General features: G+C 37.3%; 2 protein-coding genes across 7 annotated transcripts; one reads left to right on the top strand and one right to left on the bottom strand.

Annotated features, from left to right (window-relative positions):
- Positions 1–33467: 33467 nt before the first annotated feature.
- PURG (purine rich element binding protein G) lies at positions 33468–70922 on the bottom strand. 3 transcript variants are annotated; one of them, XM_055335263.1, is made up of 3 exons: positions 70894–70922; positions 69671–70540; positions 33468–34389 (listed from the first exon to the last, which is right to left on the bottom strand). In XM_055335263.1, exons 2-3 carry the CDS (start codon positions 70532–70534, stop codon positions 34375–34377), a joined length of 879 nt encoding a protein of 292 aa, XP_055191238.1. In that variant the 5' UTR covers positions 70535–70540; positions 70894–70922; the 3' UTR covers positions 33468–34374. The 3 variants fall into 3 exon arrangements, with proteins under 3 accessions (XP_055191238.1, XP_055191237.1, XP_055191236.1); XM_055335262.1 differs by having other exon boundaries at positions 69662–70540; XM_055335261.1 differs by lacking the exon at positions 33468–34389 and having other exon boundaries at positions 69432–70540.
- A 652-nt stretch (positions 70923–71574) lies between these two features.
- On the top strand, positions 71575–213462 carry WRN (WRN RecQ like helicase). 4 transcript variants are annotated; one of them, XM_055335201.1, is made up of 35 exons: positions 71575–71728; positions 104562–104669; positions 105325–105437; positions 109782–109927; positions 110575–110723; positions 111577–111726; positions 113173–113245; positions 119779–119893; positions 126719–127145; positions 128797–128877; positions 131438–131576; positions 133103–133178; positions 134522–134589; positions 134873–134981; positions 135750–135818; positions 140568–140650; positions 144710–144816; positions 152375–152562; positions 157007–157181; positions 162459–162640; positions 165028–165129; positions 165412–165504; positions 170483–170624; positions 177840–178010; positions 178088–178185; positions 179012–179087; positions 179802–179875; positions 185264–185339; positions 185586–185698; positions 187931–188045; positions 193707–193838; positions 196348–196510; positions 204487–204704; positions 207809–207937; positions 210637–213462. In XM_055335201.1, exons 1-35 carry the CDS (start codon positions 71726–71728, stop codon positions 210754–210756), a joined length of 4383 nt encoding a protein of 1460 aa, XP_055191176.1. In that variant the 5' UTR covers positions 71575–71725; the 3' UTR covers positions 210757–213462. The 4 variants fall into 4 exon arrangements, with proteins under 4 accessions (XP_055191176.1, XP_055191177.1, XP_055191178.1 ...); XM_055335202.1 differs by having other exon boundaries at positions 71580–71607; XM_055335203.1 differs by lacking the exon at positions 71575–71728 and adding an exon at positions 73735–73754.
- The last annotated feature ends 74896 nt before the right edge of the window (positions 213463–288358 follow it).

The following is a 288358-nucleotide window of genomic DNA, read 5'->3' on the forward strand; positions in this document are numbered from 1 at the left end:
TGTGTCTTTTGACATTTTAAAACTTTTTCCTATAATTTATTTAAAAGAACCAAAATTAGGCCTAGTCCAAAAAAAGAGTACCATCTCTGATTTTACCAAGTGCTTAACATAGGCACTAATTGATCTTTTTACATTTATCTTTAATAAATCACCTCTTCTGAGCAAGTAGAATAGTAATTTGCAAGATTGCATTATCTACTTACAAGTCCTCAAAAGGAGTGATTTTTCTTAGAATTCTTTTTGATTACATACCTACATTGTATATATCTTTCTTTTAAAAAATAAGAAATCTGGGCAGCCCCAGTGGCCCAGTGGTTTAGCGTCACCTTCGGCCTGCGGTGTGACCCTGGAGACCTGGGATCAAGTCCCATGTCCCGCTCCCTGCGTAGGGCCTGCTTCTCCCTCTGCCTGTGTCTCTGCCTCTCTCATTCTCTCTGTGTCTGTCATGAATAAAAATATATATATATATATTTAAAAAATAAGAAATCAAGATAAAAACTTTTTGCACAGTGAAGGAAACAATCAACAAAACTAAAAGGCAACCTATGGAATGGGAGAAGATATTTGCAAATGACATATCTGATAAAGGGTTAGTATCCAAAATTTGTAACAAACTTATCAAACTCCACGCTCCCAAAAAACAAATAATCCAGTTAAAAAATGAGCAGAAGATATGAATACACATTTTTCAAAAAAAAGACATTACACATGGCTAACAGACACATGAAAAGTTTCACTGATCATCAGGGAAGTGTAAATTAAAACTACAATGGGGCATCACCTAACAGCTGTCTTAATGGCTAAAATGAACAACACAGGAAACAACAGATATTGGTGAGGATGCAGAGAAAGAGGAACCCTCTTACACTGTTGGTGGGAATGCAAGCTCGTGCAGCCACTGTGGAAAACCTTACAGAGGTTCCTCACAAAGTTAAAAATAGAGGGGTGCCTGGGTGGCTCAGTTGGTTAAGTGTCCAACTCTTGATCTCAGGGTCATGAATTCAAGCCCCACATTGGGCTTCACACTGAGCACGGAGCCTGCTTAAAAAAACCCAAAAAACAGGGATCCCCGGGTGGCTCAGCGGTTTAGCGCCTGCCTTTGGCCCAGGGCGCGATCCTGGAGTCTCGGGATCGAGTCCCGCGTCGGGCTCCCGACCAGGAGCCTGCTTCTCCCTCCTCCTGTCTCTGCCTCTCTCTCTCTCTCTCTCTCTCTCTGTCTATCATAAATAAATAAATAAATCTTTAAAAAAAAAAACTCCCACAAAGTTAAAAATAGAACTACCCCACAACCTAGCAATTGCATTACTAAGTATTTACCCACAGGATACAAAAATACTGATTTGAAGAGATACTGATGTAACCTGATGTTGATAAGCATTATCAACAATAGCCAAATTATGGAAAGAGCCCAAATGCCCATCGATTGATGAATGGATAAAGAAGATATGGGGTGTGTACACACACACACACACACACACATACACACACACACTGGAATATTACTTGGCCATAAAAAAGAACAAAATCTTGCCATTTGCAATAACATGGGAGCTAGAGACTATTATGCTAAGTGAAACAAGTCAATCGTAGAAAGACACATACCATATGATTTCACTTATATTTAGAATTTAAGAAACAAAACAGGTGAACATAGTTGGGGGGGTTAGAAACACAAACCATAAAACAGACTCTGAACTATAGAGAACAAACTGATGGTTGCTGGAGGGGAGGAGAGTGGGGGGATGAGCTAAATGGGTGATGGGTTAAGAAGCGCACTTGTTGTAATGAGTGGATATTGTGTATAAGTGATGAATTACTAAATTCTACTCCTGAAATTAATATTATACTATATGTTAGTTAACTGGAATTTAAATAAAAACTTGGAAGAAGAATTTAAAAAATAAAGTTAAGCATTTTTTTTAATTATGGTAAAATAAAGAAAATCATTCAGCATTATTATTTTCATGTAATGGATACTTACTTATGTGCTAGGTGCCAGCGATACAGTAGTGAGAAGTCAACATTTAACCTGAAAACAGGTTGACAATACTGTGAATGAGTAGTTTCCAAGTGAGAAGTTTGTCGACCTAAGATTTTGCTTTTGGGGAAAAGATACAGAGAAGTGAGGAATAAAGACCTAAAGTGATGTTTCTTAAGGTATTTTAATGTTTTCTGCTCCAAAGGCTGATGTTTGGGATTAAAATCATCATCATTATTTTTTTATTATTATTTATTTATGATAGTCATACAGAGAGAGAGAGAGGCAGAGACAAGGCAGAGACATAGGCAGAGGGAGAAGCAGGCTCCATGCACCGGGAGCCCGATGTGGGACTCGATCCTGGGTCTCCAGGATCACGTCCTGGGCCAAAGGCAGGCGCCAAACTGCTGCGCCACCCAGGGATCCCTCATCATCATTCAGAATGGTCCTTATTTCCTTTCCCAACATGGGATATTGTTTATAAGTAGCTTTCTTTAAACTTAAAAGAGAAATGGAAGATATAGCTTGGAATTTGTGTAAGAAATCCATTGAACATACAGGGCAAAGGGCAAAACAAATTTGCTTTCTCTTTGTAGAGAAAATGAATTTTGTTTGAAATCATCTTTTTAAGGAAAAATGGGCAGAAACTCAAGCCTGAGGGTTTTTTTTTTTGCAATGAATGAATTTGCTTTGTTCCAACAGCTTCTACAGTTTAGTGATGAGAGCGAGAGAGAAAGCCTCAAATACAAATGCTAAGCACTTGCAGTGACCTGTTTTCACTGCTACCTAATCAGTGGGCTGATAATGTCCAGAACAAGAAGAGATTGCCCTGAAAGAGAAGAGCCATCCCTTGCTGTTTAAGTGACTATTCCTGTTGGCAGCAATTTTCCCAAAGGGAGAAAATACTGGCTAGATGGAAAGAAATTTTCTTTCCGTGGTCTGTTCCTCTATAATGCCAAAAACAATCAGCTGAAAGGCAGTGGGGGAAAAAAATCTAATGGACAACTGGAGCTTTGTCTATATTAGGTCACATGAAATGTTTAATGAATTGACTTCTCCGAGTGGTTGTTTTTGCATTGGGTGGAAACAATTTAAGATTTCAAGATGTACCAACTAATAGACTCTGGTAGCCTATTGATGATGGTGGTGGCATGGTGGTAGAAGATGTTGTTTTTTTGAGTGTTTACAATGTGCCACACAATATTCTGCATGTCATCTAATCCCTGATAATCTAATGAAATAGGCACTATTATTGTCTTCATTGTACAATGAGGAAATGTCCAAGATCGTACAGCTAATACACAGCAAAGATGGAGCATGAACTGGGTTGGTGAGCTTTAAAGATGTGTAAATCATGCCAGAAAAGAGCTCAACCTCGTGGAAATTTAACTTGCAAAGCCTACCAAATTACGTGACTGGATATTAAAAACCTAATAATGATAGGCCAAAAATGCATTAGATTTAAAGAACTTTTTCCCTGAATAATCATCTTTCGAAAACTTTTACCCCACAGTCACCTCATTTTGAAGGGACTTCAGAAGACACTTTTTATGTCTGAAAGTTCTTGAAAATTGAAAGTGATATCCATCCAATCATGTAAGCTTTCATAGCATGTGTAACATAATTTTGGATGGTGACGTTGATGTGGTTGGGCATGGGGATGAAAAGGAAAAAAAATGTTTGGAATGAGAACAAGAAACTAGGTGTTACATAAATTTGCAGAAGAAGGGGCACCTGGGTGGCTTAGTGGTTAAGCATCTGCCTTTGGCTCAGGTCCTGTTTCTGGGGACCTAAGATCAAATCCTGCATCAGGCTTCTCACAGGGAGCCTGCTTCTCCCCCTGCCTATGTCTCTGTCTCTCTCTCTGTGTCTCTCATGGATAAATAAATAAAATAATTTAAGAAATTTGAGGAAGAAGCCCATTGCTTAGGTGTTTTACATATGCATAGGCAGAGGTATTTTATATATGTATATGCATATGTTTGTATACATAACAAAGTAGCAGAGATTCTTGGGTTACCTGACAAAGATACAAGAAGAAAAAGGAGGTAAGTATGAGAACTCTTTAGAATGCTAATACAAAATTACTATATTGCTGTATTTTATATGTGACACGTAAAACTGCACTATATTTTTAGAGATCTATTATCTCTCTTTTTTTTTTTAATTTATAATAGTCACAGAGAGAGAGAGGCGCAGAGACATAGGCAGAAGGAGAAGCAGGCTCCATGCACCGGGAGCCCGATGTGGGATTCGATCCTGGGTCTCCAGGATCGCGCCCTGGGCCAAAGGCAAGCGCCAAACCGCTGCGCCACCCAGGGATCCCTTTTTTTTTAAGTTTATTTATTTATTTATTCATAGAGAGACAGAGAGAGAGGCAGAACACAGGCAGAGGGAGAAGCAGGCTCCATGCAGGGAGCCTGACATGGGACTTGATCCTGGGTCTCCAGGATCATGCCCTAGGCCGAAGGTGGCGCTAAACCACTGGGCCACTGGGGCTGCCCTATTATCTCTTTTTGAGAAGGATTAACCTTTTAGATAATTGGGTCCCTTTCATTCTCATATCTCACAAACATCATCCAAACCCTGTTGGCTCTATCTTCAAGACATACTCATAGCCCTTCTACTTCTCACCGTCTCCACTGCTACCCTGATTTAAGCCACTGGTTGCCTGGGTGCCTCCAAAAGCCTCTTGACAGTTTTCTCTGCTTCCCCCTTGCTCTCTGTGGCATATTTGGTTCTACTAAAATGTATGTCAGACCATGACTCTCACATGCTTAAAATGCTCCAATAGCTTTTCCCCTTACTCAGAGTGAAACTCAGAGTGAAAGATGGGCTACACACCACTGCATGATCTATCTTCTCTTCTCCCTCAACACTCCACTCTTCTCTCTTCTCTTTTGACTTCCCTCGCATTCCTTCAACAAGCCAGGAAAAGTTCTGCCATTAATGCTCTTACTCTGATATCCACATGGCTCATTGCCTCACTTCCTTTAGGTTTTTGCATAAATTCAGCAAATCAGAGAGACCTTTCCAAAGGATGAAGACTTAGTCCTACCCCTTGCACTCCCTAGTCTTCACATTCTGCTTTATTTTTCCTCCATTCTTAGCACCTGTTATAACTTGACATATTCTTATTTGTCTCTCTGCCTTAGAATGTAAGCTCCTGAGGCAAGACCTTTGTTCAATTCACTGCTATATCCCCAGATCATAATAAACACTCAGTAAATAATTGTTTTTTAAAAATGAATGAATGAGGGCACCTGGGTGGCTCAGTGTGTTAAGTGTCTGCCTTTGGCTCAGGTCATGATCCCAGGGTCTTGGGATGGAGCCCCATGTCAGGCTCTCTGCTCAGTGGGGAGCCTGCTTCTCCCTCTCCTGCTCCCCCAGCTCCCCACCCCTGCTTGTCCTCTAGCTCATGTGCTTTCTCTCTCAAATAAATAAATAAAACTTAAAAAAAAATGAATGAGTGAGTTAGTCCTCATGATAGCTCAGGATTGTGAACAGAACAGGAAAGGAGCTACACTTTAAAAAACTGGCTTGAAAAAAAAAAAAACTGGCTTGAAATCAGGTTTTCATAACATGAATTTTCTTTGCATATCACTTAGAATAAAATTTAGCATGATTTAAGAAAAGTGATTCTAAGTTTCCAAAGATTTTTTTTTTTAATGAATTGGTGATAATCAAAGTGATTGAGAACAGGAGAGACATGCATTAACAGTTTGATATAATATGTAAGGTCCGTGAAAATCAAGACTTTCCTGTTTTATTCATTGCCATTTCCCAGCACTTTTTTTAAATTTTTATTTATTTATGATAGTCACAGAGAGAGAGAGAGAGAGAGAGAGAGAGAGAGGCAGAGACATAAGCAGAGAGAGAAACAGGCTCCATGCACCGGGAGCCCGACGTGGGATTCGATCCTGGGTCTCCAGGATCGCGCCCTGGGCCAAAGGCAGGCGCTAAACCGCTGCGCCACCCAGGGATCCCTTCCCAACACTTTTAACACATAGTAGATACTCAATAAATGTTTACTGAACAACTGAACACATTTTGTATATGTCCCCATTAAAATTAGTCTAATGGAAGCACACTCCATGCTCATGGATTGAAAGAATAAATATTGTTAAAATGTCTTTACTACCCAAAGCAATCTACACACTTACTGTATCCGTATCAAAATACCAACAACATTTTTCACAGAACTAGAACAAACAACCCTCAAGTTTGTATGGAACCACAAAAAACCTTGTATTGCAGGGCACCTGGTCAGCTCAGTCGATAGAGCATGTGACTCTTAATCTCAAGGTTGTGAGATCAAGACACATTAGGCCTAGAGCTTACTTTAAAAAAGAAAGACCCTGAATAGCCAAAGGAAATCTGGAGGCATCACAATTCCAGGCTTTGAATTATACTACAAAGCTGTAGCGATCAAAACAAAAATAGACACAGATCAATAGAACAGAATAGAAAACCCAGAAATGAACCCAAAATTATATGGTCAACTAATCTTCAACAAAGAATATCCAATGTGAAAGACTCTACCAAATGGTGATGGGAAAACTGGACAGAAATACGCAAAAGAATGAAACTGAACTACTTTCTTATATACACACAAAAGTAAAATGTATTTAAGACCCACATGTGAGACCTGAAACCCGAAAAATCCTAGAAGAGAACCCAGGCAGTAACTTCTTTGACATCAGCTATAACAACTTCTTTCTATTTTTTAAGATTATATTTATTTATTCATGAGAGACACAGAGAGAGAGGCAGAGACATAGGCAGAGGGAGAAGCAGGCTGCCTGCAGGGAGCCTGAGGTGGGAGTCGATCCCAGGACCCCAGGATCACAACCTGAGCTAAAGGCAAACACTCAACCACTAAGCCACCCAAGTGCCCCTCAACTTCTTTCTAGATAGGTCTCGTGAGGCAAGGGAAACAAAAGCAAAAATAAACTGTTGTGACTACATCAAAATAAGCTTCTGTACAGCAAAGGAAACAGTCGACAAAACTAAAAGGCAACCATTGAAATGGGAGAAAATATTTACAAATGACATATCTGGAAAGAGGTTAGTGTCCAAAATATATAAAGAACTTGTAAAACTCAACACCCCAAAAGACATAGGCTGAAGCAAGCTCCCGGGAGGGAGCCCAATGTGGGACTTGATCCCAGGACCCCATGATCACTACCTGAGCCAAAGGCAGACGCTCAACCACTGAGCCACCCAGGTGTCCCCATTTGTAAGATATTTTGGAGACACTCCCCACACTTGCATGTACAGGATATAAAAATCACCAGATTCCTGTATCATGTATTTCTTCCTTATGTAATCTCAGGCTCAGAGGAATCTTGTATTATGTCCTGGCGTGTCTGCCTAGAGTGGTCAGAGCATCTGGACAAAAGCAAAAGAGAGAGAGGAAGGAAGAAAGGAAGGAAAGAAAAGCAGGCAAGCAAGCAGGAATTTCTTTTGAGCTCAGAATAGGTGGTATGAATGGCTTTTGTGCTTGCCTGCTTAGTCAATGGTTAGATGGTGAATGTGTGTGTGTTGGCAGGATGTCGCGCGAGGGCTCCTTTCTTCACAGCCAGGCGCCAAGGTGGTGGGGGAGCGCTAATCTTTATTCCACGCAAACTTCTTAGGTGGCTACTGTCATCTTTCCAAAAGGACTTAAGTGTGGTGCATACTAAAGCGGCTGCGATCAGTTTGCAACACCTCACCATTGTGTGGTACAAAATAAAAGCAACACTTTTATTTTATTATAAAATAAGTGTAAGTCCAATTATTTTAACATTTATACTGTGATAGTTATCAGACAATTTTTGAAAATATTAAACATAAGCTTATTTAATTTTTTCTTCTTTTTTTTTTTTTAAAGTTTTATTTATTTATTCATGAGGGACACACAGAGAGAGGCAGAGACATAGGCAGAGGGAGAAGCAGACTCGCTGTGGGGAGCCTGGACTCAATCCCAGGACCTGAGATCACAACCTGAGCCAAAGGCAGACGCTCAACCACTGAGTCACCCAGGTGTTCACAATTTTTTTTCTTCTTGATTGGCATCCCTGATCTGTTGAAGCCTTAATCAAGGCCCAGTTTGCCTAGTATACACCGTGGGCAAGCCCATGATGAGGCTGTCACTTGAGGCTTCTGGAGGAGAAAAGGTCACGTGGGCATTTTTGTGCCTGGTCACTTGTGTTATCCATCCCCATATAAGAGGCATATGATGATAGGAAAGTGGATCAAGAACAGGAAAAGAAGGTAACTGAAAGTCAAAGGAAGGTTAGAGCAAAGAACCGTGAATGGATCTATGAAAAATTGAGAAGAATTAGAGGTGAATTGCTGAAAGATATTATTGCTGCCTGGTGCCCTAAGGGCAGCTGACAATAGGCATGATATTTTTCATGTTCCCTTTACACAATGGAAAACCCATGACCTTGCTTTATTTATGAGGCAACTGAATATTCTTACACTAAAATGAGTTTTCAGACCTCTGTTTGGTATTTGATTAAAGAAAAGCAATCTCTTCGTCAGTTTTCAAGTACCCATTTTCTTCAGCCCCTCAGATTTTTTTTCTTTGTAAATGCATTACACCATCATCTTTCCATAATACCTACGAATTCTCAGGAATGGAGAAATATATCACCAAATTTAACGTATAAAACATGTCTTATTTTCATCTGCCTCTTTAATTATCATTTGCTGAACCTACACAGCTGTCTATCAAAATGTGCAAATTAAAAATCCTGACCTTAACACCATCAAAAGAAGACATTTGGCACATGACTGAATTACGTGTTTATCTTATATACACCTTATTCATTACCTCACAAGAACTTATTTGATTTTGGGGGTATTAAAAAAGCCTTCTTTATAAATAAAGCACTGATTTATGCTACAACATGCATGAGCCTTGATTCCATTTATATGAAATGTCCAGAATAGGAAAATCTATAGAGGCAGAAATTAAGTTAGTGGTTGCCTAGAGCCAGGAAGTAATGAGGGTGGGGGAGGGGGAAAGGATGGGGGAGTGATGGCAAGTGGGTGTGGGGTTTCTTTCATAAGGGAAGAGAATGTCCTAAGATTAGATTGCATAGATGTTTGTTTTATTTTCTTTTATTACCCTTTAAGCCTCAGTAAGTTTGCACATAGGAGTATGTCACTTTAAGTAGTGACATAGCAAAATCACGTAGTTGATTTGGAGTTACTTGGTGGTGAAGCATACTTCTGTTTATACTGCATCCTTCACAAAGTTGGAATATGGCCAGTGGTTTCAAACCCATATACAGGGTGCAATGTTTTCTCGTGTAATTAACAAGTGAGAGTTTAAATGACTGATGCTGTGTATCGACTTTTAGGTCAACCATGAAACCATCTTTTAAAACCAGGAACTGGAAAAAAAATAAAAAATATAAATAAATAAATAAATAAATAAATAAATAAATAAATAAATAAATAAATAAAACCAGGAACTGGGATCCCTGGGGGGCTCAGCGGTTTAGCGCCTGCCTTTGGCCCAGGGCGCGATCCTGGAGACCCAGGATCGAATCCCACGTCGGGCTCCCAGTGCATGGAGCCTGCTTCTCCCTCTGCCTATGTCTCTGCCTCTCTCTGTGTGTGTGTGACTATCATAAATAAATAAAAATTAAACAAACAAAATAAAAAATAACCCAGGAACTACAACATAGAGAAAGAAATTATATGTAAATAACAATGCTCCATCTGTAGAAAAATCAAAGCTGATTACACTAACCCTTCATTTTCTTTGTCCTGATTGCTGAGGACCCCAGCAAGTCAAGAGGGATAAATCCCTCTTGGAATTATTTTTCTCCTGCTACCAGTTGTGTAATGAATGAATAAATGCACACATGCACAAAGAGATACATTAAAGGAAGTCACTTATGTGAAAGAAAATAACATAGTGTCTAGCGTATGGTGGGTATGTGATAAATAAATGATATAGTAGTTTCTGAATAAGTAGGAGGGGGTGTTTTCTGCTAAAAAGAAAGCGGGCTTCAGCTTGAAGTTCTTCACTAATACATAATTGCTGCTGTTATACGAGGGATTCAGAATATAATTAGTGATTTTCAGTATTTGGACCTTCGCTAACCGAGCAGGAGTGAAAGGACAGAACAGGAAGCAGATGATCTGGTTTTTGTTAGCACCTCCACTTTGTTAGCACGGAGGAAAGAATATCCAATCTGTTCGGTAGGTGTTGGTGTTTTCAATCTTGCACTCTCTGGCCTCCTTTGAGAACTGAGAGGAAATTTAAAAATTTTCACTCTTCTGCTTTGAGACCTACAAATCAAGAAGTTATCGAAGTAGTGTCCTGAGAGACAAGGACATTTTCCAATTTAGCAGCCCTAGCCTTCAAGCTGACTTGAGAGAGGCGTTGAGTGCACAGACACCCAGCCAAACGCTTTTAACCACAACAGTAATGGGACGCAGAGAGATGAGAGAATTCAGAGAAATTACGAAGCACAGCAAGCCACCTCTGCAGTATCATTAAATATCACCATGGTGTTGGTCTTTGTCTGTCTACTTCCTGGCTCCTGAGAGCTCCTAAAACCCTTGAAATTTCCTACGTGAAAAGAGCATAATATGGGTGATAAAGGTGTCTTTGGTTATTCATAACAAGTTCCTTTTAACTACACCTGAGTTTATGTTAATGACCTGACTTTTGGAAGCCTCCTGTGGATGGGGTCTGGTTGCCAGGGGAACCAACCCCGCTGAGAGGGGCTAGAGATTGAATTCAATCACTAATGGCCAATGCTTTAATCAATCGAGCCCATGTGATGATGTTTCCATAAAAACCCAAAAGGATAAGGTTTGGAGAGCTTCTGGGTTTGATGGACACATGGAGCTGCTACCAGAGTGGGGTGCCCAGAGAGGACATGAAAGGTCTCCGCTGTGCTGTCTCCCATCCCTATCCCCATCCCCCTACCTTGCCCTGTGTATCTATGTCCTCCATCTAGCAATTCTTAAGTTAATATTCTTTGAGAATAAACTGATGAGCTGGTAAAAGAAAAACAAAACAAACAAAAATGTCCCCATAGTGGGGAGCATCTAACAACATGTGTCTCTAGTCAGGAGTGGGGTATCTCCAAATCACCTTTAGGGCATTTCCAAGGACAGACACTTGGAGCTAGAGACTTCTTAAAATCTGAGAGTGGCAACGTTTGTCTTAAGGTTGCATAGAAAAAACAAGCTGACCTCTGAACAGAGTGTATTGTTTATTCACTATCTTCGTTCTTTCATTTAACTCAATAAATTATAAGCATCAATCATGTACCAGGCTCTGTCTTAGGTACTGGAGATACTCTATTAGATCAAGACATTAAAATTGATAGTGATGCTAAGAAGGAGAAGTAATAACGAGAAAATAAAATATATTAGATTTAGTTGTTTCTAATCTTTCCCATCACCTCTTGGGAGGAAGAAGTTTAGGTTATTACTGGTCCAAGTTCATGAGGATAATGGTCAAAGTGGAAAAACAAATAAACAAAGAACCTGGAGAGCATGGGGAGATCAGTGAGATTGCATCCGAAAAAGGAAGGCTTTACTAGAAGATGACAGAGAATAGATATGGAAAAGGCAAGTAGCTAGGGAGTGAGAACAGCTTGTGTAAGTGGAGTTTGCCTGAAACTAATTTTGAAGATCCTGAAGATGGATGGTTAAGGGCTTTTGTGGCCACCACTGTGAGTATGGAATTACAGATGAGGAAAGAGGACAAATAAATTTTGTCTGAATAAGCGGCTCACTCTTTTGGAATTTTCTTTTTTGGTGAAATTTATTTTTTCTAATAGATTTTTAATTCATAGTGCATGGATTCAGAAAAAGTAAGAGTGTGTACAGTAGAGTCTGTCACACAGTTCTGCTTCCTAGGGCACCGATTGTTCATTGTTTCTGTTATGTCCTTCTGGGAATATTTTCTGTGTAAGAAGCAACCTTGAGCATATAATATTTTCCCTGTGTTTGTACAAATGGTACCATATTATATGCAGATGAAAAGGATTGGACACTTCTGATACCAAAATTATGATTTTTGGGAGAAAATGCACTGTTTGGTGCTGAATATAATCAGATAAAGAACCAAAGACTGTGTATTTGCCACAGAAAAGTTCCTTTGGAGTCTTCCATGTTCTGTCTCGCTTTCTGATATTTCCTACCCATTTCTTCTCCCTTCCCCTCTATTCCCTTTCACTATTATTTATATTTCCCAAATGAATGAGGCCATATAAAGTTGGTGGAAGGGGAGGAGGGCAGGGGTGGGGGTGACTGGGTGGCGGGCATTGAGGGGGGCACTTGACAGGATGAGCACTGGGTGTTGTTCTGTATGTTGGCAAATTGAACACCAATAAAAAATAAATTTATTATTAAAAAAAAGATTGACAGTGGACAGAAGATTGATACAGCTTTAGGGAAAACATTTGGATACTTATTTCTAGCACAAAAATAGCAAAAAGAGTATTAATGTAGTCAGCAGAAGAAGAAACATTAAAGTTGTGTGTGTGAAAAAAAAAAAAAAGAAAAGTTCCTTTGGGAAAAAGGCTCCGTGACTCTGAGATTTGTGTGTGGATTGTTCTAGTGACTTGGTTTTTAGTGCCTCTCCTTTGATTAATATTTTCTGGCAGGTATGAACACGCAATACAAAGATCTCCATACTTCTTGCCTATTCCCTTGTATCCATCAGCAAGCTTCTTCCCCAGACCTCTCTATCCTCAGTGTTCCAATCCTTCTCATTTTAAGCTCTTGGCCAAACAGTCAAACCATTTGTCCATGTCCATGAGTCTATATGGTCTTTCCTTGGGGGATTTGTCCCTCCATGCAGAGTGAATAAAGTACACCCACTGAAGCTCTGCCCATGGGGAAGACTTCCCTTCACCACTGGTCCTCGGAGCCATCCCTGAGTGGAATTGTAGTATGGCAGTCCATTTCTGACTTGTACCCACATACTGAGCTAAATCATCCATGAACCAAGCCCTGCCTTTTTTCTTTTCTGTGAGCTGTTCACAAAGGTCCCCCTATGTAGCCAGAGGTGTGAGCTGTGGGAGAGACAATGGTGCGATAGTGGTGAATGACATAGAACCTGGGACAGCTGCTTGGGTACCTTACTTTTGCCCTTTGCCCTTGCATATGCTCAATCCCAGATGTGTCACTCCATTTTATTTTATTTATTTTTATTTAAAAAATATTTTATTTCTTCTTGAGAGACACACAGAGAGAGGCAGAGACATAGGCAGAGGGAGAAGCAGGCTCCATGCAGGGCCTAATGTGAGACTCGATCCCAGTACTCTGGGATCATGACCTGAGCCAAAGGCAGACACTCAACCACTGAGCCACCCAGGTGCCCCTGTGTCGCTTCTATTTTAGAATGGAATGCTGCTGAACACACCTGACCTTTTAACTTTGTGGGTCTGACAGAAGGCAGTTCATGATAGGCACTTCTGGATACATAGTCTGTCCCTATGGTCAAGCATTCTGTCTTTTCCATGGAAGCTAATAGCATACTGGGATCTGTTTTTCAAATGATTTATTTATTTTGATTTTTTAAAAGTAAACTCTACCCCCAACATGGGGCTTGAACTCACGACCCCAGGATAAAGAGTCACATGCTCTACCAAGTGAAATAGCTAGGTGCCCCTCAAATGGTTTATAATACCTGCTGCAGGTGGCATGATCCAGGATTCCAGGGATCTATACTGTGTTTCTTATTTTCTTTTTTTAAAGATTTTATTTATTTATTTGAGAGAGAGAGAGAGAGTTTGAGTAAGCAGAGTAGGGAGGAGCAGAAGTGAAGAAACCTCCCCCCTTGTAAGTAGGGCCAGCCCTAACCCAGAGGCAGCCCATCCAGTCTTCTTCCTGAAATTTTAGCAACTAAAAGCATTCTGTTTACAATAAGAAAACCGTTTTCCCCCCCCACACCCTGATTGGAATGTCCCTGAATAGGTTCATGTTGACCCTCCCCGAAATCAACCTGGATGCCATGCGACTCCCGCGGTTCTTTTGTCTTTAGGCAGTTTCTTTCCTTTTGCCTTTTAAAAGACACCTGTAATTGCTAATCGGGGCTCTTTTCCTCCTCGGAGCCGGAGAGCCCGTTTGCGCAAACGTTCAATAAACCCTCTTGCTAATTGCATCTGCCTGTCTGGGGTCTGGGTCTCTGGGGCGTCCACCGGGCCACGTTGGCACCCGTGAGCCAGGGTCCAACATTTGGGGGCTCGTCCGGGATCTGAGACGCCCCAGACTCAATCCTAAGACCGGCAGGAGGTAAGACCGAGCTCGCTAAATGTCATATCTGTCTCGTCCGTTTGTCTGACTGGCCGGGTCTGTGTTGTGCCGGGTCTGTATTGTGCCTGCAGGACGCTGTACTCTGTATTCTGTATTTGGACCAGCGGGGGAGGCAGACGTGCCCGAGACCCCTGGTCCCCCTCCGGAGTCGGACTCCGGAGTGGTCTGGAAGAGGAACGGAGCCCCGGCACTCCCTCCTCTTCGGGGAGGGTCGTGGTTCGCGGCCGCTCCCGTCTGAATCTGCCGCGCCAGTCCTGTCGTTCGTGTGCGTCTGTTCGTTCCGTGTTTTTCTTCCTCTCCTGTCCTCCTCCTCACCGCTCACCCCTTCTCTACACCCATGGGGCAGACTGTAACCACCCCTTTAAGCCTCACTCTAGATCACTGGAAAGACGTCGCCGGCCGGGCACACAATCTTTCGGTCGAAGACAGAAGACGAAGATGGGTCACCTTCTGCTCCTCAGAGTGGCCGGCTTTCAACGTCGGGTGGCCCAGGAACGGAACTTTTAATATTGACATTATCTTGCAGCCGACCTGGGATGACCGCCAGCAGCTCCTGCAGACTCCCCTCACCACGGAGGAGAGACAGCGAGTGTACCTCGAAGCTCGGAAAAACGTCCCGTGGGCAGATGGGAGGCCGACCCGGCTGCCTAATGAAATTGAGGATGTTTTCCCCTTGGTTCGCCCGACCTGGGACTACGACACTGTTGCTGGTAGGGAGCGGCTCCGTCTCTATCGCCAGGTACTCCTAGCGGGTCTCAAAGGGGCAGGGCGTCGCCCCACCAATTTGGCAAAGGTACGTGCTATAGTGCAGGGAAAAGAGGAGACGCCGGCAGGTGTTCTGGAGAGGTTAATAGAAGGCTACCGCATGTATACTCCCTTTGACCCCTTGGCTGAAGACCGCCAACCAGATGTAATTATGTCCTTCATTGGACAGTCGGCCTCGGATATTCGTAATAAGTTACAACGGTTGGAGGGACTTCAGGGGTACACCTTACAGGACTTAGTGAAAGAGGCAGAGAAGGTTTTTAACAAGCGAGAAACTCTAGAGGAAAGGGAGGAAAGGATCCGTAAAGAGCAAGAGGAACGGGAGGATAAGAGAGATAAAAGACGTAATAAAGAGCTGACTAGGATACTGGCCACCGTAGTACAGGGCTCAGGGCAGAGTAAGTCAGGACAGAGTAGGGACCTGGGAGACAAAAGAGGACCACGGGTTGAACGAGACCAGTGTGCCTACTGCAAGGAAAAAGGACATTGGGTTAAAGATTGCCCAAGGAAGGGCCAAACGCAGGGACCTAAAAAGAAGCCCATTCCTGTTTTGTCCCTAGAAGATGAAGATTAGGGGTGTCAGGGCCAGGAACCCCCCCCTGAGCCTCGGATAACCCTTAAAGTGGGGGGACAGCCGGTGACCTTCCTGGTCGATACGGGAGCTCAACATTCAGTTTTAACTGAGGCAAAAGGACCCTTGAGCTCTAAAACGTCTTGGGTTCAGGGGGCAACTGGAGGCAAGTTATATCGATGGACAACCGAACGGAAGGTCCACCTGAGCACTGGGCAAGTAACGCATTCCTTCTTACTGGTCCCAGACTGCCCTTACCCTCTCCTAGGCAGAGACCTTCTTTCAAAAGTAGGGGCCCAGATACATTTTCAGCAAAAAGGGGCCACTATTACTGGCGCGGGAGGGCAGCCCCTCCAGGTACTGACCTTGCGCCTAGAGGATGAACACCGGCTGCACGAGGACTCTCCACCGTCCGTGCAGCCCCTAGACTCTGAATGGCTCACTAACTACCCTCAGGCCTGGGTGGAAACTGCCGGAATGGGACTAGCTGTAAACCAGCCGCCCATAATTATAAACTTAAAACCCTCGGCCACCCCCATATCAATCCGGCAATATTCAATGAGCAAAGAGGCCAAAGAAGGCATTCGGCCACATATACAGAGACTATTACAATTGGGCATTTTAATACCTTGCCAGTCGCCCTGGAATACTCCTCTATTACCCGTAAAAAAAACCCGGCACAGGAGATTACCGGCCGGTACAAGATTTACGAGAGGTTAACTGGAGGACAGAGGACATACATCCCACGGTGCCGAATCCCTACAACTTGCTCAGCACCTTACCCCCAAGCCATGTCTGGTATACGGTGTTAGATCTAAAAGATGCATTCTTTTGCCTAAGGTTAAGCTCTCAAAGCCAGCCTATTTTTGCTTTTGAATGGAAAGATCCTGAGACGGGATTCTCAGGACAATTCACTTGGACAAGGCTGCCGCAGGGATTCAAAAACTCCCCCACTTTGTTCGATGAGGCCTTGCATCGGGATTTGGCAGATTTCCGAGTTGGCCATCCGGACCTCGTCCTTCTGCAGTACGTGGATGATTTGCTCCTGGCGGCTAGGACAGAACAGGATTGTGTAAAAGATCCTAGCTGAAGTCCATGGCACCAGAGGGGACTTGACGGACCAGCCTTTGCCAGATGCTGAAGCAACCTGGTACACCGATGGGAGTAGCTTTCTACGAAATGGCTGGACAGAAGCTTTCCCCACCAAGCGAGAAACCGCCCAGGTGGTTGTCAAGAAAATCCTGGAAGAAATTTTCCCCCGGTTTGGACTGCCCAAGGTAATAGGGTCGGACAACGGCCCCGCCTTCGTCTCCCAGGTAAGTCAGTTGGTGGCCAGATTACTGGGGATAAATTGGAAATTACATTGTGCATACAGACCCCAGAGCTCAGGTCAGGTAGAAAGAATGAATAGAACAATTAAAGAGACCCTAACTAAATTGACATTGGAGACTGGCACTAGAGACTGGGTCCAACTCCTCCCTATGGTTCTGTTCCGAGTCCGGAACACTCCCGCGCGCCATGGGCTAACTCCTTACGAGATTCTCTATGGAGGTCCCCCACCAGTAACGGACTTACTAGATTCTGCTATTGACCCTCTTGCTAACACTCCCGGTTTACAGGACAGGCTAAAGGCGCCCCAGATTATCCAGCACCAGATCTGGAAACCCCTTGCGGCTGTCTACCGCCCCGGAGACACAACCGGCCCACACCCGTTCCAGATCGGTGACTCCGTCTACGTCAGGAGACATCAGTCCAGGACGCTTGAGCCCCGCTGGAAGGGCCCATATACTGTCCTACTGACCACCCCAACCGCCTTAAAGGTAGACGGCATTGCTGCTTGGGTCCACGCCTCACACGTCCAGCGCGCCCCATCAACGAGCACCGCTGACGCCAGCCAGCACGGACCGGACGAGCCACTCCAATGGAAGCTCCACCGCACCCAAAACCCGCTCAAGATAAGACTTTCAAAAATTGTTCAATGACAGTTGTTATATTCCTACCTCTCCTAGCGCTCTTCACCTCCGCCAAAGGTGACCCTCATGCCCTCAAAAGGTTAACCTGGCAGGTACTAACGTCTGGGGGTGACGAGGTCTGGTCTATAACTAAGACCGCCCCCGTGGGAACCTGGTGGCCTGACCTATACCCTGACCTATGCAAGCTAACCATAGGGGCCCCTAGCCCATGGGACCTAGAGGGATACTTCGACACCTCTAGAGCCCCTAACCAAGAAAGCCCTCCAGGGCGACTGGGATTAGACCCATGGGGAGGATGTGGCACACCTGACAGAAGGGCCATGCTAAGCACTCTTCCCTTTTATGTCTGTCCCGGGAACCACAGAGATCGCAGGCTAAATCCCACCTGTGGAGGAGGGGAATATTTCTATTGTAAAAATTGGGGGTGCGAAACTACTGGGGATACAGAATGGAGGCCCTCCTCCTCCTGGATTATATCACTGTCAAGGCTAACTATACTCACCCGACATTTAGCAAATGGAAAACCCTTAATTATGGGCCCTGCCAAGGGTGGTGTCATCCCCTACGGATATCCTTCACGGAGCCCGGAAAAAGGGCTACTTACTGGGCCAATGGATATACGTGGGGACTCAGGTTATACAAAGAAAGAACAGATGATGGTTTTATATTCAGAATTAAACTAAAAATAGAATCCCCAGACCCCGTGGCGATCGGGCCTAACGCGGTCCTCGGGGAACAAAGAGCTGCCCCGGCCCTAGCCGCAGGGAGTGCCGCACCCACTAACTTCGCGGTCACTCCAACCCCTCGGTCGTCACCCGAGACGGACAACGACTGTTTAATCTTATCATAGGGGCATTCCTGGCCCTTAATCGAACCAGCCCCGATGTAACTAAATCCTGCTGGCTCTGCCTTGCTTCCCCTCCCCCTTATTATGAGGGAATTGCTACTTCAGGGACCTATAATAACATCACTAGCACTCAGGGATGCACACCCGACTCCCAACCATAATTCACCCTTACAGAAGTTACAGGACAGGGAACCTGCATAGGAACACCCCCCCGGGGCTACCAGAGACTCTGCAACACTACCACCCCGATTTTGGGGACTGATTCTTACCTGGAGCCCCAGCCGGGAACTTGGTGGGCATGCAACAAAGGCCTCACCCCCTGTGTGTCGGCTAAGGTTCTAAATAGCTCAAACGACTTCTGTGTCATGGTGCAGATCATACCCAGGGTGTTCTATCACCCTGCTGAAACTCTAGAAAATCAGTGTGATAAACATCCCACCCGTTTTCGGCGCGAACCTGTCTCCCTAACCTTAGCCATTATGTTCGGACTAGGGGTCGCTGCTGGGGTGGGTACTGGCGCAGCTGCTCTGATCCAGGACTCACGGCATTATCTAGAACTCCAAACAGCTGTAGATGAGGATCTACGGACACTAGCGCAGTCCGTTTCTAAGCTAGAGCAGTCCCTCCCCTCACTTTCAGAAGTAGCACTTCAAAACAGGAGAGGCTTGGATTGACTATTCCTGAAAGAGGGAGGACTGTGTGCGGCCCTGGGAGAGGAAGGCTGTTTCTATGCAGACCATTCTGGAGTCATCAGAGACTCCATGGCCAAACTCAGGGAAAGGTTAAATAAAAGACAAAGGGACCGGGAGGCCCAGCAGGGCTGGTTTGAAAGCTGGTTTAATCAGTCTCCCTGGTTGACCACCCTAATCTCTACCATTATGGGCCCTCTAGTTATCCTGCTCCTGCTGCTAACTTTCGGCCCCTGCGTCCTCAACCGGCTGCTCCAGTTCATCCGAGAAAGATTGTCTATTACCCAAGCTCTGGTATTAACTCAGCAATGTCGGGCCCTCCAAACTGAAAAAAATAAATGTTCCCTAAGATTTTAAGGTTAAAATCAGCCCAAACAAGAGGAGGGAATGAAGAAACCTCCCCCCTTGTAAGTAGGGCCAGCCCTAATCCAGAGGCAGCCCATCCAGTCTTCTTCCTGAAATTTTAGCAACTAAAAGCATTCTGTTTACAATAAGAAAACCGTTTCCCCCCCCCCCACACCCTGACTGGAATGTCCCTGAATAGGTTCATGTTGACCCTCCCCGAAATCAACCTGGATGCCATGCGACTCCCGCGGTTCTTTTGTCTTTAGGCAGTTTCTTTCCTTTTGCCTTTTAAAAGACACCTGTAATTGCTAATCGGGGCTCTTTTCCTCCTCGGAGGCGGAGAGCCCGTTTGCGCAAACGTTCAATAAACCCTCTTGCTGATTGCATCTGCCTGCCTGGGGTCTGGGTCTCTGGGGCGTCCACCGGGCCACGTTGGCACCCGTGAGCCAGGGTCCAACAGAAGGAGGAGCAAGCTCCCTGCTCAGCAGGGAGCCGATATAGGGCTCTGGATCATGACCTGACCTGAAGGCAGATGCTTAGCTGACTCAACCACCCAGGCACCCCTGCATTGTGATTCTTATGTTGGGACTTGTCATAAAATCCATGTGGGTGGCTCAGTGGTTGAGTGCCTTTGACTCAGGTCATAATCCTGGGATCCTGGGATCGAGTCCCATTTTGAGCTCCCGCAGGGAGCCTGCTTCTCACTCTGCCTGTGTCTGCCTCTCTCTGTGTCTCTCATGAATGAATAAATAAAATCTTTTTAAAAAATCCATATGGCACCTTTTCCTACCACAGATACTTCTAACACCATAGAGTCTTCTGGGTCACATGGCAAAGTGAGAGAGCTGCTTGCAGCCTGGACTTGCTTAAGAGCTCTTTGCTACCCTGGGCCTTACTCAAATTGAGAAGCTTCCTTGGTTATTTGGTAAAATGAACCAAACCATATTTCAAAGTGTAGAATATGGTACCTCCAAGAACTGGAGATCCCTTCCAGATGTTTTTTTTTTTTAAGATTTTATTTATTTATTCATAGAGATACAGAGAGAGAGAGAGAGAGGCGCGGAAACAGGTAGGGGGAGAAGCAGGCTCTATGCAAGGAGCCCAACATGGGACTCGATCCAGGGTCTCCAGGATCACGACCTAGGCTGCAGGTGGCGCTAAACCGCTGCGCCACTGGGGCTGCCCCCTTCCAGGTGTTATGGTTCCATGTTACTCGTGGGAAGTGAAAGATATATTAATTTGCTTTTCACTTTGAGGGGGATGGATATCCTATCATGCTTCTGGCCATTGACCCTGAATTCTTGCTGACGTGGTGGGCCCTGCTGAGTTTATTTTCCACTTTTTGGAATGTATATCTTAACAAGGCCTCCAACATACTTGCTACTTCTTGCTCATCTGATCCAATCAACATATTATCCATATAAGGGACCAGGATAATATTTTACAGAATGTCCAGAGAATTCATTTTCCCTGGGCTGTATCTTGACAGAGAGTGAAATAGTTAATAGTCCTCTGATAAGACAGTAAATGCATACTATTGTCTGGGCTAAGTCAATCTGAATTCTCTGATAGAGATGACAAAGAATGCATTTGACAGCTCAATGATCACATACTATGTACCAGAGACAATGTTCATGTGCTCCAACAGAGACACCACATCTGACACTGCAGGTGTAGTTTGGGCCAGTATTTTGTTGAGCTCGAGGTAGTTCACTGCCATCCTCCATACTTTAGTTTCGCTAGGAGACAGGCTGGAAAATTAAATAGATGTATGATGTGGACCACTAAGTCCAGTATCATTTAGATCTTTAAGGGTAGAATTAATTTCTGCCATTTCTCCTTGAAGTAGGATATTATTTTTGATTTACTATTGTTACTTGGGGGGGGGGTTAGTTTCAGAGACTTCATTTGCCTTTTCCCATTTTAATAACTTTTTTTTTTTTCAAGAGACATTCTGGCTCTCTCTTTTTTTTTTTAAGATTTTATTTATTTATTCATGAGAGAGAGGCAGAGACATAGGCAGAGGGAGAAGCAGGCTCCACACAGGGAGCCTGACGAGGGACTCAATCCCGGGTCCCCAGGATCAGGCCCTGGGCTGAAGGCGGTGCTAAACCGCTGAGCCACACTGGCTGCCCAATAATTTTTTTTTAAGTAAGCTCCATGCCCAGTGTGGAGCCCAACAGGACTCAAAGCCACAACACTGAAATTAAGACCTGAGCCAAGATTAAGAGTCAGATGCCCAACCCACTGAGCCACCCAGGTACTCTTTTAATAAATTTTATCCCGCAAACCAAGGAATCAAAGTAGGGTATCCTGCTATTAAGTATATGTAGCCTAATAATACATATGCATATATAGATATACATGCTAGCATGATATAAAATTAAAAAGTCAATTGTATATAAAAATACTAATACCAATTATATTTTTATAGATTAGGGATGAACAATAAGAAACTTAAATTACAAAGATAACGTGATTTATAATATAAACATTATGAAATACTTAATAAATTTGAAAAAAGGTGTGTGAGACTTGTACAATTCATGAGAGATATTAGTGAAGAATTTAGTAAATGGTTGGAAGACTCAATATTGTTAAAATGTCATTTCTCCCCAAACTGGTATATTGATTGAATGTAATCCCATCAGAATCCCAGTAGGCTTTATTGCAGAAAGTGAGAATCTGATTCTCAAATTCATCTGGAAATGCAGAGAAACAGGAATAGCCAAAATTACTTTATAAAGAATTTGAAAGTTGAGAAACTAACACTTTCTGATTTTAAGACTTATTAATCAAGATAGTGTGATATTGGCATAAAGATAGACACATGTAACAATGGAAGAGAACACAGTTCAGAAATAGACCCACATGTAAGTAGACCACTGATTTTTCAACAAATATGTGAGGGTAAATCAGTGGAAAAGAATAGTCTTAGCAAAAAATGGTGATAGAACAACTGAATATTCTATTGTAACAATGAAATTAGATCCATATCTTATAGCTTGTAAAAAATGGACTCAAAATGGGTCACAGACCTAAATATGATACATAAAATTATACAATTTAAGAAAGAAAACATTGAAGAAAATCTTTGTGACCTTGAGTTAGGCATAGAGTTCTTTGAAATGATACCAAAAGCACAATTTAGAAGAAAAAAACTGATACTTTGAAATTTATCAAAATTAAAAGCTTCTGTTCTTTGAAAGAAACTGCTAAGAGAATGAAAAGATGAGCTACAGAATGGGAGAAAATGTTTGCAAGTCATATAGCTGATAAAGGACTTAATATGAAGAATTCTTAAAATTCAAACAAGGCAATACAAAAATTGATAAATTAAAAACAGGCAAAGATTTGCAACTTCACCAAAGAAAAGATATAGATGGTAAATAAGCATATAAAAGATACACAACATCACTAGGCATCAGGGAATGCAAATTAAAACCACATGAATTACCCTTAGTTACTTATTCAAATGGCAAAAATTGGGAAAACTGACCACATCAAGGATTGACAAGGATGTGGAGGCATGTAAAATGGAACAAGCAGTGTGAAGAATAGTTTGGCAGTTTCTTAAAAAGTTAAAAATATACTCACCATGATCTAGTCATTTCATTCCAGTGCTAAAGAGAAATGAAAGCAAATGTATGTAACAATACCTGAACACAGCTTTTTATTTTATTATTTTATTTTTTTAATAAAGATTTATTTATTTATTTATTCATAGAGACACAGAGAAAGAGAGAGAGAGAGAGAGAGAGAGAAGCAGAGAGAGAAGCAGGCTCCATGCAGAGAGCCCGATGTGGGACTTGATCCAGGGTCTCCAGGATCACACCCTGGGCTGCAGGCGGTGCTAAACTGCTGCACCACTGGGGCTGCCCTGAACACAGCTTTTTATAGCAGCTTTAATAGCCAGATGCTGGAAACAACTCAAATGTCCATCAGGAGATTAATAAATTTAAAAATATATCCATACAATGGAATGTTATTTAGCAATAAAAGGGAATTAACTATTGATTCACACCATTTGAATTACTTAAAAAAATTAATTATGCTGAGTAAAAGAAGCCAGACAAAAAGGAGTATATAATGTATGACTTGATTATATAAAATTGTAGAAAATGCAAACTTACCTATGCTGATGGAAAGTAGGCCAGTGTTTGCCTGGGGATAGGGGTTAAGGTGAGGATGGGTGGGAGAGAGGGAAGGAAACTTTGCGGGTGATTATGTTTGTTATTTTGATTGTAATGAAGGTTTCATGGTTGTATACATAATCAGAACTTATCAGGTTGTATATTTGAAATGAGTACAGTGTATTGCATGCCATTTATGCCTCAATAAAAGAATTAAAACAAATATCTCTTTTGGCCAAGTAACTTTACTTGTTAAGATATACATAAAATGGGGGCACCTGGGTGGCTCAGTCGATTAAATGTCTGCTTTCAGCTCAGGTCATGTTCCCAGGGTCCTGGGATGGAGCCCCACGTGGGGCTCCCTGCTTCGACCTCTCCCTCTACCTCACCCAATTCCTTGTGGTCTCTCACCTCGCTCTCAAATAAAATCTTAAAAAAAAAAAAAGAAGTAGAAGATTAAATGTTAAAAAACATATTGGATATTGAGTGAAATTGAGTATAATAAAATACCATTTTTGTTTAAAGCATTATACACATATTTTAATGTATGCATATAAATAAATAAATTTGGAAGACTACTCACTGAACTGTTAATAGCTATCTCTGTGGAGTGAGATTATGGAGGACATTTACTTTCTAAGTAATACATTTAAGTACTATTTGATTAAAAATTACATAATGGGGTGCTTGGGTGGCTCAGTAAGCTAAAACATCTGATTCTTGCTTTCTGTTCAGGTCATGATCTCATGAATTATGAGATTAAGCCCCCGTTGAAGCTCCTCTCAGTGGGGAATCTGCTCCAAGATTCTCTCCCTCTGCCCCTCCCCCACTTACTCGTACTCTCAAATAAATCAATCCTTAGAAATTACTTTATATATATATATGATTGTGATTGAGTGAAATCAAATACTTTTAAATGATTAAAGAAATATGCTAGCAGTTTGCTCATAAATATATCATATAGGAAATCTTGTAAAGATAATCCTTTGTTCCACAAAAATCACTGTATTATTTACTTTTGTATAAATTTAGGTTTGCTATATTGAAAGATTTTTCTTTCAAAATATGTGTATAGGGCAGCCCGGGTGGCTCAGCGGTTTAGCGCCGCCTTCAGCCCAGGGCGTGATCCTGGAGACCCAGGATCGAGTCCCACGTCGGGCTCCCTGCATGGAGCCTGCTTCTCCCTCTGCCTGTGTCTCTGCCTCTCTCTATCTCTCATGAATAAATAAATAAAATCTTTAAAAAAAATATGTGTATAAATATATATATATTTGTATGTTGAAATATTTTTAAAACAATGTAGTTTTTTTGAGTATGAATTTGTTGAACTTGAGAGTATTCAGTAATATTGGGGTGACTGTGTGGCTCAGTTGTGTCTGACTCTTGATTTTGGCTCAGGTCATGATCTCAGGGGCATGGGATTAAGCTGTTCGTGGGGCTCTGGGCTCAGCGTGGAGTCTGCTTGTCCCTCTCCCTCTTCTTCTCCCCCCACTTGTGCTCTTCCTGCCTCTCTCTCTCTCTCAAATAAATAAAGTCTTTAAAAAATAAAAAAGAGGGATCCCTGGGTGGCACAGCGGTTTGGCGCCTGCCTTTGGCCCAGGGCGCGATCCTGGAGACCCAGGATCGAATCCCACATCGGGCTCCTGGTGCATGGAGCCTGCTTCTCCCTCTGCCTATGTCTCTGCCTCTCTCTCTCTCTCTCTGTGACTATCATAAATAAATAAAAATTAAAAAAAAATAAAATAAAAAAGAGTATTCATTAGTATTTTATTTTTTTTTCATTAGTATTTTAATATTACTTTTAAGTTTATTACTCGTTGTGAGTTCAGACTCCAGTTATAGTAATCTTTCTTCCATAATTTTCAGTATAAGGATCAAAATCCCTCTCTCACACTGAGCCAAATTAGTATCAGCATTTCAACAATGGCTGAGATGGGCTTTTTGTGATCACAAATGCCTCTATGTGATGGCATGGTATGGCAGCCATGAGAACATGCCTCCCAGATCTTCTACCACAGGGAAGATAATTAATCGAAGGCGTCAGCTGGTGTGCTCTGACTTTTGTCACTGTGTCCACGCTAAGGCCCCATTTCCCTGAACTGTTCCCAGTGACTGCTCATGGCAGAGTTATAAAGGCAGGTCCATTTTTCAAAGACCAGGACTCCTCAGAAGGATACCTTTAGCTTGAGGACTCCTGTTGGCCTTGCCAAAACTTTCTCAGAGCAGTGCTGCAGTCTGAGACCTTCCTTTTCTCCTGCACAGGGGTGGGATCAGCATTGGTCTGATGGATCTCCTAGCTTCCTCCAGCTCCTAATTTTCCCTCACCAGCATTTGCCCCAATAAATTTCTTAAATGTATCTAAATTTGTCTTAGCTTCTGTTTTTCAGATGACCTAGACTGATATAATTAGTCCCAAGAATGATCCAAGAAAAGATTGCAATTTGGGGCCAACCCACTAATCACCCAGTGGGCAAAGAGAATGTTAACCTGATTGGTAGATGGGGCAAGGACAGTCCCTAGGATCAAGTGGTGACTCAAATGCTAATTTCATTGATTGTGTCCTCAGGAAATATCCTAGCCAAGGGGAGAATGATGTTGCAGATGTGATGATTCAGGCATTTTAAAGCTATGGTAAGAACAATGTCCTCAAAGACAGCAGAGTTGGCTGATTACTGCTAAATTGTATTGATGCCAGCAGGAGGATAATGAAAGGCTCACAGCCATTAATAAGCAGTTAATGGCTAAGTGTGAGAGCCAGAGGGTCTCTTTGGTAGCTTACAAAGAGGCCATTACCTCTTATAGTGTGGGAGACAGACACAGTTGGATAGACTGAAAATTGCAGAGGTTTCCAGATGTTTGAATGTTCAGTCAAGATAGACCTCTTATACCAAGGTCAAGGTGTTGGCTGGGGGACTCTGGGACCATGAAAGATGGGATAATGACATGTAGATGGATGCTTCTGGAGTAAATTTTCTCCACAGTGTCCCATCCTTCCCTGGTAGGAGCCAGCACTCCTGCCACCCTGGAAGATGCTACAGAGATCTCTCCCTCACAAGAAACACTGAATCCCCTCCACAGCTGCCTTCTCTTCCTCCCTATCTGATAACTAAAGATAAGTCCCAGCATTGCCTGGTTGGAGACATGTGAGGAATGATGAAAAAGAAAGCAGACTGTATCCCGGAAAAGCTGTCAGAATTCTCTAGCACTTACTGGCAGGAGCCAGAGGCATAAACTTTGGACTCTATCTTGAGAGTGCATGATAGGGGCTTGGAATTTAACTTTCTCAGGATCTAAGATTTTACATCTTGGCAAGAACCTCAGGGAAGGGCCAAACTCACTGCTAAGATAGTTCTTAGAAGTCTGGAAAAAGCAATAACATTCAGTGAAGTGGAAATTTCTGAGTTGTTCTCAGTAGGAGAGGATTCTGCAACAGGCCCAGGCTGCAGTGCAAGCCACATTGCTCATTGGTCCTCATGATCAGTGGAAGGAATAAAGGAGGGTGAGGAAAGTGGGAACTCCATTAGGTACTCTGCGACTATTCAGGGTCCTGCCACTTTGGTGAAGTTTTTAGGTCCAAAGGTCAGGAGCATGCCAGGATATCTTTTTCAAAGTAAGAGACATATGGGTGTATCTTTCATCCCTATACTAGAGAAGCTCAGCACCTTGGTTAGTTTTTTTGGGCTTGGGAGACAACATATTTCACAGATAAGATTATTGCTTTGGCCCATATACTGGGTGACTTAGAAAATTAACAGCTTTGGGTAGGGCTCAAAGTAGGAAATGCTCTGAAGCAGGTACAGCATCCCTGCTGCTTGGTTCATACAATTGGGAAGACCCTACAGCTTTGGAAGTCTCAGTATTGAGAAGGATGCAATGGGAAAAGACAGAGCTTTTGGCAAACCCCAGTGCAGGCACCTACAATTCTGGAATAAGACTAAGCCAAGTGGCAGGAAATTTGAAACTTTTTGAGAAACAGATATTGAAGGGCTAGGGCATTGGTGGTGATGATGGTTGTGGACCATGGGTATGGAACTGCCCATCATTATTTAGGTTCCGTTGAACTCTCCAAGTCATGAAGTTGGATGGGCCCAAGGCTAGTTCACCAAGAGATGGAAATGATATATGCAAGATCAATCCCAGGTAGGACCAGAGATCACGACTATCTTATGAACAGGCAGCCCAAGGGTCCTTATCCTTAGCATCCTCAACAGATGCACCAGCATTCCTCTCCCATCTCACATCTATGCTCATATGGGGATTCTCATAAAGCCAGCTGAAGGAGGAAGAAAAAGTCTGAGCTTGGTCTATGGATGAAGTGGCTAGGTATGTGGGTACAAGCTGAAAATGTGTGGAGTGGCCTTGAAAGACACTGAAGAAGGAAAATCTTTCTAAGGGGCAGAGCTGCAAACAGTGCACTTTATCATCAACACTGTATGGCCTAAGGTGAAAATATTTACAGTTCCTAGACAGTGGTCATTGGCCTGGCTCTCTAGTTAGGGACCTGAAAGGAAAAGAACTGGAGAACCAGAACCCAAAAGTCTGAGATAGAGGCATTTTACATGTTAATGTCCACCAGAAGGCATCCACCATGGAAGAAGCCCTGAACAACCAAGTAGACAAAATGATTTGGCCAACTGACACGGGTCAGATTGCCACTAGCCACCTTAGAACTAGCACAGTTGACAGAGTAGCCATGGTAGCAGAGACAGAGGCATCCAACCAGGGGATTCACTTCCCAGTGAAGGAGGTGGAAGGAGTAGGGTATGATATGACTGTGACTATCACACCACCCAGAGGAAGTCAGCTTTGAGGAATGCAGCTGTGTAAAGGCACAGCAGAAGGGCCAATGTGAGACAGTATTCTGAAAGCATGGGATGACTTCCTTCAAGACACAGTATATTCATTACACCAGGAACCTCTCTATATAGTGCTGTGCACTCAGTAGGAAGAATACATAAATTTGGGAATCAAGGGTATGGAAGCAGATGTGGCTTCACTGATTATTACTACTAATGACCCACTGGGGGTTTGTGCTTCCTGGCCCCAAAGCTCTGGACTTTGTAGCTTGGAGGTTCTAGGCCTCAAATGGAGCCTATTCTTGGCAAAGGACATGGCCAGTATCCATTGAACTTATAAGTTACAGCTGCTGCCAGAACACCGGGCACTCTTTATGCCTAGGAATCAGCAGGTTAGGAGAGGAGTCACCAATTGAGCAGGGGGTAATTAACCCTGACCATTAGGAGGAGATAGTGCTGCTTTAAACAATGGAGGCAGAGAAGAGGGAATGTGTGTCCTGGTACTTCTTTGTCCCATTGTAACTGCTATTGGACCTGGGCGGCAACCACAGTCCGAGAAGAGTATAATTATGAAGAGGTCAGATCCCTTGGGAATGAAGGTTTGAGTTGTACCACCAGGCAAGCCCCTGAGTCGTGCCAAGGTGAGGGGTAATTTAGAATGGATGGTGGAGGAGGAAGAAGAGAAGTTCCAGTTGTGACCCTGAGATCCAAGGCAGCATCAGGGGCCATGTTTTACTCCTTAACTTCTCTTTTCTGAGTTTTTCCCTTCAGACTAAGGCCTGTGAGGACCATGGAGAGGGTGCTCTTCTAGCTTAGGGGGACAAGTAGATCTGTGCCACGCAGACAGAAACCTGTGGTGGCCCTGTAGATGCAGCTCTCAGATTTCCTACTTCAGGGAGTGTAAATGGCACAGATCAGCTGCTATGCTCTGCAATCCATCACTGTGTTTGCACTGGGCTTGTGCTTTGCCTTGGCTGTTCCTAGCCGATGGTGGAGCGTGGCAGAGATAGTAAGCAGATAGTACCTATAAGATGCTGGCCTCCTGCGAAGGGTCACTTTGGCTCAAGGACTGCCCAATGTTTGGCTGGAACTTTCTTAGAACTGTGATGAATCTAAGAAGTAACTTCCTTTCTCCCTTCTTCCCTGGTTTCTTCTTTCTTCTCCTTCATAAGGTATAGACCTGCATCACCATGTAATGGCTCCTCCATCAGCTCCTTCTCCAATTTCCCTCAGTGGCATTTCCTCTAATAACTCCATTATTACATCCAATCCCATCTTGGCATTTGCGTCTTGGAGGACCGAGCTTATACAGATGGCCTTTATATGTTCCTGAGAAATTTAAGGCAAGATGGCATATATGCCAACCTTGTGTGCTAAGTCTAGTTAACTGGTAGTGGCTGCTGGGAGTGCTGAGTTGAAAAAGATTCTAGAGCTGTATCAGGTCCATTGGAAAGAATGCCATGATCTATTGACATGTTCTGCTATGAGGGCAAGGAAGAGGGTTTTGATCCTTCATTAGTTGCTACTGCTGAGCTGGGATGTTCCCCAAATCTCTATGAAGAAGAGTCACAACCTGAGAAGTATCTGTTGTATATGAAACTTTTGTTAATGATGAACGATATGATAGTGAATGAATAATGCCTAAGTATGGCTAATTATTATTAATAATGATGATGGCATTAGTAATAATGATATGATACATGACTACATAATATATAAGTGATGATAATGCTTAATGATGAATGATAATTATAATATGATATTATATCATTAGGGAGCTTAAAGTGATATGAATATAATATGTGGTTTAATTATATTGATAAGCAATAACATTATCACACTGACAGATGGAATAAAAAAATATAAAACATAAGGATGTGTTCATGATCTCCATCTCTATCTTGAGATGACTACTCTGATGAGCTAATGCAATTCTATTTCTTTATGGAGCCCATCCTAACGTGATGCTGTTCATTAACATGACTCATTTCCTTTTACCTGATTTTATACTTGTCAAGCAATGTCCTGACATTAATTAGATTTTATAAAGAGGCTTTCCTACCAGAAAGAGAATATGCAACCAGTTGATGTACATATTCTAATTTATTTAGTATCTATTTCCTTCTAAAAAAATCATTTTTTAAAATGATAGAATACATGTTTATCATTAAATAATTTAAAGTTACATGAAGCAAAATTTGAAGTCTACTTCTTTTGCAGTTTCCTTTCAGTCCTGTTCAGTGGGAATAACACTTTATTTTTTGTTGTAAATTAATTTTCTTTACCGGGGATCTGATCATGAAGGTGTTTTTTTTATGACCTTGTTTAAAAGGAATCTTTTGCGAGTTTACTCACCATGAACTAACAAAACTGCATTTCTACATACCCCAAACTGAGGGCCAATCCTCATCCAGGATCCTTTTTTATTTTCATCAGCTAGCTTTTTGTTAAGTCTTTTGTGATGGCAAACATTACGCTCTATGGAAAGTGTAAGCTTTAGCTACCACTTGCAGAATAGGAGAAGAATTTGGGACAATATATATAATGCTGTGCTCAACACATTATATGGTTTATTCAGTTTTGTAAACGATATACCACTCATGTTTTTTCACGAATTTTATTACTTACTTTTTTAAAAAAAGACTTTATTTATTTATTCATGAGAGACATAGAGAGAGGGAGAGACATAGGCAGAGGGAGAAGCAGGCTCCCTCCAGGTAGCCCGAGGTGGGTCTTGATCCCAGGAGCCCCAGATCACGACCCAACGCCCAAGGCGATATGTGGACTCTCGACGGGTAGTCCACGGGGGTAGAAGTGGGAGGTGTGACCACTGAGCCTAACAGACCCAGTCAACCCGGTATTCCTTATTTTTTAGTACTTTTCCGAGTCATTTTCACTGCTCCTCAAGGATAAAGATCACCCGACCCTCCCCCCATGCCAACGACAACCCCCCTACACACCTTCTGCCCCCACTCTCCCCCGTAAACCCGCCCCCCCAGCCATCCTCCGCCCCTACATCCTCAGCCACGCTTAACAACTCAAGGCAAAAAAAAAAGAAAAAAAACCTCACCATGTTCCCTTAACAACAACAATGTCCCAAAACCCCCACACCCTACCAAACAATGTTCCATCGTCCCCCAACTAAAACCCATCGCAGCCACCCTAAACTTCAAGTTAACCTGACCCATTCCCAAAACAAACACCCCGTCCCCCCACATACACACCTCCTATGAGTCGACTCACATTCATCTAACAAAGCCCTATCTGAACACCAACCCTCACTAAAAATCGCCGCACAACCCTTGCCAAGTCAGATACAAAACTTCCCCGCCCCCCGCCCTAAACCCCCCCACCTCCATGCATCCCCTACCCCTCCCTCCCCACCAAATCAGCCTACGCCTAAACCCCCGCAACCCGACCACCACCCTCCCGCTGTCTCGCCCCAACAGAAGACCCCACCCCAGTCCGCCCCCCAACGAAACCACCTGCCACCACCAACACAACCACATAACCGGTCATTCCCCCTGAAAAAAAACCCCACCAAACCACCCTCGCCCTCACAGCCGACCCGTAAAAATATCTATCCAGCCAAAAAACTTATTTCCCTCCCCCCAACATTATCCCCCCACCACCCACCCCAGTGGGGTGACATGATCAGTAGGCGGTTATTTCATACTTGCCATCGTGGGCCCCAACTGCCCAAAAAACCATACTCAAACCCACCTTCAAACAATAAAACCGAAGACCCCCTCCCCACGCCAACCAACAAAAACCACCAAGGATAACACCCCAACTTCCAAACAAAATAACAAATTCCCTACCCCTTGATCCCCCAGCAACCCAATATGGGGGGACTAATATGCTGCGTCGCATCCTACCCCTCACCACACCCCCCAGACCACACCCCACCCACCCAAACGACTTCAAATATCACCTGATTCCTGCCCATCTCTTCTTATAGCATAAGATACTCCGCCGAAATATTTAGTACACATTTCATTAATTCCCCATAATTTCCACCCCAGGCCATGCTGTAACGGCCTTCCGAACCCCACCACAACCTACAGGAGACATCACTCTTATGGCGCTGAAGAGTCGTGATCGTAGTACAATATATGCATTTGTTCAAGATAGTCACGGAGATGCGAGCCCAGTCATATTGGCTCTCTTCTGTAAACTTTATTTTCTAATATTAGAAGTTAGACATGATTCAATAACCATTTGAGGCAAAGTTACTGCACCTACGCTTTTTATAAAATAAATAACCACAGCAACATGGGAATGTCATTTCAGTCACTGGGCCCATTAGATTAGATGGACAGGTTTGCTCATCTTCTTTTGGAGATCAGTGATTGTTACTTTAATAGATTTATTTTGATCTTTTCTTTTTAAATTTAAGGTTACCATGGGTTAGGCAAAATACCAAGATCAGAATGCAAATTTGCACACTGCCTTAATATTGACTTTAGCTTGGGACAAAGAGACCTCTGCCCTCACGAGGATAGCAGCTTCACTTGTCCTAATGCTGTAAATCTTACGGTGAATGTTAAAATTAAAAATTCAATAAGACCATGCATGATTTATCTAGTATATCTTTCTGGTGTATGGTATCAGTTTGTCCTGGAAAGTTCCAATTTTATTTTTTGTCCATGTTTTCATACAGGTGAAGTGGGAACTTTGACTTTAAACATCAGCATATAGGAATGGTGTTTTTAATGTCATCTGAACAAGTAACAAAGGTTCTGAAGGCATACTTGTTTCCATGCAAATGTCATCTCATGGTTCAAGTAGATAATAAAATGTTATTAATAAAATACTGAAATAGACAAAGGCACTGTAATGGCACATGTTTGGTTTTCTCAACATGCTCATTTCCCTGTCTGGTAGGTCTAGCCAGTTTTTGTAGATTCAACATAAACTTGATTATAGAAGCTAGGCCAAATGGATTTAAATTCCCAAAGATACCACAAATTTGGGGGCACCAATGAAATAACAAAATAAACACATGGTAAAAATCAACTTTTGTTTGATAAGAGGGCCCAGTAGAGCTAATCTGCTTTCTGAAAAATAATTAAGAATCCAAATTAATCACACATATAAACCAGTTTATTAGATTGTCAGTGATACTTTGAGACAAATTCAAGTTATTTCATTTTACTTTATATAAACAGAGGAAGGGAGGAAAAGTTTGAAACTTCAAGCTTTGTTCAGCATGTGTGCAGTTAGCATCCACAAAAGCACCATTGGATATGGAATAATTAGCACCACAGAATTTTCGGACCTAACTGTTAACATGCATCACTGGAAAACTTGGAACATAAAAACTGAAGTAGTACGTGGTATGGCCTATTATAAACAATACAAGGCAATTAATGATTTGTTTTCATACAGTACAATACAATCACCAATCAATGAGAACCTTTAGTACAATACAGGACAAAAAAACACTTTGTACCCTGTTAACACTAAAACAGTTACAGATTTAAAAACATGTTTCTTGTGAGAGGCAGTGGGTTGAAACTATCCCTCCTCCTCTTTTTAAATTGAGTTATATAGTTACATGATCTCTTAAGAAAGTATTTTCAAATCTATGTCTCTCTACCTCAGTGCTGACAAATGGTTTTTTGAAAACGCAAAGGCTTGATGCAAATTAAAACAAAACAAAATAAAAAAAACAAAAAAAAACAAAAACAAAACCCCAAACCCGGTAAGAGTCAAGAAGTACTCCAGTGTGGTGGAACATACTCCACTTAAGATCAGTTTGAAAATGATGCCAATGCTGTTGACACTTGTCTTCCCTTCGGTGGAGGAATGTCAAGTACAGAAGCCTTGCATTCACGATGAACTTCGGTTCATTTCTTTCACACAATGGCTTTATTCTGAAGTGTAACATAAGAGACTTATTCCTTATTCCTCAACTGTGTTTGGAGTGTCCTAGGGCTGTTCCTTATGCTGGATTTGACAACAGTGAAAAGGGTTGATAGTCTCTCTGGATTTAGGGCAATTTGAGCTAAAGAAAAAATATTAATTTAAATTTAGCATATATGCAATTTTAAAGGGAGTTTCACTATTTTCACAGTACAAACCCATAATGAATATCATTGAAAACCTTTCTGTTAGAAAGCATGTAACAAACCCTCAATTTTAAGTTGTGTGTAGACCAATTTTGGCATGTTAGAAGATACTGTATAAGAAATGTGCAATAAGAATGGATAGATACAGGTATATTCAGATCTCAATGCATTGATGCCAAGGAAAATATATTTTTACTCACCAAGAGAAGAATATACCTTGAAGCATCTATGCAGACACATGAATCAATCATGTATCTGCCCAACTTCTAATTCTGGAATAGTGATAACAGGGTCATTTAAGAAAAAGTACTCAATTACAGTATGGCAGCAATTTTATGTTGTATATATTTAACAGCAAAACATTTTTGAAAATAGAATCATTATTATACGGTAAGTTTACAATTCACCATTTCTATACTTGTAATACATGCGCTTATTTGTTTTCCCAGTTTTAAAAAAAATCCCACTAGGACCAACATCTTTCAGAACAACAATCTAACATTAAACAAAACCTCCTAAGGAAAATATTTAGCATCACAGAGATTTGAGAAAAGTCTGTTACTTAGCATCACAAAATACTCAATAGATCTACATTTAAGATTGTTCATGCCATGACATTAACACACCTTTGGGTTAATATATCTTATTTAAAAAAGATAGCAAGATACAAACCAAAGAACTGACATGGAATTTTTTTTTAGTTTCTCGTTGATAAGAGTAAACTGCTAATAAACTTGACTCTTGTCGGTACTATGTAATGTTAACTGCGTCTATGAAGCAGCACTTACATTTAGTAAAACATTTAAAACTAGTGATAGAAAAATGGCCACCACAGAGAAAGAATTAAAGATTAGTGAAATTATAGACCAATATTTTCTTCTTAAGTGAACTGCCCCCAAATAAAAAAGAAAACAAAGTTTGTTTGCTGTGAAATATTCTTCTGTTAAAAAATATTCTTGGATAAAAGTTAGTTTATGTTTTATAAATGTCAGAAAGATGTAATGTTGAACTTCAGAAAAAATTTAACTTTTGAAAAAAAATTATCCTATGCCTTTTTTTCTGAATCAAATCTCTTGTATAAATCAACTATTGATTTTCTGAAGAGGGCACAGCTATACACAGCAGCACATCCACATTACTGATTTAAATTTGATAATTTACCAGGCCGGGCTGACTTGAACATAGAAGAAACAAAACTGACTTCTTAATGTTTTAGAGTTACGGTAAAAAAGACTCAACTAAAGAAAACTAAGTTATGACAGGCTGGCCTAACACTTTCGATGGCCCTTGTATTTGAACAACATTTCAACACAAGGTAGTACCAATTAAAAATAAGATTTAAAAAATAAAGGCTGTCTAAAAATTGTTCAATGAAAAAGTCTTCAAATTTTACACTTTAACCTCAAATAATTATAGACTAACTTAGACTAATGGTTTTGCTGTTTTAACACACACTTTTGTTACTCTAGAGTTTTATTTCTGAATTGTTCATTGGTTCTATCATGTAACACAATTTTCTATTAAGTTAAAATAGTTTGACTTATTCTATTATATTATAAGAAGCTTTAGAAAAACACATAAATAGGATAAATTTATAAAAGGATAAAGAATATTTTATGGGATTTTAGACAAATTCTATACAGACAAATAGCTAGTTCAAGGTAATAAAGTGCCTTCATTTCTAGGTAATTAATTTTTCACTAAAATATTTTAAGGCTTTATAAGAAACTTAACATTATCAGAAGTGTGATAGTATATAGGGTTATGCTATTAATTAGCATCTTTCATAGGTCTTGTTTCATTTAATCTTTTAATCCACATTAGGTACTTGGAATAATCAGCAGCTTAAAATTATAAATTTGAATTGTAAATTCTGAATTCAATTTATGAGGAAAAAGAAAGATGTATAATTTCCTAATGCTGTGATTTGTACATAAGACTCACATGCAGCTTGTGAACAATCTAGTTTATGTCATAATATACAACAGCCAATGCCTCTCAAAAAATTCAACAGAATATTATTTCATGGCAAACAGGGCCATCATTTCATTCATTCATTCATTCATATATTCTGTTGTCTCTATGTTTAAATGATTGTACAGCCTTAAGTGAAAAAGGCCAGAGAAAATCTAAGATAAATTCTTCAAATACAGGCACAATGAGTATTTTTTTATTGCAATAGCTTATGCATAATCTGTACTGATGCCAACATCCAATGTTAAAGCATTTATATTTGTTTTCAGTTTGCTTCTACCACCCATGGGTGTATCCCAGTAAAATACTGGAAACCTACCAGAAGTGTATACAATAGCCATAATCATACAGAATTTTATTTCTTCTTGTCATTTCTCTTTGGAATATATGAGGGTATTTTAAGTAATGCTGTGTAGTTATGTTGGCAGTCCCAGATTTTAAGACAAATTATGACTATATGGACATCAACTTATTAAACTGGTTATAACCAATAAAAACTAATTAAAATGTTCAAGTATTCTTTTTTAGGAGTTTAGCTATTTTTATCAGAAGATTACTAAGGTCAGGCATCAGATTAAATGTCCATGATACCTAACATGCTTATCTAACTGGATTAATTTAAAATGTTCCTTAAACTAAGGGCCTTTGAAGTTAGGATGGAGGAGGAAACTTAAAACTCATTGCAAAGAATGGTTTAAATTAAAGGTTCCATATAATCATAGAAACAGGAACTAGTGGTAGGAAAAAGTGCCAGTCTTAAAATTGGGTTTGGTTTTCAATCTAAAGCTTAGTAAGAGTAATTCTTGGCGTTTAAAAAAAATAATAAAATGGCATAAACCTTTATAATTGCACATTCCTTTACCAAAGTGCCACAAGTTACCAAAAAATCTTTTTAAATGTATATGATGCTACTTTTCAAAATCTAAGTACACATAAAGTTTTGCCTTTTTCATAGTAGTATGGTACAGTTTCACAAACTTATCACAAATATAACCAGGAAGATGAGTTATAACTTTCTAAAAACAGTTATAGTGTGGTTTTAAAAAATAACTGTTAGAACCTTTGTCATTATGAGGATTCAAACTGAAGGGTAGCCAAAGCATTCCCGTAATATCCGAAAACATCATGAGAATTTATTTAGGCAAATTTTAGTACTACTCTTCCATGCAATGCACAGAACATCATAGCTTTTTTTTTTTTTTTTTTTAAATACTGGTTTAGTTATCCTGTTTTAATCTGATTACATGTTATACTTACTCTTTAATCACTGAAGTGACAATATATGGAATAACTGAGTTTTGAAAACAGTATTAAGCACTGAGGTTACTAGCCTTAATTGCTCATTCTTATTAAGCATGGCAAAAAAGTCTGAGGCATGGATTATTAATTTTCATGCTTCTATCTCTTTATTCTAAGTGGAAAAGTATAGAGATAATACAATAAAGACAAAAGGACATTAGAGACCAAAGCACTAATATATGGAACAAATAAAATAATAAACAACTGTATGGAAATTCTTCATACCATTAAATTTGTTAAATCAGGGCAAGACAGTAAAAAATAAGATCTCTCCACCAGATAATAATTATAGGAATATATTTCTTAAAAAGTAAGTGGCATGCATGAGGTTAAATTTTTAATATTTTTATTGTTTGAATGTGAAGTTAAACTACAGAGACATGTCATTGTAAACTGAGACCAAAAAAATTATATTGTTCAGGAAAAAACAGAATGTAAGATCATGATTCTCAATGACAGGCCACCTGCTTTCTGTTATGCCACAGGCTAAACGTTGTGGTGTAGTGCCTCATTTAATGCAAGTGAAAATTCTGGCAAAAACATAAAAATGCAAATAATAAAATTAAGGTTAGTTCATAGTCAAAGAACATTGAATGAGTATCAAAAAAGAACCCCTTCTTTTCCCTACAGTTTGAAAATTTCAATCTTCAGTATAAGAATGTGACCATATAAAAGCATGCGAAAGAAATGCCCAATTCGATAAATTCTTCATTTTCCGAGGATGTAGAATGGGATGTAAATTGGTATCCTAGTCCTCTGAGAGAATTAACAAACTTTAAAAACATAAGTAAGATCAGAAAGAATCGGGCGTGATAAATCACTGATAACAACTCCGCTAAACCCAATATACTGATAGATAAGTCACAGAAAGGTTAAGTATTCATTCTGTGTAATTTAACGAATCTTCTTATAGTTTCCGAATATGAAAATATAATTGCTTGTTGGTGGATAAGTCTTGGGTAGTGGCAGTGCTTAAAAACTGTTAAAGAAATACTTCAAATAAACACTGAAATGCAGAAGATCCTTAATAGAAGCTGTAGGCATGTGGAAACTCGATACTAGATGTGATATTCCAACTATATTTAGTTCCTGTATTACTCAAAGTAATATAAGATTGCATAATCTCTCTTGCCGATACACACAGATATTTTCTCATCTTTGCAAAACCTAGCCAATTGCATTTACCTAAGTTAGCTTTTCCTTCCTTTTAGCAATCCTATAGTGATGACATAAATACTGGACATATCTATAAGAACCATTCCTACCACGTAATTTAATCTTGTTTTCTATTATTTAGCTCTTTTATAGCACTTTTCATTTCCAAAATGCCACACAACTAATTGTAATAGTTATTTCTCATTCTATGGGGTGGGCAAAGTTAGTAAATGGCTTGTGTGGTGGTGGAACTATAAGAACAGTTTTCAGGGATCCTATATATCTTCTCTGTTCTGTAAGCAGTTTTATCCAGCATTGTCCTCTGCTATGTATCTACACCACATGCTCCTTGAGGCCAAAGACTGGATCTTGTCTGCTGTATACCCAGACCTATCAGAATGTTTAGCTCACACTGTATTCTAAACAAATATCTGCTGATTTAATGAATGAGAAATAGGATTGAGAAAATAAAACAAAAATCTTAACATACTGCCCCTCACCCTCAACTTCCAAGTGAAAAGCTGTGCTTACCCACTCTTGCTTCTCTAATAACATAAGTGGTATTACTCTTCTTACATAGTAGGGTTGTATTACTCACTCTTAAGTCTGGATGGCAAAAACCATTTGATATGTGTCCTCTAGAGTACCAGTGACTCAATTATTACTACAACTCCTCCTAAAACTGTGCATTATTCACCTTTCCTTTGGCCAAGCATTTAAATTAAAAAATTATGTTTCTGCACACAATAGATTATTCTTAAGCTAATTCAGGCATAAATAATCAAGAAAATCCTCATAGCTGTAACCATTAGTATGAATACAGAGAATATCAGAAGGGACGGAAAAGACAGACATGTACAGCAAAAGGAATTGGGGACTAGAGGTCCTTTAATTTTCTGGAAATTAGTGCAGGAAAGCTAAGATCCTTGAGAAGGTAGTGATTTTAGTGAACTAGGTTAATGTCAAGTTTAAGCTAGATGATATTGAAAGTCTTTTCCAGATCCAAAATTCTATGTTGTGCTGACTGGTTCCTCTTCTGATAAGATGAGAATCTACACTGTATTTAAAGGATATTTTATTTTTTTAAAAAAGGGATAGTGAAACTTGAAAAGTTTGATGTTTTTGAACTCCTAAACAACTGTGAATATTAAGTTTTTTTTAAACCACCATTACTCCGTTTTTTGCAATGATAATGTAAAACCTTTTAAATCTCAATAAACATACTTGAATTATGTTAATGTAGTGTAGATATTACTTTGCTGACAGTAATTCATATTATCAGCAAAATTAGGAGTGAGTTTTCTCCTACTTCTGCTACTTTACATGAACATATCCCCTAAAGAAGTCTTAAGTACAATCATGATCCAATTTTCAACTTCAAAGAGAGGAGGTAAAATTATTTCTTATAAAAATTAGAGTTATTGTTTTTAAATCACAGCAGTGGAAAATAAAAGGCTATGATATTAAGTTTGAATCTCTAAATTACTACATGTGTTTATAAAAACAGGACTATGAATTTGAACATTTTGACTGAGAAGCAACAACAAAAAATACTAATTCCAAAATTAGGAAGCCAAATCTGATTTTTATTTGGGTCCTTTCTCTTTTCTTTCTTTCTTTTTTTTTTTTTTTTTAAGATTTTATTTATTTATTCATGATAGTCACACACAGAGAGAAAGAGAGAGAGGCAGAGACACAGGCAGAGGGAGAAGCAGGCTCCATGCACCGGGAGCCCGATGTGGGACTCGATCCCGGGTCTCCAGGATCGCGCCCTGGGCCAAAGGCAGGCGCTAAACCGCTAAACCGCTGCGCCACCCAGGGATCCCTCTCTTTTCTTTTTGATAAGCCAGGCTATGGGTTTATTGATCTTATTCTTTTTTTAAAAAAGATTTTATTTATTTATTAATGAGAGAGAGAGAGAGAGAGAGAAAAAGAGGCAGAGACACGGACAAAGGGAGAAGCAGGTTCCATGTAGGGAGCCTGATGTGGGACCCGATCCCAGGACTCCAGGACCATGTCCTGGGCTGAAGGCAGGCACTAAACCGCTGAGCCACCCAGGGATCCCCAGATCTTATTAATTCTTTTAAGTACCAGCTCCTAGTTTTGCTGATCGGTTCTGTTTTTTTTTTTTTTTATTTCTATATCATTGATTCCTGCTCTAATCTTTATTATTGCTCCTCTCCTGCTGGATTTAAGGTTTATTTGCTGTTCTTTTTCCAGCTCCTTTAGGTATAAGGTTAGACTGTGTACTTGAGACTTTCTTAAGAATTTCTTGAGAAAAATCTAATTTTTATTAGCCAGAACCCTAAATATGTGGGAGGAGGAAAGATGATTTACTATCAGCTTTAATTTCTGCTAAGCTAGGGCTTCTCAAAACCCTTCAAGCAGAGTGTACTCCTTGGGAAATCAGGTTTATAATTCTTTATTTCACAACTGAAGACCTCTTTACCCTTCTAACATTAAATTGATATTACTCATACTCAAATGGGAAGAAGGGCCATATTGTCATTTTTTCACAGGGCAACAAACATTATTGGCAGTTAATTAAAATTAATTACTACAACTAAAATGACGATGAACTGCTGAGAGAATCCATGCATACTGCTCAAAAGTAGTTAATCATCTTTACAGTTGGAACATAGATTCTTGAGGCATGGTATGATAGTACTGCGAGTCCTCCATATAGGTTAAATTATACTAATGAGATTTTCTTGAAGATTCAGATGTAACTGCTTTTTTTTTTTTTATGAGAACTATGACTTATGAGTAGAGGTAAGCCAAATTCTACACTAAAGCAGCTTGTGTTAAAGGGAAGTATCATTTCAACATTTTTTGGAATTATCAGAATGAAATATGAATGTGGTAAAATAATTTAGAAGAGAAAAATAAGTATGAGAGGGGAGAAGGAAGGTATATTTAACAGAACGTAGAAAGAAATGAGAAAATCAGTGATTGAGAAGGATTCACAGAATGGGGTAATCTGAAACTTTATTAATATTTTCTCAGTAATCTGGCAAAACTTATTCAAGTGCCTTTTTTCACAGGACTGATATAAACACTATTGTACTTTATGGTTATTTATCTCCTTGCTGAATAGTTGTATAAGCACTGGAAATGACATGCTAACATTCCATCAAGTTAGGAAAGTGCTTGTTGTGTGTGCTTTTGGGCGTGTGAGTTAATGTCCTGGGATCTCTTTGTGGTTCTGCAGCTTCTTATTTAAGAATCTTAAAGATGGAGATAGTACGTATTGGGATGGACTAGCAGAGGGCCAGCTCAGTCTTCAGTTTTATGTAGTTATGTTAAAATTCAGACTCCTTTTCGGTCAGAAAATCTTGAAAATGATTTCTGTCATTTTCTCTTGAAAATGACAACAGCTGGTACACTTGGGTGACTCAGTGGTTAAGCGTCTGCCTTTGGCTCAGGGCATGATCCCAGGGTCCTGGGATCGAGCCCTGCATCAGGATTCCCACAGGGAGGCTGCTTCTCCCTCTGCCTATGTCTCTGTCTCTCTCTCTGTGTGTCTCATGGATAAATAAATAAAATCTTAAAAAAGAAAAAGAAAAAGACAACAGCAGACAGTAACAATTCACCCTTTAGATCTGTTGGTAACGTGAGTCCCTAAGGTCACAGTGGAATTTTCACTTAAATTTATTTCTGCACCCAAATGCCAATGAATTTGCTTAAAATGGCAATTTTAAGATAAATTCAATGAGAACTTTCAAAAACAAACAAACAAACAAACACCAAACAAACCAAAAATGCAATCTGGATGTTGGTTTTATTGTATCTACTCTCTTGTTTGTATGAATTATGGATCAAAGTGAGTTTGTAATAATAAAACTGAGCTCATAAAAAAAATAAAACTGAGCTCATAAGGTCTATGTTATACAATTTTAACAGAGCATAAAACCTACCAAGCCATCACCATATTGATGAACAACGAAAATATTCATTCTAGCACGTATTCATTATGGTCATATCATAAGAAGTATCTCCTCACCTGAAATTATTTTTCACATTTGCTTTCTGAGGTCAAAGAGGAAATACAGGGATCCCTGGGTGGCGCAGCGGTTTGGCGCCTGCCTTTGGCCCAGGGCGCGATCCTGGAGACCCGGGATCGAATCCCACGTCAGGTTCCCGGTGCATGGAGCCTGCTTCTCCCTCTGCCTATGTCTCTGCCTCTCTCTCTCATTCTGTGTGACTATCATAGATAAATAAAAATTAAAAAAAAAAAAGAGGAAATACAAAGGGAAGGAACCAATACAGTTCCAGCTTTGTTGTTAATAGAGTTTCCTAGAACAGTACTTCTTAATGCATACAGCAATAATTAAGGTGGGAGAGTCATGAGAATGTTAGGAGTACTGTCATTTAATATTAATATTAGAGGATTTTTTGTCTCCTTCATCCTTACTGTAGTTCCACTGCCCTGATTTTAATAACACTCATATGTCAATAATAACACTCAGTGAAGATCTAATGATTTCTTGCCTGTTTTTTTAAAGTATTATCTGCAATAGAAAGAAACTATTATGAACTCATCAACATGGATAATCTAAAAAATATTAGGTTGAGTGAAAGAAGCCAAATGCCAAAAATACATGATCATTTATGTGCAATTCCACAATAGACGACTAACTGATAGTCATAGAAATCAGATCAGTGATTGCTTTTGGAAGCCGGGACTGGGGAAAAAGCGGGGTGTTGACTGGAAGAGGATGCACAGAAATTTTCTGGAGTGAGAAAAATGTTCTCTATCTTGACATCCACCAAAACTGACTGAATGATATATTAAGATTGGAGCATTTTACTGTATGTAAATTATACCTTAATATAAAATGTGAAAAAGCATTGCCACTAAACACAATATTCTTGCTAAAACATTAGAGTTGGGTGTCATTTTTCTTTTCATTTCAAAACTTCTGCCTTCAAGAGCACCTGGGTAGGTCAGTGGTTGAGGGTCTGCCTTTGGCTCAAGGCATCACCCCAGGGTTCTGGGATCGAGTCCCACATTGGGCTCCCTGGGGGAGCCTGCCTCTCCCTCTGCCTATGTCTTTGCTTCTCTGTGTGATTCTCATGAATAAATAATCTTTAAAAAACAAAACACAAAAATGAAACACCTTCTGCCTTCATACTGTCCCATAAAGAGCAACATATTCTAGAATGGGATCCATGACTAATATTCTACAGAGAACATGGATTTTATATCAGGGCACTGAACTAAACAGGTTTTTTTTATTGCTGGAGAAAATTCTTTTATGGACCACACTATATGTAACAGCTCTAAGAAAGGATATAAGACTTCTTACATTTAAAAAATACCCAGGACAGAAAAGGGTTTTTAAGTTCAATTTATCATTGTGAAAATACTAATTTATAAAGGCATAAAAAAGTCAATGAAACACTTGGCTCAAATGCTGCTTAAAGGTGATCATGGCAATATGGCCTTCACTCTTTTTTTGTTTCTCCAAGGATGAGTGAACACTGGTGGAGCAGTAGTATACCACTGATCTCTAAAGGAGACAGAAGAACTAAACATTTAGGTGGGAAGGAAACAAGATTTTACTTATGCTACTTTGGTGCATAGTCAAGTGTATATATTTAATATCAGTTTTTAAAACTATTTTGAATGCCAGTGTTTGGGGCATAATTTATGATTACCTTGCCACTTCAAACCTAAGGGACCACGTGTTCACCAACTTTAAGGAGGTTATAATCAGAATTGAAATAACCACAGAATTCCCAGTTTCCTACAGAAATAACCTTATTACACCATGTGACAGTTCTAAAAATAAATAAGTGAAAGAATTCTATTAGTTCTGAGAAGAAAGTAGTAATACCTTGAATAGAATTTATCTACAAGTAATACCAAATATTCATGGGCAAAATTAAAATTACAATCAAAAGTCGGATAATTATTTATCCAATTTATTTCTTTTTTAATTCCAATTCAAGCCCATCAACTGTTTATGTTGTCTTAAATCTGCATGTCATACAGAGACATCTAAAATAAATAATTTTACTACTCATCATGATCTCCATCTGAGATGAGACAGAAAAAAAGTGAAAAAGCAACCAATTTCCCTAGAATAATAGCTGGCCTTTGAGAAGAACTCAGTATTTGTTGAATAAATGAATGGATGGTTTCCTTTCCCTCGATGACCATTTCTTACCTCATATAGTGAGGCTGCTCACTGCACATTAAAAATTCGGTATGATTGAAAAGGCAAAGTATAGACATTTACTTAGTAAAAGAAAGCAATGCTCTGAAACCCCTAAATCATGGGTCATTATTACTGCTACAGCTTTTGTTGACATAAAAATCACATAAATATAGATCAACACAATTGTGAAATCACAACAAATTGAAAGAAGATAACTTTGATTTTTACTGTAAAATTTTCCTTTACAAAACTCAATTAGGGGGGTGCCTGGGTGTCTCAGTTGGCCACCAAAGTATCTGTCTTCCCTTTAGGTCATGATCCTGGGGTCCTGGGATCAAGCCCTGTGTTGGGCTCCCTCCTCAGTGGGGAGTGTGTTTCTCTCTCTCCCTCTGCTCTTCCCCCTGTTGGTGCTCTCTCTCTATCTCTCATATAAATAAATAAAATTTAAAAAAAAAGAAAACTAAATAACTCAATTAGGGGCACCTATGCTGTTCAGTGGGTTGAACATCTGACTCTTGATTTTTGCTCAGGTCACCATCTCAGTGTTGTGAGATGGAGCCTGGGGTTGGGCTCCACACTCAGCAAGGACTCTGCTTGTTCTTCTCCCTCTACCCCTTCCCTCCTCCATCTCAAATAAATAAATAAAATCTTTTTAAAAACCCAACCCAATTAACACTAAAGGACATTGCTTCTCTAGAGTGAATAAAAATTTTCATAATTCAGTCAAAAAGGACCCCCAACCATAATCTTGCAATGTTTTCAACTTTAAAATAAACAAGTGTGAAAACAGTTCCAGCTGACAGAATAAAACAAATATTCTGAATAAAGCCCACATACTATCTTCCACTGATTATCAAGCAAAGTAATAGAGAAGTCCACATCGAGTAGTGGAAAGATCACTTCCTGAAACCTAGGTCAAGTTCTGAAATGACTGGTTAGACGATTATGAACAAACCACATGCTATCTTTAATATTTTTCCTATCTGTTATAAAATAAGGGTGTTAACATGACTCCAAAGACTTCCTCAGGCAAAAAATGTAAAGTTGATTGCAGATTTAGACAAGAAAACCTTATGTTGTCAGGTCACTAAGTAAACAGCTGAATGTAATCCCCATATCATGCAAATTGTCTTTTTTAAAAAATTTATTTATTCATGAGAGACACACAGAGAGAGGCAGAGACAGCCAGAGCGAGAAGCAGGCTCCATGAAGGGAGCCCAATGTGGAACTCGATCCAGGGACTCCAGGATCACGCCCTGGGCCAAAGGCAGGGGCTAAACTGCTGAGCCACCCAGGAGTCCCGTCTTTTTAAAAAAGGAAACAAGGCAGTTCTGATTCTCTCCAGCAATACAATTATGCTTTGACATTTCCCTGTCTGTGGATATTCATTTTCTTAATGGTGTCTTTTGATAAGCAGAAAATATTAGTTTTGATGAATGTGTAATTTTTAATGACGTGTCTAATTTTTAATTTTTTAAAAATAATATTTAGTGCTTTTTGTTTCCTGTCCAAGAAATTTTTGCATACATAGTTGTATGCTTTTATATTTGACTGACAACAGCTTCAAGAGATTATAACTAGCTCAACTCCCTGGCTACTGCTGTATGTGAGAGTCTTGTGGCAAAAGGAGGCTCCTCTTCCAATTTTGCCTAATTTTGTTATACTTTCTGGGGAATTGTCCGTGTTATGGGTTGGGAAAAATGAATAATGATGCTATTAGTATTTACTAAGTGCTTTTTATGTGATAGAAATTTTGCTAACAGTTTATCTTATTACATTTAATTTTTTAAAAGAGAATCCTGGTTGACTATACTTTCTGTGAGGGGAATAAATCTTATCTGTTTTCTTATTGAAGAAGATCCTCTGGACCAAGATAATTGTCCCAGAACAGAGTAATTAATAAGTATAAACTGAATGCTGATTGAATAAATTTTCATAATAACCCTATAAAGTTATATAATTTACCCACAATTCACAATAGTGACAGAATTGGACTTGAACCCACAACTGGTTGGCACCAAAGTCTGTGTTCTTTATAATTCTGTACTAAGCCCATTAAGATTGCCTGATAACTCTAGAGGAACCCAGAACCTAAAGATACAGCTGAAATCACAGCTATTACTTAAGCGGGGGGAGGGAATGTTTTAAAGTTATTGTTGTTTTATTCCTCTCATAGTAAAAAGCAAACGTGGAACTTCTACTAAGCTCCTTAAAAAAAAAAAAGATTTATTTATGAGAGAGAGAGAGAGAGACTGAGAGCATACAAGTAGGGATAGGGGTAGAAGGAATCTCAAGCAGGCCCCATGCTGAGTTCAGAGCCCAACACGGAGCTTGATCCCACAGCCCAGGACATCGTGACTGAAGTCAAAGCCAAGAGCCAGTTGTTCACTCAACTGACTGAGTCATCCAAATACCCTTCCTTTTTTTTTTTTTTTTTTTTTTTGAAGTAGGCTCCATACCCAGCATGGAGCCCATTGTGGGGCTTGAACTCACAACCCTGAGATCAAGACCTGAGCTGAGATCAGGAGTCAGAGGCTTAACTGACTGAACCACCCTGGTGTCTCTAAGCTCCTTGATAATCTTAGCCATACTGATCTTTTTATATTTGTAACTATGGGATATTTGTGCAGACTGAGCCAATATGAAACTTTAATGGCCATGGATCTATAGGAACAGAAATATTCAATCTGCACATAAAATTTAGAGCTCAGCTTGCTAACTCCTCAGTGATGCTGCAAAGCCATGGTTAACTGGGAATGCTAGGAGTAAGGTTACTTATTTAATGGAATTTCTAGTCAACAGATCTAACTACAATACTTTTAATCCTACTGAAATTGAATGCTATTGAATATTGAATGAACATGCTATAGAGAGAACAATTAAATTTTGTATGAATGAGAATACTTCCAATGCTCTAGAATCTTCATTGTTAACAATTATAATCAGTGCAGGGACACCAAACAATACCAACAACGAAACAAAACTACAATCACCATGTAATGATGTAAATGAAGAATATATAGGTTATTGAGTTAATTTCATATGAACTTAGAACATTCCTTTCAAATTGGTTTTGAAAAAATCCGCTTCCAACTTATTATGTGGTCATTTATGTCTCGTTCATAAAGAGTTTGGGAAAAAAACCTCTCTAGTTGTTTTTTAATTATTAACTGAACTGACTGTGAAAATGAAGTATTTTTATTTCTTAAATTCTCTAAATAACACTTTTTGAAGGCTATACTGCAATGCAGATGCCATGACAAGACCTGTGAGGACAGGACAGCAAGGGTTGTGTGTATCCTAGTCATTAGGATTAAGTTCTGGTAGGTTCACTAAGGTGGGAGCTCAGGAAATAGACTAAAGAACAGAGATGGCCAAAGACTCGATAACTAGAGGAAAAAGGGCTGAATCTAGGCAAATGTTTGTGTATAGTGATTACCAAAATAATGATTTGGTATGTCTTCTGCCAGGGCCAAAACCCACAGTAGACTGAGTGCAGAACTGAGCCCAAAGATGTGATAAAAACAGGAAAATGCCTAGCATGCATTAAAAAAAAAAAATTTAAATTGGCTATAAAAATGTGTTTAACTCACAGACCTAGAACAAGTAATTCTGAAATTTGTATGGAACCACAAAAGACTGAATAGCCAAAGTGATCTTGAGAAAGAAGAACAAAGCTGGAGGTATTAGAATCCCAGATTTCAAGATATACTACAAAGCTTCAGTAATCAAAACAGTATGGCACTAGCACAGAGACACAGATCAATGGGACAGAATAGAGAGCTCAGAAATAAACCCATGCTTTTATGGTCAATTAACCTACAACAAAGGAGAAAGAAAATACAATGAGGAAAAGACAGTCTCTTCAATAAATGGTGTTGGGAAAACTAGACAGATACATACAAAAGAATTAAGCTTTCTTACACCATGTACAAAATACATGGATTACAACATGGATTACAGACTTACATGTAAGACCTGAAATCATGAAAAACTAGAAGAAAGCACATGCAACTTGCTTTGACTTTAGCCTAAGCAACATTTTTTAGATGCATCTTCTTTTTCTTTATTTTTAATTTTATCTATTTATTCATGAGAGACACAGAGAAAGAGAGAGGCAGAGACACAGGCTGAGGGAGATGCAGGCTCCATGCAGGGAGCCTGACATGGGACTCCATCCTGGGTCTCCAGGACCACACCCTGGGCTGAAGGCAGCGCTAAACCGCTGAGCCACCCGGGCTGCCCGATGCATCTTCTTTTGCCAAGGACGACAAAAGCAAAGATAAATACTTTGAACTCATCAAACTAAAAAAACTTTTGCACAGTGAAGAAAACCACCAACAAAATAAAAAGATATGCATACTTGCAAATGATATGTTTGTTAAGGAGTTGATATCCAGAATATATAAAGAACTCATACAACCCAATAATAACAATAACAAAAAGAAATGATCTGATTAAAAAACAGGCAGAGAACCTGAACACTTTTCCAAACAAGACATACAAATGACAGAGACAACATGGATGGATCTGGAGGGCTACTATGGTAAGGGAGGTAAGTCATTAAAAGACAAATACCATACAATTTCATTTGTATGTGGAATCTAAAAAACAAATGAACAAACAAAACAAAACAGAAACAGACTCATAGATACAGAGACAAACTGGGGTTGCCAGAGGTAAGGAGGGCAGCCTGATGGGCGAAAAATGTGAAAGGAATTAAGAAATAGAAACTTACAGTTATAAAATAATACATTATGGGGATATGATGTACAGTCAGTATAGGGAATATGGTCAATAGTATTGTAATAACTTTGTATAGTGACAGATGGTAACTAGACCTATTGTAGTGATCATTTTGTATGTATAAAAATACTGAATCACTCTCTTGTACATCTGAAACTAATATAATATTGTTATGTCAATTACAATTTTTAGAAAAATTTTTTATCTATAAAAACTTAATACTTAATTTTACCAAATTTTGAGTTCAAGTTTGCCATTTAAAATTTCTTTTTTTTTTTTTTTTGCCATTTAAAATTTCTATAACATATTATAAAGGCTGCAATGAGCAGTGGGTTTCTTATAAACCCTGGTATTTTATTAGATTGCTAAGTGATCTACTGAAAAATCACTTAACCTGCCTGGGCCTGTTTCTTCATCTGTTTAGTAAGGTTAGCAATAATGAACAAAACTAACCTTAATCAGTATTTTTATCAGAATGAAATGAGATACAATATGTGAAGGAACTTTGAAAAGTATTGAAATTATATGTAAATTATTATAATTGAAATTCCATATTCTTTTTACACTTGTTTAGAAATTCCAGTTACGGAAAAACTTTCAAGACAAATGAATCTTATAAAAAAAAAAAAAGACAAATGAATCTTTTGCATCAGTAACTAACTGAATTTATCAATTAATGGGTCTTCTTTGCAATGGATCTATGGAAAATTATTACAGTGTCTGATTTACTAACACAGTAACAGAATCAGGCTCATTTCATTTGGCTAAGATGTCAGTGAGATTCATAGTTGAGAACACTGATGGACTTTTCTAAATCCAGACATATGGAGAAAAAAAGTTTGTGAAGATAGTTATGTGTGAATAGAGTGAAATAAAATTAAAGTGAGGATGAATACAAAAACCTAGAGCAGGGAGGACAAATATATGATACGAAGTCTCTACTCCTTGCCTTCCAACCTCTCAGCAACTCAATCCCTCATGCACACACAGAAACCACAGCATTCTTTTATGGTGAACCTGCATGGGGTTTCCCAATCATCTCCAACTGAGAGTTTAGGAAATCATTAACACTTGAATACAGTAGTCACATGAGATAAAACAGAACCATTATTTTCATCCTAGGACATCAAAAGAGATTTGGAATGGAGAAGACAGAATTATTATTCAAAATAGTATTGTTGTAGTTCTCTAAATTTGCATCAGTGAAATATATGTGTAGATAATTATATCATATTTAAATTAAATACTGTAGATAATTAAATATTTAAAGGAAAAATTGTTAAAGGGAAAATAACATTTGGCATTTTATAATCGATAGCTTCAAACACACTTCTCATATATACCAAATCACTGCCTGGTATATGGCAGATAATCAGATGAATACCTGTTGAATGAAAAAATGACAGTTTGATTAGGTTCCAAAAGCTGCTTTGAATCAAATAACGTTGGATGTGGCATACTTAAGGCTAATGGCAGTGTGGCAGTGGAATATTTTTCTTTTGTAAATTATTTTATCTCTAGTCCCTGGCAATAAGGTCTGGCACAGAGTAGCCACTCAGCATCCACGGAGTGAAAGAACTGGATGACTGACCTATTAAGCAAGGGAAAGAATCTTTCTTTCTTTCTTTTTTTTTGTGGGGGTGGGGGAGAAAGAATATTTCTGAAATAAAATTTAGGATGTGCAGGACACAAAAGATCCCGTTTTCTACTCCATCTTAATTTGTGAGTCAATCCTTGAAACAAAATGACATAGTATTTCTTACCAGGTTTTACAATTATCACTTTCCATTCCCACTTGTCTTCATTTTGATTTGTCTGTGAAGTACTGTCATCCTGAAGCAACGAGATTTCAAAGGCAAAACAGGAGTGGGAACCGTGGTGATTGAGTGAAGAGAGATGATTCAATCAGCAGTGCTAGGTGTGGAGGGGAACAGAAAAGAGGAAAAAACCGTCTCCGGTTTTAAACTTAATAAAAAAAAGTGGGGCTGGGCAAATTAGGGAGAGAAACAGTACACTGAAACACTTTTCTAAAGCAACCGTAACTAAGTATGAAGGATGCCAAGGAGGATAGGATGGTCAATAAATGTCAAATGAAACAAAGAGCTTCTGGAGAAGAATGTGGAAAGGCCATAAAAGGAAGTCGAAAGTAACTAGAAGTTTCTCTGACTCTAGGGATATAGATATTGAAAGGTTCCTAGGGATCATCTATTGCGATCCAATCTTCACAACCGATGAATAAGCAAGAGGTTAAATGATATGCCGCATGGCCAGCTACAAAGCACACTGTAGAGGCTTCTAATACAGTGCCATTCTCTCCATGCCACACTGCTACACACCAGGAGGGAAAAAGCGAGACCTTCGAATTCTTAACATTCCAAGAATGCTTGAAAAAATAGGCTGAATAAACACAAAAAATTTGGGGGGCTTTATTAATTATAGCACATTTATTTTGTAACAAAATTATTAAAACTAATTATTTAGAATTAAATAATTGAAAACCTAATGTAAGAATCAAATTGTGTGTTTACCTAAGATTGATTTTTTTCCCACATAAACTGTAAAAAAATTTCCATCAAATAAAATGTAGATCTTATGTAATGTTTCTGAAGGTAGAAGGAAATCACTTCAATGGAATACACTGCGTGAATTGAAGCCTGGTATGTCATTAGGTGTTAATATTTGGGTCTTTAAAAAAAAGTCAAAGAGTGAACGGTGTTTAACAAACCAAATTGCACAGAGTAACCTCATGACCCAAAGGATTCCTTAAATAGGAGTACAGTCTAATAATACAGGAAGAACAATAATGCAAATTCGCTTTCGTTATTATAAGTCAAAAGGGCATTCTTTATTCCAAGTAAATTTAATATTATAATTGATCAAGTATGTAAATAATTGTCAAAAAAGGCTCAGAACTTGGGGAATTTTCAGGCTGAAGATTTTACTATATAAGGTAGAGTCTTACTGGCAAAATACTAGTGCCGAGCTTATGTTAGAGACTATAGAGTAGAGGTTAAGTGCTAGATGGCTGGCAGTGTGTCCTCTGAGGATTGCATGGCATTCAATGAATTTCTGTGACTAGGGAGATAATGGTGAGCAATGAAGAAGGATCTTAAATGGTGATGGGGCACTGGAAAGGAAAGAGTAATTATTTAGTATGTTAATGAATCAGATGCACTACAACTCTTTCACTAAATATTTTCAACTCAAAAATTGTTTCTTAATAAGAGAAAACATTTCTAATTTTATAATGGAGATCAAAGGGATAATGAAATTCAATTTTAAAGAATTTTCTTTGAAGTAAATATTATCAGTATGTTGTAGCAGATCATTAAAGAAATAGCTGGCTGCTACAAAAATTATGAAATTATTTATAATTGTTCTAAATAGCATTTGTCTGAAAAAGTCATATACATTCATATTATGAGTCAGCAAATTCACAAGATGAAGAAAGATTCAGTTACCATTATCCAAGAATCAGTAGTAACTAGTTTTTGTCTTAGTTCCAAGATAATTTAGGCCAAGAAAAGGTACATTTTTTTCTATGTCAAAGTCACAATAATATCCATAACTATAGCATTTCTGTTTATTTAGATGGGTATTGCTTGTAGGATTTAGAGCTTTCTTAACTTCTTAAAAGCTTTATTAACTTCTTGAAAAAAATTTAAAATAGAGGCAGAGAAACTAAAAAAATAAAAGAGTTTGAAAAATAAGAATTTCAAGAATGCTTCTTGAGTTTGGGTTTTTCTGACTGCCAAAGATTTTGAAAAGAGCATTTAAAACACTCCATTTGCAGAAAATACATTTTTATTTATGCCTATTTCCTCTCCAATTTCTTTTTTCTCTTTCTTTCTTTTTCTTTCTTTCTTTTTCTTTCTTTCTTTCTTTCTTTCTTTCTTTCTTTCTTTCTTTCTTTCTTTCTTTCTTTCCTTCCTTCCTTCCTTCCTTCCTTCCTTCCTTCCTTCCTTCCTTCCTTCTTTCTTTCTTTCTTTCTTCTTTCTTTCTTTCTTTCTTTCTTTCTTTCTTTCTTTCTTTTCTTCTTTCTAGGTGTTGGAGGGGTAGAGGAAGAGAGAGAGAGGGAGCATCTTAAGCAAGTTCCATGCCCAGTGCAGAGACTGAGGCGAGGATCCATCTCACGACCTTAGCCAAAATCAAGAGTTGGACACTTAACTAACTGAGCCACCTGCAATACTGAGCCACCTAGCCACCCCAAATTAATATTTCTAATAAAACTGCGTAAAGGTAAAGTTTCATATCGTATACAGAAAAGATTTTGAAAGCATTTATTGAATATTAACTCTGCCAAATTCCAGACGAGTTTCCAATCTACTACATAGTAATAAGAAAATGATTCTAGAATGTACATAGAAAAAATCTACAGAAATGCCATGATTTAAATTTAACTGCTCTGGTAATTCTAACCTCAAACCTTAAACAAACAAAAAACATACAAAAAGTATCCCTCTGGAAACCCCTAGGTCTCATGAGGAATAAAGGTTACCTTTCCTTGTAACTCAGAGGAGCTTGTAGGACCATATATATTTCATTTGCAGCCCCCCACCCTGAGATTATAGGGATCATTAATATAAGCAAAGCAATTTTCAATCTTTTTTTTTTTTTCTTTGCGTAGGCACCACACCCAGCATGGAGCCCAACATGGGGCTTGAAGTCACAACTCTCAGATCAAGACCTGAGCTGAGATCAAGAGTTGGAAGCTTAACTGACTGAGCCACCCAGGTGCCCTGGTTATGTAAATCCTTTTACATGTGAGAATTATTAACAACACAAGATATAAGGATTACATGTGGAGAGCTAAGTAACAATAAACTTGTTATTGATAGGAGAAAGCAAGTATCTTGCTTATTTAAAAAAAAGGTTGAGAAGAAAGTAGATTGGTGGTTTTTAGGGGATGGGGCAAAGGGACAGATGGTTGTTCAATGGGCTTAGACTTTCCATTTTGAAAGATGAAAAAGTTCTGGACTTTGTACAACAAGGTGAATACACTTAACACTAATGAAATACATACTTAGAAATGGTTAAGATGGTAAATTTTATGTTATTTGCTTTTTTTTTTTTACCACAATAAAAAAAATGAACTAGACCAGAAGAGTAAGGTATTCAGATTGACTAAGGATATTTTTTGTACCCCTGATAAATTGTGAGTTTATATCTAAAAAACCCAAAAAATTGAGAAAAGTCATTTGAGACTTAGAGGGTCAACTTGTGAGAGAGTGAAGACTATCACCTATGGACTTGACTCAGGCTGGAAGGACAGAATATTTTGGTTTTGAAATCTGGGGAAGATGCAATGAATGGTTACATATTAAGTAGTCTGAATTTGAGCACAGGAGGTGGGGGAGAAATTAGCATTCTTAGTGATCATTGCCCAGAAAGCTAGACAATATGGTAGTACAAAATCCTAGGTTAAATACTTGGGTTGTCTCGGATCAAGTCCCACATCAAGCTCCCTGCCTGGAGCCTGCTTCTCCCTCTGCCTATGTCTCTGCCTTTCTCTGTGTCTTTCATGAATAAAGAAAATCTTTAAAAATAAATAAATAAATAAATAAATAAATAAATAAATACATACATACATACATATATACATACATACTTGGGTTTATGTATTTAGCTTATGTTTAAAGTGAGCCCTACCTAGCTATTACTTGTTCATAGGATAACAAAAAATAAAAATAAAAAATAAATCTCTTTGGCTGACAGTATTAAAATCTAAACAATTCCAGATGGAAAGATGATATGGAAGAAAGAATGCAAGTCTAAGGCCATGACAAAGAATGGCCTCCATACCATTCAGAAAGAGCAAGACAAAAATGCCAATTTCTGAACCCCACTCTGGACCAACCAAATCAGAATCTCTGGGGGAGGGGACTAGAACCCATATTTTTAATATGTTATGTACGGGAATGTTGAGAATGACTGAACTAAATTTTAAAGGGAGAAACCTCTATCATTTTAATGGAGGTTAGAACTCATTAGAGACAAAGTTTAATGTTTAAGGAAATTCTTGATGAGACCATCACGGCCATGACTCTGAGTTCCTTAGAGGCATACTGGAGGGTCTCTACTGTTTTAAAGGGGGGATTATTGGATTAAAACAATCTCTTTGAAATATTAGAAGAGATATTCTTAAGTGAGTCAAATGGTAGTCTGTGTTGCAAGAACCAGCTGTCTGGTTAAGCTTGAAATTTTTAGAGCTATAATGAGAACTTTTATAGCTCTAAAGCAGAGATGACAAATAGCAAATATTTGGCATGAATGTTGTTCTTCTCTCTTTCCCTATAGATGCAGATTTCAAATTCTTAACATAGTACTTTAAGGCAGCCAATCAATTGTAGTAACAAACAAGATGCAACCAATTTGTCAGTATTTCTCTAGGGGCACGGGGTGTGGGGGGGGAAGATTGGGCTTTCTTTAAATTTTACACACACACACACACGTGTAATATTTGTGCAGAATAAAATTCACTTAGCTAAATATTTAGAAATGTATAATGCTGATATAATTTATAGACTTTGGTGTAATACATTTTGACTTACTCAGATCTCTCTCTAAAATGTATTATTTGTCCACCGAAATTTGGAAATGTTACAGTATCATGAGAAAGCACTAGATGCCTGGAATAAGTGAAAAGAAAAAGTGGACCCTGCAAGTGAGAACTGAGTTTTATATTGGTTCATACTAGATCCCTGAATTTAGATATTATTGCCACAGCTACCTTTTGCCCTATACAAAGCCTTGAAACTCTCCAGGAGAGAATAACATGTATTATTTGCAGCAATAGTTAACCTACATGGAATCTTATTCTCTAATAAAGAAAGCTTAAGATGAAATAGTGAACTGTGTTCTTTCCATCTTAAATTAGTAGTGCAAGAAAAAATAGAGCAGGAAAATATTTTATTGCTTCAATCCTTAAACAAATCAAATATAGATTTTTACAAAGAAAAACTTTTATAATATTCGATAATTTGGTTTTGTAATTTACTGTACTATCACTTGTGTCTTTCCAAATAAACCTGTAGCAGGTACTTTTGAAAGAGCAACATAAGTACTATGATCATCCCTTCATATGGTTGTTTCTGAAAAAGATGATCAAAAATGAAAAGTTTCTTATGAAAATTATAAAAGATAGACTTGGTTTTGCAAGCAAATCTCATGAAACCTGTCTTAACTAATGCACTTATTTAGTATAGCTCATAAATACTTGAAAATGTCTCTTATGTTGTGTTGTAATAACAAGGGGTGGGAGGAAATGATTTTAACATGTTTTCAGAATAATACTAGGAAAACTGAAATCATACTTCTTTATCCAACTTGATACATTAACAGAAGACCTGAATATAAAAGTTCCAAGTATTCCCAAGAAATCCTGTCTCTCAGAACTGAAAAGAATCTTCAAGGTAATAACAATTCATTTTTTCCTGATTTATTAATTCCCTTTATGCATTCTAAATTAAGTGCATGTCTATTCTCTGCCTTAAATAATTTCAGCTTCATGTAAGCAACACTACTTCTTGAAGTTTGCTCTCATGTTGAGCTGAAATTTCCTATAAATCTCCTATAAATCTCTCTTCTGCCTGAAGCTTCCTCAGATTGTAATTCTAAGCCTTAAACTTTTTAAATCTAAAATTTAAGTTGTACTTATAAAGAGGACAGAGAATTTTTAAAAAAGTTATACTGCCTGTGACCTTTTTGACTTGGCGACTATCTCTGTTATGTTCATCTTTTTCACAATTAGGAATCCATTCATTGTTTTGGAGCACTAATCATCAAAGTAGTAGTAGTTGGAAAGAGAAGTTAATGAACTTGCATAACTGCCAGATATGTATATATGAATGACCTAGTATTTCTGATAAAATGTGATCCACTAGAATGACAGCTATAAGGTTATGTCATATATATTAATTCTATAGATTTATATACAAAATATTGTTTTATTAATTTTGATCAACACATTAATCATAGAATGTCCACAGGTTAGTAAATATAATATAAATTATTTTTAAGTTAGTTACATTTTCAAATATGCTCGATGAGCATCCAGGGGAAGTATCTTCAAATTTAAATCAGTGGGTTCCACTGTTAATTTGAAAAAAGTACCATAAATATATTACAGTATATCTATGGTTCCTCTATCCTACACATATAGATAAGACACAAGAAGATGGTGAAAATATATGCTTTTAAAAGAAATTAGTATATTTCTTATCATTTATATATCTTAAGAGACAATCAGCATTTTAAGCTTTTGCCTTTATTTTCTTTTTACTTGGCTTACATTAGTTATTATGAACCATTTGAGCTACATGACATATGTCACAAAATGTAAAATTGAGGAACTAAACTAATCCTAAGGCCCCTTCAAGTCGTAATATTTAATATTCACTAACACTTCTTAACAACTGTTGAGTAAAGAAATTATTTACTTTCCTTTACTAAGATTTATATACCAGTTATTTAATACATTAAAAATACGTTTCAGTCTCCATAAATTTGAATGTTAAACTTTTCATATGAGAATTCATAATTATTAATCCGTATAAGAATTATCTCGAGTGCTGTCAAAAAATCAGAGAGAAGGAAAGTTATTAAATGTAACAAAAGGATAAAAAGAAAATGATTTTTATCCAAAGTCTAGTCAATTTATAAAAAATATTGTTTTAGGTTTGTCAACTTCTCAAGGCAGAATGAATAGCTCTGAGTCTTCTTTCTACCAAGGTGCTATAGTTGTTTGACCACATTTCTCCTTCACTGTCTTTTGTAGCTAAGGTAAAATCACAGCGACCTACAGTGTTTCTTGAAGTGTGTTCTCCATTTTAGCAGCATCAGCTAACCTAGGAATGTGTCAGAAATGCAAATTTTTTGTCATCTCCTCACCACCCCAGACCTAAAGACCATAAACGTAGGAAGTGGGGGCCAGCCATCGGTGTGCTAACAAATCCTCTGGGTGACCCTTAATTACACCAATAATTGAAAACCACTGGCCTGGAGCAACAGAGAAAAATGTGTATTGGTAAATAAGGTAGTCATCTCAATTAATGCTGCTGGGGATCAGGAAAAATGTGGCAAAGAAATATCGAAATAAGTGGAGTGGGAAGAGTAAGATGGTAAAAAGAACTGTAAGAAACAACAAAGTTTTCACTAATAATGACAAGACTTACTGCCAAATCAATTCAACATGATCAGTTGATTTTGGTTCGTGAAAATAAAATTGTAGATCCATAGTAAATAGTAATATGTCTCCTTGGCCTTTAAGGATTATATTGGGGTGATCCATCTATGTTCTCATCATCTGATCTCTTTTCAAAATTATTGACATTTATCTAAAATATTTGGTTGAGATTGGTCAATCTGTAAACTAAAGATCAAATAAATTGTATTTATTAGTACTGAACTTCAATTAACTATATGAACCCTTAGATAAGGAGTGTGTCCTGGTGGTAAAGGGATTAGTTTTGGATAAAGTAATTCTTAGTAATCTGAGGCAGATTTACTGGGGGTGTTCAAGGGTAGATTGTTCTTTATTAGTCAAGGGGTTAAATTTTAGAGTAACTCTTAAAGATAGTTTGGCCTAACTGAAATAAGCACAATCTTTAGCTTGGTGTCAATTTGTGTTCAAGTATATTAGTTCTGAAATACTGAACCAGTTTTGAAAATCTCTGGAAAATCATATTAAAATGGGGATGGTAATAGGGTTGCTATAAGGATTAGAACAGTTACAGGGGGTTATGCAATGCCTAACATATGATAGGTATTCAATAAATAATAGTTGTTAGTACTAATACATTTTGATCAGCCCTTCCTTTTGTTACCACCTTCTCTAAAAATGGTCATGGTGCAATTCTTCTAGAAGCTAAATTAATTTTTGAAATTACTTATCAATCATGCCAAATTATTTCCTGAAGGTCCATTGTGTACTCAAAACTTGGATTAATTGACCTTTCAGCTCCTATCTTCCCAAGTGAAATGTTTCTATTAATCCTAAATTGCTGTATAGAAATATGGTTAAGAGTTTGAGATTAGTTGAGTGAAGTAGTACGCCCTCTTAGTCGATAGATCTAGTTCATACGGTGATTTCTTTAGCCTTTCTTTAATGTGTTTTAATTGTCACCCAAACAAATAAATAGGATGGAGTGGGGCCATCGTGGTAGTGGGAGACATTAGTGCTCCTACCCACTTTCAATAGGGTACAGTGTATGAGAGGGGGAAAAAGAAGGGAGGAAGATTATGAGTGATGGAGTTTTAGAATTCTATGTTTATAGATGATTATAACATGATTTATCCTTTCTGGAGAACAGCAATAGATAAAATTCCATAATAAATTTCAAACTATTTTGTCCTATTGAAATTCTAGACTGTCAATCATTGGTATAAATCACACTGCTAGTCCGAAAAACCTACAAATAAAATACAGCAGCTTCTGAAGCAAATTAGCAAATGATAAGGAATTTTTTTTTTTATCTAGGTGTCTTGTACATACCCTTATCTTTATTCCTAAATTATTATCTTATGGTTCTGTTGTTTTATTTGCTGGGTAGTTTTGGCACTTACATGTGTTTTGGTAAAGTTGCTCTGAATGTTTGAAATGGGAAGCTAAGGACAATTTCTACAAAATGGCAAGGGCAAATAACTGCCAAACTAAACTGTTCTCTCATATCCAACTTAGATTTCAAACAGCATTGAAGAAGAAACCATCAAGAACCTAAGCTGTATGTTATTTTGAGAAAATAGAGGAGATAAAAATGTATACATTAGCCAATTCACTCTATATAATTTGTTGAGAACTGATCAACCATATTGCTGTTGTGAACCACCACCAGGTTAAAGGCTGTTTCAGTATATGGAATGTGTCTGCAATGGAATTTTTTGTGCACAGATATTTTTGAAATTAATAAAATACACGTGTATACACATTTCAAAATACTTTGCTTACTCTTAGGCAGTCTTTGATAAACAAATGGGCACCAACAACAGCGGTCTAGGGGAAAGATGTCTCTCTTCTCCATTTTTTCTTTTTTTTTTAATTTTTTTTATTTATTTATGATAGCTACAGAGAGAGAGAGAGAGAGAGAGAGAGAGAGAGAGAGAGAGAGAGGCAGAGACACAGGCAGAGGGAGAAGCAGGCTCCATGCACCGAGAGCCTGACATGGGATTCGATCCCGGGTCTCCAGGATTGCTCCCTGGGCCAAAGGCAGGCGCCAAACCACTGCGCCACCCAGGGATCCCCTTCTCCATTTTTTCTATTGAGAGTGGTGGTGGCACATTGTCCACTGGAGAATTGGGGCACCTACGTAAATGCAATTGGGACAAAAAATCTGTGTGTTCTTCTCTTCCCCTTCAATCATCAACCCTGGTAGTTTCTCAAGGCTAAAAACAAAACAAGCTCATTATTATGTCTTATCTTTGCATACCCTAGTATTTAACAAGTCCTCTAAAGTAGAACCATACTGTTCACAGTTCAGTGACCCTCCTGATTTCCTTTGTTAAACGTCATTACTTGTAACTTACTATGCTCAACAGACCAAGGAAATAGGGGTCAAGGGTAGTACTTTATTCTCAGGGGGACCCTGCACTGATAGTAGCAGTGTATTATTTAGCAATGTAATTTTAAGGTTATTCCAGGTACAGTGACATTTCAGGAAATGATGTTAATTTTTAAAATTCTTTTGCCATGCAGAATATAAGAAATGATCATAGGATGTGTAGAAACAAGTGATGCTTCCAAAGAATAAGACCTCATATAGATAAAAAATATTTCTGTAAGAAATTAAAGCATAGGATAGTTGTGTAGTTAGTGTATAACAGTTTGATTTTAAAAAGGACTAGGAACAAAATTTCATTTTGTGTGGCTAAAAAGATATATACATATGATTAAAAACTGCCACTTCTGCATGTTCTTTGGGTATCATCACAGGTTGCTGCATTACCATTGTTATTAATATAAAGAGAGACTGTCTTACACTTTCCAATTTTCTATTTTTTCTTTCATACTCTATTGATACAGAATTTTGGAAGTTTAGAGTAGGAGGGAACCTTAGCTTCTAGCATGATCTTGTTCATTTTTTTTAAAAATTATTTTACTTTTTAGAGAGAGTGAGCAGGAGTGGGGAGAGAGAAAGGGAGAGAATCTTAAGCAGAGATGAGTGCAGAACCCTACACAGGGCTTGATCTCATGACCCCGAGATCATGATATAAGCCCAAATCAAGAGTTGGACGCTTAACAGATTATGGATTGAGCAACCCAGGAGCCCCTTGCTCATTTTTCATAAAAGGAAGCCATCCTACTGAAGTTCAGTGGTTTGCTGAGAGGCCATCCACTGGCAGAATTAGGTCTTATTATTTTTTTCAAATGATCTTTTAAAGGTTAAATAAGTAGGGATTTAGTTTTGAGAATGTCTTATTTTTCTCATTTTGTTTGTTGATTTCATTTGTTATAGGCAAACAAAATAAGCCACTACTTTTCTCTCCTCTTACTTGTATATTTGCTACCTATAGGCAACAACCTCATCAAATCCACAACAAATAATAAATAAAATTCTGAAGAGTATGTATTATACTACAGAACCATTTTTCTCGAAGAAATATAAAATACTAAATATTACTGAATATAGGAATCTCAAAAAAATGGTCTTTAATTAGGTCAAATAAAACAAACAGGTTTATACCATCATTTTGATAAAGACAAACCCTGCAAAAGTATTTTTTCCCCAATCTTCACTTTGAGCAACTCTAACTTTTAATACTATGAGCATTTTTCTTAGGGATTACTTTCCCTTTTCTTTACCCCCTATTATTTCCTGGGAACAATGAAAACTTTGCAAAGAGTAACATAGAAACTATATAGGGGTAAAAACTAGAAGACAGGCTATTCCTATTCAGTCTTAGAAATAAGTCAACAACAGAAAAGAAGAAACTGTATATTCCATTTAAATGAGTATTTTCTTTATATTCACATCGCAAACCTACTTCACTGTAGCAGCACTAATTTCATTATAAGTAAGTTTTTATTCACTGGTAGATGTCACTGGCCTCAATAAGAATAAGCAATTTCTCACAAAGGATGCTAGAAAGATGAAGTTTGGAAAAACATAATTTACCAGAAAGTACTAACATGGGAAACTCCTTGATTAACGATGGGAAATTCCTAATTCTTTTAGCCTGAATTTAACCAAACTCATTTCTGCAGGACAATTTACCTTCTTTTTGACCCCCTTCTTTCAATAAGAAGCCAAACACATAAACCATTTTAAGCTTGAACAAGTAAAAATTGGAAATTTTTACCAATGTTATAGTTTCTGCCAAGGATGAGGAGTTATTCATCATTTATGCTTTAAAAATATATGCTTAAGAGGATTCTGTCTTCTAACCACCTCTCATTTTATAAACAAAATCATGCCACCAATTATGGAGATATTATTCTAAAGTTTAAACCAATGTTTGAGTTTTTTTAGACCTTTTAACATTTTCATAAAACTTAGATACAAATCTATTAAAAAGATTCCTCCTCAATCCTCATATATTTTAAGGTATTTCTAATAGCACTGGATCTTTTACTCTGGTTGATTTGGTTTAAAATTAGATAGTATCCTTCAAGGTTCTAGTATGGGACTTTCAATTTGTCAGATATTTTTTTCTTGGTGGCTATTAGAAAAGTGACTTTAAAATCCATGCTTGATATGAATGAAAAGAGAATAATGATTTTTTTTTTTTGGGTGGGGAGCATTTGAAAAACTATTAAAGCATTATGCTAATATCATTTAAAAAAATCAATTTGTGTTTTATACTTTTCTAGCAGAGAAAGGATATAGTTTAGTTTATTTGTAACCTCATAGTCCCAAAGTTTTTACTCTCTCTCCAAACCACTGTAGTACCCCTTCTGGTCCCAAGGACATTGGATGACTCTGAGTCCTTCAGTGGGGAATACATGCTTTAAACAATCAGGACTAGTGTTACCCCTTTGTGTAGTTTGGATTTGACTACGTTGCTAAATGAATTATTTATTCATAACCTTATCATCATTAAGATAAAAGCTCATGTTAACAAATCAAGAGATTTCAACAGTCATAGCATAACTTTTCACTATAGTCTAGCGCTCATTTGCTCTCATAATGGCAAGGTCTTTGGATAAAAATAAGGTAATATTAGCAGAATTAGTAAAACTTGACTGAAAGTGATAATTTGTTAAAGCTTTTAAATACACGTGTTTTTCATTGGAGAACATAGTTAACCTAAAATAACACTTGGTAAAATAGCTTAATATTCTGCCAGTCCTGAACCATATTACTTCAGGAAAAAAATCAATACTCTTTTGTGGGAAGGAAGATGGGAAGACAGGAAAGGCAAGGTGGTTAGGGATAGGGAAGGGAAATTAAATATTTATACATTTTAAAATTAATATATACATAGATTTGCATTTTAAGTAAATATAAGTGTGATTCATTCAAAATTTTCTTGAGGTTCCCTTGGTGTAATAATATAGTTCAAATTAAGTGCTATGTTAACTAGATCAAGTATGGTATCTGAGTAAAAGGGAAAAAATTCACTTAAAATGACATCTAAAATTGATACTACTAGGTACAGGACAGTGTATATATTTTCACTTGTATGTTTAAAAAGAATGTATGTTTATACACATATGCTTGAATATTCAGAGTAACTCTAGGAGGATACACAAGAAATGGGTAACACGTGTTATTACTTTTCCTCAACTGTAGCATTTAAATTTTGTACCATATATGTTTTCCCTATTCAAAAATATTGACTAAAAACCCACTACTAAAATAAATAATTTTAACAATCATGTCAAATTAAGAAAAAAAGACTTTTTTTTTACATTATACAAGATAACAGCAGACTAATGCATAAATTGTTTTTCCAAGATCCACCTACATAAATTTTGGTATGTTTACTTTTTCTGACCATAACTGTGAACTAAAAACTCAAATTTCGCACACACTTAACTTGGGAAAAACACATTTTTCCCTGTACCTCGTTGCTACAGTACTGTGGACTATGGATTGTCTCAACAGTATGCTAACATCCTTATTTGCTTCCTCTGAGTTGTTAGCCATCAGCCACCATTTTACTGTGAAATTCAAGAAATCTTTAAGGAAACTTCAGGACTTACAGAACCTTATTTGGCAGTGATAAATATTAAACCTGTATTATTCTGTTGGCATAGAACCAAATTTAACTTCTCTTTGTGGTTTACTTTAGATTTTATCCTGCCAAAGATGTTTGGTTTTTTGGTATAGACAGACTATGTGGTGACTAAGCCAAGCCCTTACATAAAGCTTGGAATAGGATTTTATAAATAGTTCCAATGAAAGACATTTTGAAATAAGCAGGGAAAAAAAACTCATACTTATAAAAATTATCAGAACACCACTTAAAAGTTCAAATTAAGTCCTAATCACTTAAATATTAAAAAACCATAAAACAAAATCTAAAGGAGTGATAGTACATACATCAACTTTCAATGGTAGCTGCTTAATAAAAATGAGTGTCTGAGGGTGTATTCCAATTTCATCCTCTTCAAATTGTGCAGCTCAGATAAATGTTTATTTTACTGAAAATATTTGCAAAATTACAATATAAATACATGAATATATTAAGATAGAATGATTATATATAATGTATTCTTATCCATATATATAAAATGAATGCAGTAAATATAGCATATTCTCAATGAATTGTTAGTACACAGTGTTTCTTAGTAAAGTACATACAACCTATTATTAAGCAACAATTATCTAGTTTTCAAATGTACATCTCAGGAAGTTTTTAGGATGAAAGGATACACTAAATCTCCCAATACCCTTTTTGGTTGGTGAACTTTAGTTCTGCAATTTTTGAAATAGTACTGTTTATTTTAGCAATGGTTCTTAGGCTCTTTGGATTTCTTAATTTGAAACTTTATTTCTTTAGTCTGGGTGTTTTCTTAATGACACCGTATCAGCCAACCATATTTTTAATGCTAACACAGTATTATGTACTGTCTTTTCATTAGTCATTGTAACACACATCAACAATGAAACAGAATTACTAAAATTTTTTTTGTCTGCACAGATTCTCAAAATTAACTTTCAGGGTATTATGGGTATTATGGGGAGTTTCAACTAGATATAGTCTCAACTGTAATACTAATCTGGGCTAGACATAGTTTTTTTATTGATTTTAGTTCTTAAGAATACAGATATGAACTCTACTTTAAAAGTGTTTGTTAAATGTATTGGGATTTGTTTCAAAAGCATCTTCTACCCTCCTCCATTACACTGATTTAATGGAAACTTGTTATTATAGCAGTTCCAACACAAACATCTGCATGCAAGAGATCACCCTACATATTCTAACTACATAGATTGAAACACATCCCACCTGTCAAGTGGCATAAATGTACATCTTCTATATACAAAAGGTAAAGTGCATTATTAAATTAGTGAACTGACAGATTGTCTGCCTGGACCATATAGCTTTCAAATAGACAAATGTGAAATTCTTCCATTAGAACCAATTATTTCAAGAGGTTCCAACTAGCTTTTCCACCCTGTCGTTTATTTTTTGGCCATGCTCTTTAGTGCAAATAAGCTTGTGTTTGACTCAAGTTTAAGGGACATGGCAGTTTGGGGCTTTAACAAGGAAAATTATAAAATGTGGCAGAATTTTTAATACTTTTATAATACATTGCATCTTTTGCATATAAGCAACAGATTAGTGCTGCTTTCAATTGCTAGTAGCACACTGCCAACTATTATGAGGAACCCGTTTCCAAATTTCATACTATTAGCTTATATTATTACAGTTTTGAGTCTATACCACATTATACTTGGGTTATTATGTGCAAACATCATCAGTGTTTTAGAATTATACAGTGAAATAGTAATTTTGGTTACTACCTTGAATGCTCATTTTTTGACTTCTAACATCCAGTTGCCTTAAGAGTTTAATGTCTCCAAGGCAGGGATTCTATTATTTTGAAGAATACCATGTACACTTGCAGCTTCATTTATGTTACAAATGACAATAAATAAAATGTATATTGCACAGATAAAAATAGTAGCTTATTTTATAAGATACATGGCAATACATGTCCTAATACCAGAGTTTTGACTGGATCTTATTGGATTATGGCTAATGGATAATTGGGAATTTTAAGTATCAAAAAATCATAACATCATTTCATTTTTCAATGAATACAGATAAAAAAATGAAACAAAAGGACTGGCAGAAGGCTTAGTGATTCTAAAGTATATCCAGTTGCCGGTATATACGCATCTACCAATCTATAGCTTTGAGATGCTAATAGCTGTGAAGTATACATACAATGTTGAAGATTTGGCTATTTAACTAATTCTTTACTTAAATAATTAATGCAAAATTAATATTTATATACAATGAATTAAAAATATTTAAGTCTGACATAGTTTTATGTATATGTATATATACACTCATGTATGTAAATATATACATACACATAAACACTCAAATCTTATCAGACTAAAAACCAAAAAAGAAATCATTTAGACTTAATGGATATAAATATTTTAGGAGGGAAGGTGTTAAGAGAGAGTATATAGTCATAGCAATAGTGATAGGAACACTCGAATACTGGGACATTCATAGCTCCAGTTTGCCAAAATCTGACAGGTTGGTAATTATTAATAGGCACTATGATGGGCAGCAATAACAATCAGTAGTACAGTAATTCAAGTGCACATCACTCCTTCATATACCAAAAACTACTTTTTATCAAGTCTACAATAGTTATTTTACAGTTAGGACTGTTTAAAGATCCTTGCTACTTTTAGAGTCTCAACACCCACCATGTGCTATTAACTCTAGTACTAACATTATCTTCTAACCTTCAGTTGTTCTGTAGTAATCCAGATGGTCCACAATTATAATGAACTAATGAGATTCCTTCATACTACTTGAGGAAATGTGAAATACAATCTGAAAACCAATACCAGCATATATGTCTGGGTTACTGATTGCTTGTTTTTTAAATAAGGTGAGTCAGTAAAATTCTTAATTCACAAAGGTCTCTTACTGATCCTGTTTAAATATATTTGGGGACGAACTTCTGAAGAAAAAAATTATTAAAATGATTTTGAACTACTTATAGCATATAAAAGGAGAGCTACATTCTGATCTCAATCCATGCAGCCAGCTCTCATCAATGAGAGCTATATTTGGGGGTTGAAATCAGTGTCTGGCTCTTAAACATGATTATATGGACTTATTGTGTGGGAGGTGAATAAAGCCAAGATAAAAGACAGTAATTTCAATCAGAATAAAATGCAGCTCAACAGATAAAATTCCAGTCAGTTAATACAGGGTGGGTTGGTACACATATACACTATCTCCACTTATTTAAAAATTGCTTAGGTATTGTAAAATTGCTGTGGCACTTCCTGGAGAGTAATTTTTAATACAGGTAAATGGGTGAGTCTAGTGTAAAGTAAACTTTTAAGTATCATAAAGAGCACCTTGGAAAATGCCTGAATTTTCCTTTCAAATATGCTTATAACCAATCCTTAAATAATTTTTTCCCAGGCTGAAAATTTGTATTCTAAATGCTTTTTAGAAAAAGTTTTTTTTTTTTTTTTTTTTTTTTGGAATTAAAATACCTGTAAAAGCCAGGTTTATATTGGAAGTGTTGACATGGTTTTAAGGGTAGCAGTTGCAAAAGTGCTACTAAAATGTATTATTACAGATGTATTTTTGCATCAGTTAACTGGTGCACCAACCCCTCTGAAATAGTGCTAAAGAAGCATGAAATATAACACCTTGAGTCCATGATATATTTTGGGAAAAAACCTCTCACAACCTTCAAATTAGTGCAAAAGGCTAAAACACCAAGATTTCCATAGCAAAGCCATAGGATGAAGCCTCCCACTCAACAGTGACATAAAAGTAATTCCCAAGACTCTGGAATGCCAATAAAAATACGTGGTACAGCGAATAGAGGTAAAGATGGGATTACAACTAGTTTAGAAGAACCAATTAAAATTCTCCCACGGCTTTGATATGGCAACTATAAACTGCAGGGTTACCACAAAATTTGAAATTATAGAATACTATAGTAACTGTGAGATTTGATTCTTTCTTGGTTCTTTTTGATATTCAGTTATCCAAAGAATGACTAATATATTTCTATATGTACTTTTATAGAGAAATATATTTATACTATACTTGAGGTCAATTTCTGGTTCTGTGGTAACTGCCCTACAGGTAAGCTTAGCAGCTTTTAATGAAGTAGGGATGGAATACTTTTTTGGGGAAACTTGTTAAATAGAAATTCACACTTCCATATTAAGTATATGTAAATTTTCTCAGGATTATGTCATAGTGCAGTGTAAATCTTAGTTATTGTATTTAGAAGGTCAGAATGTCACATTTTGTGCTGATTTGCATACTTCAATAGTCTGGAGCAGTTGAAGCAGCTAAACTATTTAGCTCTGGGAAGGTTGGAATTCCCATAAGAATTATAATGTTCTATGTATGACATGAGAATCAGACTCCTTGAAGTATAAACTACCAGAGGTATTACTGATAACAAAGGCCCCCCCCCCCACCCCCGCCAAAAAAAAAAAAAAAAGAGGATAAACTTCTTCAAATGATTATGGATCAGTACTTTTAGCCAATTTATGATTTTAAATTTTGCCTGATGGAGTTCAATTTCACTCTAGTCGAGGCATTCTTGTTCTTCACCACTGGCCCTTCTGCCATCCATTCTCTTTTCTTTATGGCTGTTGCAAATTTTCCTCATCTCTTCTTCATACTTGATAAAATTCTCCCCAAACCTTGTCCAAGCTTTGAATGGAACAGTAATAGTATTACGGTAAGGTGGCCTCACCTCACTTACCTTCAGGAAAATTCCATATTTATTAGAGCCCACATCAAAGTAGAACCTTTTATTGTCCACTCTGAAAGAAGTCCCCTCTGGGAGTTCAAGTGGGTCCTCATCTCCACCTCTTCGTTCTTCTATGTCCCCTTCGCCATAGTCTTCAATGAGCTGAACCAAGGCATCTCGAAACTCAATCATTCCTTGTGCTGGGAGCACAATAGTCTGCTCTTGGCCCAAACTGTGACCAAAATAACCTATCATGCCAGTCCCTCGCATCATGGTTTGTCTAATTCTTAGGAAGCGACCCCGCTGATTTTCCTTTAGGTCTAGATAATATTTCCTATTGTCCCTTTCTATGTAGTCTGTTTTGAGGACACTATGAGGGTGCTCCTCGGACCCTACAGAGACAGGTGGGGAGGGTGCCGCGTGCTTCTGTCTCCTCCTGGAGGCTTGATCTTTGCCGTGGCCATGCTCCTGCCGGTGGCCTTTCAGGCCCAGGTGGGCGTAATGCTCGATGAAGTCCCCTAGACAGTCCTTCAGCTCCGCTGCCACAGACAGGGACAGAGTCAGTTTACTCTTTCTGATATTGTCCTGCCGGCCTCTCCCTATCCAGACTTCGGCTATCTTTAGGAACCGGCCCCGGGAGCTTTGCTTTACGTCTAGGTAAAACCTCTTTTTCTGGATGTCCACTCGTTTGGAGGCCAGCTCCTGGATTTCGGCTGCGCCCCCAGCCTGATTAGGGGTGGCTGAAGCCGCGTAGTGGGGGTAGTGGGAGTGCTGGGCCTGGGGATAGAGTCTACTCTTGCTTAGGCCAGAGCCCCCTACAGTCTTGCCGCCGCGGCCGCGGCCGCCGCCGCCTCCCCTTCGCCTGGCTCTTTCCATCTTCAGCTGCAAGTGACAAACAGACACACGGGGTGGGGTGGGGGAGGGGTGTTGAGAACAATCGCAGACGCCCCTCGGCCTGCGCTGCCCCCGCCTCCGCCTCCGCCCGGGACCCCCACACCGGGCCGCGAGGCACGGCGCCCGCCGCCGCAGCGCCCGGCTCCCGCCTCTGCCGGACCGTCGGCGGCGACAGGCGGCGGCTGGCGGCTCGCGGCTCGCGGCTCGCGGCTCCCGGCTCCCGGCTCCCGGCGCCGCACCGCGCACACAGCATCCCTCCGCCGCCCCGGCCTCCCGCTCGCTGCCGGGCCGCCAGCCTCGGGCTCCGCAGCCCCGGGGTCCCCAGCCAGCAAAACACTCACATCGACACTGCCATCACCGCCGCTACCGATGCCCTTCACCACCGCCGCCGCCGCCAGCTCTCGGCCCCTCTGCTGCAGCCGCCGCAGCCGCAGCCGCTGCCCCCCGCCAGCTCCCCCGCCGCCGCCGCCGCCGCCGCTCGCACCGTCCCCCGCCGGAGCAGCCGGGCAGGGGCATCGCCTGCGGCGCCCGCCGCCGCCGCCCCTCCTGCGGCCGCTGCGGGGGCCGCCGCCTCTCTCCGGGCACCGGCCCGATACCCGCCGGGAGGGGAGGGGGTTGGCGGCAGGGGGCGGGCCGTGGACCCCGCCTCCTCCAGCAGAGCCCGGTGAAGGGAAGAGAAGGTCTCGCGCTCTTCCTCGGGGAGCGCCGAGACCGAAGCCCAGCTCGCGGCGGTGGAGCGTGAGTGTGAAGTGACTGGACAGGTGTGAAGATGGGAATGAGGACGGGGGTGGCGAGAGTGTTCAGACTTCTCCAGGTTCCGCCGGGATGCTGGACTCTGGCGGCCCACCCGCGTCCGCGCGGAGACTACATCTCCCGGAGTACTCTGCGGCAGTGAGAGCGTCTGCGCACGCGCGCCGCGCAGCCAGCTGGGCTTGGGGGGCTGGGCTGCCTCGGAGGACGAGGACGGGGGGCGGGGCGGGGCGTCCGCCTCCGGGGGCAGCTGTGCGTCGGGGCGCCGTGACGCGGCGGCGTGCGCTCCGCAGCGCGGGAATAAGGTCTGTGGAGTTTTGGGTTTGGGTTTCTAGCCTGGATACCGGGGTTCCGGGGCCTTCTGTTGTGGCGCTTCACAAGTCATCCAGCGGAAGGAGGACACCGGTTGAACTGACTCTTCTCATGGTAACGTGTCCTCTGCACGCCTGGTTCAGCGAGCTCCGGGGCCTGGGGTATCACTCGCGCTGTCTCCGACCGTGGAGGTGCTCAGTCCTGCAAAGCAGGCCTCTGGGCAGCGTGTGGGACGTGCGCTGGGGACGGGTGTCCTCCTGCCCCTTTGCACCAGGAGCATCCCGGGGAAGGGCCCCCCACCTGCCGCTGCCTGCCCAGAGCTCCCCTCCCTCAGCCCGTGCCACCGGTTGCCTGTCGTGGGCCTTTAGGATTGTGTCCTTTGCATCCAGCCTTTACTGCTGCAGAAATGGATCCACTCTGTAATTACGCAACAGTCTGGGGAGATAATTTGTAATTTAGCAAATTAAATTGGATTTCTTCACTTGAAACCCCTTCCTTCCTTCCTTCCTTCCTTCCTTCCTTCCTTCCTTCCTTCCTTCCTTCCTTCCTTCCAACCTTCCTTCCTTCCTTCCTTCCTTCCGGGTAGATTTGAGAATGTGAAAATACCAGTCCCTATGGTCGTGAAATCTTATTATTTAGGAGGCTTTAAGTCATGGTACTTCAGGTTTTGTATACTTTGGTATGTTAATTTTAGGATGATGGGACGAATAGGGCAGTTTAGATTTTGATGTCATTGAATAGTCGTCTCCTTTTACTAAGGAGGATACAACATCCCCTCTGGGGATACGACAGTGAACAAAATGGACACAAATCTTTTTGCTTGTGGAGAAGAGACCAACAAGAAGTCAGATGCCCAGTATGTCAGAAGGTGAAATGCCTTTGAAGAATAATAAAAAAAAGAGGAATGATAAGTGTGGGTGCGGGAAGGGAGCTGCAAATTTACAACAGCTTGTCAGGGCAGGCCTCACTGAAGAGAGAATTTTTGAGTAAAGAGTTGAAGGAAACGAGAGAGCTAGGTCTGTAGCTGTCTGGGGCAAAGGCCCTGAGGAAGCCTGTTGGTGTGAGATAGTAGTTGTATAAGAATTGTAGGAGATAAAATCAGACAGGAGAGAGCAGGGGACAGATAGTGTAGGACCTCGTAGGATATTTTGAAAATTTGGGTTTTCAGTCTGAGGGAAATGGGAAACTATTGGAGAGTTTTGTCAGGAAACACCATCATCTGAACGATTTTTTTTTTAAAGTGGTAAAGTATATATAACAAAATGTGCCAATATCACAGTTTTCAAGTATACAATTTAGTGACATTAATTACACTTCCTATGTTGCACATTTTTAAAACTTTTTAAACTTTCTGCCAAACAAATTATAACTAACTGGTTAATTAAGCAATAACTTCCCATTGCCCCCTCTGCCTAGCCCCTGGTAACCACTAATATAATCTCTCTTTATGAATTTGCTCATTCTGGAATCATAATATTTGGGCTCCTAAAATTTATTTTTATTTTCAGTTATTTTTTTTTTTAATATTTGTGGTTTTGCATCTGGCTTATTTCACTTAGCATAATGCTTTCAAGGTTCATCCACGTTGTATCATGTATCAGTTTCTTTTTATGGTTTAATAATATTTCATTGTGTGATTAGGCTATGTTTTATCTATTCATCTGTTGATGGACTCTTGGATTTTTTTCCCCCCACTTTTGCCTATTGTGAATAATATTGCAATGATCATTGGCTTACAAATATCTGCTTGAGTTCCTGTTTTCAGTTCTTTTGGGTCTGTATCTAGGCGGGTACTTGCTGGATCATATGATAATTCTGTTTAGTTTGTTGAGGAACTAACTGCTTCTCTACGTCGGTAATACTTTTTTTTTTTTTTTTAACCTTCAGCCAGTGATGTTGCAAGAATTCAAATTTCTCCATATCTTCAAATAATTTTTCTTTCTTCTTTCTTTCTTTCTTTCTTTCTTCTTTCTTTCTTCTGTTTTTTTTTTTTTTTTTTTAGATTTTATTTATTTGACAGAGTCAGAGAGCACAAGCTGGGTGGGGTGCAGAGGGACGGGGAGAAGCAGACTCCCTGCTGAATGGGGAGCCCAACTCGGGACTTGATATCAGGACCCTGGGATCATGACCTGAGCAGAAGGTACATGCCAGACAGAGCCACCCAGGCGACCCTCCTCTTTCTTCCAGTCTTTTTTTATTTTATATTTTCTAAATAGCCATTCTAGGTGGTGATGTGAACTGATATCTTGTTATGGTTTTGCTTTGCATTTCCTTAGTGACTAATGATGTTGAGCATCTTTTCATGTGCTTCTTAGCCATTGGTATATCTTCTTTGGAGAAATGTCTGTTCAAGTCCATTGCCCATTTTTAAATGGAGTTGTTTATCTCTTTGTAATTGAATTGTAGGAGATCTTTTTTTTTTTTTTTCCCAAAGATTTTATTTATTCATGAGAGACACACAGAGAGAGGCAGAGACACAGGCAGAGGGAGAAGCAGGGTGGGTCACTGTGGGGAGCCCTATGCGGGACTCCATCCCATGACCCTGGGATCTAGCCCTATGCGGGACTCCATCCCATGACCCTGAGATCACCACCTGAGTCAAAGGCAGATGCTTGACCACTGAGCCACTCAGATGTCCCTGAATGCTTTTTACTTATTTATTTTTCATGTCTAATTTCTCTGGCCAGAATTTTCAATACAGTGTTGAATAGCAGTGGTGAAAGTGAATATCTCTGTCTTTTTAAAAATAATTCTTTTTAAAATCGAAGGATAGTTGACATGAAAGTTAAATTGCTTTCAGTTGTATAGCATAGTGATTCAATAGTCATATGCATTATGAAATGCTCACTATTCTTGTCTTGCTCTTGATCTCAGGGTGAAAACTTCAGTCTTTCACCATTGAATATATTAGCTGGGGATTTTTTATGAATGCCCTTTATCGTGTTGAGGAAGTTCCTTTCACTCCTAGTTTTCTGAGTCTTTTTTATCATGGAAGAGTGTTGGATTTTTCCGATGCCTTTCTTGTGTCAATTGAGATAATTATGTGATATTTTTCTTTCGTTCTATTAAAGTGATACATTGCATTGATTTTCTTATGGTGAACCACTCTTGCATTCCAGGGATAAATCTTACCTGGTTATGGTATATAATCCTTTAAATTGAATTATCTTTTAACAGAATCATTTTGGCTACTATTTTGGGATTAGACTGTAGAAGCAAGAAGGTAAGGAGTAATATGGCTCGAACCAAGAGTTTAGCTGCTGAGATGATGAGAGAAGGTAGATTTCAGCTTTATTTTAAAGGTAAAATTTTTGCTGATCTGATGTGAAGTGTGAAAGAAAGAGTCAAGGATGACTAAGGTTTTTGGCTTGAGTAATCAGAAAGATGAAGGTGCTCTTGCTGAGAACTGTAATTTATAGAAGGAGCAGTTTGGGGAACTTTTTATACATATTGACCATGATATGCCTTTTGGAAATTAACTCTTTAGTAAGTAATTGGATATACAAGTTTGAAGTTCAAAGGAGTGGCTTAGGCTGCTTATATATTGCTGCTATAGATTATTTTAAAGCCATCAGACTATGATTTTCAAAGAAGTGAATGTAAAGAATAAAGAATGAAAAGGTCTGCGACCTAAATTTAGAATGCTACGATGTTTAGAGATTGGGGAAATAAGGAAGGATCAGCAAAAGGTACTGAGAAGGAATTCTTACTGATGTAGGTAGAGAATCAAGAATTGTCAGTAGAAGCTTTTTTAAAAAAAAATTTTTAGTCTATTTGAAAAAGAGAGTGAGAGAGAGCGAGAGCATGCATGCACATGAAAATGAGTACAGGGAGGAGCAGAGGGAGGAGCAGAGGGAGAAGCAGACTCCCTGCTGAGCAGGTGGCCAGATGTGGGGCTTGAACCCAGGACCTTGAGATCACACCCTGAGCCCAAGGCAGCCACTTAAGTGACTGAGCCATCCGGGCACCAGTCACAGAAGCTTAATGAAGTGTTTCAAGAAGGTGAATGTGACTAATTGTGTTATGTTGCTGGTGTATTGAGCTAGATGAGGACTGAGAATTGACTGTAGGATTTGGCAAGTTGAAAGTCATTGGTTCCTTGGTAAGAGCACTTTTGGTGGGGTGGAGCATTTAAGAGACAATGGAATGGACGGAAATCCAGAGACTAGTATAGATGACTCTTGAGAATGGAGCAGTTAGCCAAGAGTATTTTTTTAAGTTGGAAGACATTGCAGTGTGTGTATATACTGATGATGGGACTTTGGGACTTTTCTGGGAGACTAGTAGAGAGGTGATGCAGGAGAATGGTGAAAAATGCCCCTGAGTATGGAATCTAGTGCATATATGGAGGGGCTGGATTTTGGAGCACAGTTAGCACACAGGGATATATATATGTGTGTATATGTGTACCTATTCTGATACCTATATCGATATTGATATCAACGTATATATATATTTCTCAGGCTCCTTAGTAACATGGGCCAGTTCCCAATTCCTTATTGTGAGAGATATATACTATAATATATATATGAATCTATATATTATATATCATTATCTATATTATCTATATTATATACATATATACACACACAAACACATACATGTAATCTGCCATTGGCAAACTGGAGACAGGAGAGCTGAGGGCATAGTTCCAGTCCAGCTCTGAAGCCTGACAACCAGGAGAGCTAATGGTATATGTTTATTCCATGTCTGAGTCTGAAGACAGGAGAAGACTAATGACAGATTGAATACAGTCAAGCAGAGAGAGGGAGTTTTTTCTTCCTCAGCCTTTTTGTTCTATTTAGGCCTTCAATAGGTTGGACGAGGCTCACCTACATCCGGAAGAGCAATCTGCTGTACTCAAATCTACTAATTTAAATGCTCGTCTTATTGAGAAACACCCTGACAGACATGCCCAGAATGTTTAATGAAAACCCTGGGCACAGATTGGCACAATAAAATTAACCATCAAGGTAGTGTATATGGGCATAGATAAAATTATGTGAATAAACTACAGGGTAGGGACTTATGGAAGCAAGGTGGTCAGCTGAGAGTGAGTATGGGGGAGAAGTTTTGATAGGTTTAAATAAAGAGGAAGACATATGAAGGGGAGGATAGTAAATAGGTAAGTGAAAAGCTGTACAATTGCTAGGAAGATGGAGGATCCACTTCAAGTGGTTAGTCATAAATTTAAGGTGAGACCAGGCAACATGGTTGTGTTTTTCATTTGCTGCATTCATTTAGCTGCAGCAGTACAGACACAGAGTAGGCAGATAATTTTTTAAATTCAGGCAGGGTTAGAGTTTTGACAGGAGAGAAAAACAAAGCCAGAGATGGGCAATAAAGTTAGGGGAGTATGAAAGGAAGTGGTTGGTGCACTTTGATGGCTCAGTTGGTTAAGTGTCTGCCTTTGGCTCAGGTCATGACCCTGGAGTCCTGGGATCAAGCTCCTCTCACCCCTTCCACCCTGCCAGGCTCCCTTGCTCAGTAGGGAGTCTGCTTTTCTTCTCCCTCTGCTTGCGCACTCTCTCTGTCAAATAAATAAAAAAAAAAAAAAGAAAGTAGTTATAATTTTGCAATTTAAATTGGTCAAGGAGTAAGTAAGGACTACTTGGTGGTGAGGAGAGTGAAAATGTAGTAGGACTATTGGATTATAGGTTTTAGTTGGGTCAAGGGATTGTTTGAATTGAGTTTCTAGAGGGAATGAACCTGAAAAATAGGAGGTACTGATTGGAGAATCAGATGCTTGCAATTGAGATTATGGAAGGATTCAGTCATTGGTAGTGACATGGCATCCCCATGTGAACAAATGACTGAAGCAGGGTTTAGGCAAGATAATTAGCTTGTCAGAAAACTGAGAGACACTATCTTCTTTGGAAATTTTGCACAAAGGTTGTAAGCCTTTGGACAAGTAGAAGGGGAAAAAAAGTAGGATATAGATACAAATGATCGTTATACTGATGCTGATGGTGTTGATAATGGTCCATTAACATGCAGCTCAGATATCACCAACTTGATTTATATCCAATACTGAAAAGTTAGATAATGAGTTACATATGGTTATGTTGTAACTCATAGTCAACCCATAAGCCCTTCTGGACTTCTGTTCCTTGACCCAAGTGTTCTTATTACAGTGACAGGTGACATATGGCATCTTTTCTTAGTTGTCAGTTTGAAATCTTTCACCAAAGGCTTATTATAGTGCAGCTTCTGTAGAAATTTTTCTTTGCTTTCTGTGTAGTCTTTGGCTTGTCTTTTCTCTCGGGGTTGTGAATAATTTATTGGTGAGAAGGCAGGCAGAGAAGTAGGAGTATTCCGTGACTTAGTAATTTCATATCTAGGAATCTATTCTAAAGAAATAATAATATGAATTCCTAAAAATAGAGTATTCATTGACCATTATTTGTGATAAAATGTATAAGCAACCTGTCATCAATAGGGAATAGTTAGATAAATTATGGTAGATAAAGAAAATGGAATTCTACATAGTCTTTAAAAAATCAGTTCAAGAGATCCCTGGGAGGCGCAGCAGTTTGGCGCCTGCCTTTGGCCCAGGGCACGATCCTGGAGACCCGGGATCGAATCCCACATCAGGCTCCCAGTTCATGGAGCCTGCTTCTCCCTCTGCCTGTGTCTCTGCCTCTCTCTCTCTCTGTGACTATCATAAATAAATAAAAAATAATAATAATAATAAAAATAAAATGTTTAAAAAAAAATCAGTTCAAGAAGTAGTTTTGGGTATTACTTATTCCATCCTGTCAACAGGAATGTTTTGATTACAACTATTGAGAAACCCAAGTCAAACTGGCTTTAGTGAAAAAAGTTTAGTTTTTTAGCCTATTTAATTGATATACCGTGAGATATAGTGGCCTACAAGCAAGTTCAGTCAGGGCCCTATGCTTGACCCTCTCTGCCATGAAGAGGCATGAAAGTACTTTACCTTCAGGGTGATTTCTTGTAGAGTTTTAAGATGGCCATGTGCATCCACCATGGTAATATATTTCTTCCTTCATATCTAGCTGCAGCAAAAGCATCCCCTCCCCTCCCATACCACAGGAAGAGAATCTTGAGGACCACTTTGGATCTAATAGTTATGGACAAGGGATAGAGGCCAAAAAACTGAGACCTAGGTTATAGTTTCTGCCCCGGAGTCAGTTGTGTGGCAGATGGAATGGGATTTCCTCACTGACCTTAAAACAGTTGGGTTTTATTCTTGGTACTGGTGATGAGGTCATTCCCATCGAAAAAGCTTTGCTGTTATACTAAGGGTGTGGGGAGGGCTAAATGGATTTTTTACCTTCTTTCCTAGTATTAAGGCAATCAGCCTATTTTTGCTCCTCTCATTCTTGATTTTACTAAAACAATGAGAATTTGTTTATCCTCAGGATCCCAAATTGGAAAAATAAAATCACGGTTGATTTCATTATTTACAGAGGCTCTTTTACTCTCAGATTGCAAGAGGTAGACTGGAGGGAGGGAGGAATATAGGGAGTCAGGAAAGGAGTGAGGGAAGGAAGGAAGGGTGGGAGAGAGAGAGAGAGATGCTTGTTGAGAAACAAACTATAGAATCTTAACTCTCCCTTCACATACCTGACTTCAATTCCATTCTTTTCCCTGTAAGGGGGCCCTGTTAACTGATATGTATCCTCCTCTATTGTTCTTTGCATTTATATATACACAAAATTTCATTTTGTATTTTAAAATTTAAAAGGTAACTACTATTGACACTTAGTTTTTCCTATTTCACTTAGCACAAGTTGTAGAACTTGTCATCTGAATACATGTAGTTCTATTTTATTTTCTTACTAACTGCTTATTATGCCATTATGGTTATGTCATTGTTTATTTAACTATTAATTTACCCTACTAATTGCTTCTAGTATTTTTGCTCTTACAGGTAGATAAAATGAGCATCCTTTGCATACATCTTGGTGCATGTGTGCATGTATTTCCATAGGATAGATACCATTGCTGACTTGAAGGATTTGCAGTTTAAAATGTTGATAACTTCCATGAAATGTCTTTGAAAATAGTAAGCCCATTTTCTGTTCTCTTGCAAATATATTATATATGATTAATTTTTAAAATTTTTTGCTGATAATGGTACATCAGAATTATAGACAGTTTTGTTGGCCTTATTATTGAATACTTTGTTCTTTCTAAAAGATGAGACATGAAAAAAAAAAGATGAGACATGCCTTTTTTATCATATGTCAAATTTCTGTATTTACATGGATCTGTTTCTGGACATGACATATTTCATTCCATTGATTTATATCTCTTTGTATACCAATTCCATGCACTTTTAATTACTGTTCTTTTATACCATTTCATATTTAGAGTGAGCTTCCCCTTATTGGTTGTATTTTTCAAAAAAAAATTTACTACTCTTGAGGATTTTCTCTTCCTAGAGAACTCCAATGTAAACTTGTATGATTTGATGAAAATCCTGCTGACATTTTTTCTTGGTATTGCTTCTTGGGTGTATTGATGTAATTAATATAATTTTAAGACTAACCATCCAGGTACTCAGTGTGTTGTATCTAGCCTTTTTTGGACATCTTAGTAAACTTTTCTAGTTGTCTTTAAAATGGGTCTCATATATTTTATGTTAAGTTTTTTCCTGGTAGGTTGTCATTTTTGCTGTTACTGAGTTCAGGTATAAATTATATTTTCTAGTTGGTTCTTGCTCGTATATAAAAAAGTAATTTGGGTATGCTTATTGGTCTTAATATTTATCTGGTCATTCAGAGTATTTATTCCTTTTATTTATATTTATTTATTTCTTTCTTTCTTTATTTTTAAATATTTTATTTATTTACTAGTGAGAGGCACAGAGAGAGAGAGAGAGAGAGAGAGAGAGAGAGAGAGAGGGAGTGCGCACAGCAGAGACACAGGCAGAGGGAGAGGCAGGCCCCACGCAGGGAGTGATCCCAGGTCTCCAGGATCATGCCTTGGGCTGAAGGCGGCGCTAAACCGCTGAGCCACCCGGGCTGCCCTATTTATTCCTTTTAATCAAATAGGTTAAATACCTGCCCCCGAGATACTGGGGAAAATTATTTATTTTAGGAGACTTTAATTGCCTTTTTTTTTTTTTTTTTAAGTAGGCTCCATGTCTAACATGGGGCTCGAACTCACAACCCCGTGATCAAGAGTTGTATACTCTATTGACTGAGCCAGCCACATGCCCAGAGACTTTAGCTTTTTGGTAAAAGTTAACCTTATCTCTTGTAAAAGCTGGTTAGTAATAGTAGTCTGCCTCTTTTAAAGGTGATTTTCTTTTTTTGAAAAAATGCTTAATATTATGAGAGAGTTAAGAAAGAGGATGGTTTTTGAATGATTTCTTCATGGGAAAATAAGTAATTAGAGTAATTTCACATTCTCCCAAAAATAAGTGAAACCAGTGACCTTCTCTCCTGAGCCTATTTCAAACCTTTGTTTCTTTCTGACTTTCATGTTCTTATCTTTGTATTTTATGATCTCTTCCATCTTTAGTCTGATAGGCTAGTTTTTCGGAGAAGGGCAGAGAGCTACCATCTCTTCAGGCTCTTTGAAGCCGAGAAGATAGTGGGATGGGATCTTCCTAATCTGTAGTAGCAATAATAGAAGCCATTGGAAAAAAATAACAAAGCTTTGTTACTTCTCCTAGAAATTTTGACATACAGCATGAGACATGACCTACTGGTACCTTATACACTTTTGCTCTTCATGGGTGGCTCAGTCAGTTAAGCATCCAGCTCTTGGTTTTGGCTCAGGTCCTAATCTCATGGGTAGTAAGATTAAGCCCCACGTTGGGTTCTGTGCTTAACAGGGAGTCACCTTGAAGATTCTCTCCCTCTGCCCTTCCCCCCATCTCTCATAAACAAACAAACAAACAAGTAAATAAATATTTTAAAAAATGAAGGCACTGAAGTACTGTAGAAAGACAATTCGACCGGAAGATAACTTTTGCCTTCTAGGAGTTGTATAATCACAAACTTTGCTGATTTTTCCTTTTATTCATTTTGTGTAAACTCACCCTGTCTTAAGAGGTAAAGTTTTTTTTTTTTTTTTTAATTTTTATTTATTTATGATAGTCACACAGTGAGAGAGAGAGAGAGGCAGAGACACAGGCAGAGGGAGAAGCAGGCTCCATGCACCGGGAGCCTGACGTGGGATTCGATCCTGGGTCTCCAGGATCGCGCCCTGGGCCAAAGGCAAGCGCCAAACCGCTGCGCCACCCAGGGATCCCCAAGAGGTAAAGTTTTAATGAAAGATTTGCAATGGATAAACTTAGGTTGCTTTCAGAATTGTATATTAATTTCCCAATTCCTTTCTTACCCAGTCTCCATTTTTTTTCTCATTCTTCCTCCCACACTTACTGGTCTTGTAAAATTTATGCATTTTGACAGGCCCTGGGTGACTCAGGTAAGCATCTGACTTGATTTTGGCTCAGGTCATGATCTCGGGGTTGTGGGGTCCAGCCCCATATTGGGCTCTACCAAAGTAGGTTTGGAGCCTACTTGGGATTCTCTCTCTCTCTTTCTCCCCTTCTCCCTCTCCAAAAAAGAAAAAAAGAAAAGAAAAGAAAAAAAAATTATGCATTTTTCCTTCTGTGAGGCAGTGCTACATTTCAACCCAGTGCAGAGCTTTGTGTCCTAAAGTTAAATATTACTCTCATTTAGTTGTTATGAGTGTCTGTCAAATTGCTGTTTGTTGGTAATTTTGATTCTTACTCTTGATTTTATTTTATTTTATTTTTTTTTTAAATTTTTATTTTTTTTTTTAATTTTTATTTATTTATGATAGTCACAGAGAGAGAGAGAGAGGCAGAGACGCAGGCAGAGGGAGAAGCAGGCTCCATGCACCGGAAGCCCGATGTGGGATTCGATCCCGGGTTTCCAGGATCGCGCCCTGGGCCAAAGGCAGGCGCCAAACCGCTGCGCCACCCAGGGATCCCGATTCTTACTCTTGATTTTAAAAGGTTTTGAAACCCTATATATGAAGTTATGAAGCTTTTGTTATTGTATACTTTGTGTGGCGATTTTATCTTTATAGTTTATTTTTATTTAAGATAAGGGATTAAATAAAAAAGATAAGGGATTAAATAAAAGGATTAATGACATAAATTTATTTTCAGTTATATTTGTGTGTTATAACTCAGGCACAGAAAACTTCTTTCAAACAGGCTTAAAAAATAAGGAAATTTATTAGTAAATTGTAACTTGAAGGCTGAGCAAGGCTGACTAGTAGACTGGTTTTGTCCATTGACTATGGCTCCATTCCCATCTTTGCCTTCTGTGTATTGGCTTTGTTTTTAAGTTGGCTTTCTCCTCAAGCTGACTTCCATTATAGTGGCAAAATGGGTGTAGAAGGCCCAGGCTTCTCAAATAGAGGGCATCTCTTCAGGTTGCTTTCTTACCAGTGCAAGACAGTATTATTTTCAGGAACCCTCCTTTTGTGTCTCATGGGACAAATTAAGTTGTGTATTTTAGGGGCAACTGGCTGGCTGAGTCAGAAGAGTGTGCAACTCTTGTTCTTAGGGTTGTGAGTTTAGGTCCCACATTGGGTGTGTAGATTACTTAAAAAAATTGTATATTGGGCAGCCCTGGTGGCTCAGTGGTTTAGTGCCGCCTTCAGCTCAGGGTGTGATCCTGGAGTCCCAGGATGGAGTCCCACGTCGGGCTCCCTGCATGGAGCCTGCTTCTCCCTCTGCCTGTGTCTCTGCCTCTCTCTCTCCCCCCCCCCGTGTCTCTCATGAATAAATAAATAAAATCTTAAAAAGTTGTGTATTTTATTCTTAAACCAAATTTCGGGGAATGCCTTGAGATTAACCTGAGTTTCTGAATCATCATTGTGGCAAAAGGAATGGGATTACTTTTAGATCACTTAGGTTTACCGTGGGAGCTGGGAGTGAGGGCTGCTTTCCTGAAGAATGCTGCCTTTGTGGGTAAATAACTGGTCTGTTCTAAATTAAATTTATGGTACCATAAAAAAAGGGTGTAGGGTGAAATAGATGGTGGGTAGGCAACCATCAATGTATACTTGATAATGAGTTCTGTAAAATTTCATCTCAGATCATGTGAAGTAACAGTAATAAATATAAAAGGAAAAATAGGCAGCCTAAGCAAGTTTTAAATTGACTTACTTGAAAACTTTCTCTGCAGTTTCCTAGTTTATAATGGTTGATTTCAGCTGACTGGCTGTAGCTACTTACGGAACAGTGGGAATTCATTAAAAATAATGAATTATTCAGTTTGATAGTGAAATTCAGTTATAAAGCACTTCACTGAGCTATGGATTCAGTTCAGGTCAAGTTGTGTTCCTGGTTTATGGGCAGTGCGGCTTCTCACAATGACACAGCATACAGAGAAGCTTTTATCTTTTTCCCCTGTTGCTAGCATTTTAATGGCATTTTATTATATTTATTTGGTTTCATTTATACTTTATTTCAATTGACTCTATTAATACAAATTTTTATTTATACTTTATTAATATCAATCATATGTAATATTTGACAATTATGAAAATTTGGTAGATATCTATAATAAAGGAATAAGCCTCTAAAAAAAAATCATCCTATTACTTTAAAAAGTTGAAGTGACTTACTATAGCCAAACCAAATAGATGGCTTTATTTAGTTTTTCTAGTTTGCTTACCTGTGTTATTTGGGAGGAAATTAAGATTACCAGAAACCTAGCAATAGATTAATGAAAGTCTTGACAGCCTCTTTAATTAGGGATTTAATGAGGGCTTTGTCATGGATTCTTTGATTTTTCTTTTTCTCTATCCTCCTATTCCTATTAGTACATTGAAAAGTAGAAAGAAAAAAAAGTAGAAAGAATTCTCAAAAACAATACAGAAGAATACCTTATAAATTATATCTTCTACAATAAATTAATGATTGGGTATATTTGTAGATGTGTGTGTGTGTATAAACCAGTTGCTAGTAAAAAAATGAAGTGGTTGCTAGTATATTGGTAAGTATAGATAAACTCAAAAAGTGAGATTACATTTTCAGAAAATATGTAGTATAATAAATTAAAAGAAATCAAGCCCAGAATTTTAAAAATTACAGTTGGTATACTGTAAATGTATTTTCTTTTTTAAAATGATTTTCATAATAAGAGTTTGTTTTTCCTAGCTTACTTCATACATATAACATAGAAAATACTTTGTAATTGTTTATAAAATCAGTAAGACTTCCCATCAGCAGTCGGCTATTAGTTAAATTTCAGAGGAGTCAAAAATTATATGTGGATTTTTGACTGTGTGGTGGGTTGGTGCTCATAACCCCCATTTTGTTCCAGAGTCAAATGTATATATGTTTGAAATATTCACCATGATAAGTTAGATATCATCTGTTGCCATACAAAGTTGTTGTAATTAACTATATTCCCTGTGCTGTACTTTTCATCCTTATCACTTATTTTATAACTGAAGTTTGTACCTCTTAATCCCCATTATCTGTTTCAGCTGATCCTGAACCCCCTCCATTCTGGCAACCACCATTTTGTTTTTTGTATTTATGAGTCTTGCTTCAGTTTTGTTTGTTCATTTGTTTCTCAGATTCCACATATAAGTCAAATCATATGGGATTTGTCTTTTTCTGGCTTATTTCACTTAGCAAAATATCTTCCACAGCTATCCATATTGTTGCAAATGGCAAGATTTCATTCTTTTTCTTTATGGCTGGTAGTATTCTATTGTATATTATATCTTCTTTATCTGTTCACCCATAGGTGGACGTTTATTTTTTTTATTTTTATTTTTTTTTTAGGTGGACGTTTAGATTGCTTCCCTATTTTGTCTATTGTATATAACACTGCAATAAGCATAGGGGTACATCCTTTTTAATTAGTGTTTTCATTTCTTTGGGTAAGTACCCAGCAGTGAAATTAATGGATTGTTTGGTATTCCTATTTTTAATTTTTTGAGGAACTCTGTACTGTTTTCCATAGTGGCTATACCAGTTTACATTCCCACCAACCATGTACAAGGGTTCCGTTTTCTTCATATCCTCACTAACATTTGTTTTTCCTTGTCTTTTTGATAATAGCCATTCTGACATATGTAAGGTGATATTTTATTGTGGTTTTGATTTGCATTTCCCAGATGATTAGTGATGTTGAGCATCTTTTCATGTGTCTATTGGTCATTTGTATGTCTTCTTTGGAAAATTGTCAGTTGAGATCCTCTGCCCATTTTTTAATCAGATTGTTTTTTTGATGTTGAATCGTATGATTTCTTTATATGTTTTGAATATTAACCTTTTATTGGATATATTATTTGCAAATATCTTGTTCTGTTCAGTAGATTGCCTTTTTGTTTTATTGGTGGTTTCCTCTACTGTGCAAAAGCTTTTTAGTTTGATGCAATCCTGTTTGTTTTTTGTTTTGATTTTTGCTTTTGTTGCCCTTGCCTGGTAAGTCAGATCCCAAAAATATTGCTAAGACTGATGTCCAAGAGTTAACTGTTTTCTTTTAGAAGCTTCGTGCAAATCCAGAATTTTTAAAGTTCATTGTATTGTTGATTAAATTTGAAAGATTTTTTGACTGGAAGCTGCCTCTCAATAAAAAGAACATAACTATGTAGGTGAAACCCACAGAGTCTAACCAAAATTAGGGCATTGATAACCAAACTGAATTGCTGAAGCATTTAAGCTGCTTTGGTTTTATAAGCTGTATTAGGTTATTTGAAAACACTTATTAATTCCGTCTTATAAGTCATCGACACTTTCTTTTTTAATTCATTCTTCTTATTTTCTACATACACAGAAAGTTAGATGAATATCTATCTATTACTGTTGTAATTTAGATTGTATTTGGAAACCTCCTAAATATAGTTTGTACAGTATAGTTACAGAGAAAAAAAATGTATTCATGTTGAAATTCAGTACTCCTTGGGTCAGGTCTGATAGGTAAGAATGAAGTCTTGATTAAATGAATCCATTTTCTATTTGAATTTATCATTTAAAAGAATATTTTACTGATGAAGCACTTCTGTGCTTAATTGGTTTTTGATAAATGTATATACTTGTCTAAATAGTATGAATGTGGTATCTCTTCTTGATTCCTCTCATCACACTAAAGGGAATGAGGTATAATGGCAGTAAAAGACCTATTATAATTTCTATTGTAACTAAGCTCAGAGGGTTCACCACTTGGATGCATTGATTTGAACACAACCCAGGGGCTCCTGGGTAGCTCAGTTGGTTAAGGGTCTGACTCTTTTTTTTTTTTTTTTTTTTTTAAGATTTTATTTACTGATTCATGAGACAGAGAGAGGCAGAGACACAGGCAGAGGGAAAAGCTCCCCTGTAGGGAGCCTGATGTGGGACTCCATTCAAGGACCCCAAGATCATGACCTGAGCCAAAGGCAGATGCTCAACTACTGAGCCACCCAGGTGTCCTCTGACTCTTGATTTTGGCATCATCAGGTCATGATCTCAGAGTTCCGGGATTGAACCCCGAGTTGGGTTCCATGCTCAGAAGGGAGTCTGCTGGAGGATTCTCTCTCCCTCTGTTCCTTCCCCTCCCCCTGCTCATGCTCTCTCTCTCAAATAATTACATACATCTTAAAAAAAAAAACTTGAACATAACACAAGGAAGTATTGAAAGAGCTTTTTATTACCTCTTACAAGTAAGGACACAGGGAGATAGCTCTCAAAGCACTGTTTCCCTATGGGATTGGTTCAGAAAGCTTTTGTTCAGCGTATTAGGGGTGGAGGCATGCAGCTTGTGTATACATTAAGGAACTTAAACATATTCTGTTACCTTGGCACTTCAGTTCATTTGTGTCAGCATGCTAGTGCATACATTGTATGTTCAAAAAATGGCAGAAAACTGGCTCACATAAGAAGCTCTTAGGTGAAACACCTAGCAAGGGGCTATCAGGTGAAACAGTCTAGTGAGGTATCTCCTTGGTCAAACTGCTGGTTCTGTAAAACAAAACATTCCTTCTCTGCTTTTGTCCTTTCCCCTTCTCCCTTCTGCTGATAGCATTCAGATCTCTGATTTGAGTAACTTTCTGTTGCATCCTAGTTAACACGGTCAGTATACCCAACTTATGTATAACTGTAGATTGAAAGATGTGACATCCTGTTTATATTAAGGCCGTGGTCAGTAAGGCAAGTAATATATATAATAATAATGTAATATAATAAGGCAAGTAATATAATAGGAATTTAATCTCATTTTACAAATGAGAAAATAAAAGTGACTTGTCCAAGGTCACATGGATATTACATAGCAAAGTGTCCTAGTGTAAGTTTCCAAACTATTAAAGACTAATTCTTATACAAATACAGAATGAACATATGTGACATTATTCAGTTCATTAATGAGGGAACCAGCAGGAGATAAAATTGATTCAAAGAGGAACAAAGATTATAGAGTGTATTAGGGTTCTCCAGGAAAACATAACCAGTAGAATATATATAGAAATATAGAAAGAGATTTAGTATGAGGGATTGGCTCATGCAATTATGGAGGCTGAGTAGTTCCACAGTTTGCTGTTCCAAGCTGGAGGTCCAGGAAAACCAGTGGTGTAATTCCACTCCAAACCTGAAAGCCTAAGAACCGGAGGAGTCAGTGGTCTAATTCCCCCTCATAGTCTGAAGGTCTAAGAACTGAGGAGTGCTGATGTGGGAGGTCAAGGGAAGATGGATGTCTCAGCTCAAATGGAGAGCCAGCTAGCCCTCCCTCTGCCTTTTTGTTTTTGAGACTCAACAGATTGAATGATGCCCATCCTTACTGGTGAGGGCAGTCTTCTTTACAAAGTCTGCCTATTCAAATGCTAATTTCCTCTGGAAACACCCTCCCAGACACACCTAGAAATTATGTTTAACCAGCTCTGGGCAGGTAACCCCTTACCTGAGTTAAGTGGACACATAAAATTGACCATTACATATACACATTGGAAAAGAATTTTGGAATAAAATTGCTGGGTCAGATACAATGTTGTCCCTACAGAGTAATAAAAACCATAGCCTTTGAGATTATCCTTATTACTGGACAGAATTCAGTTGCATCTTTACTAGACAAAAATTTACAAGTTAACAAATAACTTCACAGAGTCTCAGTTTTTTTTTTTTTTTTTTAAGATTCATCTACTTATGATAGACATAGAGAGAGAGAGAGCGAGAGAGAGAGAGAGAGAGGCAGAGACACAGGAGGAGGGAGAAACAGGCTCCATGCCGGGACTCCAGGATCGCGCCCTGGGCCAAAGGTAGGCGCTAAACTGCTGAGCATCCAGGGATCCCTGAGTCTCAGTTTTTATTAGTAGTAAATATCAAGTCATACAAAGGTATAAAGGGATTGTGCTCCTATATGACATAGAAAGGATATACTGCCTTCCCTTTGTCTTTTAACTTTTGGATAATTTTTATTGACACAAAGCAACATGGGAGCCTAAATCCATATTTCTTTCCATTCTACTTCCCTGCCTCTTCGTAGTACAATTTTTAATACTAGAGTAGTCTCCTAACTTTGGCAAAATTAGCTAGTCTTTGTTATTAGTTTTCCTTTTTGATACACTTTTCTTTGTTATATAGTGATAGTGATGGAATTTTCTTCCTCAGAGAAATATTGTGAAACTCAATGGATATTTGTAAAATTTGCGTAAATGCCCAAAGTGAGAAATTGAAATTGTAGCTTATGTAGTATGACAACTTGTTTATGACCTTTTTTTTTTTTTTTTAAGATTTATTTATTTATTCATGATAGACACAGGGAGAGAGGCAGAGACACAGGCAGAGGGAGAAGCAGGCTCCATGCCGGGAGCCTGATGTGGGACTCGATCCCAGGACTCCAGGACCGCACCCTGGGCTAAAGGCAGGCACCCAAACTGCTGAGCTACCCAGGGATCCCGTTTATGACCTTTTTAAAGCAAATTTCAGAGTCATTGTAAACATTCTTGATTTTTGATTAAATAATTACAGTTTATAAAACTATTTTATCTGATAAGCCTTTATATATTTTGAACAAAATAGAACCATTTTAGGTAGTAGGTAATAATTAGTTCGTTCACATTAAACAAGAAAATTGCTTAACAGTTAAACGTTGAACTATTTACTAATTTTTTGCTGGACTTGAAATGGTTATCTGTGGTGTCATTTAACTTAATAATGTTGTTTGTTTTTTTAAATGCTTTTAAAGAAGGTTGGGATACTTTATTCAGTTTAGCCCTTTTAGCAATTAGGCAAGTCTGTTACCATGGTAACAGTAGGTATTAATTTTCTTACCTTAAAGATTTTTTTTTTAAGATCTATTTATTTTAGAGAGGACTCATATAAGGAAAGGGGTAGAAGGCAGAGGGAGAGAATCTCAAGCGGACTCTTTTTTTAAATTAATTAATTAATTAATTAATTAATTAATTAATGATAGTCACAGAGAGAGAGAGAGAGAGGCAGAGACACAGGCAGAGGGAGAAGCAGGCTCCATGCACCGGGAGCCTGATGTGGGATTCGTTCCCGGGTCTCCAGGATCGTGCCCTGGGCCAAAGGCAGGCGCCAAACCGCTGCGCCACCCAGGGATCCCTCAAGCGGACTCTTTGGGTGGGGAGCCTAATGTAGGATCCTAGGAACCATGAGATCCTTACCTGAGTGGAAACCCAACAGTTGGAGGCTTAGCCTATTGAGCCACCCAGGCATTCCAGCATTAGTTAAAGGTTTTAGGAACAAATACCTCTGAGCTTCTCCACTGATATCCAACTTCCTATGAAACAGGAGTTAGTTTGTCCATTCTCCAGAAGATAGTTCCATTCCAAGTGGAAAAATGTCCTTTGAGGTGAATTTCTACTCTGACAGAGTGAAGTAGAGTATGATTTAAAAGCTAGGGGATTAAAAAGCTCTCCCTTCTCTGTTTTTTTTTTTTTTTAAAGGTTTTATTTATTTATTCATGAGAGACACAGAGAGAGAGGCAGAGGCATAGGCAGAGGGAGAAGCAGGCTCCACACAGGGAGCCCGATATGGGACTTGATCCCAGGACCCTGGGATCATGCCCAGAGCCAAAGGCAGGTGCTCAACCACTGAGCCACCCAGGCATCCCTCTCTTCTCTGTTAATATAGGATACAATTGGTCTTAATTTTCCTATATTTGGTCTAACTTAAATCTTGAATCTTTTTTTTTTAATTTTTTTTTTTAAATTTATTTATGATAGTCACACAGAGAGAGAGGCAGAGAGGCAGAGACACAGGCAGAGGGAGAAGCAGGCTCCATGCACCGGGAGCCCGACGTGGGACTCGATCCCGGGTCTCCAGGATCGCGCCCTGGGCCAAAGGCAGGCGCCAAACTGCTGCGCCACCCAGGGATCCCTTAAATCTTGAATCTTACTGGTCTACTTCTATTGCCATGAACTAAAAGGCACTAAAAGTGCCCTCAGTACCTCAGTAGAAAGCTTTTCTGCTATTTAATTGATGTCAAATACAATAATTTAAGATAAATTTTTTTCAAAACATAATTCCTAACTTTAGGAGATAATCTCTTAACACTTAATTGGCTAATATTATTAACCCTGTGTAGTAAGCCTACTCATTCAAGTATCATAAAGTCCATTTTGCAAGTAATATATCAGAAGGGTTTTACTAAGAAGTTGTATTCTTATTAGATATTTTATCAATGTATTATGGTGATTAAAAAATAGCAGTAGTTATTAATACAAGTAGCATTGGACATTTCCCAGTCTTAGACCATGTATGTCCTGTAGCAGGATTTGACAAACCTGGGGTGGGTCACATTTGACTTGCTGCTTGACTATGAGCCTAAATGGTTTTTACATTTTTAAGAGGCTGAGAAAAAAAATCAAAAGAATAATATTTTATGGAATTTGTATAAATCTAGATTTCGTTGTCTATAAAGTCTTATTGGAACATAGACATCCTTATTTAAGTGTTATTTTGTGGCATTTGTACCACAATGTCTGACTTAGTTGCAACAGAGACAATCAGCCATGAAGCCTAGAATATTTTCTGTCTGACACTTTAGAGAAAAAGTTTGCTAACTTTTGTTCTAAAGTAAAAAAAAAAGTAGCCTGGGTCATTCATTAAAAAAAAAAACTCAAAATAGCCTTTACCTCTTTTTTTTGGCATACTTCCCACCCTTCCCCAATTGCTAAAAGTAACACATGTTCTTTTTTTTTTTAATATTTTATTTATTTATTCATGAGAGACAGAGGGAGAGAGGCAGAGACACAGGCAGAAGGAGAAGCAGGCTCCATGCAGGGGGCCCGACGTGGGACTCAATCCCAGGTCTCCAGGATCAGGCCCTGGGCCAAAGGCGGCACTAAACCGCTGAGCCACCAGGGGTGCCCAGTAACACATGTTCTTATGGAAAATTTGGAACAAACAGAAAGTATAAAGAAGAAAATTAAAAACCATTTGCAGTTGTGGGATAACCACTAATATTTTGGTATATATTTTTCTAGACCTTTAAAAATATAGAATATGTATATGTACATATGTCTATGTATATATGTGTATATATGTATATATCTACATGTGTACATATGCCTACTTAGGATATGTGTGTGTGTATATATATATATATATATATACACACACACAAATATATACGTATTTACTGTGTAAAATTAGAGTCTAACTTTTTCACTTGATGAAGTAGAAGAACATATATATATAAATATTTTTATTTTTTTATTCATGATAGTCACAGAGAGAGAGAGAGAGAGAGAGAGAGAGAGAGAGAGAGGCAGAGACACAGGCAGAGGGAGAAGCAGGCTCCATGCACCGGGAGCCCGACGTGGGATTCGATCCCGGGTCTCCAGGATCGCGCCCTGGGCCAAAGGCAGGCGCCAAACCACTGCGCCACCCAGGGATCCCCTAAATATTTTTTTTTTTAAGATTTTATTTATTTACTCACAAGAGACACAGAGAGATAGGCAGAGGGAGAAGCAGGCTCCATGTAGGAAGCCTGATGCGGGACTTGATCCCGGATTCCGGGATCAGGATCTGAGCCGAATGTAGACGCTCAATTGCTAAGCCATCCAGGAGTCCCAGAAGAATATATTTTTAATGGCTACATAGTGCGCTGTTTTATGGATGTACCATAATTTATTATTTAACTATTTTACCATTGTTAGACATGTAGTCTGTTTTCAACTCTATCATTATAAATATTGTATATTACATTACATGTCTTAAATACTATTATATATAACAAGAATGACTATCCTTGTATTTAAATCTTTTTGAGAAATGGTGGCTTTTTAGCTAAGATTCTTATAAGCAAACTATGTGTAAAGTGATATGAAAACTAGAGAATTAAAAAAAATAGTTTTATTTATTTGAGAGAGAAACAGAGCATAGCAGTGGGAAGGGGCAGAGTGAGAGGGAGAAGCAGACTCCCCGCTGAGCAAGAAGCCTGATGGGGAACTTGATTCCAGGACCCTCAGACCATGACCTGAGCTGAAGGCAGACAGTTAACTGAGCTACCAGACACCCCTAGAGAATTATTTTGAGGGAAATGTTAGTAATGCATGAAAATACTTCCTTGACCTGCCTTGTGAAAAAGATTGCTTATCTTCCACTAGCTTTAACTCTGGTTAAACATAATTTTCACACTAGAACATCAAACCAGTCCTTTTAATAATTTGATAATACATATGGTTGATACTGACAGTAGGTGGACTGGAAAAACTGGGTCAGACCCTACTCTGGCTTCATAGTTTATACTCGTAATTCGCAATTTGGGAAATAAGTTTCTTGTGTGCATGCTCCTAGCATTATTATTGAAGCCGTCGAGAAGAGTGGAGTCATGCTCCAGTCCAGTGTGAGTTGACACAGAAGATTTAGAAATGGGGATAAAATGGAGATGTGCTCCATTCTTAGGGTAATTCACTTGCTGCTGCTCTAATTAACTAGGTATTGTAGCCAACCACCGTGTGTCCTGTGTATGCTTTTTTAAAGGAAATGCCATTTGTCAGCATATTCCTGGTTTTTGGCCATCACTCACTCTATAGTGTTCCTACAAAAATGAATCCAAGTATTTCACTCAAAGAATGATTTGTAAATGAATATTGATTTTAAAAGTTAGTAGAGATACCCACACCAGCTGCTAGTACTGATCTATCTACAGCAGAAGTAAATTAAAAGGTTTACAGGCCAAATTTTGGTCTGTAGAGTGGTCTTGGATATTGCTTTCAAATGGAAGATTGTTTAGTAATGTGCATTTCTTCATCTTCTTTAGAAAAATTGGAAGATTTGGCAGCACTTGATTCATATTGCCTATTGGCAAGGGTTAGCTGGAACAAAGTTAGTGGCTTCCAGTTTGTGCTGTAGCCTAGTGATATGGGTTATAGGGCAAGATTTTGATGGCTGCATATTTTTTTATAGTTTTCAAACATATAAAAGCATTTTATGAAACATTCAAAGATTTATAATAGGTGAAATTATATTTGAACATTATTCTATATGCTGATCCTTTTATAAACTACTTGAGTTAAGTAACTGTTCTAAAGAAAAGATTCACGGCAGTGATTCTCTCAGTTTGGAGGGAGAAAAACACTTTATTTTTAAAGTAAAAAACCTAGTGGAAATAGAAGAAAAGGGAAATCTACGCATGAATGAGGGCAACAATAAGCAGTAAAGGAGAGTAAGAAAGAGTTACATCAAATCAGGTACATACAACATCCAACCTCATTAACTGGGGAAGCCCGGTGGAGAAGGCCAAGGTGGGGTCCTGATTGAGAGGCCTGAGCAAAGCGTCTTCCCCTCAGGTGAGACTTCCAACTGACCATCCCATAGGGAGGTATTTATACATCATTTGATGGGGTGTAAAGTTGAACCTCTGTTTGCCTATGTGCAGTTTGGAGCAAGCGGCATTTCTATGTTATATTTTTACATCTTCAAGGAGCCTGGGCCATATGTGCTTGCCTCTCCTCTCAGATTCCATTCTGGGGTCCAGCCCAGCCTGGAGCCAGAGGGCATGCAAGGCAAAATTTATAGCTCTTGGTGTCTAGCCCAGAAGGGCCAGTTCTGATCTGGAAGCCAGCTAATGTCAAGTAACCAGGCTCCCAAGGTCACTCATGGAGTATCACAAACGACATTCTTTAACCTGGCTGCATACGTGCAGATCAGAGTGGTCGGTTATGCAGTACATATCACAGGAACCTCCATCCACACAACACAGTAACATGTATGGCTATACATAGTAAACATGGTCTGCAGAGTTGTTCTGTCGCTGTATTATGTAGTACTTCCTCCTGAGTTTCCTGTTAAATAATTTACTATCTAATTATTATTTTAATTTTGTATGTATATGTTATTAATAATTGGGAGAGTTATATGTATTTGTGTACATAAAATTCTTGCTCCCTCCCCCCCTCTCATTCTCTCCCCACGTGGGCCTTGCACTTATGACCTTGAGATCAACACCTGAGCTGAGATCAAGAGTTGGATGCTTAAGTGATTGAGCCACTCAGGCACCCCCAAATCCTTTCATTTTTGTCTTAATTTTCACGGTTATTTTCCTGCTAGCAGAAAAGAGCTTGATTGTTAGCTAATTCTTATTGTATGATATTTACTATTTTTTAAATAGAAAACAATGAATTTTGTTAATTTTCTTGTTATTTAATTTATGATTATTTATTTATTATGGCCTTTTGATGTGACAATTTGTCAAGCCCTGATTATGATAGAATTTCATAGTATGTTTGTTTTTAGAATTTAAACTAGTGCTATGTCTAAAAATAATCAGTAATTGAACATAATACAATTCCACTGATTCAATAAGGGAAATAGAGGCCTTTGTAACTTCAGAGGCTCATTTAAAATATTTTTGAGGGCGCCTGGGTGGCTCAGTATCTGAGCATCTGCCTTCAGCTCAGGTTCTGATCCTGGGGTCCTGGGATCGAGTACCGCATTGGGTTCCCTGCGAGGAGCCTGCTTCTCCTTCTGCCTATGTCTCTGCCTTTCTCTGTGTGTCTCTCATGAATAAATAAATAAAAGCTAAACAAACAAACAAACTTTTTTTTTTTAAGAAAGGTTTTTTTTTTTTAATTTTTATTTATTTATTTATGATAGTCACAGAGAGAGAGAGAGGCAGAGACACAGGTAGAGGGAGAAGCAGGCTCCATGCACTGGGAACCCGATGTGGGATTCGATCCCGGGTCTCCAGGATTGCGCCCTGGGCCAAAGGCAGGCGCCAAACCACTGCGCCACCCAGGGATCCCCAAACAAACATTTTTGATTACAAGTATATTTTGCTTACTTAAAAAATTTAAATTATTAAACTAAATGAAAATATTTCAGTACACTGTTTTTGTTCAATCTTTTTCATTAAAAAAGTTCTTTGGGATAAGATTTGTGGTTAAAAAAACAGAATTTAGACAGACTAAAAATTTGACAAAAAAACTTTTCCCAAGAAATTAAGGACTTACAGTATTTCAAGTACTTTATTATTTAAGTATTTTATATTCAAATTTAATTTCTGCAGATACTTTCCTACTGTACTGTCTGATTTATCAATTAAAGCTGTAAAATCATCTGATTTGTGAGTTAAATGTAACAGTAAATATTTAATCAATATAGGCTCTAAAGTAAAAGAATTAATTCAGAATTATATGGCATTTCCATAATTCTTTACAGACTAAATCAAATGAAATAGAGGTATCAAACAAAATACTCTGGTATCTTTTCATAAAATAGTTATTTTACTAAAAAAAAGTTTGAACTTTTGAAATCATCTTTAAGCACAAAGTAAGAACAAAATTATTTTTTTAAAAGATTTTATGTATTAGAGAGAGAGGGAGAGCATGAGAGAGAGCATGAACAGGGGGGGAGGAGCAGAGGGAGAGGGAGAAGCAAACTCCCCGTTGAGCAGAGAGCCCTAGTTTCCTGTCTTAGAGCACTTCCAGAGTATCATCCCCGGCCCCCCTGGGATCATGATCTGAGCCAAAGGCAGACACTTAACCAACTGAATGACCCAGGTGCCCCCAGAACAAAAATCTAAGTGATTGTGATCATCAGATTGAGCTCAAGGAGCTAGTTATAGGATTGCACATTTAATAAAGCCCAAATACATCACTAGTTTGCCAAATTTGCTCCTTTCCTGCTTATTTGGAACATTGTATTTACGTCAGTAAAGCAAAGGAAGTGGAAAAGTTGCCATTTTCAATTATTCTGTTGGAAGATATGTTTAAGATTTGTCAAAGACATAGAAGACAGGACTAATTCAGAGGATTATTTAATGAAAAAATTGTTCATTGCAGATATGAATCCATAAATATTGGTAATGGGCCAGAGAAAGCTATATAGAATCTTTGAAGAAAAATGCTTGAAAGGACATCGTTTGCTTGGCAAAGAAGTTTCAAAACTGAAGTATTCAAAGAGAATATCTTGAAACATACAAGATATTGTGGAAATAGTGGAAGTTTGGGACTGATAATAACAGGAAGGTTTAGGCTTTACATTGAGTTCAATATAAAAAAAACCCTGATATTCTAGGTAATAAGTTGTGTTATTCACAGAGAAACTCCTGTATATTAAAGTTTGCCTGTAGTTTTGAGTTCCACATTAAATGAAGTCATAAAAATGGTGAACCTAATGAAGTCTAAGCTGCTATAGTACCTTCTTTTCAGCTTTAGGTGAATAAATGTGGTTAGCTATTTCAGTAATGAAGTGTATTGACAGTCTAAAGGAAGATTTATAAGCTAAAAGAAAATTTCAGATTATTCCATGTGAATGGTTCTTTGCAGATTTGTTGAAGTATATTTATTGGCTTCAATAAATGGTATCCTTAACTGACATTTTGAGCACCTGAATTAACTTAGAAGTGCAATGATTATGTGGAAAATATATTAACATGTACTGACAAAGTTTATAGATTGAGTAATAATTTAGCTTTGGGAGAGTGAAATTAAAATAGTTTTAGAAGTGACATTTAATTGGTATTATTTGAATTCTAAGGATGAATTAATAATACTTGTAGAGAATATTCAGTGTATGCCGATGACAGAACTTTATCACAGTATATTGAAATACTTGATATAAAAAATTCGCTTGTATTCAAAACTTATTTATAATATCAGAAGGAATTAACATAGTTTTCAGTAGAAGAAAAGGAGAAGCTATTAGATTTAAAGAATTTCAGCATTCTTGAAGTACAATTTAAAGAGGTCAAATTGGGATCCCTGGGTGGCGCAGCGGTTTGGCGCCTGCCTTTGGCCCAGGGCGCGATCCTGGAGACCCGGGATCGAATCCCACGTCAGGCTCCCGGTGCATGGAGCCTGCTTCTCCCTCTGCCTGTGTCTCTGCCTCTCTCTCTCTCTGTGACTATCATAAGTAAATAAAAAAAATAAATAAATAAAGAGGTCAAATTGTTGGAATATTGGTTAACAGTGAAAAAGAAGTTTTCAGCCTTTTAGAGCAAAGCTTTCTCTTTTGCCATTTGCTATCACTTGTGCTAATATAGCTTCACTCTGATGGCTGCTCAGTAATTAAGAAAATATTGTTAAAAGGTTTTACTTATTTATTTTTAAGATTTTATTTATTCATAGAGACGCAGAGAGAGAGAGAGAGAGAGAGAGAGAGAGAGAGAGAGGGGCAGAGGGAGAAGCAGGCACCAGGCAGAGAGCCCAACGTGGGACTCAATCCAGGGTCTCCAGGATCACGCCCTGGGCTGCAGGCGGCGCTAAACCGCTGCGCCACCGGGGCTGCCCTGTTAAAAGGTTTTAATCAGGAGTTGTATGTAGTCATTTTAAGCAGAAAGCCTAATATGGAAAAGTTACGTTTATCTAAATAATTTAGTTTCTTGTTCAAAAAGTTTAATTTTATAATGAAGATATAATGTAATTTTTACAAAATGTCAAATACACACTCTCAGTTCGCCTTCCCATATAAAAATATTTTCATTTTCTGAATGTGCCATCAAGTTGAAAATGTTATGGACTCCTGGTATAGGCTTTGATTTGTAAATGAAGTGGGTATTGAGAATTACCATGTATTTGAGAAAAATCAACAGCTATTAAGCTTACTTAGCTGAATAGTTGACCCTGGGTAAAAAATAATTTCTAAACAAACAAACAAAAAAGAACTAAAAGTCTTTATAAGTATTATCAATGGGCTCAATAGGAAATTGTGTTAAAAAAAAGAACTGAAGAAGGTTGATAGAGGGAGGTGGGTGGGGGATGGGCCAAATGGATGATGGGTTGGGGTTTTTTTTTTTTTTTCTTTTTTGGGTGATGGGAACTAAGGAAGGCACTTGTGATGTTAGCACTGGGTGTTATATGTAAGTGATGAATCACTAAATTCTACTCAAACCAATATTACACTATGTTAACTAACTAGAATTAAAATAAAACTTTGAAAAGAATAAAAATTAAAGAATGGTTGAAAAGGAAAATTGCAGTGTAAGACAGGAATTGAAACATAATTTCTTAAAATACTCAGTGGAATTACTGAGGTAGAACAAATATGGCTCTAAACGACATAGATATTTGTTGAGTGAACTGAACTACTGGTTCTAGGATGCCTACTTGGTCTTTCCTGTCTTAGAGCATTTCCAGAGGAGCTGTACTGCTGAATTTAGTGTGCTGATGGGCTAGGTCTTGAGATTACACTTTGGGAGATCTGTGAATAGAGAATTGCCTCCTAATACTTCAGTGGGAGACTTACAATCTTTGTCCTATTTGCAGCTTCTTGAGGGACCCTAAGAGTAGATCACTGCTGATGGCAAATAGCGTTTTACAGGCAAAGGAAAATAACAGTTCAACTAAAGAAGCCAGCCTCAGTGGAAAAACCAAAGAACACCCAGAATAAGAGAGTTTCATTGAAACAGATATTTGAACTAGATTATAACTTTTACAAAAGAAAGAAATATAATCACATTTAGGGAGACTCAAGTAGAACATAAACTTTCTGGAACTAACAATCAAGATTTAACATTATAAAAACTCAGTAGACAAACCGAAAGAGGATATCACCATTGAGAGCGAAATTAGCATCTTGGAAATCAAGTAGAAGACGTGTCTTAACATACAAAGAACAAAATTAAAGAGATGGCAGTCAGGAAGGAAAAATATAGAGTCTAGAAGAAATCCAGGTAGGAAGAAATTCACCAGCATGGGAATAAATGTTATAGAAGGAAAAAAAGAAGAGATAGTGGCAATTAATAACTAGAAATAGGGAGTTTGCTGCAAGTGTCATAGTTAAGTGCTACAAACTCCATGATTTAACAGTAATTTATTGTTTCATGGTTTTGGAGGCCAGAAGTCCGAAATCAAGTTGTTGAAGTTGTGTCCTTCTGAGGACTGTGGGGGAAGGATCTGTTTCAGACCTTGTCTTCATGGCTTGTAGATGGCTCTTTCTCCATTGTTTCTTCACATTATCTTCCCTGCATGTCTGTCTCTGTGTCCATATTTGCCCTTTTTGTACAGACACCACTTAGTTTGGATTAGAGACTACTGTAATAACCTTGTTTAAATTTGATTACCTCTGTAACAACTCCTTCCAAATAAAGAGCCACAGGCTGAAGCACTGGAGGTTAGGACTTTGACACCTTTTTTTTTTTTTTTTTTTTTTTTTTTTGAGGAGGCATACAATTCAACCCATAATGAGGGGAGATTTTTCTGATCTTAAGAAAAAGACTTGGAAAGGAGTCCTTTCCAAGGATTCACTGATCCCAAGGAGAATAAGTTCACTCTTAGGCTCCTTAAAATATAAAAATCTTTGAAAGTCTTTCAAGCTCCCCAGGTGGGAAATAGATTACTCACAATAGAAAAAGCATCAGAGAAACAATGGGTTTCTTACTTGCAGCATCAAAAGGTAGAAGACAGTAAGAGAATATCTATAGACTTACTGAGGGACTATTATGCTCAACCAACATATCATTCTATTTGAAAAAATACATTTTCACAAATGCAGGGAGTCATTTTATTACCATAATATTCTACCTGACGAAAGTAATTTCAAGAGTTCTCTACACAAACATTTGAGTCAGAACAGGATTCAAAAGGGGTAAGATGAAGGGAAGAGGAAACTATAGTAGACAATATATGCATTTACATGTTTAAATTTATAAATACATTTATATTGAAATGGATGATGGAAATTTATAATATAAATGTTTAGAAAATAGTAAGGATTCATGAAATAGAAGAGCAATACTAAGAAAATGAACAGGCTATTACTTAAAACCTTTTCAACAAAAAACAGTAATTAGAAGGGTGGAGAAGTAAAAACAGAAGGACAGTGGAAATGTGAGGCCTTTGTGGGGAAAGGATATTGTTACATTATTTTGCTGAGATAGTATGGTAATAGGATGGGAAAAAATGGATGCTTTGTCATTGATAATGGGAGAGAAGTATGAATGTTAATTTCAGCCAATTAGGAAAAATGAGAAAAGAGTAAGAAAACTGGATAAAGTAAGATAATACTAATCAAAGTAAGATTGAAGAGAAAACTCATGTTCTTATACTAACTGCAAATGAGATGAATTACCCATTTGAAAGACAGAGATGTTCAATGGGACTATTCAAAACAAAAAATAGAAAAATAAAAAAATAATAAAAATCCCAGGTGTATATTGCTTAGGGACAGCCTTTAAAAAAGTGATGAAGATTGACAAGTAGTAGATAATGGTAGATAGATAGGCAGGATGATTGCAGGAAAGTCCAAACCAAAGCAAATCAAAGTACATTACAGATCTTCCTTGACTAAGGACTTCCCTGATAGATCCACTGGAAGTTGAAAAATATATTTCATACATCTAACCTCCCAAACATCATAGCTCAGCTTAGCGGACCAGAAACATGCTCAGAACAGCTTACATTAGTTTACAGTTGGGCAAAATTCTCTGACAGAAAGACTATCTTATATAAAGTGTTGCATATCTCGTAATTTATTGACAAATTTACTAAAAGTGAAACCAGGACGGACAGTTGCATGATTACAGAATGGTTGTCAGTGTATTGGTTGTTTATCTTTGTGATGGTGTGGCTGACCAGGAGCTGTGGCTCCATGCTGCTGCCCAGCTTCACCACAGAGGATCATATCATGTATCAGTAGCACAAAAAAAGATACAAGTTCAAAATCTGAAGTGTGATTTCTAGTGAATGTGTATTGCTTTTGCACTGTTGTAATGTCAAAAAGTCCTAAGTCAAACCATTGTTAGGTACCATCTGTATTTATTTCAAAGAGGAATTTAAGATCTTTTAATAGTACAAGATGAAGTGTTATGAAATGATAAAAGACTTGAAAAAGATGTGTCAAGGTTATTTATACTCAACAACAACACAGTTAAATATCTAAATAAATTCTATTACTCAATGACTTAGATCCCTTCCGAGAATAACCTTTATCTGATGAGCAATTTAAAATCTTCATGTATCTTCAAGAATTTCCTGGTGAAATTATTCTACAACCTTAATTTTCTTTGTGCTTTTATCTGTCGTGACATCTAAGTAAATTTGACAAAGATGTTAGGTTTGTAAACAAGTTTACTTTCAAATTCTTTGCCTGGAAGCATCTAGACAGAATTTTGTGTGCAAAAGAGAGTTTTACATCTGAAAACTGGGCATTTCAAATTAAAATGATTTTAGTGTTATAGGTGGCTTCAGGGAAGAGTTACTGAAGTTTATTTCCGTTTTGGCAGCATGAATGAATTACTTACAAAATTCCAAGATTTTATAGTTGTTTTTTAGAGTTGTCTATTATTTTCAGAGACCATAATTTTCTGGCAGTTTTGCAAATTATCTACTTGGTGAATAGCAAAAACTTGTTTTCCTTAAATAATTTTTTAAGATTAAGAACAGACCATATAGGGCAGTCTGGGTGGCTCAGCTGTCTAGCGCCACCTTCAGCCCAGGGCCTGATCCCTGCATGGAGCCTGCTTCTCCCTCAGAGCCCCCTCTCTCTCTCTCTCTCTCTCTCTCTCTCTCTCTCTCTCTCATGAATAAATAACTAAAATATTTATTTATTTATTTATTTATTTATTTATTTATTTATTTTTAAATAAATAAAATCTTTAAAAAAACACCATATATAAAAGTACACTTTGTGATCAGCTTTTAACTCTCCTGTTAAGAGTTTTAAATTTGTGACACATATAAATGTATTAACTACTAACATCTGTAGAATGTTTTATAGTGACTAAAACATATATTTTAGGTGTTTTATCTTATTACATATAATATAAATGGTAACACCCAAACTTGAGTTGTCCATTCTGATTAGTGAATCATAGATCTTACCCAACACCAAACTTTGCTAATGATTCAAAGAATGCGAGCAAGCACCAAGTGCAGATGGCATATTCTTTTTTTGGAGGATCCCCAGACTGTCAGACACAGATTCCAAAAATGTCCTTTTCTTTTGCAATAGACATGTTATGGTTTTGGATTAACAGGATAGTTTTGAGCAATGTGTGCAAAAAATTGCACAAAGGAAGTTGTTTTGGTTTTGGAACTTTTTTTAATTACACAGCTTACTCGACTACTCCTCATTTTTCAGCCATAAATTAATAAATCCATAATTCAAGGCTCATTTGTGATGAGCAGTCAAGATAGTTGTTGAGCTATATCTTGCAAACAGCTTTTACTAGATAGGTAGTCTTTAATATTTTTCTGCTAGTAAATACCATTGATAGGTTTACAAGGCTACCATCTGGTTTGAGATTATTAGTGTATTACTGGGATCCGTGGTTGAGGATTTTCATTTCTCCTCCCTAGTAGGGAGAGTGAATTACTAGCCTGTTCTTCACTCTCCAGTGCATTAGAGTGGTAGAGTTGGTTCTATATAGAAAATTTTGCTAGAGCAATCTTTTAAAAATTTCCTTTATAAATTATCAGTATTCTCAGTTTTGGGGGTTTGTGCTTGAGAAAATGAGCAATTAATATGGATACTTGCTGATACTATTTAGTTTCTTCAGGGTTATATTGCTACGTTTCAATAGGGATAACAGGCTACCCCTAAATCATAAATAGTTGCTGTGATTATTTCATGTTAATATGTTTCCTCATAAGAATCTTCAGGTACATATTCAAAACTTCTGCTGGAGTTGGAAAGATTTTAAGAACTTGAAGCTATTTCAGTTTAGTGTGTTAAGTCACACCAGGGTATGGATCCATTTGCCATTAACAAAAAGAGTTTGTCATGGTCTCCTATTCATTGTGTTTTCTATAACCATTCCTTCCATGTGGTTTACATTGAGAAGAGCCCTCAAAGCTAATAACAGATTTTTAAAAAATATTCTCTGTGAAGCACTTCTTACGGAAACTTGTTCACTTACTAGGCCAAGAGTTTAATAAAAAAAAAACCCTTAATATAGAAAAGCTGTTCTCTGTCTAAAAATTCATTTTTCTTTTTTTTTTAATTTTTATTTATTTATGATAGTCACAGAGAGAGAGAGAGAGAGAGAGGCAGAGACACAGGCAGAGGGAGAAGCAGGCTCCACGCACCGGGAGCCCGACGTGGGATTCGATTCCGGGTCTCCAGGATCGCGCCCTGGGCCAAAGGCAGGCGCTAAACCGCTGCGCCACCCAGGGATCCCTAAAAATTCATTTTTCAAGTAGACTTGTGAACATGTCCAACAGTTTGCTGAGTTTACTTAGATCTTAGGACAGATGATAAGAAAATTAAAGATGTCAAAAATTTGTAAGAATTTACACACCCAAGGATTATCATTGGTAATGAGATAAAGATTATTCTTTAAAGGATCAAAGTCATAGAATAATAGGATTTTGAAACTGTTAGAGCCCTAGAACTCAATTAAATTGGCTCACTTATTTTAAAAAGAAGAACTATTACTAAATGTATAATTATTAGATCCAGCGTATTACACCTGCTTCCTTTTGTTTTGCAATTCCAGCTCTTAAAACCTATACATGGGTCAAATGCCATAACTTTAAATGTGCATGTTTGGTTCTTCAGTCATATCCACAGGCCTCTCTGAGTTTTCTTTCTAAGACTGCTTATTCACAGAGTAATTGTTTTTTTTTTTGATTTTGCAACTAGAGCCTATTAAAGATGAATGAAAAAAAATTGGAAACAACTCCACAGCCGCGAAAACTTCCTGAATGGATGTCTATGCAGAATGAGACATGTACTGCAGTAGAAACAAAGGTATGTGGTTCACCAGTTATTCTTTCAGATGGGAAATGTAGTGTAAATTGTCAAATTTGTAAATTGTAAAATCAGCCTTCACTTGTAAACTTGAGGTCACCATGTAAGTTAGATTTGCTATTGTGTGATTAAACCACAGTCTAGTCATTGAATAGGTAAATGAGATTAAATTTTAATGAGGTTTACAAAATGGGAATTCTTACTCTGTATTTTACCTTTTTATCTAGTAGTATATATATAGTTACTTGTTTGTTCTAATTTAGATAAGTTAGACAGTATTTACTTTGGTAAATTTTTGTGGGTAAGCAAGTGTAAGTTTTCATAGATTCAAGATCACCAGCCACTCTTCAGCATTTTAAGGCAACATTATTACATCTAGAATACTAATATAATTACAGAAAAAAATTAATAAGTGCTCTTATGAAAATAGAATTAGAAGTTTGCAAATAAGCTTTTTAGGAAAGTAATTTTATAGTGGGTGGCTTTATTTTTGATACATTGTCCTTATGACTTTATTAGCCTTTATTATCAACATTAGTTGATAAAAACTTAGAACTACAATTTGAATGTTTCACTGAACTTTATTTTCTCCATGAACCTCTCTTATTTAATGTGAATGTTATTTGTGCCTTTTTGAAATTTTATTTAATTCAAGGCATCGATTCAGAAGAGTGTTTTTGAAGACGACCTCTCTTTCTTAGAATTCACTGGATCCATTGTTTATAGTTATGAAGCCAGTGATTGTTCTTTTCTATCAGAAGATATTAGGTAAGAGATTTGAATTTCCTAGTTTCATTTGAATTTGTACCCTTAGAAGATAAATATGACAATACTTGTATATATACTGAATTTTACAGTTAAAGTGTGTTACATAGGTAATTATTTCTGCATGTAGAATATCACTTGACAAGTTCTAATTTTATGTTAAAAAACCTTAAAAATCACTGGATTAAATGTGTAATGTACCTATTCATTCATAAGTCTATTACTTTAGCTAATTTTTTGTTACTTTCAATATTTCAGATATATAGAACAGTTCTATATATATCTAGTGTTCTATATATCTAAACACATTGTTTATTTCACCCATGAACCAATGAACACATTATTTATTTCATCAAAGTAAGACAAAAACAATGCAAGAATTATTCAACCTCCAAATGTCCCTTTTATATTTCGTTAAAAATACCAACCTAGTAATATTGGATAATGGTTGTGATCAACTCTGTTGCATTTAGTTAGCAACAATTACAGAAATGATTTCTTTTTTTTTTTTAAAGATTTATTTATTTATTTATGATAGACAGAGAGAGAGAGAGAGAGAGAGAGAGAGAGAGAGAGGCAGAGACACAGTAGGAGGGAGAAGCAGGCTCCATGCAGAGCCCGATGCGGACTCGATCCGGAACTCCAGGATCGCGCCCTGGCAGGGACTAAGCCACTGAGCCACCCCGGGATCCCCCAGCAAATAATTTCTAAGAAGACATTAGAAATGACTGTTAGTATTTTTAAAAATTGGTTTGTTAAATAAGGACTATGCAATAATGCAATCCAAGGCTTTTGAAGCATTTTACAAGGAGAAGTAGGGAATTCATTCAGATCTTCTTCAAAGTTGTTGTATCTGTCTCTCTTTCTCTCTTTTTTAAGTGTTGTACATTGGAATGGTTAAAAGATACAGCAGTAAGTTAATCTATTTATTAATGATCTGGTGGCAGGTGAATTCTAGAAATAGTATTCAGGTGTCCTCACTCCTGCTACACTTAACTGGCCACTTTTGGGTCTCTTTGTATAGAACAAAATTTGTCTCACAGAGAAGGTAAAATCTGTCATTTGTTATTATGTATTAACTCCACCATCTCACCTTTGTCAGTGCTGTATCATGTCATATCTCAAGGCAATAAACACGAGTATAGTCCCAATCAATTCTGTGTGCATTAGGATAGGCAGACAGGCTTTTTTTCTTACCTGTACTGGCCAACTAAAAGATTTTTGCTATCACAGGTTTTCAGCAATTTGATTTTGGTGTGCCTTTGTGTCATGTGGTTTGTCTTCATCCTGCTTGGGCAGGGTGAGCTTTTTGGACCTGTGGGTTTCTAGTCTCATCAGATCTTAAAAATTTCTCTTTCTATATATGTAAGTATGTATATATATATATGTATACACACATATATATGCATTTTATTAAATTTAATTAATTTTTTTCCTCATTCTGATACTCTTTTCTCCTCTGGTAGCTTCTACACACACAGGTTGGATTGCTTAATACTGTCTTATTGGTCATAGGGTTCTTGTCTTTTTCAGTCTTTTATTGTTTTTCTTTGATTTTTTTTCTCTGTGTTTTGGTTTGAATTGTTTCTTTTTCTATGTCTGCAAGTTGACTTTATGTCCTTCTGTAGTGACTGTCATTCCCATCCTGTGAATTTTAAGTTTTATTGTATTTTTCATCTCTAGAAGTTCTATTTGTTTCCTTTTTAAAAATACCTTCCATTTTGGCTCTCATATTCATGTTTTCTTTTAAATATTTGAACATGTTCAGCATATTTATAATGGTTGTTTTAGTTATTTTTTTCAATGAAATGATTTTCATCCTGGTTAGAGTCACATTCTTTTTTTTTCTTTTTTTTTTAAGATTTTATTTATTCATGAGAGGCACACACAGAGAGAGAGGCAGAGACACAGGCAGAGGGAGAAGCAGTCTCCACGCAGGGAGCTAGACGCGGGACTTGATCTGGGGTCTCCAGGATCACAACCTGGGCTGCAGGCGGCACTAAACCGCTGAGCCACCAGGGCTGCCCTCCCTGGTTGTTCTTGATTCAGCCTCTTTCTTGTCTATCTCCCTTTTCTCCAGAAACTACCTCTAGCTGCCTCAGCCTCTCTGGCTCTGAACCCTGTCTTCCTAACTCCGTGCTCTGCTTTGACTTCTCCTCCCTGCTCTGTGGTTTGGAAAGTGTTCCAAATAGAAAGCTAGGGCAACAGTAGAGTATCCCCCAAGGTTTTTGTTTCCCTCAGAGAGCATAGGCCTGTACTGTGTATTGTTCAGTGTCTGCAAACTGTTACCTATTTTGTAAAACTTTGTTTGTTCATAGAGGAAAGGTATATGTGATCACTGTTACTCCATCTTGCCCAAAGCAGAAGTGGAGTTTCTTTTGTGATATATGTGTTTAGTTTTTAAAAATTGTAAAATAGGCAAATATAAACAAAAACAGAAAATAATGTAACAAAACCCTGGCTTTAGCAAATCTTGATATCCATTTTCTTCAAATCTTTATTAAGAAATGTCACGATAGGCAGCCCCGGTGGCACAGTGGTTTAGTGCCGCCTGCAGCCCAGGGTGTGATCCTGGGGACCCAGGATCAAGTCTCACATCGGGCTTCCTGCATGGAGCCTGCTTCTCCCTCTGCCTGTGTCTCTGCCTCTCTCTCGCTCTCTCTGTATGAATAAATAAATAAATCTTAAAAAAAAAAAAAAGAAATGTCATGATAAAATACCGTGGAAGTCCTAGGTATGTCCCTTCTCATCCTCCGCTGAGATAACTTCTGTCATGAGTTTAGTGCTTAACATTCCCTCACATGTTTTCTATTTATATCTATACTTTTATATCCCCAAATATCATGTTATTTTGCATATTTAAAAACTTTAATAAGTGCTTCCAAACTATATGTATTCTGCCACTTGTTTTTCTCACTCAAATTTTATGTTTTTTTGAAAATTTTTCTTTCTGGTATATGTAGTTTCATTTTGACTTTTATATAATATTTCATTGTTTCAATACTGCAATTTTTCCATTCTTTTGTTGATGGAATTGTAGTTTATTTCTATTTTTGCCGGTAAGAACTGTATTGCAATGAACATTTTTTTTGAAGCAAATTACTATTTTTTAAAAGATTTATTTATTTATTTTAGAGAGAGAGCGAGAGCGCGTGTGTGTGAACAATGGGAAGGGCAGAGGGAGAGGGAGAGAGGGAATCCTTTTTTTTTTTTTTTAATTTTTATTTATTTATGATAGTCACAGAGAGAGAGAGGCAGAGGGAGAAGCAGGCTCCATGCACCGGGAGCCCGACGTGGGATTCGATCCCGGGTCTCCAGGATTGCGCCCTGGGCTAAAGGCAGGTGCTAAACTGCTGTGCCACCCAGGGATCCCGAGAGAGGGAATCCTTAAGTAGACTCCCCGCTGAGTGCAGGGCTGGATGCAGAGCCAGTCACAGGACCCTGAGATCATGACCTGAGCTGAAATTTAGAGTCAGATGCCCAACCGACTGAGCCATCCCAGTGCCCCTGCAACGAATATTCTTTTTTTTTTTTTTAAGATTTTATTTATTTATTTGACAGAGAGAGAGAGAGAGAATGCACAAGCAGTGGAGTGACAGGCAGAGAGAGAGAGGAAGAAGCAGGCTCCCCAGTGAGCAGAGAGCCAGACACAGGGCTCAATCCCAGAACCCTGGGATCATGACCTGAATTGAAGGCAGATGCTTAACTGACTGAGCCACTCAAGCGCCCCTGAACATTCTTCAACATCTGTCTAGTTGTGCACATATGAGAGTTTGATACATTTATGAGAAAAACTTGCAGGTCGTAGTGTTTATACATCTTTGGCTAAATACTGTCAAAGCCTTTTCTAAGAGGATTTTGCCAATTTATATTCACCAGTGTTTGAGCAGTCCCACAGGTAGAGATCTTTCTTAGCACTTGATACTGTGAGGCTTTTACTTGTTACCATCTTGTAGATATGAAATTGTATTGATTAATTTGCATCTGATTTCAAGTGAGGTTTCATGTCTTTACATATTTATTTGGATTTATTGGCTATTTGGATTTACTTTTGGGAATTGCCTGTTCATATTTTCCCTCTTCCTCCTCCTCTCCTCCCCTTCTTTTTTTTTTCTTCCTCCTCCTCCTTCTCCCTGTCTTCCTCCTCCTCTAAGTCTTCCTCCTCTTCTTTTTACTGGATTATCTGTTTTTTTCTTACTGACTTTTCAAGGAATTTTTAATATTTTCTGGCTGTTCACTCTCTTAGATATCTTCTATATGTGGCTTGTCTTTTAATTTTCGAATGTAGAAGCTATATAGAAGTTAAAATTTTAATGTAATTAGTTTGCACTATTTTTCCCCCTGTAGCATGAATCTGTCTACTGGAGGTGTGGTGGGTTTTGACATGGAATGGCCACCAGTATACACTAAAAGGAAACCGAGCCGAGTTGCACTGATTCAGTTATGTGTGTCAGAGAACAAATGTTACTTGTTTCATATTTCTTCTATGTCAGGTTGGTATCTCTTTTGTTTCATTTTTATTTGGTTGATAGTTGTATTATGTCAACTTTATCCTATAAAATTAAGCTTTTGAATTAGCTAGTGCTCCTCTCATCACCTTACATTTATTGAAGTATTCGTGTTCGACCTGATTCATTCATATCTCTGTTTTATTTAATTTTCACATCTTCATCAGGCATTGATATTATTCCTGGTTTATACAGTAGAGAACTGAAGTTTAGAGGGGCTAAGTGATCAGGAATATACTGTTAATGTTAGCAGAGGAAGTATTCAAATCAGATGTTTTTCTTGTCATTTATCAGTCAGGACTTTGTTTTAGGTAAGAAAAGAAATACTAAAGGTGGTAGCACCTGGCTCAGTTGGTTAAGAACTGCCTTCAGCTTAGGTCATGATCCCAGGATCCTAGGATGGAGCCCCACATCCGGCTCTCTGCTCGGCAGGGAACCTGCTTCTCCTCCTCCCTCTGTGTTCTTTTTCTATCAAGTAAATATATAAAATCTTAAAAAAAAAAAGGTTCAAGGTGAATGTGTTTCTGAATTTGAACATAAATAAACAGATTTAAATATAAACAGAATGTGTAAGAATTAGAAAATAAATAATACTTGATAGAGCCTATGGGAATAATAATAAAATGTTATAGTTTTTCCTCAGGGGTTAAAAATGTTGCTTGAAAATGAAGCAATTAAAAAAGCAGGTGTAGGAATCAAAGGAGATCAGTGGAAACTTCTATGTGACTTTGACATCGATTTGAAGAATTTTGTGGAGCTGACAGATGTTGCCAATGAAAAGGTAGATCTAAGGCGTTGAGCACTTGTGATGAGCCCTGGGTGTTGTGTGGAAGTGTTAAATCACCATGTTGGACACTTGAAACTAATACTACACTGTATGTTAACTAGAATTAAAAAAAAAAGGTTAGATGTAATACATATATTATTTTCATAAACAAGATAAATTTATGTTTTGCAGAGTGTCCCATCTATCTGGATGTTAGGTATTTTGAAAAAAATAATTTAAGCTGTATGTTAGTGTAACAATAAGGAAGTCCCAAATGAGTATCCATAATGAAAACCTTTAGGTCTAATCCATTGCCTTAGAGAAGAGTCTAAGCTAGCACCATTCCCCACCCCCACTTTAGTACTGTTTCATGTATGTGTAAATTTCAATATTGTATTTAAAGGTTTTCCATTTGAGCCATTTATACCAATAATTAAAAAAAATTTTTTTAAGGGAAAGCATAATGTAGCTCTTGTGGTATGATGCTCTTAGTGGAGGTTTGGCCATCAATTCTGTCACCCTTATTTCACATATTTTGTTAATGTAGTCATTAAGTTAAATTCTCGTGTTTGGCCAAGTAGTCATTGGGCTGGGTAGAATGCCTACCACTATCCAGCTTTTTTCCATGAATAATACTTTTACAGTCCAAGAATTTTAATACCTACATTGGGGAAATTCCATAGTTCAGTTCTGTAATGCGTACTGCAAATGAGGTTTTTAGTGATGGGAAATTTATTAAGGACTATCTCTGGTATATATTTTGATATAACATTTCTGACTTTACTTGTGGCCTGGTCATTTGGTGGTATTTAGGAGTATCTGAAAATAGAAATAATTTTTTCCAGTGTTGATTTTTCATTACTTCTAGCTGAAATGTACAGAGACTTGGAGCCTCAATGGTTTGGTTAAACACCTCTTTGGCAAACAGCTTCTGAAAGACAGATCTATCCGTTGTAGCAATTGGGGTGATTTTCCTCTCACTGAGGATCAGAAACTGTATGCAGCCACTGATGCGTATGTATGTACCAAAGATCTTTGTACTATGATGCATTTTTTAAACTTTGTAATAAATTACTTTAGGAAAATTTTGTTTTAGCAGTTGTACAAACTCAACTAAAATATTTTAAATCAGGTTGGCATTAAAAATTCTTAAGACATTCAGTGAAACTGTTAATTCTCAATATTAATTAGCAAGCACCAATCTATAGATTGTTCAGTGCTAGTAGTTTTTATTATCATGAAGCCAAAATAATGTTCAACTTGTATGTAAAAAATGTAATCTCTCTGAAAACATAGAAGGCTAATAAACCTAGGCTGAGGAACCACAAATGGTATTGATGATGTATTTGATTTATAAGCAACTTCAGAATAAAAATAATTATAGATAGTTTCTACATTGAAACTGGCATTATTTCTTATATTTGTATTTAAAATGTGCTAAATATTTGGGAAAATTGCCTCCAAATTTAGCTTTCCACTGCTGTGAGTTGTATTTTTATATTTACATGTATATATTTATATACATACTGAAATTTGGGCTTATCTTTATCATATTATTGTTTTTGTTTTTTGCAGAAATGTATTTTATGTTCCAGTGGATTTCTTTTTCCCTAATTTATATTTTCATTTATAGATGAATATCTTGTTGTTTCCCTTTTTGCATTTATTTTTAGGCATGGAAACTCTTATATTTAGTAAACAGAAAAGAATTCAGTTTTGTCAGAAAACGGTAATAATTTTCCTGTAGGTTCTATTAAAAAAATCATAAAACTGGGCAGCCCAGGTGGTTCAGTGATTTAGCGCCACCTTAAGCCCAGGACATTGATTCTGGAGACCCAGGATCGAGTCTCATGTCAGGCTCTCTGCATGGAGCCTGCTTCTCCCTCTGCCTGTGTCTCTGCCTCTCTCTCTCTCTCTCTTATTTATTTATGAATAAATAAATAAATCTGTTTAAAAAAATAAAATGGTTACTATTTAAAAAAAATCGTAAAACTTGTTGAGAACTCATGCAAGTTCTGTAGCATTTTTATTCATGAAAAATCAGTGTGACTTGGTTGCTCCTATTAACAGTGCCTGAAAGGAGGGCTGTTCATATGCTGACATTCACAGCTGATTTAATGAGATATGGGGAAGTGGATATGTGTTGCCAAAAGATTTCTCTTACTTGATGGTATTTTGTTGGAGTCTCACTTATAAGTTATTTGATTTGGATAACTCCTTATAATATTGAATATTAAAAAATAAAAATTTAAAACTTTTATTTTAAGGAACAAGCAGTTTACCCATTCTTGCAACTGGTATGGTCATGTAATGAAGACATAGATCTTTGCATAACATAAGGTGAACGCAGCTTTTTGGGTACTTTGGGAATCACTGTTTTGGATTTTTCTAAAGATAGGACATATAGCTTTATTTTGGTTATCTTTTAGCATACTCTTTTCCCTTTTCTATTTTTTTTTTATAGGCTGGTCTCATCATTTATCAGAAATTAGAGATTTTAGGTAATGCTGTGGAAAGGTTTGCCATAAATAAAAAAGGTATGTGGTGCTCTAAAAATAAGAGATAAAATTATTGAATTTGCTCTTTTGTGAGGTTTATTTTCAAAAAAGTCAATATTCACACATGTGCAAATTGTTTAGTATTATAACTTCTTGAGTGTCTGAACCATGTTGACATTTGGTGTGAGGTCTCTCTGGCCAAAGATTGGGATTTAGTCATGTTACTTGTTGCAGAGGAGGACTTACTACTTCTGCTTTATCACATTGCTGTTCATTAGGCTTCTTCAGTAAGGGCTTTGTGGCTTTGATAATAACATCAGTGATACAACCAGTTGTCTCCCAGTCTGGAGATGATTATAGTCTTGCTATAAATATTTAAAGTGTACAGGTTACTTTATAGTGTCCTGGTTTAAATTTCTGTTTTCTTTCCTAAGGTAAGATAACCGCTGTTTTTCTCCAAAAACTATAGCTACTTTGTTCAACTTCAGTGCTTTTCTTAGATGTCTCAATAGGTCAGTGATAGCAGACCTACATAATAGAGTGGAAACACATGAGCTTTCATGTCACATAAACCAAAGGGGAATCCCTGCCATGTGACTTGAGATTAACATGTTTCCCCATTCTTGGAATGTAGATAATTACCCAATATCTATTGCATAGAAAGGTAGTGAGCACTAAGAGGGACAGAGTATTATAAGTACCTGTATTGATCTGTATAGAGTTGTTATTCCTATTGTAGCTTCTTTTCGAGATTTTAAATAATTGTGTTTGTTAAGAGGTTAATTAAATTCGTGATTTTGCTAAGTAAGTTTAAAGATATGGCATGACCTCATATAAAATTATATTGTACTCTTTTTAATTGCCATTGAGAAGGGATTCATGTCCTTTGTGATAGATCCTCCTTCTTTACCCAATAAGGTAGAAGACTTACTTTCTTTCCCTGGAAAGCCACTTTTGAGGAGAGCTTGCTGACTCTCTGTAGCCAAAGGTACTGTGGCTAGAAATTACCTTGCTTAAATTGAGCAGATGATATGTTTTTGAAGTTGATCTGGAGAACAGTACAGAACTTATTTAAATCATAACAGAATTAAACTCAACAGAGGAGATTCTTGGTTTTCTGAATTTGGGGTTTGTAGAATTACTTATAGGTTATACTTGTAATTTTGACTCTGATTAAAATGCTTCCAATGAATGTTTTAGATATTTCTCAATAAAGCACTGTATATTTTTAAGTTGCTACCAGTAGTCCTGGTATCTGTGTTACCTGTTGTTGCAGTGCTACATTGTTTGGCCCTCACCTTTATTCTTTATTGTATTATATGTGTGAGTATATTTTGACATCTGATGTGAGGTATCTTGACTAGGATCCTAGTGAATTGTAACAAAGTTTACCACTGTTTTTTCTCCCCCCCCCCCCCCGTTAAAGAGCCAGAGCTATCAGCCTCATTGTTGTTTAATTTCCCTGAAGTATTTATAAATGATATTTTCACATGACCACTTTTGGTTATAAGATTGTGTTTTTTTCTTCTTCATTAAAGAAAATGGATCATAACATCAGAAAATAAAAGGATATTTGTGCATTGTTTCTCCCTGTTAAAATATCAGCTTACTCCAGGATGGTAGCTAATAAACGCTAAACAATATAACAGATAAAAATGAACTTACTCATTTATTAAAAATTATTGAACATTTTATGATATGGGGATATGGAAGTGAACAAAACACTCATGATCTACTCATTTATTAAAAATTATTGAGCATTTTATGATATGGGAATATGGAAGTGAAAAAAACACTCACGATCTGCTTCCTGAGAGGAAAGTCTACAGTTTTGTAGGTGATAGAGAGATGAACAAAAAAGGCATAGGTATAGGGAGGGAGGTCTTATGATGTGGGAAAACAAGGCACTGTGGTTAGCACATAGGAGAGCAGTCTTACTTGGAAGTATTTTTTTTTTTAAAGATTTTATTGAGACAGAGAGAGAGAGAGGCAGAGACACAGGCAGAGGGAGAAGCAGGCCCCATGCAGGGAGTCCGATGTAGGACTCAATGCCGGGTCTCCAGGATCAGGCCCTGGGCTGAAGGTGGTGCTAAACCGCTGAGCCACCCAGGCTGCCCCATACTTGGAAGTATTGCAGTATTTCCTGGAGAAAGTGATGTTTAAGGGAAGACCTGAAATAGGAACAGGAGTTAGGTGGCAGAAGAGTACAGGAAACCATAGATGCAAAGAGAGATCATAGTATTTATAAGCAACTGAAAGTAGTTCAGTGTAGTAAACTCTTGAATATGATGGAGTGAGGGATAGAGAAGCAGAATAAGGAAAGCAGATAGGCCACATTTACATTAGGAGTTTACATTTTTCCCAAGAGGTATTGGGTTTAAACACAATAGTGACATGAATTACATGAAACAAAAAACGAAAGAAAAAAAGAATAACTTGGGCTGTAGAGTAGAAAATGGATTGTAGGAAGTCAAGGGTCACAGTGGTAAACCTTGTTAGAAGGCCATGAGAGCAATCCAAGGGAGGGGCGGTGGTGACCCGATTTGGATGGTTGTATTGAGGATGGAGAGAAGGGGATAGATTCAAAATACATTTAACAGAGCAGTAGAGTCAGCAGAATTTGGTGTGATGATAAGAGCCATGTGTGAAGGATCATTCCTGTGTTTGCCATGAACAACAAGGATGAAAACCATTGAAGAAAAGGAACAAGATTTAGAGCTGAGAAGTCACAGTTGATTTTAGACATGTTAAAGGAAGGAAGACTGTCAGCATACTGGAGGTGGCCAGGTGGCACTTAGATATCCAGGCTATAGCTCAGAGGACAGTTTTAGTTAAAGAACTGTGAGTTAGAGATAAAGAACTGGGACTAAGAATTTGGAGGAACTCTTAGTTTTTAATGTTTGCATGCTGGAAGGGACAGTAAAGGAGTTGCCTGCCATTGGCATAGAAGGAGATTAGGAGATATGGTGTGCAGAAAGCCAAGCGAAGAGCATGTTTTATGTAGGAGTTATCAACTGTCTTAAGTCCTTCTGAGAGTTTGAGAACCTGAGGATTTAGAATTAATCAGTTTTGGCCATGTGGCTATCATTTGTAACTTGCTACTCCAGCAGCTTTGGTGTACTGGCTGACAAAAGGAATATTCTGGGGAGAGAGTAGTTATTTGGGGCACATGCTTACAGAACAGGGTCCACAGTCTTTGGTAACATGAAGGTGATTTAACCAGAGCAGAAGTAGAGTAGTAGAATGGTATGAGTGAAAATCATAGTAACATGAATAGAGGAGTTATTTTTTTTTTTAAAGTTTATTCATTTGATTGATTGATTGATTGATTGATTTATTTATTTATTTATTTATTTATTTATTTATTTATGATAGTCACAGAGAGAGAGGGAGAGGCAGAGACACAGGCAGAGGGAGAAGCAGGCTTCATGCACCGGGAGCCCGACGTGGGACTCGATCCCGGGTCTCCAGGATCGCGCCCTGGGCCAAAGGCAGGCGCCAAACGCTGCGCCACCCAGGGATCCCTAGAGGAGTTATTAGATGTCAGGAATGTGAGAAGGCATGTGTAAACAACTTTTTTAGAAGATTAGTTTGGAAAGGGGATATTCACTCATTCATATAACATACTTGATGGGTGTTTGTTATAAGTTAGAGTTTGAGGTGTGGGGGAAAGTGCACTGAACACCGGAGACCAAGCGCCTTCACTTCCTTTCAGAGAAATGGGGGAACGAGCCATGTGACTATCTGAGGGAAGAATGTCTCAGGTATTGGGGAAAGAACTCAGTGTCTGAGGGTTATTGCTTGCCTTATTTGAGGAACAGTAAGGATAACTGAAGTGAAATGATTAAAGGTGAGAGTGGGAGGAAATGAGGCTAGAAAAGGAGATGATTTAGGGCCTTATAGGTGGTGACTATGGCTTCATATTTTATTAATTAAAATAAATGCAAAATAGAGTGATGAGAAGGCTGTAGAGGGTTTGGAACAGGAGAATGACATTAAATTTTAATATAAAGGTTTTTTTTTTTTTTTTGCTGCTACAAAAGGGCAAATGTTTAAGGAAGTCTGGTAGGCTACTCTAGTAGTCCTAGCAAGAGATGATAATTGTTTGGATTAAGCTGGTAGCAGTAGAGATGGTAGATTGTGTATATGTTTTGAAGGTATATTTTATGAAGAATTTGCTGATGAATTCTCTGTAAGGGATGAGATGTAGAGACCAAGAGGACAATCAAGATATTTTGGTTGGATCAGCTGAGTGAATGGAAGGATCAGTTACGGTGGAAAGGTTATGGGAATAATGGGTTTCGGTGAGAAAAATCTAGATTTCAGTTTTGGATATGCTAAATTTTAGATGCTTATTGATATCTAAGAAGATATCACAGTTGGAAATGTGATTCTGGAGTTCAGGGGATAGGTTGAGGTTGGAGATGTAACTTTGGGAATCATTGAGATACAGCTGGCAGTTAAAACAGTGAAACGAGATGAGGTGAAAGAGTGACTGGAATAAAGAACAGAGGAGGCCCAAGTATTGGTGTTGAGGGCACACTGACATTTAGACATCAGGGAGGTGAGGAGAGTGCAGCAGAGGGCCTGAGAAGGGGTGGTAGTAGAAGACAGTGTGAGAGGTATTGTGTCCAGAAGCAAGGGAAGAACGCGTTTTTTAAGGAATAGGAAGTTATCAACCATTTTAAATAGCTCAGAGTATCTGAGAAAGATGAGGAACTAGACCTGACAATTAGATTTGACAGTGTGGAGGCCACAGGCAACCAACCTTTCCCAAAGCAGCCATGCCTATACTCCTTGGGGCAAAGGCTTGGTTGGAGTCAGCTTAGGGGAAAATGAGAGTAGAAAATTTGAGACAATGCATGTGTAGAACTCTTTCATGGACTTTTGCTGTAAATGAGAGTGGTTCTGTGAACATAGACTAATTAGATTGGGGGTGGGAAGATGAGATAGTTTTCTTTTTCTATTTTCTTAATGTCATGAGGGGTGAGGTTGTTCCACGAGTAAAAGGAAGAGCAAGCAGATGTTAGAGGCTAAGAGAGAAAGAAAGAGGTATGAAATAGTCATACTGATAGTAGGAAAGTGGAAAATATAAAATAATTAACAGTCACTCCTAAGAGTTCCTTGAGATCTGTGTCATGAATTTAAAGCAAGTTGAGTCATGTTGGCTGTGTTTTATCTTCAATTACAGTCAATTCTTTTGAGTATAGGCATCAAGTCGGTAAAATGCTGGGTTTAATTAGAGAAAGGGTTTTCCGAGATAAACAGTGCTTTGAAGGAAGGAAGGAACAAAAGAGATCAGAGTCCATACAAGGAAATGATTACTATAAAATGGGTAAGAAAGGAAAAAGAAAAAAAAAAAAGAACATGGCAAGGAGTACGAATGGGAAGGATCAGGTATATGGAAAAAGTGGTAGGATCAATGGATTTGGTTCTGAAAATGTAAAAGAATAGTTGTATTGGGGAGGGCATCCTGGAAAGCAAGCCAGCAAGCTGATGTTCAGAGGATGGAATGCTTACAATTGAAGTTTGGAAGTAGTGACTTTATTGGCAATTATAAGGTCAAATGACTCCAGAAATGGGTGGCTGAGGTCAGTTGAGGAAAAAATTGTTGGAAATGGAAGGATCAAAGCATGGAAAAGGCTACACTTTGAGGTGGAATTATCATGAGTAGTAGTGAAGGGGAAGACAGTGAACCAGGCATTAAAATCTTCAGTACACGAAAAGAATGTGATTTTTGAGGTCACAAGATGCAGCAATCAGGAAAAGCAGATGGTACAATTCTATGTCCCATGCTTCAGAGGAGCTGGACTTTTGGGGGACAAGAGAAAATGGTGACGAGCTATAAGAAACTCTAAGGGGATCCCTGGGTGGCGCAGCGGTTTGGCGCCTGCCTTTGGCCCAGGGCGCGATCCTGGAGACCCAGGATCGAATCCCACATCAGGCTCCTGGTGCATGGGGCCTGCTTCTCCCTCTGCCTGTGTCTCTGCCTCTCTCTCTCTCTCTGTGACTATCCTAAGTAAATAAAAATTATATATATATATAAAAAAAGAAACTCTAAGCAGGGGAAGGGTTCAAGGAAGGATGGCAGAGTGTGGTGTTGATGGAGAAGGATGTACCAGATCATCCTTCTCCTTGGGGAGATGATCGCCGATTGGAAAGGCTTGCATTTTAGTTTGATCATGACTGTTAACGAGGGAAGTGAGGCTTGGCTGTTGGTTCAGGTTATGTTTGCCAAACTACATTTCATAACTAAGAACCCACATGGTGTTCTACTGATTTCTGATTTTGAAATGGTATAGGTGGGTTCAGGTTCTCATTTCTGCCTTCTTCTGCCTAGGTTGATTAACCACTGGTTGTAATATATATGAATGTAGATCATTTGGAATTGAAGTAGCAAAAATCTGAAAGGGAAGTAAAGTGAAGTGATACGGAGATAGGTTAAGGAAGTCCTTTTGTTGGGATTCACTCAAGGAAAGAAAATGAAAATGTGGGCTCTAATACTGTTTAAATAAATGGCTAAATAAATAAATCTCTGTTTTTAGTTTGAAAATTGATTCTTTTTTGTCCAGAGGAGGAAATCCTACCTATTGATGTGAAGAAACAATTGACTTCAATCTCTGAGGAGATGATGGATCTGGCCAAGCATCTTCCTGACGCTTTGAAAAAATTAGAAGATCCACAGAGGTTAAATATTATCTGTTTTTGCCAATTCTGTTTTGTTCTTGCTGCATATTCCTATTTATAAAGAATTACTGTTCATTAAGGTAGACTCGTAGAAGTTTTTTTAAAACATTTTTAATTTAAATTCAATTTAGTTTACATATACTGTATTATTAGTTTCAGGGGTAGAATTTAGTGATTCATCAGTTGCATATAACAGTCCTCATTACATCAAGTGCCCTCCCTAATGCTCATCACCCAATTACCCCATACCCCAAACCCCCTCCCTTCTAGCGACCCTCTGTTTCCTATAGTTAAGAGTCTCTCTCTTTGTTTTCATTTTAAATTCTATTTTTCCTTCCCTTCTCCTATATTCATCTGTTTTTTTTCTTAAATTCTACATGTGAATGAAATCATAGGGTATTTGTCTTTCTCTGAATGACTTATTTCGCTTAGCACAAAACCCTCTAGTTGCTTCTACGTTGTTGCAGACGGCAAGACTTCATTCTTTTGGATGGCTGAGTAATATTCTGGGGTGTGTGTGTGTGTGTGTGTGTGTGTGTGTGTGTGTATACATACACCACATCTGCCTTATCCATTCATCTATTGATGGACATCTAGCTCTCTCCATATTTTGGCTACTGGGGACCTCACTGCTATAAACATTGAGCTGCATGTGCCCCTTCGAATCACCATGTTTGTATCAATTTTTAGAGGAATCTTCATGCTGTTTCTCAGAGTGACTCTACCAGTTTGCATTCCTGCCGACCGTATTAAGAGGGTTCCCCTTTCTCCACATCCTAGCCAACATCTTTTGTTTCCTGAGTTGTTCATTTTAGCCATCCTGACAGGTGTGAAGTGATATCTCATAGTGGTTTTGCTTTGTATTTCCCTGATGATGAGTGATGTGAAGCATTTTTCCAAGAGTCTATTAGCCATTTATATGTCTTCTTTGGAGAAATGTCTGTTCATGTCTTCTGCTTATTTCTTGACTAGATCTTTTTTTTAAATTTAAATTTAGTAAGTTCTTTATATATTTGGATACTGGCCCTTTGTCTATTAAGTCAAATATCTTCTCCAAATATCTTCCCATTCTCCAACCTTCTCCAAGGTTGCCTTTTAGTTTTGTTCACTGTTTTTTTGCATGCAAAACCTATTTATCCTGATGAGGTTCCAGTAGTTCAATTTTGCTTTTGTTTCCCTTGCCTTTGGAGATGTGTCTACCAAGAAGTTGCTGCAGCTGAGGTCAAAGAGGTTGCTACCTGCGTTCTCTTCTAGGATTTTGATGGATTCCTATCTTACATTTAGGTCTTCCATCCATTTTGAGTTTATCTTTGTGTATGGCGTAAGAGAATGGTCCGGTTTCATTCTTCTGCATGTGACTGTCCAGTTTTCCCAATACCATTTGTTGAAGAGACTGCCTTTTTTCCATTGGATATTCTTTCCTACTTTGTCAAAGATGAGTTGACCATAGAGTTGAGGGTCCATTTTTGGGTTTTCTGTTCTGTTCTATTGATTTATATGTCTGTTTTTGTACCATTACCATACTTGATGATTACAGCTTTGTATACAGTTTGCAGTCTAGAATTGTGATGCCTCCAGGTTTGATTTTCTTTTTCAACATTTGGGTGTTTAGGGTCTTTTCTGTTTCCATACAAATTTTAGATTGTTTGTTTCAGCTCTGTGAAAAATGTTGATGGTATTTTGATAGGGATTGCATTGAATGTGTAGGTTGCTTTGGGTAGCATAGGCATTTTAATATTATTTCTTCTAATCTTCTAATTTTTCCATTTTTTTTTGTATCTTCCTCAGTTTCTATCATAAGCGTTCTATAGTTTTCAGAGTACAGATCCTTTAGCTCTTTGGTTAGTTTTATTTCCAGGTATCTTACGGTTTTTGGTGCATTGTAATTGGGATCAATTCCTTGATTTCTCTTTCTTCTGCCTCATTGTTAGTGTATAGAAATGCAACTGACTTCTCTGCATTGATTTTATATCCTGCTGAATCCCTGTGTCAGTTCTAACAATTTTGGGGTGGAGTCTTTTGGGTTTTCTGCAGAGTATCCTGTCATCTGTAAAGAGTGAAAGTTTGACGACGTCTTTTTTAAAGATTTTATTTATTTATTTGAGAGAGAGCGAGAGAGAGCGAGCACGAGCAGGGTTGAGAGGCAGAGGGAGTGGGAGAAGCTGACCCCTCACTGAACAGGGAATGTAGGGCTTCATCCCAGGACCCAGGGTTGATGACCTGAGCTGAAGATAGACGCTTAATGGACTGGGCCACCCAAGTGCCCCAGTTTGACGACTTCTTTGCCGATTTGGATGCCTTTTTATTTCTTTTTGTTGTCTGATTGCTGGGCCTAGGACTTCTAGGACTATGTTGAACAATAGTGGTAAGAGTGGACATTTGCTTCTATGTATTTTTTTAATTCTTCTTTAATTTCCTGTTTGACTTATTCATTCTTTAGTAGGACGTTCTTTAATCTCTGTATATTTGTGGTCCTTATAAATTTCTTTTTGTGTTTAACTTCAAGTTTCATAGCGTTGTGGTCTGAAAATATGCATGTTATGATCTCAGTCTTTTTGTACTGGTTGAGACCTGATTTGTGACCCAGTATGTGATCTTTTCTGGAGAATGTTCCATGTACACTTGAAAAGAATGTGTATTCTGCTGCTTTAGGATGAAATGCTCTGAATATATCTTGAAGTCCATCTGGTCCAGTGTATCATTCAAAGCCATTGTTTCCTTGTTGATCTTTTGCTTAGATGATCTGTCCATTGCTGTGAGTGGAATGTTAAGGTCTGCTACTATTATTGTATTATTATCAATGAATTTCTTTAAGTTAGTTATTAATTGGTTTATATAATTGTCTGCTCCCAAGTTAGGGGCATAAATATTTACAATTATTAGATCTGCTTGTTGGATGGACCCCTTTATTATGATATAGTGTCCTTCATCTCTTATTACAGTCTTTGGTTTAAAATCTAGTTTGATATAAGAATGGCTACTCCAGCTTTCTTTCCATGTCCATTAGCATGATAAATGGTTTTCCACCTCCCCACTTTCAATCTAGAGGTGTCTTTGGGTCTAAAAGGAGTCTTATAAGAAGCATATTGATGGATCTTGTTTTTTTTTTTATCCATTCTGATATCCTATGTCTTTTGATAGTAGCATTTAGTCCATTTACATTCAGAGTAATTATTGAAACGTATGAATTTGGTGCCATTGTATTACTTGTAATGTCACTGTTCCTGTAGATTGTTTCTGTTCCTTTAGAGTCTTTGTTACTTTTGGGCTCTCTCTCTGCTCAAAGGATCCCCTTTAATGTTTCTGCAGGGCTAGTTTAGTGTTCATAAATTCTTTTAGTTTATGTTGGTCCTGGAAACTCTTTATCTCTCCTTCCATCCTGAATGACAGCCTTGCTAAATAAAGTATTCTTGGCTGCATATTCTTCCCATCTAGTACATTGAATATGTCATGTCATTTCTTTCTGGCCTACCAACTCTCTGTGGACAGGTCTACTGTCAGCCTGATAGAAATTTGCTTCAATACATGCATAGAGACTGATCCATAAATTTGAGAAATATCTTTCTAGTTGTTAAATTGTGCATTAAAACATTTAAGGCTTTTCTGTCTGCTTTGTAGGATGTTTTATGAAACAAAGCAAAATAAAATTCAGAAGTCTACAGAAAGGAAAGTATTTTCAATTCAAAGTTACCTTTTTCTTTGTTTAGTGTCTTTCTAATTTTATTAATAGTGTGGTCACTTAAAATGTATAAATAAAACAACTTTTTTATTTAGTTGCTTCATTATTGGAGATTTTGTCTTGATTATTAAATAGGAATTTCATGTAATCAGTAGGCTATCAGAACAAGAGGCATTTAGATTTTAAATGCCATTTTATAGCTAAAGCCCTGAATAATTTGAGATATTTGGATTAATAGACATTGGATTACCGGCACCTTGTAGTTAACGGTTTCTGGAACTAGGCATTGCCCTAGGCTTAATTGCTGAATGACTTCATCTAAAAAGCAGGAATACTCTTGAAGAGTGAATGATTACAGTGTAGTTATATATTGAGGCAAAAATACTTTGTGGAATGTCAAGCAGTTAATTGAAATAGAATTCTGATTCTGACAAAATACAATGTTAGTGTATTTCTTTTGGGTGAGATTTGTGATATATTTTGATTTTGGTATTTCAAAATATGATATAGAGATTCAGCTCTTTTTCAAAGTTCTTTTTCCCCCAGCAATTTATTTTAATAGTTTTTATGTAACAATTTCTGGAAAACATAATTGTCAAATGGGGACAGGTAACAATAAAACCATTTCATATTCTATTTTACATTTTTCCCTCTATGAGCAAAAAATAATCACTGTTTACATAATGTTTACATGTATTTCAGATTTTTGTTCTAGCAGTTAAACGATCTGTTGAATGTAAATTATATCTCCTTAATGTTCTACTTTGTAATAACAGAGCTAAATAGGTTTTCTTAAAACTTGAGAATGGGAAGTAATTGGGTTCATTTTTAGTGAAGAAAGATCTTGGCAGGTTTCAGTGTCAAACGAGGACTAGTTAAATTTCTTACTTCAGATTCTTTGTAAGAAGTGTATAGTAATACTTAACTTACCAAATTACACCTCAGAACCAGAGAGGGACAAAAAAGACCTCTGAGTGCTAAAATACATGCCATAAGCATGAATTCAAACTCATTTAACTACGTTTCCAGTGGAGTGCATGAAGGCACATTCAGAGTGTATTTGCTTTTCATTTATAGATATAGTTTGACAAACTTGGCTATCTAGTTAAAATGAAAACCAGGTATCACTAAGAAATGATATGCACATGAACACAGCTAGAAGTTACAGCTGGCAATCTGTGAAAGAGTAGACAACAGTAGAGAAATCAGAACTGAGAACTTTTAAAATAGAGCAGTTTGTGTTTTGTTACCGAAGGGAACAGCTTTATGCTCCAGTGAACCTGGAAGCTATTGGATTGTATGGTACTACTTAGTCATTGATTTAAATTCATTACACATCTGTTGTATTGCTGTCATGTACTTAACATTCTGTGGGGTGCTGAGGCTTTCTGTAGGCTAGTAATATGCGTTAATAACAATCATAAGAAGGAAAAGTATATTGTCTTACTGAAGAAGACAGCCTTTGTTATTTGTTAAACAGTTACCTTACATGAGACATGTCATTCTATGATATTAGCACAGAATAAATGAGCTCTTACAGTCTTATCAATCTATATGTCACTGTTGCTATGTTTATGTCTTACAACATTCCCATGCATGTAACAATTACATGGTGTCACATATCTGTTCTTCCTAAAATATTTATGTACAAATCTCATATTTGAACACCTGTGTATAATGCTAAGTGTTCTTTATAAGATTTGAAAAGTTTTAGAATGTTAGATTAGTTTTTAGGTTTTGAATTTGATTTTGATTTTGTTTGTATTGATGTAGTTGTCAGCTTAAGCTTGAGCTCAGCTTTGGTGCTATTTTTAGTTGGAAAAAAATCATGAAACAACTTAGCATTTTTGATAGTTTATTCCCATAAATGATCAAATTTTTATTCAGATCATTAATATAAAACTTTAAAAGTCATATTGGATTTTATTAAGTATTGTTTTAAATACAGAAGAATTAGAAGAGCTAAACAAAAGTGTTAAAAAAGTGTCTTATATTCCCTTTTTTCTTTCTAACTTTTGCTTTTATAAGGTAACTAAAAATTGCTTTAATAAACCCTATAACCAACAGATACAGTGCCTTATTAATAATTATACTCTAGCAGTGGTTTTCCTTTGCAGTTAATCAGGTTTGGTTATAAATAGCTGTTTAAAGTTACTTAGTTAAAATGTCATATGAGCAATTATAATTAAGGAATTAAGAAATTCATATTATGTTTGTTCATGTACAACTTCTCCATATTTTCTTGTTATATTTGCACACTGATTTTTTTTTTTTACTGTTCTAGAGAAATGTGTCTGGTTTTATGATTATTGAACATGCACAACAGCATCATTTTGAAATGATAGCACAAGCACTCTTATGTGTTACAGTTGGGACTAGTATTTGATCAGTAAATTGAATCAGTTAAAACATAGGATCATAAAAATTTTCTTTTAACTTAATATATTAGTGTATATTTGTTTCCCAATGTTTTGATATTCATCCGGCTTTTTCATTAAATATAGGACTGCTCTTTGGAGTTCTGCAGAGTGGTTCTTGTTTAAAGTACACCCGCAATGTATCATCTGCAATTTCTAATTTTAGCTTTTTTAAAGTGGAGTGAAAACTTAAAACACTGGAAACAGTCTGAATGAAAAGTCCTGGGAGTTTTTAAGATTTTTCCTCCAAACTTTTATAGTTGTTCTGGCTGTAGTTAATCAGGCAGAATCTTTTTTTTTTTTTTTTTTTTTTAAGGAAATTTGCTGCATCTTTTGATATGTTCAACTTAAAAATTTTTTTAGGTGGTGACGTATCATTGATTTGACTTACATTTAATTAAATTAATTACCACAAAAAATATAACTGGCATAAAGAATTAGTTTGGGACCAAACACTGCTGACACTTAATAAGCATACAAGTCAACAAGCATATAAGCATGTGTGCTTAGTAAGTGTACAAGTTGAATGCAGAAGTACCTTGCTGTACTGGAGAGTGAACCATAGTTGAAAGCATATGGTGACTATTAGGGAATGAAGAATAACTTTAATCCAATGTGTCCTTTAAATGAAGATCAATTTAGAAAGCTTGTACTCATTAAAAAGCATTACAACTGTGCTGATACTTACTGAAGTTAAAGTTGAATTATACTTTCTTGTTTTTTTTTTAGGGTTTCTGTACTATTAAGTGCTATTTCAGAAAATCTGTATTCATTGAGGAAGATAATAATTGGTTCTCCTGAGGCCGAATTGAGGCATAGCACTAATGTTCACTTATTATCTTTGGAAGATCCAACTGCTGATGGAGTACAGCAGAAACAAATTAGAGAACATAAATTTTTTCCTAAAGTTAAAGATGAGACTTGGGACACAACATTTGATAATTTAATTAAACATGGTGAAGGAACCGAACCTCAAAACAAAGTGAAACAAAAAGAAGATGGACTTGAAGCTGGATTAGAAGTTGGCAATAAATTGAAAGCGAACACAGAAAGAATTTGTTTGATGTCGTTAGATATAACAGAACACGAACTCCAGATTTTGGAACAGCAGGCTCAGGAAAAATTTCTTAATGATGTCACTTGCAAATCTCCTGAGGTAATAAAAAAGAGAAAACAATGTTCATTCATTATTAGGGGTTGGCTGATTTTTTTTTTTTTTTCTGTGAAAGGGTAGATAGTAAACATTTTAGGCTTTGCTGATCACACGATTTCTGATGTTTCTATTCAATTAAAACTTAGTTATTGCAAAATAAAATGTATAAAATTCTACCAAATATGGGCATCATAAGTAATTTTCTAAACTAATAAAAGCAAAAAGATGAAAGAATATAGCTATATGATGTCTCATTTTATGGTTTGTCTTTACAGTAAAAGAAACACAAGAATTTCTCTAATACAACTTCACACTATTTCAAAAATTATTCTTAACTTAGCCAAGAGAAAAACAACCTCACCAATTAAACTACTCAGAACATAATAATGAGAAATCTGAACATGAAGTTGACAGAGAATATAGAATGTTTCACAACAATCTGTTAAAAAAAATAGGTCATTGGTTCTTCAGATAACAATAAAGGTTGGTGTCAGGCAAAAACACTAGTTTATTAGAAACTCTCTTACTTTACTAATAGTAGTAAAGAAAATCTTGTATGAGGAAATATAACTACTCCCAAAAAACTAAGTTTAGAAAAGTAAACACTAGAATAGATACCTCTGCTTTTTGTGGAAAAGCAGAGGTATCTATTACATAAAAATCAGAAGAAATGCTAAAATAGCAAAGTACAACAAATGTATACTGGCACTTTAAAATCTTTCCACTACAAGACCATAAACTGCTGCGTATTGTTCCTAAGTCAAAAGCAGCAAACTATATAGCTCACAAGCCAAATTCAGCCCACTAATCAGGTCATGATCTCAGCATTGTGAAATTGGGCCCCATGTGGGGCTCAACCCTGGGCATGGAGCCTGCTTAAGATTCTCTCTCTCCCTCTCCCCCTGCACCCCATAGAGAAATAAATAAAAAAAAATAAAATCCATTTTTAAGACTTGATTTTTGCAGATTAGTTATAGCTATGCTTCCTTTGCTTACTTCCAATTTAAAGATTAGACTTTTTGGGGGATCCTTCTACATTTCTTTTATATGGTTCCCATGCTGTTGGACACTTCCTAGGGTTTGCCAAATTGTAAAGTTTTCTTATATTTCAAACATTGGCAATAGCTGATTAACTTATCTGACACTTTTTCATATATGTAGTTACTGTTTGTAAAATAGTGATTTATTTAAAGGTATTATTACAGTTGTAGTAGTTTTTTGTGGTCTTTTTAAAATTAATGGATATAAAAGAACAACTTGTTCTTGGAATAGAATAGAATTTTTCAACATTGTAAAGAGGTTCTTGTACTCAAGTTGGGACACACTGATATTGCTTAAACCATTGTTAACCTTGTCACTTTTACTCTCTCTTAAATTGTGGGCTTTATATCAAGTCTGTTTGTCCCTCTTGTCTGTCTTTCCAATTATATTTCTTTCTCTTTTTGTTTCTCTTTATTCTCCTTTTCTTCCTTACTACCCTATCCTTTTCTGTGCCTCATATAAACATCTAAATATGTAATATAAATTTATCTATTAGAGAGGAAGAGGAAGTTGTCTAAAGATATTTAGTGTATTAGAACTTTATTTTGTAGAAAACAGGGTATGGAGCCAATTATACTGGAAAATTAATGTTTGAAATATATTTTTTTTAAAGCATTTATCTTCCAAGGATAATGAAGAGGATCTATCTTATGTAATTGAAAGCGATGAAGATTTAGAAAAGGAAATGATTCAGGTATGTTTGAAATTATGGAAATTTACTTCCAGTTCTTTAAAAAAGGACCTTTATTTATGTAAGATACTACCTAATTCTAAATGTCCCCTCACAATGAGATTACTATCAATTATGTAACCATTAGATTTTATTTTCATTTCATATTTGTTTATATCTTTATATGGTCTATGAATAATATTTTAGTAGTATACTAATTTTTACATATTAGAAAACATATGCCTGTCAGGTTACTTCTTTTAAATATTTTCCTGGAGGGACGCCTGGGTGGTTTAGAGATGCCTGGGTGGCTCAGTGGTTGAGCGTCTGCCTTTGGCTCAGGGCGTGATCCCGGATCCTGGGATCGAGTCCCACATCAGGCTCCCTGCACGGAGCCTGCTTCTCCCTCTGCCTGTGTCTGTCTCTCTCTCTGGGTCTCATGAATAAATAAATAAATAAAATCTTAAAAAAAAAATAAATCTTTTCCTGGAACGTCAATAGTGATTTTGCTCTCTGCTATTGGATTAGGTTTCTTTTTCTTCCCATCTCTGTGTATCCCCTTTTATTTGAGAGTTCTTTTGTTATACATTCAATATTTTTCTTTACTTCTCTTGGTCTTATTTACTATGGATATATTATTACATATAATTTTCTAATGTTTAGATTATTTCATTTTCCCCTATTTTATTTTCAAAGTTTCCCCTATTTTATTTTCAAAGTTATTTTAATTATATATATATTTTTAACACTTTACAAAACCTCCAGTTTCTTTGTCAGGTATGAACCAGGGATAGACAATAAGAAAGAAAAACTTAAATTTATCCAAATTAATTGAATATAAACACGGAAGTACATCATTATACATGCCTTGTATTCCTCATCTTTAGGTTGATATGATTTTTTGTTCTTTTTTTTAATGAAATGAGATTAGGTTTCTGATTCTTTAGTTTTGAACAAGAGTAGTGGGTAGTGATTAGGAATGTGGATTCTGAATTTAGATGTGGGTTCAAATCCCAGCTTCTTTTTTTTTTTTTTTTCCCCCAGCTTCTCCATTTATTTGCTCTGTGACTTTGGGCAAGTTTCTTAGTCCTTTTGATACTCAGTTAAGAGCTGTTATTACTTAAGGTGTTATTTGTGAAGAACTTAGCACAGAGCCTGGCATTTCTTAAGTGTTTAATAAAGACTAGCTAATAGTAATAATAGGATATAAATACTAAATCATATGCCTTCATTGATTAGCCATTTCTCCGAGGAATGGTGTTCAAGTAGCACATTTTTTTTTTAATCTTTTTTTTTTTTAATTTATTTATGATAGTCACAGCGAGAGAGAGAGGCAGAGACACAGGCAGAGGGAGAAGCAGGCTCCATGCACCGGGAGCCCGACATGGGATTCAATCCCGGGTCTCCAGGATCGCGCCCTGGGCCAAAGGCAGGCGCCAAACCGCTGCGCCACCCAGGGATCCCTCAAGTAGCACATTTATAGGACACTTGCAGTCTTCCACAAACTTACATTGTATAGTGAATCTCTTAGAAGGCAGTTTGGGTGCAATATGAGAGAGCTGTATTTTCAAAATGTTTTCTAAGTATATTTGTTGACTTGAATAAAGAATCAGCAGGAGAATCACTCTTTTTCTTTTCCAGGCCTGAAATGAATTCACTTTTTAGAAAACCATTAAAATCAAATTTATTAAATGGGAAGTTTAATAAAAAGAGAAAATGAGGGGATCCCTGGGTGGCTCAGCGGCTTAGTGTCTGCCTTTGGCCCAGGGTGTGATCCTGGAGTCCCGGGATCGAGTCCCATATTGGGCTCCCTGCCTGGAGCCTGCTTCTCCCTCTGCCTGTGTCTCTCTCTCTCTCTCTGTATGTCTCTCATGAATAAATAAATAAAATCTTAAAAAAAAAGAGAGAAAATGAGAGCTGTGATTTAATAATTCTTCCTGTCTCTTTTCAGTAGAAAACTGTGCAGATGAAACAATTTCGAAATATCCTAACATTCTTTAAATAGATAATCTTCATTTGGGGGAGAAAGTCCAATATTGTCAAGCCAAAATAAAGAACAACTTTAATCACATTTGTAATATTCCATTCCTAAAATTATTTGAATCTTTTATTGTTTTCATAATTCACATAAACAAATTCACGTAATTCACAAAAAACATTAAATTTTTGTTTACTATTTAAGTCTTACACTGACATATGATATGGAGAAACTCATTACAAAAATAACAGTAAAATCCACACTTACCTCTTGGCAATTGAAAATACTGAAGTATGATAAAGAAAAAACAGTTTTAAATTCAAATTTTATTCAGAATTTTGATAACTTTCCCTACAGGCATTTCATGATATGCTATTAACGAACTCTGTTTATGCTGGAAGTATTCCATCTTTGGCCTTATGCCTTAGAAACCATTCTTGAGCACATATTTAAACTAGAGCACACATGTTCTTTTGTGGTATTGGTTGCACATCTGCCAGCTTTGAACAAAATTGTAGGTTCTGTTAATAATACTTCTTTTGTGTTTGGTGAAAAAGATACGACACTGTCAATGGTTTTGCTTTTAAGATTTCTTTAAACTTTCAGTCTTTAGAAAATTTAAATACTGGCATGGCAGATCCAATTCATTCAAAATGCATAAAAATGGAAGGAAATCTGGATGTTCCTTTTGAAGATGATGAAGATGAGACTGAAGCTATTGAAGAAGAAGATGATAATGTTGAAGGTAAGCACTGTAACATGTTTGAAATGGTTCACCTTTGATACCTACTGCTGACTCTAATTTAGGGTCCAATTTTTAAACATTTTGCAGGCAAGGGTTTTGTGGCATATAATTAATGAGGTCCTAAAAACTTGTCCTTAAGTCGTTTAGTGTTTGGTCTTTATAAAGGACAATCTTAACCATTTATGAAAGTAGGTGTATAGAAGTGTGGTGTTATTTGGCCCATTTGGTGATGTGAAACTTTTCATCCTGAATTTTATGTCTTGTCTAAATAATATAAAATCAATAAGAATCATTAGTTAAGAACTTATATTAAACGTTATTTTTTTTTTAATTTTTTTTATTTATGACAGTCACAGAGAGAGAGAGAGAGGCAGAGACACAGGCAGAGGGAGAAGCAGGCTCCATGCACCGGGAGCCTGACGTGGGACTCGATCCCGGGTCTCCAGGATCGCGCCCTGGGCCAAAGACCGGCGCCAAACCACTGCGCCACCCAGGGATCCCTTAAACATTATTGTTAAAGGCATAGATACCTGGTGTCTGTTCTTTGGGAGCTTATTCCTTTAAATATGTGGCACAATGTCAGATAGCTAATTTTCATACTCTGTATACCAACTATAGTAAGGAATCCATGAAATGAATAATCTATGAAATGAACCTCATATTATTCAAGTGTAAATAACAATATTCATTATGGTAAACCATGAGGTCTTCTCAAAAAGTAGAACAGTCTAGAGCTATATTCATCAATGTCATAATGTGGGAAAATTAAAATACATATCATAGGTGGGAAGTATATGAATATGTTAAAGAAAATGTTATTTCTTTGTTTTCTTGTATTAATGAAAGCATAACATCTTCAAATCAATTTAGTTCTCTACTTAGAATTGTTAAACCTGAAAAATGTAATAATCATTTCATTTGTTTATAGACGAATAGTCTTGATTCTTTGCTTTGCTCTTTCTTAGCCACTCATGAACTTTTCAACCTGAGTAGATAAAAATCAGTTGAGTAAAATCAGCATAATCAACTGTTGTGCAGTTAGAATTGTGGTCAAAGATTTGTTGGAGTGATAGCTAGAATGAAGTTTTATTTTATCTGTGGATTTTATTTGTGATAGTAATGTAATTTCTGATTACTATTAATTGAAAGTTCCTGTATTATGAAATTCACATTGGTATATCGTTTGCCATGGTTAGGTTTAAATGTTAGGTTTTAGAACTATAGCAAATTCCAAAACATCATTTTCTTATAGTGTTGGCAAAGTGTGAACCATTTTGTAGTGGAACCACAAAGTTCTTCTAATCCTTAGCATTAGGTAATAAAGTGTTTAACTAAAATCCTGATTGGTATCCAGAAGACTGAATTGGTTGGGTTTAAAAGACAGGAAACAGTAAGTATCCTTCAGTACTTAATTATGACATTCTTTAAAAGAAGCCAATGGAAAAAAAAAAAAAGCCAATGAAATAAAATTTTTATTTCCTATCACTTTTATTTTAACATAAATGCCCATTTTATTTTGTTTTAAGACTATTCATTACCAAGACCTAATGCAAGGCAAATTAATTTCCTCAAGATCTATTTTGGCCATTCCAGTTTTAAACCGTGAGTATAATCTCAGTTAATTAAATTGCATATTCACAATTTTCTTCACAAAGGAAAAATGGCAAATAATCCATCTGTTAAATATAATAGCATAACTTAACTGTAATTTGTACATTCCACACTATTTCCTGTAACTATGAAGTTATTTTAAAATAATATTTATATAAAATTCATATCTACAGATTGTTTTTCAAAGAGAAGAAAATAATTTTCTTTACCGAAAATAGAGTTCTGTGTAGAAACTAGTTTAAATAGATTAATAAATTCATCTTAATTTAATGTTGACTTGTTTTTCATTAAATAAGTATCTGTGTGTCTAGTTCGTACATCTTATTGTCCAAAGCATGCTGATGTAATAGAAATTCGTAAGACAACAGTTTGAAGAACAGTGGTAATCTTATCAGTTTTAATATATTCAAATATATATCTAAGGGGCCACATATATAGGTATTAAAATGAGATGAATAAAAATGAGGTGAGGAACAGGTAAATTTGAATAAAACTAATAAGAATGTAAAAATCTAGACTGGATTTTTTCCTACTCTGCAAATTTAAAATTTAACCCATGGAAGCATTTCTTTCCTCTTTTCTTTATCTTAATTTTTTTTTTTATTAAACTATGTCCTACATACAGAATAGTGCACATAAATGTATAGATCAATGAATTTTTACAAACTAGGCACCCTGGGTAACCACTCATGTAAGAAAAAATAGGTCATTATCAGCACATTAGAAGATCACTTTTCCTATTGATTTTTCCCTCAACATTTATTAAAAAATTTTTCAAAGAGTAAAGCTGAAAGAATTTTTTTTACTATGAATACCTGTATATTCAACATTTTAGTATACTTGCCTTATCATATATCCATCTGTCACCTCTCTATCCATTCCTTCATCTACCATATACCATTTGAAGCTCATAGTTGTGAAGTCAGCTTGAATGGGAGCTTGATCAAATGGGCCTTTTTGTTTTAATGTCCCAGGGTTTATACATTTTTTTATATTGAAGCTCAAAAGTGTAAAAATTCTCTTAGAGGGGCACCTGGGTGGCTCAGTTGGTTAAGCTTCTGACTCTTGGTTTTGGCTCTGGTTGTGATCTCCAGGTGGTTAGATTGAGCCCCTTGATGGCTCTGTGCTCAGCATGGAATGTGCTTGAGATTCTCGCCCTCTGATCCTCCCTCCACTCTTGTGTGTGCGTTCTCTCTAAAATAAAATAAATAAGTAAATACAATCTTTAAGAAAAAAAATTCTATTAGAGGTAGTGAAAAAATTAAATGTGTTTCAATTTTTCCTTGGGTTTCTTGTTAGTAAAACAAAACAGCCTTATGATTTTCACCCTTCAGGGTTCAGTGGAAGGTGATTCATTCTGTATTGGAAGAAAGAAGAGATAATGTTGTTGTGATGGCAACTGGTAAGTTGTACTTAAGCAATAACTTAGGCCTCTAGAATATAAAACTTAAAGGTTTTGAAAAGCATAATCTTTCATTACACTCTCAAAATATAAATACAAATGCAAATGGTGTAAAATACAGAACAGAGTGATTTGAGATTAGAAACTCAGATTTATGCAGGAATTAGTTCTTAGGAGGATAGCATGTTAATAGTGACCGTTCATCTCACGTAAGTACATTGTAAGAAATCAGAATACAAAGGCTTTATTTTTATTTCTGTCAGGATATTATTTTTATTTCCAGGATATGGAAAGAGTTTGTGCTTCCAGTACCCACCTGTGTATTCAGGGAGGATTGGTCTTGTCATCTCTCCTCTTATTTCTTTGATGGAAGACCAAGTGCTCCAGCTTAAGTAAGTAATGTTTCCATGTTTCCTTCCTTCTTCCCTCCCTTCTTTGCTCCTTCCCTCACTCTCCCTTCCTCCCCCACTTCCTCTTTCACTCCCTTCCTTCTATTTTTAAATAATCTCTACACCCAATGTGGGGCTTGAATTTACAATCCCGAGATGAAGACTCTCAGGCTCTACTGACTAAGCCAGCCAGGTACTCCAGTAATGTTTTCATTGCCACATTTTCACCCTTTTTTTTCCTTCCATAAGGAAACATAATCTATCATGTACATTAAAATCTACTCTCCAGTAACACATTTCTGTGAATGTTACTCTGTTTTTCTTAGTGATAAAGGACCCTTGGATGGAAGCATTTACCTTCTTTCTTGAGTTCTCTATAAACCAAGGCTACCAGATGGTCCTAATAAAAATTTTTGTAACAGCAAACTCTAAGCCAGTTTACATCCATATCTCAAGATTCTTTTCTCTTTTGGTTACCCTTGCTCTTTAGCTTGGTATGAAGTGTACACATGGAAGTATAATTTTTAGTTACAGAGAAATTTTAAAATTCTTTAATCAGAGTTTACAGTCTTTCTGAAAAACCTGCCCTAACAACCTGCTTTCTAATATGGCCTTTGAAGGAATTTATCAAATTCGTTTACAAAAAGAGTGAGGATTACAAAGAAGAGGACTGAGGACTGTTATCATTATATTTCTTTATTTTTTGAAGAGAATGAAATTGATCTTTGTAGTGTGTACATGGCTCCAGAATATTTGTTTTTCTTCTTATAGAATGTCCAACATTCCAGCTTGTTTTCTGGGATCAGCACAGTCAAAAAATGTTCTAGAAGATATTAAATTGTGAGTAATTTATATGATTTCTGATTATGTGATTGGGTGTCTGTGGTATGTGAGAGAATTTTATACACCAAAAAAAATTTAATATGTGGACGAAATGTTCATGATTACAATGTTTATTTTGTTTTATAGTAAATTTGCAGAACTGTTCCTTTTAAAATCTTTCAGACTTAAAGAAATCTATTATTTTTAGTTGGACTGTGAAAATAGCTTTGTAGTCATCGTGTTGTAAAATTTTGGTTTTGAACGAGAACCAGGAGAGTGTGTATCTAGTTTTGTCTCATTTTACATATGAGGAAACTGAGGCCCAGAGAAAATAATTTGCCTAAAGTCATTCAGTGAATTAATGGCTGAGCAGGGACTGGATTCTAGATCTCTTGCCCCACCAGTTCTTTCATGGCATAATTCCAAATAAGAATAAAGTCTCAAACACATGCAAAAATATGTGTGTGTATAGATTAACATATTATGTATTTTATTAATAAATACACATATATAAATGTATTTACCCAGTTTTGATAAATGCATACAAATGTATCACCCAAACCCCTATCAAGATATAATAGAGTATTACTGTAACTCCAGAAAGTTGCTTCATGTCATGTCCCTTTCCAGTCTGTCCTCCTATCTCCATTTTAAAGCAGACCACTGTCTAATTTTTTTCTACCATACTTTTGTCTGTTCTCAAACTTCATGTAGATGGATTCATATAATATGAATTTTTGTATAAATTTTCTTGCATTCAGCAAAATATTTAGAGAATTCTTCATATTGTATCTGTATTTTTTTAATACTTCAGAGTGATGTCATTGTATGAAAATACCATAGTTTGTATTTTCATTTCCTTATCAGTAGATGCCTAAGCTGTTTGTAGTTTGGGGCTATTACTCATAAAGCTGCTATGAATATTTCTATAAAATTTTTTTTGAACGTATATTTTCTTTCTTTTTAAACATTTTAAATCACCTTTATTGAGGTATAATTGACATACAATCATTTTTACATACTTAAGTGTATAATTTGGTAAGTTTGGCATATAAACACCCACAAAACCATCACCACAGTCCAAATGATGAACATATATCTATCATCCTCAAAGTTTGCTCATACCTTTTTGTAATCCATTCCCCTCACTTTTTCCTACCTTCTCTACCCCACTTACCATGTAACTACTAATCTAATTTCTGTTACTCTATACTAGCTTATGTTTCCTAAAATTGTACATAAACAGAATCAGTGATGCAATATGTGGTCTTGTTTTGTCTGGTTTAAATCACACAGCATAATTACTTTGAGATTCATCCATCTTGTTGCATGTATCAATAGGTCATTCCTTTTTTAATGCTGAATAGATAATATTATGTGGATATGTCACAATTTGTTTCATCTCTTCAGCTGTTGATAGACATTTGCATTGTTTCCATTTTTGGGCTGTTATAAATAAAGCTGCTCTGAGCATTTGTATGTGCATCTTTTTATGGACATATGTTTTCATTTCATTGGTGTAAACCAAGGAGTGGAGTCATTGGATCATGTGGTGAATAATACTTAACTTATTTTTCTGATTGAGATAAATTTATGTAATACTCATCATTTTAACCATTTTAAATGTGTATAGTTCACTGGCTTTCAGTACAGTCACAATTGTTGTGCAGCCATCACCACTATTTAATTCCAGAACATTTTCATCACCCCCCCAAAAACCTCAGTATCCATTAAGCAGTCATTCCCTAGTGTCCTTCCTCCCACACCCCTTCAAACCACTAATCTAATTTCTGTCCCTGTGATTTACCTAATCTGGACATTTCATATGAATGAACTTAGTATGTGACCTTTTGTGTTTGGCTTCTTTCATTTAGCATAATGTTGTCAGTACGTGATTTCTTTTTATGGATGAAATAGACTTGCCATATTTTGTTTATCCATTCATTAACAATAGACATTTAGGTTGTTTTCACTTCTGGGCTGTTAGGAATAATTGTACTGTGAACGTTTGTGTTTAAGTTTTTACATGAGGATATGTTTTCTTGATTTTGTGTGGGTACCTATGAGTGGAATTGCTGGGTCATAGGTAATTCTATGTTGACTTTTTAAGAAACTGCCAGACTTTCTGATAATGATTGTACCATTTTCTGTTGCCAGTATCAGAGTCTGAGAATTCCAGCGCTGTCTCCTCTCTGCCGTTGCTTGATATGTGGCCAGTCTTAATTTTAGCCATTCTAATAGGATCGCTGTGTGATTTTAATTTGCATTTCCTTAATGACTTGTGATGTGGATCATCTTCTCATGCATTTATTGGCTATCTTTGAGGCTTCTTCTTTGAGGAACTGTCTATTCATATCTCTTGCCCGTTCCTTATTGTTGTTTTTCCCTTACTGAGTTTTGATAGTCATTTATGTATTCTGAATACAAATTCTGTATTGGTATATGCTTTGCAAAAATTTTCTTCTAGTTTGTGATTTTTCTTTTCATTCTCTGAACAGTTCTTTTTCATTACGAAGTCCAGTCTGTCTATTTGTTCTTTTATGGATTTTGCTTTTGGTGTGGAATCTAAGAAACCTTTGCCTATCTCAGGATCACAAAGACTTTCTTTTATATTTCCTCCTAAAAGTGTTACAATTTTAAGGTTTACATTTACGCCTACAACCCATTTAATGTAAGTTTTGTGTATTGTAGTAGTTATTGATTATAATTCATTTTTCTCATAAGGATATCCAATTGGGGGATCCCTGGGTGGCGCAGCGGTTTGGCGCCTGCCTTTGGCCCAGGGCGCGATCCTGGAGACCCGGGATCGAGTCCCACATCGGGCTCCCGGTGCATGGAGCCTGCTTCTCCCTCTGCCTATGTCTCTGCCTCTCTCTCTCTCTCTGTGACTATCATAAATAAATAAAAAAATTAAAAAAAAAAAAAAGGATATCCAATTGTTCCAACTCCATTTGTTGAAGGTAGTGTTCTTTCTCCACTGAATTGTCTTTGTACCTTTGTCAAAAATAAAATGACTATATATACGTGGGTCTATTGCTCCACTCCTTGTTCTCTGTTCTATCAGTCTCTTAGACCATCGGAGTTGGTGTCTTAATTACTATAGCTTTATAATAAACCTTGAAATCAGGTAGTTGAAGTCTTCCAGTTTTGTTCTTTATTTTCCCCAGAGCGTTTTGTCTATTCTAGGTCCTTCGTATTTCCAAAAGTATTTCAAATTTACCTTTTCTACTCAAATGGAAGCGGAATTTGCTTGGATCTATCTTGAGTCTAGATTATCTGTTAATTGTCCTTATAATTATTATGACTATATTACACTGAAGAAACCAAGGCATGCTAAAGTTAAGTACTTGGCTAAGATGACTTAGCTTCTAAGAAGTAGAATTGAGATTTGAACCTTGGGCGTCTGACATCAGAGCTTTTCATTTTTCTTTTTTTTTTTTTTTAAGATTTTTATTTATTTCTTTATTCATGAGACACACACACACACACACACACACACACACACAGAGGCAGAAACACAGGCAGAGAGAGAAGCAGGCTCCATGCAGGGAGCCCAGTGTGGGACTCGATCCCGGGACTCCAGGATCACGCCCTGGGCCAAAGGCAGGCGCCAAACCACTGAGCCACCCAGGGATTCCTTGACATCAGAGCTTTTTATTTATACTGTTTTCCTATGTGAATTAGAATATTGAATTAATTTCATGAGTTTAAAAGCATATCTCTTTTGTTCCTAATTCCTAATGAAAGTAACGTGCTTGGCACACAGTAGATGAAATATTTTAAAGTCTTTTTATATAGGAAATTCATTTTCATTCTATTTAACTTTATCTATGTCTTCACTTGAAAGAATGAAAAGAAGACTCTATGTATTTTAAATGCCCTAGACCTAACTTTTATCACAAACAGTATCTTAGTTAGGATTCTATTTGCCCAGAATAGAAAAGTAAAGCTAGCGTTAGCAAATACTGAATTTTATATTAAGGATATAGGAATGTATTGTGGATCACACTGAATACAACTTAGCCACTTCTTAGGAAGAGACTTGGATTTGTGTATCAAGAATACAGGAAGTTTTTCTTTTATTTATAGCCTCTATGTGTCTTCCTTGTTCTTCTGAGAAGTTAAGCCTTTTCTTCTTTTCTATTCACAAGGTAGAGAAGACTGCTTTTTTCACATATTACAGATCTTGCCATTGGTAGAGACTGAGTGATTGTTTCTTGGTCAGATCCCCAAATTCTAGGACAGAGACTAATTGATTTGACATTGATACAGTGGCTAACCCTGGCCCAACAAGATATATTTAGGCAAGAGTGTAAAATACATAGGAGAAACATGGACACTGTGGGCTTAATCATGGAGTGATTTGCCATGGAGTGGGTGGTAAGGTAACGGGTTGTAGTTCTCCGAGAAAGAGGGCAGTATATGGCTGGATTGCACATGAAACGTTTACCATAGGCTTGATTGTTTGACTTGTTTGACTGTAGTTTTGGGTCATACTGTTGGAAATTAAAACCTGCCTTCTAATGTCACCTTAATTTTGAGTACTCTCTGAGTACTCTGTCACTTTTTATTTTGCTGTATTTAAGTGGAATCAAGGAACTAATATATGTGGATATATATAACATGTAACATTCATTTAGTTTTAAGTGGTATAACATTATTTAAAAATTTGTCAGGCATTAGGTTTTAAGTTCTAGTTCATTGGATGATGTCTTCTTTAACTTAGTATATTTCCTATTTCTCTTGTTTATTTGTTTCTTTTTACAGAGGCAAATATCGGATTGTATACATAACTCCAGAATTCTGTTCTGGTAACTTGTTCCTACTCCAGCAACTTCAGGCTGATATTGGTAAGTGGTACGATAGGATCTTTTTATAAGTACTTATTTAATTGAGCTATCCTTTAAAGTTAAATATATGGATGGATATTGCATTTCACTTCTGTTAAAGTTGATTTCCAATAGTATTTCCTCCAGGAAGTCTCTGACTTTCCAACTTGGTGTCTTTCCTCTCTTTTCCCCTAGTACCTGTAATTCGTTTTGCCATAAAAATTAGTATCCTGTGTTATAATTGGCTGTTTATCTCTTTTTTTCTGTGAGATTATAAACCTTTTGAGGAAAAAATGTCCTAGTGCTGTACCTGGCACATAGTAGGGATTTAAATTATTATTGAACAAATGTTGAATCTTAGATTCTATGAAATAATTTCCTTTTTTTTCATATTCTGAATTTTTTAAAAAAATTTATTTATTTATTAATGAGAGACACAGGGGCAGAGACACAGGCAGAGGGAGAAGCAGGTTCCATGCAGGGAGCCTGACGCAGGACTCCATCCCCAGACTCCAGGATCAGGCCCTGGGCTGAAGGCGGCGCTAAACCACTGAACCACCCAGGCTGCCCTCATATTCTGAATCTAACTTAAATCACAGTAGTGGTTCTCCATCCTTCTTGTTCACGAGAATCACCTTTCCAACTTTAGAAAAATGTAGTATCCACCAAACTTAAAAATTCTGATTTCCCATGCCTGGGGTGGGCTCCTAGCACCTCTAAGTTTTTCATGAGTGATTCTGATGTGTAGTCAGGATTGGAAACCACAGTACCTTTGATTATTTGCCACCAGTGAGTATGATTTTAAAAAGTTAGATGGAGCTTATTTCCTAGAAAATGTAAATACAGAATTAGTCAAGTGCTGATGCCCTATTTTTGTACTCAAAAATTTTTGTCTTGGGATCCCTGGGTGGCGCAGCGGTTTGGCGCCTGCCTTTGGCCCAGGGTGCGATCCTGGAGACCCGGGATCGAATCCCACGTCGGGCTCCCAGTGCATGGAGCCTGCTTCTCCTTCTGCCTGTGTCTCTGCCTCTCTCTCTCTGTGCGACTATCATAAATAAATAAAAAAAAAAAAATTAAAAAAAAAAAAAAGAAACATTTAAAAATAAAAATTAAAAAAAAATTTTGTCTTTTTTTTTATTCCTTCTTGATGGCTAGATAAGCACCCAAGAGTTGCAGTCATAGCTACTGTTACTTCAACCATTCAGTTGAACCGACCAGTCTTAGTTTCCTAATATTCTATGATCTTATTGTATAATTATATATTAAAATAATTCTGGATAGGTAAATTTTCAACATGGCAACATCTCATTAATGTTTGGTTAGTAGCATATAACTCTAGGAATATATTTAAAATTTTTGTGAGAATGTAATAAAAACAAATTTGTAACTTTTTAGTATATAGTAAATGTGAACAAAAGAATGAGGGCAAAGTTAACATTTGATTAAATACATTATTAAAGATATATTATCAATTTCTTATCACTTATTGGCATACTATATTTTTGCCTTTAATGGAAGACAAATTTGGTGTGTCTCCTATTAGATTGTATGGAATCCTTAAGGATGTTTCAACTTAGGTTAGGCCTAAATACCCTAGATATATGAATTTAATGGCTTTATAGCAAAAGTTACGATCTGTGTCCATGGTGAGCTGGATATGTTTTGTTCCATTTTAGTATTTGCTTTGTTTCTGGGATGGAGTTAATTAATTATTAGATTATTTACTTAGATCCTTTGACAGCTAGTTCTAATTCTTTATTTTTATTTTTTGTAATGGATTAAATTATGCACACTGCAATCATTAGAGCAAAATAGTCTGCATAGGATGGATGAAATGCTCTTTTTGGTTGACTCAATGTTGAACAAAAAGGGATAAATTCGTTTTGAAATATTTTTCTTTGGCTTTTGTTTGGAGGAAATTTTGAAATGCTTGCAAAAGTGAATCTACTCAGAATTCTGTTTGTACAGTAGTCTAACATTTAGCTAATCAGATTTATGCTTTTTATGTTACATTATTTAAGTAGTATGAGTGTATAACAAAAGCAGCAAACATAATTGTGTATGGAGACTCCTTCAAACCAAACACACTTATAATTGTCTTTTGGTTTTAGAATAAAGACTTGAGTGGCAGATATGCCAAAATGAAATATGTATAAAACCTGGGCAGACACTTGGACTTGCAAATTTAAAGCGAAAGTTAGCAAAAGCTTGGTAAACTGTTGGTAAGGGACAAAGTTCAGCTCTATTAATAGGTAGTTAGTTAAGCCTATAATTTTAAGGAAGCTTTTTTTTAAAAGATTTATTTATTTATTTATTTGACATTGGTGGGGGGGACAGAGAGAGCGCGCGCAAGCGCGAGTGCCAGCGAGCACAAGTGCAGAAGCAGAAGGAGCTGTAGGCTGAGGGAGAGGGAGAAGCGGACTCCCTGCTGAGCAAGGAGCCCTATGTGGATTAGTTCCTAGGACCCTGGGATCATTACCTGAGCCAAAAGCAGATGCTAAAGGAAGGTTTCAAAATAAAAGAGGAGCCATCATGTTTTTTGTAACCTATTTAATTTAAAATCTGGGTCATTTAGTTTCTAAAGCCAAAATTAGTGGTAACATTGAATTTTTCCCTGCTATGCAGTAGCAGCCAGAGAATTTTGATACTAATCAACCTGTATTCATATTTAGTAGGTTTACTTTTTTGCTTTTTCTTTCATCTCTGTCGTATTTGGTAATCTCAGTAAATTGTTATTGGTTATTTGCTTGTCTGTCACCACCTCTTTTAGAATTGTGAGCTTCTCAAGGTTATAGAGTACATGTTATTAATCTTTTCCTAGAGAAATGTTTGAGTCATAGTGAGCATTTAATAACTGTAATGGTAATAGTTTGGTGTTTTGTTTTTTATTGAGCAGTCTTTTATGCCAGGCCCTATCTTAGCATTTTATGTGAATGATCTAACTTAATCTTCAGAGTAATCTTCACCACTTGCAGCCCACGGCGTGATATAGTAGTTAGGTACAACTATATTTACCTTTTATTCGTGGGAAACTGATACTTGGAAACTTAAGTAACTTGCTTAAGGTAATATAGATGTTAGTGGGGGAGCCAGGTTCTGCATCCAGGTAGTCTACTCTAGAACACGTATTTGTAATCACCCCTCTAATGGCAGAAAATCATTAATATTCAAATAAATATCAAGTAATGATCTATTGATGGAAAAGATTATTTTTGTCCTAAGTATTAATTTGGTATTGGAGGGCAAAAGCACTATTATCATCCCTTTGAAATATCCAAAGCCATCCATTTTAGTGGATGGCTATACAATAAAGTCCTTTTCTGAAATGCATTACTATATACTATTGACTCCATTTCAGTGTGAGTGTGTGGCGTGGGGGCAAAGTAGAGGGGTTGCTGGGGGAGAAAGAATGGATTATATTCTTTCTTACCACATTGGTACATACTGAGATTTAGTTCTTACCATTTTACATTATAAATATGGATATCTTCCTGTCTTCCCATATTGGCATTCTAGAAGAACTCTGTCGTCTAATATGTAATTGGTTATGGACCATGAAGATGCTTCTCTTCTCAGGAGGAATATACTCTTTAATCTCTTTTGGTAGCTAATTGATGAGATAAAATTGAAAGTATTACCAAAGAGGAAAAAAAACAAACAAACCCCAACGCTTCTTTTTTAAGGCATTATCATTGCAAATGGTTCATGAATGATAGTTTTGAGGATAAAGTAATAGTAATTCCATTTCTTTGAGGAATATGATGAAAGCTGAAATCTAATAATATTGTTTGAATAATATATAAATGTTTCCTTTTTTTTTTTTTATCCATATGCCTTTATCCATGTATCTCCCATCCTTTCTTCTTTTTTTTTTTTCCATCCTTTCTTCTTATAATGATTTTTGGTGTTAACTTGTAATTTATGCTTATATTTTTAGATGAACCAAATTCTTTGATTTGAATTATTTTTTCTCCTTTCTTTAATTTGATATTTTCAAGTGAAGGTGATATTGACTTAGATGAATTTATTACTTCTTTTTGAACTTTATTTTCCATATTTTTATATTTTTCACTTTTGTAGGTATCACACTTATTGCTGTGGATGAGGCTCACTGTATTTCTGAATGGGGACATGATTTTAGAAGTTCATTCAGGACTTTGGGCTCCCTAAAGGCAATACTCCCATCGGTAAGCCAGCCAAGTACAATGTCTTGAAATGACATTCTTATCAAAGGAGAGTCCAGGATTGGGGAATTACCAGAAAGCTGAAGACTTCGCTATGAAAGGGCAAATGAATGGTGAAGCAGGGGAAAGATTTAAAAAAATTCCTAACTTTGGCTTTCCTCTAAGGTTAGTATGTAATTTATTGAGGAATATTATAAAGCAGGGATTGGCAAACCTTTTCTGAAAGAACCAGATAGTAAATATTTAGGCTTTATGGGCCACACATATGGTCTCTGTCACATTTTTCTTTTCTTTTCTTTTTTCTTTTCTTTTCTTTTCTTTTTTTCTTTTTTTTCTTTTTCTTTTCTTTTCTTTTCTTATTTTTCTTTTTTTTCTTTTCTTTTCTTTCTTTTTTTAATAACGCTTTAAAAATGTGAAAACTAGGGGAGGCCCGGTGGCGCAGCGGTTTAGCACCACCTGCAGCCCATGGCGTGATCCTGGACACCTGGGATCGAGTCCCATGTCGGGCTCCCTGCATGGAGCCTGCTTCTTCCTCTGCCTGTGTCTCTGCCTCTCTCTCTCTCTCGTTCTGTGTCTCTCATGAGTAAATAAAATAAAATATTTTTTAAAAAAAGTAAAAACTGTTTGCGTGTGGGTCACAACAAAACAGGCTGCAGATTAGATTTTATCTATGGAACACAGACATTACTTTAGAATCATGTTTAGATCATTTTTAATTTTGATGAAGTCTGGTTTATCATTTTTTTCTTTCATTGTGCTCTTTACCTAACCCTAAATCCTGAAGGTTTTCTCCTACGATTTTTCCCTAGAATTTTAATAGTTTTATGTTTTATATTTAAGTCTATGATCCATTTTGAATTAAATTTTGTGTAAGGTGTGGGGTTTAGAATGAGGTTCTTTTCTTTTCTTTTCTTTCTTTCTTTTCTTTTTTTTTTTTTTTTTGCCTGTTGATATCCAATTGCTCCAGACCATTTGTTGAAAAGGCTGTCCCTCTTCTGTTGAATCACTTTTAATACTTCGTTAGAAATCATTTGGGTATATTTGGGTGAATTTACTTCTGGGTTCTTTAGTCTACTATATTAATTTTATTTTTATTTTATTTTTTTTAATTTTTAATTTTAAATGAATAAACAAGGTTGATTTATTTAGGTTTTCCTGGTAGTAGTGAAGCTGTCATGTCCCCTGAACCCAAGATTTAATAGTTCTACAAGTAAACTAAGAAAAAGTGTTAGAGATTGTTATTCTTTTGGTAGATTTTCTAGCTCATTTCCATTGTGTATTAATTATACTGATAGGTAGGAACATTGAGAGTTTCTTTTTGTTAGCTCTTTTCATAAAGATTTGGTTAGAGCAGACATTAAAATAAAATAATACAAACCAACAAAAATACCTTGAATGTACCAGTTAGCAAGTATATACTGAAAGAGAATCAAACTAGACTGAATTGAGCAACAACTATGGGACTGGCCCTGGGTTAATGCTTTCATCTTGGTTAAGTCTCAAAACAAGCCCTGCAAGATTAGTATCTTTGTTACCTTTTTGAAACAGTTCTTCACTAGGATAGCACATTCTCTTGGTTCTCTTCTCTCCTTCCTGTATCTTCATTCTGAGATTCCTGTGCTTGTTTCATTTCATCTCCCTGCTCTTTTAACATTGACATGCCCGAAACCTTATCTTTGGACCTGTTGTCTTTCCTATCTGCTTGGTCATTTCATTTCATCTAACACACAGTTTTGAGTACCATCTACATGTTGACAACTCTCAAATTTATATCCACCTCCTTCAGTTGATACCAGCAATGTGTGAGTGGTTCAGTTTCTCTGTCTCCTTTAGCATTTGGTATTATCACTATTTTTTATTTTAGCCATTTTATAGAATACACACACACACACACACACACACATTTATTTAAAGGTAACTGTCTATTCAGCATCTTTCTACTTAGATGCCTAATAGGCGTCTCAAACTTAACCTATTCCTCTGACTGCCTTTCTGATTTTTTCTCCATCCCAGACCTGCTCTTCCCTCAGTTTCCTCCATGTCATTTAATAGCAGCCCATCCTTGTAGTACTCAGGCCAAAAATTTTCAACTCTCCTCATTTTCTCACACTCCACTCTACATTTAAATAGTGAGGAAATCTCATGAGGTCTTCAGAATATATATATATATACTGAATCTAATAATTTCTCTTTCTCGATCTGTGTCACTGCCCTGCTATAAGCTACCATATCCATTCTGGTGCATTATTGAAGCAGTCTTGTCATTGGTCTTCCTGTTCTTACTCTTTCCCCCCTTTCGTTATTTCAGTACAGGATCCATAGTGGTCCTTTTAGAATAAGTCAGATAGGTCATATTTTCTGCTAAAAATCATCTAGCATCAGACTATTTCACTGAAATAATGACAAAAGTCATGATAAATGTCTTGTGTGATCTGGTCTTCCATTTTGTCTTTGACTCCATTCTCTACTACTTGTCTTCTCATTCACTCTAGCCACGTCATTCTCGTTGATATTCTTCAAAATTGAGCATGCTCCTACAGTAGGGCTTTGTTCCTGCTCTTCTCTTTCCCCGAGAGAGATTTACTTATTTATTTATTTAAAGATTTATTTATTTATTTGAGGGAGTGTATGAGAGAGAGCCCATGTGCAAGCAAGGGGAGGGGCAGAGGAAGAGGATCTTCAAGCAGACTTCCTGTTGAGTACAGAGCCTGACTCGGGGCTTAATCTCAGGACCCATGAGATCGTGACCTGAGCTGAAACCAAGAGCTGAACGCTTAATCGACTGAGCCACCCAGACGCCCCTCCCTGAATACTTTTCACATGGAGTCATCCCTTTTCTCCGGTCTTTGCTGAAATACTCATTTTTCATTTAGGCTTCCTGGGCCACCATATTGAAAATTTCAAGTTAATTTCCCCCTCTAACATTCAACATTCCTCATATTCCTTTGCTGTTTTTTTATAGCACTTATAACTGTTAAACTTACTGTATTTTTTGTCTGTTGTCTCTGGGTCCCCACCAGGATATTCTCTGTGGGGGACAGACTTTTGATGGTTTTGTTCATATTATCTAGAACAGGACCAGGCACATAGTGGGTGCTCCATAAATACTTGGGTAAATGAATAAATGAATTCCAATGAGAAAGCCAAGAATCAGAGAAGTCACTTTCCCACACAGGGTGGTGGAGTTGGGCTGTAGCTTCACAGAGGGACACTGTGCTGGTTTCTCAGACAAGTGATGTGAAAGAAGTATAAAACATAGTTTCTGCCCTGAAGTAGTTCATAATGCAATAAAGGAGTTTAGATCCATACCTATAGAAGTAGAAGCAGTAGTATCAAACAATAAATGATATGTGGAATAGTATAAATAATATAGAAAGGTTAACAGTGTTAATTGTACACATAATAGAAAAGATACTTGTATGATGAAAGCCAGTAGGCTCAGTGTGCCTTGAGGACTGCTTTCCATTAATTTAGAATGGTTTTAAAGTAAGCTTTTGGAAAAAGGAACATTGCTCTCTGTAATCCTTTCTGAGACCTTTGAGTCTATAAGGATTGTGTTAGAGGAGTTTTAAATATTTTATGTAGTTCTTAAACACTTTTCAGTGGTGAATTAAATCTTTTATAATGTATGGCTGTGGACTCTATTGGATCATTTTCATTTCTTGTGATGACTCAGTATGGCACAGGGAGTTTGTCAAATAATGGCTGACAAAACCTTTTTCCCCTAGTGTCCCCTAGTGTTTTCATGAATCCTGTTGATTAGCTAAGTGGTGAGAAATGCCACCTGGTGGTTGTAGGACTCTCATTTTCCTCACTGTTTGTGCTTTTTTTCCTCTTTCCAGTTGTAATTACACCGGGACAACTGTTGTAGTTTCACACCATAGGATTTAGTAAGTTTAAATATAGCAAAGAAATCACTAAACCACTTGGCGTTTGGAGAGAATCAGACAAAGTGAGTCTTAGAGCAGCCAGGCAGAGAGGTCTACATCATTCTTAAAATTCTGTAAGATTCAAATAAAAGGTACTGTGATATCCATGAGACATGTTGATTCTTTCCATTCTTTCTTCCCTAGCCCTTCCCAAAGAAAGCACATAGACAAGCACTTGAAATGAGTGAATGAATGAAGCATGATATTAGATAGTATAAAGTTAGAATTAGCAACACGACCCAAATTTAGAAGCAGAAGGAACAGTTATAATTCTCTGAATGTGTAGGTGCTGCACCATTGAAGTCTATGATTAAATCATTCCTAAATTTATAGTCACAAGATTACTTAATAGTTTTTGCATAACAAAACTTGGTATTTATTTTCAAAGAAACCAAATTTTCCAACTTTAAGAGTTTCATGAATTAAGAACATGATGTAACTAGGTGATACTATGGTTTATTGTCCAAATCAGTTTGCTTTTGAATGTTAGAGACTGCAAGCTATCAATATTTAGGTTGTGATGATAGCATAAACTGGGATTATCCCTGGAAACCAGGATGTGTGATCACCTTTTTCATAACCAGCCTGTATATTATATCCAGGCTTCATTCTAGTTTATAAGTTTTGTATCATAAGGCAGCACAAACTTCTAAAAGATTCTGTTCAATTCTGAAGTGAAAATAAAGACCCATTGTTTCATATGTCCCATTACTTTATTCTGTTTTCTAGTTGTGGAAGCAGCATTCTTAACTACAAATGGTGGCAAAAAATTATATTTATGGTGATTTTTCATCATTTTCAGGTCACTGGCATAGGGAGTTTCTAGTGGCAAAGTGGGAATTTTTAAGTTAGAAGAGAGTCTAATATTGTATAGTCCTCTACATCTCATATTTTACTGAAAAGAACCGAGGCCAAGAGAAATTCTTACTAAAGTCAGTGGCAAATCTGGGAGTAGGGCCCATGGTTCTGGAATTCTCGTATAGAATTGTTGTAATAACAACAATAATAGTTGAAATTTATTTTTAAAGATTTTATTTATTTATTTGAGAGAGAGATAGACTGTGAATGTGGAGGGGCAGAGGAAGAAAGAATCTGAAGTTGAAGTAGATTCCTCCCTGAATGTGGAGCTGGATAAGGGGCTCAATCTCACAACTCTGAGATCACCACCTGAGTTGAAACCAAGAGTCCCATGCTAAACTAACTGAGCCACCCAGGTGCCCCAATAGTTGAAACTTTTTGAGTGTTTACTGTGTACCATGCATCATGTTCAGTGCATTACATATTCTAACGTCATTGCTCTTCACAACGACTTTACAAGAGACTGCTGTTATCATCCTCATTTTATAGATGAAAAAACCAAAGTTTAGTGAGTGAAAGAACCAGCTCAAAATCTCACATCTAGTTATAAACAAAAGCAGGATTTGAACTCAGGCATCTGACTTTAAGCCAGTTACTCTTCACTATCATGTTGCTATTTTGCTTGGTTTTTCTATTAGTTTCATGCTTATTTTATCTTCACAAATGCATTGCCCATCTACTCATATATTATATTGCTTAGAAAAACAAACCAAACTAAACCCTTTTTTTCTTTATATCCTGAAAACTTCTCTGCCTGTGCAGTTAAACAGCAAGGATGTTATTAGTGCATTTGTAAATTGTTTGAGTAAAGCACTTAAATTAATGACAGTACTTTGTTGTTGTGAAAATGTGCATGTCCTAAGAGCTTCTAATGTTTAAACTTTCCATGTATGTATTTATACACACACACAGACATACATATATAAGCTTGATTAGAGTAACTAACTTCTCTATAAACTGGCCTATTTATCTGTAAGTTGTTGGGTAGGCACTCCTCAAATTCAGAGGACAGTCTGATTATGAGCCAGAAATCAATGAAGTTAATTTGGGAGTTTTATTTTTAAATAATTAACTTTAAAATTTAAAATAAATTTGATTAAAATATTTAAATAATTTAAATAATTTCACAGAATTTAAGGATAGAGAATGTAAAAATGCCAGTTACCTGATTGCATTGGTTCTGGGACCCTTGTTTTCCATTTAAGAAAGCTACTTCAGGGATCCCTGGGTGGCGTAGCGGTTTAACGCCTGCCTTTGGCTCAGGGCGCGATCCTGGAGACCCGGGATCAAATCCCATGTCGGGCTCCCGGTGCATGGAGCCTGCTTCTGTCTCTGCCTCTCTCTCTCTCTCTGTGTGTGACTATCATAAATAAATAAAAATTTAAAAAAAAATCTACTTCAAACTTAATTTTTTTACATGAGCTTTGAGATAATTTTTAATTCAGTAAAGTTGTATTGATTGTATAAGTTTATAGTGTTAGTAAATCGTACCTTGATTTTCAAATTCTATAATTGCTTTTTTACAGTTGTACTTAAAGCTTCACTTATATGGAAAGATAATTGCTTGAACTGAATTGTGAGATAGGTGCAGGGCATCTGAAGAGCTATTTTATGAGGATATCACTTTATTTGTGATAGACCACAAAAAGTATTTTAAGAAAGTTGATTCTTGGATATAGAACAGTTGATGATTTAGGAACAACTGTTTAGTCCTTTTTTACTGAAGGTAAAATAATAGTGTAATTAATTATAACTCCCTGTGATAATAGGAACAAAAATAATGAATCTAGTTTCGTCAGAGGTACATTGTTATCCTAGTTTAAAATTTCTGAAAGATTATGTATTCATGTTTTTCCTAGTAACTGCTGTGTCTCCTGTTTTGTCTGCTAATTCGGTTAAGAAGTCTTTGCTAGACTGAAAATAGAACATGACTTGGTTGCTCAAGGAATCAGTTAATAATGGATGTTTTGTGTTATGCACTTTTCTTATATATAGTATGCCACGATTAACTAAGTAAATTCGAGAGAAGTTATCCAGGTCATTGAGAGATTTGCTTCTAGATCTGAGAAGCCATAGACCAATATCTTTAGTATAGAAACCCCCCAAAAAGGATTTATTGCTTTGTATTGTTAGATTTTCAGTGAATGAAAGGGTTTGTAATTTGTGAATTTTAGATTAATAAAAAAATAAGGTATAACATATCCCTCATTTATATCAGTTCTATTACAAATGTAATAAATGTTAAAAATAAAAAATAGTAAATGGAAAAAAAATAGTAAATGGAGAGTTAGATAGCAAATTAGTAGGTAGATTGTATTTAATCTTATAGTGTTTTATTTAAACACTTTCTGATTTTTACAAAGTAAATGTATTCTGGGGTGACTGGGTGCCTTAGTCGGTTAAGTGTCCAACTCTTGATTTCTGCTCAGGTTATGATCTCAGGGGCGTGAGATTGAGCCCCACCTTGGGTCTGCACTGGGTGTGGAACCTGTTTAAAGTTCTCTCTCTTTCTCCCTCTCCCTCTGTCCCCTCCTCCCACTGCGGGCTCATTTGTGCTCTTTCTTTAAAAAAAAAAAAAAAAAAAAAAAAGTGAATGTATTCCAAAAGCTGAGAAGGAAGTTTTCTTTCTCTACTTTGAAAAAGAGTAATTTTAAAGTTGCATTTTTAGCGCTGTTCCTCACGTGATTGTTGTCCAGTCTGTTTGTAAGAAGGCAGTAGAAATGTTAGGAGTTAATGAGCTCTCCTTTCTTAAAAATCAATTTTATTTCATTCAGGTTCCAATTGTTGCACTTACTGCTACTGCAAGTTCTTCAATCCGGGAAGACATTGTACGCTGCTTAAACCTGAAGAATCCTCAGATTACCTGTACTGGTTTTGATCGACCAAACTTGTATTTAGAAGTTAGGCAAAAAACAGGAAGCATCCTTCAGGATCTTGACCAATTTCTTGTCCAAAAGACAAGGTGAAGATTTCATGGTTGATAAAAATTTTGGTTAACTATTTACTTCTTTTTTAAAAACTTGTTTATTTATTTACTGTTTCTTTGTAATGCATATTTAACATTTCACATTCGATTTAGATTTGGTTCAAGTCAAGCATGATGTTATATAATCAAGATAATGCCTGGGAAAATAGCCTAACTGAAGGCACAAACTAGGTCTGGTATTTTTGCATTTCATATTGTTGCTTGAACACGTCATATGCTCCTTTTTTTTTTTTTTTTTTTTAATAAGCTTTATGCCCAACATAGGGCTTGAACTCCTCATGACCCTGTGATCAGGAGTGCATGCTCTACCTACCGAGCCAGCCAGGTACCCCTGCCTCTTAATAATTGTCAAGTATTGGCAAGTAAACAAGGGAAACGATGGATGGAGTCTTTTATCTGAAATCTAATTCATTAATTATATGACTAGTTGAGTATTAGGGAAATTTTAAGAGTTATCTTAATAATAAATACTTTGGAGCCCTTGTTCTATGCCAAGGACTATCCTAGGTGCTTTATATAAGTGGTAATAGTAATTCTTACAACTGCTCAGTAAGGTAGGTACTATTTTCATTTTACCGATGAAGAAACTGTCACTAGTACTTTTTCCTGTTTCTTTTATTTGAAAGCATTTTATTTGTATGCTAAGAAGCTTTCCTATGCCTTATTTCCCTGATCTGTCTCCTTGGTGAAAAGCATATAACTGTCATATAATGAAATGTGTTTTTAAGTCAGAATACATGAAAATAATGTTTGACCCCCCTAGCACAAACACAAAACAAATCTAGACAAGTAGGAGATCCCTGGGTGGCTCAGCGGTTTAGCGCCTGCCTTTGGCCCAGGGCGTGATCCTGGAGTCCCGGGATCAAGTTCCACGTCGGGCTCCCTGCGTGGAGCCTGCTTCTGCCTCCTCCTGTGTCTCTGCCTCTCTCTCTGTCTGTCATGAATAAATAAATCTTAAAAAAAAAAGAAAAAAAAATCTAGACAAGTAGAGTTTAAATAACATCAATAGTATTTTCCTTAACATTCTCGGGGTCCTTTAGGATGAATTTGAATGTAGGATTTGCTATTGGCTTGATTATACTGTATTTAGATTAAAACAAGAAAGTAATGGGGGCGCCTGGCTGACTCTGACAGTGGAGCATGTGACTCTTGATCTTGGGGTTGAGTTTGAGCCCCACATTGGGTATAGAAATTACTTAAAAATAAAATCTTATTATTTTTTAAAATAAAATCTTAAAAAAATAAAACAAGAAAGTAATAGATATTGAGTATTCATGTTGCTCTAGTGATCTCTCCAAAGTGAGTACTCATTTTTTTTTTAATTTTTTATTTATGATAGGCACACAGTGAGAGAGAGAGGCAGAGATAAAGGCAGACATAGGCAGAGGGAGAAGCGGGCTCCATGCACCAGGAGCCCGACATGGGACTCGATCCTGGGTCCCCAGGATCACGCCCTGGGCCAAAGGCAGGCGCCAAACCGCTGCGCCACCCAGGGATCCCAAAGTGAGTACTCATTGTACTTCATTTCCCTTGTGTCCTAGAGGGAAAATGTTCTCTTGAATAAGGCTGTTTATTTTAAGCTAGTCTTTTAACAGTGAGATCATTATCTACTCTCCTATTCTTTGATCCTTTTCTCTCCATATTATTTTCAATCTCTGTGGCCTTCCCCTAATAACCTTCTCCTTTTTTAACTGTTTAACCTTTGTGTGTGTGTATGACATTGTAACATTTTATCTTTCTGACTTATTGTACTTTTAGGCTATCTTTTGTAATTGTTTTTAAATGTTTTCTTCTCATCTTTCATGTTAATTCTACCAATGGAGGTCTCTTAACCTCAGCTATTATGGTCTTCCTTAACAGACCTGCCTACTCCTTAGTGCTCCTCCTTGCATTCTATATGCAGTTTTCAGATTCATCATCTAAAAACACATCCCTGAATCTTGGTATTCCTCTCTGGTGCCTCCCTCTTTCCTGGAGACTAACAGCCGACTGCTTACCTTAACATCCAAGACCATCCAAGGTTTTTATATTTAGTGACAATGATTTTTCTGAGAGCAAAGCAAGAAAGATTTTGCACCCGTTTTCAATCCTCCAAAAAGGGTTATGGGAGCAGCTAACCACTGAGAGTCAGAATGCTTCTTGTAGACCTTAGGCAAATAGAAATTTTCCTCTTAATGAGCAATAATTAGATGTAGGGTAATTAAGACTTCAGAGTGTTGCCTTTTATATATTTTCCCTCCCTTTATTTAATTCTGCCATTTTTTTCTATTCATTGAGCTAACATGTTTGTTAAATTCTGACTTTATTTTCTATATTCATGATACGGTGAATGGAAAGCCTCTCTCACCTATCTAATTTAGTGGTTAGATGAAGATAGATTTCTTTCACTTCAGAAATTGATGTGAGGAAATAACAATGTTTAATAAAGCACTTGGCGAAGTAATGAATGCTTTTGTAATAGAGATTTTTATTCCTTTGCATTTTCTGCTCTATAAATTCAAATATTTGTGTATTTTCTTATTTTTTAATGTAAAAAGTGATACAAAGTCTTAGTGTCAATTTGAAAACTACAGATGCATGTAAATTGAAGAGTACTTAGACCTTCTGATTCTATTCCTCATTTATCATCACTGTTGATGTATTGGCATTGAGCTTTACACCCTTCTTTTCTCTTCCTGTACCATGCAGATATGAACTTCCAATTTTTGTTGTTAACTTTATACAGAAATAGTTACAAAATATATCCATATCTTTAGGTAATATTTTCCTTTGATTTAAAGTGTCTTTGCTAAGATATATGTTAAAAACTCTATTATAGATACATATCTATTTCTCTCTTTAGTTCTGTCAATTTTTGTTTCATGTGTGTTAAAGCTCTATTAATTGGTCCATACGCATTTGGGATTTTTATATCTTCAATAAATTGATGCTGTTATCATTATTAGGAAAAAGCGTTTTTGCTTTCTCCATAATATGTTTTTTAAAATTAGGGCCCTAATATGTAGGATATTATAATGTTTACATTTTGGTGAACAAATTTTTTTAAGAAATGTTTTTTAAATGCTGATAGTTTTGTGAGGGGCACCTATGGGACTCAGTGGATTTAAGCTCTAACTCTTGGTTTTGGCTTGGGTCATGCTGTTATGGGCTGTGGGGTACAGACTTCTGTCAGCCTCCAGGCTCAACAGGGAGTCTGCTTGAGAGTCTCTCCCTCTGCCTCTCCCCCCTACTCATGCTCTCTCTCTTTTTCTCTACTTCTCTCTCAAATAAATAAATAAATCTTTAAAAAATAAATGATTTGTTCATTAAAAAATATTTTTTCTCACTAACTTATCTGCTGGGACATTTTGTTATGGAAGCCCATTTGGTCACTATCAAAAGTTGCTTTGCGTAGATTATTCAGTAAAAACTTGGAGTCAGGGACGCCTGGCTGTCTCAGTGGTTAAAGCGTCTGCCTTTGGCTCAGGGCATGATCCTAGAGTCTTGGGATCGAGTCCTGTGTTGGGTTCCCTGCGTGGAGGCTGCTTCTCCCTCTGCCTGTGTCTCTGCCTCTCTGTCTGTTTCATGAATAAATAAATAAAATCTTTAAAAAAAACCTTGGAGTCAAATTACTGACTGTCTTTCCCTATTTAAGTTTTCAATGACTTTTGCCATAGCCCTTCTTAAAGGTTTTAGATACAATGATTTTTTTATTGTTTAATTAGTATTTCATAGTATGAATGTACATAATGATGAACATTTTGATTATTTTTTGCCATTATAGTTCATGTGAATATTTGTGTATATGTGTCTTTTGGCAGATATGAACGTATATTTGTTAAATAAATTCCTAAAGTTGAAGCTATATCAGAATATATGCATTAAAAATTAAACAGTTTTTCCTAATCAGAAATAATACATTTTTATATTAAGTCAGCATAAATGAATACATTTATGGAAATGACTATATGAGAGAGAATAAGACTGTTCTCCTATGTAAATATTCATTTATCTTATGTAAATGAAGACTAATTTTTCATCTAGTGCTTTGCATTTCTAAAAGTATGGGGATTGAATTTCCAGTAACTTGCAAGTTTTTATCAAGATTTCTGCTTAAATAAATAAACTTGTCTCTCGTTTTAACTTTAATTTGAACAAAAAGTGATTCTAAGGTGTTTGAGATTTAATGTAACTTATTTCCACATTTGACTTTCCACATTTTTATGTAGTTAAATAGATCATTGTTTTCTTTATGCTTTCTCTTTTTAGTATTTTACTAAAAGGAAAATTAAAATTTAAAAAATTAAAATTTTAAAAAGATAGGGGAAATTAAGATAAAACTCAAACTGGTTTTGAAAACTCAAACTGAAGCCTATATATATATATATATATATATATATATATGTTTGTTCTTTTTTGAATTTTTTGTGTTTGTTTTTAGTTCCATCTGGGAATTTGAAGGTCCAACTATCATCTATTGTCCTTCCCGAAAAATGACAGAACAAGTTACAGCTGAACTTAGGAAACTGAAGTTAGCCTGTGGAGCATACCATGCAGGCTTGGATATTAAATCAAGGAGAGAAATTCATCATAGGTTCATGAGAGATGAAATTCAGGTGTGAAGATCCATCATTATTACTCTCTATTTCCCATGGAAACAGATCTTTCTCTAATATTTATTTGCCATATCTTTATTGCCAACCTTGTTTGTGTTGAGTAGAAAGAAGTTTCTCTCAGAAAGGGAATTAATGTATAATGTGGATGACAGATATGTGAACAAACTATTGCAAACTAGTATAACTAGCAGCCTACCCATAGTGCTTAGGTACATAGAGGAAGGAATGCTAGCTGTTAAGGTAGGTTGTGTTATGGTGATGGTCCATCCAGGAAAAAGCAATTTGAATGTAGAGTCTGAATAAGTGAATGGAAGTTTGTCCAGTATGCGAGGTCAGTAGATGATGAGGGAAAAGGAATTGGTTATGGAATCCCAGGAAAAGGAACTATCATGTGCAAAGACACTGTGGTATGAAAGTGCACACTGGGTTCAGGAAATTGGGAATAGTTTGGAATGGTTGGAAAGAGAGTGTGGAGTGGAGTAGGAATGGTACAAAGTATAGGTGAAAAGGCAGGGAGGAACTGTTAGAGACTCACAGGAAAAATGTTAGATGGATTGGTTGGCCAGGTTATGGAGGAGGGCCTTAAAACTTGCAAAGAGGCAGGCTGGGATTGATATGATGTACCTATAGTATTTTAGACTACTTTAGCCTTTGAATTTTTTAATTTAAATTTTCAGTAAATTTTTAATTCATTTTTACCTAACAGGTAAAACATATTAGAGTAATTCTTGTTGAAGTTGACATGAGAGAGAAAGAGATCCAAGAGCTTTCCAGTCTCCCAAGACAGTCTCTAAGGATATCCTATAATCCTCAGAGCTCCACAGAATAGAGTTTGAAAACCATCATGACAGATTACTCTGTGGTTTTGAGCAAGATCACAGTATTACAGACAGATTAGCAGTCCTAATAAGCAGGGTTGATTTGAAGAAGAAAGACTGAAGAGGGATCCCTGAGTGGCGCAGCGGTTTGGCGCCTGCCTTTGGCCCAGGGCGTGATCCTGGAGACCCGGGATCGAATCCCACATCGAGCTCCCGGTGCATGGAGCCTGCTTCTCCCTCTGCCTATGTCTCTGCCTCTCTCTCTCTCTCTCTTAAATAAATAAAAAAAATAAAAAAAAAAAAGACTGAAGAAAGAAAGGGTATCAGTGAAGTCACTGTGAAGTGCTCCAGCTGAGATTCCTGTAATGATTGGAATCCTGTAATAATTCCAATCTGAAGTGATTGGAATCCTTGTTTAGTGGGTGTCATGCAGAATATTTAGGAGGTCTTAAATTCAAACCACGTTGGTAGGTTTAAATTAACAGCTTCACACTGTCAACGTCCAATCTAAAGTGTGTTACCGTAAGCCTGTGGACCAGCTTTCCTCTTAAGTTGAGATGAACCCAACTTCTACTTTGCATTTTCCGCTCAGTAGGTCTTCCATTTCCTTTCTGTCTCTCTGTGGTTGTTAACCGCCCTCAAACCACCATTGTGTAAACAATCTACCTCAAGTATGGTTCCTATGTACTGTCTATAAATGTTACTATACCCTGTCATGCTGTAACATGTACTTGCCTGAGAGCATCTATTATTTTTCTTCCTTTTCATTTCTTTTCAAAAATAGGAACAGCTATCACAACTGCTTAGAATAGAGTTACCTAAATTCTTAAATGTTTATACTTCTATTATCTCAACAGTTTGAAAATTATCCGATAAAATTTATTGTCTCCTGCTTACTGAATCTTAACTGATGTTTGAACCATTAACTAATCAATGATTTTTTTCATCTTGATTTATTATTAATTACTCATTTAGGTAGAAACATGTCTTACAGATATGAGAGATTGCAGATTTTATCTATTATGTTGTGATGGGAGTCTTTGTCAGATGCACCTGGCTTTACTATCCATATTCAGCTTCAGTGAAACATAAATGCTTTGAAATATGGCTTTAAAAACCTCACAAGTTGGGATGCCTGGGTGGCTCAGTGGTTGGGCTCCTGCCTCCAGCTCAGGTTGTGATCCCGGGATCCGGGATCGAGCCCCGCATCAGGCTCCCTGCGAGGAGCCTGTTTCTCTATCTACCTGTGTTTCTGCCTCTCTCTCAGTCTGTGTCTCTTATGAATAAAGAAATAAATCTTTTAAAAAAAAAAAAACCCTCACAAGTGATCACTAATTATACTTAACATCTAGAAAGGTATATATGTATGTGCCACTGTATTTTCCTTTTCTGTGGCAGGATGTCAAAAAGTTTTATCCACATTATGAAAATTAATAAATTAATATTGATGCTGTCACCCTAGTGACATTAGTGGTTCTATTGAATCTGACAACTGGCCCAAGATACTCCTTCTTTGCTATCATAATAAATAATTGAGAAGCTTCACATTTGCATCAAGAGTTCTCAAATAATGATAAAAATACATTTCCTCATCTATATAGAATAGTCTGGTGCTCTTGGAATTGATTACTTGCCATTGAATATTTGTTGAGTGCCTAGTGAATGCATATAAGTTCAGAATTCTAGATGTTCACTCTCTTATCTTTCTGAAGTTGATTTATTCTTTGGTGTAGCCCTAAAGGTAGAGTTCACTTCCCCAGCTCACCTATCTAATCTTAATGTCTTCAATTGACCATGTTTACATTCTTAGTATTTTCTATTTTGTAATTTTAGAAAAAGATTTTTTGTATTATTCTTAAAGCTAACCATATTCAGATGTAGATTTACATTTTTAGTCTGTGACCATTCATTCTTTTAGTCCTGATTTTTAGTTTCATGTTCTTTTATATTTTATTAGCTTAAGGTCTTGAATTCCTTTTCTTTCTGAGGTGAGGCTATGAATAAATTATTTGATAAAATACTTTATTTTTACCTGAGTGTTTATAATGATATTTTGAACATTATGTCTGTGGAGTAGGGTGATGTCATCTAAAAACAGTATCATAAAGGGGCCCCTGGCTGGCTTAGTTTGTAGAGCATATGACTCTTGATCTCAGGGTTGTGGGTTTGAACCCCATGTTGAATATAAAGATTACTTAATATTAAAATCTTAAGGGAAAAAAAACAGGCTAGTATCATATGATGAAAATTAGATCTTCCAAGTTCTCACCACACATGCACATGCACATACACACACACACTTGTAAATGGTAACTATGGGAGGTCATGGATGTGGTTAAGTAACTTTATTTTGGTAATCACTTCACAGTGTATACATATATCAAATTATCACATTATGCATCTTAAACTTACACAAGGTTATATGTCAATTATATCCCAGGAAAGCTGGAAGAAAATTGAATCAAACACATTTTTAAAAACCTTAAAATTATCATGTTGCTTATTCACTCTCAAGTATAGCAAAATGGCCTAGTTTTATTTACCCAAAGTTTTTTTTTTTAAGATTTTATTTATTTATTTGAGAGCATGATAGAGAAAGAGCACACGCGTGCCCACAAACAGGGAACTGTAGACAGAGGGAAGAGGGAGAAGTAGGCCTCCTGCTGAGCAGAGAGCCTGAGGTGGGGCTGGATCCCAGGACCCTGGGATTGTGACCTGAGCTGAAAGTAGATGCTTAACTGACTGAGGCACCCAGGCGCCCCTTAAGATTTTTAAGTAATCTCTACACCCAGAGTCAGGCTTGAAGTCACTAACCCACGATCAAGAGTCCTATGCACGCACTATGCACTGACTGAGCCAGCCAGGCACCCCTCAAAGCTTTTTCTTAATAAATTTCTATTTTGATGGTTTTTTTCTCTCAACCTTTCTTCTACTTCCTTTTATCTGTTCAGCATTTTCTTTTTTTTTTTCTCCTCTTTCTGTCTGTCTTCTATTCTTGGTCCATCTTTTTTTTTTTTTTAAGATTTTATTTATTTATTCATGGAGACACACAGAGAGAGGTGGAGACAGAAGTAGAGGAGAAGTCGGCTCCCTGCAAGGAGCCTGATGTGGGACTTGATCCCAGGACCCTAGGATCACAACCTGAGACAAAGGCAGATGCTCAACCACTGAGCCACCTAGATGCCCCTCTTGGTCCATCTTAATACATTTTCTTAATAGCACTTTAATTTTTATTGGTTATACACACACAGAGTTTAAAGAACCAGCTACAGGGACATCTGGGTGGCTCAGCAGTTGAGTGCCTGCCTTTGGCTCAGTACGTGATCCCCTGGTCCTGGATGGAGTCTGACATCAGGCTCCCTGCATGGAGCCTGGTCCTCCCTCTGCCTGTGTCTCTGCCTCTCTATCTGTGTCTCTCATGAATAAATAAATAAAATCTTAAAAAAAAAAAAAAAGAACCAGCTATAGTGCTTTTCAATGAGAATATCAGCCTCTCCTTCCTTCCCCACTTCTGTTTCCTATTCTCATCTCTTTTAGTTTATTCTTTTGGTGTTTACCACTAGATTTTGCAATGATTTGCTTTTGTGTTACAACTTGGTTTTTTATTTATTGTATTTAGGCATTGTCTGTTGACTTCCCACTATGAGGAGTGAAAGTTTAGCTCCCTTTCACACCCCTTCCTGCCCTTCTGCTCTCTTAATGTGTTTCTAACCCCCTTTCCTCCCAACATTAACATAATTTGGTTAGATCAATATTATTTCAAATATTACATATTTAGATAATTAATTATCTGTAAATGCATTTTATCTCTAAGCCATATACTATAGTATTTTATTGCATATCTTCTTTTATTGTAATAGTTAAAAATTTTGTTTAGTTTTTTTGTATGTTCTTATCACTAAACTCTTCCCTAAAATTTCTCCCAATCATGTAAATCTCATTTCAGTATGCTCATATATATTAGATATCTACCAGTTTTATCCTTTTAAAGATTCAGAGATAAATTCATGTTTAATTTTATCATCTATAATGAGAAGTTGCCTTCCTTCCTTCTTGGAATAATGCTAGAAAATATTAAGATCCTGGGCAATCAAGTAAGTACTCTTGAAACTTCACCATAACACGAAGTATCTTTTAATATAATAAGTATTTTAAGGGCCTATTTCGTATCTTGTACTCATAGGTGTTCAAAGAGATCAATTTAGTTGCTACTTTTTATAGGGAGGAAATAGAAATCCTATTTTACAGAAATAGAAAACCTGTTTTGGGGTTACCAATCCCTAATTTGTAAATTGGGGAGGTAGTTTTTTAATCTGGAAGTGATTGGTTGAAATTATGCTAAATTCAGTTTCATGCCAGGGACTTTAGTTAAGAAACTAATTACTCTTACCAAAAAGTAAAGAGTTAAGGTTTTGGTTCTGCTACATAATTGTCAAACTATGTTTTTATTTATTCTTAGTGTGTTGTAGCTACCATAGCTTTTGGAATGGGCATTAATAAAGCTGACATTCGCAAAGTCATTCATTATGGTGCTCCTAAGGAAATGGAATCATATTACCAGGAGATTGGGAGAGCTGGCCGTGATGGACTTCAGAGTTCTTGTCATGTACTCTGGGCTCCAGCAGACATTTGCTTAAATAGGTAAAAACATTGATTATATTCACCCTTGCACATTTCTTTCTTTCCATATAAGCTTTGAAAATATTTGAAGCAGCATGCAAAATTTCAAGTAATGTGTGTAAGTGCATTTAAAACCAAAACAAAACAGAGAACATCCAAGAAATTTGTGGTAAGTGTTGCCATCCAGAGGAGATGACCTAATTTCAGCTACACCTCATTTAGTGTTAAGAATTAACTAAATCAGGACTAGGAATGGAACATAAGTCTTATGGGTGCTTTCTAATACTGTGCATAGACAAACTTTCTTCTCTCCAGGCCCTCTAAGTTTTGTTATGTCTCCAGCCATAGTTTTCTTCAGATACCATTTATTTTGCTGTTGGTTCTTTTTTCCCATTCTACAATGGTGCTAATTTCAAGTGACTTTTACCAATCCCTATTTGACCCTCTTTACCATTTGTTTCTTTTGTTAGTTTTATGAAAGCATGCCAGCTCTCCTTGACTGTGTGTGAATAATCATGTTGCACTGTACCTATTCACTGTACTGACTGCCCTGAAAAAAATTGTTGAGTGTTTAAATGAAGCAAGTCTTTTATTGATACTTAAGTTCTATGAGATTTATATTGGAAAGGAAATTTTCATCTTGCAAAAAGTTTTGGGACAGCGTTTAGCAACTGGTTCCCTCATCCATAGGGGAATAAAATCTCAGGAAAAAAACAGATGGTAACTGATGAGGCTATTTCAGCAGTGTTTTGAGTGCCCTCTGTGTTCTAAGCATATGCTCTATGCTGGGGATACTATGATAAATAAGAACATATATGGTACCTGTTCTCAGAAGGCTTAGAGTATAATGGAAATGGCAGATCTTTTTTTTTTGTATATATTTTTTTAATTGGAGTTCGATTTGCCAACATATAGCATAACACCCAGTGCTCATCCTGTCAAGTGCCCCCCTCAACTACAGTTGATCCTTGAACAACAGGAAGGTTAGAAGTGCCGACTCCCCCATGCAGTCGAAAATCTGTCTAACCTCTGACTCTTCTAAAACTTAACTCCCAATAGCCAACTATTGGCTAGAAGTGTAATGAATAACAAATAGTAGATTAGCACTTATTTTATATATTATATCTATTATATACCGTATTACCATAAATAAGCTAGAAAAAAGAAAATGCTATTTTAAAAAATCATAAGAGAAAATACATTACAGTACTGTACTGTATTTATAAAAAAATTCACATGTAAGTGGACCAATGCAGTTTAAACTTGTGTTGTTTAAGGGTTATAAGTGATATATATATAATTTTTAGGCCGTGGGCTAGGAAAAACTAGAGTCAACAGTTGGAAGAAACTTTTAGGTAAATTATATGGAAAGGTATTGTGGTTAGTGGTGTCAGATAATAAGAATGTTTTTGAATAAGGGGTCTTTTTTGTGTTCAGACTTTCCAGAACTCACTTAACTGGATTCCCTGTTGTTGTCATCTTTGATAATTGTACAGAGGTATTTTTATCAGTCAGAAGGTTAAATAATCAAAATATTAGGTCTGGTTTGGTGAGGATCAATATTACCGTTTAGATCTTATATGCAAACATTGTTTTGAAATATCTGAAAAATATTCAACTCAGACTTCTATTTATTCTCACAAGAATTCTTGCAAAGACGTGTATAGCTTTTGGGAGCTTGTCATCATCTTCTGATAACTGATATTCATGGAATTTCTTTACAGTAGACTAGAGTTAACAGAGTCAGGATGAGTTTAGCAACATTAGCTTTTAAAAATAAAAGGTATTTAAAAAATACCTTTCCTGTTAGCAATTTTAAATAAATTGAATGTTATGGAAAAAAATCACTTATGATTGTTTGAAGGAAGAACTTAATTCTGATGTTTTATTGGTGTCTCATAATAGCCTTTAGTACAAAGGGATAATTTTCGGGGGATATAAGAAGTTCTCTGAAGAGCAAATAGGGATGAAGGTTTATATTTGTATCATGAGCCTCCTTCAATATTCTTAGTTTCTCAGATAAAATAAATAACAACCTTTTACTAGGAAAGTATAAAAATTCATGTATAGTGGAAAGATTGCCAAAAAGCATGTAGCATATAAATAAAAATGAAAAACTTTAGGGTGTATAATAATTTTTCAAAGATAGCTAAAAAATTAATACTTGGACATAAGTATAGAATTCTTTCAAAAGTGATTTTCATAAAAGTTAGAAAAATGCTTGCCTCTAATGAGGGGATTGACTGGAAAAGGACACAATAACTTTCTGGGATGATAGAAATGGATTTTTTAAAAATCTTGATAGAGGTGTAGATGCTAAAGGTTATGAAAAGTAAGCAATAATAATTTAAAAGTAACAAAATCACTAATGCCATTTTATATATTCTTGTGATATTTGTAATTGACAGGTACCGCCTTAGTGAGATAACCAGTGAAAAGTTTCGATTATACAAATTAAAGATGATGGCAAAGATGGAAAAATATCTTCATTCCACAAGATGTAGGCGACAGTATGTATTATTTGTTTTATATTAATTAATAACAGATCTATGAATGGTGATATTTTAAGAAAAAGTTTTGTAACATAAATAGAAGTATGTAGAAACAGTATTTTGTTGGTGTTACCTATGTGCTGAATTTTTAAGGCAACTTTCTTTGTGCTTCAGTCAACTGAAGCAAGGTAATGAGATCCCAGGTGAATCAGTGATGATTTCACTTCATTATTTTCAGCAATGATTTTAACATACATGGTTTTTGTTCTTTTATTTAATTTAAAATTTTCTCTTGGGTAGACTCATCTTGTCTCATTTTGAAGACAAACAACTACGAAAGGCCTCCGTGGGTATTATGGGAACTGAACAATGCTGTGATAATTGCAGATCCAGGTAAAGATTTTTTTTCTTTGAAATGGATATTCTAAAATCTTTGTTTCTCTTCCTTTTCAAATAATTTTTAAGGTTGGCTCCATGCCCAATGTGTGGTTTGAACTCACAACCCTGAGATTAAGACCTGAGATAAGAATCAGACACTCCATTGATTGAGTCACCTAGGTGCCCCTTACATAATTTTTAATTGAGTTTTTGTTGAATGATATGTATTACAGTTTTAAGAAAACAAAATAATGAATTTATTTAGATAGAAGTCAAAATAAACAATATTATTTTGCTTTATAAATAGATACACCAATAAAATGGTGGACCTAAATTTAAATATATCAATAATTATATTAAATATAAATGGTCCATATCACCATTTAAAGGCAAACATTGTTAGAATTGATTTAAAAATATGACCCAGGGATCCCTGGGTGGCGCAGCGATTTGGCGCCTGCCTTTGGCCCAGGGCGCGATCCTGGAGACCCGGGATCGAATCCCACATCGGGCTCCCGGTGCATGGAGCCTGCTTCTCCCTCTGCCTGTGTCTCTGCCTCTCTCTTTCTCTCTCTCTCTATCATAAATAAATAAAAAATTAAAAAAAAATATGACCCAACTAGTAGCGCATAGCTGGCTCAGTCAGAGGAGCGTGCTACTCTTGATCTTGGAGTTACATGTTTGAGCCCATGTTGGATATAGAGATTACTTAAAAATAAATAAATAAGTAAACTTTAAAAAGAAATGACCCAACTATATGCTATCAGTAAGAAATCCACAAGTATAATCATATAGGTAGATAAAAATTAAAGGATCAGAATGCCTGGGTGGCTCAGTGGTTGAGCATCTGCCTTTGGCTCAGGCCGTGATCCCCGGATCTGGGGATGGAGTCCTGCATCAGGCTCCCCAGAGGGAGCCTGCTTCTCCCTCTGCCTATGTCTCTGCCTCTTTCTTTTTATGTCTCTCATGAATAAGTAAAATCTTAAAAATGAATAAATAAAAATAAAGGGATAACAACTGTATACCATGAAAACACTAACACTAGCTGGAGTTATTATTTTAATATCAGACAGTGGAGACTTTGGAGAAAGAATATTACCAAGGATAAGGAAAGACATTACATGATGATAGAAGGGTCAGTTTACCAATTAATCATAGTTCTCCACAGACACACACACACACGCGCATGCATGCACACATATTGATTTTAAGGAATTGGCTGTTGGCAGTTGTGCAGATTGTCAGATCTAAAATAAGTAGGGCAAACTGGCAGGCTAGAGAGTCAGGCAGGATTTCTGTGTTCCTAGTCTTGAGTCACAATTCCTTGTTCTCAGTCTTTGCTCTTTAAAGCCTTCATTTGATTGGACAAGACTCATATTATCAAGGGTGGTCTCCTTTACTTAAAGTAAACTGACTGGAAGTGTTAACCTCATCTACAAAATACCTTTATAACAGCATCTGGATCAGTGTTTGACCAAACAACTGAGCATCATAGCCTAGCCAAGTTGACACAAAGTTAACCATCATATCCAAGAACACATAATCCTAAGTGTGTATACACTTAACAAAAGAACTGACAGAATTAACAGGAGAAATACAGAAATCCATAATTACAGTTGACGACTTCAACATCTTCTCTCAGTAATTAATAGAACTAGTAGATGGAAAATCAGTAAGAAGATAGAATTGAACAGGACTGTCAATAAACTAGATCATATTAACTTTTTTGGAACATTCAACCTAACAACAGTGGAATAAACATTCTTCCCAGGTGCAAATGGAATGTTCACAAACATAGATTATATTCTGGGTCATAAAACAAACCTTAATATATTTAAAAAGTTTTGTTCATACAGAGTGTGTTTTCTAACTATGATAGAATTAAACTAGAAACCAGTAACATAAAGATAGCAAAGTCTCCAAATACTTGAAGATTAAATATCACACTACTAAGTACCCATGAGTCAAAGAGGAGGTCTTAAGGTCAACTGGAAAATATTTTGAACCAAATTAAATAAAAATACAAAATGTATGGGATGCAGCTAAAGCAACAATGAGAGGAAAATGTAGAGCATCAAATACTTTAAATAGAAGAAAAGTTTCAAAGCTGTAATTAAGCTTCCAAAGTAAACTAAAAAGAAGCAGAGGAAGGAAATAATAAAGGTAAGAGCATAAATGAAATAGAAAACAGAAAAACAAAAGAGGAAACCAAAGAACTCAAAAGTTCACTCTTTTACAGGCCAATAAAATTGATAGAAACTTCTAAAAAGAAAAAAAAGAGACCGAGATTACCCATCCTGGGAATGAAAGGAATTTCACTACAGGCCCAATAGACATTAAAAGGATCATAAGGAAAACACTATGAATAGCTCAGTACACATACATTCAGTAATTTAGAGGAAGTAGACCCAATTCCTTAAGAACCTCAAACAAAATTCACCCACAATGAAGTAGATGACTCAGATAGTTGTACGACTGTTAAAGAAATTAGATCTGTTAAAAATGCCTGGAAATAAAATTCCATAGCCCAGATGGCTTAAATGGCAAATTTTACCAAACATTTAAAAGAAGAAATAATAACAGTTTTACAGTATGATCCAGTTTCTATGATATTCTCTCAAAAGTAAGACTCTACTATAGGGATGAAGAAAAAGGTCAGTGGTTGCCAGAGGTCAGAGGGAGGTGGAGGGTATGATTACAAAGGGCTAGCACAAAGGACTGTTCAAGGTGATGGATTTGTTATGTGTCCTGATTGTGATGGTAGTTGATTGTGTGGTTAGATGAATCTGTGCATATGAATCAACAGATGTGTTTAAATTGGTTTCACTTTACATATACACAGATTATAGTCATTTTTAACTGTATATTAATTGAAAGAATAAAAACAAATGGTATAACTAGTTGAGTTCGCCATATGCCTAGGCGTGATCCCTGTGTTACTATGAGACCAAAAAATAAGTATTAGGGATGTAGATGATCTCTGTGGTGACAAAATGTTGCTTCACTGAGAGGACAGAATTGTTCAGTGCACCTTAAAAAAACAAACAAACAAACAAACCCCAAATGCCCTGCAATTATATAAAGCACAAATTGACACAACAGCTGGAAGAAAGCAAACCCATTATAGTAGTAGTAGTTGGATATAATTAAAGTAGAAGAGTTGTACATAATTTTTGGCTATTGGTAGGTTTAGTAATCCAACAATTAGTAAGCTATAGAAAATTTGATCAACATAGTAACAAGTTTGGTTTATCACACACTTGCTATTTAGAACCCTGTACTAAGCATTTAGAACAATGTACCTCAACTTTTTACTTCATGATCCACAAAGCTAATAATAACACCTATATAGCACACTAGGCTATTTACTACTTGAGTCCAGGTTCTGTCCAGAACAGTGATTATACAGCACCCCTATAATCCATTTGCAGCATACTTGCTGGGAAGCACTGAACTAGAGATTACACTTCTCAAACATACATGGAATATTGATAAAAATTTGACTCAGTGTGTGGCACCGGGGTGGCTCTTTGGTTGAGTGACTGCCTTTGGCTCAGGTTGTGATCTGGGGGTTGTGGAATCAAGTCTTATATCTGCCTCCCTGCAGGGAGTCTGCTTCTTCCTCTGCCTGTATCTCTGCCTCTCTCTGTGTCTCTCATGAATAAATAAATAAAATCTTCAAAAAATTTTTTGACTCTGTGTTAAGGTAAGATTGGCAAACTATGGCTTGTAAACCAAGTCCACTTTGCTGCCTGTTTTTGTAGGTGAAGTTTTCTTAGAATCCAGCATACCCTTTTGTTTATATATTGTCTGTGGCTGTTTTTGCAGTTGAATCCCTGTAACTGTGACACAGAAACAGTATGGCCCACAAAACCTAACTATTTACAATCTGGCCCTTTAAGAAAAGTTTTCTGGCCCCTGTTCTAGACTGTAGTGTTGTTTCAAAAGTTTTCAATGTATTGGTATAAAACATGCAACTTTTTTCTGATCAGAATGCAGTTGAATTAGAAGGAAATAAGAGGATAAAATTTCTCATTCATTTGGAAGTTAAAAATAACACTTTTAAATTACTCATAAATTAAAGAAAAAATCAGACTGGAAATTAAAACATTTTTAGAACTTTAGTTATGATTACAATAATATACATTAAAACTTGGAAGATACAGCATAGGTGGTACTTTGTGAGAATCTGATAGCTTTCAATATTCATATTAGAGAAGAAAATGAGCTTAATATCCCACTAAAGAAGTTAAAATAGGATAAACCTAAATCTAGTCTTCTCCCCCAAAAGCATATTATTATATCTGGAATATTGACTATTACTGCTATCAAAGCTATTTGTTCTAAAGAAGGCAATTGAATTAAGGTAGTTGATTTTCTCTAAGGAATCCTTTGTTCTCAACCAACTTTAAAGAATTCTCATTTATATTAATATCATTTATATTAATGATAATTTCAAATCTACTTGAAGGATGGCTTAGGAATGTAACTTCTAAATGGACTTAAATGAGGTGCAGTTTATCTTTGTGTCATATTTTACGGTCATCAGAGTTTAAGCTAATAATTTATTTCATAGGAGATTTGGTTCTTAAGTTATTAACTTTTTTTTTACAACAGTCTTTTCCCCTCATCACAACCTAACCCAAAAGTCCAGTATTTATATAATCAGCCGATGGAGCTTTTCAAGCTATACTTCTGCACTCTGCTTGCTTGAACTCCCTACTCTTCTGTTTATGGTCCAAGGTACCTCCTGTGAAATTTGGGTTCCAAGGCGCTAGGATTGAGAGCCATCAGTATAACATGCAAAGATATATTATGGTTTATGGTTCATGTTTTTGCATATTTCACGTGATCTTGGCTGTAACAAACTTTATTTGTTAGCTTATGAAGCAGTTGGCATATTTGAGATTTTTTTTACTTGTCTATTATATATAATATTTTTATTTCTAAGGGTACATGTCTTAGCTAAGCTTTCTATTATATTATTACTTAGATTGGATCGATGCTCTTCCATTGATGATTCAGATGACGCATCACAGGACTTTGGTCCACAAACATTCCAGCTATTATCTGCTGTGAAAATCTTAGGAGAAAAGTTTGGAATTGGGCTTCCGATTTTATTTCTCCAAGGATCTGTAAGTATATCTGTGAGTCACCTTCACAGTTCTTCTTATACTCCTGTTACTCTTTTCTTCAGAAGTTTGTTGAATTAGGTTTGCAGCTTTGACTTTAGATAAGTTCTTGGAAAGTCAGAGAGCCATATGAAGTTCCAATTAAGCACTGCATTCATTACTTCTGACAAAACCTGAGTGTTACCACATATACTGCTGTTTTCATATTTCAAATTGATGTTCAGCTCTGCACCTCATTCTAGTATTTGCTTATTACGTTATAGTTGGATGAATCCCTAAACTAGTCTTTCTTAGGAAAATCAAGAAAGATGCTTTCACTGCATCAGGAGACAGGTAGAACAAAATTGTCTCTCTTCGTGTCCTGGAAAGTAGTAAATTCTTTGAGCAAAACTTTAATTTCAGTGAATATTTGTAAGTTCAATAACTATTGTCAGTAGTTTTTCTTTACTTCTTTTCTGTTTCTTATCACAGGTATTTAAAATTCCAAGTTTTGTTTTGTTTGTTTTGTTTCTGGCTTTACCATTGAATAAATAGCATTAGTCATTTCAGCTGCTTTTAGTGATTAGCATGACAGGATTATGCTAACATTTGCAAGTACAATATGAGTAAGTCATGACCCTTACAGTCTGTAGTCCTTTTGTCCATATGATTTTATTCCTCATTTAGAAGTCTGTAAAGAAAAGCTAAGTATTATGTATTGCTAGTGGTTGAATAAACCAAAGTGGGAGATAGAATCCTTTGCAAATATGTATATTTATTAAAAAGATACTTAAAAGTAGAGATTAATATTCTTACTTTGTATGTTGAATTTAAAAATAATTTAGGTAAGCATTTATTTGATAAATACTTGAATGCTTCCTGTAAACATTTATTTTCTGAATTTTTATCTTGTTTAAAAAGGGACATGTTAAGTTAGTTGTGAAATACTGTTTTTTAAAGATTTTATTTATTTATTCATGAGAGACATGCAGAGATAGGCAGAGACATAGGCTTCCTGTAGGGAACCTGATGCAGGACTCAACCCAGGACCTCAGGATCATGACCTGAGCCAAAGGCAGATGCTCAACTACCGAGCCACCCAGGCATCCCAGTTGTGAAGTATCTTTAATGAGATATTGAAAACATGTTAACTTTTCAGGTAGTGATGTTTTTAAATCCTGAATGGAGTTTAAAATTTTGTGTTTTTGTTTTTTGTTTTTTCCCTCCTCAGGCCCACTATAATTTTGTTTTTAAATCACCAGTTTGATTAGAAATTTAATAATGTTGCCACTATTAATTAATTAATTAATTAGTGTTCCAAGTTAAGGAACTTGCTTTTAGGTGGTATGAGAACTACTATCTTTTTTTTTTCTAGTATCTTTTTTTTTTAATAATTTAAGTTGCAAAGGATAGATTAAGTTTAATTGAGGTCTGTGAAAGTTTCTTCTGTCTCTGTCATCTTCAAAACCTGTGCATTCCAGGTGAAGATGTTAATTTATAAAAAAAAAATTAAAATTTTTGTTTAAATTCAATCAACATATAATGTATTATTGATTTCAGCATGGAGGTCAGTGATTCATCAGACTTATATAGCATCCAGTGCTCATTACATCATGTGTCCTCCTTAATGTCCGTCACCCAGTGACCCCATCCTCCCCACCCCTGCCCCTCCAGCGACCTTCAGTTTGTTTCCTATGATAAAGAGTCTCTTATGGTTTGTCTCCTTGTTTTAATTTGGTATAAGCCAGCAGTATCCAGTATCAACAAATAAGTGTAAGTGGGCTCCTACACAAACTTGAACTGGCCACAAGAGGGATCAGATTTCACCTATTATTTGAAAACCAAGTCAGACCATTTATACTGACAGTCTCTTCTGGGAGTCTTCAAATTAAGAAGTTTAGTCTTTGTGAAATTTTATACTACCCTTGCTAGATAAAGATGTAAAACTTTTCAAAAAGTACCACATAACAAAAATTTGTAGACATTAACTACAAGGAAAATAAGGTAATTTTTTTTCCTTCCATTTCAGTGATTTTGGTATCTATTGGGATATTGCCTTAAAAATTATAATTGTGATTCCTTTAGGAATTTAGTAAATTGTCCACCTTAACTAATTTAGGGAAATTGATATCTTTGTAGATAATTTTGATCTGTAAGATGATAAATATATTAAACTGAAAACTCTTAGAGTTTTAAAGAGATAATATTTGTACATATATATAACGAATACAATTTAAGCAACATGTGATTCTCCTTTCTTACACTGGATTTTTCTAAATAGTATAAACAGTTATACAGCCCATCCAAGTATTTGTGGATGGAGTTAAAAATTTTGTTTTTAAATAGCACAGGTTTGGTTAGGAATTAAATATTAGAAATGTAAGAAACTGTTTTAGCCATCTAAACAGCTCACCACATAAATATTTTTAAATGTCTGAATAAGTGATAAAATATGCAAGGATTATCATAATTTTATACATCAGAAAACAGAAGCATAGCACTTAATTTATATAACCAAGACATTAAGTGAAACCTCATTCCTGATCATATTATCAAAGTGCTGAACCTTGCCATGGCTCCAGAGTTAGATAATACTTTTGATAAAAGATGCTTTGACTATAAGCAGCCACTAGAAAACAATTGCTAGTTTTAATCACCCTTTATAATTTTTGAAGTATTGAACAGGAGAGGGGTATCTATTTAATTTTTTAGATAAGCTATTTTGTGTGATTGAAATCTATTCCTAAAGATAATTTTTTTTTTCTCTTTTGATTTTATTTTGCACTTAGCATATAAGACCTGGAGTGGCAGCTCTGAGCTTTTTTGCCTTGTAGGAATTGGGAAAGAGGAAAAAGAAAAATTAAAATGTAAACAGAAGCTGTAGGCTTGTTTTACACTTTAATAACATAGAGATTTAAGACTTGAGAGTTTAAGCTTATACCTATTTTTTCCCATTAGTTATTAAACATCTTTTTGTGTGTGTGTAAGGCACTATGTTTTGTGGAGAACTCAAAGCCTGAATTAGATGAAACGCATCATCTAACATGGAAGGTGTTACTTGGGAAGAAATAAGTATAGTGTAGCATTGAAAGAGATGATAAAGGACATATGAATAGATATAAGTTCTGGAGAGAGTACTTGTTAATACCTGGAAATTAGAGAAGTCTTTGTGATTCTATCAGTATCATTGGAGCTTTCTTTTTCATAGGAGATGTAGTAGATTTGGACATTCAGAGATGGAATGAGAGAAGAAAGGTAGAGGGAAGTGTGGCATTCCTAAGCAGAAAGAATTACCACAGAAAACAATTGTGATTTTTAAAGAAGTTACTTCGGACAATTGGCAGGTTCTTTGTTTTCTCTATCAGATAGACATTCAAAGATTTTGCTTTTATTAGAAAGTGATACTTTGGTTTGGGTTCTAGCCTCCCAGCTCTTATTTATTTATTTATTTATTTATTTATTTATTTATTTATTTATTTATTTATTTATTTATAGTCACTCACAGAGAGAGAGATAGAGGCAGAGACATAGGCAGAAGGAGAAGCAGGCTCCATGCACCGGGAGCCCGACGTGGGATTCGATCCTGGGTCTCCAGGATCGTGCCCTGGGCCAAAGGCAGGCGCTAAACCACTGCGCCACCGAGAGATCCCTCTCCCAGCTCTCTTTATTCTAATATTTATCCATCAATTAGTAGTTTCCATATTCCTCGATATGCCAGTTTGGTGTTCCTTATTTTCTCAACCTGATTTTTAAAAGAAAAATGTGAGATGATTTCCCTTTTTGAGTGTGTCTTCTAGAGCAAAAAGACTATCCCTATGACTTATTTTACAGTGGTTGATACTGAATCCCTGAAAGTTAGAGGACCTGTCCTGGGTCATATTACTCTGTGCCACAATCAGGGTGAGCAAGCAGCTTTCCTGATTATTGTTAGTGCCTTTTCTATTTATTATGCTGTTCACATGCAGTTTTACATTTTTATTTTTAGATCGAATGATCTGGAGATACTAGAATGAATGTGATTGGTAAGGGATGTATCTGTAGAATGTGCCTTCCTTAAAATCAATGCCCAAATCCCTGTAGTCTCTATAGCAGCTTTCTGGGCATGGTGATTTCCATGGAAACAAGACAGTGTAAATTTATTCACACAGTATACAGTATTTACAGTTATCATGAGGGGAAGAACAATTACTCTGCTGATTAGAAAAAAAATCTCATTGCTTCATACTAGTAAATGTGTTCGTTCACTTAAGGTTTTGTAGGGTTTTCTTTTTTTTTCCTTAGGAAGAGTAGAAGAATAATTCTAGTGTTGAGATTGCTAATAAGTACTATTAGGCAATTTAATACCTTTGGTGTTACTAGTTTGCAAGCAATAGAATCTTCTACTGCAAGTATAAACCCCTAGCAGATATAGAGTACTATTACAAGTGTTATAGGGAAAACTGACTAGATACTAAGTAGTGGTTTTTCTTTTTTTTTTTTTTTAGAGATTTATTTATCTATGTTAGAGAGTGTGCACGCATACACATGCTTGTGCAGGAGAGAGGGGCAGAAAAGAGGGGAAGAGAGAGAATCTTAAGCAGGCTCCACACCCAGTACCAAGGCTCAATCTCATGACCTTGAGGTCATGACCTGAGCTGAAATCAAGAGTCAGACACTTAACCCACTGAGCCACCCAGGTGCCCCCATAATGGTTTTTCTTTTAGATTAGGGAATTCAGGTTGCGTTAAAGGACCAACTGTTAACTAATAAAAAGAAAGTTAATGTTACTGAGTCAGGCTTGCTTATTCAATTTTTACAATATCCCCAAGAGATAGAAGCTATTGTTAATACTTGTATAGCAGCTGAGGAAATAGAAGCCCAGGTAAGTTAAGTAACTTGTCCAAAGTCAAAAAGGTAGTAAGTACCAGAGCTGTGACTTGAATCCTGGCGATCTTGCTGTACTGACTACAAACAATGTATATATGTGTGTATGTGTATATGTATATGTGGGATATTTATTTGTAGTATATATGTTGCATATGTATATTTGTGTGTACACGTGATAGAGTAAAAAGATTAGAACTAGTACTCAGGAGGCCTGTGTTCTACTTGTAGTTCGAGGAACTTAGGCTACCAATTAACATCTTTGAGCTTCTGATTATTTGTTAGTAATATGAGTAAAAAATAACCATGTAGATCAGAGAGATCCAGTGTTCCTCCTAGCTCTGAAATTCTCTAACGTTTGATTTTAAGCGTTCTTTTCAAGTCAACCCAAAGTTATTTGGTTTAGGTAGGGACTGTTAACAGGGAAAAAGATACCATGTTGTACCTGGGTGTTTCTATTTCTCTAAATCTTGTTCTAATAAAATTTTGGTAAATATAATCACCATGATACGAAAGCTCATTACTTAGCTATCTTAATAAAAATAATTCTATTTTTATTTTTAAGATAAATAGAATACACTTAGAGACTGTTAACTAACCTATCAGACACCTTTGTGGTAAGCTCAGTTTCTAGGCACTGAAGTGTTTCTGATGGGATTTTGTTCCACTTTAATCTCATGTCAGCCCAGGTTTCCTTTGTGTGAGGGATCAGCTTTATTTAGGCTCTTTCACTTTAATTCACATGTTTAACATTCCAAAATGATAAACTGGTAGGCATAACATTCTCATCAATTGCATAAAACTAATACATTCATAATAGAGAACCTTCTGATTTTTGAGTTAGGTCCACTGGAACTCATCCTATGAATTGTTTTGATTTTGATCCTGAATTTTTTTAGGTATTGATTGTTAAACCTTCATGGAATATAGGTGAAATGTAAAAATGTTAAATGACGGACTGTGCCTATTTCTAAAATTGTAGATTGCATTTTATATTGAAATTTTTAGAATACAGTAACTTCTTGACATATTCAAGCGATGTTTTTGATATACAAATATAACCTAAAATATAGAATTTATATTCGCTTATAATCACTCTAAATAATTTAAACAGAAAAGTATTTATTACTAGGCATTCCACCACTTCTATTGTTGATAAGATTATACTGTAAAGTAGTCATGAGCGCTGCTACCTCGTCTGTGACGAGAAGCAATCTGTCAGTTTGGGAAGCTGCCACTACAGCACCAGACCCCAAAGTGCACTGCATAGGGAGCTACAAGCAGGGAGGTTCCACTTCTGCTTGCTCTAGTAACCACCCTGCACTTGCTCATAAAAAGCAGACAGCTCCATAATCATGCGTACCTCCAAGACTAGCTAGAGTAGTCTTACCTCATTTCCTACGTGTAGGTGTCATTTAAAAATGCCTTTGCCTAGTAGAACTTAAATCATACCCAGAACTCTAGCTAAAAGATTTTGAGAAATAGTATTTGTAACTTCCCGGCTTCTGCAGTAAGAGTGGGTGAAGGTTAGAATGACCCTTGAATGACCATCTCCTGTATTCACTATGAAGCCATTAGACAGGAGCAACTTTCCATAAAGCTTTATGTTCATATGATACTATAGATATTTAATGGTAGTACTTAAATGTGTAGGGTAAGTGAAGGAGATAGTAAGAGGGCACGGTGAATGGAAAATACAGAGAGTGAAGGTGGGGAGAGTCCTCCCTATCAGAGGACAAGAGAATTGCATGAGGCAGAGTAGCTTCCCCATCATTGCCAGAATGTGATGGCTTGTAAAGAGTCTCCCACTGGAATTGTCTCTTCACTTAAGAAAAAAACCCCTCAAAAACAGCAACTCTGTAGCATGCACTTGCTTTTACCCGGGTATCTCAGTAATAGCAGCTAAATCAGAAAAGATTAAGTAAACTTGGCAGTACCTCAAGAATAAAAGCACAGTGAATACAGCCATGCAGTGGGGACCGAATTTTTGCAGTGTATTCCTTGATTATTAGCTGTTGGGTCATACTGCTTCTAGTCTTGAGCTGCAGCTTATAATTACTATTTTCAGACAATAAAATATATTAATAAAAGATCTAAATAGCCTAGGTTAAATATCCCAAACATATCCAAACCTATGCATTGGAAAATGCATGTGAATTATATGTGAAATTGCCTGCCATTACTTCATATAGTAAAGGAACACTATTTTGATTATATATTTATGTATAAGTTAAGTATTCAGAACAAGCAGGATAGGCATAAAATTTTGTAGGTTTTTAAAGCTGAAATCCAAAAAAATGAATAGACAGTTCTATTTTACTTACCCTCTTTAATTAAAAAAGCATTTTTAGCTACAGATTTCATTCCTGATTTCAGAATTCCCAGCGTCTTGAAGATAAGTATCGCAGACACAGTTTATTTGGCGCTGGCAAGGATCAAAAAGAGAGTTGGTGGAAGGCTTTGTCCCGTCAGCTCATGGCTGAAGGATTCTTGGTAGAAGTTCCTGGGAGACAAAAATTTATAAGGATTTGCACTCTTACAGAAAAGGTAAACAATGTAGAAATATACCTGTTTGATTTAATTTCTCTCACTGTGTATTAAAAGATTCTTTTTGTGTTCAATAGGGCAGATGTTGGCTTCATGAAGCCAATAGAGAATTTCCTAAGAAACTTAAACTTGAAGCTAATGAAGAATTGTGTCCAAGGGTGTTTCTTCTACCAAGGTTCATTTTTCATTTTTTTTAACTTCTATGTTTTTTATTGTTAAAATGTCAAATTATACCAATTCATAGGCACCACAAAGATAATGTGAGTAAAGATTGCTTTGCATACCTCTTTTAGCTAGTTTGAGGATGAGAGCCAGTGGGTAAAAGATAAATCATAGAACATTTTCTTGATTGATAGGAAGTAGTTGAGTATAGTATTTAGAAAGTTACTTTCCCATTGATTAAAGAAGCAGCATGGAGATCAATATTGAAGAATCCACATATCATATTTCCTTCTTATGTATAGAAGAAGGTCGCAAGGGAATACATTTGATGCCTTCTTTTTTGTTTCTTTACATGTTATCATTTATGGGTTTTTTTTCCCCCTTTTTAAAAAAATTGAGGTGTAATTGACATATAACATTGTGTAAGTTTGAAGTATACAAGCGTGTTGGTTTGATAGATGTATATATTGCAATATGATAACTACAGTGACTTAGCTAACACCTCTATCATGTCACATAATTATAATTTCTGTGTTGAGAACAACCTAGTCTCTTCATAACTTTGAAGTTTATAAGACTGTATTATTGACTGTAATCCCTATATTGTGTATTACATAAGCAACTTTTCTTTTAAACCTAAAAAACTAAAGAGCTTTAAACTTTAAAGAGCTTAAAAAGCACTTTCCAGAGCTTGTTCTTAAAAAAAAAAAAAAAAAATTAAAATTTTCAGCTCTAAAAAAGTAATGCAATCTTATCTGCCTTTCTGGGACATGATGATATTAGATAATTAGATAATTACATTTTAAAGTTTGAGATACTTTAATTTTATTATATTTCAGTTCTAAAACTGTACCACCTGGCGCTGAACAACATTCCTCTAATCGAGTACCAATTGAATTAACTGCAGAGAAGAAGGTTGGTTTGTTAAAGAGGTGGTTCTTACTGACTTCCTTCTTTATTGAATGAAATGCCATATGTAACAAAACAAACTTTGGAAAGAGTAGTGCTATGAACAGGATAAAATATGCAGTATGTGATTAATAAGACAGTTAAAAATATTTGAGAAAGTAACTTACTTTAATTTTTTTTAAAGCCTATTTTATTAAGCCATTTGGCCTGGAGGTTTTTTTTTTTTTTTTTTTTTTTACACATGATGATACTTATAAGTCTTAAATACTTGTTCTCAATGAAAGCTATACACATACACATATGTGCACACATACTTTCTTGCTTTGTTTTTCGATCTTAGATAACAATTAAAGATTAAATACTCACAGGCAGACTTCAGCTAATTGGAACACTGGAGCAATAGGAAAATGTGAATTAAATTTTTTGTGAAGTTTTTCTGTTTTATTGAAGTATGCAGAATTTAACTGAATCATTTTATAACTGGCTTCTGCTGTGCCTCAAATAATTATTTCGATCATATATTCTCTATAGATTTGGGAGGAATAGGACATTACATTTCTAACTGCCTTATAATCTGAGAGCTATTTTCAGGTGATGATTTTTGTTTGGTAATTAGAGGAGGAACTGTCATCATGAGATTTTGTATCTTATTTTTTCTGTATTTGAAAGGTTTTGAAACTTCTAATTTTTTGTAATGGACCTTTATATGTTTTAAAACAGTCTAACTTGGAGAAGATGTATTCTTACAAAGCATCTGATAAAATTTCTTCTGGGAGTAACATTCCTGAAAAAAGGTACAGAGTTCAAAATGTTTATTTTCTATGCTTACTGTATCGGCACCTTTTTTTTCTTTCATAAAGAGAAAGGTCTATCAGATGATGGGATTTGTCATTGGCAGAAGGAAGTTAAAGCATAACCCTCCAGTCTTATAATTACTAAAAAAGACCTATAAAATGATAGTATTAACATTAATTTAATAACTAATTCTTCCTGGGTATTATTTTTTGCCAAGCTGTGTGCTAAATGCTAAATATTTTATTTGTAAATCTCATTTAATTCTTATAACAATCTATGAGTTAGCTACTATTATTTATACCCATTTCAAAGTTGAAGATACAAAGGTTAGGAAGTTAACTAACTTGGTCAGTTACAGAGAGCTAATGGGAGAGCTGACTGCAAATCTTTGTCAGTCTCTAGTATCTAAACACTCATATATATATATATTCCCCGGCCTTTTAAAATATATTTTATAGGGCAGCCCAGGTGGCTTAGTGGTTTTGCGCTGCCTTTAGCCCAGGGTGCGGTCCTGGAGACCCGGGATCGAGTCCCACATCAGGCTCCCTGCATGGAATGGAGCCTGCTTCTCCCTCTGCCTGTGTCTGTGCCCCCCCCCCCCCGTCTCTCTCATGAATAAATAAATAAAATCTTTATTTTTATTTTTTTAATTTTTTAAATAAAATCTTTAAAAAAATAAAATATATTTTATGGCAACATGAAATACAGTTGGTAGAAATAACAAATATACCTATTGTACTTTGGAGCTTCATATTTGACTTGCTGATGTAACGAAATTATGGAGAATGTACAGAATTACAGAAAGTCTGAAGGCGGAGAATTTGAAAAACTTGTCAGGACCTATACACAGACTATTGAATGGAATATGTTTGCATACATATCAGGTGAAAATAAATTAATGTTCTCTGATCCTGTTACACTCTAGTGGACTACTCACTTAGATAATACTACTTTCGATCTGACAGAAACATTTACCATAATACCAGTCTCTCACTGAAAATAATTCCTTTTTGTTTATTTATGGAGTAATTAATTGCAATGTTTTATGTAAACAAAAGGATTTGGGAGTATGCTTCAGTGTGCTGAAGCATTTCTTCATTTAAACATTTATTGTGGGGATCCCTGGGTGGCGCTGCGGTTTGGCGCCTGCCTTTGGCCCAGGGCGCGATCCTGGAGACCTGGGATCGAATCCCTCATCGGGCTCCCGGTGCACGGAGCCTGTTTCTCCCTCTGCCTGTGTCTCTGCCTCTCTCTCTCTATCTGTGTGACTATCATAAAAAAAAAAAAATTTATTGTGGGACGCCTGGGTGGCTCAGTGGTTGAGTGTCTGCCTTTGGCTCAGGGTATGATCCTGGGGTCCTGGGATTGAGTCCCACATCGGGATCCCCTCTCTGTTTCTCCCTCTGCCTATGCCTCTGCCTCTCTCTCTCTGTGTCTTTCATGAAAAAATAAATAAAATATTTAAAAATAAATAAATCAACATTTATTGCATTTTTGCTAACCATCTTTGTGCCAGGTATTACTCTAGGCATTGGGATTCAGTCGGGAAAATAGAGACCTAGTCACTGGTCCTCCCAGAGCTTATATTCTAGTGGGATATACAGGTCAGGGAACATAAAATTATAATCCAGGGTTGTAGCACTTTGGAAACACACTTTGGAAGTGACGCTTGAGGCTTAAATAGAAATGAAGTGACAAGGAAGGGAAGTTTTCTGACCAGAGGAATAGCCCACATATTAAAACCTGAAAGCAAGAGAAGGTGTGGTATGATTGAGGAACTCAGTGGTATGCTAGCAGTTACCTGGTAGAGGGAAGCAAGGAAGTAGTGAAAATTTAAGACTGGAGAATTAAATAGGGTCCAGAATATCCAGTTCCTGTCCAGCACTCAGCTTGATCATAAAAACAGTTAAGTGGAGGAGCTAAGGAAGGATTTTCAGTAGGACAGTGTCATTAAACTTATGATTGAGAACAGAGGTTGACATTTCTATAAATGATCAGATGGTAAATAATTTAGACTTTGAGGGCTATGTGGTCGCTAACTACTCAACTTTGCTCTTGTAACCCTAAAGCAGCTATCGTTGATAGGTGAAGAAATAAATGTGGCTGTGTTCCAATAATACTTTATTTATGGACACTGAAATTTGAATTTCATGTAGTTTTCACATGTCACAAAATGTTCTTTTAATTTTTTTTGAACTGTTTAAAAGTGTAAGAAACCATCTTTAACTTAGAAGCCTTACCAGAACAGAAGGATTTGTCCCATGCAGTGTGCTGACCCTTGGTGGATGACTGGCTTGGAGGGAATGGGAGGCTGGAGGATCAGAGTGCAGAGACACAAATAAAGAGGCCTATTGCAGTAGCATTTGCAAGAGAAGATGGGAACTTAGATGAAGGTAGTGGCAGTGGACATGGACAGAAACAACTGTAAGATATTTAGGAGGTAGAATTGTTAGGACTCAGTGATTAAAAAGATAGGCGGACTAAGGAAAGTGGGGAACTTGAACATGACACTTAGGTTTCTGTCTGATTGCAGGTTAGAGTGTTGCCATTCCCTTCACTGGCAACATAAGAGGAACACAGGTTTGAAAGGTTGGATATTTAGGGGATGAGAAGTTGAATGATAGACATACTGGGTTCATACCTGTGGTGTGGCCCAGAGATTATTTTTAAGATGTGGGCTTAGTGTATAGAAGGGAGAAAGATGCTTACACGTCAATAACTATTATTTTAAAGTTCATTTGAATTTTTATTAAAATAGTTCATGTATTGGTTTTAAAAGTCAGTTGGTACTTAATGGCATATAACAAAGCATGTGAGTTCATACCTTCCCAAACGTTGCTCTGTTCTGTAGAAGCAGTCATCCTCAAATCTTCCAGCTGGGCTCTCTGATATTTGCCTCTGTTTTTTTTTTTTTTTGTTTTGTTTTTTGTTTTTTGCAGGGGGAGGGGCACAGGGAGAGGGATAGAGAAGCTCAGTTGTCAGACTCCCCACTAAGCACAGAGCCTCTTGTGGGGTCTCAGTCTCACAACCCTGAGATGGTGACCTGAACCTAAATCAAGAATCAGGTGCCTAACCAACTGAGCCATCCAATCCAGGTGGCCCTGCCTCCATATTTCTAAGTGACATGCTTAGATTACTATTTTTGGACCTATCAGTTTTAGAAGTTTTTTTGTTCCATGAACACAATTTATAATGGTAGATTAGGGCTTATCTCCCATATTCCTTTCCCCCATTTCCCTTCCTTCAATTCCCCCCTTTGACCAAAACATTATATTTCATGTTTTGGTCATATTAACGATTTGTTTCTACATTATTATACTTAAACAAATATATACCACTAAGCCAAACTGTGTGGCTATGGCCGCCACTATCTTAATTTTCCCTGATGTTAGTAATTGTCTTTTTTGTTTTTTTGGCTTGGGTTTTAGTGTTCTTATTACTCATTTTTCTTTTCTCTTGTTTTCAATCTCCTTTTGTTTGCTTAACTTTCTTGGAGAGTGCCTTGACTTTATATTCCCTTCCATCTAGTAAGATTTTATTTTTAGTTATTGAAACATTCATTTCAAATAATTCTTTCTTGTTCTTTTTCTTCTTTCTTTAACATAGCAATCTTGTTTCATGAATAGAACATCTCCACCCCCCCCCCAAAAAAAAAGAAGAGAGCACAAGGCAGGGAGGAGCAGAGGGAGAGGTAGAAACTCCAGCAGACTGTGCTTAGTGTGGAGCCTGATGCAGGGCTCAGTCTCCCGACCGTAAGAACATGATCTGAGCCGAAACCAAGTGTTGGATGCTTAATTGACTACACCACCCAGGTGCCCCCAATGTCTCCACTTTTTGATGATATTCATTATAGTTATTTTGAACTTTTTTTCTGTACACTTATAATAGCATTCATAGGCAAAACACTTATTATTAAATGTTTTCTATATATATTTCTGCTTTGGAGCTATATTACCCATATTTTGCCAGTATATGTGATGATAAAATTTATATTTGAAATAATTTAAACTACCATTTTGTAAACAGTACATTATTATAGAGGCTTTTATAAATACTGTGATAAAGGTTAATATATTATTTAAAACAAATTTATGATTATCTTGAGTAACCTGATATTACTAATTTTTTGAACTGGAGTTAACCTTTTCTCAGGTTTAGTCTACTTATTTTATTTTATTTTATTATTATTATTATTATTATTATTATTATTATTATTATTATTATTTTATGACAGTCACAGAGAGAGAGAGAGAGGCAGAGACACAGGCAGAGGGAGAAGCAGGCTCCATGCACCAGGAGCCTGACGTGGGATTTGATCCCGGGTCTTCAGGATCGCGCCCTGGGCCAAAGACCGGCACTAAACCACTGCGCCACCCAGGGATCCCTAGTCTACTTATTTTAGTGATAGGATTTGATAATTGTGAAAATCTTACTTTTACTGTAGATTTTGAATTCTTGCAACAGAAATTTATAAACATTTCTTAAGTATCAAACATGTTCCCCCTTTTTCTTACCAAAGGAGGGATTTATTTAAATTTGGCATCTTTTATATAGGCTATTACATACAATTTCATTTTTATATCTTTTCCTCTCTATAATTAATCAATGAGAAATACTTATTGTAGAAATTGGTTTTCTAGGGGCTCCTGGGTAGCTCAGTCGGTTAAGCATCTGTCTTCAGCTCTGGTCATGCTCCCAGGGTCCTGAAATTGAGCCTCATATCGGGCTCCCTGCTCGGTTATGGGAGAAGCCCCGTATCTGCTTTTCCCTCTGCATCTGTCACTCCCCCTGCTTGCTCTCTCTCTCTGTGTCAAATAAATAAAATCTTTAAAAAAAAAAAATTGGTTTTCTGTCTAGTTTGCTGCCTAGCACCTTCCATGTTGTTTGCTAATTGCATGGTTTTTATTTTTCTTTTGTGACGTCAAAAAAGAAATTATTCCCTTTGGCTTAGTTTTGTTTGATCTTGAAGAAAATTATGAACAGTTTTATTAATCCTATTTTAATGTTCCTCACCAACCAAAAATTAGTGATGTCACAGTGAAGAATCATAGATTGTATCTCTCTTGGTCAAAAAAAAAGTTATCTTCAGTATAAAGATGTATTTTAAAGAATTTGGTTGAGGATGAGGATGGGGCAAATGCTGTTTTTAAGTATACTAAATTTTGATGAATTTAAATTATAGTTTTAATTTTACCATTATAATGAATGCATTTGATTGAAATTGTTTAAAATTTTGGCTGTTGTATAAATCACAGTTATTTCACTGGTATTATGAAGAATGAATGTTGATATTGACATGGAACAGTACTTTTCATTTGGGGGGTGAAATAAAAACTGAACTTGGAGAAAGAAAAGCCTTTTTATTTATTTTCTTTTAAATATTTTAGCATCATAGTACACTCACCAGGAAAATCTTACAAGTCTTCAGAACCTGTTATTTCAGCTGAAGAGCAGGAGACTCAGGTACAACTTCTGTGAAAAGTCAGTGTTTGAAAGGATAGTTGTGATTACGTATGCATGCTTAAAGTTTCGTTGCCAGTATTTAAAAAAATTGTTCTTTAGCTGTAAGTCTGAGATATAGTTAACTTTTCATCCTAAGGGAAAATGTAATAGCTGAAGATCTAAAAATAAAGGATGGATTTTTCTAAGTACATTTTTAAAAAAAACAGCAACAACAAATGTTGAGTTGTTTTTCTGTTCTTTGTTCAGACTGTGTTGTATGGCAAATTGGTGGAAGCCAGGCAGAAACATGCCGGTAAAATGGATGTTCCTCCAGCCATTCTAGCAACAAATAAGATACTATTGGAAATGGCCAAAATGAGGTAAGCTGTGCAGACATCTGTTCTAACTTATTTTCTCCTAACAGAATAGATTTGTAACATAGATTGCTCAGTGATAGTATGACTTAGGGTCCAGCTGTCCTATCCTTGAGGTAATTCCCCAGTTTCCCATGCTACTGTCTACCATCTCTTCACCGAGCTGCAGTCCGCCATTTCTATATGAATGAAAACCAACTGTTTTCAGCCATCAAAGTCAGAATATATAAAATCTAACTCATTATCCACAAACCCTCCATGCGTGCATTTTGTGCAACTACCAAAACGCTTCTTTCTTCATTTCTACCAAAACTCTTCTTTCTTGTTTTCATATTTTTGTCAATTCATACCTTCATGTTCTTAATGACACGTTTATTTTATTTATTTATTTATTTTAAAGATTTTATTTATTTATCCATGAGAGACACAGCGAGAGAGAGAGAGAGCAGAGACACAGGCAGAGAGAGAAGTAGGTTCCATGCAAGGAGCCTGACATGGGACTCAATCCAGGGTCTCCAGGATCACGCCCCGGGCTGCAGGCGGCGTGAGCTATCGGGGCTGCCCTAATGACACGTTTAAACAAACCTCTGGTGTTATTTGCACTTCTCTGACATGGATCCTTGTCTTACTCTTACTTAAATAGTTTTGAGACTTTTTTCATTTCAGTGTTCCTTACGTGTCTATGTATGCTGTCCTCTCTCTTTTTTGCGACACCCTGTTCAGACAATTAATTGCCGCTGGACTATTGAAAAAAACCTCTTAACTAGTTACTCTTTCCTTATCTCTCCGTCACTTTTTCATCTGATGCATAAGACCAAATCACTTTCTTTCTCATATCATACTTCTGCTTAACTAGTTCCCTACTGTCTTAACTTCTTTAGCTTATAATTCAGGGCCCTTCATTTATGGACTTACATATGCCTTTCTATCCATGTCGTAGAATTTTGAATGGTTTATCTGACTACTTGCTGTTGATCATTTGTGAAGAAGACCCCCGTTCAACTTCCATGAATTTATTTACAGTGTCACTTTAGCCTTGCAGTTTCCTTGATTCCCCAAAACTCCTGCTACGAAATCCTTCAAGATCTGGCTTTATTAATTATCTTCTCCATGAAGTCTTTCATGCTCTTAGCAGCAAAGTAATTCCTCTCTCTAGAATTCATACAGGACTTTAAAATGTAAATTTAGAAGATGCTTTTTGCACACTTCTCACATAATGCTTTACTTATTTTTTTTGTTATTATTGGTAATATACCTAATGTTATATCTTCCAGATTTTATTTTATTTTTTTAAATTTTATTTATTTATTTATTTATTTATTTATTTATTTATTTATTTATTTATTTATTTATTTATATTTTTTGAATCTTCCAGATTTTAAACTCTGAATAAATATACTATTTTCCTCATCATTTTATGTCTTTCAAAGCACTTAGCACAATGCCTAATAAATATGAAGTGGTCAATAAATATTTAGAAGAAATTATTTCCAAAGAACATTTGTTTGATAATTGTATTCATCTTTTATACTCTTTTAAAAAATTATTTTTGACATTGAATTTCATCTAAAAGATGTTACTTCAGTGTGAAATTTTAATAATATAATGCTTTTATTTTAAAATAATTATTTTATTAAAAATAAATATTCAAAATCCACACTTTAATATTTAGTGAAGATATTTAAAAGAAAAGGAGTAACAATTAGGTTGGCAGATTTTTAGAAAATATACATCATACAGTCTTTTAGTTACTGATATGGTAAGAAATATTGAGTTAAAAGCCTAAAGTAGTTAGCATGTTTATTGTTATAGGCAAGTACTTTGTAAATAATGAATGAGATTTTCTTTTCAGTTTCTTAGCTTGTTGGTTGTCCTCAGTTAGAGCCTTATAGTTTTTCCTTTTATATTTATAAAAATAATAATAGCGATGAGATCAGTTATAGACTAGAACATTAGCCTGTTTCTTCATGGTAATGGCCTGTTCACCTTTTAGTACGGTGTCTTGTGGTGATAATGGTGGTGTTTTTTTATTCATAAGTTGCTAAAATAGCAAATCTTTAAATGGTGGAAAGCAAAGAGAGACATCATAGAACATGATTATATGTATTACACGTTGTTTTTGGTTGTTGGAAAAAATAGATGTTTATTGAATATGATTTTGAAGCTAAACATCAGCCATGTTGCTGGAGTGATAATATTTTAGTAGTTTCTTGACTTTTTAATTTTTTTAAATGACAGACCTACTACATTTGAAAATGTGAAAAGGATCAATGGTGTATCTGAAGGCAAAGCTACTATGCTGACCCCTCTGTTGGAAGTCATCAAACATTTCTGTCAGATAAATAATGTTCAGGTAAAATACTGTAGTTTGCAGGAACTGTGAGAGCATAAACATTTTTTGATGATTTCAAAAACATGTTTCAAAAGCAGCATTTTCTCCCTTTATAGTTGACCCTTGAACAGTGTGGGAGGTTAGAGGTGCTGACCCCCATGCAGCCAAAAATGCACGTATAACTTTTGAATCCTCCAGAACTAGTAATATCTTCCTGTTGACTGGAAGCTTTACTGAGAACACATATAGTTGATTAACACTTATTTTGTATGTTACATATGTTTTGTTTACTGTATTCTTTTTTTTAAAAGATTTTATGTGAGACAGAGCATGAGTGGTGTTGGGGGTAAGGGCAAAGTGAGAGGCAGAAGCAGGCTGCCCAAGCCAGGAGCCCAATGTGGGGATTGATTCCAGAACCCTGAGATCATGACCTGAGCTGAAGGCAGATGCTTAACTGACTGAGCCACCCAGGTGCCCCTATATACTGTATTCTTAAAATAAAGTAAGCTAGAGAAAAGAAAATGTTATTAAGAAAATCATAAGAGAGGGGCATCTGGGTGGCTCAGTCAGTTGAGCATCTGACTCTTGATTTCAGGTCAGGTCCTGATCTCAAGGTCATGAGATTAAGCTCTGAGTTGGGTTCCATGCTGACCCTGGAATCTGCATGAGAATCTCTGTCCCTTTCCCTCTGCCCCTCTCCCTGGCTTGTGTGCATTCTGTCTCTCAAATAAATAAATAAATCTTAAAAACAACACAAAAAGAAAATCATAGGGGTTGCTGAAGGGGAGGTTGGTGGGGGATGGGCTAAATGGGTGATGGATATTAAGAAAGGCACTTGTGATGAGCACTGGGCGTTTGTTATATATAAGTGATGAATCACTAAATTCTACTTTTTTTTTTTTTAAGATTTTATTTATTTATTCATGAGACACACACACAGAGAGAGAGAGAGAGAGAGGCAGAGACACAGGCAGAGGGAGAAGCAGATCCCTTGCAGGGAGCCCGACATGGGACTCGATCCCAGGTCTCCAGGATCATGCCCTGGGCCCAAGCGGCGCTAAACTGCTAAGCCACCCGGGCTGCCCATTAAATTCTACTGAAACCAATATTACACTATATGTTAACTAACTAGAATTTAAATAAAAACTTGAAACAAAACAAAAATCATAAGGAAGAGAAAATACATTTATAGTATTGTGCTCTATTTTTTGAAAAAAATACGCTTATAAGTGGACCTGGCTAGTTCAAACCATGTTGTTTCAAGGGTCAGTTGTATTTTCATTTCCACACTGGACACTTAGAAAATTGATTCGGATTGTTCCTATAGTAAATCACTTACAAAAACATGTTAGTTATCTAATTTTTAAGATGATGCTTAAGTAGTTGTCTAGGCTGCTCATATCTTTCTATTCTGTTGAATGGTTTTATTTTTAAATTTGAAAAAGTAGTGTTTTAGGCTGATAAATTATTTTACTTTCAAATGGAGGTAGAAATTAAAGCTGCAAAGTTATCCTTGCTATCAGTTGGCACCAAGCCCAGCCACTTTCTTTTTTATATTATTTATTTTGTTCCCTAATTACTCTTTCCTTCCAGTCATGCTGTCTTTTGATATTAAGTAGAATACGTATTCTTCTCGTTAGTCTTAATAGCATTTTCTTCCTATCCTTTTATTACTTCTTGCTCCACCATAATTGGTCATTTCCACAAGGATACTTTGAGTTTCTTTAAACTGCATCTGTAGACTCCATTTTTACCCCAACATAGAAGTTGAGACATTGTGAGGTAGTAGAAAATCTACTGGACTCAGAATTAGGGAATCAGGAATTTAATTCCATCATAGTCTCCCTGGGGAAGCTGAATGTGTTCTTTTTTTTTTTTTAAGATTTTATTTATTTTATTTAAGAGAGAGCACAATCGGGTGGAGAGGAGGGGCAGAGGGAGAGGGACATGCTGACTCCCCACTGAGCAGGGAGCCTGACTCTGAATGTATGTGTTCCTCCAGTTTCCATTTCCTCACCTACACAACGGAAGGATACTTTACTTCCCCAAATTAAGGAAACAGTAGATTAATTAGAAAGACAAAAGATAGGGGCACCTAGATGGCTCAGTTGGTTAAGCATCTGACTTTTAATTTTGGCCCAGGTCATCGGGTCCTGAGATTGAGCTGTGTGGGCTCTGCACTCAGCACAGAGTCTGCATGGGATTCTCTCTCTCCCCCACCTTCTCTCCCCCTCTGCCCTTCCCCCTGCTTACGCTCATGCTCTCTCTCTCTCAAATAAATGAATAAGTAAATCTGAAAAAAAAAAAGATAAAAGATATGGAGTGAGTATAAAAAGTTGGAAGAGTTAAAAATATGGAAGGCAGTATTAAAGGGTTGTTTTTACTTCTAAGAATTTCCTATAAGCTCTGATCAGGCACATTTGGATCCCAGTTTAAGAATCATTCTGTTTTATTGTATGTTATATTTCCCTCTTGTGATAGAATATCTTTGGCAACTTTACATTTCTTTTTCTTATTCTTAGATATTATGTAAAAACTACATATTTCACATTGGAAATTTTGAAAGGGAGATTATAATTTTTTAGTGGTTTGATAAAGAATATCATAGTTACCAGCAGTATTTGAATACGTTTTCTCTCTTTGGATGCTTCACTATAGGATCTTCTTTCATGAACTAATGGCATTACTTAATAATGAAAGAAATTTTCCTCCCAACTTCTCTTCAGAAGAAGAAACTGAAATAGGGCAAAAGATAAATGCTCCGAAGGATAGGTTCGAAACCTTTTTGAATTTTCTGGATGCAGAAAATGACTGCTAATTTCTGTGGTTAGGAATTATGCCTGGACTCTTTTGTATATTGAAAAAATATATTAAGTAAATAAATTTTTTTAAAAGATTTTATTTATTCATGACAGACACACACACAGAGAGGCAGAGACACAGGCAGAGGGAGAAGCAGGCTCCATGCAGGGCGCCCGATGTGGGACTCGATCCCAGGTCTCCAGGATCACGCCCTGGGCCGAAGGCAGACACTCAACCGCTGAGCCACCCAGGTGTCCCTTAAGTAAATAAATTAACAAACTGATATATTTTTTAACCCAGTTTTGTTATTCACACTTTCATTAACCTTTTAAGATATTTGCTTAAGGGGTACCTGGATGGCACGTTTTTTTTCTGTTTAAGAGCTTCAGAATAGTTATGTATTGTAGTTTTTAAAAAACATGCATCAAAACAGAGTGTATATTTTCTGGAGAAGCATAGCTGGCTACTCAGACTTTGGCATTCGCCATGGTCTAGGCCAGGGGTTCAGTCCTCATCCTTATCTTAAAGGTCTGAATTGTCTTGTCACAGAATAGTTGTGTTTTGGGGAGTAGGTTTGCATTACCCTTCTCTATGAGCTTGGTTTGTTTGTGTTTTACAAACCCTTGTGTGGAGGGCTGACTTTTAGTAGATCGCAGGGAGGGAGCTGCGCTGCTTCGTAGGAAACCCCCACCCAGAAGCAGGTCCTCTACAGTGGTTTAGCACCAGGTTCCCCAACGTGGGTTGCGTGATGGGCAAGGGGGCGGCCCCCTTTCTGGCCCTGCCGTTTCCCAGGACCAGGGCCTATCTACCCCGACTCTGGTTCTGCCGGGGGGCGGGACATGCCAGGTGGGGACGGCAGGGGAGCCGCCAGCCAAGGCCATCTGAGGTTCCGAGGCAGTGCCCTGTGGTGCCCTATGGTTCCGCCTGGGCGGGATTCTGATTTAGAGGCGTTGATCATAATCCCACAGATGGAGCTTTGCCCCATTGCACCTCAGCCAAGCACATACACCAAATTGTGAGCTTGGTTTTAATGTATACATGCGTGCATATGTAAATATAAGTGGTTACATTGGAATGCAAATTCATTCATTTATAGTAAGAAATAAAATTGGGAAGTTTCATTGACCCAACCAGTGTGTTCTCTCCTGTTGAAGAAGAAGGTATTTGGGAAGCCGGGTTATCTGACAGTTGCTTAGTGAGCCTGGAATATAACAAGGGGAATTCTGATAGTGTCAGAAGTAGTCTGACATCAAGGCAGATTAGGCATTGTCATACATTACTTGCCAGGGAAACTGTAATATTCAAATCTAGTTAGCCAAGACGTCTTCTCATCTGAACAGTGCTTGGATAGGTACTGCCTACTTTTGTCCTTCTGCCTTTTCTATTTATGTTTCCGTAATTGATCAGTCTCTGTTCACATCGTCTTTTATCTACATAGATTTTTATTTGATTAGATTTTGTTTAATTAGAATCACATTCTAGCCCTTTCTTCTTGAGATTACTGCTCTCATGTTACTTTGCTTAGTGTTTTGGATGTTCCTAAACCCTTTAGTCTCATGTTTACAGATGATATCAAGATTTTGTCCCATAAATAATAAAATCTTCATGGATTTGCCAGAATAATTCACAGTGGTCACATATTTAAGAACTTGGCATCAGGGTGTCCCGTTCTTGCCTTCAGCTATCAGATGATACTGACATACTGAGGAATTTGGTTAATGGAGTCTGATTTTTTTTTTTAAATTTTTTTTTATTGGAGTTCAATTTGCCAACATTTAGCATAACACCCAGTGCTCATCCCACCAAGTGCCCCCCTCAATGTGGAGTCTGATTTTTAAGCATTCCTGGGAACTTAGGGCCAGATTTGAGTGTTAAGGTCTCAGAAACACTTCATTTAATAAAAAATATTCTTCCTTGAAAATTTAGAGATGCCTAGAAACAATGACCTTACATCTTGTGGTATTGTCTGGCTTCTGTCTTCACCAAACTGCAGTTGTCTCCTGTGAACTAATCTATAGACTCATTTATTTAGTGCAGAAATGGACTGCTGTGGGTTACAATAAGCCAAGGTCTGTTGGATTTAATCCTTTTTTTAAAAAAATTATTTTTTATTTTATTTTTTTGGATTTAATTCTTTTAATTTAGTATTGGTACTTATGTTTTCAAAGGCAAAGGTTTCATGGGGGAAACTATTCATATATCTATGCAAATTATACATCATATAATTCTATCATAACTCTCACTTGGTCTTTATTTCAGGCTTTTAAAAAATTCCAGTATTTCTTCATTAATCTCATTTTTCAATCCTTTCTGCATTTTTTCTCTTCTAAATGTTTCTTAAGTAACCATATTTAAGAATTTACATAATCCTTCAAGTTTAGAGCCAGTTTGTATGTATTTTTTTAAACTATATGTATATAGTGATATATTTACTTACGAAATGTTAGCAGAATTTGTGGCTATGGTATCTAAATTTGAGTATTAATTTGGTTTATTCATGCATTTGGTATTCACTTCCAGGGATTAAGGGACTAATTTAGAGTTGGAGTGGTCAATTTTGTAGTTCATTTTGTATTCTCTCTTTACTGGCTAAAGTGGGAAACTAGACATTTCTAGTTTTATAACCATGTTTGCCATTACAGATATTTTATTTAGAAACTTATTCCCTCTAGCTTTATTTTACCTTTTTAAATCAATATGTAAAAAACAAACAAAAGAACCCACACCTTTTCCAGCTTTTCATAAAAAAGGGAATTTTTAACTGTTCCTTAGAGGTTTTATTTGTGTGTTTTTTTCCCTAATGCCTAATGATCATACTGATACTCTGTCATTATATTCATATAATTATTGATCATTTGTGTTACATTTAAAATTTTGTAGTCAGACCTCTTTTCAAGTACAAAACCTTGGGAAGAACCAAGGAACAGTGTGGTGGAGGAAAATGAAACATGTTCCCTTTCACAGTCTGCGGCCATCACATATTCCTTATTCCAAGAAAAGAAGATGTCTTTGGTAAATGTTTTACTTTCAAGTTAGAGGGGATTTTAAGTTTATCTAAACATGTGTTTTATTAGCTTTTCAAATAGTAAAGTTGTGACTTGGGATAAGTTTATTCCAATCTTACAATGTTTTATATTGTTTCATTTTATATTTAATTTTAAGCTAGAATGTCATTTTCTTATTCTGCCAAGCCTACCTTTGTCAATTAAGTGAAAACAACAAGTATACTTTGGCCATGGCTATTTTGTAGAGGTTGTATCAGAGGTACTATTAAACATACTTAGAGCATAGGGATATATTAGAGCAGCCGTATTATAAGACTCTATTTTTTTTAATTGGGATTAATAATTTAAAAACTGTTAGCATATGTACTGATAAGAAATAATCTCCAAGATACGTTTAAGTAAAGAAAGGGAAGATGGAAAACAGTATGAAAAACATAAATGTGTATGTGTATATATGCATGTGTATATGTGCATGTTTATATATGACATATTTTTGTGTATGTATACAAAAATGCATAGACTATCACTGGAAGGATGTCCAAGAAGCTAGAAATAAGTTACAAAAACAAAAAAAAAAATCCCCCCCAAAAAACCCCCAACAAGACCCAGCTTGCTTTTCACTCTAGATCCTCTACTATTATTTTGTTTTTTTAAACCATGCCTGATGGACTTTGAAAAACGTCTTAATTACTATGAAAAATGGCCACACTTAATGTTTCTTCACTGTTCTGGCCTCAATCCTTAAGGCTATTGAAGTTTTTTTTAATATATAAAATGAAGAGTATATCTTAGTGGAATAGGAACAGAATTAGGCTTCCAGCAAGGTTTAGCTAATTTGAATTCTTATTCTGTCATTAAATTGATTTGGAAAAGGCTATATGGTCCAGTGCCTGCTTTTCCTGTTCTCTGTGTCTCTATTCATGAGGCTATATTATACTTCTTATTATGGTTAAAATCCAGTATAAATAAGAAAAATAGTCCATAGCTTGTCTTCATCACTTAATAGATGTTCTAATTAAACAGTCAAATTTCTAAAAGTAAAAGTACAAAAGCCATTACAGAAGAAACCAAATAATTCCATTGCACTATTTTTGAAGCAAATTACATGATAAATATAAATTTTAAGTTCAGTCTTATGAAAATAATAACTTCCATGTATGTGTTAAAAATATATGCTTATATATACACGTAATTTGACCATGTATATATATATGACCATGTATATATATATGTATATATATATATATACACACACACACATATATATATGGTATAAATGAATATAGTACTAAGAAAATTTGGTATAGCCTCCAAATTTTTTGAATAAAGTACATTCTAATACTCAGCCATGATACATGGTTTCATGTATTATATATTCATGGTTAAAAATGTGGAGTGATATATTTCCATTGATATCTTTGGGATTATTTTGTTGTATATTATTGTGTAATATCATGTTATAATTATATGTTCCTCCCAGGGGTCTGAGAGGGACTGTGCCTGTTAACCACAAAATTAAACATGTCTAAGGACTAATTAATTGGGAGCAATAATACAATTAGTTCTAGGTAATTTGATGCCTGGTATCAAATAACCCTGATATTATGCACACATGGTGCATATTATGTAGTAGAAAAGGCTAGACATTTAATGAAAGTAACTTAAAACCTACCTTTGAAGGCTGAAAATATTGCTTTAAATGCTCTGTTCTATGGAAGTATCAACAGTCACATAAATATAGTCCAAATTCAGACGTCCAAGATATAGTAAAAGAGAGTATCATTAAATAATTTAGAGCTTAATATTTAAACTTTCTGAATGTTTAAAATAGTATTTTGTCTAATACACATCTTTTTTTTTTAATACACATCTTAAATGGGTTTGGAGCTACATTTGTTTAAAAAGCTACATAAATATTGAACACTGTCCTAAATTTAAAACAATTCATGTTAAGTTTAATGCTAGGTAAGAGATGACAGCCTTTGCTAAATTGTGGTTATTATATTATGAGTAGAGCCAATATGAAACACCCTGTTAAAATTTTCTCAAGAGCCTTTTATAGAATGCATCTGGAACTTTATATATCACTAAGCATTTTAGGATTTGTCTTCTTGGAAATTCACAGAACTAGAGTACCATGTGTCAGTTCAATTATATAGAATATTGGATTGTCATTTACTCTATTTTCAAAAGGCTGTGGCAGTTATTAGACTTGCACAGAATGATTAGTCTGTGGCACTAATAGGTTTTTAAAGTGACTAGAGAGGGATGATCCAGCTAAAGCTGGATGATTTTGTTTTATTCAGTATAGTGTTTATATAAAAGGTAGAACCTGTGGAGCTCTATAATGTGGGTAGTTTTAAAGAAATAATAAAAATGAAAATTTTAAGTGAAGGTTCAGTGCATTGTTTATTTTTCAGTGAACATTTATTACCTGAAGGTTTTGGACATTTTATTTACATACGGTACAGTGCAAACTTTTAAAACCTCATGATTTTTTGCTCCTGTTTCTCTAGATAAGTTTAACTGAGGACAGGATTATGCCTCTCACAGCAGTTGGAATGCACTTAACCCAAGCAGTGAAAGCTGGCTGTCCACTTGATATGGAACGAGCAGGCCTGACTCCAGAGGTTCAGAAGATTATTACTGATGTTATCCGAAACCCTCCCATCAACTCAGGTGACTGTTGTGACCCTAGTCTGCAGCCTTGAGTCAATGACTTGAGTCATTGAACCCAGATGAAGTAAACAAGCCATCCACTAGTTATTTTCACTTTACCAACATTAACCCTTTCTGCTACGATGGAAACCTTACTTTTTTAATGCTTTTTATTGTTTTTTACATTCTTCCGATTATCAGCTCAGAGGAAAGTCTGAATCTGAGAAATTCTTGTTTTCCTTTTCAGCTTTAGATTATGATTCACATCCCAAAACAGTGGGCTTTCATCCTTGTCTAATTTCTGCCTCACACCTTGAAGAAAAAATACATTTTTTTCCATATTCATTTCCCATAGCTCATTGACTTCTCAATTTTCCCTAAATTTTATAGATTTTCCTTGTGATAGGCCTCATGCACGGCATCTTTCTAACCAGTATAATCAGTGGTCTCAGTCGCCATGGTGTTAAAGGGATGGTCCTAGGTCTCTGGGCTCCCTTGTAGAAAGAAGGGTTGTCACTTTGTTGCAAAACCTCAGCTGTGCTCATGAAGATTCAGCCCCTTTGCCTGCCCTGCAGGAATTTTTAATTACCTACTTTTTACAGAATTAAAGATGAGGTACCTCAGAGGATTTTTTCCTTCATAAATGTACAAACTAGATGTGTTAAAACTCAATAAATCTGATAAATATCTTCAAACTCTAAGGACAGAGCAGTAGGCATACAAAAAGCGTTAAAACTACAATACAAATACTTAAATTTTTATTAACTCAAATTCTTTCCCACTTGGGAACAACTAGGCATTTCCTCCCCAAAAAATTTAGAAGTAAGGGAAATAAGTTCACTCTCTGAAGGCACAATCAATACTATCCTAAATTGGTCAGAACAAAGATATTAAAGCCACCTTAAAAGACAGCATGGGGGTGCCTGGGTGGCTGAGTTCAACCAACTCTTGATTTTGGCTCAGGGTGTGATCTCAAGGTCCTGAGATCAAGCCCCACGGTTGGGCTTTCACCTTCAGCACAGAGTCTCCTTGAGATTCTCTCTCCCTCTCTTTTTGCCCCTCCCCCTGCTCATACTCTCTTTCTAAATAAATAAAATCTTTAAAATATATATATTAAAAAAAAAGAGCATTAATTCTAGGCTTTAGGAAGACTTGACTGAGGTCTAAACAAAGAACACCTTCATCAGTTCCATTGGTCAACTGTAGAAGCAATGGAAAAAAGAAAGAGGCAAGTCCTAGGCAGTGGTCATCAAAATTATTCCCAGGGAACTAAAATTTTTCTTTTTTCTTAAAACATTTATTCAAATTTCTTTCTTTCTTTCTTTCTTTCTTTCTTTCTTTCTTTCTTTCTTTCTTTCTTTCTTTCTTTCTTCTTTCTTTTTTTTTGAATAATCTCTCTGCTCAATCTCTCTGTGGGGCTCAAATTTACGACCCAAGAGTCCCATGCTCTCCTAACTCAGCCAGCCAGGCGCCCACAAATTTTTTCTTTTTATTAACCATATTAAAATTGTACTGCTAATTATTTAAAATAAAGAATATACAATTTCTAATCCTGACCAACTACTTCAAGTATCCTAAGGGCCTGTTGTTAAGTTACGCCAAGGTCTTATCTGAGGAAAACACTTCAACTAATTCTGCTTCTATATCACTTCCTCACTTCCTGGTTATAATTTGATTTCTAATGTAGATCTGTCTACAGGGAAAGAATGCGCTAGTCGTGCTAACCTGGATACTTCTCTGTGTGATAACAGTAAATTCATAATTGTAAATCAATGAATTGATAGTTTATGAACATGGTTAAGGTACATCTATTAAACTTAAATTAGATTTCTAAATCTGAAAACGTTTAGGCCATCTGGACTGTGTTAAAACATCCAGGGTAACTTAGGTGTGAGTCCTCTTTATGTCTGTGTAAATACAGAACTTAAAGTCTGTCTTTTGATGAGCTGTTGGATAGTAGGCAGTATTCTCTGAAAAAGTTGGGGAAGCTCCCCCTGCCCCCCAACCATTGACAATTGTGTTTGCTATTGTTGGCTGCTTTCCTTAAATCCTGAAGATTGATGGATGTGTTAGCCTGGTCAGTAAGAGCAAAGGCTCTGGTAACAGCTGATTTATTTTGATATAGGCTGTACCATTTCAAAGTTCTATGACCTTGGGCAAATTGCCAATCTCCCCCACGCTTCAGTTTCTTTATCTCTAAAACAGGACAGGATAATATTGTTTCTTAGAAAATTGTGAGAAATAATTGGATACTGAACAGAATGCTCTGGCACTGGTAAGTATGTTATAGATGGTGGTGGTGGCCGTGATGGTGATTATAATGTTGATGATGAGTGAAGAAGTAAGTGGTAAGATCTTATGGCTTCTTAAAAATACCCTCTAGGGGTACTTGGGTGGCTCAGTTGATTAAGCATCTGCCTTCAGCTCAGGTCATGATCTCAGGGTCCTGGGATTGAGCCCTGCATCTGGGCTCCTTGCTCAGCAGGGAGCCTGCTTCTTCCTCCCCTCTGTCTGTTGCTCCCTCTCCCTCTGTCTGCCACTCCCTCTGCTTGTGCTCTTTCTTTCTCTGTCAAATAAATAAAATCTTTAAATCTAAATATGATTACTTTTATACTCTACCCTTTTTAGTAGCTAATGAAGAAAATAGGAAATTAATAAATAAGTATACAAGAAGAGAGGTTCAAAACAACTTTATAGAGCCTTAGAACTTTAATAATTCAGGCTTGTTATAAATATTTTTTTTCCAAGAACTGAAGAATTCTTGGGAAAATATTCTTGAGTAACATAACATCGATGTTCTAATTTCAGTTCATTATTGGCAAGAGAAAATTATAGAGGAAAATACAAGGTTCTATTATTTAGTCAATTATTAGCAATCTATTTTATTTGACCATGGTGAAGAATCCAGATGTTGCTAAGTTGCTTTCCAAATCATATAGTTGTAAAGTTATAGGATTTTAGATTTGAAAAGGAAATTGGAAATCATTAAATTTTCACTTTCCTAATCCTACCCTGTTTCAGAGATAAGAATTTGAGACCAAGAGAGTTACAGATTCTGTTAATATCATGTGAAGATTAATGACTAAGCAAGTTTTTCTTTTAACTATACCATGTTAAAGTGTACTGCCAACTGTGTAAAGAAAGAAATATGCAAGTTCTTTTTTGACTTAAGATTTTATTTACTTATTTATTTAGAGAATGAAAGAGAGAGAATGAGAGAGAAAGTGTACAAACGAGCCAGGGGTGGGGGTGGGGGGTGGGGGGAGGCAGAGGATGAGAAAGAACTCCTAGCAGATTCCTAACTGAGGGGGAAGCCCAAGGCAGAGCTCAATCCCAGGACCCTGAGCTCATGATCTGAGCTGAAAATCAAGAGTTGGTCAGGCGCCCCAAAATATGCAGTTTCTAATCCTGATGTAGGATTTGGGTATATAAACCATTACTTGATGGGTAAAATATACTTAATTATATTCAGTTTAACATATTTTTATGTATAGTGCCTTTAATATTCTCTATCTATAGTCTTCCTACATTCTGAGTTAAGCAATTTTAATTTCTGATATTAGACAACTTTTAAAATTAAGAAATATTGAAGTCAAACAGAATATATAAACATCAGTATAAAATTGCGCAGCCTTGATAAAACAAATATCAGAGAGACAAGAGAAGCATCTGTAATCATTAGTGACTAAAACATTATTTAAAACATTTATCTTTACCGTTATATACTGAAAATAGCAAATTAATTTTCATTTAAAGATAAGTACTAAGTTGAAAGAAGGGAGAACACTTTAAAAAATACTTATTAAATACTTAATTCATTTTTTCTGTCAATATACTGTATGTAGGTTGTTTATATAATATGAAAAATATATATTATTGTAGTTCTCTTCCAAAGCCAAAATTGAGAAAGTTAAGATTATAAGAACTATGAGCTCCAAATTTTATTTCTTTTGATTGTATATTTTTAGTAAGATTACATTTATTGATGTGAAATTTTAATTTTGAGTTGTTTTTCCTTGATAAAATACTATTTGTTCTCCATTTGAGAAAAATTGTTGAGTTACAAATTATAATAAGAAATGAAGATATACTTAGTACATTAATGATTCAAATATGGCATTTTCATTTTCTTATTCAATTTTGGCCATATCACATAATTTGGTGTTTTAAACAGTTCTTTTTTTTTTTTATTTATTTATGATAGTCACACAGAGAGAGAGAGAGAGGCAGAGACACAGGCAGAGGGAGAAGCAGGCTCCACGCACCGGGAGCCCGACGTGGGACTCGATCCCAGGTCTCCAGGATCACGCCCTGGGCCAGAGGCAGGCGCCAAACCGCTGCGCCACCCAGGGATCCCTAATTTGGTGTTTTAATGAATAAATTTGATTTAAATTTTGCAAGATTCTGAAATGGGAATTTTCTGTTTTGTTATGGCATAATCTTATACCTAAAAATAGGTATTTGTGAATTGAGCAATCATATGTAATATTTTCATGCTGTCTTATTTGCTAAGTAGGTTTTGTCCTTATAATTTAATATTTAAAGGAATTCTATAACTTTTTAATCCTTTAGTTTGTCCATGTTTATATAATTTTAAGCTTCTTTTATGGAGTTGAAATTCTAACTATGCTTAATGATAAATTAAGCAAGGCATTTAATGAGGTGTCTGGGTAATATTTTGAATACTTTCATTCTTCCATTTTTATGTGCATGTAACTAGAAAATTAAGGGTGGCTTCCAAGGGACTTGCCACAAAAATAGGATTTATATGATCTCTTTTAAAGCACTGAAGGAGTGCAGCCAGTCTTCATTATTCTCTAATAGAAATTTTCGGTGCTTACTTGACTGGAAAGTTAGGACAGGATAAGATACATCTTTAATGCTAGATGCCCCCTTTTTGCATATGTATATTGTAGGATGACTTTAAGATAAAAATATAGAGGGTACTTACAGAAATGTATAAGTGAATACATGGATTTTCTAATTATATCTAGAAATTATATTCAAATTATGTACAATAACTTTGTACATTTATTAAATTATTAACAGTGGTTTAAAACCATAAGCAAATGTTACCTATCATAATTTCATGAAAAGAAGACATCCTAATTTTAGGAACAGATAGTTTCAGTGGAATAAAATATTTCATTTTTCCTTTCAAAATAATTCATTGAACCCATGATGCTATAATAGCTCAAGATTATTGAACTATGTTTCAAAAAAATTGGCTTGTAAAATTTACATTTACAGTATAATGAAATCAAGGATATATAGTTTATTTATCCAGTGTCTAAATACCTATAGAAGAAAACAAATTTAATATAATATAGTTGTGTAGTTGCTAGAGTACAGGAAAATTTGTATGTTTTTTTCTAGAGCATTATCCAAAAAAAATATGATATAAACCATATATGTAATTTTATCTTTAAATTAAAACAATTTTTTAATTGAAATATAGTTGACACACATGTTACAATTATTTTGAGATGTAAGCATAGAGATTCAAGAAGTCTACATGTTACCCAGAGTATGCAATTTAAAATTTTCTAGTAGCCACATTAAAAAAGGAAAAAAAAAAAGGGGGGGGTTGCCTGGGTGGCTCAGTCGGTTAAGTGTCCCACTCTTGGTTTCTGCACAGGTCATGATCTCAGGGTTCTAAGATTGAGCCCACGCTGGGCTCCTTGCTTAGCTTGGAGTCTGCTTGAGATTCTCTCTCCCCATTACCCTCTGCCCGTATCCCACTCATGTGCACGCATATGCATGCTCTCTCTCCTTAAATAAAAATAAATTTAAAAAACTAAAAAAAAGTAAAAATGTAAATTAAAAAATGAAAATAAACAGATATGATTAATTCTAATGATATATTTAATTAACCCAGTATATTAAAACTGTTATTTCAACATAATCAGTGTAAAATTATTAATGAGATCTTTTGTGTATTTTTTTGTACTAAGCCTTTAAAATCAGGTAGTATTTTACACTTACAGCATATCTCAATTCTTATGCTAAATTTTAATTGAAAATATTTGATTGGTATTTAGCTTTTATAAAATTTACAATTGAATAAAGTAAATGAAGATTTTCAGTGTGTTCCAAACACACTTAAAATTTTTTCAATAACTGAATCAAGTATCAGGTTTTAAATTTAATTTTAATTAGGATTACTTAAAATTGAGTTCCTTGGCCATACTAGCTACATTTCAGGTGCTCAGTAGCTATATGTGATTAGTGCTTATTGTATCAAATAGCACAATTATAGAGGCGCCTGGGTGGCTCAGTGGTGGAGGGTTTGCCTTTGGCTTAGGTCCTGATACCAGGGTCCTGGGATCGAGTTCCGCATCAGGTTCCCCACAGTGGGCCTGCTTCTCCCTCAGCCTATGTCCCTGCCTCTCTCTCTGTGTCTCTCCTGAATAAATAAATAAAATCTTAAAAAAAAAAAAGCAAATTATAGAGGAAATTTTGGCAATACCTGCCAAAACGTAAAACGTATTTAGTCAGAAATCCCACTTCTAAGAATCTAGAAATATCGCAAAATATGTGTAATATGTTCTTTGGAACATTTTGTTGTCAAAGAAAAATTGAAGACAAAAGAAAGGGAACTATAAGTTTCGATAGACACATAAAAAAGAAGACCCCTCAGCCATTAAGAAATTAATGAAGTAGTAAAATTAGCTAAATTTCTATGGTATTTGGCTGGTATAATGACTGAAGGACAAATAGAATTTTAGTTGGTTGATAGATAGGATAGTCATATTGCTAATTTTATTACATTTAGAGGTAATCTTTTCAAGATTTTGATTAGAATCAGTTTTGCATCTTAATACTTTAAAGTCACAAAAAGTAAAAGCTAAATAGTTAGATACCTCATGATCCTAGTTTCTATTAGCTGTGTAACCTTCTCTTGCTGGCATTTGTTTTTTTAAAGATTTTATTTATTTGATAGCCCATGAGAGAGCACAGGCAAGGGAAGGGGCAAAGGGAGAAGCAGGCTTCTCACTGAGATCTCAGGACCCTGGGATCATGACTGGAGCCAAAGACCGACACTTAATTTACTGAGCCACCCAGACACCTATTTTTGTTTTGTCTTGTTGTTTTGTTTTTAACTGCAGGGTCTTTTTTGAAATTCAGGAGTAGCAAGATAAGATCTTTGGAATAAAGGAGAATATAATCCTAGAAAACTAGAATAATTGAAAGACCACCCTTTCAAGGTGGCATTTAAAAATACTTAGATTCTGATTATCAATTTGAATTGGGTGTCAGAAATGTTTGATACCAGTTTTATAATAGATTGTAAGCTGCTTAGTTTTATGATACTCTAGAGCATTGCAGATGAATGTGATGTTGGAAATGTTTGAAAATTAAGTAGTGGTCTGTAGGAGATTGGTAAATAATTTGTAAAAGGTGTGAAGATACACAGTCTGAATCAGTTATGTTAGTTACAAAAATTCAAAATTCCTTAACTGTGAAAATAAGAGGTTTCTTTCCCAGAAAACTCATTTAGACAATATGCATTTTAAATAATTGATATGTTATGTTATATTATAATATCCATTGAAAGGATCTTTTAAAAATTAGCATCTTATTTACAAGTGTGATTAGCTTCTATTATAAGAATAAGTTCTATTCAGAAAATAATTGTAATAAATATTTAGGATTTGAAGCATAATTCCTTTAGAAACAATTCTGTGAAGGGTGGTTTTTGGTTCTCAGGGCACCTCACAGAAAACAGTTTGAAACATAATTTATGCCAAGTCAATGGCACTGACCTGACTTTATGTCTTGGAGGCTAAGGCTGCAGGTGGTGCAGAGGTGGGGGGCTGGGGGGAATAATGCTTTACTCAATTTCTGTTTGTAGGGCTCTAGGCATTTGGAAGAGGGACATTTTCTTTGCATACCTTCCTCCTTTCTACAAAATATTTCACTATTTCTAGTTCATAGGTTTACTAAAATGTTCTCTGTAATTTAGTTTTAAATCATATTTTTTTCATCCTTTACAGATATAAATAAAATTAAACTAATTAGAAAGCTGGTTCCTGAAAACATTGACACGTACCTTATCCACATGGTAATTGAGATCCTGGAAAAAGACTCTGACAACAGACTGTTGTCAGACGGGCTTTCATGTGCTTCCAACAGAAAGAGATATTTCCCCAATTCTGAAGAGAACTGTTCAAGTTCTAAAAGAAGTAGGGAAGATGTAGGCGCTAATACCAAGGTATTAATTATTTGTAGAATTTTCATACATTGTCTGTGGTTCAAGTTACATATTCTAATACTAAAATGCTGTAGTTTTTAAACTGTTATAAATTCTAATACAAGGTTACTTTTTAAAATCTGTGCTCTATTTCCTTTGTTTTTCATAAATCTTATCAGAGAAGTGATTTTTTTTTAAATAACAGTGAAAGGGAAATGTAGTCCATCTATTTAGCTTTTTGTGTGGAATGTCAATTTAAATTTTATCTCTACCTCCTCCTGATTAAATATATAGCCTGGGTATTCTTTTTCTTTCGTAGACATAGTTAATATTGGCTTTGAGCATATGGCAGTTTATGTAGTTTATGAAAATGAAAACAAATTCTATTATAAATACCCCCCAAAACTAATTTGTCTGTCAAATTCTGTACTTCAATTAGATTTGTATATGGACATATCCTAGATAACCTAATGAAATTTGATTAATTAGAATTCCTTACATTATTTAGACAATTGAAGTAGCTGTGAGAAGGATATTAAAGAAAATATATGTCGAGTGAAAGTAGTGAATTTGTCTTCTATTCCCAGCCTTTTATTTCAGAAATCTGTATCAGGTGCCTAAAACCTTGTTGTGTGTGTCTGTGGGGGGGGGTAACCAATTTTACCTGTCAGTAAAGGAAAAGATGAAAGTTGTTATTTTTTCCTGATTATTGATGTACATTTATTTGAAATATTATTTTAATCACATTAGCATTTGGCTTTTCCCTTATTGAAATAACATCAGATGCCAAAAACAGAGTAGGGAGATTTGGGGGTGGATGGGTAGAAGTCATGCTGAGCCTACCAGATTTAGCCCCTTTGCCTCCCCATTTAGAGGAACAAGGATATTGGGGCTAGGACGTAGATTAAGAGACTAGTGACCCAGCCAAAGTATTTTTCTTTTATCTGCCTCCCAAATATAGAAAGCTGTTCTGGAACCTGTAGAGTCTGTTGGAAGTTAGATTTCAGATTTTTCCTGTGAACATTCATCTTTTCTACTAACCTGGATTGTATCTCGTAGTCTGTTTCATTGGATGATTATGAGGCTTCTGATAAAGAATTATGTCAAAACAAATTCTTTTTTTATTTTTAACAATTAGCTTTTATTTTTATTTTTATTTTTTTAAAGATTTTATTTATTTATTCATAGGCACAGAGAGAGAGGGGCAGAGACACAGACAGAGGGAGAAGCAGGCTCCATGCAGGGAGCCCGATGTGGGACTCGATCCTGGGTCTCCAGAATCACACCCCAGGCTGCTGGCGGCGCCAAACCGCTGCGCCACCGGGGCTGCCCTAGCTTTTTTTTTTTTAATTTTTATTTATTTATGATAGTCACACAGAGAGAGAGAGAGAGAGAGAGAGAGAGAGAGAGGCAGAGACATAGGCAGAGGGAGAAGCAGGCTCCATGCACCAGGAGCCCGACGTGGGATTCGATCCCGGGTCTCCAGGATCACGCCCTGGGCCAAAGGCAGGCGCTAAACCGCTGCGCCACCCAGGGATCCCAAAACAAGTTCTTTTTATTTGTTGATGCATTGTTAGTTTTATATCTGTTATGATTACTATTAAGATAGAAGCTAAATCATATGTTTAATGAAGAAAGATTCTGTCTTGATATTGGTAGTTCTGATTCAAAATATCCAGGTACACAGTGGATTCTTTAAGTACATCTTTTTTTTTTAGTTTCTGGAAAGTCTTCCTAAATTTTACTTTTTAGTATTTGTCCCATTGCTTTGTATTTCTTCTTCAGGGACTTCTATTATTTCTGTGTTGGATCTTATTTGCCCAACTGCAATATTTGTCACTTTCCATGAATTCTTTCTAGTTCTTCATTTCTCTTTAATTTAAAAATTTCTTTTTCTTCATCTTCTTTTTTCAGCTTTTGTTTCTCTGGGCAGAAGCTATTATGTTGATTGTTATGTTACATAGTTTAGTATTCACTTCTATGCAGTTTTTTCTTTTGCTTCTAATTCTTAACTGAACTTATCTCCTCCATTTTGAATTTTTCTGAATTTGATTTATGATGTTCTTTCATGTTTTGAATAATTTTCTTAATGCTTTTCAACTTATTTTGGGGGATTACAGTTTTACTCTGTATCTTAGCAAGTCCTCTGATGTCACATTTGACCTTAATACTTTCCTGTAGTTCATTTTCATGTGAAATTAGTTTTCCTGTGCTTTCAAAAGAAAGCATGGTTCAAGGTTATTTCTCCTAAATTTACAGAGCTCTCTCTTCTGTTATTTTGTGTAATTTTTCAAAATATGGGCACTAGGTTTATGAGATACACTCCTCTTCCATTCTTCCTTTTGTCTCTGGTTTACTTGAACTGCTTGATTTGATTTTGCCCCAGCAGTTCTCCCAGAAGGCAGCATTAGTTGGTCAGGAGCATTCACAGGAACCAGTCGGTTTAGCCACTGAAGACACCACTGTAGACTCCTTATAGTCACTTACTATTGGATTGGGCAGGAGCCCTCCCATTTTCAGATGCTGTTTTCACATTAATCCACCATGGTTTCTGATGTCAACCTGTGGGCTACTTTAGGGTTCTGTTCTTACCTCACTGCTTGCCTCTGTTTTCTCAGTACGTGAGTAGTACTGTATAGGTCTTATGGCTGTTGGTGGTTTGTCCTCACATGCTTATAGTTTGGATTTCTTTGGCATACCTTTACACTTAGTTTCATTGTGAATGTAGATGATGAATTTTGGGTTTTGCTGTCAATTCTGTTTTAATGGTGGGCTTCAGAGAGATTTAAGAACTATGCTGCTGTTTTCACTATCTTCCCAGGACCCTCTCCCCCAAATCGCTTTTTTCCTCATTTTTAACTCCTTAAGAAAGAATGCATGTGATATTTCCTGCCTTCCCACTAAGTTTCATATAAATTAAGATATGCAGTATTATTCAAAAACTGCTTTTGAGATCAGAAAAAAATGCCTTATGACTATTATTATAATTATTGTTAAATTCAGTACTTCAGAATAAATAGAATTTTCTTAAGCTTTGCTTTTTTAGGCATAGTTTTTGATTTGCGTTGTTTGCTAAGAAAATAGTGTGTGCTCTAACTATTTTGTATTCTATAATAATGTTAAAGGTTGATGGAAAACATCCTTATGATTTTTCATTGAAAGATGAAAGTCACAGAAATTCCTTAAGACTAACGTCTTGGAATCAACCAACCAGCGATTCAGAAACAGATTTATTTACAGATTCTCACCCACAGGTAAAATTAAAATAATAAAGTAGTTTTCATGATGAGTACATCCAACTTGGTAACAACTATGTTTAGATTTGTCTTAGTTTAGATGAAATTAAATGTGAATATAACATACAATATTTCTCTATTTGCTTACATGTGTATGTGCACATATTCTCAACAAATGAGTTAATGTTTTGTATTCTCAACTTAATGGTAATATTTATTAATAGAATTTGGGGTATCAAAAAGATATAAAAATTTTATCATGATTGCCTGGAAAATCTTTAAAGATTTATTTATTTGAGAGAGAGAGAAAGAATAAAGAGAGAGTGAGAGGGAGAAACAGACTCCCTGCTGAGCAGAGAGCCTGATGGGGAGCTCCATCCCAGGACCCTGAGATCATGACCTGAGCTGAATAACTGACTGACTGATCCACCTAGGCACCCTGATTGCTGGGAATTTTCGTGGTCTACTGATGGAGGAAGTAGTCACTGGAAGGTATTATTTCTGTTAGGTGACTCAGTTCTCATAATTAAAGTCTCTCTAGATACTTGAGACTCAAAAGATACGCACGCTCAGTGTAAGTAAGCATTTTTCCCTCTTTGTCAATGAAACAAGATCATTAGTATAATTGAATGGTAAATACTGAAGATCATGCTTCGTAGAAATATTATAGAAGATAAGACACTTAAATGATAATAGCTACAAATTAATGAGTGCCAAGAATAAATCAGAATGTGTTTTGATATTTTGCATATATCCTCATTTGACCCTGCAGGTAATCCAGTGATGTGATGTACTGTCATTCTCATTTTCTGTGTGAAGAAACTGAGGCTGAAATAATATTCAAAAAGCCATACCTTTAGCAAATGACTCAGAACTCAAACATAGTTCTGTCTTGTTTGGCAGTCTTGTGGTACTCAGCTACAAGACAGGGTTTTTTTCCTCTGCTGTTGCCTGTTCAGATATAATGCTCTGTTTTGGTTTTTGGTTTTGTTTTCATTTTAACTGATTTCCCTCCATCAAATGTACCTAGGCATTCAGACTCTAATCGCAAGCAACTGTAGGCTACAATGGATTGTGATAATAGCTATTACGGGAAGGATAAATATTTCTGGACCAATTTTATCTCTGCCCAATTGCGTTTTGTCTGTACCATTATATATCCCTAGTATGTATTATTTTTGAGTCAAATATTGTGTCATACAGTGTATATAAATCTAATCTGTTCTCTTGGACTTCTCTGTGAGGAAATTTGCTATCCTTAGCCTGTTTTTTTTTTTTTTTTTTTTTTAGCTTTTGCTAAAGTGTGAGTAATTCTTTCTTTATTAGATTTCTTTAATTAAACTGAAATAGCTAGTAGTTTTGTTTTTCTTTTCAACCTTTTCTAATTTTTTTTAAAAGATTTTATTCATTTATTCACAGAGAGAGGCAGAGACATAGGCAGAGGGAGAAGCAGGCTCCCTACTGGGAGCCTGTTTTGGGACTCCATCCCAGGACCCTGGGATCATGCTCTGAGCCAAAGGCAGACACTTAACCACTGAGCCACCCAGGCACCCCTTTTTTACCTTTTCTAAATACAAGGTTGTACAATTTTCTGCTTAAGATCTTTTATTTTTTTCCCCACTCTTAAATATTTTGAAACTATTTTTAAATGTAGAAAACATAATAAAACATAGCAAATAATTGATGAACAATATATAGAGTTTTCATTCTTGAAATTGAATAAATTATGCTTTTTACCTTAGCTAACAGACGCAGTATAATTTAGATGAGGTCACCTTATCATAAAGTCCTTCAGATAGTTCCAATAACTAAATTAACTGCTGGATTCTAAGGCGTACTTGGTTAGAATGGTTTGTCTGTCATGTTAGTTTGAAGCTCTTATGATCAAACTGAGATAACACTAATTAATACCATTTTAGGCTTATGGAAATTAACTCAAAATTTTGTTTTTCAAGTGCAAATCATATAATACACAACCACTGCCTTTGGGTTCTTAAGGTTTTTTTTGTTATTGTCTTTTTTTTTTTCGGACTTTTAACTTAGGATCCTGAGGCTGTATTTGGTGCATAAATCCCCTAAAATTGTGCAGAGTATTATACATGTGAACGTTTTGAAATGGATCTCCAGTTTTTAGCAGATTCTGAAAAGAGCCTTTGAGACAAAAACCAAAATTTTTTTCATTTATTCAGTGAATGCTTTTTGACTACCTGTTATGTCCCAGCAACTCTGCAAGGTACTGGTAGTGTTTGAGCTACCCCGCTAATCTCTTAGCTGTTGGAGACACAGAAGTTACATGCTTTCTCAAATGCCTAATAATGATTCTGTGTGTGTCTCTGTGTCTATGTATGTGTGTGTGTGTGTGCCCAAGCAGATGCCTTCCTCAGAACATTAAATTACCCATATTGGCACCAAATCAAATACACATGAGACATAAATCTGAAATAATATATAGTTTTTTCCTTCTCAAATGAGTGTGTACACCCGAGTGCCTAAGAACAGATTACAAGATGGCAGGTGATTGCCTAAAGAAATGATATAGCAGTTTTGTTTCTATTTATTTACCTTTTGATCCAGAAGTAAATTCTGTGGCTCTTAAAATTTAACTTTATTCAGCAAGGGAAGGATGTTAGGTGTATATTCAGTAACCTTTGTTACTTTTACAGTTGATGTACATTTTCAACATTGCAAATATTTCTTTTTCTGTTTCTTTCCTATAGACTTCATCTATAACCTCCAAGAGAAAATTACCTAAGTGGTTTGCCAAAGACACTGAGACTTTAGCTGACACCAGCAGGAAATCAGCGGCCAAAGCACAAAAGAAAGGTCTTTTTAGTTAAACTGGCAGTTGCCAGAGGAATTGTGTACGTCTTACTGTATTATAAGATGGAAGCTGTGTTTCATTTCTGAAAATAGTGACGACCAGTGCTTCAGTTTACAAATTACTCTAATCTCAAAAGTAAAACTCACCTATTTGTTGAACAGCTGGCATCTTATAACAGCTTTGTACAGTTACTAAAGTTGAGTCTCTGAGAGCCTGAGTACATCATAGAATAGAATAATAAATTAGTCTCGTTTAAGATGGCTTTAAGAAACTGTTTCTGCTCTGTTTTCTAATCTCTTTATTTATTTCAGCAGTAAGTTTGGAAAACTTAAGGGGTGCTGATTTGATATAAACAGCAGATTGGTAGTTGTATGATGATTATGTGTGTGATAGAAAATCTTCATATATTATCAGAATTCTTTCTTATAAATGAAGGAAGCATAGTTATTCTACAAATTGTCCTTACTATCTTTACAAGAAGCTCTTACACACATTGATAAATGGTAATAGTGGACCAGACCAGTGGAAATGAAACCGTTTGGGTTCCATGCAAAGAGGGAAAAATAATACAATAAAGGAGACCAATTGCACTAGACAACTATGCACTTTGTATTTTATATGCTATTTCTATTATTTTTCAAATAATAAATTCCTTCATACTGAATATTACAAAGATATATATATAATATATATGTGTGTGTGTGTGTGTGTGTATTTCTTAAACTTTTATTTACTTAGTTACCTTGAGCACTTTTAGTTTTTGACGATGTTGGAATTTGTTTCTAATACTTTTTGATGTAGCACATTCGACTTCACTATCCAACCTGTACTCTTATACTGAGTTTGGCAAACCATAGTTAATATAACTTTAACAAGTTCACCATATGGCCTTTTGTAACTAAAAATAATTGTTAATAAAGAAGAAATATTATAGAAGAATTAGAAAATCTGGAGAGATGAAAAAAATAAAATAAAAATCACCAGTAATCAGTTAACCCCTTTCTTTGTGTGTCCTGCTAAATAAACCTCTATAATCACTGCTTTTCTAAGTTTGATACATGAATAATACATTAATGTATTTTCTTTGTAAAACATTTAAAACACAAAAGTTCCCTGTAGTCCCATTTTCCTACATGTCATTACCAGCCCATTTTCCAGAGGCAGCTCCTATTAAATATGTGACTTATAGTTCTCTAGTCATTCCTTAATGCATTTACATGCCTTTGCATATATATCTATATATACATTCTTATTTTTTTAAGTGAATTAGATCTGCAACAAACTCTTTTCACTTAATAGGTCATGAAGAACTTTTCATGTCAGTATATATCAGGCTATCTTACTGTTTTTTATAGCTACCTACCATTCTATATGGTGAATACTATATACAGTTACTTTCCTATTGGTCATTTTTTTCTATTTTAGATTATTTCTAGAAGTAGGATTAGAGAGTCAAATTTATATTTCACTTGAATATATTAGGAACTTTTTTTTCTGTACCATTGTTTTCTCTAGAATCTTTTTCTTTGGCTTTTTATGGTACAGTGATTCTTAAAACTGTGATCTACAGACTTTAAGGAGTTTTTGAGACTCTTTCAGGAGACTCTGTAAAGGCAAAACTATTTTCATGATACCAAGATGTTATTTGCCTTCTGTCCTGTGTCATTTGCACCAAGGGTGCACAGCAGTTGTGAGCAAAACCACTGGTGGTACTTAAGTACAAATCAAGGCAATGACATCAAATTATTGCTTTTATTAATTCTCAGTCCTCAAACACTTATCTTTTCAATCTTCTATGTGTTGGAATGGCAAATATGTATAAAATCACTTCTTTGTACCAAAATAGGATGGTTGTCTTCAGGAAAAGCACTTGTTTAATTGTTTGAATTGTGAATTGAGTTAGTTCTTTTTCTATGGAATTTTTTACTGAAAAGAATGACTGATAGAAAACTATGAATAGTTATTCAGACTTGAGCATTTGGTGGACGTTTTCTCAAAATTGAATGAAGCCATCCTATCACTTCAAGGAAAACTGATGAGTATTTGTTTCCAATGATAAAATTTGAGATTTCTGGCAGAATTTATAGTTTTGGAAATCTTGTGTCTGGTATCAGTTTAACAGCTTCCCATAAGTTAAAGACTTTCCTAATGAGATGTTATTCCTACAATTAACAAAATTTTTTTGACATTTTATGGTAATTTTTGTCAACATTTAGAAGATCTGTACAACTCAATGAACTATTTTTGGATGACTAATACATGATCTTATAAAATCATGCATGGGTAAAAAATTCATTCAAACCACACAGTGGTCCAGTGGATTTTAATGTAGCAGAATATGAAAATATTCATTCATATGTGGTTTCAGATTACACACTGCAACCAGTCTTTAAAAAATTACAGGTGTCCACCTTTGGTATAATTTCAAAGAAAAGTGTCTACAATTTTCTAGAAAAGCTATTAAAATACTCCTCCCTTTTCCAGCTACATACCTGTTTATGGCCACATTTTGTTCATATACATCAACCAAAGGAATGCATATTGAATGTATAAGTAGAATGTAGAAGCAGATCTGAGAATCCAGCCACTTCTGTTAAGCCAGACATTGCCATTCTTCTCACTGTTTTGTGGGGGATATTTTGTAAAATGTGTTTATATTATCATGTAATGGATTTACTACTGCTTTTTAAATCAAAATTAATAAACATTTCTTAAACATTTATCAGGTTTAATTTCTAAAATGGTAAATATTGATAGATGCAATCCACATCAACAAAAGCTCTTTTTGGTCCTCAATAATCTTTAAGAATACAAAGGAGTTTTGAGACATAGGAGATTGAGAACTGCTGACACAGTATTTTATTATATAGACATACTATGAATTATTTAGCCGATTTCCTGTTGTTGCATGTAAAATCACATCCAGTTTTTCTGCTCTTTTTAAAGCACTGCTTTGAACATTCTTGAAATACGGTATAGTTTTCATGCCAAATACCTAGCCAGAGGTAGAGAATTACTTTTTTTTTTGTCTTAATTATCATCTGTATGGACTTTAGGCCTTTCAGCATACATGACTCTTAATTTATTTTTGAGTTTGCTTCCAAGGAGAAAAATTACAACTTGAATATGGGATTGGCACCTATGACCTCATCTAAGCTGGTCTTTGGCAACACTCTATCTGGCTAAGGTATTCTTTTTTTTTTTTTTAATTTTTATTTATTTATGATAGTCACACACACAGAGAGAGAGAGGCAGAGACACAGGCAGAGGGAGAAGCAGGCTCCATGCACCGGGAGCCCGACGTGGGATTCGATCCCGGGTCTCCAGGATCGCGCCCTGGGCCAAAGGCAGGCCCTAAACCGCTGCGCCACCCAGGGATCCCTGGCTAAGGTATTCTAATGAGAGTGAATCTCGGGACTTTTTATGGAGATGCTGGAATAAATTTTTTTCCTTTCCCCTGCTGATACTAATGAGGAAGCATGGACCTTGAGAGTGTTGGGGCAATTTTAGGATCTTGAGGAATCATTGTTTAGTGAAATTGACGCTGAGGTCGGCAGAGTAGAAACATGGCATGAAAATCAGGTTATTGGTGACATTGTCAGGCTATTCATTCATGCCTTTTCTGAATAAGACCTATCTTTGAATATTTCATACACACGGGGCTTTAAGTTCCCTTTACTTAGGTTAGACCTGTTTAAATAAGGAGCTTTGTGTTCATTTTTAGTTTCCAATTTTGTGTACTTGTCACCAAAGTACAGTCATGTAATTGACAGACCCTGCCCCAATATATACAGCAGATACAAAGTTTTTTTGGTGAAGGATATGGAAGCTTCTAGAGATAGTTCCACAAAGTAAATGAGGAAGCAGTATGCTCCTTAGTGGAGGGACAGGCCTCCTAAATCTACAGGCTCCCTATTTCACATGCCTTTTGTCTGGAGTTTCTATATTCTCCTGCTCTCCCCACCCCGCCCTGCTCCTTACCACTCCCCTACCACCAGGGCATCTCCCTACCGCTCAACCCCAGAGCAAGTTGGGGAGGCGCTACTCGGTTCACCTGCCGGATCACCAGGTGCAAGTGTCTGGTATCAAATGCCTCAGTATAGCACAGAGTACTGACTGAGAACTGATAAACTGGACTTTAATTTCCCCAGTGTATCATCATTCTTCAGCCGTGTCAGGCTTCAAATTTGCCTCAGGTTCATTCTTAAAGACAAGGGGTTTCTTTTAGGGTATTTGTCTTATGCTATCTCCTCCACAAAGTATTAACTATGATCTCTTGTGTTGTCTTTTGGAACCCTGACCATGGAGTCAGACAACGCACTGACAGTTATTTGGAATTAAAACAAAACAAAACACAACCTTGTGGTCCTATCAGATGGTTAGAATAACAAAAGAATAAAGGATTCTTCTGTTCAGAGAGGTTGCAATAGAAGTAACTAAGAACATGAAAGATCCAATGGCATGACTATACAGTCATGTTAGAGCCAACTAGACATTTATCTGTCTTACGGGAAGCAAGGAAATGCAAAACCAACCAAAGCACCGAAGTACATTCACTACAGTCGTGAGGGGAGCTGCAAACTTCAGGATTTCAGCTACCTGGAAAGGTGCTACATATTTTTTCTTGGGAAGACAATCAAAAAATCATTTGGGATAATGTACAGATTTCCTTACTAGGTAATGTGTTTTAAGCCTTAGAAGAAATTAGAAATGAGCAGAATATGAAGTAAATTAAACCTTTGGTAGTAATATTTTAGGGTTGAGGAATAATAGGTCTGTATTTGACAAGCATTTGAAATACTTGGGATAATTTAGTTTTTAGAGTAACATTATTCTGTGGCATCATTTAAAAATGTATCATTGAAAAATTAGCATATGCTTGACCTTTTAAAGCTGAAATCCTACCAAGTTTGAAACATTGGAATATTTAATAAGTATTAAAAAATGTGTTATTGCATAAGAATCTATCACCAACAAGTTTCACTTGTGAGAGAAAGAAAAAAGATCTAATATTGTGCTTACTACTAATAAGGTTAATATTAATATTAGTATCCATTAAACCTGGAGCTTTCATTATTTTTCAGAAAATTCATGAAATTTCAGCCTTAGGGAAGAGTAGGGTCCCCAAATCACCTGTCCCCACCAAATTACCTAGATAACCTTCAAATCATCCTGAAAATCTACGAATTCGGCCTGAGATTTAAAGAGAGACCAGCTGGAATGCTACAGTGAGAAGAGTTCGCGCTTCTATCAAGGTAGGAAGACGGGGAGAGAGAAATAAAGAAACAAAAGGCCTCCAGGGGGAGGGGCCCCGCGAGGAGCCGGGCTGAGGCCGGGGCGAGTGTCCCCAGGACAGGAGAGCCCCGTCCCGGAGAAGCAGGAGCTGCACCAACCTTCCCGGGCGGAAAGGGGCTCGCAGGGAGTTAGAGCAGGACCCAGGAGGGCGGGGATGCCCTCGGGCTCCCGGGGACACTAACAGACACCTGCGCCCCGGGAGAGTGCGCCGAGCTCCCTAAGGGCTGCAGCGCGCACGGCGGGACCCGGAGCAGCTCGGAGGGGCTCGGGCGGCGGCTCCGCGGAGGGGGCTGCGGGGCGGGAGCAGCTCGGGGCCTCGGCGGTGGCTCCGCAGGGGCTGCGCGCCGGAGCAGCTCGAGGCTTGGCAGAGGAAGACGCTCCATGCGGAGGGGGCTGCGCGGCTCCGGGAGCAGCTTGGAGGGGCTCCAGCGGCTGCTCCGCGGAGTGAGCTGCGCGGCCGGGAGCGCGAATCCAACAGCGCAGGCCCCGGAGCACAGGGCGCCGGGACACAGCCCAGGATCCGGCCTCCCCCCGGGACAGGCAGAGGCCGGGAGGGCCCAGGACAGGAAGGACGCTCCTGCCCGGAGCTGAGCAGATCAGCGACCCCGCCCCGGAGCCTCCAGGCCCTGCGGACGGAGAGCCCCGTAGTTACTGTGGGAGCTGAATCCAGGGCTCCAGAGCTGGCCCCGCCCCTGGGGTTGTTCCTCCTGGGGCCTCACGGGGTAAACAACCCCCACTGAGCCCTGCACCAGGCAGGGGCACAGCAGCTCCCCCAAGTGCTAACACCTGAAAATCAGCACAACAGGCCCCTCCCCCAGAAGACCAGCTAGACGGACCAGTTCCAGGGGAAGTCAAGGGACTTAACAGTATACAGAATCAGGATACTACCGCGTGTTGTTGTTGTTGTTGTTTTTGCTTTTTGATTTCTGTTTGCTTCCCCCACCCTTTATTTCCTGTCTTTCTTTTTCTTTCTCTTTTTCTTCTCTTTTTTTCTTTATTTCTTCCTTTTTTCTTTTTCTCTTTTCTTTCTTTCTCTCCTCTTTTTCTCCTTTTCCCAATACAACTTGTTTTTGGCCACTCTGCACTGAGCAAAATGACTAGAAGGAAAACCTCACCTCAAAAGAAAGAATCAGAAACAGTCCTCTCTCCCACAGAGTTACAAAATCTAGATTACAATTCAATGTCAGAAAGCCAATTCAGAAGCACTATTCTACAGCTACTGGTGGCTCTAGAAAAAAGCATTAAGGCCTCACGAGACTTCATGACTGCAGAATTTAGATCCAATCAGGCAGAAATTAAAAATCAATTGAATGAGATGCAATCCAAACTAGAGGTCCTAACAATGAGGGTTAACGAGGTGGAAGAATGAGCGAGTGACATAGAAGACAAGTTGATGGCAAAGAGGGAAACTGAGGAAAAAAGAGAGACAATTAAAAGACCATGAAGACAGATTAAGGGAAATAAACGACAGCCTGAGGAAGAAAAACCTATGTTTAATTGGGGTTCCCGAGGGCGCTGAAAGGGCCAGAGGGCCAGAATATGTATTTGAACAAATCCTAGCTGAAAACTTTCCCAATCTGGGAAGGAAAACAGGCATTCAGATCCAGGAAATAGAGAGATCCCCCCCCTAAAATGAATAAAAACCGTTCAACACCTCGACATTTAATAGTGAAGCTTGCAAATTCCAAAGATAAAGAGAAGATCCTTAAAGCAGCAAGAGACAAGAAGTCCCTGACTTTTATGGGGAGGAGTATTAGGGTAACAGCAGACCTCTCCACAGAGACGTGGCAGGCCAGAAAGGGATGACAGGATATATTCAGGGTCCTAAATGAGAAGAACATGCAACCAAGAATACTTTATCCAGCAAGGCTCTCATTCAAAATGGAAGGAGAGATAAAGAGCTTCCAAGACAGGCAGGAACTGAAAGAATATGTGACCTCCAAACCAGCTCTGCAAGAAATTTTAAGGGGGACTCTTAAAATTCCCCTTTAAGAAGAAGTTCAGTGGAACAATCCACAAAAACAAGGACTGAATAGATATCATGATGACACTAAACTCATATCTGTCAATAGTAACTCTGAACGTGAATGGGCTTAATGACCCCATCAAAAGGCGCAGGGTTTCAGACTGGATAAAAAAGCAGGACCCATCTATTTGCTGTCTACAAGAGACTCATTTTATTTTATTTTTTTTAATTTTTTTAAAATTTATTTATTTATGATAGTCACAGAGAGAGAGAGAGAGAGAGGCAGAGACATAGGCAGAGGGAGAAGCAGGCTCCATGCACCGGGAGCCCGATATGGGATTCGATCCCGGGTCTCCAGGATCGTGCCCTGGGCCAAAGGCAGGCGCCAAACCGCTGCGCCACCCAGGGATCCGAGACTCATTTTAGACAGAAGGACACCTAAAACCTGAAAATAAAAGGTTGGAGAACCATTTACCATTCAAATGGTTCTCAAAAGAAAGCAGGGGTAGCCATCCTTATATCAGATAAACTAAAATTTACCCCGAAGACTACAGTGAGAGATGAAGAGGGACATTATATCATACTTAAAGGATCTATCCAACAAGAGGACGTAACAATCCTCAATATATATGCCCCGAATGTGGGAACTGCCAAATTCTTAAACCAATTATTAACCAAAGTGAATAAATACTTAGATAATAATACACTTATACTTGGTGACTTCAATCTAGCTCTTTCTACCCTCGATAGGTCTTCTAAGCACAACCTCTCCAAAGAAACGAGAGCTTTAAATGATACACTGGCCCAGATAGATTTCACAGATATCTACAGAACTTTACATCCAAACTCAACTGAATACACATTCTTCTCAAGTGCACATGGAACTTTCTCCAGAATAGATCACATACTGGGTCACAAATTGGGTCTGAACTGATACCAAAAGATTGGGATCATCCCCTGCATATTCTCAGACCATAACGCCTTGAAATTAGAACTAAATCACAACAAGAAGTTTGGTAGGACCTCAAACACGTGGAGGTTAAGGACCATCCTGCTAAAAGATGAAAGGATCAACCAGGAAATTAAGGAAGAATTAAAAAGATTCATGGAAACTAATGAGAATGAAGATACAACTGTTCAAAATCTTTGGGATGCAGCAAAAGCAGTCCTGAGGGGGAAATACATCGCAATACAAGCATCCATTCAAAAACTGGAAAGAACTCAAATACAAAAGCTAACCTTACACATAAAGAGAAAAAACAGCAAATAGATCCTACACCCAGCAGAAGAAGAGAGTTAATTAAAATTTGAGCAGAACTCAACAAAATTGAGACCAGAAGAACTGTGGAACAGATCAACAGAACCAGGAGTTGGTTCTTTGAAAGAATTAATAAGATAAACCATTAGCCAACCTTATTAAAAAGAAGAGAGAGAAGACTCAATAAAAATCATGAATGAGAAAGGAGAGATCACTACCAACACCAAGGAAATACAAAGGATTTTAAAAACATATTATGAACAGCTATACACCAATAAATTAGGCAATCTAGAAGAAATGGACGCATTCCTGGAAAGCCACAAACTACCAAAACTGGAACAGGAAGAAATAGAAAACCTGAACAGAAAACCTGAACCAGGGAGGAAATTGAAGCAGTCATCAAAAACCTCCCAAGACACAAGAGTCCAGGGCCAGATGGCTTCCCAGGGGAATTCTATCAAACTTTTACAGACGAAATCATACCTATTCTACTAAAGCTGTTTGGAAAGATAGAAAGAGATGGAGTACTTCCAAATTCGTTCTATGAGGCCAGCATCACCTTAATTCCAAAACCAGACAAAGACCCCACCAAAAAGGAGAATTATAGACCAATATTCCTGATGAACATGGATGCAAAAATTCTCAACAAGATACTAGCCAATAGGATCCAACAACACATTAAGAAAATTATTCACCATGACCAAGTAGGATTTATCCCCGGGACACAAGGCTGGTCAACACCCGTAAAACAATCAGTGTGATTCATCATATCAGCAAGAGAAAAACCAAGAACCATATGATCCTCTCATTAGATGCAGAGAAAGCATTTGACAAAATACAGCATCCATTCCTGATCAAAACTCTTCAGAGTGTAGGGATAGAGGGAACTTTCCTCGACATCTTAAAAGCCATCTACGAAAAGCCCACAGCAAATATCATTCTCAATGGGGAAGCACTGGGAGCCTTTCCCCTAAGATCAGGAACAAGACAGGGATGTCCACTCTCACCACTGCTATTCAACATAGTATTGGAAGTCCTAGCCTCAGCAATCAGACAACAAAAAGACATTAAAGGCATTCAAATTGGCAAAGAAGAAGTCAAACTCTCCCTCTTCGCCAATGACATGATACTCTACATAGAAAACCCAAAAGCCTCCACCCCAAGATTGCTAGAACTCATACAGCAATTTGGTAGCGTGGCAGGATACAAAATCAATGCCCATAAATCAATGGCATTTCTATACACTAACAATGAGACTGAAGAAAGTTAAATTACGGAGTCAATCCCATTTACAATTGCACCCAAAAGCATAAGATACCTAGGAATAAACCTAACCAAAGAGGTAAAGGATCTATACCCTAAAAACTACAGAACACTTCTGAAAGAAATTGAGGAAGACACAAAGAGATGAAAAAATATTCCATGCTCATGGATTGGCAGAATTAATATTGTGAAAATGTCAATGTTACCCAGGGCAATTTACATGTTTAATGCAATCCCTATCAAAATACCATGGACTTTCTTCAGAGAGTTATAACAAATTATTTTAAGATTTGTGTGGAATCAGAAAAGACCCCGAATAGCCAGGGGAATTTTAAAAAAGAAAACCATATATGGGGGCATCACAATGCCAGATTTCAGGTTGTACTACAAAGCTGTGGTCATCAAGACAGTGTGGTACTGGCACAAAAACAGACACATAGATCAATGGAAGAGAATAGAGAACCCAGAAGTGGACCCTGAACTTTATGGTCAACTAATAATCGATAAAGGAGGAAAGACAATCCACTGGAAGAAAGACAGTCTCTTCAATAAATGGTGCTGGGAAAATTGGACATCCACATGCAGAAAAATGAAACTAGACCACTCTCTTGCACCATACACAAAGATAAACTCAAAATGGATGAAAGATCTAAATGTGAGACAAGATTCCATCAAAATCCTAGAGGAGAACACAGGCAACACCCTTTTTGAACTCGGCCACAGTAACTTCTTGCAAGATACATCCACGAAGGCAAAAGAAACAAAAGCAAAAATGAACTATTGGGACTTCATCAAGATAAGAAGCTTTTGCACAGCAAAGGATACAGACAACAAAACTAAAAGACAACCTACAGAATGGGAGAAGATATTTGCAAATGACATATCAGATAAAGGGCTAGTTTCCAAAATCTGTAAAGAACTTATTAAACTCAACAGCAAAGAAACAAACAATCCAATCATGAAATGGGCAAAAGACATGAACAGAAATCTCACAGAGGAAGACACAGACATGGCCAACACGCACATGAGAAAATGCTCTGCATCACTTGCCATCAGGGAAATACAAATCAAAACCACAATGAGATACCACCTCACACCAGTGAGAATGGGGAAAATTAACAAGGCAGGAAACAACAAATGTTGGATAGGATGCGGAGAAAAGGGAACCCTCTTACACTGTTGGTGGGAATGTGAACTGGTGCAGCCACTCTGGAAAACTGTGTGGAGGTTCCTCAAAGAGTTAAAAATAGAACTCCTTACGACCTAGCAATTGCACTGTTAGGGATTTACCCCAAAGATTCAGATGCAATGAAACGCCGGGACACCTGCACCCCGATGTTTCTAGCAGCCATGTCCACAATAGCCAAACTGTGGAAGGAGCCTCGGTGCCCATCGAAAGATGAATGGATAAAGAAGATGTGGTTTATGTATACAATGGAATATTCCTCAGCCATTAGAAACGACAAATACCCACCATTTGCTTCAACGTGGATCGAACTGGAGGGTATTATGCTGAGTGAAGTAAGTCAATCGGAGAAGGACAGTGTATGTTCTCATTCATTTGGGGAATATAAATAATAGTGAAAGGGAATATAAGGGAAGGGAGAAGAAATGTGTGAGAAATATCAGAAAGGGAGACAGAACATAAATACTCCTAACTCTGAGAAACGAACTAGGGGTGGTGGAAGGGTAGGAGGGCGGGGGCTGGGGGTGAATGGGTGACGGGCACTGAGGGGGACACTTGACGGGATGAGCACTGGGTGTTATTCTGTATGTTGGTAAATTGAACACCAATAAAAAATTAATTTATAAAAAAAAAAGAAATTTCAGCCTTACATCCAGCTTTATTTTCTCACTCAATTTAATAGGATTATTGAGAAGTGTGTGCTCATTTAATTTACTACTTCTTCATTCAGTAAATGTTTGCATTCAAAGACTGCAAGACAATAAACTGGCCTCATAAAGAAGGAACAAATAGAAGAAAACACAACATACACAACATGGATCCCATGCTTAATAGAGGGGAAGATTTACTCTGAAGAATTAACAAAAAAGCTTCTCACAAAAGTATTTTCTTATAGGAAACAAAACATTTTGAAGAAAATACATCACATACTCTATAAGATATAAGAAAAAAGTGGCCAATATGAAAGAAAAAAAAGATAATTTGAAGGAATCGTAAAGCTAGTCGTTTATTAAACAATTTATTTGCTATGTGCCACACTCTGGGCAGTTTACCTTCAGTACAACATGAAGAGTTAGAATCCTATATTTTCCTACATTCATTTCCTTACCGTTATGTAAACAGAATATAAGGGTGGGGAAAAAAGATCACAATATATGAATTTGTAACCTGGTGGAGCTAGGGGCCGGGGGGGACTTCCCTTATTTTTTAAAATTTTGACTAAACTTAAAGTTGATTAAAAAATGCTTAATTCAGAGTTGCTTCTGGCTATTTGTATGATGGCACTTTTTTTGTTTTTTGTTTTTTTTTTTTAAGCAAAACTGCTACTAGTACTTTCCATCTTTCTCTCTGTGAAGGACAAGTATTAGGTGAGAGGGAGAACTTATTTTGCAAGGGAACACAGGTTGTGGAGGGCAACAAACCTTTCATCTTGTCTTTACCTTAAGAAAGGAGGCTTTTCACTTGGGCTTCCCATCCTCATTTCTAGAAGATTGAAGGTGTTGGAACAGTGCACTAGATTAAGGACTTTCTATCTGAAAGCACCTGACCTGGTCCACCAGAGTACTTGATGCTCCTGGGGCTTGATACAGTGGAGTTATGCCTGCAGATTCCAGGGGGCCAGCTTGCCCATCACCATGTGGCATAGAAAGAACATGCGCGTTTCCTGTGGGTTAAGGGGATTTCCTGGAAGAAGCTAGGTTTCAAGGCCATTCTTAGGGTACCCTTAGAAGAGGGCCACCTATGATGCAGGCATCCTAGCAGCAAAGCCACACCTGGCAGGAGATTAGAGAAAGGTACCCCCACTTTTGGACCCTCGGAAGGACCAACTAATGTACCACTGAAGAGAGCTTGGATACCTGCCAACAGACTGAGCAACTGCCAGTCAACTAGTCAGAGAAGCAGGCATAACCAAAAGGGAATAAGCAATTCTGCTAGTTAGTTATGGGATTGTGTTTTCCCTCTTCCTCTTCCCTACCCTAACTCCAAAGAGTAGGTACAGGGAAGAGGAAGGTGATTTAGAGGAGATAGCTGTGGCTCTCAGTCTAGCATGAACTGGGGTCAGGGTGGAAGAAAAGAGAACATTGAATCATATGTGCAATTGAAGATGGAAAACTGAATTGAGACCATTCCAACATCCCCAAGTGATGGAAAACCCTGGAATTAGGCTGAAATATAAAGGGAACCACTACCCCTAGGGACGGAGATTTGACACTTGGTAGCAGTTAGAAAAAGTGGAAGTTTATGTTTATACCTCAACATGTCCATCTGTTATATGGTTGTAGGAGCATAAAGAAGTTGTGGACTAAGACACTTCTAATGATTAATATTTATTATTTCAGGGGAGTGGAAAGGGAAAGGTGCAAGGCCAGATGTTTACATTTTTATCTGTTTTCAATCAAATCTATATTGCTTTTAAAATTAAAACTAAAGTAGGAGGGCATCCCAGGATGATGGCAGACCAATTATGTTTGCTTCCACCCTGGCCCAGTTGTAACTTCCATCGGCCTCTCTTTCTGGCTAGGATGGGCGGGATAGCAGGGTCTTAAAGCCATGGCTGGAGTGCTGGCTCTTACTGGTGAAAGTGGTACCTGAAAGCAGGGAAAGCTAGTGCAAAGATAGGAATGTGGAGGATTCCGGGGAGATGCCTAGACTTCAGGGCAGGAGATTGGTCTATGTGTTTTGGGATGTGTCAGATCTTTTGAACTCCCAAAGAACCTAGGAGAAGCTGAACAAGTAGACCAAATTATTTTCATTCCCCAAGTGGGGGAACTCCATGAGAGTGAGGGGGTTGAGTGAGGGGGTACCTGTTGCTTGACAAGTATCTGATGACCTGCCTCCTGCTGGACTCCTGGGCAGCATCCCTTGCCTTTTCTCTGCAGGTAAGGAATCCTTGGTGTCAGGGGTTGTGCTCACCTGAAGGAGCCCATTCCTGTCCCCCCTCCCTTTCTAAACTATTTTCCTAGTACGTAGGACCCCAGAATGTGGTGCAGAAAAGAGCCAAGCTGTTTGAGAATCCGTGAGCTGATTCTCTGTGCAGTTTCCCTTTTTAACTTCCTCTGGACTTCAGTAGGTCAGTGTATGTTCAATAAAGTCTGTAGTTCTGCCATTTACTAGCTGTGTGACTTTGGACAAGTTACTTAGACACTCCAAGACACATTTAGACATTTTGTAACATGAAGAGACATTGCTGGGATTAAACTTCAATACATGTAGATCATTTAACAATGGTTGGCACACGTAATTGGTATTCATCTAGTTGTAGCTGTAGAAATTTCTAAGGGAAAAGACAGACTCTGTGGTTGGGTGTCCAGAGACAGCAATCTGACTCTCCCTAGACATTACTTGGGTACTGCTTGTGAGATCACTGTGTGGCCAGCATGTGCCCCTTATTGTTCTTGCTCAGAAATTTGGGGTGTCCCCACCCCAAAGTGGATCCTTCTTTCAAGGGTAGATTCAGGCTCTCTTTTATCCAAGTTGACAGAGATGGAAGGAAATATTCAGCAAATTATGTGGAATACCTACTGTGTATCTGGCACTGTTCTAGGTGTTCTAGGCACAATGATGACAAAACAAGTAAAATGTTACATGGTGATAAGCGGGAGGAGGACAAGGCAGGGAAGGTGGTAGGGAGTGTTGCAAAATGGGTCAGATAAGGCCTTGCTGAGAAGTGAACTCTGGAATTAGCATGGATTTGACAACTTTCACTGTGACCTTGAGCAAATCAATCCTCTATAAGCCTCATTTTTTAACACCATTTTATTGAAGAGGAAACAGGCTTAGTTGGAGAATTACATGAAGTACAGAAATTTAGCATAGTTCTCAGCCCACTGTGGGAATAATAAATGTTAGCTATCTTATCCTTTGACTATAGGAAAGCTATGGGGTTGCCTAGTGGTTTGGTCAGAGAGAGGAGTTAGATAATTTTGATATTTAAAGGCACTGGATAGATTTCTTGATGTACCAAAGGAATTGTATTTTTCATTTAACAAAGGATACAAAGGGATGGGTATTCCAGAAGCCTTTAGGAAAATAACTGGAATAATAAGATATTTGGAAGTTGGTGAGATATTCTGGTTCATGAATTCATTTTCTGCTAAGACCCAGTCTGAATATAAATTACTTGTAATTTCCTCAACGGCTCATTGTAGCTGATTAAGGATAGGGATATGTAAGCTGGGGAATTGCTGAGCATGCAAGGCAGTAAAGAACAAGGAGGGAGAAAAAGGCTGTGCTGGAAGGAGGGAAGATAGGGGACTTGAGAAGCCCCCCCGGCCCTCTTTGCCGTAGGTTCTAATAGAAGCAGTTTAGTACTTTCATCGACTCACTTAAGAATTTCTTACAGTTTTAAGCATCCATCAAGAATCATCAGTTGGATTTTTTTTCTTTTGCTCCTATGGTTCATCATTTTCCCACTGGAAGTGACTGAAAGAATATTTTTACCTTGCTGCTGCAAGAGCACCACCTACCGGTCGTTTAGGTGATTTCAGGTTCTACGGTGCGCAGGGAAAATCCCTTCCTTTGTTTTGGTTTTGGCTTCAGGTGCGTGGCTAAGGTGTTAAGATATGGAGAGAAAGAGAGAGGTGTTTTCCCTGGGCCAGTTTTTATGAGACACAGAGAAGCTGGAGTGTGATCATTCATTTACAGAGCAGCAGGAATTTGAATCAAACCTGCTCATCACATCCTCTGCACAGTACATAGGATTTACTTGTCTGTTCTCAACTGGCAATCTTCCATTGACCTGTATTTTTAAAATTCTGTGGCTCCCCACAGTCCAGAAAGGGGCTTCTTAAACTTAATTCTCATCTACCATACCCCTCAATGTAGAGAATTCAACCCATAGCCTCATGGAACGAGAACAACGCTTATTTCTCATTTAACAAATGTGATGATTATGTTTCATCTCCAAACCAAGATCCTAAGTGTCTTGAAGATAGAATAGACTTCTGTAGAGAGCATCGCAGAAGACTGGAGTAAATACTGTAGTGCTTATCATCCTAGAGGAGACCTACTATCAGGCCATCCATGCCCAGCTGGGATAACCAAAGTCTTGGGATAATCCTGAATTATGCTCCCCCCTTATTTGTATGTTTGAGCCCTAACCCCCCCCAGCACCTCAGACTGTGGCAGTACTTGGAGGTTGGGTCTTTCAAGAGGTAATTAGGTTACAAGGAGGACATTAGGGGGTAAGGGGCTAATCCAGTATGACTGGTGTCTTTATGAGAAGCAGGTATTTGGGCAAAGAGACAGCCAGAGAGGAAAGATCATGTGGGGACACAGGGAGAAGACGGCCTGCAAGCCAGGGAGAGAGGCCTCAGAAGAAACCAACCCTGCTGACCGACACCTTCATCTTGGACTTCTAGCCTCCAGAATGGTGAGAAAATAAATTTCTGTTGTTGAAGCCGTCCAGCCTGCGTGGTATTTTGTCATGGCTGTCCTTTCAAATGAAAACATCCGGAGTTCCTGGATTGTTCACCTTCATCCTGAGAAACTGACTGTCATGCAGGATTTCTCTGAGCGGTGTTTTCCTCCCACAAATGCATCCTGTGGGGTCTAGAGATTCTCCAGAGTGGCAATTCAAGCTTCAGCCAATTTCTTCCCCTTTTAGACCTCATTTGGGAGCTGCTGAGCTCATCCTGAGCAATGGAAAGGGAAATGGAAGAGAATCAGCCAGGAGTAAGCTCCTTCATGTTTGAAGATGCCCTGTCTGCATTTTTGGGGGCTCCAAGAACCTCTTAGCCTAAAATGCAAGGCCTTTTGCAACTTGGCACTAACTTCCCTTATTGGAAACTTAGAAGTGAAGTTGCAAATACAGCATATGTGCATCAGAAACAATAGAAATACGATTAGAAAAATATATTCTTATAATTCACCCACTCAGAGTTAACCATAGTTTCAATCAGGGGTTTGCTTTCTCATTCACTTCGAAATAGGTTTGACATTTTGTCATGTGCACATCATTTTTAATGACCAACAGAGTTCTATTGTATGATTTACCATGCTTCAATGTAACTAATCCCTTATTTTTCATAGTTAGAATATTTCTATTCTCCCTATTATAAACAATGCTTCAATGGACATCCTTTTAAATACCTTTAAAAATGAAATTTCTTTTAGTATAAATTTCTGGACATAGACTTGTAGTGTCAAATCTCCCCATTTTAAGACTTTGATACATATTACCAAATTGTCTTCAGGAAAGTGCTCATTCCCTAACCTTCACCAGTACCAAGTAATCTTTTGTATTTTTGCCAAACTGATAGGCCAAAAGTTGTTTCACACTGTATCTATTTTGAATTTCTTTTCTTTTTAAATTTGTAATTCTTAAGAGATTTTTATTTATTCATCCATGAGAGACACACAGAGAGAGGCAGAGACATAGACAGAGGGAGAGAAGCAGGCTCCCTGTGGGGAGCCTGATGTGGGATTCAATTCCAGGACCCCAGGATCACAACCTGAGACAAAGGCAGATGCTCAACCACTAAGCCACCCAGATGCCCCAAATTTCTTTTATTATTAATGAGGATCAAGCATTATTTCATGAGTTTATTGTCAATTTATACTTCTTTATCCATTAAAAATTTGGCCTTAAAAACAAAACTTACAGGGGCACCTGGGTGGCTTAGTCGGCTAAGCATCTGATCCCTTGGTTTTGGCTCAGTTCCTAATTTCAGGGTTGTGAGATGGAGCTCCATTTGCACTCTGTGCTGAGCATGGAGCCTGCTAAGGATTTCTCCCTCTCCCTTTGCCTCTAGCCCTCCCTGCCCCACTCACATGCTCTCTCTTAAAAAGAACAAAAAGCAAAAAACCTATAAAATTATAAAATCATTTTTATCAGTTAAGTGCTTAACTTTTTCTCTGTTGTATTTATTTATAATTTTTTCCTAGTTTGTCCTTTACCTTTCTTTTTGTCATTTATCTTTTGTTGGACCCTGGCTCACGGGTGCCAACGTGACCCGGTGGACGCCCCAGAGACCCAGACCCCAGACAGGCAGATGCAATTAGCAAGAGGATTTATTGAACGTTTGCGCAAACGGGCTCTCCGCCTCCGAGGAGGAAAAGAGCCCCGATTAGCAATTACAAGTATCTTTTAAAGGCAAAAGGAAAGAAACCGCCTAAAGACAAAAGAACCGCGGGAGTCGCATGGCATCCAGGTTGATTTCACTGAGGGTCAACATGAACCTATTCAGGGACATTCCAATCAGGGTGTGTGGGGGAAATGGTTTTCTTATTGTGAACAGAATGCTTTTAGTTGCTAAAATTTCAGGAAGGCGCCTGGATGGGCTGCCTCTGGATTAGGGCTGGCCCTACTTACAAGGGGGGAGGTTTCTTCACTTTTAATTGTACCCATGATATATTTTTCACAAACAAAATAAAGGCATATGTATTACAAAAACTTTAATAAGCTCCATTTAGAATTATTTCTATTTAGAATTTATTTTGGAGTAGAGAGAGTGAAATTGGAGAGTTTGCCAGTGATTAGTCAGTTGCCCTATGACCAATTATTGACCAGTTATTGAACAGCTAATGCTTTCACGGTATTATCTACTAAATTCTTATAAAATTGGATCTCTTTTGGTTTTTTCTATTATGCTCCATTGTTCTATCAGTTCCTATGCAAGTGCTATGCTATATTCAATATTTCATCTCTAATATATTAATATCTGCTATGGAATCCTTCCTTACCATTTTCAGAAATTTCATGGATATTCTCAATTTGCTCATCTAAATGAATTCAGAATTATTTTAATTTCCAAAAACTTATTTTGGGTTTTTAATTGTTATTGCATTAATTTCATAGATTAATTTGGGAGAGAACTACAACATTATCAAAATTTCCATATAAGGGGCAGCCCAGGTGGCTCAGTGGTTTAGTGCCGCCGTCAGCCCAGGGCCTGATCCTGGAGAGCCAGGATCAAGTCCCATGTCAGGCTCCTTGCATGAAACCTGTTTCTCCCTCTGCCTGCGTCTCTGCCTCCCTCTCTGTGTATCTCTCATGAATAAATAAATAAAATCTTTAAAAAATTTTCCATATAAGGAATACAGCTTATTTCTTGCTCTTCTTAAATTTCTTTTATGCCTCTCAGCAAAACTCTGTAGTTTTCTTTCTCTAGGTCTTATATATATCATGTATCTCAAGTCTATATCTAGATAATTTTTGTTCTTGCTAGTGTTATCATGAATGGAAACTTTAAAAAAAAGATTTTATTTATTTATTTGAGAGAGAGAGAGACAGAGAGACAGAGAGAGAGCTCAAGCAGGAGGAGGGGCAGAGGGAGAGAGGGAGAAGCAGGCTCCCCACTGAAAAGGGAGCCCATTGTGGGGCTCCATCCCAGGACTGAGTTTCCTGGAGGCAGAATTGCTTCTGGAATGAAAAGGCAGACTTTGCCAAGGGAATCCCTTTTGCCTCTTTCCCTTCCTCCTCAGGAAATTTCCTCACTGGAATGCAGATTTGATGTTTGGAGGTACAACAAAGGACAAGCCTAAGAACCCCCAAGCAGACTCTTTGCTGAGTGTGGAGTCTGGTGTGGGGTTTGATCCCATGACCTGGGCCCAAACCAAGAGCCAGATGCTCAACTGACTGAGCCACCCAGGTGCCCCACATCTACTTTTATTTATTTTTTATTTTATATTTTATTTCAATTCAATTTCATACTTTCTTTTTTTAAGATTTTATTTATTTATCCATGAGAGACACAGAGAAAGGCAGAAACATAGGCAGAGGAAGAAGCAGGCTCCCCATAGCAAGTCTGATAGAGGACTGTAGCCCAGGACCCCAAGATCATGACCTCATCCAAAGGCAGATGCTCAACCACTGAGCCACCCAGGTGCCACTCACATCTATTTCTTTCAAACTGTGAGTCTGGTTGGTGATTTCCCTTTTTAGCTTAATCTCACAGGTAAATGTGCCTATAATTTCCAGTGTTAGAATCAGAGATTCAGAGATGCTGTGAGTCTCTTGTTTTAATCGTTCAGTCCCAGGAAAAGGGGAAAGAGAACTACCTGTTTTCTATGGTTTTATTTTGCTAACTTAATTTCTAATTAACTAAAAAGCATCAAGAGAGCCATAGCCCAAGGTAGTTGAATAGCCCAGAACTTCATAATAGAGACAAGCTGTTTCTTTTCCATGTTTATTATGGCAGTAAAAGTCAGCAGAAGCCGTGCCTCTTGCACTAACTTGCTTGGCCACCCTCATAGCCTACCGTGGCATGCAATGACCCCACTTGGCACATAAATGAGGTGGCCACCAAGGCTCTCTCCTCTGTACATTGATCCACATTGCATTATCTGAATTTGTTTTTGGGATCAAGCTTTGTGTCCTTGTCATCATCAGCTCTCTGCTTAGAGGATGTTGTATGTACTTGATTAGAGCCTGTTGAAAGTAGAGTAGAAGCTAGAGCCAAAGTCAGACATAAAATAGGGAACTTACATATTGTGTCTAATATTTTCCAGATTTTGCTGACTCTCTTCCTTTTCACCCCTCAAGAGCCTCAAGAGCTGGCCTTTCTACCAAAATAATCAATCCAAAGATTAGGTTGTCATGTCTCTGATTCTTCTGCCCTCAGACTTATGCCCTGGATCTTTTATACCCCCTTTTCCAAGAATCTTATTTAGATAATCTTCTGTCCTCTCTCAAGAAAACTGTACCCATTCTGCAGGAGATCTTTCTTGGTTCCTATCTGGGTCCATTGTGCTTCTCCATGAGTTTATAAGAAAAGATGTTGCTGTTTGCCTCTGCACAAGTTTTTAGGCAGGAGTATGGGCTGGAGTCCAGGGAAGGTGAATGACGGTTCAATTCTAGTATAATTTTTCTATCAATGGAACTGCTAGTCAACCAACTAATCAAGTGTCTAGAAGGCAATTTTTTAAATACACAACACAGTCTAATCCTATGTAAATAAAAGAATATAGATGAACTGGGTAAAGGTGGTCAAAAGGTACAAACTTCCAATTATAGAATAAATAAGTCCTGGGAATATATTGATGTAATGTACAGCATGAGGATAAGACAAAAAAAAAAAAAGAAAGAAAAGAAAGAAGAAAGAAAGAAAGAAAGAAAGAAAGAAGAAAGAAGAAAAGAAAAGAAGAAGAAGAAGAATGAAAGAAAAGGAAAGGAAAGAATATTTCTTCTTTAGCAGGACTTGACTCTGCCACCAGGAAGGCCAGTTCCCACTATTGAGCTGAAGTATATTGGTTTAATCTTGTTTTTCCTAAGTGCTGACACATTCCAATGGGCTTTACCAGGTTTTAGTGTCTGCTTTATCAACTAACAAGTATTAAATATGATTAAATTCTTTTAGTTTACAGTCTTCTGAAGATGGAAAGGCTTTTTGTATTTTTTTTAAAGTTCTCCCACCATACCCTATATCCTGGATGTTGGTTGGTCTCCCACCTACTTTCCTCTAGATTAATTTCAAGTGGCAAGGTAATGGTGGCTGTGGTAGTAATGGTGTCAAGGTTGGAGAAGGATTGGGAAAGTGATGCCAACAATAGAGCAAGAGCAGCACAATGGAGTTCCAGGGGAATAAATGAGCAGCTAATGGCTGGCTAATGATTAAGGGCTAGGCATAGTAAGAGTAAACAAAATGTGAAGTTCTTAGTTTTCCCACATGATCATCAATTCCCAGAAATGCCCTGGGTTTCTACTGTATTTTTCTAATTAATGAGATGAACTCTGCCCTTCAAAGATGGCATGATCAGATTATCATAGCCTTGCTAATTAATCCTGCTCCATACCATGGCAGGTCTCTTCTATAATTTATATGCCACAATCTCAGACTGCGGATCAATCAATAAGTCTGCTCAGAGATCTGTCAAGTGAGCCAGGATATTGATTTATAAATAAAATAATGTGCTGTCTGGCTCTGATGATATTAAAAAGTAACTAATTTCTCAAGAGTATGCTATTTCAATATAACATAATAATGAAAATTGCCTTGCAGTTTTAGAGATATGTGATCTCAGAGCCTACCAATTAGCTTGCTTCCAAAAGTTCAATTCCTCTAATGAGGGAGAAGTTATTTAATTCAGATGGAACTAACCTTAACTTTTTATGATAAAATAATGCCCTAGGTATATTAAGAAGCCATGAGTTTAGTGGGCATTTTCTATTTATTTGTTTGTTTATTTGTTTACTTATTTATTTATATGATTTTGTTTACTTGAGAGAGTGAGAACAAACAATGGGAAGGGGCAGAGGGAGCCGTGAAAGAGAAGCAGACTTCCTGCTGAGCAGAAAGTCCATGTAGGGCTTGATCCCAGGACCTGGAGATCATGACCTAAGCTGAAGGCAGCCGCTTAACCAACTGAGCCACCCAGGTGCCCTAGGGGGCATTTTTTTAAAGCTGGGTAAATGTCTGGGTTGAGAAATAGAAGTCAAGTCATCCTTATCTTTTTTTTTTTTTTTCTGTGATCAGTATTTACTAGGTGGATGTGGATTTGGATGTGTATTCATTTACATGACTCTACAAATTCCTATAAATCAAACTCCTGAGACAAAATGAACCAAACCATGAATGCCAAACTTGAACCAGTCAGGTTAATTTCTTGAATAATTAATTGAATTACACCTTCATAAGAACTTCTTAAACCCTAAGCCAAACCAACTCAAAACAAAAAGTTCTGAGTTTGATCTTATGTGTATTTCTTCATTTTTTTGTTTATATTTCCCTTCTCTTTTCTTTTTACCTTTCTCTCTGTCCTTTGCTCTCTTCAAGTGAAGCTATCCATTTTTTTTTTTTTTCTGTTCTGTTCATCTACTCATTCGGTCATTTATTTGTTCAACAGGTATTTATTGAATAAATTCTTGGACTGGACCAGGTACCAGGAATTTAGTGATATGCAAAGTCCTAACAAACAAATATATACATAATTTTGATAGGTTCAATGAAGTAAAGAAGTAGGTTGCATATCTTTGGTGAGTTTTCTCTGCAAGATCTTTGGCATCTTTTAAAAATTAGATTATTAATTTTCATATTGTTGAGTTTTATGAGATTTACATATTTTTGGATAACAATCCTTTGTCAGGTGTCTTGCAAATATTTCTCTACTGGGGCTTATCTTTTTATTCTCTTGACTATATCTTTCACAGAGCAGAATTTTAAAATTTTAATTAAGTCCAACTTAGCAGGTTTTTTTTTTAAATAGATTGCAACTTTAGTGTTGTATTTTTTTTTTAAGATTTTATTTATTTATTCATGAGAGACACAGAGAGAGAGAGGCAGAGACACAGGCAGAGGGAGAAGCAGGCTCCATGCAGGGAGCCCACCGCGGGATTCAATCCCGGGACTGCAGGATCACAACCTGAGCTGAAGGCAGACACTCAACTGCTGAGCCACCCAGGTGTCCCCTTTAGTGTTGTGTTTAAAAAGTCATCATCAAACCCAAGGTTATCTTAATTTTCTTTTATGTTATCTTCTAGTTTTATAGTTTTGTGTTTTACATTTTGGTTTATAATCCATTTGGGATTAATTTTTGTGAAGGGTGTGAAGGCTGTGTCTAGATTCATTTATTTGCATGTAGATGTCCAGTTGTTCTAGCACTATTGGCTGAAAAGATGACCTTTTTCCATTGTATTGCCTTTTCTCCTTTGTCAAAGATAAGTTGATTATATTTATTTGGGTCTATTTTTGGGCTCTCTATTCTGTTGCATTGATGTATTTGCCTATTATTTCACCAATATCACACTGTCTTGATTGATTTGTCTTGATATAAGTGTTGAGTTGTACTGAAGCTTTATAGTAAGTCTTCAAGTCAGGCAGCATGGGTACTCCAACTTTGTCCTTCTCTTTCAATATTCTATTGGCTAATCTGTGTCTTTTGCCTTTCTGTACAAAATTTAAAATTAGTTTGTTAATATTAATAAATAACTTCCTGGGATATTGATTAGGATTTCATTGAATCCAGAGATCAAGATGGGAAGAATCACTATATTGATAATATTGAATCTTTGTATCCATGAACATGGAAAATCTCTCAATTTATTTAGGATTGAAGTATAGTTGACATACAATATTATACTGGTTTCAGGTATACAATATAGTGTTTCAACAATTATGTACATTATGAAATGCTCACCATGATAAGTGTAGTTACTATGTGTCACCATAGAATATTATTGCAGTATTATTGACTATATAGTATACAGCACTGACTATGCTGTACTTTTCATCCTTATGATTTACTTATTTTATAACTGGAAGTTTGTACTTCTTAATCCTCTTTGCCTATTTTCTCCATCCTCCCCCACCCCTGTCAACTATTTTTTTTTATTGGTTTGTTTTTTGTATTTATGAATCTGTTTCTGTTTTTCTTATTAGTTGGTTGGTTTCCTTAGATTCCACATATAAGTGAAATCATATGCTTTTGTCATTCTCTGTCTGACATATTTTGCTTAGTATAATACCTTGTAGGTCCATTCAGGTTGTTGGAAATGGCAAGATCTCATTCTTTTTTGGTGGTGAGTAATAATCCTTGTGAATATATAATATATACATATATATAATATATACTATATATATATAATATATTACATCTTCTTTATCCATCCATCAGAGGACACTTCTGTTGCTTCAATATCTTGGCTATTGTAAATAATCTATAATAAATACACAATAAATAATTGTTATATATTGAAATAATATTGTAAATAATACACAATAAACACAATGATGCATATATCTTTCTGAATTACTGTTTTCATTTTTTGGAGATAAATACCCAGAAGTGAGATTATTGGATTGTATTCCTATTTTTAATTTTTTGAGAAACCTCCATATTTTTTTTTTAGTGGCTGCATCAATTTACATTCCCACCAACAGTGCACAAGGTTTCTCTTTTCTCCACGTCTTGTTATTTCTTATCTTTTTGATAATCATTCTGTTTGGTGTGAGATTAGATATCATTGATTTTCATTTCCTTGATTTTTTCATGTGTCTTTTGGCCACCTATATGTCTTCTTTAGAAAAATGTCTATGGAGGGGCACCTGAGTGGCTCAGTGGTTGAGCATCTGTCTTTGGCTCAGGTCGTGATCCTGGGGTCCTGGGATCTAGTCCCACATCAGGCTCCTTGCAGGGAGCCTGCTTCTCCCTCTGCTTATGTCTCTGCCTCTTTCTCTGTGTCTCTCATGAATGAATAAATAAAATCTTTTTTTTTTAAAGAAAAATGTCTATCGATTTTTCTGTGTTTCATTTTTCATTATGTGTTCAGATTGTTTTTTTTTGGTGCTGAGTTGCATGAGTTCTTTATATACTTTGGTTACTAACCACATATCAAGCAAATAATTTGCAAATATCTTCTCCCATTCATTAGGTTGGCTGTTTGTTTTGCTGATGTTTCCTTTGCTTTGCAAAAGCTTTTTAGTTAGTTGCAATCCCAATTGTTTTTGGTTTTGTTTCTCTTGCCTGAGGGGACAGATCCAGAAAAATATGCTAAGGCCCACGTCCAAGAGGCTATGTTTTCTTTTAGGAGGTTTATGGTTTCAGGTATTACATTTAGGTCTTTAATCCATTTTTTATTTATTTTTGTGTATGGTGTAAGAAAGTGTACCAGTTTTATTCTTTTGCATGTAGCTGCCCAAATTTCCCAGCATTTTTTGAGACTGTCTTTTCTTCATTGTATATTCTGTCTCCTTTGTTGTAGATTAATTGAACATAGAAGTATGGGTTTATTTCTTGACACTATTCTGTTCTATTGGTCTGTATGTCTGTTTTTGTGCCAGTACCATACTGACTTGATTACTAAAGCTTTGTAATATAATTTGAAATCAAACAGCACGATACTACCAGCTTTGTTCTTCTTTCTCAAGATGCTCTGGCTATTTGGAGTCTTTTTCAGTTCTATATAAATTTTAGGATTATTTGTTTCTAGTTCTGTGAAAAATACTATTGGTATTTTAATAGGGATTGCGCTGAATCTGTAGTTTACTCTGGGTAGTTTGCACATATTTAGTTCTTTGATTTCTTTCATCATAGTTTGTAATTTCTTTACATGTGCATATTTGTTAGATTTATATCTATGTATTTCATTTTTTCCATGCTAATGTAAATTATTTAAATTCCACTACTTGTTCATTGCTAGTCTATAGGAAAGTGATAAGTTGTATTTTAATCTTGTATCTTGCAATCTTGCTATAACCTCTAATTATTTCCAGGAAAGTTTTCTTTTGTCTGTTACTTTGGATTTTTTGCATAGACAATTATTTCATTTCTTCTTCACAGTTTCATTTCTTCTTCTCCAATCTGTATATGTTTTACTTTCTTTGCATTAGCTAGAATTTTCAGTAGGATATTGGAAAGGAGTAGTGTGAGGACATTTTTGACTTGTTTCTGATCTTAGGAGAAGAGGTTCTAGTTTCTCACAATGAAATGTAATGTTAATTGTAGGTTTTTTATATAGATGTTATTTAACAAGTTGAGGAAGTTCCCCTCTATTCCTAGTTTACTGAAACTTATATCATGTCAGAGTGTTGGGTTTTGTCAAATGCTTTTTTCTGGATATGATCATATGATGTTTTTCCTTCTTTAGCCTTTTAATGTGATGGATTATTTTAATTGATTTTCAGATGTTGAGCCAGCCTTGCATACCTGGAATAAATTTTACTTGGTAATTGTGTATAATTGTTTTTATGCATTATTGGATTTGATTTGCTAATATGTTATTGAGGATTTTTGTAACAATGTTCACAAGAGGTATTGTCTGTAGTCTTATGATGTCTTTTGGTTTTGGTATATTGGGGTAATACTAATCCCGTAGAATGAGTTAGAAAGTATTCCCTATGTTTCCATTTTCTGGAAGATATTGTAGAGAACTGGTAAAATTTCAGAGAACTGGCATAATTTCTTCTTTTGAATGTTTGGTAGAATTCATGAGTAAACCCATGTGGACCTTAATTGCCTTAGAAAATTCATGTTGTAGTTTACTGGTTCTTGGTATGACAAGTGACTTTTAAAATTGTCTCATGAAAAAAAGAAACCCTTATGTACCACTGTTGAGAATGCAAATGGTTATAGCCAACTGTGGAAAACAGTATGGAGGTTCCTCAAAAAAATTAAATTAGAATTTCTAATATTATCCAGTAATTCTGCTTGCTACTGAGTATTTACCCCATTATATGAATGCACTAACTGAAAAAGATATGTGTATCCCTATGTTTGCTGCAGCATTATTTATAATAACCAAAATGTGGAAGCAACCCAAGTGTCCATCTATAGATGAATGGATAAAAAGATGAGGTATATATAATGGAATATTAGCCATCAAAATGAATGAAATCTTGCCATCTGCAGCAACATGGTTGGATATAGAGGGTATAATGCTAAGCAAAATAAGTCAGTCAGAGAAAGACAAATACTATATGATTTCACACATATGTGGAATTTAAGAAACAAAACAAATGAACAAAGAAAAAAAGACAAAAAAACAGATTCTTAACTATAGAAAGCAAATGGCTGGTTATCAGAGAGGAGGTGGGTGGCGCATAGGTAAAATAGGGGAGGGAGATTAAGAGTACACATATAGTGATGAGCCCTGAGTAATGTATAGAATTGTTGAATCACTATATTATATACATGAAACTGATATAACAGTTTGTTAATCATAATGGAATTTAAAAAAATCATCATCTAAACATGGGTATTATAGTATGAGACTCAGAATGCTATTTAATTTTCTTTTTGCCAGGCCATTCCCCAGTTGAAGTGTAGTTGGAAGGCCAGTAAGTATGTTAAGCTTTCTACCTGGGCCCATTGACACCACTTCAGAAAGAGTGAAGCACTGATTCACATTGCTTCCTTTCAAACAGGTAGGGTAGAAGTTCAACTTTTCTTTTCTTTTTTTTTTTTTTTTTAATTTTTATTTACTTAGGATAGTCACACAGAGAGAGAGAGAGAGGCAGAGACACAGGCAGAGGGAGAAGCAGGCTCCATGCACCGGGAGCCCGATGTGGGATTCGATCCCGGGTCTCCAGGATCGCGCCCTGGGCCAAAGGCAGGCGCCAAACCGCTGCGCCACCCAGGGATCCCTCAACTTTTCTTTTTGGCCCTCACTGATACCTTCCTGGTCAAAGGAGGCACTGACTTATACTACCCTATTGTTTCTAAGTGGGAGTGTAAGATAAGCTCTCCACTGGGCCCTGTGAGAAAGGAGAGGAGAAGAAGAAGGTGAGTGGAGTGTTGACTAACCTACCTGACATGACTTCATTTTCTCTAGTTTGCAGGGGAAGGATGGAGGCTGTGGTTCTCAGTGGGTTCTGAAGATACTGGGCGGGGGGGGGGGGCGGGTGGAGGGCAGGAATTTTTCATAGCATCATTCAGTCTTGTTACTGTCAGGTGGGTGAAGGCTCAACTCCGCTGGACCTGGATGACACTCTCCTGGTGGGGGAGTCAGGGCATCTTTTGCTTCCTCCAGGGGATAATGGAAGATCAGCTCCTTACTTGGCTCAACTGACACCAACACACTACATGCCTGCTTCTGAGAGGTGAGGTGGTGGTGGGATGGAAGATGAGATCCCTACCAGTGCTTTTGAGACCACAAGAAGATGAGGATGGCCATAGTTTTTCCTTTTGGTGTTTGGCTGGAGTAAAGCAGGTATTACCAAAAAGATTTTCTATTGTTAGGTCACCCTTTTCTCAGTCCTTTGGCTAAGAGGAGCAGGACTTTTCTTAAGCTTTCTTCACCTGTGCCTGCTGGTGACTGGATCATGGGATGCCCAGGTAGCTGGTAAAATAATTTTTCTGAGTGTATCTATTACAGTTTTTCTGGGAGAGATTAGCATTTGAACAGGTAGACAGTGAAGTAGATTGCTTTCACAAAAGTGGTTGGACCATCATCCAATACATTGAGGGTCTGAATAGAACAAAACAGAGAAGGAAGAGTGAATTTGGTCTCTGCTTGAGCCAGAACATCCATCTTCTCCTTGCTTCACACATTGGTGCTCCTTGTTCTCAGGCCTTCAGACTCTTTAGGACTTACACCATTGGCTCCCTGGTTCTCAGGCCTTTTGGTTTGTATTAGAACTATACCACTGGACTTTCGGGGCCAGTGGCTTGTAGATGACAGATTGTGGGACTTCTCAACCTCCATAATCACATGAGCAAATCCCTCATAATAAATCTCTTTCTGTGTATATCTATATATTTACTATTGGTTCAGTTGCTGTGTAGAGCCTTGACTAATGAACCCAGGGAGTTCACTATTGTCTTTTCACAAGTCGTGAGGTACCTGGGCATTCCACACTTTCCTTTCCACTTTTCAGGGTTTTCCAATGCTTTTTGATGGTATCCAGAGCTTTTAAGTTGTAAAGGGAAAGAATGGGATACTCCCACCTTGGAGGAACCAGAAGCCTAAAATTTTTGATGTGTAAAATTTAGTTGTCAACATGATCTTAATATAAATAACCTTAGTGAGAAGTAAACCCTGTGAGTGAAATATATTAAGTCAATGAATAGCAAGTTCTTTACAAAGTATTCCAAATACGTATGTTTAGAAATTATAGATAACATCAGAGAGGCATTAGCTTGAGTGGTTGAAATAATCAGACTGAAAGAAAAGCTCTCTTTCTATAAAAGAGTTTGTACTGTAATATAGTAGTTCCCCCTTATCTGTTAGGGATACATTCTAACACCACTAGTGGATGCCTGAAACCATGGAGAGTACCAAACCCTATATATACTATGTTTTTCTCTATACATGCACATTTATGATAAACTTTAGCTTATAAAAAAAGGCACAGTAAGACATTAGCAATAATAACTAATAAAATAGAATAATTATAACCATATAATAAAAGTTATGTGGATATAGTCTTTTTGTATCCTTCAAAATATGTCTGTACTTTTCATCTTCTTGTGATGATGTGAGTTAATAAAATGCCTATGTGATGAGGTGGTATGATTCCATTTAAGTAGATGTCATTTATTCTATCTGCCCATCTATCTGTCATGTCTATTCATTCATCCATTGATTGATACCTATGCACAGATAAATTTTTCCTTTGGAGGAGAGATGAGAGAGGGCTCTTCTCTTCTCTTCTCTTCTCTTCTCTTCTCTTCTCTTCTCTTCTCTTCTCTTCTTTCTCTTCTCTTCTCTTCTCTTCTCTTCTCTTCTCTTCTCTTCTCTTCTCTTCTCTTCCCTCTCCTCTCCTTTTCATTTTTAAAGATTTCATTTATTTCTTTGAGAGAGAGACTGTGGCAGGGGGGAAGGAGCAGAGGGGGTGGGACAAGCAAACTCCATGCTCAGCGCAGAACCTGATGTGGGACTTGATCCCAGGACACTGAGATCATGGCCTGAGCTGAAATCAAGAGTTGAACACTTAACTGACTGAGCCACGAAGGTGCCCCCAGAGGGTTCTTTTCTAATCCTTAACTTGCACAGGCTTCTATGGGCCAATTGGACAGCTTTGAAATGTGTTCTCTGCAGCTGAGAGACGTGGAAGACTGGGATCTGAAGCTGTATAGGAATTCCCAGAGTGTAAGAGAAGGACTAATAGCTGCTCTGGTTTCAGAGCCAAAAGAGGCACTTGGTAGGCTGGGAGCAGCTTGATGTCCTAGAGTTTGTCAGGGTAGCAAATGTGTGATCACTTCCTATGGATGATGTGGATCAAGTGGGTGTGGGGTCTTTTGAGAGCCTGTCTCATAGGGCTGACTGGCAGAGTAAGGGAAACTGAGCATATGGAGGGTGATACTGCACATGTGGATGACTGGGAAATGTTAACAGTCTGTTGGGTCATGGAAACTTCAGGGAACTTCTCATAGCTCATGGAAAGCACCACTACAATCCACGTGAAATTATCAGCCAAACCTATCTGGAAATTCTAACCAGTCAAGCAAGAATCCCTTATTTCCTTGCTTGCTGCCACCAGCTTTAATCCTGGAAGGTCCTGAAACTGTAGCTTTCCCCTGGGGAAGGAAGCAAGCTTGAAGACAGCAGAGGGCAGAAGAACCACACACCACTGTCCCCACTTCAGAATGGAAGCCAGCAAAGTTAAAGTAACAATTAAGTTTAGGCACTTTCATTGTTATATGGAACAATGTTATGAAATATGTTATATTTTCATTTTTGACTTGAGCCACAGATGCTTGGTACTTTCATGCTGCTCTGTCCTAGGATGTTCTCCATTGAGTGAAACTCTGCTATTCCTTCAAGGCCTAGTTCCAATATCACTTCTACTGTGAAGCCTTCATGAATCTACTCAAATAGAAACTTTTGCTGACTCCTCCGTACTCCTCTGTACTTCTCCTGAGCACCTTAGTTATGCTATTGGATCAGCACAACATAAACCCTATGTAGAATTTTACCAAAGTCTATACTGAGCAAAACTGGGGTAATTTGCTGACACTAAAACAAACCAGTTCTCTCTTTTGCATCTACGTTAGTCTATCTGTGCTCACAGGAAAAGTAGAAAAATATCACTTCAAAACTTGATGGAAAAGAAAATTAAATTCTTAGCCCCGGGGCCTCTGAAATCGTGCACTGTCATCTTCACTATTCCAGCAAGATCCACACTCTGTAAGACTGGCATTTAGGAAACAGGAGCATAGCTGAAGTGATGATTTTTTATTTACCTTTCCTTCCTGTGACAGACTGTAATGCATCATTTTATTCTTGCATTTTCTGTGGAGCTTTGCCTTCCTGTGATATGGTACTTTGCTCTATTCTGAGAGCCCCTTCCTGCCAAGTGATGTCTGCCAGGGGACTCATAATACTGCACAAAATGAAGCAAGTTCTAGAAACAGGTCATATAAGATTTCGGAACCTTGTTGAAGTGGAGAAGTCATTAAATTGGAGACACCACCACTCTGAAATTCAAAGGTTCCAGAGTGTTGATGAAACTGGGGTTGTGCTTTGTATAGTGTGTTATGATGGTTGCAGAATGGCTGCCCAAGTGAACTTTTTTTTTATATATCTAAGGTAATAACAATAGTACTATCACCTAACACTAAATAAAAAGAAGTAGGATATGCCACATTGAGAGATGACAGTGTCATCCCTGGTTGAGGCTGACTCGGTGATGGTATTAGAAACAGAGTTTGGTTAGAAGGAAAGGGACTTTTGGAATAATGGAGTGTCTCCCCACAGCAACCCGCCCCCTGCCCCCCGCAGTAAAAACATAGGGCATATTCTTAGCTAAATGGCTCAACCTTGTGAATTTCCAGTCTAAGTACATGAAAAAAATCCCAATAGCTTCCAAAAAGGAAGGAGGATCTTCTAATACCAAAATGAAAAACAAAAACAAAATGGAAAAAAAAAAAAAGTTTGGTCACTCTCCAGAAGTGACCTAAGTGGATGGCTTGGCATAAATAATTAATAGTTAAATGGCTGCCAAGTATCTATGACATGTCTTCGTAACTTTTTTTAAAGATTTTTTTATTTGTTTATTTGAGAGAGAGAATACAAGTGAGGGGAGTGGAGGGGAGCAGAAGGGAGAGGGAGGGGTGGAGAGGAGAAGGGAGAGAGGCAAGAGGGAGCAGGACAGAGGGAGAGGGAGAAGCAGAGCAGGGAGCCCCATGCAGGGCTCTATCCCAAGACCCTGGGATCATCATTTGAGCTGAAGGCAGACCTTAACTGACTGAGCCACCCAGGCGCCCTGTCTTAGTAACTTTTAATCATCATAAGGATCCTTCATATTTTCTAGACTTTTATAGACTGAACTCCAAACAATAAAACTAAGAGGAAAAAATAATCCTGTTGCATAACCCAAGGCTTATACTTTCTAACATCTTCCAATGTGAATATGATTCGGGTTACTTGAGTTTTAGCAAAATCTGAGTAAGAATGACTTTTTAAAAACTTAATGTGGGATTTAGCTATATTGTAAGGCTAAAAAGCAAGTTTCCAAAACTTGCCTTAACTTATGAAGACTTGAGTTGTCTGAGACAGCAGGAGATCAGGAGAACCTGAATGGTTTGCTCAGAGATCTGTGAAAAAGAAGAAAGGTCCAAATCTCAAACAGTACACTTTTAGAATAAACATGTGCTTAACATTCTGACAGGATGGTTCAGTGCAATACAGAAAAGGATTTTCTATTAGGGTATTGGGAAATCTAAGAGATGCTTTTATTTGGCTTTTTAAAATTTGGAAAGCCCAATTTTCTCCCACAAAGGGTGTAGTCTTTTGCAGGCAAAACATTTTGAAAAAATGTTCCTATATATGAACTTTCAAAGCTATTTTCTGAACTGTTCAGCATTTTTGTTTTGTATTGACACTTTGTTGCAAATCGCTTGGGAAATAGATGATTTCTGTTTCTAGTATTACTTTTAGGGCGAATTGAAAAGATGGCTTTCAGCTTTCACTACTCAGGTATTATGGGGAATCACTCTTCCTGCCTTTGTCTCCTCTCCCATCCATTTTCCTTATTATCTGTGAGCAGGGTTTATTTCATTGTATGATTTGTGTCTTTCTGTAGAGTATTTATTGAAACAGACAGAGAGGAATTCTAAGGCTTTACTGCGTTCTCCTCTAGGACCTGCTGGGGTGGGGAGTAGAATAATGTTTTATTTTCCAAATGTAAAACCAGCCTTGGTAGGTGGGGAGAGGGGCATACGATCTCTACCAGGAAATTACTTGCAACACCAACTTAATCTTAGAATCATGAAGATGAAAGAATCTTGAAGTGTATCCTAATCTGCCTCCTGTGTTTAAATAGGACACTGTGTAACAGCCTCCCCCTTCTTAGCCTTGTTTGGTTGCTTCTTTTCTCCTTTATCCCTTTCTCCTTCTTTTTGGCCTTGGCCTACTCTCTTCTTCCATTGTGTTGTCCCTCCACCTCCCGTGGAACTTTTCAATCTCTTTCCAGATCACCCCTGAGTTAATTCAAAGGAGAGGCCCCTGGCTCAGAGGTCACAAGATCACTACCTGGAGGAGGTAGGAATAAGTCCAAAGGATTTTATGGATTGACCCCAGCCCTGGTCTAACTCCGATTTAGGAACCAAATCTCATGCACTTATACTGGTGTCATAAGGAAATTGAAGAATTCGTGGTATGAATGAGGATCAGGCTGGGACACAAAGCATCCTTGGAAGAAGCTCACCTGGCCACCCCCACTGCCCCTGACATTCCTGGGTGTGTATTTCTATTAGTTCACTTGCTCAGAAGGTGGCTACATCAGCCTTCAGGGGTTGCTCTTTCTTGACTCAACTGCTTCTATCTTAGTGCTCTATCTTAGGGTCTCCAGGAAGTAGCATTCTAAACCACCTCCCATTCTTTGTTAGTGGTTTCTGAGGAGTAATTTCTTAGAGCTATTCTCTCTTAGAATGATATTTTCAGTACATAAACACACTGCACAATGATTCCCCTTTATGGGGGATGGACTCATTCCTCTAGATCCTGGGAGTGTTGCCAGAAGACAGCCATCAGGCTTCAGCTTCCTATAGAAATTGCCCACGGCTGTTCTTGGGAGTAGCTTATTCTATTGACTAGTTTCTAGGGGAAACGGAAGGCACGCCTCCTTGCTGCAATGCAAGCTAACTCTGAAGAGTCATCTCAAGTCCACTGAGTCCCAAGGCTGTGGCTGAGACCTTGGTTGAGGCTGCATCATAGTTCAGCTTTTCTTTGCTCAGTTCTGCTCCCCTCCCTTCCATTTGTCAGTGATTGAGTCCAAGAGCTTTCAGTAATAACTAACCTTCCTCTATACTAATCTCTGGTTCAGAGTCTACTTCCAAGGAATCTGATTGTAAAAATTCTACTTTTCTAGTTTTGGAAAATTGAAAACAAAAACTTAAAAAGCAAATTATTTCTTAAGTTTTTAATATAACAATATCTTATACATCTTTTGTTGGGCCACAAAAATGAGTAGGTAGGAGGACCCTAAACAACTAGGTAGAAGAACAGAGATTAAAACTTTTTCACCAAAAAGAAATTTCTGGAATGGACCCGACACCAAGAGAGCAACATTGGAGGCAGCTACCTACAGGGCTGAGGGCACAGACTAGACAGATTGCTGAAGTTTGAATTTTTGCTCCACCATTTACTGTGTATCTGTGTGTCACACTCCCCTCATTTGAAAAATGAGAATAAGACTACCTACCCTATGTTGTGAGACACTGAATATGCAAATGAACAGTGGTCAACTCATATAAAAATAGAACTCTGACCCATGATCCATAGGAACTATCTCAGGAAACCAACCCATTTTCTACAGGAAAGAGCCCAGGAAGCCAGCTTACTACCTACAGGTCAGACTTGTGGGAAATCAGACCATTCTTTCTAGCAAATAATGCAGGAAGCCAAGCAATACCCCTGTAACAATTGGCTGAAACAGCCAGGACCAGCCAGGAAAAGCCAGATATGTCCCTTGGCCAACCACATAGGATGCCCTGCATCCAGTTAGTTTTCCTACAGCTTCCTCATGCCAACAGTCACCAGCCATGGCACATTTGACACTGTGCCCTTTTTCCCACCCTAAAGCTTTCCCACTCCTTTGCCTTCAAGTTTCTGCCAAATACCAGTGATAGTGGCTGACTCCCTTGGTATCTATAGCAGGCTCTGACAAAATAGCCTCTGCTTGTTCTCCTTTGGGTGGTCTTTGTTTACTTTGCAGTTATTGGTGGAAATGCAAAGAGACCTGATTTGTAGCACCAGCCACTATAGACCCCAGCCTTCAACCTGGTGCAGTGGCCCCTTGTGTCTTGCTGCTGGAGGCTTGTTGAGTCATGAGGACATGGTCAGTCAGTAGAGTCTGAACTCTGCCATGTTGAGTTCCTTGACTATTTATTCTCAGTTTGATACCAGGTTTTGTTATTGGTTCCCATTTTGGGAGCACCATTGGTAGAGATAAGCCATTCCTTTTCATCGCTTTTTGCTGTTTTTTTTGCATTGCTGTTTTGTGTTATACTGTCTCAAAGTCTTAAGTAAGGAGAATCATAGGGTAGAACACAGGGCTAGGCCCTACTATAAGCCCATTGTTTGAATCTGCCTCACAGACTTCATAGTTCCAACTGGACCAGCATCCATTTGGACAAACTTCACTGTGAGTTACCAATACAACTGCATGAGGTTTTCCTTAGATGTTAATCTGGTTTGGCTTTCATGCTGAGAATTGTTTGGTTTTCTGCCTGGTGTGGAGGTAGGGGTGCAGATGATCAGGTCTGCTTTCAGAGGCAACCAACCATAGGTTGGGAACCCATGACACAAGGTGTATAAGCATTACATTCCTGCCTACCATGGCCACATCTCCTGGGGTTGTCTAAGTCTAAATCCTCTACTCTGCCAGGAAAAATGCCTGCATCTTATAGGGATTCTCATTACAATCCTCTTTCTTGTGCTCATCTTTCTCAATGGCATAATTTCACCAAGGGTGATTTGGGCCTTCAGTGGCCACTCAGGAGACCATTTGATGTGAACAAAATTGTTCACTTGAAAGGTACCTTAGAAAAGAAACAAAAAAATTTTTCATAGGCCCAATGGGCAGTGTTTTTTAATTGGTAGGCAGAGGCCTACAAGCAAAATTGTTTCACTAAAAGATTCTTTGGCCAATGCTACTGAGCAATTGGGAAAACATAAAAAAGAGCAAGCTAGATTAATTTCTCTGATAAACCCTCTCCTTCCTGTCCTTCAGTTGCCTCTCTATATCCAACTCTTTGTCTTTTCCCTTATCCTTCTGATTTCTCTCTTTCTAAACCTCTTGTTGACATGTCTGCAGTGCAAGTTCTAGGCTCTTTGCTTGACCTTGTGGTTCCTCATGCAGTGCAGATATTACTACTGACGGAGAACACAAAACAATTTTAAGTCAGCCAATTAACCTCTTATAAGATTCTATTACTCCTTACAATTCTACTCACCTGAATCCTGTCACTCTCCTGCACCTACCAGAAGAAGGGGAGCCTCATGATCATCTTGCCTTGGGGAATTTGCTGTAACTCACTTGGATTTATTAGAGACTCTTACTGAAAATACTAACCTAGTGTATTTTTAAAGATTTTATTTACTTATTTGAGAGAAAGCAAGCAAGCATAAGCAGGCAGAGGGAGAAGGAGAAGCAGACTCCCTGCTCAGCAGGGAGCCCAACATGGGGCTCAACCCCCCGAACCTAGGATCATGACTTAGGCTGAAGGCAGATGGTTAACTGACTGAGCCACCCTAATACTAACCTAATATCATTTGCCAATGAATCATATCTTTCAAACTGAAATTTGAAGTTATCAAGTAGGATATGCAATCTAAGATACAGTGCTTGGCCTGAGGTAAAATTGGCCCAGATGAAAAAACCTACTGCACTCACTAGAGCTTGTCAACTAGCCAAAGACTAGTGAGCAAACATATGTACTAATAGCAGGTGTGCTATTGAAGTAGTGCATGACTTTGAGATGCTTTGGAAACAAAGATGGTTTCTCATCTCTGCTGGAACTCCCATTAAAAATAGACAGCAAGTTAAAGAACTTTTAGATGCACTTCCATTTCCTAGACAGGTGGCAATTACAAAGGTTGGGACCTATGTGAAAAGATAACATGGAAGCTAAGGGAAATGTTCTATTAGAAGTTCAATTTACCAAACAAACTGCTTTAACCAAAATTATGATTCTATTTAAACCCTTAAAGGATAAATATAAAAGATGCCATTATAAAATACCAACATGTAGCCTCTGATTTTGAAAAGGAAGATTGGAAAAAATCTGGTCCCTTTACTTCAGATAATCTCTAGTGTTCTTAAAATGGCTGCTTGGTAGCACCAAATGATTTTAAATAGATATTAGATAAATTTTTCTATGAAACTCCTCATCATAGATTAGACATATTGTTTAGTATCTTCAATCAACATTGATATAGAAAATTTAAAAAGATGATATAGAATATTTTGGGGTCATGTGTCATCTGTCGACCACATAATCCTTGAGAAACTATAAATGTGGGGCATGGTTAGGAACCAAAACATCAAGGTCCCTTTGAACACCCTCAGATGGATTTTATCCAATTTCTACTCTCTGTGGTATTTGAATATGTGTAGTTATTATATGTGTATTTCCAGAAAGTGTTAAGGTATTTTCTAGCCAAAAAATTATAGTTCTTACAATTGTTAAAAAGCTGCTGTATTTTGAGTTTCCAACTTAAGGCATTCCTACTTTCATATCAAGTGATTGAGGTACACACTTTATGGGAACCGTTATAAAATAATACTGGAAGGCATTACCCCTTGCCCAAAAACTATACTATCCTTACTATTGACAGTTTCAATCTGGAAAAATGGAAAGGACCAATGGGATACTTAAAATCAGTGAAACTTTCAGAAACTCTATCAAATCTCTTGGCCAGAAGTATTGCCACCAGTCCTTATGGCCATGCAGTCTACTCTCTTAGGGACACATTTGTTATTTACCTATGAATTAATAGCTGGGAAATCTGTGTATTTAGGATTTCACCTCTAACACCAGGCCTTGCCCTACTGCATGTGGACATGTCAAAATATTGGGAGGGATTCATGTCTTATACCAGGTTCTATCACCAGCGGGTTAAGGCCACCTTTCCCACATTTTCTTAAATAATCTTAATAAACAATTGATCCTCAGAAATAGCTGACCCAACACCTTTAGAACAAGCAGATGACAATGGATATTGGACAGTTTCTTCCCAAGATGTTGGACCAATACTACTCCTATCTAATTCCTTTTTTGTTTATCTGCTTGCTTATAATAATCCTTTTATATAGATCTTTTGCTCTTTTCCACTCATAATCACCCATTTTTTATTTTTTCCCCCTCCTTATTATAGTTGTTAGGTCATGACATACTCATACCAACACCATTCTTGAGGATTATCCAAACAGTAACCACTGCTCTCAATCTTACTGACTCTTGGATATGCTATCCATCATCAGACTCTGTGATAAAACCTCTGGACAGTTCTGGTTTCATCAAATGAGACCATAGGGATTTACAGCTGATAGCATTTCCACTTGTACCTACATGGACAAATGACCTTAAATTAACATGTGACTTTGCTAACACTAATTTGTCCCAGATAAAGAACCACTAATTACAACCTATTGGTCAGACCCTAGGTAATTCTAAATTTGAATTGAACAAACTTCAAAGGGCAATAGACCAAACACTTACCACCTGGAAGAGACTGATAAGAGATTCAAGTATGTAATCCAACTAATGGAAGGTCTGGTTCCAACCGCATGTCATGAATGACACATTTTTTTTCCTGTATATACGTGTGCCCCTGCTGGATACTACTTCCTTTGTGGCCAGGATACCTAGTCTTGTTTGCCTTTAGACTAGCACCTTATACATTTTAGGAATAGTATTATAAGGCTTGTCTTTACACAGAGATCCAAATTCTCTAGGTCACCAAGTTTGGATTCAGATCTGAGCTTCAAAATGAGGTCACTCTTGATTATTCAGGCACACTACCTTGGGGAATTACTGACTCATTGTTTATATAAACAATCAGAGCAGTCTTCCCACTGGTGGGAATCACACAAATAGAAAAGACTGTAAGTAAGCCTATCACTAACTCTAGCAGAAGTCATTAAAGACATTATGTCTGCACCAGATAAAATACAGATCAGTCTCAACTCATTGGCATGTGTCATGATGAATGATTGCATTACTCTAGATTTCTTGTTCAATAGTCATGGTGATGTCTGTGCCATTGCTAATACCTTTTTGCTGTACTTGGATCAATGAAACAAACAAGGTGGAACAGGATATATATTACCTTGAGGAAAAAACTATTTGGCTTTCTTTGGTTGATCCTATGGCCTATGGGATTTGTTTTCTTGGCTTTGGTTGAGCAGTTGGGGTTCCTGGTTTTGAAGCAGCTTATAGGGACTATTAATTATTTTGCTTTTGTCATAGTGGTCGTGATGCTGGTCTACTGCATTCTATCCAGAGTATTAAATGCTTTCGTGTGCCTCTTCTCTCACAGATGATCATCATGATATAATAACTAAAAAGGTAAAGAAGATCTTGCAATACAGTTGACTGTGAAGGCAAATGGACAGTTGGAGTAATGAAGAGATTGGTGGTGACTGAGAGGGGTTATGAGGAATAAGTATGATTCTAGTTTAGTTTCAATAAGTGGCTCTGAAATTTCTTTTCACTTTCTGTCATATCACTATCCTATGATATTAGTGGAATTGGATTCCTGATTTTGTTACCTGTGGTCTGGGTAGCAGAAAATCTGGCTTAATTGGACATGTAGGGCTGTGTATAGACATTGTTGGAAATGGGAGAGGATGCCTTGGAGCATCTTGTAGATTGGCCTTAGTTTTACATTATCATGGATCCTAGGAAAGTGGACAATGAGGTCAAAGTGATCCTAGATGGTCCCCAGATAGGCCTCTAGTATCCTCCTAATTACTCTGGATCCTGAGGTCCTTAGTTCAGATAACTGAGATCCTGCATCACCAAGGAGGATAAGTAAACCTTAGTGCCATCATGGAGTTCAGGGTCCTGTCCGGGGCTTCAGAGTATGTCTGGTGGTCCTGAGCTATACTTGGGTTTATTTTCCTGAAACTATCCATCAGAACAGAGGAGCCTTTTTGCAATGAGCCTGGCCTGTTGCCAATAATCTTGGTTTAATGTTACTCCTAGGTTATGTTTGGCTTTAGCACTTCCATTTTGGTAAAAAAGGGAGCAGACCTCGTGGACTTAGTTGCACACTGGTTGTAGGAGAACTTAATGTCTTTATTTATTTTGGGGGGAGGAAAACTTTATGTCTTACACAAACAACCCAACAGTAGGCCAGCTAGCATCAAGGTTAGACTCTGAAATGAAGGCCTTAGGACTTTGCTTTTAGTCTGTGTGGTCAACAAGATGGTTCTTTGGGAAAGGGAAACCAATCCTTCATTGAAGGGAGATTAACTGATAATGAAAAAAAGAACTTTAATAGTCCTTTATGTGTAAAGCTGAAGCAAAAGAGAGTATGGGGAGAAAATTTCTAATGGAAGAGGGCTTGGAAGGAGGTACTTAGAAGCAGCTTAGAAGGGTGACAGGTTGGCTTGAAAGCTGAAGAATCAGGGCTGGAGTTTGACAGTAAGGAGGCCAAACTCCAAGATGTAGCCAATGTCTCTAAGAACCACCAGTCATTGGGAATGAGACTTTCCTCAGAGAGACCTACTGGAGTGTCTTCCAATGTAGATCAGCTTGAGAAGTAATGCCTTAAAAGAAAGCTTTGTGGAAAATTAGAAGAGACATTTTAAGAGAAAAGAAACTGCCAATGGCAGCTGACAGCAAAGTTGGTGACAGAAGGTTTAAGGACTATTTAATATAACAGGTGAGTCTGAGTCATCAAGAATGCATAAGAATAGCATGAAGAACATTGGAAAAGTATATAAACTCTATACTAAAGTTGCTTATATCTATTTAGAAAGATATGTCAGAATCAGATGTATATTTCCTAGGGTTCTCCAGAGAAACAGAACCAGTAGAAACAGAACCGTACATATATATTCATTCATTCATCCATCTATTCATTCATTCATTCATTCATTCATTCATTCTAGGAATTGGTTCATGCAGTTATAGAGACCAAGAAGTCCCACAGTCTGCCATCTGCAAGCTGGAGAACAAGGAAAGTTTGTGTATAAATTCAGTCTGAATCCAAAGGCCTGAGGACTGGAGTTGCCAATGGTGTTTAAATCCTGGAGTCTGAAAGCTTGTAAACCAGGAGCTCTGATGTCAAAGGGCAGAAGAAGATGGATGTCCCATTTCAAGATGAGTTGAAGGAATTCTCCTTTCCTTCATCTTTTTGTTTTATTTGGGCCCCCAGTGACTGGATGGTCCCTACCCAATTGGTGAGGACAGATTTCTTTACTGTCTACTGATTGAAATGCTAGTCTCTTCCATAAACACCCTCACAGGCATGCCCAGAAATACTATTTTATCAGCTATCTGGGCACATAGGCCAGTCAAATTGACCCATTAGATTCACCATCACAAAGTGGTTTATAACAAATCTGTGCTGATCAATGTGTGTTAAACAGGGTATTACAAAGGATTTGGTAGAGTTGCTTATTATACATATTTCAAAGCAAGCTGCTGTCATGGTGTCACAAATAATTCGGTGTAAGCCATCCTATGAAGACTTAAATGATATGGTCCTGGTATTGAGTTATTTAATTGACAGGAAGGAACAGTCTTTTTATTGTCAAGCAATTACCCATAAAATCATGCAGAGACAGAGACAAGGCAGAGGGAGAAGCAGGCTCCTCGCAGGGAGCCTGATGTGGGATTCGATCCCTGGATCCCAGGATCATACCCCGAGCCAAAGGCAAATGCTCAACCACTGAGCCACCCAGGCATCCCTATTATCAATTTCTAAATAACATATTTATATCACTATTTGTTGACTCCCCAATTTCCGCTTGTTAAATGAGTACTTAATACTTTTATACCTTCCACCCTCCACACATATAACACTCTATCCTACTATTATCACATATATCATAAATCAATTTTTAAGTTTACTATGACTGTGTACATATCCACAGATGACCATGTAGTATACTATAATTTTGTTTACTTTTTAATACAATTTTAGGTTTTCTATGTATTAAATATAGTATTTATTTAAAATTTTCTAGCATTTCAAATTTATTATTTTTATTTATTTGAGAGAGAGAGCATGTGAGTGGGAGGAAGGGCAGAGGGGAAGAGAGATGGAGACAGAATCTAAAGCTGACTTCACACTGAGCGTGGAGCCCTATGTTGGGCTCCAATCCACAATTGGAAGATCATGACCTGACCCAAAACCATGAGTCCAACGCTCAACTGACTGAACCACCCAGGCACCCCTCTAGCTTTTTTATTGACCTATTTAGTTTAGTTCTAAACTGCATCTGTCAGAACTATACATTTCATTACAACACACTAACACATAGGTCACTTTTTTCTTTTGTTTTCTCCCTTTCCTTTCCTTCCTTCCTTTCAATCTTTCCCTGTTCCTTCCTACCTCCATCCCTCAGTGCCTCCCTTCCTCTCCTTCTAGCTCCCTTTACCTTCTCTATCTCTTTCTCTTTCCCTCCTTCCAACCCCCTTGAGCCTTGTGACTTTCTGTAGCCCTGAGTTCTGCCCCAAACTGGATAGATTCTCTCCTGGAGGGTTTCTGAATATTGGTTTTCCTTTTACTATCATCCTGGAAATTCTTTTTCCCTCTTTCTTATGTTGGATTACATGCCTTCCTCTTTCTTAATTTATTCCTATACTTGGTTAAGCACATTCTCTAGAAACTTCTGGAAACAGGATTCATGTCAGTTAAATTTTTTGAGATTCTGCATGTTTACACGTTTTTTTTTTTTTTACACGTTTTCATTCTACTCTTATATGTCAGTGGTTTCAACTATCTATTAATCTGTTCATGGATCCTCTATCAGAATGCCACAAATGGGTGGCATAAACAGCAGACATTTATTTTCTCACAGTTCTGGAGGCTAGAAGTCTGAGATCAATGTTCCAGCTGATTTCATTTTTTGGTGAGAACTCTTCCTGACAGTTGCCTCCTGACTATGTCCTCGTATGGTTTTTCTTTGATAAGTATGGAAAGAGAGCAAGAGAGCTCTCTAGTGTCCCTTCTTTTTTTTTTAATTTTTTTTATTTATTTATGATAGTCACACAGAGAGAGAGAGAGGCAGAGACACAGGCAGAGGGAGAAGCAGGCTCCATGCACCGGGAGCCCAATGTGGGATTCGATCCCGGGTCTCCAGGATCGCGCCCTGGGCCAAAGGCAGGCGCCAAACTGCTGTGCCACCCAGGGATCCCTCTAGTGTGCCTTCTTTAAGGACACTAATCCTTTCAGATCAGTCCTACCCTTGTGACCTCATTTAACCTTAATTACTTACATAGGGTCTCTATCTCTATATACAGTTATATTTGGGATAAGAGCTTCAACATATGAATTTTGAGGGTTCACAAATATTTACTCCATAGCAAACTATATATATGTTTTCTGTGCATTAGAAGTATTTTTCTTCTAAGAATTTCAAGGGCAATTTTCCATCATCTTCTGGCTTCCAGTGTTGAGAAGTCTGAAATCATTTTTTTTAGCTTAAAAAAAAAAAAAGATTTACTTAAACATTTGAGAGAGAGCAAGTGGGAGGGCCAGAGGGACAGGGAGAGAGAATCCCAAACAGATTGTACAATGAGCATGGAGTCCATTGCCAGGGCTTGATTGTATCATCCTGAGATTACAACCCGAACCAAAGCCAAGGGTTGGATGCCCAGCCGCTGCACCTCCCAGGCACCCCTGAAATAATTTTCATTACTGAACTGTTTTTCTTTCTGGAAGCTTTTAAGATCCTCTCTTTATACCTAGGCTTCTGAAATCTCATGATGTTGTGTTTTGTGTGTTTTCTTATTCACTGTATTGGGCACGTAGTAGATATTTTCAACTGAGAAGTTCTGGAATATTAAATTTTTCTTAGATAATTTCTTCTCTCTTTCTTAAAAAGAGATTCTATATTTCTGATTTAGATCTGAAATCTAAATTTCTTACAAAATTTTATTTCCTTTGTCATTTATTTTTATTTTTATTCCCAATCTGTCTATTGGATTTTGGTATTTGTCTATATAGCCATGAGGCAAGGCAGTGCTTCCTACTATAGGAAGGCAACTACTTCTGATTAGATTTAATAAGAATGAAAAAAAAAAAAGCCAAATGCACACTAATTGCCAGGGGCTGATTTTTTTTTTTTTAAAGATCTTATTTATTTATTCATGAGAGACACACACACACACACACAGAGGCAGAGGCACAGGCAGAGGGAGAAGTAGGCTTCATGAAGGGAGCCCGATGTGGGACTCAATCCCGGGACTCCATCCCGGGACTCGATCCCGGGACCCCAGGATCATGCCCTGGGCCAAAGGCAGGCACTAAACCACTGAGCCACACAGGAATCCCCTCCAGGGGCTGATATTAATTTGCTCCAGTGCTGATACCAATCTGAATTGCATGGTGATTGGCAACACTATTTGTTACTGTTTGTGATACTGTACAGTCATCTTTGTGCTCTATCTGGCTTTTTCATTAGGCAAACACAAGTGTTAAATGGTGTGTTAAGAACACCATCCCTGGTATCTAAAGCAGTCAAATTGACAGAAACAGAAAATAGAATGGGGGTTACCAGAGCCTGGGAGGAGGGGAAATGGAGAGTTGTTTAATGGGTATAGAGTTTTAGTTTTGCAAGATGAAAAGGTTCTGGACATCTTTTACATAAGAATGTGAATATATTTAACAGTACTGAACTGTACACTTAAAGATGCGTAAGATGTAAATTATATGTCATGTGTTTTTTATCATGGTTTTTTTAAAAAGTAAAAAAAAACATGAATTATCTAATCTCTACATTTCTCAAATATTTGATGATGATGACACTGATTGCTACAGTTACCTCAGGGATGTTGTAATTGGATGTGGTTTACTATCTTGGAAAGGGTGGAAGTAGTTCCAGAGGCTTCCATTCTCTCCTGCCTACCCAAATAGCCCTTACATCAAGGCTAGGCAACCAAGGTAGAGATTCTTCCAGTTACTAGATCTATCTATTCCCACTCTACATTCTGGGATTAGGGGATAATCACAGATAGAACGGGTCTGTAGTCCCATTTGGGGCAAGACTCCATTTATCTCCTGATCTTAATTCTCCACTCTGACTCATAGACCACAGTGATATATCAAATCTCTGGAGAATAAGGTCATTTCAGAGACAGTATCTAGTACCTGCAAAATATCTGGTGTTTCATCTGCCCCAATGTCCAGTTATTCTCTTAACTGGCTTTTGGATCTTCTGGGAAAGCCTTGAAGGATGATTTATGGATAGATATCAGTGATTGCTTTATAGGATCCTTCCCCAAAGTTCTTGCTCAGCCAAGGGGTTCTGGGTCTGTGAACTTATTAAGATGTGGGAACTGGTTAAGAGGCTGTGAATACCTCACTACAGTAATTAGAGTTAGAGGTCTGCCAAGCAGACCTGGAATTCTTCCATATATAGAAACCAAGCAGCATCCTCTGTAGACTGCCATCAACTTTATTTCAGGGGATTTCATGATCAATGAGATGATCTTACAGAGTTCTGTGAGTCTAAACCTTCTGATAACAACTTATGGCTTATTGCAGTAATCATGTCCACCTTTTCTGTGCTGGTGAGGGCTACCACCTGTCCTCTCTATTCCTGGACCCCATTATTTCCACTGAAACCAGGGAGTGTGGTTCCCTTGCAGCATCCCTCCCTGTTGTTGGTAGAGGACAGCTACTACAGAGCTTTTCAAAGTGGCTAGTTACCATTCTTCCTCACCAATAAATACCTTTCCCTCTCATTAATAAACATTTTAATTTCCTAATGTCTTGGTGGAGGACAGTTGCTTCTAGAGGATAAGATCGATTAGGTTAGGGGTGGCTGAGTAGGTCAATTAAAATAGATCTGGTCCAACATTTTCATCTAGTTGAGATTTTGGATTCCTTCTTCTATAGAAGCCAGAGAATTTTTGGGATTTTAACATCATTGACTGGTTGTTACTGTTGAGTCCAGGCTTTAATTAACCAGTCCAGTAGAGTGTTAACACCACTCCTGGGTGCTGAAGCCAATTTATTCAACTCTAATTCCTGCATGAGTGTACCCATGTCAATAAATCATTCCAATCAAGCTTTGTGTTTCAGTTCCTCTGGTGTCACAGTCTTCAAATCACTTTTGTACATGCTTTTCAGAATCCTGTGAAACAGATGTTTCACTCCTTTGGCTTGCTCTCTTAGTATTGAACTCCCAATATGAATTTTGAGGCAAGAAAATGTTGATGGGCTGTCCTGAGGAGAATAAGCATCCATATTTGAAGCAACTACTCCAGGTACAGCCACTGAAATATTTTTCTCTCCTAGAAGGTTGCATCCTTCAGATGGAGAGTGGGGAGGGGTTGGCTCCACTCTTAAGGAAAGTTCAGAAAGATCTGGGGTTTCAGTTTTCCGCCTCATTTCTGATCACTCAAATAACCTCTTCCCACATCTCAGGTTCTCATTTCATCACTACCAGCCAATACTCCTATGTTGGTGAAGAGACAGAATCTTCTGCCATAGAGTCTTCCTGATTTTCTACTTTGTTTTCAGTTGATTGGTCAGAAACTCCATTTATTGTTTTCTGCCTATAAGTTCTCTAGTGCTGTCAGAAGCCAGCTGGTTTCTCAGTCTTTCTAATCAACGCCCTAAAATTTTGATAAGCACAATTATTATCATAGTAGTGATATGTCCCAGACATAGTCTTTCTCAGCAACTTGCCTTCTACCTGTAGTACATCTCATGCCCTGTAATAATTTGAGTAGTTGTGATGCCAACCATGTCATGGATTACTTAAATTCCATTTTGTCTCAGCAGAAAAGTTATCTATGAACTTTTCAGATCACAGAATTCTGTTCTAAAATTTTTTTCCTAGGATCACTCTGGGTCCCAATTACTATATCAGTCAGGGTCCTGTCAGAAAACAAATGGTACACTCAAAGTAGTTATTTGAGGAGGACTTGATAAGGGACTATTTATAAATGTGTATGTAAGATTTAAGGAAACCAACAGGGAATTATGTACTACTGTGGGTTGGTAATTGTGGGGAGCTGATACCACTCTGGTCTGAAAAGGCAAGGGGCAGAAGTGGTTCCTAGAACCTGAAGCAGGAAGCTCAGTGGAAAAAACTTCCAGATAGAGGTTGTGGCCTTTGGGAGGAGGAGGCAGGCCACTTAAAGCAAACTGGAAAGGAGGGAATTGAAGGGGAAGGGAGAGAATAAATCCCCCAACCTCTTTCCTTCTTCCCTTCAATCTGTTCCCAGGGCCTTCCATTGGCCAAATCTAAATGAAAGTCAGCAAGCAAAGGTTCCAATTGATGTAGCATTTAGCAAACCTCCTTGGGCTCACAGTGAAGGAAGAAGGTGGAAGTAATGAAAGAAGGCAAAGAGCAGATAGCATAGGGGCTAACTCTAACGTAGTCTAAAATACTGGCTTGCTTGGCAGAAATTGGTCAAGTTTCTCTCAGATCTGTGATATGTATGTGCTATTCTCTATTACCTGATTTAGTAAATATATATGAACTTTACAAGGGGTTATTTATTTATTTATTTTGTTTTTTGAAAAGATTTTATTTATTCATTTGAGAGACAGAGAGCATAAGCAGGGTGAGAGGCAGAAGCAGACTCACTGCTGAGCAGAGAACCCAACCCAGACCTGGAGATCATGACCTGAGCTAAAGGCAGACACTTAACTATCTGAACCACCCAAGCACCCCAGGAGTTTTCTATTTAGGTCAATGGTATGTCTCCTGAAGAAAGTCCTATTAGAAAGTGGTGGTCCCATTTCTTGAGAGTTCCAGATAAAGCCTCATTTATTCCACTTTTAATATAGGAATAATTAACTTCTAATGTAAAAATAACCTTCTATTCTTCCAAATATTAAAAAACCACAATTAAAAGGAATTACTTCAATTTTATAACCCAGGAGCTTCTTAGTGTTCAATAACATAAATTCAACCAAGCAAATTTTAAAGGTCTAATTGGATTTATTAACTGATGCTAGTGAGTAGAAGGGAGCTCCAAAGGGCTACAGAAAAGGAAAGGTTTTTAAAGGTAGAGAGGGAGGGGGAAAATGGAAATTATTTCCAAAGAACCCATTTATTATTATTATTTTTTTAGGCAAGTTTGCCCTCCTAATGGGATCAGAAGGGTCTATCAGTAAATGTCCTAGCCTAGTGCTGACCAGGAAGTCCTCATGCTGACTAGTTAAAGGTGACATTCCTAGGGGATCGGAAATGTAGTTAGGTTAGGCATTAAGTCTTGGTTAATTGACTTGAGGCTTTAACACAAGTGATGCCATTTTGGGCCTGTGCGTTTGTGTGTGTGTGTTTTTTTGTTTTGTTTTGTTTTTCATCAGTAAGGAAGTGATGGGTAGAGAAGAGACACATTATAAAGATATTAAAATGCTTTGTTCAGCTTTTGAGACTGGATTGAGGGAAGCTCAGGTAATGGTGCTCAGCTTCTCTCCTGGGGAGAGTGGTTGTATGGTAGTGGTTTAACCAAGAGAGGGAAGCTGGCCCTGTTGGGAAGACTGCATTGAGAGATACCCAGCTGTGTGTAGGCTGAGTTTAGAGGTACTTCTGGGACATGCAGGTAGTGAGGAAGAGGCAGGCTTCAAAACACAGAGGGAAAGAATTTGGGAATTCAGGTAAGAGTTCCAACCTGGAGATGCTGATTTGGGTTTGGGGTGGTTCCCATGATGTGGATAGAGATGGTGATCATTCTAATTCTCTTTGGAAATGTTCTAGCAGTAAGACAAACCAGAAAAATCATGAATCTCAGGGGAGGGGAGATAATGTTCTATATCTGCTCAGGAGCCCGAAGGGGCTGGAAAAGTATACTTTGGGAGGATACCAGGGACACATTCAACCGGCTCATTTTTTTCTTGGGCTGGCTCAGATGGTGGTTCCTGAATAAATCAAGTCTCAGGGGGCACCGAGCTGCCCCCAGCCGGATTCAGAGTGACTCATTCTCTGTGACAGCCTGGTGTTGAGGAAGTGCTGGCCACCTGTCTCCCTCCAGGGCTGTAATTAGCTTGGGCTTTTCTGCCTTTTGTCATGTTAAAGGGTGCCTGCCTGGGCCTAACTTCCGAGAGGCTTGCACTTAATCTGGGAGAGAAAAGAAAGGGTGACTCATTCTCCTTTTTCAGGCTGTTCTTATAGAACTCTACCTTTCTTCAGCGGACCTCAGGGGGAACCCTTTCCAGGATCAGTACGAAATTTATCTTCATTTCATTTCAAACTAGTTCCCATTTCAAACTTTTCCTTTTCAACTAGTTCCCATTTCCTGGAGAGAAGCAGCCTTCTGCCTGTTTAATGATTGATTTGGGGGAGCCCTGTATAGATTTCTCCTATTTGCTAGGGTTTTTCCTATGTAATGTAGTGTATAGCTCTCTCAGATCTTGGTAAGTAGCCAGGCTTCACATCTTTCAAACTCACCAATAGTTCGATAGACTATTTATATCAATCCAACCCTCCAAATGCTCAAGGGGTAATGGCCATGAGGAATGGAATGAGAAGAGAATCTGTCTACAGTACAAAATCCATTTCAGTACTCACTCAAGGTCACCAGAAGGCTCATTTCCCAAGGGCTTTGGGACTTATCTTTCCATGGATGTACACTTTGGTCTCTGAGTTGATTTACTAGAAAAGCCTTCACCAGATGTGATGCTGAAAGGCCATCTGCTCTAAGGTTTAACGTGCTCTATGCCTCACGGAAACGGGATTTGTGATCTGTAACAATACTTGGTTTGAGGTCACCTTCAGCTACCCCGTTTGTGGTTTCAGAGCTGAACAGTGGAAGCAATAACTCTGTCCCTTAGGAGGTGATCTAAAATAGCTTTAAAGGACATTTACAGTGAGAAAGGCTTACGTTGGACAGACTTCCTGGGGAGCTTCTTTTTAAGAGACCACAGAAAGAAATGAGTGGGGAATCCAGAACCTTCCTTTTTTAGCTTCTTGTAGCAAGAAGGTGGTGATCTATCCTTCCGGCTATTCACAGCTTCCTTGTGGCTCAGAATTGCTGGCATTTCTGCTAGTGGAGTGTTGTTATGATAGAGCTATTCAGAGGAAGTTCCTGTTGTAGCTTTAGTTGTAAGAAGTAAGAGTTTTCTATGTTTTCTTATTCCCCAAATTCCTCAGCATTTTCTCTGAGATGACTGCCAGCACTGGCAGATGATAGAAGTGGATTTTCCTTTGTTGTCAGAAGCTCTGGTTCATGATTACTACTTTTTTTAGGTAATAAAAGCTGACTTAAATTTAATAAAGTATCTTAACCAGGGAGATAACCAAAAGATAACCAGGGAAATTTACCAAAGATGTAAATTAGGTCTACCCTAAATTATAGGTCTCTATTTTATAAAAAAAGTTTCTCTTGTGAGACTCCCTAAAATGGCTTAATTATTTGAAATAAATTTGATTTATACACATTCAGATTTATCTAACATATAGACAATTACTTCAATTTTAATACTTGTTAAAAGATCAAGTGTGTACTTTTAAGCCAAACAAAACAAAACAAAACTGCTCCAGCTATCTGTTGATTGTAAAGGCATTAATATTCAAATATTAACTTCATTGTTTTATGCCCAATACTGTGATGTCTAAAATGGAAGTTGTCTTTTTTTTTTTTTAAGATTTTATTTATTTGAGAGAGAGAGCGAGCACACACGTGTGCACCCACGTATGTGGGGGAAGGGTAGAGGGAGAGGGAGAAGCAGACTCCCTGCTGAGCAGGGTGCATGACCTGGGGCTCTGTTTAGGGACCCTGAGATCACGACCTCAGCAGAAGACAGATGACTAACCCACTGAGCCATGCAAGCACCCCTAAAATGCAAGTTTTATGTTAACTAACTTGTTAGCTAACAAGTTATAAATGAAATTACTTTTCCTAGGTTCTTCCTACAATAATACTTCAAACTATGGTGTTTTTTTCATAAGCAGACTTAAAGATCCAACCTACTGTGTATGCCTGACTTACCAGGAGGCGGCTGGAGCGAAGCACTGGGTGCATTCACCCTGATGTGCACAGGGGGAGAGCAAATGGCTGGCAGCGCCCATGGATATCTGTGTGCTAGTCATGGGACACATGAGAAGAAACCAAGTACCCCGAGGTACCTGGCAGAACATGATTGTCTGATCATGGTTGTCTTTTCCATCTTATGACAGTCCCTTCTTTGCAACTAAATGGGAAATAAGGAAAGTGTTGAGTTTGTGACTGGATCTGCTGTTTGGTAAGAGTTGACAGAGGATTACTCCTCTGTGTATTTGGCTATCTCCACATGGCTATGTGACTCTTCAAGTGCAGGGTTGTTTCTCTTAGGAGCTATCAGAATATGTTCCACATTTTCCCTTTACTTGTCTCACAGGGCAAGCTTCCACATGAAGACTCCCTTCTAATAGGTGTCCCTAGATATGACTTCATCTCCCCATGGAGAGAGACTTTATATTTGTCTTGGAGCTCCCACTAGAGTCCTGAAATAACTCTGAAAGGAGTCTAAAACTAATGAAAATCTTTTGAGTTTTGGTTATAAGAAGTTATCTAGGACAATGAATTGAAGAGACATTGATTACATGGGAAAATATTATTTAGGGCATTTAGGGCATCTGGGGGGCTTAGTGGTTGAGTGTCTGCCTTTGGCTCAGGTCAGGATCCCAGGGTCCTGGGATTGAGTTCTGCATTGGGCTGCCCCCAGGGGGCCTGCTTCTCCCTCTGCTGGTCTCTGTATCTCTCATGAATAAGTAAATAAAATCTAACACACACACACACACACAGTCTGATTTTATTGATGAAGAAGAGAGAACTATGACGAGTATTCCGTGAGATTAAAAAAAAAAGCACCCAGTATAGTCAGTATTATAAAAAGAAATAGAAAAAAAAAAAGAAATAGAATAAATAACATCTGAAAACAGATTGTGCATTTACCAGAAGCTAAAATATTGGCATAGTGTACTATGTAGACGAAATTGTTGGTAGGATTTAAATACATTGCAGCTGTGTGTATATGTGACTCTACAGGCATGTATATCTGTGTGATTGTGCATGGTGAATAGGGTGGGTAGAGTTTAGCCTATAGGTTAAAAAAATAAAGTCATTGGATTTTCTCCCTGAGAAACTGAATGTGTTAAAGAACTGATCTGCTTTTCACTTTCTGGTGGCGGTGCACAACTTCCAATTTGATCCAGTTTCTCCTTGCTATTCTTTTTTTTTTTTTTTTTAAAGATTTTATTTATTCATGCATGAGAGACACACACACACAGAGGCAGAGACACAAGGCAGAGGGAGAAACAGGCTTCCATGCAGGGAGCCCGACATGGGACTTGATTCTGGATCCCAGGGACTTGATCCCAGGATCACATCCTGGGCAGAAGGCGGCGCCAAACCGCTGAGCCACCTGGGCTGCCCATCTCCTTGCTATTCTTATAGAGAGTTAAGGTTTAACTCCTGATCTTAGTTGGTAGATAAATGGGTCATTAACCCTACTGTTTTAGAGGGTCAGGCCCACCAGCTGCCCCTAACCACTTTTCTCCCTTGCAGCCCCTTTGGTGTCCCAAACTGACAGTGTGCTGTGTGTGCTCAGGACTCATATTTTGAAATGCAGTGTTACCTGATCATTTATTGAAGGTGAGAGTATTCTCATGAAGGTAGGGGTGTTTGAAAGTCTAAGGAAGCAGAGATCAGTGTGAGGAGCCCTCTAGAATTAGTTCTACTCATTTATGGGATACTTAGAAGGCAGCTGCACAAAGACACCCACTGCAGGCTGAAATGTTGGGGGTAGTGATGGGACCCAACACAACAGTCAGACTCAACAACGTGCAGAACTTAAAAGAGAGAAGCATACTTTTAAAAAAAATCATTGACACACCTAAAGCAAAAAGGAAAAGCATCCGCCGTTGGTAGCTTTCTGGAACATGTGGAAGGTGAAACAGTTTAGCTACTTACTTTCTGCAGGATCAAGGCTGTCCCTTGGCAGACTGGTGATGGGGATGAAGATGGGCCAGGTGTGGGGTCACTCCCTGAATAAGCCTCCTGCCTCTTAGGAAAACTCTTCACCCTTTGGGGGTCTCACATGGCCTGTGGGGTGCTCAGGATTCTGTTAATGTGTACCAATAGTGGGACAAGATTCATGCCCCAGTACTTCCTACTTCAAACTCAAAATTTACTAGTCGAGTGACCTATTTTAAAAGTCTGCTAACTGCCCTATGTTGGGACAACTAATAAATTAATTCTTCTAATATGTTAATTACCTAATTCTTTACATTCTTTCCACAAATATAATATCTCGGCACAGTTAAAATGCACAGTTCATCTTAGAAAAACTCGAGAATAATTCCTATGGCAACGTGGAGCTAGAAGAGATGTTCTGGAAGATGGGTTAAGTCCAATCCTCACATTTTATAATCAAGGCAAGAGAGGCCGCTGAATTGAAACCACCCTACAGTATTATACAACCACTTACTGTCTCTGGGCAGAAACCAAACCCTGGCCTCCTGACTCTGCATCATATGTGGTGAGAATCAGAGCCACAATAATATACAAATAAGGCCTTTTTGTGTTTTTTGTTAGGGGATGTATGGACACTCCCCAAATCAAGAGTCCTTTCTATATGTAGGACACTGTGCTTGGAGCTGGTTATAAAAGAGGGGAAGATATTGATTCTGACTTAGAGGAGAGACAGCACAAATATGCTTAAGAGATAAATCCCAATCCTAGGGAATATATCTCTTCCAATGTGTGGAGCAGAACATTAGCCTCCTGAAAAACTGAGTCCCTTACAACTCATATATTTTCCTTAATTTCTGTTTCCTCTGCATTTTATAACTAGTTAATGTCAAGTGTTATAAATATGAGCGTCTTCAAAATATGCATGTTGCCTCTTTTTTTTTTTTTCCTGAGGTTGGGAATAAATTAATTTAAATTACTCTAAACCCTGAAACTCAGATGAAAATAGAAGGGACTTGTTCCTGGAATACGGGTACCTCCAAGAATCAGGTGGTCCCAAAACTTAATAGAGGAATAGAAGGCAAAATCAGGTTTTAGGCTTGACTTCACAATAAGAACACTTGAGAGGTAAAAGGAAAATGAAGAAAATGCTGTGAATTGAGCTGGAGGAAGAAAGGAATTTCCTTAGGAGAAAGATCAGATCAGACAGATGGGAAATATGTGGGATGTGTGTTGGCTTGGGAAAAGGGGATCTTATGATGGTTAATGGATTGTTGAGTTGTTTGAGGAGCAACATTATAAATAAAACTACTCTTCCCTGTCTGGATTCTGAACCAGCTAAGTATGAAGATGCCAGGAACACAAGGCTCTGAAGGAAAGTGGATATTACAAATATGTGATATGTGGAATGGGGGTGCCTGGGTGGTTCAGGTGGTTAAGCATCTGCTTTCGGCTCAGGTCATGATCCCGGGGTCCTGGAATCGAGCCCCAAGTTGGGCTCCCTGCTCAGTGGGAAATCTGCTTTTCCCTCTCTCTCGGCCTCTCCCCCTGCTTGTGCTCTCTATAATGAATAAATGAAAAATCTTTTTCTTTTTTTGAATAAATGAAAATCTTAAAAAAATGTGGAATGGATGCAGGGGGTCAAAGGTCACCTCAAGAAATACCTGGGGACTTAGAAGGACCACATTGCAAATTTCCCTATTTCCTTGCATTGGAGGAGCTCATGGGGAGGATGTGACCTCTGGTTGACCCTAGGGCTGGACCTCTGAGTCTCCTCCCTGCCTCCTGGGCTTTTGGAATGTACAATCCACCCGCCATCCCCACAGCTGGAGCCATTGTCAAAAACACAGCCCTGAGAGAGTCATGCATCCTTGAGATGATCTAGGGGCTATACATGACCGAATCCAGTTAAGGCCCCTATATAAGATCCTAAGATTCTGGCAGGTAGGTGTGGAGATCTACTCAGCTTGCAGCCACCCAAGAGGAACCCAGTTGATCCTGCCATCTACCAATCTGGAGTGGTCTGCCTTTGGTCTCTCCTTGCATGGGGGTGTAGGGGCAGGGACAGTTTCACATTCACCCCGGGGAGCTCCTGAGGTTTCCAACCAGCATGCTGGAAGGACATGAATGTGTCAAATGCCTTTCAGGGAGAGGGTGCAGAATGTGTAGGTGAATTGTCTTTCCTAGGACAGAAGGTGTATATATCACAATTACCTTTTTGATGGTATATGTCTCCTAGTGTGATTCTGGATTGTTTTAAATCCTGGATTTTGAGGCGATTGTTTTGTTTGGAGAAGCTATGGTAGGAGCTGGTCAGTTGTTTTTTTTCTACATTTTATGCCCGGGGCACTAACGCTTGGTGTCTTATTTTTCCTGTTTACTCTGACTCTTTGGACAAGTGGTTTAAGGGAGAGACTTGGGTTTTGTTAATTCAGCTTGGGAGGTGATGAAGGAACCCATTCCGTGACAGGGACCTGATTCTGCCCAGGCCCGGAGGTGAGATTCTCTTAAGTGGAACAAATTTGGGAATTCTTTCAACTGTACTGTACATAAGGATTTTGTTTCCAGAATGCAATTTCTCTCTGGATACTTACCATTCAAGGGGGTTCCTATTGTCTAAATTTGGTGCCTATTTATATTGCTGCTGAAGGGTTTGGGGATTTAAGAATGTCCTCTGTGTGCCTTGTACACTTTTTGGGGAAGATATATTAGACAGTGCAGCTGGGCATAATGTGAGATGGGAAACAGGTAGGGAGTGAATTTTGGCTCAGGGTACAGTTTGGCCTTGAAGTTAATTTACTATATGTTCAGTTTTGCCATCTCTGAGCCTTTAGGTACAAAAATCTTGTCCACATAAGCCCAAAGAAAATGCATAAAGAGCAGTAATAATTGTGGGCCGAGAGGTCTTGTAAAAGTAGAAGCAAAACTGGGGTGCCTGGGTGGCTCAATGGTTGAGCATCTTCCTTTGGCTCAGGTCATGATCCTGGGGTCCTGGGATTGAGTTCCACATTGGGTAGGGAGCCTGCTTCTCCCTCTGCCTATGTCTCCACCTCTCTGTGTGTGTCTCTCATGAATAAATAAATAAATAAGAAAGTAGAAGCAAAACTGCCCTGATATCCTGTAGGTTTTCTTCCCTGAGAGAGCCACGCTCCTAAATTGTATGGACTTGGTTGTTCAAGCACTGAGAAAAGAGTAAAGGCTCTGTGTATGTGTGTGTATGTGTGTGTGTGTGTGTGTGTGTGTGTGTGTGTGTGTGTGTGTGTGTGTGTGAGAGAGAGAGAGAGAATGGGGTGTTATTATTTTGGGGTGTTATGAAGGGAATATCTCCCCCATGATTTTTGCTTTCAGGGAAGGGCTACCTGTTGGTTGGGTCCTGCTTTTCTGTCAGGAGGCAGTTAAATCTGCCATTGATCAATGCTCCTGCATCACATGGTTTCTTGTACCTGCTTTTAAAAAAAAAAATTAAATTCAACTTGCCAACATATAGTATAACACCCAGTGCTCATCTCATTGTGTGCCCTCCTTAGTGCCCGTCCCTCAGTAACCCCCATCCCCCATCCACCTCCCCTTCTGCAACCCTTTGTTTCCCAGAGTGAGTAGTCTTTCATGCTTTGCCTTCCTCTCAAATATTTCCCAACTCAGTTCCCCCCCTTTCCTTATGGTCCTCTTCACTGTTTCTTATATTTCACAAATGAGTGAAACCATATGATGATTGTTGAAAGACAAACTTGACTTTTTTCACTCACTATAATACCCTCCAGTTCTATTCATGTCAAAGTAAATGGCAGGTATTCATCCTTTTTGATAGCTTAGTAATATTCCACTGTATATAGACCACATCTTCTGTATCCATTCATCTGTTGAAGGACATCATGGGTCCTTCCACAGTTTGGACATTGCTGGTGTGAACATTGAGGTGAAGGTGTCCCGTTGTTTCATTACATCTGTATCTTTGGTGTAAATACCCAGTAGTGCAATTGCTGGGTTGTAGGGTAGCTCTATTTTTAACTTCTTGAGGAAACTCCACACTGTTTTCCAGAGTGGCTTCATGAGCTTGTATTCCAACCAACAGTGCAAAAGGGCACTTGATGAAATGAGCACTGGGTGTTATACTATATGTTGGCAAATTGAATTTAAATTAAAAAAAAAACACACAATGAGATACCACCTCACACCAGTGAGAATGGCTAAAATGAAGACTGGAGAAAGGGGAACCCTCTTGTGCCTGCTTCTTAGGAGACCCTCCCTTCAGGCACCCTGCCTCTCAGCTTCACATTCTGGTTTCCCTGCTCTGGGCTTTACCTGATTTTCAAACTTCTTGTTAAGTCAGTGGGTAGTCAAGTCAGATCAGGCCTCTGCTACAGCTGTCAGGGGTTGCAGGAACTGATTATTAAAACTGGTAACTTGGTTCTGGTTAAGGAACATATTACTTAAAAGGTTCTTTGCTTTGCCTTTTACATTTGGCATTCTTCTTTCACCTGGAGAGGAGGGGGCTTGATTGGCCGTCATTTTAGTTCTTAGAGAAAGGCCTGAGCAGTTTCATGCCCAAAAGTTATTTTACAGAAGTTGCAAGAAGAGAAAGGAACAGAAGAATGAAATATACTCAAAGTTTCTTGTATCTTTTGGTCTTTGAAAAATCAGGCATAATTATTATTCTGTAATATTTGGGAAAAAAGAGGAAGCTCAGCTTTAAGTGACCCAAATAAGAAAAGTTACAATTTCCTCTCATTATGTTCATCAGCTCGATGTAAAAGGAGTCAGGTGACTACTCTTGGGCACGAGGGGGCAGTTCTTACCCGTGGGGCTTGATGGTGTACCAACTTCTCTGGTTCTTCCTAAGATGGGTGGGAGGAAGTTGCCACTGTTCAGATATTTGAATGAAAAGAAATAACCCTTACTAGCAGAAGTCTGAGAAAGCAGCTCTAGCGACTTGAATATTAATGATAATTTGGGTAGATATTAATCACGTAGTAGATTTGGACCAATATTTATCTTTTAGAATTCTGAATTTTTCCTTACAGCTTTGTATTTATATTTATTTATTTATTTTTAAAAAAGTAAATGAATTTTATGTATTATTTGTGTGTGTGTGAGAGAGAGCATGGGGAGGGGCAGAGGGAGAAGCAGGATCCCTGCTGAACAGGGAGCCCAACATGGGGCTTGATCCCAGGACCTGAAGATCATGACCTGAACCAAAGGCAGATGCTTAATTGACTGAGCCACCCAGGCACCACTTTATTTATATTTATTTAATATAGATATTATTAATTATTAATATAGATATATTTAATATAGATATATATTTAATATATATTTTAATAATTATTTAAAATAGATTTATTTAAAATCTGCCAAAGGAAATGGCATATTCTCTGATCTTTGGTCAGGAAAGTCCCTAAACACTTTTATTACATTATTTTTTTAATCAAAATTTTAAATTTATCTGTAGTCAAATTAATCTTTTCCTTATGCCTTATGGATTTTGTATTCTGTTAAGAAAAGTGTTTCCACTTTGACATATCTATGTGTATGTCTGTGTGTGTATATGTATTGTACACATATATATAGATGTATACTTTATTATCTACAATAATTTTATTCTTTGGTCTATTATATATGTATATTATATATATATGGTAATATATATATATATTTTTTTATTAAAGGAGAGAGACAGAGAGGCAGAGGGAGAGGGAAAATCCTAAGCAAGCTCCCCGCCCAGTACAGAGCCTGACATGGGGCTCAATCTTAAAATCCTGAGATCATGAACTGAGTCAAAATCAAGAGTTGAATGCTTAACGAACTGAGCCATCCAGGTGCTCCTGGTCTACCTTATACATATTGTTAGGAATATTCTATTTGCCTCCTCAAATTTGCCTAGCTGCATCATCTGATATAACGCACCAGACAACTGCAAGAAGTACACATTTGTAGAGTTTATTGGGCAGCAGTATGGAGAATGGGTTGGAGGGATGCGGAAAGGACATGAATGGGGCGGAAAAATCAATTAGGGCTATGGTGTGTAGTAGCAACTGGTGAAGGGGCAGGTTGGAGGCCCAGTCAAGTGGTAATGTGGGCCTGACTTAGTGACCATTGAATGTGAGCATGTGGGACAAGCAGCAGCAGCGGTGAGTGGAGGTTGGCAAAGACAGGAGGCTTTGGATGGGCACGTTTCTGCTGAGACATTGGGGGCGGGACCTTGGGAGGGAAGCAGGGTCATGCAGGGAAGGAGTCTAAGGCAAGACCACTGACCTTCCCATCTACGATTCTACCCACTAACCCACTATCCGATTTCTATTCTTCTCTCAACTAAGAAAGCCCAAGGAAAACCCACTTTACAAGTAACTGTTTTTCACAAGTGCTTTCTCGTTTTGGAGGTGAAATTGTAATTAGCAGTGACTATGTGAAACTGTTCAATGAAAAGCAAGCGGTCCTGTCTGTAAATGCCCAAGTACGAATGGTACAAGTGTCCCTGCAATTTCTGTATTAGCCACAGGGTGGCGAGCTCAGTTCACAGAAACCCGAATCCGCACCCCAGAAATTTCTTTTTCTAACATTGTTAACAAAAGGTAGACTCTGTTATGGCCGAGATTGGCTGCTATATATAAATGAGAGAATAGAAACTTCCAAAAAAATTATTTTATTGAATAATCAATTTGGGCATTTACAGCTTTATGTGTGCCTTACAAAAGCTTATTGCTTTTTTATTTTCTATTCCTCCAGGACACTTGATTTGAGAAAGCAATCGATAAGGATTAATTTAGACAACCAGGTGCCACAATGACATAGTGATCAAATTCTATTCCTTAACTAGACTAGATGCTTTTCATTCGAAGACCATACATATCTAATGTATCCCTTAGTCCTTGCTAGGGGTTGAATCGTGTCCCTTGCCCCCCCCCCCCCCCACCCCCCCATCAATGTAACCGTATTTGAAGATAGAACTTTTAGGAAGTAATTAAGGTCATAAGGGTAGGGTCTTAATCTTAAATGACTGTTGGTCTTAAGAGAATTTAATATTTCAGAATTATTTTAATGATCAGTAATACTGGGAGTAGAAGAAGTCCTAAGACAGAAGACTAGTAGGATATCTTTCTCATTCCAAATGATCTTAAACAAAAGCAAAAACAAAACAAAACAAAAAACAACCCCCCCCAGAACTTATGTTATATCTATATAGACAAATATCTATACTTGTGTGTACATTTTTATTAGGAAATTACAAGATATCCAAAAGAACAGAGCCAGAGAAAAGTCGACAGTCTATGGCAAAGCTTCCAGAGTCTTCTTTGCCAACTTTCCCCTATGTTTGCTAAAATTACCTACCTGAGGACAAGACCATCAAATCCGCAATTTGGAATGAGACTTAAAAGTGCATATTTCTAGAAAGTTAAAGTATTGTCTTAAATCCATCCCAAGGTATCAAAGATGGATCATTTTACATGCAGATGTTTCAGGGAAGTAGACTGGTAGTGGTGGTAATAAAGAAGAGAGGAAAGATGAGGGAAAGTATAGAGACAGAAGGAGGAAAATGAGAGAAACTTTCCCCTTTGGAACTAATGAGGTTCAGATCTGCTCAGAAGACTCCATGTTTTGTTGTTTTTTGCTCACTTACAAAAGGGAGACACTTAAACATGGAAACAATCCATATTTTAACCGTAAATCAGAATTTGAGGTTCAGTTTTGACATGTATGCTTTTGGGCAAGGTGCTTTCTAATCCTTTTTCCTAATTTGTAAAACAGAGCTAATGCCTACTCCTGGAGGCCTGAATGAGAAGATGCCTACAAAGCTTCTAGCCTTGTCCCACACAGAGTTGGTGCTTGGGATTATTTGGTGGGGTTTAACATCCTACTTAAGAGTACAAGCCCTTGGGGATTCCTGGGTGGCTCAGTGGTTGAGCGTCTGCCTTCGGCCCAGGGCGTGATCCTGGAGTCCAGGATCAAGTTCCACATCAGGCTCCCTGCATGGAGCCTGCTTCTCCCTCTGCCTGTGTCTCTGCCTCTTTCTCTCTGTCTCTCATGAATAAATAAATAAAATCTTGAAAATAAAAAGGAGTACAGCCCTTGGAGGCAGATAGTCTGGCCTGAGTCCAGCTTGGCCAGTGACAAGGTAGGCTGCTGGAACAATCTACAAGTTTCTTCATCTACAAGCTGTAGGTCATATTTACTCTCTGTTGTTGTGAGGATAATACAACACACCTCAAGTTCTGTGTAGTGAGGGCTACTTAGTGGGAGCTCAGTGATCAGCCGCTGATACTGTCACCCATTAGGCTTGGACATGGTACTTGGCCCTTGGGGGAAAATCATGGATGGAAGCTGGAGGAGCTCTCTTCTGCTCATGCCTCTGCACCTGCTTTTACACTGTTCTCTTCTGACTTAGATTTGATCATGCATCATGTGTTTATGGATCAATATTTAGTGCAACATTTCTCATTTTTTAAAGACTTATGACTCCTTTTGATAAATGTAAAAAAAGGACAACCTTCCTATTCCTTTTCAGATTTTGATTCCCTGCCCCTCTGTCCATCCCCTACTCCCATCTGGGCATTGCCTTCAGGGGAAAATCTCCCGTCTGAAGGCTCGCTATTGCCCAAGACAGAACTTCCCAGTCCCAGGCCAGGGCACTTGGAACCTGCAGTGGCTTATAGGAGTGGCAAGAAGATGATCCCCCCCCCCAGCTAGGTGGGGAACAATCCATCCCTCTTCTTATTTCCTGGTGAAGTCTCCTATGAATCCTACAAGTTCCCTTTGAAACATCCCTGCTGTAGGAGCCCTGTCCTAACCGTGGCCTTTGTGTTTGGCAGAATTCCAAAGTGACCCCAGCAATCCATGCTCTTGTATAATCTGCTCTCTGTGTGTGAGCAAGCCTGTGAGAATGATGAGATCTTGCTCCTGTGATCCTGTTACATTGTACCTTTACACAGCAAAGGTAAAGGGATTTTGCAGATGTAATTAAGGTCCCTAATTAGTTGATTTTTGAGTTAATCAAAAGTGAGATTATCCTGGGTGGGCCTGGCCTGATTAGGTAGCTTTTAAAAGTGACAAGCAGCAGCAGGCATTCTGCTGGCTTTGAAGCAAATGCCTGTGCTGTGAACTGCCGAAGCAGTGCAGAAACAGCCAGGAAGGTGAAAGAAAATCTGGAGAGAGGAATGTGCAACATTTTCAGCAGTGTGGAGCCAACTGCTTTGGAGAGGTAAATTAAGACAAGGGCTGCAAAATACACATCTTATTATCCAGCAAGCAGGTGGTCAGGATATATTCGGTGGAATGGCATGGACAAAATCAGATTGCAGTGTTATGCACAGTGAATGCAAGATGCGGAGTAGATGGAGCAAGCACAAGCTGAGTCTTTCAAGCAGCTGTGCTGGGGAAGGAGAGACAGAGGGCAGTAGTTGGAGGTGGGCCCCTAGGGCTACAATATGGTTTTCATAATGGGACATTCTGAGGCTTGTAGATGCTACTGGGAAGGACAAAACAGTGAGAAGGAGAAGAGGAAGGCACTTCATGGCATGATGTTCCCAAAGAGATAATCATGAACAAAGAGGGAGAAATGTTCCCTGGGCAGGAGTGGGCTAGCTCTTCCACTGTCCTTGGAAGGAGAGCTGTGTTAGGTTCAGGTGCAGGTGAGTGTGGAAGGGGGAGTGATTGATTGGGTAGGGCCGGAAGAAGAAGCATTTTTTTTTACAGATGACCTCTACCTACTTTCTCTGTGAAGGAGGAAGCAAAGTCATCCACTCATAATGAGATGGTGAGTGTCTGGTTTGTGGAGTGGGGAATTAAAAATAAAAATCTTTAAAATCTGATTATAGCACACATACAGAAAAGTAGGTAAGTCATAACTATACCAACCAATAACTTAATACAATTTGAATTCAATCATGTAACCACCACCCATTTAAAGACCTAGAATGTTACAGCACCCCAGAAGCCTTTTCTGTGCCCCCATTGAACAGCAAATGCTTCCTAAAGGAACTGCCACCCTGACATCTAACACCATACATTAATTTTGCTTTCTTTTTGGTACTTTGTCTGATTGGAATTCCATGGTATGTATTGTTTTATACTTGATTTCTTTTACTCAACATTGTGTTTGTAAGATTCATCATGTTGTTGGGTATAGAAGTATTTCATTAGTTTGCATTGCTATATAGTATTCCATTTACAAATATATCACAGTTTATCTTTTCTAATGTTGATAGATATTTGGGTTGTGTTGGTTATCACAAATAGGGCTTCTATGTAAAGACATACTACATATTTTTATAAGATTTTATTTATTTATTTATTTATTTGAGAGAGAGAGAGAGAGAGAGAGAACGTAAGCAAGGGAAGAGGTGAAGGGAGAGGGTGAAGCAGGTTTCCCACTGAGCAGGGAGACTGACAAAGGGCTCAATCCCAGGACCTGAGCCGAAGGCAGATACTTAAATGACTGAGCCACCCAGGCACCCCCATACTACATATTTCTTCGTGTCCATGTAATGCACTTGTGTTTAACAGAAATGTAGGAGTGGAATTACTATCAGAAATATAGGAGTAGAATCACTATATGTTGGGTTATACATATATTCAGCTTTCACAAATATTGCCTGGGAAGGAAGGATCTGGCAACAATCTTGCAATCAATTTTCTCCCTTTAGTGAGGATGCCTGGGAAAGAAAAAAATAAATGACCTAGATAAACCCTTTGTAAACGTGCTAATGAAAAGACTTGCAGGCAAGTATGCTGATGGTATTTACTAGCATGAGAGTCTTTATCTATGGAATGCTTTTTAGCAGGATGTACTTGAATCATTTAGGTTGCTTTTTGTAAATAAACCTGGCATATGTCTCCTTAAGGGTTATGATTTCCAAGGAAATAGTACCTATGATACTGAATAATCAGAAAATAAAATGTAGATGTTTCACAATTTCAATTCTGAAAGAGCTCCCATTTGCTTATGTGATGGCCATATGCATTATAGCCTCCTAACATGTCAAGGAAGAACGTGAACAGTGGTGGTGTTGATCACCGATCTTTTCTTGCTTTACCTATGCCTCACAATGACCTGTATCCTTGTAATTATTTGTTGAACATGGGAAGCCCTCTGAATCTTCTATTTGACTGATTCGTTGTGTTCTCTCACTACCAAACAATATCCTACATGATTGCTCCAATTTATGCTTCCAACAGCAGTGTAGGAGAGTTCCAATTGCTTCCATTCTTGCTAATACTTGGCAATGTCATTTTTTTATTTTAGGCATTCTGGAGTGTGTGTGTAAGTCTTTTGACTTTATTTTTTTTTTTTTCAAAATTGCCTCGTCTCTTCTTTTATTTGCATCAATTATAAAAGCAGCTTACCCATTTCTACAACAAATCTGCCCAAATTTTGATTGAGATAGCATTAGAGTCATACACAAATGTGGAAGAAAGGCCATATTTTCAGTACTTCATGTTGTGGGTTGAATTATGTTTCCCCCACTCCCCCAAAAGTTATGTTGAAGTCCAACCCCCATATCTATGAATATGACCTTATTTTCAAATGAATCTTTGCAGATTTGATCAACTTAAAATGAGGTCAGAGTTGATCAAGGTAGCTCCAAAGCTCAATGAGTGGTGTCTTATAATGATACCATAGTTGACTTTTAGACTTCTTTCTTTCCAGAAACATATTTACTAAAGACTATAAATTCCCTTCTAATTACAGATTTAGTCATATCACATATTTTTAGATGTGTTTACAGCTTCATTTTCATTTGCTGATTTGCCATTTCTTCTTTGACCCAGGGTAATTTTGAAACACTTAATTTGAGAAATATGGATAATTTCTGGTTGTATTTCTGTAGTCAAGTCCTAGTTGAATTTCACTATAATCAGAGAACATATTCTAAGTGGGTTTTTTATTTTTATTTTTTAAGTGGTTTTGATCCTTTGGAATTTATTGAGAATTACTCTATGGGCCAACATGTGGCTTAATTTGGTAAATATCCTATATATACTTGGAAAGCTTGTGTCTTTGCAGTTCCTAGGGTCAGTGTTCTATATGAGGAGATCAATTTGTGTTTTTCAAATTTTCTCTATCTTTAACTGATTTTTTTTGGTCTGCTTGTTCTATCAACTCTTGAGAAAGATATATTAAACTCTTTTAGTATCATTGTGAGTTTGTCTATTCCTCCTTTTAGTTCTGTCAACATTTCCTTTATTTTTAGATTATATTGTTATGTGTGTACACACTTAAAATTGTTATAACTTCCTGTTAAAATGGAACTTTTATCATTATGAAATATCACTTTTCTTCTATAATAATGCTTCTTGCCAAAAGTTTACTTTAAGTAGTATTAATATAGGTACACAAGCTCTTTTGGTTAGTGATTGCATAATACATATTTCTCAATTTGTACTTTTAGGCCCTTTGTGTTGAAGGCATGTCTTTTATAAAGAATACAAAATTAAGTTTTAATTTTTGTTTTCTAAATCTACCAATATCTCTCTCTTAATTGGACTGTTTAGTCAGGCTAAATTTGTTGTTATTACTTAAATATTTGTCTTTAAATTTATTATAGTACTGTTTTATATTTTTCCAATCCATGCTAAGTTCTTTTCTCTCTTTCAATGTCTGTCTCTCTTTTGTAGACTTACTGGTGCTAAGTTCTCTCAGTTTTTATTTGTCTGAAAATGAATTTATTAAATTTTTACCTTTAAAGATATTTTTATTGTATATAGAATTTTAAAGTACTTTGAGGCTATTATTACATCATTTTTTGGCTTTCATTATTGTCTTTTTTTTTTTAAAGATTTTATTTATTTATTCATAGAGACAGAGAGAGAAGCAGAGACACAGGCAGAGGGAGAAGCAGGTATCATACGAGCCTGACGTGGGACTCGATCCACGGTCCCCAGGATCACGCCCTGGGCTGCAGGTGGCGCTAAGCCGCTGCGCCACCAGGGCTGCCCTCATTATTGTCTTTAACAAGTTTTTGCAAGTCTTAGTTTTTTCCAGTTTGAAAGTAATCTTTAATTTTTTAAAAAATATTAGCAGCAATGTCCACAATAGCCAAACTGTGGAGGGAGCCTCGGTGTCCATCGAAAGATGAATGGGGGATAAAAAAAGAAAGATGAATGGATAAAGAAGCTGTGTATATATATATATATACACACACACACACACACACAATGGAATATTACTCAACCATTGGAGGACAAACATTATATGGTCTCATTCATTTGGGGAATATAAAAAATAGTGAAAGGGAATAAAGGGTAAAGGAGAGAAAATGAGTGGGAAATATCAGTGAGGGTGACAGAACATGAGAGACACCTAACTCTGGGAAATGAACAAGGGGTGGTGGCAAAGGGGGTGGGCAGGGGGTTGGGTGACTGGGTGATGGGCACTGAGGGGGGCAGTTGATGGGATGAGCACTGGGTGTTTTGCTATATGTTGGCAAATTGAACTCCAATAAAAAAAATACAAAAAAAAGGAGTAAATAAGTAAAAAAAAAATTGGCTGCTTTAAAAAGTTTTTAAAATTTTTATTTATTTATTTATGAGAGACAACAGAGAGAGACAGAGACATAGGTAGAGGGAGGAGCAGGCTCCCTGTAGGGAGTCTGATGTGGGACTTGATCCCGGGAGCTTGAGATCATGACCTGAGCCAAAGCAGACTCTTAACCACTGAGCCACCCAGGAGTCCCTAAAAAAATTTTTTTATACCTTTGATTTTTAGCAGTTTTAGTTCAGTAAGTAAACTAGTAAGTTATAGTAAACTGTAACTAGTAAGTTACAGTAAGTAACTTATTTAGATGTATTCAGTTATGCTTTTTAAAAGAGATTTTATTTACATATTTATTCATTCACTCATTTATTTAGAGAGAGTGAGCAGGGGAAGGGCAAAAGGAGAGGGAGAGAGTATCTCAAGCAGACTCCCCACTGAGCACAGAGCCTGACACAGAGCTCCATCTCATGACCCTGAGATCATGACCTGAGCTGAAATCAAGAGTCAGACTTTCAACTGACTGAGCCACCTAGGCACCCCAAGATATGATTTTCTTGATATTTATCTCACTTGGGGTTTGTAGAACATTTTGGGTCTGTGGATTGATATCTTTCATTATTTTTGGAAAATTTGTAATAGTATTAATCCAAATATTGCTTTATTCACATTCTCTCTCTTTTTTTTCTAGAATCCCAATTACATGTGTTACATTTTTTTTATTGTACTCCTTTGGTCTTAAACTTTTTTAGATTTTCTATTTTTTCTCTCTCTCTCTGATTCATTCTGGATATTCCCTTTAAAAAAGCCTATTTTTTATGCCAGTTTTAGGTTCACAGCAAAACTGAGTGGAAGGCACAGAGATATCCCATATATCCCTTTGCCCCTATGAATGTATTGGCCTCCCCCATTATCAACTTCCTCCCATTAGAATGGTCCATTTGTTGCAATTGATGAACTTGTAATGACACATCCTTATCACCTCAAGTCTATAGTTCACTTTGGGGCTCACTTTTGATATTGTATGGGTTTGGACAAATGTATAATGACATCTGTTCATCCATATAGTATCATGGGAAAAGTATTTTCACTGCCCTAAAAATCCTGTGTTCCACCTATTTATCCTTTATTCCTATCCCACTTCTTGGCAACCACTGATTTTTTTTTTCCTATCTCCATAGTTTTGCCTCTTCCAGAATATCATATAGTTTGTATAATATAAATGTAGCTTTTTCAGATTGTCTTCTTTCACTTAGTAAAATGCATTTAAGTTACCTGTATACTTTTTCATGCCTTGATAGCTAACTTATTCTTAGCATTGAATATTCCATTGTCTGGATATGCCACATTTTATCAGTTCACCTACTGGAAAACATTTTGTTGATTCCAAGTTTTTGGCAATTGTGAATAAACCTGCTGTAAACATACATGTGCAAATTTTTATGTTTACATAAGATTTCAACTCCTTTGAGTAAATACCAAGGAGCACAATTGCTGGATTGTGTGGTAAGAGTATGTTTGGTTTTGTAAGAAACCATCAAACAGTCTTCACAAGTAACTGTACCATTTTGCATTCCCACCAGCATTTCCACCAGTTGCTCCACATCCTTGGCAGCAGTTGATGTCAGTGCTTCAAATTTTGGACATTCTGTTAAGTGTGTAGTCATATATCATTGTTTTAATTTGCATTTCCTTTATGATATATGTGGATTATCTTTTCATATGCTCTATATCTCTATATTTTTTTTGTAAGTTGTCGTTAAGCTCCTTGGCCTATTTTTTAATGGAACTGTTGTTTTCTTACTGTTGAATTTTTAAAATTCTTGTATATTTTGGATAAGAGTCCTTTATCAGATGTATATTTTATAAATGTTTTCTCGCAGTCTGTGTGGCTTCTCATTTTCTTGCTAGTGTCTTTCATGGAGCATAGTTTTTTTAAAAAAATTTTTAATGAAATCCAGCTTATCAATTCTTTCTTTCATGGATCATGCCTTTAGTGTTATATCTAAGTCTTTATCCCCATACCAAAGGTTATCTAGGTTTTCTCCTATATTATTTTCTAGGAACTTATAGCTTTGAATTTAGCTTTTAGGTGCACAATACATTATAAGTAAATTTTTGTTAAGGGTATAAAGTCTATGTATAGATTCACTTATTTGTATGTGGATGTCCAGTAGTTCCAGCACCATTTGTCAAAAAGACTTTCTTTTCCCCATTGTATTACCTTTGCTACTTTATAAAAAGGTCATGTGATTATATTTCTGTGGGTCTATATTTGGGTTCTTTATTCTGTTTGATCAATTTTAGAAATTCTTTTGTTAATATCACACTTTCTTGATTACTGTAGCTTTACAGTAAGTTTTGACATTGAGTAACATCAGTCCTTCAATTTTTTTCTTCTTCAATATTGTGTTGACTCTTCTGGATCTTTTGGCTCTTCATATAAACTTTAAAATCAGTTTATTAAATCCACAAAATAACTTGCTGAGATTTTGTTTGAGATTGTGTTGAATCTATGGACAAGGTTCGGAAGAACTGATAACATGGAGTCTTCTTATCTACTCAATATTTTCTTTTGAATTATTTTCCTGTCATTAATTCTGTCTTAAGTTGATAATATTGTGTTTTTCAGTTTCCAAATTTCTATTTAATGTTTAAAAATCATTTTCAGTTGTGAAATTTTCCATCTTGCTTTTTTATATTGAATATATTTTTATATTGAATATATCAGCCAAGGCTATTTTAAATTTTGTGTCTGACACATTCACTATTTGGATTTTCTATGGGTCTGTTTTGTTTGTCTGCTTTTTTCCCTTTAATTTTCAGGTAATTCTTAACTTTTTTGATGCCTGATAATTTTTTTTAAGGATTTTACTTATTTATTCATGAGAAACACAGGGAGAGAGAGGCAGGCATACCAGCAGAGGGAGAAGCAGGCTCCATGCAAGGAGCCTGATGTGGGACTCGATCCTGGATCCAGGATCACACCCTGAGCAGAAGGCAGGCGCTCAACCACTGAGCCACCCAGGCATCCCAATGCCTGATAATTTTTGATTGGATGTTGTACATAGTATATGAAAAGTTATAAGAAGAAGCTGAGGCTGTGGACAGTGTTTTCTTTCTCCAGTGATGATTTACTTTTGCATCTGGAAGACAGGCCAGGGACTCTTTACCTCAATTCAATCAGCTACTGAGATGTTTTGAAGCTAAACATCAGTCTTTGTGAGGAGAGGCTTCTAATGACTCTCAGAAGAGTGAGGGATCTTTGTTTGAAGTAAAATTCATCTCAAGACTAAGTGGCCTGAATATGCTCATTTCTGAATCATTTGCTTTTGACTTAAATAATATAAGAAATAGTGAAAGGGATTATAAGGGAAAGGAGGGAAAATGGGAAAAATTAGAGAGAGTGACAAAACATGAGAGACTCCTAACTCTGGGATATGAAAAAAGGGTAGTGGAAGGGGAGGTGGATGGGGGAATGGGGTAACTGGGTGATGGGCACTGAGGAGGGCACTTGATGGGATGAGCACTAGGTGTCATACTATATGTTGGCAAATCAAACTTCAATTAAAAAAAGGTAAAAAAAAAAAAAGAATGCTATTCACAAAGTAGTTTAGGTCTCATTGACCTTAACCAGTTAACTGTGGCAAAGGTAAGGGGACCACACTGATTAGGTTAAAACTATCAGTTTTCATCTCTGGAAGTGGGCTGAATCGAATTCTCCAACTATTGCACAATAGGTGGAAAGGATTCAGGGAGAGAACTATAGTCTATGATACATGGTGACCGCAAAGAACATTAAACCGAGGCTTGGGAAATCTGAGTTCTAGGCTTGACTTTACCACTGATGTTAATATATAGGCTTGGATGAAGCATATTCTGTCTTTAAACTTTAAAAAGTTTCAGTAAAGTAAGGGAGTAGGATTATGTTCCATACAGGTGTGTCTCTATTTTTATTGTAGGCCAAAGGGGCCTCATTTCACTTCAGCAGAATAGCCTTATTTGAGGTTTATGTGTAAGATTTCACTTGATTAAAGAGCTTCTCAGCTAAAGAAATATTAAAAAATCAGTGGACTAAATGATTTAAAACATCTTTAGTTTTATTCTTTTGTAGATGAACGGTAGTAGTCTAAATGTATTTTTTTTGCTTGTTTTTGAGTTTTTAAAACAAACTCTAATCACAATCCTATTTAATTTCTTTAACAAAAAAGACGCTGACCACAAATTACATTTTTTTATGGGAAATCATAAAAGCAGAAATTTTACAATGGTATAATGCAATATGTCCAGGTTTGCCAGGAACATGACATTATTAATATATATATATAAATATATATATATACACACACACAGAGATATACACATAGTGAGCTTTAAAAATCTGAGTCTATAGGTTAGAGACAGAGATAGTCAAAGATTTGAAGCATGAGGGAGATTCAGTGTGCAAGAGCTTCTCCATTACCGACTTAAAGATGCAAGAGACCTGTAGAAGCTGAGGATGGCCCCTTAGCTGACAACCATCAAGGAGATCGGGATTTCAGTCTTACAACCACAAGAAACTGAATCCTTCTACAACCATTAGGCTTGAAGGATGTATTAGCCTGCTAGGGCTGCCATAACAAGATACCAAAATGGGGTGGCTTAAACAACAGAAATTTATGTTCTCACAGTTTTGGAAATCATGATGTTGGCAGGATTGGTTTCTGGCGAGGCCTCTCTTCCTGGCCTGCAGACAGCTCACTGTTTCCTTATATGGACACCATCCCTATCAGATGAGGACTGCACCCTATGACCTCATTTAACCTTAATTATCTCTCTAAAGTTCCTTTCTTCAAATATAGTCACACTGGGGATGAGGGCTTCAACATATGAATTCTGTGGAAACACAGTTCAGTTCATAACAGAAGACCCTAACCTGTAGATTAGAATTGTAGCCCAGGCTGGCACCTTGATTTCAGCACAGTGAGACTCTGAGCAGAGAATCTAGCTCTGGGCTTCTAGCTTCCAGAAACCGTGAGATAGTAAACCTGGCTTGTTTAAAGTTACTGAGTTTTGGTAATTTGTTATAAAGCAATAGAAAACTAAGCAGGGGCATCTAGAAATTCTAGGCTAATCTCATGTTATTTATAAAGAAGATGGTACCCAAAGAAGTACAGAGTAAAGCAGCTGTGGAGTTTACTCTGCCAGTTAGACTTGCCGGGTGATGAGCACTCCCCAGTAAGCTCGATCTAGAGCTTTTTCTACTGTAGTGTTTACTTCTTGACCTCCTGCTGATGTAGCCAATGAGGTTTTATTCTAAAAAGAGAACATTTTTTTTTAACTTTTTTATTTATTTATGATAGTCACAGAGAGAGAGAGAGAGAGAGAGAGAGAGAGAGAGAGAGAGAGGGGCAGAGACACAGGCAGAGGGAGAAGCAGGCTCCATGCACCGGGAGCCCGACGTGGGATTCGATCCCGGGTCTCCAGGATCGTGCCCTGGGCCAAAGGCAGGCGCCAAACCGCTGCGCCACCCAGGGATCCCAAAAGAGAACATTTTTGCCTCAAATTCTCTTCTTTCTGGACCAGGCACAGTGAATGTATAGTTTTCCCCTTTTCCTAGTGACTAGGAGAGCAGGATTTCTGTTCTAGGACTTCAGCATTCCCTGTTACTGCTCCATTCTAGAGATTTAACTCCCAACTTCTAGAAAAGTCTTGCTTCTGGTTCACTTGATGTGCAGGGTTTATGTAAATACCATCCGTAGACCATCCCTATTTGAATCACCTCTGGTGCTTGCTAAAAATGCAAAATCTTGACCCTGTTCCCCAAGAGGTTTGGATTCAGTAGGTGATACAGATGCATACTGCAGTTGCAGAAACACAGTGACATCCTTTGTGCTGTAGTGTGTGCCCTTTCCTACTTGTTGGCTCCTCAGAGGAGAGCAGAAACATCTGTTCATCATTCTATGCATAATAAGCCATAGCATAATTTTGATTACCTCATTCCCATAAGATTCCGGTGAGATGGATTTATCTTATCATTGTAAAATGTCCAATGTTAGGAACCTTATATTCTTAACTCAGCATTCTGCTTGTTTTCCTTAGGCTGTCACCATCATTTCCTTCCCTTTGTTCTGCTTGCTGTAGCCAAACCCATTACCACTGAAGAAGAATGATTATTAGGAATCCCCTAAATGACCCTCCCCTGCCTCATTGAAGATCTTCTGTTTGGGGGTTGCATATAGATAGCTTGCTTTTGAGTGCTGTTAATATCGAGATTTGTGTTTCAGACCATAATCAAGGTTTTAGACTTGATCCCTTTTTCGGATGTTGGGGGAAAAGATCCTACAGTTCTTTGTTAAAATAAAAGTTACTACCATTTTCCCTCTGTCAACCTTAAGGAGGTTAATTCTCAGTCCTTGGCATGGGTGATAGAGTCTTCTGCTTTCCTTGCCTTATTTGGTCCCTCAGTCATCTAGGTGTGTGTACTCTTAACATTTATATTTCATTTTGTCTGGATACTTGCTGTCTATTTGGGTAGATGGTCACACAAAGTTCATTGGTCCATTCTACATATTATGCAAAATTTATGGTGCCTGGGGCTTTCAATGTTGTAACATGCTTTGGAATCAATGAGCAGGAGGATTAATTTTACTATGGGCTATTCTTTTTGTAAAGATGCACATATTTAAAATGGAAACATCCTGACAAAATAGCTTTTAATACTGAGTGGTAGTGTAGGAGATAATTTAGGGGAAACTTAAAAATATCTAATCTGGAAGCCAGCATTATGGGGCAAAGCATAGTTCATTTCTGTTATAAGTACATTGAGTAGTGGATATTCTGGACTGGCTAAGAAGTTATAAGGTTCAAGGCCTTCTTTTTTCACTCTTGGCATAGTTGTCCCAGACTCTGTTCACATGGCTGGCCTTTGGAGATTAAAGGTCTTGAAGAATTATGTGGATTAAAGTGTTTTCAAATTCTATTAGTGATGCTTGGACACTCTAGGATATATATATATATATATATATATATATATATACACACTCTAGGCTCTTGGTTGCTCCTGGACCTTTGCCAACTTAAATCTTGTTATGCCACAGGCAATAGAAAGTGCTTTTACCAGACTATGGGCCAGTCTAGGTGGGCTCCCAGGCTTTGAATATAACAATGGGGAGAGTGCAGTCTACTCCTGAGAATTCACTGTTAGACCAGTGTTTCTAAACTCTTTTTTCAAGATAAGTTTAAAATCTGATTTTATTGTGAGATTTATTGATTTTTGGCTATTTGCACCTCATTTGATTTTTAGAACACTGCGTGCCAATCAAAATATATCTGTGAGCAGGCTTTGGACTTTTAGGTCACCAATGTGCAATCTGAATATTCTCGTTCTTCATAAAGTTAAAGGAAGTATCTGGAGAAGGTGTCCTGTCTGAGAGCTATTCAATGACAACTTTGAAACTGTGTGTCTAATCCTCTGAGTTTATTTTTATTAGCTTGGTGGAAATGCCTTAACTTATTTGAGCTAGAGTACCATTAAGTCAATTAAAAAAATCACTCCTTTACTCTCCCACCCTCCAAAAACGATAGGTCTTTTATCTTATTAATCATTTCTCACATGTATGCTAGTGTGGTGGATGCTGTGATGGGCCATACAGGTTCCTGTTCTGAACTGAAGCCCTTAGTCTTTTAGCTGCCAGGAGTGCTGGCTTGTCACAGCTCACAGCAGCATCTCTCTTGGGGAGTCTCAGGCTAAAGGGAGCTGCTTCATCAAAAGTTACACTATCCCCTGCAGGTGGGGGGCAAGGGAGCAGTCTGTATTCAGTGACTGGTCATTGCAGGGGTACATAGGCCAGGACAACTTTTCTCAATTTGGAACAACTCTGAAGGTCCATACATCGCAGGTCAAGAGCTCCACAGGATTGCTGAGGCTGTAAGAAGTTTTGTATGTCAGAACTGATGACAGGAGATGCTGTTAACAGAATCATCCCTGATTGGGGCTAGGTGGCATTGCTTAACCATCTGAAACAAGATGAGTGCCATTATTGTAATGAACGCCAGGGTTGGAATGGTAGTGAGGTGGACTTGAACTTCCAAGAGCTATGGAAATGGTTACTAGCACACAATGTTATTTGGGTCCAATAGATGACAGTTCATGAGAGTATTGCATAATTTATACTATCAAGAGAAATTAGGAATGGGTAATCAGCAGGAAGCTTATATCAATTAGCCCAATAAAATGTCACTATCTTTGTCCAGTTTTAGGACTGAGTCAATTCTCAAACACAGAAGCTATTGGCTAAAGGAGAAGGTGGTTCCCATAAGGAAAAATGCTGAAGCACTATGGCAAGTGTAAGCATTAAGGAGTTTCTCTTTTCTCTTTCAAAGGGATCATGGACATTTACTTGGGTAACCCGTACTGGGGAAACCCTATGCCGTGGAAAGGGGAATACCTCGAGATTTTGAAGACTTTTCTGTGCAAGGTCCAAGTTGACACTGATATCTGGGGACCCAAAGGCATTATCATGCCTCTCAGGTAGAAAGGTGGTATATGGGGTCCTGATAATAAATGGAGTCCTGGCTGAGTCTACCTCACAAAAAGTCCTGAACCCACTTAGTGGTCATTTCCCCATTCCCAGATATTTAATTAGAATGGATACTTTTCTAAGTAATCCATAGGTCAAAAATAAAAACACAAGGGAACTTAGGAAATATTTAAAATTGAATGAAAATGACAATATAACACATTGAAATTGTAAGATGCAGCTAATGTCATGTAGAGGGAACTTTTTAGCTTTAAATGTTTATATTTGAGGGATCCCTGGGTGGCACAGCGGTTTAGCACCTGCCTTTGATCGAATCCCACGTCGGGCTCCCGGTGCATGGAGCCTGCTTCTCTCTCTGCCTGTGTCTCTGCCTCTCTCTCTCTCTCTCTCTGTGCGTGACTATCATAAATAAATAAAAGATTAAAAAAAAGAAAAGTGTAAAAGCACCATATAAGTGAGCCACCACTCTTATAAAAAAATGTTTATATTTGAAAAGAAGAAAAGCCTTCTTTTGTCTCATCGAATGGATATACTGGGAAGTTGGTAGCACTCCCATAGTGTTTCTTGGTCCTATGGTCAAGAGCTGTCATATGGGTGGATTGAATTGAAGTTTTGGCTGCAAAAGTTCATTTTCACAGCATTAAAATAAAGACACATTCTGATCTTTTTTTCTTTAGGGCATATGCAGCTTAGAGATTTTACAGGATTTTCAAATGAGGTAGACCCATATGCCTTTCCCTCCACTTTATCCTGTTACTAAGAAGAGAAAATTAAGCAGTGTCCTTTATATAGTTCTCATGGTTTTATTTTTATAGAGTAGGAGAAATCTCAGTAAACAACTGGGTCTATTTAATTATTAGCAAAAATTATTTCAGAATAATCATTCTAACCAATCATAGTTTAGTAAGCATTATCTTATATCTAAAAAATTATAGCTTAAGCAATTGAGAAAATCAATTTATTTAATTATATAGGAGTATGCACAGTTTATTTTAGAGGGTTCATCAGAAAGACACAATTCTTGGGATGCTTGGATGGCTCAGAGGTCGAGTGTCTGCCTTTGGCTCAGGACGTGATCCTAGGGTCCTGTGATCGAGTCCCACATTGGGCTCCCCGTGGGGAGCCTGCTTCCCCATCTGCCTATGTCCCTGCCTCTCTCTCTGTGTCTTATTTATTTATATTTATTTTTTGTATTTTTTTTATTGGAGTTTGATTTGCCAACATATAGTGTAACACCCAGTGCTTATCCTCCATCAAGTGCCCCCACTCAGTGCCTGTCATCCAGTCCCCCGTCCCCCCGCCCACTTCCCCTTCCACTAATTCCACTACCCCTTGTTCGTTTCCCAGAGTTAGGAGTCTCTCATGTTCTGTCATCCTCTCTGATATTTCCCACTCATTTTCTGAGTGAAGTAAGTCAATTGGAGAAGGACAAACATTATATGGTTTCATTCATACGGGGAATATAAAAAATAGTGAAAGGGATTAAAGGGGAAAGGAGAGAAAATAAAATCTTTTTTAAAAAGGACACATTCTTAAAGTTAGATGCATTCTGAGTACTTCACAGTTATTTCCCTTTTATAGATATGAGCACTTGGTAATAATTGCTTTATAAGTTTTCTGGGTTAATATTATTGTGGCTAATATCTATGGCAATAACCAGTTAGAAGTAACAATGAAAAAAAGATTTGTTCATAATAGTAATAAAAGGGAGAAAATGTCTTTGAATAACACTAAAATGAAATGTGTGAATCTCTATGGAGAACATTACAAAACCCAACTGAGAGATATAAAAGAATTGGAATAATGTAGACATAAAATGTTCTTGAAGAGGAGCAGGATTTATGTGAAATGTCAGGGTTTTTTTTTCCAAATTAACTTACAGTATTAATGTAATAAAAAGTCCAACAGGATTCCCTTGAAAATTGCCAAAATATATTTTTTAACATCACTTGGAAGAACAAACAGGTGAGAAGAATAGTACTAAGAAATGCTGAGAAAGAAATATAATGTGGCAGAAACAACTTTATTGGATTCTATTTAAACTATTTGTTATCACTTATAAAAACTATAGCAATTATATCTGCATGGTACTGGTAGATAAGTGAATAGATAATTTAGAAAAATAACTTCATGTGAATAAGACTTTAATATCTGAAGAGGAGGCAAACCAAATCAATAATAAATGGTAGGATTATTTAATTATTACTTCTAAAATATTTGAAAATTGTTTAGAATTTTCTCTTACTAATTGA

Source organism: Nyctereutes procyonoides, unplaced genomic scaffold, assembly GCF_905146905.1.
Source record: "Nyctereutes procyonoides isolate TBG_1078 unplaced genomic scaffold, NYPRO_anot_genome, whole genome shotgun sequence".
In the NCBI taxonomy this organism is placed as follows: Eukaryota; Metazoa; Chordata; class Mammalia; order Carnivora; family Canidae; genus Nyctereutes; species Nyctereutes procyonoides.

Bases quoted from the DNA above. Each gene is read 5' to 3' on its own strand.
- PURG (XM_055335261.1), bottom strand. From the start codon at position 70,534: ATGGAAAGAGCCAGGCGAAGGGGAGGCGGCGGCGGCCGCGGCCGCGGC.
- WRN (XM_055335201.1), top strand. The intron at 128,878-131,437 runs GTATGTTTGAAA...TTAAACTTTCAG, and splicing joins TAGAAAAGGAAATGATTCAG to TCTTTAGAAAATTTAAATAC. The intron at 179,088-179,801 runs GTTGGTTTGTTA...GTTTTAAAACAG, and splicing joins AATTAACTGCAGAGAAGAAG to TCTAACTTGGAGAAGATGTA.